Source organism: Phaenicophaeus curvirostris, chromosome 3 (genome assembly GCF_032191515.1).
Source record: "Phaenicophaeus curvirostris isolate KB17595 chromosome 3, BPBGC_Pcur_1.0, whole genome shotgun sequence".
In the NCBI taxonomy this organism is placed as follows: domain Eukaryota; kingdom Metazoa; phylum Chordata; class Aves; order Cuculiformes; family Cuculidae; genus Phaenicophaeus; species Phaenicophaeus curvirostris.
Genome location: NC_091394.1, coordinates 31,805,378 through 32,092,189, shown reverse-complemented (window position 1 = coordinate 32,092,189; position 286,812 = coordinate 31,805,378). Strand labels below are relative to the sequence as shown.

At 43.1% G+C, this 286,812-nt stretch overlaps 7 protein-coding genes and 1 long non-coding RNA gene across 10 annotated transcripts; 4 read left to right on the top strand and 4 right to left on the bottom strand.

Annotated features, from left to right (window-relative positions):
* The first annotated feature begins 52,500 nt into the window (after nucleotides 1–52,500).
* On the top strand, nucleotides 52,501–54,313 carry LOC138718575 (uncharacterized). The gene is made up of 3 exons (XR_011337105.1): nucleotides 52,501–52,571; nucleotides 52,819–52,931; nucleotides 54,099–54,313. It is a non-coding gene; the product is annotated as an uncharacterized lncRNA (long non-coding RNA).
* Nucleotides 54,314–62,354: 8,041 nt separating this feature from the next.
* Nucleotides 62,355–175,841, top strand: SLC22A23 (solute carrier family 22 member 23). Of its 2 annotated transcripts, XM_069853591.1 has the most exons (11): nucleotides 62,355–63,012; nucleotides 79,703–79,806; nucleotides 87,076–87,230; nucleotides 140,923–141,091; nucleotides 146,217–146,344; nucleotides 153,457–153,546; nucleotides 159,095–159,197; nucleotides 162,131–162,363; nucleotides 165,016–165,048; nucleotides 166,966–167,089; nucleotides 172,824–175,841. In XM_069853591.1, the coding sequence occupies exons 1-11, from the start codon at nucleotides 62,470–62,472 to the stop codon at nucleotides 173,179–173,181; spliced, it is 2,040 nt and encodes a 679-aa protein (XP_069709692.1). In that variant the 5' UTR covers nucleotides 62,355–62,469; the 3' UTR covers nucleotides 173,182–175,841. The 2 variants fall into 2 exon arrangements, with proteins under 2 accessions (XP_069709692.1, XP_069709693.1); XM_069853592.1 differs by lacking the exon at nucleotides 153,457–153,546 and having other exon boundaries at nucleotides 62,357–63,012.
* A 3,230-nt stretch (nucleotides 175,842–179,071) lies between these two features.
* Nucleotides 179,072–185,827, bottom strand: PSMG4 (proteasome assembly chaperone 4). The gene is made up of 3 exons (XM_069853576.1): nucleotides 185,608–185,827; nucleotides 185,364–185,439; nucleotides 179,072–179,409 (listed from the first exon to the last, which is right to left on the bottom strand). Exons 1-3 carry the CDS (start codon nucleotides 185,767–185,769, stop codon nucleotides 179,288–179,290), a joined length of 360 nt encoding a protein of 119 aa, XP_069709677.1. The 5' UTR covers nucleotides 185,770–185,827; the 3' UTR covers nucleotides 179,072–179,287.
* A 17,398-nt stretch (nucleotides 185,828–203,225) lies between these two features.
* On the top strand, nucleotides 203,226–205,777 carry LOC138718889 (tubulin beta-2 chain). Its single transcript, XM_069853575.1, has 4 exons — nucleotides 203,226–203,351; nucleotides 203,773–203,881; nucleotides 204,158–204,268; nucleotides 204,484–205,777. Exons 1-4 carry the CDS (start codon nucleotides 203,295–203,297, stop codon nucleotides 205,542–205,544), a joined length of 1,338 nt encoding a protein of 445 aa, XP_069709676.1. The 5' UTR covers nucleotides 203,226–203,294; the 3' UTR covers nucleotides 205,545–205,777.
* A 10,890-nt stretch (nucleotides 205,778–216,667) lies between these two features.
* LOC138718886 (tubulin beta-1 chain) lies at nucleotides 216,668–219,317 on the top strand. The gene is made up of 4 exons (XM_069853573.1): nucleotides 216,668–216,770; nucleotides 217,355–217,463; nucleotides 217,716–217,826; nucleotides 218,042–219,317. Exons 1-4 carry the CDS (start codon nucleotides 216,714–216,716, stop codon nucleotides 219,100–219,102), a joined length of 1,338 nt encoding a protein of 445 aa, XP_069709674.1. The 5' UTR covers nucleotides 216,668–216,713; the 3' UTR covers nucleotides 219,103–219,317.
* A 242-nt stretch (nucleotides 219,318–219,559) lies between these two features.
* BPHL (biphenyl hydrolase like) lies at nucleotides 219,560–238,125 on the bottom strand. Its single transcript, XM_069853574.1, has 7 exons — nucleotides 238,040–238,125; nucleotides 233,981–234,084; nucleotides 231,283–231,449; nucleotides 227,459–227,612; nucleotides 225,020–225,151; nucleotides 222,059–222,182; nucleotides 219,560–219,695 (listed from the first exon to the last, which is right to left on the bottom strand). The coding sequence occupies exons 1-7, from the start codon at nucleotides 238,120–238,122 to the stop codon at nucleotides 219,608–219,610; spliced, it is 852 nt and encodes a 283-aa protein (XP_069709675.1). The 5' UTR covers nucleotides 238,123–238,125; the 3' UTR covers nucleotides 219,560–219,607.
* Nucleotides 238,126–248,258: 10,133 nt separating this feature from the next.
* On the bottom strand, nucleotides 248,259–271,009 carry RIPK1 (receptor interacting serine/threonine kinase 1). Its single transcript, XM_069853590.1, has 12 exons — nucleotides 270,918–271,009; nucleotides 265,996–266,207; nucleotides 264,187–264,340; nucleotides 263,587–263,724; nucleotides 260,188–260,416; nucleotides 259,111–259,260; nucleotides 258,175–258,251; nucleotides 257,667–257,757; nucleotides 254,878–255,435; nucleotides 253,161–253,241; nucleotides 250,836–250,988; nucleotides 248,259–249,900 (listed from the first exon to the last, which is right to left on the bottom strand). The coding sequence occupies exons 2-12, from the start codon at nucleotides 266,145–266,147 to the stop codon at nucleotides 249,614–249,616; spliced, it is 2,070 nt and encodes a 689-aa protein (XP_069709691.1). The 5' UTR covers nucleotides 266,148–266,207; nucleotides 270,918–271,009; the 3' UTR covers nucleotides 248,259–249,613.
* Nucleotides 271,010–273,448: 2,439 nt separating this feature from the next.
* On the bottom strand, nucleotides 273,449–286,161 carry NQO2 (N-ribosyldihydronicotinamide:quinone dehydrogenase 2). 2 transcript variants are annotated; one of them, XM_069853600.1, is made up of 8 exons: nucleotides 286,089–286,161; nucleotides 284,879–284,931; nucleotides 284,371–284,535; nucleotides 282,767–282,897; nucleotides 280,482–280,595; nucleotides 279,042–279,143; nucleotides 277,742–277,922; nucleotides 273,449–276,606 (listed from the first exon to the last, which is right to left on the bottom strand). In XM_069853600.1, the coding sequence occupies exons 2-7, from the start codon at nucleotides 284,883–284,885 to the stop codon at nucleotides 277,749–277,751; spliced, it is 693 nt and encodes a 230-aa protein (XP_069709701.1). In that variant the 5' UTR covers nucleotides 284,886–284,931; nucleotides 286,089–286,161; the 3' UTR covers nucleotides 273,449–276,606; nucleotides 277,742–277,748. The 2 variants fall into 2 exon arrangements, with proteins under 2 accessions (XP_069709701.1, XP_069709700.1); XM_069853599.1 differs by having other exon boundaries at nucleotides 273,449–277,922.
* Between the last annotated feature and the right edge of the window lie 651 nt (nucleotides 286,162–286,812).

Here is a 286,812-nt window from a genome sequence, read left to right as displayed (position 1 = left end):
TTAAACTGAGATTAGAAGAGGGGTTTACAGCCTCCAATAAACAAGATGGCCACAGGATGATGCAAAGATGAAGAAAAAGATGTCTTGGGAAGCTTGTTTTCACCTCCCCAGGCAGAGAAGTCAGTGACAATACATGAATCCATGACCATGTTATTTGCTTGTCCCCAAGGCTGCAATTGGCCTGAAAGTGGGGAAGGCAGCCATGTGAATGATCATCTTATATTCTGGTTTGCATCCAGTGGACAGGTGCTTCATTTGAAAGATGAGAATACTATAACAAAGAATCCCATCCTCTTCCCACTAAGCTCCATAAGTAAGCCACCCTCTGGTAGTCATTGGACAAAACCATAACAGCCCAATCAATTTTATTTCTTAATCTTGCCAGAAATTTTACTTCATGTAGGCAAAAGGGTTGGCATTTGCTGCTAACGTTGACCTGATATTTCTTATTTATTATATTCATTTTCAAAAATCAAATAGTTCCCTCTCCTGGCATCTTGTTGTTGTTGTGGTTTGGTTTGCTTGTTTGTGGGAATTTTTTTTACAGCCTGTCTGTTCACCGTTTAATGACTTGTTAAGCATCTTTGAGGCAAGAGCCATCATATTGTAATGAAGCTAATATGAGAAAATCCTTCCTCTTTGTCAGGACACTATAATAATACTGATGTAAGATTCCGAAGAATAACTCTGACAGTCATTTTTCGATATCTTCAGAAGGTCTCTTTTGCGCTTAACAAAATTATGCAAACTAACTCTGTAACTGGTACCCACTTCTAAGTTCTATGAATTCTTTCACAGCTGCCTCTTTCACTTTAGCTGCTCTCATTTGATATTCCCTATTGACTAGCAGGCTAACAGTAGAAGAAAGGATAGGTAAATCATCATACACTTTTGTTCAGGCATTGTTTTTGAACAAAGCTCCATTCAAATTTAAGTTTTTCGTATATAATTTCCACAGCTACAACCTGTGTGATGTCTCCTGCTGTTGTTGCAGCCTCTGTAAATGTACTTATTCTTATATAAAAAAAAAAAAACTAAGAGGAGTACAGGAGTGCCAGGACAACACCATTTTTAAGATGCAGAGCTTAAACACATATGAGTATACCAGTGCACTTTGGATAGTGGTGTCTATTAAAGTCATTCCATGGGCTCAGGCAGGAATCACTAATGGAATTACAATTGGATATCCAAAGATGCACATTCCCAGGGAGAAATGGATGGCACTACATACATAGTCTACCTGATGCTATCTTACCTGTCAAGGTCTGTTTAGAGAGGGAATAAGCCCATAAGACCAGTTATATATCCTATATGGAAGGTTTGGCAGCAGTTTAGCACCCTCGGTGCCTGGGCGCGGTGTCCATCTTGATGTGATTACCTGGCAGAGTACATTTTCTGGATTTAATTTACTGTGCCTCCAGAGCAACAGATTTAATAACATCGGTTTGGTAAATAAAGCCTCTATTTACACAAATTTCATTTCCCCTCCCCGGCAGTTACTCTCCCCTGCTGAATGTTGGGGCTTTCGTGGAATTCCTCCCCTTGGACTTGTCTGTGCCTACATGAGACTGCCTGGGTTTCAGAAACAGCTCATTCTTTTCTTGCTAATCAATATAATTTAGCCCCAAACAGTGAAGTTAGTCAGCCAGTGGTTTGCACAAGCTGTAGTTTTAATGCAGCAGTGCATGAGGTTAAGGAGATAATACCAGGGCAGGATTGTTGCAGCAGTAAGCACAATTCATTGAGGTATCTTTTTTTCTACTTAAACTGTTTTAAAATCCCCTCATTTTTTTAAGGTCATCTTTTTGTCTTTGAATATAAAGTTGATAACCCTTCTCTGAAACAGTCTCCACGTGGTAAACCTAGCAAGGGATATTTTTCTCACTACTTGATGATGCCATCAGATAGAGATAATACTACTGCAGTCTGGGATTACTTTGGCACTGGGTCACTGTTAGCTCTTGGTTTAAGGTAGACTTCCAGTGATGTGAACTTTCAGTAGGAAAGTGAAAATATTGTCAAACCACAGTAGGTCTTCTGTGACCTCGGTGAACAGCAAAATGTGGATGTTCACCACCTCCTCAGTGTGTGCTGCCGTTTTCCTTTTAAAGGGAGTAAAGGCATAGCAAATTGGAAAGTGGGTTGAAAGGTGAGACTCCCATTTGACCTGGAACAGCCTGAGTTGATGGTTGCTAAGCAGTCCCCTCTGAATTCCTAGAATCCAAATGGTCACTGCTTTGTGTTCTGAACTACCTGGATCTCTAGATGAGGCTTTGGAGGTGTGCTTTTCAAATGCAGCTATTCAAGGAGGAAAATATAGGCTTATAGAAAAGCTGTATACTTCTTACTGGTGATAATCATCTGCTGGGTGGTGTTCAGGAGCATAGTAGAAGCATTCTTCTGAAAAATAACTTGGGTTTAGGCGTATATTTCTCTCTTGCCATTGTACTTCAGGTCAGAGAATGCCACACTTCACCATCTTTTTCAGCATCTGGGTCTTTTGTAAATACGACATTGTATCCTTATCTTCAAAGTAACTTTTATATGTACAGGTACGTGCATGCATTCATACACACCATCTTTAAAAATAAATGCATTCCCTTGCTGACACTTTCAATTTCTAGGGAGTTTCCATCCATCCTAGTACATGGCATTTACCAGTGCTTGCCCCTACTCTGGCAGAGCTGCAGCTCAGAGCTATGTACTTGTGTAGGATAAGGAAGAAATTTTCCAGCTATTCTAAATTTCTTCCACTGAAAAGGCTCATGGAAGCTTAAAGCTTATGTTAATTGTGGATGGACAGAGGATTGGGCTTCAGGGCCCACATAAGTCCCAACAGGTAGGTCATGTTTCCATTGTATACGGGATGGTCATGGCCTAATATAAGGTCATTTCCTTCCCACATTTTGGTTAGGGCTCTGCCTGCCTCTGTGTAGCACTACTTCTTCACTCATAGTACCACTGTGACTTTCTGGCTGTCCACTTATTGCAGGGATCTGCACTACCAGCGGTACAGGCAACTCTGCGCCTTTCCCCTATAGATCCCACCATACGTCAAAGTCTTTCTTGCAGTAACCAGAGCACATTCTCCTAGAGTGAAAAATAACTGGTGACAGCTTGAAAAAATCCCTGCAGGCATCTCCTAAACCAGATCACTTGCTCATTTTGGTTATAAAGAAACACAGAAGACAAAGAGAAGGAAACTGGTCAACCGATTGTACAGATTAAGAGAGACAGGCGTAAGCCTACCCTAATCTCTCATGTGTTTCTGTCTCTTCCATCTGCTTTGTGCTGTCATCTCTGCTTTGAACTATGAAACGATAGGATCTTCCTTAGCTCAGCAACCAACCATGTTTAGGATATCCATTATGAAGAGACATGGTCTATCCTTAACTCTGTTTTGGTCCTGCAGTGTGGTTGGGCCAGACCACTTGGCCCTTGTGCCTCAGTTTCCTTTGTGAAAAGTGGAAATGGTGATACATCTGAAGTACTAAATGATCTATAGGTACAAAATACTGCAGACAAACCAAGTCAGATTTTTGGTCACTAAAATCTTATGAGTGGTAGGAGTGATGAGGCAGCAGTAGAAGCCACTGGTATAATGCAGAGACTTCTAATTCCACTGGGTGGCAGTTGAGACTCTCTTTAGGTGAGGAATATTTCTCCTTTGGGTTAAAGGCAGCAAGTTCTTTTCTAGAAGAAAACAGATCCAGAACCAAGCCTAATGCAAGCTCATAAGGCTGTATCAAACTGAAATGGGTGGTTTCCTTTTGTTTACATTCTTTGAATCCCTTAATACAATAAACCAAGATCTTTTGAACTCAAAACCCATCAAATCTGCTGGTTTTGGATTGCCAGTCGCTATTAAAGTCTTATAAAGCAAAACCAAATCAGCAGAAGTCCACTCGTTTTTTCATTTGATGTATTTCCTGTTGCAGTCTGCATGAAATCCAGGATGTGGGATATCATGTCTCCTATCTATGTCCATAAAGGAGGCAGATATCTAAACAAACCACTGGGCCTGAAGTGGTGTTTTGGTAATCCCATTGTGTTGCCAACAGCATGCTGTGGTTGGCAAGACCCTGAAAGCAGAGTGCTTTCTTTCACCGTGCTGTGAGGGGAGGCACTGCCCTGTGTACTGTGCCCTGTCTGGCTCAGCATTATCTTCATCCTCCATTCCTGCTGCCCTCAGTGTGAAGTAATCTTTCGGTGTTATCCGCCACTATCTGTCTCTACTTTGGTGCCTTGGATGTAGTTTTCTGATGTCTGTTTCATCCTTGGTGCTTTGCACTGTTTGTACCTAACGGAGATGCAGAGCAGCCCTGCAGGATGCAGAACTGTTCCTTGGTTGGCTCTTGCTTTTCTTTCCAGGAGGTGAAGAAAAATCTCTAATTCATGGTGATCTTATGGATTAGGCTACACAGCAGCCACAAGAATTGTGCAAGGCTGGTCAGATGCTGTAGTGGTGCTTTGTGAGGAACTGCTGTCTGTTTTCAGTGGAAAACCTTAGAGTCTCACTAACCCCATTAGGTGGTTTTCCTCTAGGGACTTGAGTACTTTGTCCTTGCAAGCAGTTCTTCCACAAAACCAAGATTGTTTGCACAGAGGGGAAAAATAGCTCTCTCCTTGTGCTGCCTCAAAATGAGTCATGCCATGAAGTTTGTCATAAAGCTGCTTGATTTTTACTGCACGCTTACATGCAAGTGCCTCACCCAAGCATCACTGGTTCTCCCTTCCGTTCTTAGCCATCCAGTTCATTCAGGGTACGTTGTTCATGTGGGTGTAGTAGATAGAAAAGGGCCGCAGATGCTTTGTAGGAAGGTTCCCTGTCTCTGAAGAGCTAGCATAGCAGCATGAGGCTGGCAAAGGAAGCTTTGACAAGAATTGTCTTCAGGGTGGGCAGAGGGCGTAATAGGAACAGCAAGGCTGTGGTTCATTTGCCATGGGTATAATGGTTCTATGCTGGGAGAGTAAGACAGACCCATTCTTGGCCTATGCCTAAGAGTTGAGATCTCTAGAAAGGAAAGGGACAGGTGGGCTCTTCCCTGCCTAGTGGATTTTGGCTGCAGAAGAGAAGCAATCTGCCTTCAGCATGGGTGCAGTATGTTTCCACAATGCCGTATAAGGCTGGCCTCAGCGTCAGCATGTTTGCTTAAGAACCTGGGAGGGTTTGGATGTGTGAGAGAATGCCACAGATATAATTAGAGAGTGAGAAAGCATGGAGGCTTTTGCTTGGGGATTGTTTGTGCATTAATAAGCTTTGACAAAAGTCATTTTGGCAATGGAACAGTCTGCCCAGGGAGGTGGTTGACTCGCCTTCCCTGGAGGTGTTTAAGGTGTGGATGGATGAGGTACTGAGGGGCATGGTTTAGAGACTGGTGGGAATGGTTGGACTCGATGATCCAGTGGGTCTCTTCCAACCTGGTGATTCTATGAGTCTATGATTCATTGATGAAAGAAGAAATGGTTGCAAAGCTTAAGTGAGGCCAGCTTCAAACCTGAGACTTCTTGCATATTCCTGCTGAAGATGTGCTAGATGAATGTGAAGAATGATGGGCTCTATTGTTTCTGCCTGAACTGATTTTGGAAAGCATTTGATGGCCAGTATGCATGGGCGTGGGATCATCCATCAGGCCTTCAGTATTATAGTGAACATGACTGTAGAGATACTGAATGCTGCACAAGAGTGGATGACCTGAGAAAGGAGTGGGTTTAGCTCTTGAGAAGTACTTTCATTGTAGACCAGATGAAGAAGTAACACAGGTTTTGCAGTAACACAGGAATAGGTAAATGATGAGGATCTCATTAGGCTTAAAATTTAGACACCACTTAGTAGCAATAAGTGGCACATTAAAAGCTAAAAAATGAACAAACAAACAATAAAGTACTTAAGTTCACAACAGCTGTAATAATGAAAATGCTGTGTCAAGCAGTACTAATACACTGTAAGGCAAATATCAGCAATGAAATGGAGTTCCCTGCCCAGACAGCACAGACTGTGCAAAGGGAACCTCAGAAAAAAAGTCGAGCCAAGGAAAATTGAAGCTGACTTCAACTCCGAAAAGAAATCAAACCAAAACAAAATTAAAATTTAACATAGCTTGATAGATACCTGTGACACCTGGTGTCATGCCCTCCCAAATTAGTCTAGAACTTTAAGAACTTGTGCTAATGTAATGGAGATTTCTCTACTGATAAGATTGAGAGCAGCCATGCAGAGAAGGACCTGGGGGGGGTGATAGTTGATTAGAAGCTCGACATGAGCCGGCAGGGTGTGCTCCCAGCCCAGAAGGACAACCCTATCCTGGGCTGCATCAAAAGAAGCGTGGCCAGCAGGTCGAGGGAAGTGATTCTGCCCCTCTATTCCTCTCTTGTGAGACCTAATCTTGGAGTACTGTGTTCAGATCTGGAATCCTCAGCATAAGAAGGATATGGAGCTATTGGAACAGGTCCAGAGGAGAGCTACAAGGATGATCGGAGGGCTGGAGCACCTTCTGTATGAGGGCAGGCTGAGAGAGTTGGGGTTGTTCAGCCTGGAGAAGAGAAGGCTCCGAAGAGATCTTACAGCAACATTCCAGTACCTGAAGGGGCTACAAGAAAGCTGGAGAGGGACTATTCATAAAGGCTTGTGGTGATAGGATGAGGGAGAATGGGTATAAACTGGAGAGGGGCAGGTTTAGACTAGACATAAGGAGGAATTTCTTCACCATGAGAGTGGTGAGGCACTGGCACAGGTTGCCCAGGGAACCCGTGGTTGTCTCATCCCTGGAGGTGTTCAAGGCCAGGTTGGATGGAGCCCTGGGCAACCCGGTCTGGTGGGATGTCCCTGCCCATGGCAGGGGAGTTGGAACTAGATGATCTTTAAAGCCCCTTCCAACCCTAACTATTCTATGAATCTGTGATTTGATGGTGATGAAATTGAGAAAGAACCTACCACCCAGGCACTGAGCTAGTGAGCAGCTGTCCTGGTAAACAGCTGTGTGGTAGCGTGAGCTTGAGCTGTGCTAGTGGTAACCCCAACTATGCACCCCAGCAATGCAAGCTTTCCTGTCCTATGCACCCCAGCAGCCTCTGCCTGGCCTGAGGGCACCCTGCTCCCTGAAGTGGTTTGCCAACCTGTCCCAGGCTGTTTCCTGCTGAGTCTGGAGCAGGCAATGGTCTGATTAAACAAGTCTAAGTATGCATAGTTGTTCAATGCTTCTTTATTTTTGCACTGACAGCATGATCAGGTAAGAGCATTGGGACTTTCTTCTCTGCTGCTCCCCTCCCATCTGAGAAATAAGATCAGATCTTCTTTCATTAGTGTCATTTAATTAATTTTATCAACTTAATTCTATTAATTTATTTAATTAGGTTTTATAGCTAATTAATATGGAGGTGCTGGTCAGGTGTAAAACTAGTTTGGGATGATCACCATACCAGGAGCACCTGCTTTTACTTGAACTGCCTTCTTTCTTTCAAAAACTTCCCAGCAAAGACAACTCCATGCTTTTGGAAACGCAGGTCTGTTCCCTTCTGTGTCGCAAGAGTAGCTAATAGGTTGATTCTTAGGGTGTAGTTACAGCACACAGACAAAGCCATTATTAATGGCTGGGATGAGCACAGAAAAAACTATGTACACAAAACCCTGAACTTAGTAAACATTCTGTACTTAAACTGGGGGTCTTTGAGGAGCTGTGGGCTGATGGACTGAAAGGGAAATTTATTGGTCATATTCTTCATTGCTGCCATTTCAGTATGACACCTCAACACATATTCTGTGTTGAGCTGTTGTTTTAAATAAAGGGTTGAGTACTGCATGTTTTACCCTTTTGTTTACCAGAGGGACAGATGGATTTTTCACTTGTGCATTGCTCAACATTTGAAACCGAAGACCATGTAATTGGGGCGGATTTTGGGCTGATCTGTATGAATAGTTGAACTGACTTAACTGTAATCAATTCTGGAAAACATCACTTGGAAACATAACTGGAAACAGTATTTTGGCTGATAGCAATTATGTCTTATCTTGGTAGTTTATTACCTTGAAACTACATTTTAAATTGATATCACAATTAGCTTACCACCAGAAAGGTAAATTGCTCTAAGCCATAACAGTTACAAATTAATTTAACTGTCCCCAAAAGGGTTTCTGAAGGATTAACTGAATTAGTTTAATAAGTGATTGTAGTTAAACTGGTGGGAAGTACTTTGTGGATCTGCTTTGCCAAGAGAGCTATACTCATCAGCAGAGCATCATGTCTTTTGTTAGTATTAGGAAGACAAAAGGCCTTCCTAAAACTAGATCAAAATGCTTACAGCCACGAACTGCTGATGTAGTATAGTTACATTCTGTTGCTTCAGGTTTCTCAAACGTATCAACTTATCACCTATTTTTCAGCAGGCTGTAGTAGATCAGTTACTGCTTATCTGTACTACCTGGACAGATGTTTCTGGATCTAGCTATCCCATATCATGTAAAAATTATTCATTGTGTGCACCATCTCCTTCTGCCACAAATGTTTGTGTGAGCATGTCTAATCTGAATCAGATTTTCGCTAAGCATGGATTCATTATTAATGATTTTTAAATCCTAGCCTAAGAAATAGCAGCCAGGGTATGTGTTACGCTACTCTGCTGTCCCCTGGCTGAAATACTGTGGTTGTTGCCACACACAATGGTATTATTTTCTCTGAAAGGTAGAAGTATTTCAAAGAAAGCTCTAAATTGGTGATAAGGAAGAGAAAAATATGCTCAAGGATTCAGCTGTGTATGGGCAGAAAAGTAGGTAACAGTGCCAGCATAGATCACAAGATGTGTAGCATCTTTTGAGGTGATAGATAGCATTCCCTTCGGCATCCGTATGCAAAGTGCTCAAAACAACATCTTGAATATTGATGGTAGTGTGAACAGACTGTGCAATTGTAAACAAGGTGTGGTTTAATGGGCACAAAATTATCTGTTTGCAAAGAACAAGCCAACTTCTTCCACCAGATGCAAGCTCCTAGGGTGGGCTCTGCTGAGCCTGGCCTGCATGCCAGACCCAGGCATGGTCTGCCTGCACTCAGCACAGCGTGGGAGGACCCAATGCATGGCTCCGAGGGCCTGGCTCCTACTCCTCAGGCTTGCGCTCCACAGCACCATCTGTGAACCCAAAGCTGAGCTCACCATCACCTCAGCTAGCAAAAAATACCATAAATTCTTTTAGGTGATGAGACATCTGTATTATGCACTGATCAGCACTATCTGGTACCTCTTAGCAGAGAGCTTGCTGATGGGTTTGGCATCAAAATTAACTTCTCTAAGGTCACGGAAGTAGTAAGAAAGAATCTGGGCAGCTCACCCTCTTTCTGCCTGTGTTATGAGGGTTCAAGGACTTCTGGCCTTTCGTTGTTCTTTTGGTGGTTGATTGGGTTATTTTGCAGTTAAATGATCTCCTTGACTAGTATTAACTTCACTACATTAAGTAAAACATGTCATACATACAATCACAGTCTGTTGGCCTGGACTTTCTTCCTGCATTAACAGATGACAGAGTGGGTATCAGCCTTTGAAGAGTTAGTATAAGGGGTGGGAAGCAGTATGATGTACTCTCAGTTCACCCTCAGTAAATTTACCAAGCTGTGTACACATTGCACAGACAGAGACTGTTTGTTCAAGAAAGGCATCAGGCTCCACTAATTCTCACCACAGAACCAAGCTCATTAGGAGCTTGCAAGCCTCAAAGGATAGTCCTTTATCATCTTCTTACTTTAATTATGAAATCCACAAGAAATACAAAGCAATCTCTGGCTACAGAACACTGGAAGCTTCTTGTGTTTTAAGTGGAAATGCTCTGGATTTTTCTCCTTTTATACTGGTGATACTGCAAAACTAATAATCTTAAGTGGTATTTATCATTGCATGTAACAAAGAATTGTAATGACATCCTACTTAAATCAGAAAAGGCTCTGTGCATGCGTCACCTCTGTGTTTTGATATAGCCGTCTCTCAAGTATCTTCTGATAGACATCTCTGCCAATCTTTGTGAAGCAGTAGGAGTAAAATCTTCTAGGACATTTAACACAATACTGAGTATTTTGGCTTGATTTGGATTGGTGGCTGCATAACGTTCCAAATTGTACTTTGCTAGTCAGGTGTGAGAATTTTTCCTTGCAGACGAAGGGCTGTGCTACTGACAGATTCTTATAATTGTCTGTTGTCTTGTGTTGTGAGACAGCCCAGAGACCCACAACTGCATGTGGAGTGCTAGCATTTGCAGTCTTCTTGGACCAGACACAATAAAGCTATACTGAAATAAGAGGAAGAACTGGGACAGAAGGACAAATGTAAGAGCAATGAGAAAAACGGAGTGGGCTGCATGGCTATCCACCCTTGCGGGTATGTATGCTGCATGAATTGTTTCTTGCAGTCCTCTGGGCTAATCTCATTGCTCCCACCATGACTCAGGGGTCAGGAATGAGGATGTAAATGCAGGCAGCCAATACAGGCTTGTGACTTGTGTCTGGGGAGCAGCTCAATTTTCCAGTCATCAAAACAGAAATCTGGGAAGAAAGACCCACCCCTGCCCTTAGTCCTTTGTCCTGGCTTCTAATCCAAAAAGTGTAAATGAGGACAGGATCTAACTGACCTCAGCAGATCCCACCAGACTAGGAAAACAAGTGGACTGATATACAGGATCCAAAAGATATTCCCGTCATGACAGTTTTTAGGATAGGCCACAATTATTTTCTTTCCTATTCTAAGAATTCCTTCCAATGACATCTCTCATGGTATGAAATGTATCTCGATGGATAAAGACAGTTTCATTTTAGGTGCTGTAAATGATCTCATTGTAAGAACAATGATATGTTATGTTTATGCTAAACCTTCAGTCTTGGGGTGCAAGTGATCTTGTTGTGATACAGGCATTGTATTTAAGATATAGAGACTATCACACAGATGAGGAAATGACAGCTAACCCAAAGTGACACAAAGTTTCTCCATTGCAGGTGGGAGTAAAATATGACTTTCTTGTTTTGGAAACCAAGGATAAAGATCTTCCTCAACAAGAGATCTTTACATAAGTGTGATATTGACTAACAATCTTTGCACACGCTAATAGCTGTGGGATGTATCATCTCTTTTACAGAGGAGTTTGCCTTAGCTGATGAAATTATGACTCTGCATCATATGCACTGTACTCTAACATAATTTTCTTTACTAGTTTGCCTTGCCCCAACCTTCATTCCTATCACACTTTGTGTTTGAGCTTTTATAGGAAGAAATTATTTGTGCCCTGAGAGAAAAAGAAACAATTGAAAGCCAGCCTCCTCAGTGTTTGCCATCTCAATTATCCTACCCAGCACCCAAGTGTGATGATCACTTTGAATCATAGAATAACCAGGTTGGAAGAGACCCACCAGATCATCGAGTCCAACCATTCCTATCAAAGGAATGTCCAGGTTAGTTGTGTTTTTCTACCAGTTTCAGGGTTCTCCCACTCAAACGCAAATAATTTTTTACTTTCTTCAGCCAACTTCAAGCAGAAGAAGGCATCCTTTAAATCCAACACAGTAAACCATATTTGATCATTTTTTAATTTGGCCAGCAAGGTATATGGGTTTGCCCCTACCGGATATAAATCTTCTACCATATAATTTATGGCCCTTAAATCTTGTACTAATCTATAGCTCTTCCCATCTGATTTCTTTACAGGCAATATTGGGGTATTACATTCTGATTCACTTTCTTTTAATAACCCATATTGCAAAAATTGTTCGATGATCTCTTTTATCCCCTTGCGATCTTCAAATCGCAGAGGGTATTGCCTGACTCTCACAGGAGTGGCCCCTCTGTCTTTTCCTGAAAAAGCTTTTATTTTCAATAGCAGTTAAGGCTAAAGCTTTTTGTTACATATCTGTGCAGTCACTTAAAGCTGTGCAAAGTGAGTGTGTGTATGTATATGTGTGTATATATATATACATATAGTAGGGAAAAAAACAAACAACAAAATTCTTCTCTTTCACCCTCATAAAAATGACCACACAAGGTGTGGAGTGACAAAGAAAGAAAAATTCTTTAATTCTCCTAGCTGACTGTGTCTATCAGTGTGGAAGACTGAACATGCTGGCATTCAACTCTGTCAAAAGCAAAACTCCATGATGTGCTCTGTTTCAGCAAATACTGATCCTTTGTTGCAAGGCTTTCTGTATGCATCATCAGTCACTTGACATTCTGTGTACCCTATAAACCTAGAAACAGTGGCATCAATGCTAATTTGTTTATGTATTTTAAGGAACTTCATTTATGGTTTGACTTCTGTCACATTACTTCACAAATTAACTTTCAGGTGCCTGACTGAACAGAAAATAGCTGGAGACCAGCCAGCCTGCCTGTGGCCTTACAGTATTTCATTCTCCTTATTACCCATTCCAGTGACTCGGCTCACCTACAACACTAGGACCTACATAGTACTCGTGGCCTCCCTAAGGCTTACTAAAATTATTCATAGTTATGATTCACTGACTGATTGACACTGAGGACTGTTCACAATACGTGGGTAGAGCTAAGCTGCTTTAGCTGTACACCTAATCCAGTAGATGGAGCAGCTGCATGCCACTGTGGAAATGCCCTGTATCTTTGTTCTTGATCTGGTGACACGAGGCACTGATTGGTTATTAACTGAAAGATGGTTGTTATTAATTGCTAACATACACAGGCAGAAGAGAAAGCTCAGCTCCACCAGATGATTTGGTGAAGTTTTACTTCTTTCTCTTGTGTGCTCCTGTTAAATAAGATCCCAACTGAGTTTGTCATGGGCTCTTAGAGCTGGCAAAGTGGGGGGGCATCTTTGCTACAGATGATATAAATCTAGTATGTCATCTGACAGTAGTTTAACTCCTGGAAACAGATCAGAGATCCAGGGCGCTGAAGGGCTTAAGAGAAACAGGCAGTACCTGCTCATGTTCTATAATTATCAGTGAATATCCTTATAGTCAAAGACAGCCTGCTGCACCTCATGGATTTAAGGACTTCAAGCTAATAGCTGCAATACGTGAAGATGCAGCTTGTCTTGCATGTAAACAATTGAATGTTGTCCTGTGCGAATGGGGACACAAGGCAAACTTACCATTCCCAAAGCTCTATACACTCCTGTTACAACACTTTCTCTAGTCAATCCTGGATATGTTTTCTATCTCATCTGGGGTTTTTTTGTTTACTTTCTTAGGAAGTACCCTGTCCTGTTGACTGGATAAAGTGCTGCTAGATTTATTTCCATCTTGACCTTGTAATGGGTGCTTTAGGGATAATGGCAATTTTAGACAAACCAGGGTGTGATAGACCACATGTTAATACTGTTAAAACATGTCCTTCTTCAGTAAGCCAAAGAAAAGCAGATGACGTAATCTGTATCTTGACTACAAATCTCTGTCTATGAATACAAAATCTGTAGCTGCTCTGAATATGTGAGCTATTGTGTCATGTCACCACTACCCCTGGAAAGTGGACTGCATCCTCACACAAAGCGCAAGAGCAAAGGCTTTGCATTTTCTCCAGCCCTGTTCACAGAACCCAAAGACATCTTGTGGGGCAGTTCAGGGGTCACAAAGGCAAAACACTTTCTCCATAGAGTCAGCCTTGGATTAACTTCTAAGGTCTTGTCCACTCATGCTTTTAGAGCTGTTCCATGGATATGTAGACTTGTTAACAGGAAGATAACACTATGTAAAGAAGCAACTTTTCTTTTCCTGTTTTTCAAATGGCATTTTAATATTGGCAGAAGCCTCTGGAGGTGGGTGTCTCTATCAGTTTGGCTTTGTGGTGCTTTGTCGCCAGCAGAACCAAAATGAGTTCTACCAGCAAAATCTCTTAGTCCATCTATTGTAGGACCATAGATTAGATTCCAGTTACAAGTGACTAGAGGTAGATCTCCTGCTAGCCCGGAAACTTCTGGCAAACTCCTGGACCAATTTCTCACTTCTGTTTTCTTGCTGTGAGGCAGGGAATGGTGTGGGCACAATTGATCCTCTGCACACTGTGGCTAACGGCATAAATCAGAGCACTCCCTGGACTGTTTCTGCTCTTGCTGGGCTTGGACTGAGCTTTCCCATGCACCTGGAGGTGATGTCTGTTTGTTCCTGCACTGAGCAGAGCTCTGCTTCCAGAGGGAACCTGGCTTCTTGTGATTAATTCTTTGGTTAAAGCCTGGGTGCCTTTGCTTTAATTTTTTTTTGCTTCGAAGACATTTTCTCACGTTGCAACGTTAAATATGTAAACCCCTCAGGGATTCGTTAGCAATAGTGATATAGGATGTAGTCTGAGGGCTGGGAAAAAGAGATCTTTCCTGACAATACACAGAGACCATGTTTAAGGCAAGAGGCTGGTGTCTGGTGGCGCTCCAGCTCCTATTTTGCATTCCTGAACACTGGGCTAATTTCTTCCTAAAATACATCTCCCTTTCTCATTTTCTGAACTATATCAGTATCTTGTCTTGGATGGCTGTGGCTGTAATAAAGTGCAAGCAATCTGCTTTAAATCCTTATTTTCAAATCTCTTTTAAGCCTTCATACAGTGTTAAGAACTTAGAAAAATAAAACTAAAATATCAGTTTGAATCAGGTGTCTTTCCTTGGTTATACATATTCTTGTTTTGTCAATATTAAAAAAATTATTAATAATATTTCTGTAGTAGTTCTAATTTCTTGGTTTCTAATTAGCTGCCTTACTTACACTTCACAAAGGAAATGTATCCCTTGTGGATATATCAGTGGTGTTTCTTTCTGGTGCTCTAAAAGTTAAGCTTAGATATGATGTCAATGCAGTTAGTATTAGAAACTAGTTTCTGCATTTTTTTAATCAAGTATTGCCTAAAATGCAGAGTCCAATTAGATCCACTGTACCTTTGATGGTTATAAATCAAGACTGGGGTTTTCCCCCCAGCCAGAGCCTGCCCTACTTCTTTGCATCTCTATTCACTGTTTCTCTTTCCTCACTGGCAAAGGTGCCAGTTATTGGCAGCTGTGATGTGATGCTATGGAAACTTATCCAGGGAGAAACAAGTGGAAACTCCTCTGCTATTAGGCAGTAGTGATTGCTTTACTAAGCCAATCAACTTATGCAAAAATGGGGTTTGTAAGATTTCACCCTTAACCAGATACGCCTGTGTCTCCTAATGGCTTTCAGTTGGTAGGGGGAATATTTAGACTAGACATTAGGAAGAATTTCTTCACCATGAGGGTGGTGAGGCACTGGCACAGGTTGCCCAGGGAAGCTGTGGCTGCCCCATCCCTGGAGGTGTTCAAGGCCAGGTTGGATGGGGCCTTGGGCAGCCTGATCTAGTGGGAGGTGTCCCTGCCCACAGCAGGGGGTTGGAACTGGGTGATCTTTAAGGTCCACCTCAAACCATTCTATGATTTTAAACTTTCTGTGTGGGTTCCCTCTTAATACAGCTTTTCTATTTGACCTCTGTCAGGTAATAAACCTGTTTTCGCCCCTGCCAGGATGTAGAAGTGTCAGCTACTTGGAGAATTTTCTTGAGGTAATAAAAGCGGCAAAATATCTTGTCTCCCCAACTCCCTGCTGCTGCTTGCACCATTGAAACTAGCCTCTGTGAGATGCAGAGCATTAATTAAAGCATTTTAGCTTAGTGTGTTTTTTCCCCACCAAAAACTCCCCAGGAATTTATACATTAAATCAGCCTTTTTTCTTGTTTGTTTAGGTGATTTTTTTCTCCTACTTTCTTGTTTGATGCGTTTTGTTTGGGGATTTTTTTTATAATAGCAAGTGCATTTTCATGGGAAGCCTCAGAGTATTTAATGTTATCTGAAACCCAAAATTCATTCTGGAAACTTTAAAGCATCTGGGGAGTATATATCACTCTAATTATGACTTATTTATTTTCTTATATAACAGAAAACCAAACAAAACCAAAAGAGACAAATGACTTCAACTTAATGTAAAGAGCAGAAATTGCGGCCAAGTATTTGGAGTTTTATAACTAATTTTTTTTTTTTTGTACAGTTCCAGTCATGACCTCTAGCTCTAGAAACACTGAAGTAAGAGTTTGGTTATGATAACCAGAAAAGCACATGGAAATGCCTAAGTGGGTTAAATTCTGCAAAGATTTAATTCTAGTATAGTCCTACTGGCTCTTCTGGATCTGTCCCACTACGACACAATTTCTGTTCACCCACAACTTTCTCCATTCTTAGCAGGGAGTGGAAATGTAATGCAAAAGTACAGTGAAGGCTAAGCATTGGAAAGGAGATCTGCCCTGGTGAAGTTCCCATCCATATGCTTGAAATTCTCTTTGTGTCTTGGCCAATCCAGTGCAGAATCAAAACAGGTTCCCGAGGCAGTTTGGGGCTTAGGATCACAGCTAATTAATTCCTCTGCCCAAGACAGGATAGACCATAACTGTTTTACTCTTGATAGACATTTGAAGGAAAGTAGGGTTTAGCAAGTACGACCTGTAGCAAAACCACTTATTTCTAGAATTCTTGGAGATAGATGCACTCCAGCAGCCAGGCTGCCCAGCATAGCTAGTGTTTTTACAGTGACATACACCTCTATGAGCTTTATCTGCTGTATTTATAAACAACTGGCTACATCAAGAGATATTTTGTCCTTTGGCTGCAGCTTGGACCCAAAATTTCTGAGGAAAAGAGCAAATTCCAAGCTGGCATTTCCTTCTGCATGCAGCAGAGCTTGGATCGGGCCATGCAGGTCTGTCACGTGAATAGCGGGAAGACCCATAGGGTAGAAATTAAGGTGGTCATTAAAAAGCTTGGCAGGGGTCTATGGGTCTGGCATATGTCACAAAGGAAGCTGTAAAGAGAAAGAAGAGCAAGGGGGCTTTTTTTTTCTTTTTCCTGAAAGTAGGTGTAAGGCAGGAATGAGAGAGAACCACTCCTGGAAAAGCCCTATAGAGGAGATGAAGATGCTGACTGCAAGAGTCCAAGAGAGGATGAAGCAGTAGTCAGGAGAAACCATGTTATGAGTGACCTTGAAGGAAAATCTGTCACCTGGTGAGCCCTGAGGCAGCTGAGCCTTTGCTAGACAGCTGACCATGTTTTGGGTTTTTATTTGGCATCTCCCTCAATCTGGTAGTAAAGCCTCTGTGCAGGACCTTTTGGTGATGGAGGTCATGCTTCTGGAACCCTCCCTTAGATTTTGTGGGTTTTTGGAGGAGTTTTGGCTTGGCCTGTGGGCTGAACTTCCGGCTGTGTTAGATCCTGATGGATGGAGAGAAGCTGGGGTAGGTGCTGGGCAGACATAAACTGTATCCTTTCCAAACTCTGCAGACCTGCAAGTAATTTTCTTTTAGATTCGATTAAGAGATCTCCCTCTTGTGTTTGATGAGCAGCAAACTTCTGTCTCCAAAGTCCTCTGCTAAGTCAGTACGGTGGAAAGAAAAGCTTGTCTTTTTTTTTTTTTCCTTAAACTTTAGTTTCCAGTTTGGTTGATTATGGTGCGACTTGAATGTGGTTCTATATAATTAAGCTTCTGTGTGTGTTTTTGTTTCATTTGGGATTTTAGGTAGCAGGTATAGCTATGTCGGATATGGCTATGGCTTAGCTACGCTGGATCAGTGGCTTCATAGCCTGACCCTGAGAGTCACTGATTCTGACAAGAGGAAGAAACAAGCTATGAACTTTGCCGCATACTGAACTGTATATGTTAAGTGTTATGTAGTATCTTTGTCCAGAGTAGAGTAGCATCCAGAAGCCTATCCTGAGATTAGCTGGCAATGTGAGGATTCAGAGTGGTTTTATATGCCCAGCACAATGCACAGATACTGTAAGCAAGTCAGGAATGAGGATGGCAAAGTCTGGCTGTCATTATTGCCTTGGTTAATGAGGCAGGCTCTTGAGCAGACTCTACTCCTTCAGAACTTAGCCTTACTTAAAGTCAAGGCTGCATAGAAAGGCTATGAGTATAAAAAAACACTGCTGGTTGTGTTACAACGGTGAAAAGATTTGATCCTTGTTTGTTGGGTTGATTGTGAGACAAGCAGAGTTACGAGGATTCTTGCAAGCAGTAGTGGGAGGTTGGAACATGCCATAATCCATTGAAAAACTTTTAATGGAAGTTATTACAAGTATATTTTAGTACTTGAAAGATATGTATTGGAATAGATTGTAGCAGGGCATTTGTCCAGGTGAAAAGGAGAAAAAAAGGAGAAGATAATTGAAAAAGAAGATGAAAAGGCTTCTTTGGTGTGTAATAGAGTAAAATTGGTCCAAGATCTGGATCTCAGCATAATGGGTACTAGTGAAATGGCTAGTGTCAGACTGTAGTACAAGCAAATGCACAAAGCCTGCTTGCTCATTAGCTTTTAATGCTCTTCTCTGTCATAGGTTTCTGTGTATGGTGTTTTACTTATTTATGCCCAGGTGATACATGTGAATGAGAGCAGGCAGCAGCTGCTGAATAATGGATGAAATGCCAGAATTCTGCTGGTGGTAATCTCCACAGCACAGGGAGCCATGTTGAGCTCTTTGTTCAAATGCTCTTCCCTGGCAATAGCCAGAAATTTCCAGCAAGTCTTGAGGTGTCTCAGTGAAGAATGTCTTTCCGCAGAGCATACCTTGAAAACTTGCATCATGGTCTGTTTCATTTTCTAGCTGACTGCTCACATTTCTAATGAAGAGCCTGACTAGCTCTGGTCTGCAGGAATAGCAGTCCCATCTTTTCACTACCTTTTGTAGTACTTCCAAAGTGCATTCTGTAAGGCTTTTATGCACAATTTCTAATGAATAAGCTTTGCTAGAAAAGAAAGCTGAAATGCTTTAATTAGAGTAACTTAATAGACTGACTGAGCTCCAAATACAACAGTGGCAGAAGATCACTGAAAAGCTCTGCCCTTATCTGGCCTTAGTTGTATATCTTGGTTTCCAGGGCAGTTGGAGGCTTTATTTTGAATGTTTCAGAGATTACACTAAGATGAGAGCAAGGTCATCAGTATAATAAATTTCAGGTAAGTGTAGAGCTAGCCTTAGGAAATCTTTCTATATTTGGCCTCTGGTATGCATTGCTGTAGTATTCTATAAAAAATAGGCATTGACATCTGGAGTAGGGTGCCAGTATGCACCTGTTAAATGCTAATGTTGCCATTTTCCCAGCAAAATGGGGCCAGGCAGCCTCAGCTTTGGCAAGACAGCTCTGTAATATGCCTTGGATGCCCTAGAGGAAGCCAAACTCTTCCTTGCTGAGCACCCGCCTATTAAAGACAGCTAATCTGCCTATTAAAGACAGCTAATACTAAAGGTCTGATTATAGTTCAGTGATGTTTTCACACAATGATTAATTTTTCCCTTCACTGACCAAGAAACTTGCCTCTGTAGCACAGCTGACGAAATAGGTATTTATAACCTTATTTGTAGGAGAGGTGGGAGTTGGCTGAGCTACAACGGCCTGGTTGAAAACATCTGACCACCATCACACAAGCTGTGGTCAAGGGGCTTGCTCTGCTTTCCATTTTGCCTGGGTAGGGCCTGACCTCAGTGGGATCCTGACCCCCGAGCTTGCAGTGTGCGTGGGAGTGGTGCTGGCTGGCTTGACTGCCTGTGTTTTGCTCTTCTGCTCTGAGGGCTAATCACTATTTATTCATATTTCAGACCTCGTATCTGATAGGAATGGAAAGCACGTGGAGAGCGAACAGAGGAACCAGTTCATGGCAAGACCATCAAGGTTACAATCCAGTTATGTAAGCAATAAACCAGCTACCCTTTCTCTGTGACTGTGCGCCTCTTTTCCTGCAGTGAAAGGAAGGGCTCTTAATGCTTATCTGCCTAATCCCAAACTGTTGGGAATATCCCATAGTCTAGCAGTGATGGAGAAACAGCCACTATGCCTCAGCTGAAGTAATCAAGTAATGCTCAAGGGCAGCGGGCATTTGAGAGTACACCAGCAAGTTTATTTAGTGGGTTTGCCTTTGGGCGGTGTGATTAAATTGCATCCCAATGAGTTTGTTGTTAATTCCACCCTAGCTTGCTCTGCTGCTGTAAACTGCTGGAGATATCTCTGCTAGGTCCCTTGCTCTGGCACACAAAGGCCTCTGTGTGTGTGTGTCTGTAACAGTGTTACTATTTTCTTTATTTTTTTTCATCCTTCACTCCCAAATTATTCTGAACAGATTGCTTTTCCGTCTGTATAGCTTTGTACAGCTAATACAGTAGCAAAAACAGTGGGGAGCTGTGGGGGAGAGAATTAACACTCTGTTTCTCACTTTAGCATTAGTGACCAGATGCAAGCAGGGGACCTGGCTCGGGAACGGCTGTGTCCCTCTCCACACATCCGTTCTTGGGCTGAGCAGCAGTTCTGCTTTGCTTAAAAACCAGAATGGCTAAGGAAATCTGCAAAGTAGGAAGGGGGGCCGTGCTAGAGTGTGCATGTATGTGTCATTGGGTTATCTCAGAGGGACAGCTTCACAAATCTAGTGCAGTGCTCCTATGACACAGCTGTTACCTGTTTATGCCTCTGTATACATCAGCTTTCCCACCACAGAAGGCCTGCAGAAGCCTTGGTTTATGTTTGGCCAGCGGGTCCGTCAGCAGCTGCTTCCTTTTTTTGGCTCTTTGGCATGTGCGTGGCAGCTGAGGGGGATGAGGAGCAGCAGCCAGTCGGGGTAGATCCTGTACAGTGCAGCAGCCTCATGGAGGTGGCAGAGGGGTCCAGCCAGCTGCTGACCCTATGGCATAAGGGTGGGGGATTTGAAAGCCTTTCTCTAGGATGAGGTGTAAAGGATGACACTGAGGGGGCTGGGAAAAACAGCCATCCCCTGCAGAGACCCATGACAGCACTTTCCTGACCTGGGCAGTGCTACTAGGCAGGCCCATTTAGTGCTGTGAAGGCAGCTCTTGCAAAGGGGGAATGGTGTGCAAGGGTTAGGGAGGGCTTGTCTGCAAAAATTGGCTTCCCTCTCTGCAGAAGTTGTTGCATGAATTCCTAACTCTGGAAAAATTTACTTCAATGTCTTCTATTCAAGACAAAACTAATTAAAAGGGATGGAGAATAAAGCCTGCTTTCTAGTTGCTCTCTTGCATACTGGATTTGCACTTCAAAATGTCTGCTTCTAATTACAGCTCATTTTTCCTATGGAGAAGATGTCTGACTGCAGGCCCTGGTGGGAAGGTCCACAATGGCTCTAGGGGAAGAAGCTGGCTGCTCATTGGTACCTGGGTCCCTTTGATAGGGCTTCCAGCAAATACCTTTAAGCAAATATTTAGCAAAAGCTCAGAGCTACTGGTAAGGAGAAAAAAGTCTCTGAAGCAGTTAAAATAGTGTCCAGTCTTTTGTAAGGTGGTGGTGGTAAGGGCTGAGGATGTAAGTGCATCCCAGATCCTCTAGTGAAAAAGTAGTGCTTTCAGTGTCATGCATTTTTTCAGTCATATCCCACCACCTGTGGTTTCCTTCCAGCTTTAAAGTAGCTGTGCTCACCTTTAATCCACAATGGAAATGCTGATTCAGTATGTAACACATGATGCAATGTACCTTGCCCCCTCAAACAAGTATGGTACGTATTGCAGTCTTCGCCTGGGCTGACTCAGAGAGAATGAAGAGTACTTTGGCTTGCTGTACCTTTTTAATCTTTTCAAAGAGAAATTTTTCTTTACTCTGATTTTCTTGGTTACTTAAAATATTGGCTTTTAACAGTAACTGGGGAATCCCACTTCTGAGTAAAAAGCTATTCTATTTATACTTAAATATGTTTGAAGGGTAATAATAATTAAATAATTTTTGTACTTATTTGTTTGGCTTTTGTATTTAGTTATGCTTATACCCACCTACAGGAGCTTTCTTGGAAGGAACTAGACCACTTGTCCAGCAAATAGTTTTCTCCAAAGCCCAACTGCAGGCTCGGCATGAGGTGTTTTGATGGGACTTTCCTCCATGGACTCCTTCCAAGCCTGCCCTAGTTGTTCCTCCCCAGTCTCATCTGTTTCATGGGCAAGTTTGCTTTTTATCTTTAGTATAAACAGTCATTGTTCAGCAGTAGAAAATAATTGGACCAGAAAACCTGGCTTTATTCCATTGAGTCAGGTGTTTTTTTTTATCCTGCCAGAGGGTGAGATAGAGGAGGAAAAATGAACCCCTCGAGCTCTGTTTTTTAAACTGTTTTTTCAACATCTGTGGTGATCCTTTGGTCATGTGGATTCTGTTAGTCACTGCTGGAAGAGTGAAATGTCTTATCAGTGCCTCTCGGGGCTGCTTTGTGGGGGAGATGAGGCCAGCCACACTGGCAGCTGTCTGTGCACAAAGGCACAAAAACCTGTCACAGCCCTATACATGGGTCACACCATGGAATATAGTTATTTTTTGCCTTTGAGTAAAATATAGAGCACTGGAAATGCTATTTCTGAAGTGAAGGGAAAGAGCTGTGGCTTAGGGTAAGTGTGATGCTTTCAAACAAGCAAACAGAAAAAAACAGGTGCACCTTTATTTTCTCCTTCCACCCTATTGGTTAGTATATGATTTTCCAAAGCTGTAAAAAAATTTCCAAGTGTTTCAATCACTTAGCTTGAAAACATCAAGGAAAATTGGGACAGTTTGGCAGCATTGTTATGGAGTTCTTTTACTTTCTGGAAGAAGTTCAGGCAGCCGCAGGGAGGTTCACGTTAGCATTATTAGTCACTTGTCACTCCGTGTGCTCGTAGTCTTTCGGAGGCTCTGTTTACTCTTGGTAAGAAAGGGGAAAGTCCAGCAACAGTAAAGCTGGAAACATGAATATATGTCTTCATGTTTACTTGGGGGTTCATTCCTGGGTTTGGCTTTACTGATTATATAAAAATTAGGATGGAGAGCTCTGTGTAGTTAGTCTATCAGATATTGTTTATTATTAAAGTGGAGAGATCATTGCAAGGTAAGATCTTATTTAAAAAGCTCTTATATTCTGCTTCCTTACCCCCACATGTGTATATCTTCCCCCTAGTTTTTAAAAGCTGGGCTTTCTGTTTAACAAGTCTGGCCATTCACATCTAAAACAGACTCGGGATGTAAAAGCAGCAGAAGAGTTTGCTTTTTTTCCTCATTGCAATTAACTTCTGCTTTTTCAAAGGTGGTGTTGTACTTCTTTCAACTAAAAGTTAAATGTGTGTTTATTATGTCACTTTTTAATTACCAGAACTGCACGGATGCCTGAAGGTGTGATACTCCTTCCAGTGTGACAAAAACTAATGCAAGCCACACAGGTGCTTATGCCTTCCAGGGCTAGTCCTCTGCTGAGGGTTACTGGAGTACAGCAAAAAGCCTTCTGAAAAAGAGCCAGGAGGTTAACCCTGTAACTTGTATGTTAGATCCAAGAGGAAGGATAAGCTGTCTTTAAAATAGAGCAGTTTGAGTATTGGTCATTTAGTTACATCCTTTTTGATCACAAGCTGACTCTAGACTGATATTGCAGAACCTTGGCTATTAATTTTCCTGCAAAGCAATCCTCAGTGTCTCTGTGTTGTAAGGTTTTAAAAGCATTACTCTGTTTGAACAATGTAGTTCATGTCTATTGGGTCCAAGCTGAGGTCCTGTTGCAAACTGAACAAATCTGAGTAACCTGAACATCCAGAAGATGTAATAAACAGGTGTCAGACTTGCATCGCCCAGCTCCAGGATTTTTTAATAGTGTTAAGGAATTAATGGTGATATGTGAATGTTCAGGCTTCTCAAATATTTTAGTAATTCATTGATACCATGTGGGGAAACGCATGCTGAGTATCACAGCTGCTAAGTTTTGTTTTACTTCGTGGAACTGTGCTTATTTGGTTGGCAGGGAGAATGACTTTTAGTGCATTCCTTCACTTTGATCTGCAAGACATTAGCAGATAAATATCAAAAGAAAAAGGAGGGAAAAGTAAAGACCATCCTCCCACATATCATTACTAGTCATGTGGGCAACAAATTTAATTGAGGGGTTAGAGGGCAACAAAGGCAATAAATGAACGTCAAGGTTAACCTAACTTCTAAATGGTTATTAATGAAAACTATGTGATCTCACTGTGTAAGATTTTTTTTTTCCAAAGCCTTAAATAATTCTTCCTTTAAAGAAAAAAATTAGAAGTTAGGAAATGCTGACCCAGCTTTTATCTATGAATAAAATTGCTGTGGTAGTTGTTTAGACTCATAAGCAAAGGCTTTGAAATCTTCTCTCACTTGTAATGGAGCTGAATGAGTTCAATGGTAAATATGCAATAAGTATAATGCCTGTTTCCGTTCTTTGTTCCCCTGAGAGTCATTTAAACAAAACAAATTCAGTGTACACTAATAAAGTGGGTAGGTAGCTATTGCAGCCTAATAGCCTAGGCTCCACCGTTTTCCTTGGCAGGGATTTAAGGAATGTTTCCAGCTAGGTTATGATATCTTCATCATGGACTGTTATCAGGAATTGCATTTGCCAGTGTTGAGTCCAGGGATGGAAGATGTGCTATTCTTCAATATCCTGGGAGGTAGAGTTAAATGAAGTGTGTGTCCTGCTCCCCATGGTCCGTTGTTATTGCTGCAGACTCCCCCACTTGCCTTTAAAATGTTTTCCAAACAGAGCATGTATTGGGAGTTTGTCTGTTGCTTTTCTGTTTTGTTGGTTGTTTTTTTTTAACTATCAATGGCAATCACTTGTGCCTAGCTAGACCATTTTCCTGCAGCTCTGCCTTCCTTCCTCAGCTTCATTTTAGGGAGGAGCAGGGTATAAATGTTCTGCTCATGCTGTCTCCTGAATCTGATACTCTGTATCCAATATAACTATGGTATTATCACACCTAGGTGTCACAAATTTGTTTGGCTATGAACAATGATGAAGAGGAGTGCTCTTTCAGGTCATTTCGGACCCCCTGAAGTTGGCCTAGTTCTGCTGTGGGAAACCAGACAAGTGGTGGGACTTCGGGCACAGAGTAATGTGGGATGGTCTAGAAACTCTTCCCCATCGCCTGTAGGCAAAAAGAGTGGGGACAGTTTAGAGGAAAAGGCTAACAGTGACAGTATGGAAGCTACTTGCGTTGAATTTATGCACCTTGAATGATAAGCCTGTTGAATGCTCCATAGAAGAGGACCTTGTCTACGCTTAGGCCTGACCTCAGGCAAGTTTAACTGCAGTAAATCTTGAGCAGTCTCCCCAGCCTAGCACTGCACATCTCCTCCACACAACTCAGTGACTCCTTAGACGTGGGTCTATGCTTAGGCAGGAGGTAGGGGCAAGAGCTTCCTGAGCCAGAAACACTGCTAGGAGTTACTTGGTGAGCTGTGCTGTAAATTGCACTTCCCCTACCCATCTCTGAACAGATCTTGTGCTGAGCGTATGTAACTACAGTGTGAACCTCCAGACAAAGTTACCAAGTCTTCTTTCATCTGCAAATGGATGACTGTATTTTACTTTTTTGAGTTTTATGGTGATCCTTGGGTAGCGGTGAAAGAAACTAGAAAAAAATTCAGTATACAGAGGAGGTAACAGTTCTTGGTTTCCAAAGGGTTTGCATTCACAGCCTGGTGTCCCTGAGGTTCGTCTTTCATTTTTAGGGGTTCTCCCTCATCTACTAAGATGGGAAGCCTGCATTGCAGCCTTCTCCTTGATCAGGACATCTGTGCGGGTTTACTTAAGGCTTCACTACCTGTTTGGACTCTTCCTTTAACATTATAAGAAGCATATTGAAATTAGCTGAAGGGATCTCTAATTACCAGAGGCTGAAAAGGAGCTTGGTAGCGTGGCAACACATCCCATTCTCTTAGGGAAACTATAACACTGCTGATTTGTGTGGTGGCCTCTTAACTGATACTCTCCAAGTGTACTCCTGCACTTTTTTCTTTCTGGCTTGGTACGAGTGCACACTCCTCTTCTAGAAGATCGATCATCTAGAAATTATGCCCGAAAGATTTTTAATTTACCTTCAACATATAAAGGATACTGAAGTTCTGACGTGCACTATTATTAAGTAGAGTCTAGTTTCAATCAGAACATTTTACTTTTGCCAGCTGAACTCCTAATTGGAAAGAAGCAAAGCGTTTCTAGTGAGCAGCAGATTAACCGAACAATTTAGAACAAAATTATTCAGTATCCTGGGTCAAAGTCAGTCAATAGCTGAGCTGAGTTTAAAAGATCTTGAAACACTAACATTTAGAATGTATTTTGCTGCTTGATTGCTTATTTCAAAAAGCTTTTAAACATCACTTAAGCCTTAGGAAATTAAGTTGAGCCAATATAAGCCTGGAATTTCTTGGTTATTTTGCTATTGGTTCGTTAAGAAACCTGCACCCTTTCCTGTGCTAAGGCTGAGACCACGCACAGTCAGGGTTGAGTAAGGAGGCAACAGGGCTGGATGTCCAGGGTCTCCATAGGGAAAATTAATCCAGCAGTCTGTAGTACCTCCAGCAAATTTCTGTAGTTGTCAAGACCTGCTGCTGTTGTGAAGCCTGCTCTGTGGTGGTCTTCTATCCTGTTAACGTAGGCATCAATAGGCTGCCTATTCCATCCACATAAAGGAAGCCTGTTTTGCAGAGGGCATGATGCAAAGAGGCTGCAAGCTTGAAATATCTGGATGTCTTCCAATTTCTGTTTCCATAATTCTTGTTCTAACAAATACTGTTGAATATATTCACGGTACAAGGGGATGCAGGGAGAGACTCAGCAGGAGATGGGATCATACAAAGTATAGCCAGTCTTGGAGCAGTGTGATTTAAATAGGCTGCACTAGATCTTTTAAGTGAAGCTGGAATGATTCCTTGTTTTTGCAATCCCATTACCTGGCAAAGGCTGCAACCCAACTCGTATGGTACGGTCAGCTACACCTTTGAATTTCAGAGGTTATTTTCCAGTCCTCCTGTGGTCATGCATATGGATTTCAGGATGCATCTAAACAGGAATGTTCAACTTATATGAGAGCCAGCTGGTGAAAGGAAAAATGTTGGGAGTTTCCCCACCCACTCCAGCAGATGGATAGCCTTCATTTGTCAGTCTAGCACAAGGCAGAATGAACAAAGCTTCCCTGCACTCTTAAGTCCCCAAGTTTTCACCTTCCTCTGCTTAAGTTCATGCCATCTGATAGTCCCCAGATTGTCCAAGGCTTTCATTGCTTGTTGTTTATTCAAGTTTTAGATATTCACAAACCTGGTTTGGAAAATGACTATAACAGATCCAAGTAGTGAAGTTTGCTAAAGGAAGTTCTGTGGTTCAAGAAGAAACTGAAAAAATCTCTCCCTCTGTTTTCACTAGCATGGCTGAGCTGTTGGCAAGTACAGTGGAGCCATTGGTCTCCAGACTCTGTGCTGCTTTGTTTAGTATCTTTAAACCTCAATGTGAAGATCCAGGCTCCTTACCCGTTGCTCCTGGGAATATGGTGACAAAAGTATGTGTCCTCCCTGTGAGGGATTAAGAACCACCTTGAAAAATAGGAAAATCGGAAAAATACACCACAGAAATGAAAACAAGCAAAAGAAGGAGAGCACAAATGTATTAGCCAAATCTTAGTTGCTCTCAGAACCCAATGTGCTTAACAACCTGAAATAGGAAGCCCGCCATTTCAGTTCTGCACATTAGCAATTTAAAAGGAAATAAATTGAGATCTCCTGAGAATGAAATCATATATATATACATATTGTCAAACAAGTATTTGCAACTTCTCAATGTAATCTGTCATATTTTATTACATTCAGGAATTCTAGACAAATTCTTTTTTGGACAAGAGGAAAGTTTTGCCTGAGTTTCGAGGGAGCTTGTTTTATATTGCACGACCAGAATATGCCAACACATTATTAATTTAGGAAAACTTTTCAGTGAATAAGCTTGAGAGCTAAGCCAGACCTCTCAGGATTGAATGTTTTCCTGCTTAGTAGAAGCCCATGCATCAGAGATGAGGGCACCTACAGGCCCATTTGATCCAGCACAGCCACCAGGTACCCATCAGCATTTGGGCTCCCATCTTTTAAGCATTTTTCAGCTGTCAAAGAAATCCGTAATTTTTCTTACAATCTCTTTGATGACTTACCAACTAAACTCCCCCTCTCCCCATTCTGCAGTAAACATAAAGGAAATCACCCAAGTGGGACTATTTGTTTTGTGGTTAATAGATGGTGTGATCTGCCCTACAGACCTCCAGGGACTGTTTATTGTTCTTGTTCCTTTGACGTATTGGCTGTGCAAAAATTTTCATCCTCTGTCTTCTGTCAAAGGACATTTCCCCCTCCCTTTCCTTCCTCCCTCTGAATTTCTTTTTCTCTCATTCCTGCTTTATGTACTGGTCACATTTCAGCTCTCAGGAGTATCTGATAGAATTTCTGGGCATCCTCTTTGATGTGCTTGTTCCTTGGGTACAGATCCTGTTTGGAGGCATAAGATCCTTTCTGTGTGATGTTCTGGGGCTATGAAAACAGTAGCCTTTTGAAATCATCATGTGCACATATTAATTGCAGGCACAGGGTTAATGCTGTGGGATCATGGATGACCTATAATTTCACTCAGCATTGCTTACCTAACAGCCTCCAACTGTAATCAAGCAGGTTTACACTCTTTACTGTGTTTCCCATGAGGTGTTGCTTGCAGTGATATTTTTTGATGATGGAGAAAATTACATACTGGAGAAAACCTTTACTGCTAATAATTATATGGCTGAGATTAAATGGTATCACGTTGAAGAGTACTGTTATATAAAAATGACCAACAATGTTTTGGACTAAATTGCATTTTTAACTATTTTATTTGTAATTAACACCTAGTGCTTTATTTGGTTATTTTGAAATGTGTTAAGAATGTGTGGAAGTATATATTACCACAAATTTTGGAAGTACTTTCTCGGAGCACATTAAAATGCTATTAAAAAGGGGGCCAGTCAGATTACCAAGTTTTTTCATTTCCAGATCACAAGTCTAGTCTTTCTGACCATTGCTCAAAAGTCTATAAGTGAAAGGGGGAGGGGAGGAGAGGGGGAGCAGGGAGTCTGAGGCAACCTCTGAAGTCAGAATATTGGGACTGGAGGTTCAAAATCAAATTTGGATGTTCAGCTTGGTTTTTAATTTGGGTTAAAATCTAAACTGTCCACCATCAGCAACAACATTGCTATCACAAGTATCAGTATTTCTTACAATTTCTAGTGCACTAACCAGCAGGACATGAAGAAATTGTTCAACCTCAGGAGAAATGGTCTATGATCCAAAAAACTTTAAAGTGAAGCCAGAAAAACCTATGAGATAACAAGCTAAAGGAATAACAAAGGCATAAGGGTCACAAGACTGGTCAGCCCTGGAAGTGGAGGTCTCGAGGAATAGAAGCTGCTCAACAGTCATCTGAGTGGTGTATAGTCCTTGTGGCAGAGGAGACTGTTAAAGGGAACAAGGCAGATATGCACTGACTGTAACTGTTAGAGCTGATCCTAGTTATGGGGGTCTATGTGAGGAGAAAGCATTGGAGGTTCTTGCTTTACTCTCTAGCAAGTGGGTGATGAAATGGCTTTTGCCCATGGGAAGCAGAAATTCACACTCCAATATATTCTTTCAGAGATGATGATGACTGACAAAGACTAGAGTGGGTTTTGTCTCTATAAGCTAATTATAGCTTAGAGAAATCTCGAGTGAACAGTGTGTCTTGCTATGCTAATTCCAGGATGAAGCATAATTCAGTTCTGCAGCATTCCCATCAGTGCATTTCATCAGAGCCAAATGCTCATGCACCGGTGTCTCAAAAGGGCTCGGCGGGACCAATAGCATTTGCAACATCTGTTGAGCTGACTTCTAACTCTCGACCGATGGTGGATTCTGTAGGTAACAGTGGAGACAGCAGAAATAGCAACATAAGGGGGGAGGAATTCAAAGAAAGTATTGTTGAAATGAGGTCTTTAAATACAGTTGTTCTTCATGCATGTTCACAATAAACCTTGTATTGCTGAGAGCTAATACTTAAAGCAAGGGTCACAAAAGCAGTTTTTGAGAAACAGCTGGGAAATAGGATCCCCACTATCTACTTCATACAGGAGAAAGGAAAATTCTTTGTTTCTCATTTATATTGGGTGTTACGTCCTACAGCCCTGGAGCCTTCTCTCTTTATGTCAGGGTAACTGCGCTGGAGTTTAACTGTGAGCAAGGGAAACCACTGAAAAAACTTTTCCATTAGAAACACAGGATATTGACAGTGTGCTGGACTTGATTATTTTAGAGTGAAGAGATGTGCTGTTGAATCACAGCAATGGAGGGTGTTTTCACTTTGCCTTCCTAAGGAGAGAAATGGGCATCATGTACCACCTAGAAGCAGAAAAACATCTGTTGGTCTTGTAAGGCTGTGCTCCTACAACCACTGTGAGCAGTGCTCCAGACCCACACTAGCCGTGTTTTATAGTCAGTGACTGAAGCAATCCTATCACTGCCAGGATGTTCTGGTGATTACCTGGGCCTGCGGATAGCCATGGCAGCCGAACAGCAAGATCACAGGACAAACTAGCACAGGAGAAAACTGACATTATTCCTGGCAGAGCACCACACTGCGACCCTGGCTTCCTGCTGCAAAAACAGGAAATGTCTTTTTCTGGAACAATGATAGACTAAATTCAGTGCTGGAGTGCGTTCATAAAAGCCCCTGTACCTTTACAAGTAGGCAGCTTTCTGTGCCAAACAGTCCAGGAAAATAACTGAAGAGATAAAAGGCTTTTTTTTTTTTAGGCAGGTGCATTGAGTCCAGTCCAGTTCAACATCTTTATCAATGACCTGGATGAAGGCATTGAGTGCACCCTTAGCGAGTTTACAGACGACACTAAACTGGGTGGAAATGTTGATATGCTGGAGGGTAGGAAGGCTCTGCAAAGGGAACTGAACAGGATGGACCGATGGGCTGAGACCAATGGCTTGAGGTTTAACAAGGCCAAATGCCGGGTCCTGCACTTGGGGCACAACAACCCTGTGCAGTGCTACAGACTAGGGGAAGAGTGGCTAGAAAGCTGCCCAGAGAAGAAGGACCGGGGGGTGTTGGTTGACAGCGACTGAACGTGAACCAGCAGTGTGACCAAGAAGGCCAATGGCATCTTGGCTTGTATCAGAAATGGTGTGACCAGCAGGTCCAGGGAGGTTATTCTCCCTCTGTACTCGGCACTGGTGACACTGCTCCTTGAATCCTGTGTTCAGTTCTGGGCCCCTCACCACAAGAAGGATGTTGAGGCTCTGGAGTGAGTCCAGAAAAGAGCAATGAAGCTGGTGAAGGGGCTGGAGAGCAAGTCTTATGAGGAGTGGCTGAGAGAGCTGGGGTTGTTTAGCCTGGAGAAGAGGAGGCTCAGGGGAGACCTCATTGCTCTCTATAACTACCTGAAAGGAGGTTGTAGAGAGGAAAGTGCTGTCTCCTTCTCCCAAGTGCCAGGGGACAGGACAAGGGGCAATGGCCTCAAGCTCCACCAGGGGAGGTTCAGACTGCATATCAGAAAGAAATTTTTCACAGAAGCGTCATCAGGCACTGGAATAAGCTGCCCGTGGAGGTGGTTGAGTCACCATCCCTGGAGGTATTTAAAAGATGGGTAGACGTTCTCAGGGGTGTGGTTTAGTGGTTGATAGGAATGGTTGGACTAGATGATCCAAGAGGTCTTTTCCAACCTGGTGATTCTATGATTATGTCTCCCCTATAAAAAGGGGAAAACGTTGAGGTTTATACAGTGGTGTTTTGGTCAGCCCACTCCTAAACATCCTACCTGGTTGGACTCCTACTAGCTGTTCAGGGAGGCTATTCTATGTTGTGCTTCACTGTAAATTCTTTCAGTACTTAAGGTTCAAATTTCTCTCGTGATTTCCCCCACATACTTCCTGGAGTGCCTGCAAGACCCCGATGCGTACCAATAGTAAGGGTAGGAGCAGGGATGGATAGGTCATACATTTTTTCTTTTCTTTTGATTTTTTTCATTTTTAAGGTGAGCTTCTCAGCATTGAACAGTCAAAACAACCTGTCTAGTTTTCTATCGTAAACACCTCTAAATGTGAATTGTCAGTGTTTTCTGTGAGCAGCAATGAAATGGACTATTTCAGATAATTTGAAAATTTTCCAGTATACGTTGTTAAAAGGCTTTTCTTTTTTTTCCCTTTTCCCTTATGGCTTGTACCCTCAGGCTCTTTAGTATTAACAAAATTAATCTGTACTGATAAAATTTGAAGGTTCATCTGCTCTTCTAACCGAGGGGAATCTGGATTGTTGGCTCTGTTGCTTGCGTGGGCTGATGATATAGAAGTAGAAAGGTTCTTGTTGAGGTATATGCTGATGGGTTGTGTACTAGGACAAGCTTTTGAAACATTATCACAGAACATAAATACCTAGAAAGACTGAATACAAACTGTACACACAAGCTCTAGGGGTTTTGTTTGTTTTATTTTCTAAGCCAAACTCAACTTCATTTGAGTATAATAAACTACATAAATTATTTCTCTTTCTGTATAATTAAACATTTTGAAATAATTATCCCCTCCTGTGCTTAATATATATACACTCTAACCCAACAGGTGCTTTCAACAAGCTGAAAGTACACCCTTTCACAAATAAGTGTAGCTACCCAGGCAAAAGTCTAGCCCTCACAGCAAGCCTCATCCTGGGCAGGATGAAGCAGTCAACATGGAAATCTCCACTGAGCGGGGCCTCACAGAGGGGAACTTGTTGCTATTTCATTCTGCAGCTGGAGAAACATACAGTAGTGGCAGGGAGCCTTGGGGCAGCTGATTTAAAGACTGATTTTTGCAAGCTGTTCCTTACTACTTGGCATTCATAAAATTAATTTTGAATATCTGATTGATTTTCCTACTGAACTCTTAAACTCTTGCAAGAAGAGCATTGTGCTGGCAAAACATGTTCAGATCACCTCTTGAGCTACACCAGATGGTACCAGCTGCACTGAAATCCAATGAGTAGCGAGAGCTGCTCCTCTCTTTTCCTGGAAACTTTGCTAATGTGAGAAGTAAATGCTGTCCCCAGAGAGAGCCTCCCATTGGCTTCAGTTCTGTTTTGAGTGAGCGAGGTGGGATTAAAAGAGCACAACTGCTCCTGAGTGGTCAGTTTGTGGCCAACCATTTGGTGGAATAGCTTGGAAATAGATTGTAATTTAATGCAGAGTTGCTAATCAACATCAAACATGTGAATGTCAGTGCCTGAGAAATTGTATTGGGTGTTTTAACAGAATTGCAGGAAGTATGTGCTTGAAGCATCAAAGAGTGAGGTTTAGAGCTTCAAACAGTACTCTGGTTGCATTTTAGGGAAGGGCTGTCACCAGATCTGTGCTGTTTGTCTGCTGCAGTGATACCTATTGCATCAGATTCTGAACTTATATGCATGTAGGTAAATGGTCTTACAGAGAACAATATGCAAATATGTTAATGAACTTACATTAAAAGAATGTGGAACGTAAGTCCATAGACTTATGTTAAAAGGACATCATAATGGTGAGCAGTAAAGACCTTGCTAGGTAATGTAAGCATCAAGGATGACTTCTAAATTTCAATTTGCTCTTCCTCTTTTTCCCACCCCATATATTACGAACACAGTTCTCCTGTGATCACACACTGAATTTCTAGGAGGATCATGAATGCACAGAGTGACTCTGGTAAGAAGCTGGAGCTGTGGAAAGAGGCCAGTTCCTACAAAAGGGGACTTATATGCTCCCTCTGTCCTGAGTGGGTAGGACAAAAGGTTCATGCTATATCAAGGAGATGTAGGTTAGGTTTCATAAGAAACTGTGAACAGTTCTGCAAGCAGCAAAAGGCTGGCATAGAGTCACCTGGAAAGATGGAAGCATTGCCGGTCCTCAGAGCAGCAAACTGGTGTTGGTGTCAAGGTTAAGGCATCAAAGGTTTCTGTCACGGTTTCTGCATCAAAGAAAGGGTGTAGTCTAGAGGGCTTCCAGGTTTCTTCAACACAATCTCATTCACTCTGAATCCTTGTTTTCTACCTCCTCTTCACTAACAGCAGAAATTAGAAGACACATTAAAAGAAATAGGCATGCGTTGGAAGAAGTGGAAATGAGCCTTTGGCAGCTGAGTGTGGTCCTAGAGAAAGATGTCCCTTTCCGGCCTACATCACGGAGCTCCTGTGAGTTGCTGCAGATGTTTCACAGCTATCAGTTGTTCCCAGACGGTGTTTTGGTTGTGCCCACCTGCAGTCTCATTTGAAGCATTAAACTCTAAAAATTTGAACTGAAATTAGCAGAATATGCACTCTGAATATGTGCTTTTGACCTTTCCAGAACGCTTCATCTTTCTGTACGTCAGCTGTCTTTTCTGTAAAATGTGGGTAATACAGCATTTTCAGGGGGATTTCATAAGTAAGTTTATTAATACTTTTAAAACACTTGGATGCTGTAGTAATATGTGGTGAGGATGAGGCCACAAGGAAATGACAACTTCTGTCCCCACAGCAGGATCTGAACAGCATGCCATAAAGAAGGGCAAGGTCCCCGTGCTGAGCAACAAGAAGAAAACAAAATACTCAATGACTGCTGATTAAGTGAACACTTTTCGTTCTTTGTGCTGAATGAGGCAGGAATGCTAGGGAAAAATTAGTATGTGGTATCTTATTGAAGACTGTGTAATGAATCAGCTTCCTCTTGCATAAGGATTAAAAGGGGTGATTTTACTTGCAACTCTGTGATGGTTTGAAACACTTGTGTGCTACACACAAGCATTTATCTTAAATTAAGAAACAGAAACAACCCAACCAATGGCAAAAAATATCAGCTCTGTGAATCTGATGTTTGTGTGATTCATCAGCTGGTTGATTATTTGGCCCACCACATGGACAAGCTGGCAGCAGTGGCAGTGCAACCTTTCTCGGGCATATAAGTGGTAGGGATTTGGAGCTTTTTTGTGAGGAGTTGGACAAATGTTGATGTGTAGCAGTGGAATGATGAGATATAGGTATCCTGGCTTCATCCCGCATTTGGGAGGAAGGATACTGAAGCAAGTACCGATCTTTTTGTCCTACACCTTGTCCTCTACTTGTTTTCCCCATTTCAGTACTGGTTACCTTCTGTGGCTACTGTCTTGGGCTGCTGAACTGCATTGGACAGCTTTCGACATAAAAATAAAAAATTAACAACTTCTGATACCCTCACTCTACAGAAATGGCCCAACTGTTGTGCTTTTGTGAGAAAGGTGTTGAGCGGCTTACATGTTGCAGCTTTGTCTCCAAAATACCATAGCTGTGTTGTTATTGGCAGCAATTGCTTGAGGCTGCAAGGCAGAAACTGTAGGAAGATTTAAAACCCCTTGTACTAACAACTGACAGAGTTGGGGAAAAAAAAGATTGGCAAGTATGAAGAGCTGAAGAAGGACTTATGCACCTGAGAGATGATTTATTTGGATATCAATTATGCCACTAAGGGCTACTGCATCTCCATGCAAACCTCTCTGGTTTACAGTATGTTTTGCAGGGAATTTGTTGGACAATGTTATGCTGTGGCCCCATGGATTAGGAGTGAGCTTGAAAGAGTGTGAAGGAAGTATGTCTGGGAGAATGGGGCTTGGAGGCTGGGGTCTATTCTAATTAGATGATGAGACCTGAAGCTTCACCATTTTTCCATACAGAAGGTGAGGTTGGGCCATGCCATGTTTCAGCTGCCTGGAGCTGACCAGGAGCTAGAGGTAGTCTGCACTGAATGAATGCTTCCCAAGTTTTTAGGTTTCTATGTTCCTCCAGGACCCAAGCACCTTGGGACAAGAAATGAGTGCTATCAACCTCTCCCTATCCCTCCCCTCTGTCTCCTGCACTCCCTCACGTCTCTCCCTTCCCAGGGGCATGTTACATGAGCTAAGCCATGCTGCAAAGCTCCCCTGCCAGTCCCCACCATGCTCTTTCAGGTGACTAGCCAAAAAACACTGGAAGAAAAAGTCAGTGTTTTCTTCTCCCTGCTGACATTCTCACCCCAGAGGATTGGGAGACTGAATGTTGAAATACAGAGTAGGTGACCATGCCCCATCAAAAGTCAGCAGAGGGAAAAACTTGTCTGTTGAAATGACAACAATGAGATGCGTAATAAATCGTGGAGAATATAACAGGATTCAGGAATTTCCCTCCTCCTGAGCTTACTGCCAAGTGTACAACACCAGGGATCTTTCTCAATGGGATGCTGGCTTTTGGATTTGTCACTTGCTACCCTGTTCTTTTCCCTTTCAGGAGGGGGTGGGGGTAACAACCACAAACTTCTTTCCCCAGTTCTCCCTGTAAGTAAATCTTATGTCATGCTCTAGCTTCCAGATTTCATGTGTGCTTCTGGAACAAATGTATGGCTCTGTCCGTTACCTAAGAATTGCTATGCAAGCCATAACTATCTGCTAGAAGAAGAGGCTATTGCCCTCTGTTATAGTATAACCTTGTTCTGGTGATTAAAATTCAGGAATAAAGTAGAGTCTCTTAAGAGCACTCCTGTTTGCTTTGTACTTCATTCCAGCAGCTTGTCTCCAAAAACTCCTTACTTTGCTGGACATAACCTGTGATGGTGTAAAATGTCAGACATTGCCACTGCATGTGAGAAATGCTGCGATTCTCAAAATGCAATGGACAGAGATTGAGGTATAGGTTTCCACATGTGCCCATCTGGCATGCTGTACATAAATGACAAGAAGGTATACAGAGGGGCTTCTCTCTAGTCATAGCTAGCCTTTGTTCCACCTAAAAAATCTGAAAAAATGATGTAACCTTCAGGAAAACATATCTCGTTACTTTTTGCTCTCCCTCTCAGGCAAATGATGCAACACCTGAGGCTATTGACACATTGAACTGATCTCACAGCTGACTAATGAGGAGGCAGGCAAGCAAAGGTGAGCCTGAACCAACTAATGGGCATAAAGGGCTTGATGCCTTTGTGTAACTTCTTACAATCAAATATTATTACATCAGGAGAAAAAGAAGACCAAAAGAGATTATATTCCTCTGGGACTCCCTAATTTTAGAGTACAAAATGAGTTAGTCAGAGGAGAGATGCTTAAAATGAATAGGATCATTTTTCAATGCATGGTTGGTAATTCCTTGCTTCAGTCACAAAAACCACTAATAGAGCTGTGGCAAAGAGAGCTCAAATTCTCATTTCAGTCAGTTTCTGTTCTCGCTTACCCTGGTGTAGACATGGTCCTGCCTGGAGGTCTAGCTCAGCTGCAGCCAAGGACACTAGGTCATTCCTGGAGGATCTTTACTTGTACTACTGATGCTCACACTGCAGAGAACCCTGTCCAATCACAGATGGAAAAATCCATATTTTAATTTTTTTAACTGAACACACTGCATCTAGTGGTTGAGGTACTGTAATTACAACAATTTGTCACTGTCTGTAGTGTTGCTGCTTTGTAAAACAAGCAATGGTCTCACAGTCTTTCAAAACATGGTGGCCTTATTCAGCTTTTTCCTGATTATAACTATAATTCTCAGTAGATATTCAGCTAACCGTCGCTTGTTCGCTGTGAAGCTTGAAATAGTGATATTTGGGGTATAATGCAATTACTTTTAAGGTGTCTCATTAAATCTACTGGAACTCTTAGTTTAGCTCAACCAGTGTTATTATAGATACTTTTGAGGGAACGTGGGTTTCTGTGACATTGTACTCTGAGACTTATTGATTAACAACTATAAAATCTGACCTGATTGCATATCTGGAATTTCAAGTAAAAAGCTGCTGGTGCAGCGTCAACAGCTAATTGACTGAATAACTCTTCCCCCATCAGAGATCATAAAGATCAAAGAAAAGAGATCAGGGCCTGATTGTTTTTTAATGGAGACAGTTGATACACAAACTACTGTTGCATTAACCCAGCAGCACAGAGTGCTGTTTTCAGAGGTGAGGTAGCAGATGAGCTGAGAGTGCCCATGTAGAAGTAGTCCATGTAGAGCAGCTCTGCAGTATGTTACCAGGTCCCTTGCAGAACACCTTCAGGAGTGGATTATTGCTCTTCTGGGAAGAAAACCCCAGTGCTGTTAGATGGGCAAAGTAAAGCCAACATCTACTCATTGTGCTGCCATGGCAGCTAGAGCAATCCCAGATGGATAACTGTGCTTCGATCTTGGTACTATCAGTGAACAAGAAAGCTAACTTACGTTCAAAAGCCAAATCCCACAAATCAAATAAGTGTCCACAAAATAGGCAGGGAGAAAATGGCAAAGGTGTCAAATTGCTTCCAGAATGTTGTCACACATACTAATAGAAATCAAAAATTTCTAGGACTGGTACCTTAAATAATGGTCTAATCTCCAAAGCAAACCCTTAAAGGCCTACTAGTGTGCAGCTGAACTGCAAGGGCTTTGTCATTGCCAAAACTCTCACCTGAAACAGAATGTGCACCCACGTGTTCCAGCATCCTCTTCCTAAGGGTAACCATGTGGAAGGTTGTATGAGAGTCCCGTTCAATAATACTCCCTATCTCAATCTCAATCTCATCCTAATCTACAGTAACTGCAGACTGGCTTAAGGACAGAAGCACAACATTTAAGCTCTTTTCTTAAATTTACATCATTATTTATAACTTTATTCTCAGCAGCCACATAAATTGTCTAGTTTGTTTCTGAGTTCTGCTGTGCTCACCAGCATCCTGGAGCACAGAGCTCCCTGCTCCTGATGAAGCGCTCACTCTCTCTCATACTTTTGTAGCCATCAGTTTAGAGCCACCAGCTGTCCCCTTGCTGTTGGGTTGCTATTTAGGGAGAATAGAATTTCTACACCTTTAATCATTCATTATCTATTATACTTTTTCATCTCATATTTCTTGCTCCTCTTTAGAGCAAGGAATTTGGAGGGTTTAATAACTTTAACCTGAGCCTTTCTAGGTGTTTGTCACTCTTATTGCCTTCTAAGAAACTTTTAGTTATTCAACAGACATTTTTTTTAAGATAAGCAGCACTGAGTGTACTTCTGTAAGAGGCTGGCCCATTCATACATCTTATAACATTATGACATTTTTTTGGCATTTATCTTCATTGAAAGGAGGTTGTGGAGAGGAGGGAGCTGGCCTCTTCTCTCAAGTGACAGGGGACAGGACAGGAGGAAACGGCCTCAAGCTCCACCAGGGGAGCTTCAGGCTTGATATCAGAAAAAGATTTTTCACGGAAAGGATCACTGGGCACTAGAACAGGCTGCCCAGGGAGGTGGTTGAGTCACCTTCCCTGGAGGTGTTTAAAAGACAGGTGGATGAGGTGCTGAGGGACATGGTTTAGTGATTGATAGGAATGGTTGGACTCGATGATCCTGTGGATCTTTTCCAACCTACTGATTCTGTTCTTCTGTGATTCATCTCATTTCTGATGAACGCTTCTTGTTTGCTTTTGACTGAAGCTGGATATGGAGCATAAATCTTTGCTGACCTGTCTGTGTTTGAAAAATATATCTGTTTTCCCTGATTTATCTATAAGCTAAGGACTGAAAAACAAATTGGGAGAGCGGAAAAAAAATGAGAATTTAGTCCCCTGCCCACCTGGCAGTCGTTACTGCTCCATACAGAGTTTTAGGAACTTGACTTACAAATGTACAGTTTTGATCTAACTGTTGTGTGTGCTTGGGGGAGTTAGGATCAGAAGCAGATCATTAGAAGAGCAAGATGATTCTATTTGAAATAAAATCCTTTCCAATATAAAAGGCTAAGATAAACTTAGAAATACCAAGCTTGTTTTCTCTTCTCATAAGGTTTTTTCACAGACATTTCTTTCTGTAATTTGAAAATCACAGAATCACTAGGTTGGAAAATACTTCAGTAAATAAGAAAATCGCACTGTTTGAGTCAAACTATGGCCAAACATATAAGTTGCAAAACTGTGGAGAAATTTAACATTGCAGCATTATTGACCTTTGATCTCATTATGATCTAGTGGATAACTGTAGTTCCAGACTTCTGCATAGAGACTGATGCATTTGGATAGGCGGAATTATGGTTATAACTTTGTCTGTGCTTTTATGAATACTTACAGGTTATCAGCCTTTCCCTGATTTCTGTCTCATAGTGTCAGTAAGTTTAATATTTATTAACTGTGGGATGAAGCAAGAATACGAAAGCAATACTGCTTCTCTGTGGCTTCCCAGTTTACAGTGCAGCACTCACAGGCCAAAATCCACCAGAGAAAAGAGGAAGGGTCATGCAGTATTCAGGATCCAGCACAGGTGAGAAATTACATGCATGATAGGCTTAGTAGCCTGCCTAAATTTTGCACAGTGGGGCTCCGTTCACAAGATCCATGCCTGTGGGTTTTAATAAGGCGAGCAAAAGGAAGGGCTGATGGAGTTCTCACCTAAAACAGATTAGGATGCTGAGCTCATACTGGTCTGCAGACTGGCACAAAGCAGAGCATTGTCCAGAGCCAGCAGAAACTCTTGTTTCATTGGTGGTTGCCAGGTAGCGTAAGCCTTGCAAAGGGTTTATTACCAAATAACAAAAGAGGAGGGTAAGTTTTCACTGACATAGAAAAATTACATTGCTGAGGTTCATCTCTGCACAATTTTCTTCCTGTTGTTGTTTTTTTTCTGGCTTATCCCAACCACAAGTGGAGAATGTCAGAAGTGAGAGAGGAAAAGCAAAGTTCAATCCCTATAAAGAGCAGAAACTTGATTTTGAGATTTCAGAACTTTTCTAGCATAGGAAGTTTGTAAGTGTGAGCTGCAGTCTCACCCCTCATTTATGAGATTGCTGAAGGCAGTATAGCTGCGGGACAGCTTTCTTAGCTGTGGAGAAATATGTACCCCAGAGTAATCACTGTAATCAAGTAATGGGCTGGTATGTGGTATTGCACCCCAAAATCTCAGCCTCTTGGGATAAGGGATGTGGTCAGCATCAGAGTGTGTTGGGTGGCAGCAGTAGTCACAAGGACACGAGCAGATTACCTAGTGAGGGGTACAGACCAAAAGAGGTTCCCTTGTTTCTCATCAAGCTCTTTGCACGACATGTTGGTTGACCTCTGTCTTTTAAGGATCACAGTTATGTCTGCATTGGTTTAACTGAGCTGCCTGTTCTCAAAATTCAGCCTTTGGCTCTCAGCTGACTTCACCTTCACATAGTTGAAATTAAGTGTTTGAGGGGATGGGTAGGATGCTTAAACCCTTCAAAAGGCTGGAAAAAAAATCCCATTATCTTTCAGCCTTGTTTACTGGAACAACAATATCCCAAATTGCCAGATTTTTACACAACCATTTGCTTTATTCTGACTACTGCTGGAGTTACTGGCCAGAACTGGACTCCTCTGCTTCAGAAACTCCGACTTCGGAGCACAGCAGTTTAGCAAGTAAAATGGGAACTGACTGTTGTAGGAAGCAGTAAAGTAGGGCAAGAGAGGCACAAATGATAGGATGGAGCCAAGGGCTGGAATAGAGAAGTCACTTTCATGTCTGCCACAGGGAGACTACAAAGGAGGTTATAGCAGGAGAAACAGCCAGCAAGCTGAGTAATTATGATGCAAATCAATAATAAAAAAAATACATCAATGCATTTCTCCACGAGTTACTTATACTTTTAATCTCTTGTTCATCTTCTCTGGTACACAAGAGTTTCCCATACAGAATTATTTTTACTACTATTATCAGGTTTGCCAACAAAGGAGAGCTTAATTTACGAAATAATTGTCATTTGCTGCAGTGTCTCCATCATCCATTGCGTAGCATCCCAGGCTGGCGGTAGACTCCTGTGTATCAGCTTCTTGTTTCAGACAGATTTTTATGCTGCCAGTTGGGTACTCCTACTCTGCCTCAGGAGCAAGTCACAGGGACTGAATGGCCAAAAGTGCTTCATATTGAAGTTCATGCTCCTGAATGGATTATACTTATCCTTATGTGGTCAATGGCTTTTCATCTTCAAAGCCCTCAAACCAGCAAACCCATTTTGACTGTAAGGCTTTGAGGGCAAGACTGCCTTTTGGTGCTGTCTGTTAGCATCCAGTCCAGTATAAGCACACCTTGCTGAGGGCTTTTTTTCCAGTATTGTGAGTTATTCCTGAGAGGAAAATAAAGGGTTTTTTAAAAGTGAGAGAAAGAACTTGGAATTGCTATGCTTTTTTAAAGCCTGCTAGAAATGCTTCCTATGCAGGCTGCTTTTTGCATTGCGTTTTCTTCCTTTCCTTTGGGACAAACACTGCTTTTCTTTATCAAAAGGAAGGATGTAGTTGCTTACAGACCTGAAGGATAGGGAGATTGCCTCTGCTGTCTTTGTTGTATTCATTTGTGGGTTTTGTAGCCTGTTTTCTTAAGATAAGAAAAGCTTGTACAGTCATGTCTTCTGTCTGTCTTCCTACAAAGTTATTCTTGAATTTATTGGCAAATTTAATTCTGACTTGATACAGTTACTTGAGATATCAATGATACTAAATTGCAATAAATATTAAGGAAATAGATAAGCAAAAATGATTGGTTTAACATCCTTACCTTGGGACAGAGTAGTGTACTGATCCTTTACATCAGAGAATCCACATGGGAAGAAAAGGCATCTGTAATTCTGCCATCTGTGGACTTACTGTCGATACTGGCTTACATGTCAAAGAGCATACAAAAGTAAATATTATACTGTCAAGATGTGTGGTAAATTATATGTGCAAGTAGAGCACACGGGGTATGCTTTGGAGACAGGGTGATGGTGCAGCCATTTCAGTGGGTAAGAGACAACACAGCAGGTTCTGTAGACCACTTGCACTCCCCGGGAGCCATGAGGCAATAGGCAGCCATGCTTCCTGACTATAGGAAGCCTGCTGAGGAATTTGGAGAGTGGCTACAATCTAATTTAGTGAAAAGTCCTTGGAAAGGACTCAACCAGGTTTCTGACTTCATTTTTGTGTTTGAAAGCGAGCCACTCTGAACTCTGATGAGGGTGGTGCTAGTGCAGCATCTATGCTATTCCCAGACTCCTTGTGTTGCAAGTGTTAATCAAGAGCAATGGCATGAAGGGCAAAGGTACTAGCTGCAGAAGAGGACAGTGGGTCAAAATCACTTTTGTCATCTCCTATAAATCTAACAGTTCTACCTTCAGAACTAAACCCTGAAACTGCTCAGCGTGCAACTTCTGCGTACAAAGCACAAACCTTAAATTGCTGTCACTGCATTACCTTGCGCTTGGAAACTCACTGGCTATATTTTTAACTGCACTTAGATTGCATGCTGTCAAGGGAAGTTAGAAACTCCATCTCTTTGAGTTCAAGGATGCTGAGGATCCTTTAAATATACAGTACAGTACTTGCTCTGTGCTGTAGCAGCTTCTGGTTTTTTTGACTATCCAGCATGTACAGGCAAGGAAGCTCCTATGCATTTGTCTATCATGGACGTATCACTAGAAGTTAGAGGATTGTTTCTGTAGAAGAGCAAGCCATGGTGTGCTCTAATTTGTGGCAGTTTGACTTAGATAGCTGGAATTTTAAAATAAGATTTTTTCTCAAAAAAACCCAGTAAGAGGTCTTATTCTACCAGATGCCTGCAAACAGCAGCTATGATGAAGCTCTGAGCCACTGAGACATGAGAAAGGCAGGGGAGTACCTACCACTGTGCATGCAAATGGCAGGTCTCAAGTGTGTGTGACTCGGGAGGGGGAGGGAATGTCAACCTCAGATGCAGCTAGCTGAGGTGAAATATCATACTAATGTAACTACTAAAAGAACAGGCATGTCTGCCATGGAGTATATGCCCTGTGGTGTAAGAAACTGTCTTGGGCAGAGCAGCATACCTGCCCTACGCTGTTGTTCTGTGAATAATAAGGCTATTAAAACCACTCCTGAAGCTTAAATCTAAAATTCAAGGCTGCTTAATGGGTTGGGCCCCTTGCTACCTTGGAGGACTGATACAGATTTCCATTCCTACCCTAAATCCCTGATCTAACCGCCTTAGGGATGTCAGTTCCTTCTACCGTAGGTGACTTCAAATGCACTGCTTGACATGAGTGGGGCTTGGCCCAATGAAAAAAGCTGCAAAGGTGGCACAACATCTATTAAAGGAATCAAATTGTGTTGTTTCTAAACGATCGCTATGGTCAATATAAAGAGGAGTGCTCATATCCTGAGAAGTAATTGCTGTCCTGTGTTGTTTTACCCAACCAAGATCAAGGACTTTCTTTCTAGGATCAGCACCACAGGAGGAAGGGATTACTTGTCAGACCTCCAGCCAGGGAACTGGAAGACTGACAGAATAAATAGTATCGAAAAACTAATTGAATTTGATATTTTCATAGTAACACTTCAGAATCCTAGTTCATTTTTGGCTCTCTTTCCAGCAGCACACAAATAGTGATCGAACCACTCAATCTTCAGGGTTGTTCAGATGGAACAATTGGGCTTTCTTGGCTGTTTCTTTGAGGCTCATTACTGGACTTACAAAAATGAACAATACAAAACAGTCTGTATTCGCAGGATATTTTACTGGAGTTTCACATGTCTATAGCTACCACACCAATTACAGAATCTCCATGCGTGGTTTGTGAGTGCTAAAGGGGCCTGGGTGAAGGCTTTGCACAAACACAATTCTTGGCTTTGTCAGTTCTTAACTTTCAGAGAGAAAATGCAGTTAAGGAAGATGCATGGGTGAGGGGAGATTTGTCTGGTGTGCATCACACCCCTGGTACTGATGATTGGGATCCCTGGATCCTCATGCCAGACTTGGCACATCATGGTTTTGAACCTATGCAAGTCACCACTTGCTGTGCCTCCCGCACCACTCCCTCTGTGAAATGACCCTGGGGGGTATATGACACAGCATGCTGTAAAGATTAGTCCTTGAATGTAGATTTATGATCATTGAATGAAATTTGTGGTCCATGTAACACGTATTAGTAAGCAGGGCAATGCACTAAGGTTTTTTTTGTAGCGGCATGTATGGCCTAGTAAAGCAAGCTCCCTTTGCATGTGTTTTGCTGAGTGGTAGTTTATCCATGTTTTTTAACCTTGAAATTTCTCACCTTCAGCCGCTCTCTGTGTTCAAAAATGGATGTCACCTTACTGTTCTCTAGCTTCCTGCCACATGCTCAGAAGACAGCTTTGGGGAAACTAAAGCCCAGTCACATGTAAGGATGGTGAAAACTGAGGTGAGTTAGAAGTCAAGGGGTCTGCCACGATGGGCTCTGCATCATGGGACAAAACAGCCAACATTTGTTTAAAAAGTACTAGCATTCAATTACTGAAGATTTAAATTCCTGTGAATTGTGCAACACAGTGGTGCCAGCTGCTAAGTTGAAAGAATGGAAAACAGTACTCAGGGACACAGATACACAGGTAGTGTTTCTGTTCTACCTTAAAGAAAGTAATTTCATGTGCTCTTCAGAAAAGTGATTTCATACAAATACTTGTGTTGTACAACAGAGATTTAGGGCTAGCCCGCCTACTAGATTTACAATTTTAACTTAATGTTGACTTGATTGCAAATCCAAGTGGGGCTTTATCCCCCTCTTGTTTCAAGAGCTTTTCTCCATCTCCCCAGTTAACAAAAAGAAGACTACGGCAATATTCAAAGTCTAATCTATTGAGCTCAAGTTATCAGTTAACTTGTGCTGAAGTGATAAGATGTGCTTATTGTTTAATTTAAATTCCTTAAGTTTCAAGCAAACAATAAAAGCTCACTCATACAATTCTATGAAATACCATTTGGCTTGTGGAGACATTTCTGCTGTGTCTACTCGTATTGTTTTCATCTCATTTGTTTCAGTGGTATCTCCACCATATTGTAGTTGGCTGGTGACACCAGTTGCTTGGAAGTCCATTTCTGCTCTTGCTGATAGCATAGTGTGAGTTGTCTTAAAGGATCACATAGCATGTGCTGGTTTTCTTTGTATGTTGCAATAAAAATAAATCAGGAAGTTTAACTCAGGCATACAATTACAACACAGCTGCATACAGCTACACAGTATGTTAAAATCTCGATAATGCATTCAAACTAAAATTCCAAAATACACTTATACCCAATCCTTAATTATTCAAGAAACTGCCAACAGCTTGAGTAAGCTGTGCAAGTTTAATCTTGGGACCCGTGGGAAACCGTGCTGGCTTTCTCTTAGTTTCAGCAGACAAATAGAATTTGTAGCATAGTTCACTCCCGTGGACACAAAACATATGCATCTTGAAAACCTATTCTGAAGACTCAACCAATTGGTACATTTTGTGGTAGAATATTACAAGGCATGAATTTCACTTCAAGTGAGTACAACTCCAAGCTGAGGATTTTGTTTGTTGCAGTTACTTGTTTTAAGATCTTCGCTTTCTCATTCAAGGAGAACAAGCTGAGTTTTCTTCCCTGGCACACCAGCAGAATTGTTCTGCAATTTGCAGTGAATTATGCTGTTCAAACCTTTTTAAAATCCTGAGGTTTCCATGGTGTCACTAAAAGGCGTCATTTGAAGGGCATCATTTGTGCTCTTGCACAAATTAGGGTAGAAATTACTGAGAATATTTTCATTTGTACCGTCTTTTAAAGAAAAGTAAAAAGAAAAAAAGTCTTACTTGAATGCAGTGACCCCAAACTGCATCTGCAGCAGTAGCAGCTAGAAATTATCTTTTTAGTTTGCATACTGAACATGCTGGAAGGGAAGGGCTGCTGGATAACACCATGCCTGATGCTATTTTTGCTGCAGTGCAGAACAATTCTTTTAGATGTGAGCCCCAAACAAATGCGGTGGTCTGGGGCACACTGGACTTATATCCAGGTAGCAGAAAAAACAAGTGCCATGCTACCTCCCCTTTGGGACAGGTGAGCGCAGCTCTGTTTCCAGGCTATGAATGCCCTGATCCTCTACAGGTTGGCACTGAGCCTCACAGATACGATAACGCAAGGGAAGTGCTGCTTCATCCTATGTAGCTAAATTGAGGATTACAGTCAGCAGGCCTCTGCACCCAGCACAGCTCCTTGAAAAGCCTGTAAATTCACACATTTTCTTTTCCAGGGATGCCTGGAAGGCATCACTGGTGAAAGCAGTGTCTGTCGTGACTATTTTAATTAGTACTTATGTACACTAATTCTACTAAATTTAGCAACTGTGTCTGCTAATCTATGACCCAGCTGGAAGGCATTGGATATCAAAGGAAAAGGGAAAGTAATTGCCCTGGCCTTGAGGATTAGATGTTAAAATTGTGATGGAGAATTTTAGTCAATAGATACTATTTTTTCCCCTCTCAGGGAAAAAAAAATGGTAACAGTTGCCTGGAAAATAACCAAAGTGTTTAATATCTGTATGCCACGTACATCCAGTAGAATGCATGGTATTATTGAATCATTTTTGGATCAAGTCCCAAGCAGGATTTTACAGATTGATCCTATTTATTACCACCTAGTTATTATCTGGAAGAAAGAGCAAGGTTGTTTTTTTTTCATGTGGACTCTGGTGGAGGGTCAAGTTCTTCCAGCACATTTTCTCTTCCGACACTGTATATAGGGGCTGAATATTCATGGCTATAATGTCCCTGTGAGCAGAAGGTAGACATAGCCTTTTCCACTACTATCAGGAAGGACATACAGTTAAATAATAGAACGTTGTTTTCCACACTCTCTTCAGCAACTCTTAAAAACTTATTCTTTACTCCCCACAGGTCCAAGGTGAAACAAAAGGACCCTGCACTTGCTCAGCTCTCCTGCTGCTCAGTGGGAGCCCTCATCTCACCAAGGAGAGCAAGGGAGGATGATTCATTGGGAATCCTGTTTTGCCAGGGCTCAGTTTTGAAGATCCTTACACAAGTCTCATTGTGCCAAGACACAAAGGATGGAGAGTGTCACCTCATTCTGCTGTCTAGGTCTTTCAGGGGTTCACTTCAGAGGGAAAAAAAAAGGTTTTTTTCCAGTACAATCAATAGCTAAGGGACAGGATTTTCCTATCTTGCCACGTCCTAGACTTTGACAAAAAATACAGGCATGCATGTAGCCAAAAAAAAAATTTACACTGGCTGAATAATGTAGATATTTTTAAATGCTTTTTCCTTAAAGTTCTTCAATTCTACACTATTCTTTCTGTTTAAAGACTACAAAAGTAAAGCATGTATTTTAAGGCTAACCATGCTAACTTGGCTGATTGAAAAGGATTAGTGTGGATAGGCATGCAACAACTGATGTAAGGCGCACAGCTCTTTGCGCTCTGCATTGCTCTCTGGAGATATCCAACTCCTAGCCTTGGCTGCAGAGGTATTCTAGGCTCCTGGCTTTAGGCATCTATATCACTTTTGAACTAGGTGCTGTAAAGGCGAGAAAGATTGGATATTGCTCAAAATGTATTCCATCACCAGTGATAACAATCAAATGCCAGTTGCCTGTTTGGGTTTTTGAGGTACTTCATCAGCCATAATTTATGATTTGCTACAGCTACAGCTCTACAAAACATGGCTTTTCTCTTTGTTTGTCCTGGTTTGACCCTTTTTTTCAGCAGTGATTCTGCTATTCAGAAACCAGTGACAGCAGATTCTGTTTCTCTAACTACAGATTTCAGGTGCAAATTACTTGTAACTAAGTGCCCAGAAAAAGCTTTTACATTGCTTCTGTTCCTCCTTTTTGTGGGAGAAAAAAAAAAAAGGTTTGAGACAAATTCTGGAGGCATTAGGCTTTTGATTATCCCCACAAAACAGGTGAGATTCTTCAACATGAACAAAATAAGTCAGAGATACATTAAATTTTCTCAATTCCAGGAAGAAAAAGGAGGATGGTAAAGTCCTGGTAGAAATATTAAGCACTATATCTTGGAGCAGGGGGGAGAACTAAAAATGCTGAACAAGATAAAATAAAATACCTCCTCAAGTTCAGCTGCCTGTGACTTCTGTGTTTCAAAGAGTTGCCACAAACAGTTAACCTCATTTGTTTAAAATGAGATAATGGAAATCATGGTTCTTAAAACCACAAGGGAAGTTCAAAAAAAAAGAATGGACTAAACTGTGGTGGGTAAAATTACACTGCTTTCTAACAAAGTGTAAGTGATTTTGTGCCTGCTGTATGTGGGTAACAACATGAATGCTTCCAGAGCAGTCACTGGATTATAGAAGGTAGTTACGAGATCTGTATTATTCCTGCTAAAGTCAAGACTTACCAATAATTTGAAATAATATTATGATGCAACTTCTGAACTTGCATCCTACTGCTGACTTTGCAGTCAAATTGTCAGAGAAGGCTGTAAGCTGGGAAGACGGCACACAAGGAAACAGTTGCAGAAATATATACCCAGGGGATACTCTTGAAAACATTCATAAAATCTGAAAACAGAACTGAATTAAGTGTTTAAAGGAGAGGCTACTCTTTCGGACACGAAATGTGAATTGTTACACAGCTTGTTCCCCTCTACCCAGTAAAATAGCCTGCCACCAACAAATCAGTGTACTTTCCAAAAACTTTATTGTGTTGCGCTTGATGTGGGAGGTTGAAGTTCATTCAGAAGTTCAGTAAAGACCTTAAAATGTGCAGTCAAATTGGTAATACAGCCCTTACACCATCATCCCAGAAGAGCTTAAATTTCCCTGTGATATTGGACTGGATTTAAAAAGGAAGTTGCAAGCTCTGCGGACTTGGACAAAATCTTGTCAGAAACCCTGCAAGGAATAGCTGTGCTAATAACAGAGAGTGAATTGCTTGTTTGCCTCAGTGGTATGAGGGTTCAAATCCACCAGAAAAATATGAATCCTGAGGCACTCACAATCTCTTTCCCTCTGAGGAACTGGAAATTCCCCAGGAAAATGCATACAGAACAGGAGAACCCAAATACCCCAAAGTTTACAGAGTAGATGTCTAAATACATCTCCTCTCAGAGATTGTGTAATGTGCAGTATCTGATCAAAATCCGATCAGAGGTTCTTCAAAGCTATTTTAAAACTTGAGAACAACACCAATTACAGTAACACCAATTACACTGGCAATGCAAGATATGCTACAGATATATGGGTTGGTTTTCGACCCAACGCAACTGGTGACTCAGATTTGCCTGTTGCAAGCCAGCTATCAATTTGCAGAAGGTCACTGAGGTCCATTCCAAAATATTTTTTGTTCAGCCAAACCAGATGCTGTCTGTTTTGCAAAAAGGTGAAGCTGACACTAATTTTTTCCATGATAGTAGCAGCCAGCACTAAAAATGGGAGGAATATAGATGTTTAGTGTCAGTCACAGCTCAGGAGTCTGCATCTCATGTCATGAAAAGAAAAGTCTGATTTAAAGTTCACAGGAGTTTTAGGTAAATTCACTTAAAGAAAACAGAAGCCTCTAACATTGTCTGACGTAGACTCTTTTCCTCTATTTGTGGTTTTAAAAGAAGTAATAGTTTTCTCTACCACTCCTCCTTTCTCCACTTCTAATAAAGTGAGAAAAAGAAATCATGTCCTAAACTTTAAAATTTACTAGAGGTAATTTTTTTTCCTTTTTTTTTTAACATAGGATAATGCTCACTGCAGTGATTTGTTCTGAGATCTTGGAACAGTGGGCAGAATGCTTCATTCCCAGGAGAGTGAACAACATGCTTTGCGTCTACGTTCATTAACTGGATAAAGGTTTTTCCTCAAACCTGAAAATACTGGAAGGATGGGTTTGAGCATCTAAGAAGAAAACTTGAAAATAACTGACTCCGGGAGCATTTTTCCATAGCAACATGCTTTTAAAAATAATTGAGAGAGGTTAACAGAGAAGTGCTGCATAATTATACAAATATATCTTCATCTCTTACCACTGGCCTCTTAATCACCAAAATGTGTCACAGAGAAGAAGCTGAACTGGGCACCGGGTGGTCACCTGAACCAGATAAGCTTATGAGAATAAGCTGGAGCCAGTGAAGGTTGCCTATTCAGAATCACTGTTTGTCACTGAACAAGGAGGTCACAAATAGGCCAACACCACTGTGAAACTAGCCTGACAATCTCCCTCCTGCCTAAGGCCCAGGAATAGTATCAAAGCTAATAACCACCCAGAGCCTTTTGTCAAGATCCAAATGGCCAAGAACACTTCATGCCTATGGAAAGGAACCACAGATAAGAAATGCCCTGCCTAAGACAGTTGGCAGGATAACTAAGCTGCATGACACAGGAGGCTCTTGCCAAGGTAGGTTTTGGCTTGCCGCCTATCTCATTCCAAACAGCCGTGATACCGATGGAAACCTTTGATGTTCTCCCACTACATGGTCACAAATGTGAACAATTTAAATCTACAGTTACCAGTACAGACACCTTTATTTTTTAAATGCTAGTTGGTTTACACTCATTGCCCAGCTGCTGTCTTCCTAAGGAAGATAACTGAACCTCGGGCATGTCCAAAAAGAATATTTGCTTGGAAAGAAATGCAGGTTTCCCAGCAAAAAACAGCCCCCTTCTTGCTGACTGTTGCTATTGGTACTGCCTGTTTTGCTGGCTGACCATCCATGGTCCAGCTGAGTAGCAAAGGAAAGCAGGGAAAGGTCACAGCAAACGCTACTTACCTATGATTCTGTATTCTTTTATCTTAACCACAAACAGAAGCCATGTATGGATGAAAGTCTAATTTGCCTTTCATCATTCTATACCAGGTTTATTTTTTCACAGTATGGTTTACAATTTGCTGGTTGGTTTGTTTTTTTCAAAAAGCCTGTTTTCTTTTCTTTCTTTCTTTATTTTTTTTTGTAAACCCAAACCTCCTGCAGCCAGGTGTTTATTCCCAGCTGACTCCTCCCTTGTAGCATTTCTTCTCAACCCAGGTGTAACCTCTCATTCACTGGCTGCTGCTGACAGGTTTTCTTTCCTAGTAAAATGTTTCTAACTAGATGTCTCCAGCCGCTGAGGAACTTGTGTCTTCTGATTTCTCTAATTCATGGTTCCTCAGACATAGCATCCTCACTGGGCAGCAGAGGGGAAAAAGGCTGGGACAAGTCTGCAGTGGGTCATTTGATACAGTGTACTTGGTATGGTTGATGCCTCTCACCTTTCCTCAAGTACACTGAGCAAACATCCTGGTGAGTTGCATGTGATGGCCGGGCGCTACTGGTCCAGAGCAAATTCAGCAGGAATTTCACCCTTTACTTCAGATGCAGCAGCTACTGGGGCTCTAGCGGCATAAAATACAAAGCCCTTGGGATGAGTGAAGGGACCCATCTCTCTCCCTTTTTCCCTGTTTTTGTTTGTTTGTTTGTTTATTTTATCTTTTAATTTCAGAAGTCTGTGGACTCCTCAAATTCAGCCTTCATAAATTCAGGAACCCCCCGAAACACTATGAAAGAAGTGCTTCGTATTTCCAGCGTAGGGGATAACAGCTCAAAGTAACATTACTAACATGCTGGAAAGGGAGTTCTGACCTTTGTGGGGTAAGGTATAAATCGGTGGTTACGCCTGGAAAGACAAAGTCTGCCAGGCTGACCGCACTGCAGAGCTGTATTTGCACAAGCTGGCCTGGGTTCTACATAACTACAAACTATTTAACTCTATCTGTGCAAGCCTCTTATCTCTCAAATCTCCAAATGTTGATAGAAAATACAACAAAAATATTAAATATTGTTTTATGATTTTTTTCCCAACGTCTTTCTTTCCCTTTTGTTCTTAAGGCTGTTGTTTTGTTTCATAACAATTTTCTCGAGCAAAATCAACATGCACTTTCTCCAACCTGAACTAACTAATGCATTTATTTCCCTCTTAAATCATATGCGCATGGTCATGCTTGTTTTGTATGCAGAGAATGAAGAATACGCTCTTCTTGAACCATGAGCTGGGATGTGAGCCACTGGAGCAGATATTCTCTGTGGATGGGCTGTGGAAGAGTATCCAGGGCAGCACTGATGCAGATCAGATTTAGCAAGGTCTGTGCAGGGTATCTCAGTAATTTCTGTCTGTGATTGGGAAAGGAATGGAATACAATAAAATAGAATATTTTAGTTGGAAGGGACCCAGAACAATCATCTAGTGCAACTGCAAGCAAGGCCTGTGGGGTGCAAGCAGCAGTGAGTGAAAAGTAAAGTGTGAATAGATGGATATATATATGTCAACATCACATGGCTACATGACATGGTTTAATTAAGGCTTTGCCCCTTCTCAATCTCTCCACAGATAACATGCTGTTTGGCTCTGCACTGAAGGACAGAAGAGGCTCAAGTCTTGCTTGAGAGTTCAATCGCAGTCCATGTAAGCAGGGACTCACATCAAAACCATTTGGACACTAGGTGGGTCTGCAAATAGAACATAAGAGCAGGCATGGAAAGAAACACTTCCCATTGAGCATGTAACCTACCCAGGTGCTAAAAACAAAAAATCAAAGGGAAATATTTCATGTGCAAATAAGGTTCTTGATTATAGGTTCCATTTTTGTTAAGTACTGCAGTTAGGTCATGCAAGATTGGAACTTGGTAATTCATACATTTGAGGCAATTAGGCTTTGAGTTGTCATCCTTACATTTGTTTGGTTACTTTCTGTAGCAAATACACATTCTTGCACAGTTAGTCTCTGTGCAAGGTGTAATTTATCTGCTTGAGGGCTGCACTCTGAGTCACTGAGTTCTCTCAGGTTGTTCTGATTCCTTTCTCCTGATAATCCATGAGGAATATCCTAGGCGCTGTTCAGTTTTTGTTTTCCCTTTAGAAACTTAGTTATGCAGTAAAAGTGACAGTAAGTATCTGCATGTAGCAGGTTGCGGTTTTCATCATAGGTAAAAATGTACCCATCTTGCTCCTGAACTAAGTATTACTATTCCAGTCTCAATAGTTCTGATAAGAATCTGTCAGCAGCCTTAGAGAAGCATGCAGAAAATAGACACATGTATTTGCACTAAGTGATTTTTCGACATGACACGTTCACTTATCATTTTATGACCAAGGGAAGGTGAAATGAATGCTGTTAGAAACTTTGGTCTTTTGAAGCAGGAATTCAGCTCAAAGCCTATTTGATTTAATTTAATTGTTCATTTAATTTAATTTATTTAATGCTAGTGTTTGAAGATCTGTTTAAAATAAAAAAGTCACTGGACTGACTTAATTCCTACTTGATTTCACTGCATTCATTAAGGCATTCAAACAGTCTGTGTCTAAAAATTATACACAGTGTAGAATTTGTCTTGTGTAAGCAGTCATTAGCTTTTTGCATTTTTTTACTGTATACACACAAAGAAAAATCTCAACATTAAAACACCGCAAAGAATGTAAAATCAAGCATTTGAAGTCAGAAATTACATAAGGTATAATAACTTATGTAAATCTAATTTGGCCTCTCTGTGTGTTCACACAACATCTATGTGTTATACAAACATACATATATAGGTAAAGTGTATAATATTTGTGTATGTACAGTGAGAAAAGCGTTTAATTACATGACTACGTAGGGTTTTTTTCCACAGAGGGCTTGCCTTATCCAGCAAACAGGACAGACCTGCTTCACATGTGGGTCACCTTTCTGTGAAGAAAGCTGTTCTCTATACAACACTGCCCTTATTAATTGTAGAGGTAGGTGAATCACCAGTGAGTTGAGAGACTGGAAGAAGAATTGAGGGGTGACGCTTCTTCTCCTAGGAATTAAATTCATAACTTAGAAACACAGCAGGCTGGCTATTGACAGGTATAGAGGTATCTGAGCAAGCTCCTAAACTCACTTCAATTAAAATTGTCAGGACAAGCTGTTGGTCTAAGAAAACTTCACTGATTTACTGTACTGTAAAGTAGGAAGCACCTGTGGGAACTGGCCTGCAGGCAGTTCACAAGGGGAACTAATTTCTTGCTAGCAAATGGTCACAAGCAGCAGATGGAGGTAAAGTCTTCCCATGGCACAGCTGTGTCTGGAAGGTATGTCAGGTACATCTGTTCACAACTTGGACCAAGCTAGGGTAGAACTAGTTTGGATTTGATTTTCTTATGCTACAGTCACTAATATTCTACATCAGTACCATTGTCTTCATTAACCAAATTCATAACCTCATTAAAAAAAACAAAGTTGTATGACAAAGTTTATTTTCCTCATATCCAGGTTAACTGGCTGTAATTATCTTACCTAGTTCTAATTCTTTGTTCATCAAGTGCTGCATCAGCTACTCCATCATTTAGCCCAGGAGCGGTGTCAGGCTTCTGTCTTTCCCTCAAAGCACCATATGATGTTATTCCAGTTGCATTTGTCTCATTTTATGTGAGTGCATGCCTTGAGACTCTGGAATCTGATTTACAAAAGAACTGCACATTCACAGTTGCCAACAGGAGCTGTGCTTTGAAATTAGAAAATGCTGCACCATGTACAAGAATACTAAACTGCTGGGAGCTGCAAGTACTCAGACTTTAGGATTTTGCCTTAACCTACCTGTCTCTGAGTTTCCCAATATGAAAAGAAGGTAATAAACCTTCCTCTTATCAAGATGCTGTGAAAAGAAATGCAATAATATTTGTGAAACACTTCAATACTTCATAGGGGAATATTACAAAAAAGCCCATGAGGACATTAACCATTAGTTCTTGAAAGCAGAGTTTGAAGATAGTGCATTAAATAAGTCATGGGGCTCCATACTGAGCAGGGAGAAAAAAATATTGAAATGCTCCTCATTAAAACCTAGATTCTCAAAGGTATTTTAAGTGCCTAAATCCTGCTGAGAGTCAGGGCTTCTTAAGTGGTCATATTTTTTTTTATTATTATTTTTTATTATTTTTTTTTACTGAATAAGGCAGGGGATCTACATGAAAAAAATGTATGTAATCATGTAATTGTAAGTTGCATCAGAATGCACTTGTAATTAAATGTTGCATCAGAATGCACGTACACAAGATTTGGGGCACAAATCAACACTGCCCAAGCAATCTTAGTTACAGCATTTACCAATATCAGATTTCTTGACTTTGCAGTATCTATGATCTTTTCCTGTAATTAGCGTACAAATAATTTTCTGGTTTTAGTATAATAAACAAATCCACCCACACTCCCCATAACACATCTCTAGCAGATGGGGGTTTGGAACACTTCCCCTGCTGCATCCCCCCAAATATGGGGTACAGACCTCTGCCAGCAGAGTAAATGACCCAAGGCTGCCATCTTCTCTTTGAATCAGCGTCAGAGAGGAACTGAACATTTTGCCAGTAAGTTTCACTAACATTTTGCTGATGTCTGAAGAATGGCAAAAGTCAGGTGCCTGGTTTAATCGAGACTGGAGGAGAGTGCATTGAAATGATTAGAGGCTTTTCTGCCTGTTCCTCAAGTGGCTTAGCCCCTTTTACCATCTTCAACTCATTCCTCTTTCTTCCTGTTTATCTTGACCCACATCCAGCTCTCACAGTATTCATCTGGCCCTACTGAACCGAAAAAATCCCCTATAACATCTGGATAAACCTCTGTACATCCTGATCTGATCCCATAGGTGATCCTCATTTAGAGGAGATAGGACTAGAGACCTCCTGATCCCTTCCAGCCTAAGTGATCCCATGATCTGATGAATGCATTGTGCTTTCCTCCATTATATAAACAGTCTGCATTCCAATAGGTGAATTTATTAATCCATCTTTGTTCTGAGTAGGTTTGGTTTATTGCATTGTCATAATTGCAACTCTACAGGATACGATTCCTTTAGCCAAAAAAAAAGGCAACCAAGCATGCAACCCATAGAACAATAAAATATAGCTAGGGTTGTTATTATGTGGAATGAAGTTGCTGCAAATTCCACATAAACCAGGAATTTGTGCCAGGAGCTCTTCCAAATAGTGTGGTTGGCTTTCCAAGAATCTGGAAATGTCAACACCAAGGCTAAAGAAGCTTGCTAGCTTTTTTTTTTAATTCCTCTCTGTAAATGTGGTGATATTTCTCTGGATCCTGGTTTCAAGTTCTCTCAGCTATGGCAGGGTGCCAACAGATGGGATGCTCATTCTGCAATGGGACTCTAGCTCTGCAAAGAGGCAAAATTCATTGCACTGCTGTTCTGTTGTCTCAGCTCTGAAGTCATTTTGCGTTACAGCAAGCATCAGACTTGTTCTGTTAGAGGAGACCAAAGCCACCTCTTCTGCTCCTTCCCCGCAAACTGTTGAGAACCTAGATTATAATAGTATGCAGTTTCCCTAACATAACTGCCAAGGACATTGATTCAGTCTCTTCTTGAATGCAACTTACTTTATGAACGGTATCAATTTGCCTTCTAGCAAACAGGCATCCCAAAGATCCTATGTGTTCTCTCTGGTGTCATAGAGGCACTGTCAGAGAAACTACGCCTGATCATGAAACATAGCATTTCATGAAGCCTGGCACTGGAGAGAGAGTCTTGCCTCTGTAATCTTAACTGCAGCATTTGCTCATGTGTAGGCTCCACCATGCAGCTGGAATATTCCTTTCAAATCTTTCTAACTTCCTCATTCAAACCAAAACCAATTTTCACAAGAATATGTAAAAACATTTCTGTTATTTGAAAAAATTTATTTCCATGAAGCTTTGCTTCAGTAGTACTTATTTCTTAAAAAAATATATTTCTTAACTTGTAGAAATTTTACGTTCTTTCCTTTTTTGTACTTAACCTTCTTGTATTCAGAAACAGCCTCCTGAAGATCACTGTTTTAAGGATGGGAGAACTTCTACTATGTAAAAATATGTAACACTGAGGAACACGCTACCTTTGAAATTTTTCAGTTCCAAACAAAATCTCAGGCTGTAGGAGCAGCCCAGAAGAGGCGTTTTAGATGAAAACATTTGGTCAGCTTGAGTAAGGGTTGTTGCCTCTCATTATGGGTTTTTCATCGTACTGTATGATTTTATCCTGTACAATACACTTACCTGCTTCTCTAGGGGCTCTTCTTTTCCCTCCCATCTCTTCCAAGTTCTCAAATCTTTGCTTTCTTCAGTCCAATTTCCCTTCCCTTGAAACCTCAACCTGAAACACCTGTACTCAAAGTCCTCTTGCTCTCTTCATTTCTGTCAACTCCAGGCCATGCTGAGGCCTTTTCCCCTTTGTGGGAAAAGTCAGCGAGTGGTTGGTAGCTGGGTGTATCTAGAAGACCTGTCCTAAATGATCCCATTGCAGAAGAAATCCAGGAATGGTAGGAAGCAACAGAGCTGGCTAAATTGCGAGCTCATGACACAAAAAGGAAGCACGCAGAAAGTAGGTCAGGTTTCCACAGGGTGAGTACAGAAGTACTGTGTAGCAAGAGCAGACAGGGACAAACACAAAAAAGCCAATACAACAAATAAGACTTAACTAACATGAGCATCTGGCAGGTAACAAGAAATTGTTCACTAAGTACCTCAGTGGGAAGAGGAAGTCAAAAGTAAGTGGATTACTCATCAGAGGGAGAAAGCTGAGAAAGATGCTGAGAAGGCTCAGAGAACATTTTTTGCACCAATCTTGGCGTAAGCCACTTGTGGTCAGGTGATTGACATAATACATATTAATGACAAAGGAATAAGGTTTCAGCCCCGACTAGGACATAATCAGTTACAAGAGTATTTAGGTAACTTAGAGGTTTTCAAACCAACAGGCTGGGTGGACTTCATGCAAGTATACTGAGAGAAATTGCTCAGAGAGTGTTGGTAATAATAGCGTCTATCTCTGAGCGCTCAGGGAGGATGACCAAGGACCTTGCCAAGAGAAAAAGGCAAACCCATTACCTACCTTTAAAAAGGGCATTTTAAAAAACCCATGACGTAGACAAGCCAGATATTTTTTCACCAGAAAGCACCTAGTATAAATAGATGCATCATTTGTAAACAGATAGAAGGAAATAAACATAGACTTGTCAATAAGAAATTGGGACAAGTTGGCCAGATTTCCTTTGGTGATAAAGGAGCAGTTGGTGGCTGAGGAGGCATCAGGGGAGGTGGACAAATGGCAGCTGGTCAACACAAAGAAAGCATGGTGCATGGGCATGATAACCACCATCAGATATAGAAGAGCACTGCAACGCAGGAGGAGGAAAATGAGACTTCCCTGGTCAGGGAGAATCAGGTTCACTTTTCAGCAAGGAATATTCAGAGAAGACAGGAGAAGTGTCAGCTGGGAAGGCTGCAGGACCAAGGGAAGCACTAAAAAGGAATCCAGAGCCATCAGTAGATGGGAAAACTTCCTGGTGCCCAGTGCAAGAATGGGAGCTAAAGGGAGGAAGATATCAGGAGTTAGTGGTGTACAATAACTCTCTTGTGGAAACAGGATCAAGTAAATGAAAATCTGCCGACAACGTGCACTTCCATTTATGGTAATGGATGCCAGTTGTCTTTTAATGCACACAACTATTTTTTGCTCGCTAGCCATGTTCATGTGTACAAGCGTATATTGATCTGTTGTCTCTCCTTCCCATCTTCCAAAGGAAAAAATAACAGCGCAGCTCAGTAATGCATGGACTACACTCCACAAAGAAAATAGTCTGAGGCAATTACATGCTGAGGTAAATTTAGCTTAACGTAAAAATAATCTTCACAAATTTGAAATGCCTGTTTGCTGTTTTACAGTTAATGTCAGGTGTTTATATGATACAATTTTTTAAATGTGTACTAATTTGGCAGGCTGACTGAAACAATGCGAGCACATCTTCTCACACTTCTCTAGGTCTCACAAATGAATCGCAGAATCACAGAATGGCTTGGTTGGAGGATGCTTTGAGGTCATTGAGTCCAACCATACCTGTCCATACTAAATCATATCCCTGAACACCTGTCTTTCAAATACCTCCAGGGATGGTGACTCAACCACCTCCCTGGGCAGCTATGTCCAGTGCCTGATAACCCTTTCGGTGAAGAAATTTTTCCTGATGTCTAATCTGAACCTTGCCTGGTGCAACTTAAGACCATTTCCTCTCATCCTATCACTGGTTATTTTGGAGAAGAGACCAGCACCCGCCTCACTATAACCTCCTTTCAGGCATTTGTAGACAGTGAAAAGGTACATAAGGTGATAAGGTCTTATGAGGAGCGGCTGAGAGATCTGGGGTTGTTTAGCCTGGAGAAGAGGAGGCTCAGGGGAGACCTCATTGCTCTCTACAACTACCTGAAAGGAGGTTGTGGAGAGGAGGGAGCTGGCCTCTTCTCCAAAGTGACAGGGGACAGGAGAAGAGGGAATGGCCTCAAGCTCCACCAAGGGAGGTTCAGGCTGGACATTAGGAAAAAATTTCACAGAAAGGGTCATTGGGCACTGGAACAGGCTGCCCAGGGAGGTGGTTGAGTCACCTTCCCTGGAGGTGTTTAAGGGATGGGTGGATGAGGTGCTGAGGGGCGTGGTTTAGTGATTGATAGGAACGGTTGGACTCCATGATCCAGTGGATATTTTCCAACCTGGTGATTCTATGCTTCTAAGGTGACTTTTGTTTCATTGATCGAGATCTGTCCCTTCTTCAGCCTCTCAGGATGCTCCAGCGACTTGGCTCCCTGGCACACTTCCAGCCCAGCCTGCTGCAGCCGCGCTGCATTATTAAAGGGTTACCCTGTAAATAATTCATATGGAAATTACAGTGAGCTGTAGTGATACAAGAAGTAGTCACTATTACAAAAATTGGAATTTTTTTATTTAAGCTAAAGTAGAGTTGTTTCATCTAAGCAATTGTATTTTTTGGAAGTTAGACAGAATGCCCCTCTGACAGCAACTTTTCTTTCAGACAGTGTTTTTCCAAACACTGTTCATTCTTCGGAGATTGTGAGAAACACTTATTCACTGGCAAAATACTGAAAATGACAAAGTCTTTGAAGCGAAGGCAATAATATTTTTATTTTATAATTCAGTGATTAATTCGATGCCCTTCTAAGAAAAGGTATCCCATCTTACAAAAGCAGTAGGTATATGTACTAGTTTTAGACAAAGAACCGTGTGAGTCCCAAAAGAATGTTTATTTTTTTAGGTTATCCAACCATGTCTGGAGACTCTCTTTGCGTTATCTCTTGACCTCATTGCTCTCTACAACTACCTGAAAGGAAGTTGTGGAGAGGAGTGTGTTGGCCTCTTCTCCCAAGTGACAGGGGACAGGATGAGAGGGCATGACCTCAAGCTCCACCAGGGGAGATTAAGGCTGGACATTAGGAAAAAAATTTTCTTGGAAAGGGTCATTGGGCACTGGAACAGGCTGCTCAGGGAGGTGGTTGAGTCACCTTCCCTAGAGGTGTTTAAGGGACGGTTGGACGAGGTGATCAGAGGCAGTCCAGGGCATGGATTTAGTGATTAATAGGAATGGTTGGACTTGATGATCCTGTGGGTCTTTTCCAAGCTAGTGATTCTATGACCTAAGACAACTACGTCTTACAAGATGATTAAGCATTTCAATAAATTCTTGCAGCTCTCTAAGAGAGTGTTTATTCTTTCAGGTTATTTATCCATGTCTGGAGATTGTCTGCATATTATCTCTTGATAGAAGGCAGGTTTATATTGCAAGATAGTTAAACGTACAAACCAGCTGCAGCAAAACTTATCAATTAATTCCCGCAAGATGATAACACCTTGTGTGCGGTGTGATCTGTGCTGAACAGGTGTGTCTTCTGCAACCACCTCTGTCTGGAGTTTCTTCATATCTCAAAGGGAGGGTCAAGCAGAGAGCTGGAGCCAGCTCCGAATTAGCAAGAGTTTTGACTGTTGTTAAAGTTTCATGATAACATTCAAATTAGACCTTGGAAAGTCATAGAATAGGCACAAGGTTTCTGGGAAAACGTATACATCTGCATGTAAGCGGGGAATCCATCCTGTCCCAGCTCTTCCCTCGCTGCCCACGGCTGGCAGGGCTCGCTCCCTTGCGTTGCCCAGGCCCGACGGAGGCTGCTCGCTTTCTAGACCTCCAAAACGAGTCTTAGAGAGCCGATTCGCGGGCGATTTCGGCGTCGGCGGACCGACCCCCGCCGCCCCCCGCGCTACCTGCCCCGGGGGGCGGTGCGGGAGCCCCGGCGGGGCCGCGCTCCGCCCCCGGCGGGTGGGGGCGCGGCGGGAGCAGGTGCGGCAGCGCGGGGGGCGGAGCGGGGGCCGCGGGGGAGGCGGAGAGGGAGCCGGGGGGCTGCACCCCCGCCTCGGGAGGCGGCGCGGCCGGGCTCGGCCGGCGGGGCACGGCGGCGGCTGCGGCCCCCGCGGCGGAGCCAGATGTGCGGGGCGGGGGGCGGCGAGGGGCCGGCGGGGCCGCCGCGGCCGGGGCAGCGCCCGTAGCCGGCGGGAAGCGGGGAAGCCGCCTCGGGAGCTGTTTTGTTATTTTTTTTTTTCTCTCCTCCTCCTTCCTTTGCCTTCCCTCCTCCTCCTCCTCCTCCTCGCCAAAACCGGGAGAGGAGGCGTGTTCACAGAGCCTTGCTGCACCGGTTTTGCTTGGTTTGTTGTTGCAGGGTTTGGTTCGCAGGGTGGTTGGTTTGGTTTTTGGTTTGGTTTTTTTTTTTTTTCCCCTCCTCCTTTTTCTTCTTCTCCTCTCCTTCTCCCTCCCGCTCCTTCGGCCCATTGCATGCTTGGACCCGGCTGGATCCTCTCCTTTATTTTCGGCGGTGGCTCCCGGAGGGGGCAGGGAGCTGGGATGAGTGCAGCCTGACGCACCGCCGAGGGGAGGGGGAATCGCGGCCACCGGCTGCGGGAGAGGAAGGGAGCGAGCGAAGGGGCTCGCTCGGCGCCTCCCCCCCCCCCCCCTTCTTCGCCCCTCTCCTTCCTCCCTTTTCCTCCTTCCTTCCTTCCCCCATCCGTCTCCTGCGCGCCGTATTTTAGCGCCGCAAGGTGTGCGTAAAGGAGAGCGGAGGGAAGGACTCGTGAGGGAGCCGGGGCTGCCCCGGTGTCGCCCCCCTGCCCCGCTTCTCTATGTGACCCCCGTCCCCGCGGCTGGATGGCGATAGAGCGGCGCCGGGAGGCGGGCGGCGGGGTCCGGCCGCTGCCGGAGGAGAACGGCTCGGTGCCGGGGGCCGCGGGGGGGATCCTCTCCGCCGCCGTCCCCCCGGGGCCGGCCCCCGCCAGCGCCTCCGGGGCCGAGATCCAGGCGGTGCCGGTGCCGCCGCCGCCGCCCGCCGCCTGCAGCCCGCTGCTCCTCGACTACGACGGCTCCGTGCTGCCCTTCCTCGGGGGGCTGGGCGGCAGGTACCAGCGGACCCTAGTGCTGCTCACCTGGGTGCCGGCCCTCTTCATCGGCTTCAGCAAGTTCTCGGACTCCTTCCTTCTGGACCAGCCCGATTTCTGGTGCCGGGAGGCGGACGGGCAGGGCAACTGGAGCGGGTCCCTTGCCCCGAGCCATTCGAACCGCAGCGGCGGCAACAGCAGCTTCTTCCCCCCGCCCGGGCTGCCCTCCCCCGCGGGGGGCAACGCCAGCGAGTGCGACTGCCACGAGTGGCACTACCGCATCAGAGCCGGCCTCGTCCAAAACGTCGTTAGCAAGGTGAGAAACGAGGGTTTTTCCCTCCGTCCCGCTTCCTCGCGGACCCCCGCATCGGCCCTACCCCGGCCCTGCCCTCACCCGCTGCTCCCAAGCCCGGGGGACGCGATGTTCTGCCCCGTGTGCGCTTTTCCCGGGCCGGGCAGGTGCCCTGTGGGTTGCCAGCAGTAAATCCTGGATCCCCGTAATCCTTTCTCTCCCTGGATGTCTCTTTCTCCACTGGGTTGGTGCCTGGATGCTGGTTGTGGTGGCGCTGAGCTTAGGTAAAGTTACATCCTGAAACGGGCTCCTCGGTGGCTCTTTGGGATCCCGGCGATGGCAGATGTTCTGCTGTCTCAGGGCACGGGTGTCCGGGGGGAAAAAGTGATGCTGGCAAGCATCCCCAGGTAGCGAGGGGAAAAGGTTGTGGAGAAGGCTCCAGTTGTGGTGTTGCTCACCTTTGTGGAAGTGTATATGTGAGTATAGGGTTGGACTCATGATCTAAGATGTCTTTTCCAACCTAGTGATTCTATGATTCTATACAAAAGTGGCTGTTAAAGCCAAAAACTGGGTAGATTTTAGAGGCAAGGAGTTGAAGTGGTCACTGTTGGAGGGAAAACCAGACAAATTTCTGATGAATTCTTCTTGGTTTGTACTTATTCCCTTGATAACTGTTTCAGTAGAGCTGTAAGAGAAGAAACATCTCGCACAAGTAGTTGTACTCCAGAGGCAGAAAGTGCATGCTGCTCTGGTTTGTGTTTCACAATGTAGTGGCTGAGGTGGAAAATTTCTAGCGAGGAGGACTGCGCCACTTTCTGCTCTTGCTTCATATTTGCTGAGTAGCACATGTAGAAAAAGGCCTCACCTTTTTACCTGACAGCTTTTGCTTGTTTACGCTTCCAGCCCTGTGAAAGCTCTGCTGATTCTGGATGGGCCTTGTTGGTGTCAAGAGGCAAGCGGAGCTCTTGGGAATTTAAAATGAAACTGTTACACTAATAAAGTAGTTCCCTTAATCTCAAGACCCCCCCCTACTTAGATCAGCAAAAAATACTTCCTGCCCAGGAGTTGTGTTTTAGATTAGCTGTGCTTATCTAGCTGGGAGAAAGAAACGTGACAATAATCAGATGACCAGCATGATTGCGCTTGGGTCAGCTGGCACACATTAGTATTAATCATTGAAAATAATTTCAGTTTCTTTTTGTGTCCCTTGAAAGCTTGCACAAAGATGTGTGTGGCGGAGGAGGGAGAGCAGGTAAAGCAAATCCCTCAAAACATTGAACCTAGAACAGAATAAAACAAAGAGCAACCCTGCTACACTCCTTCCGTAAGAAAAACATGGGCACATGGTGGACTTAAATGGTTTGTGATGTAGAAGAGCATGATGAAATTTGACATTTAAGAAAGACAGATTTTCTTCTGTCTATAACCGGAGATTGAGCTCTTCATATGTTTTAGGGTTTAACACTGGTGCCTAAGTATGAAAGAAATTATCTTGAAATGTTTATTTCTAGTGTGAACTGTAAAAAAAAAATTTTTGGAAACGTTTGAATCTTTTGAAGGTCATCATCGAGTTGGCCGCAAAAGGTCAAGGGAGAGTTAGTTTGCTATCTTGCATGCTTTTTTAAAAAATAAAATAGTCTTCTTTGGAAGAACTTGCAGTAAAGGGCAGATCAATTTTAAGGGATAAATAAACAACTGTGGTCCCTGCTGTCTTGTTTTCTGTTAGAAAGAATAATAATCATCTTTTGAGACTAGGGGTTTTTCCAGTGTGGAGTTTTTGTTGTGTGCTTACTTCTAAAAACTTGGCAGCTTTTTCACTTTGATTTGTCATCTCGTGTAATTATTATTGGGTTATTTTCTCAGGGCCAGGACTCCTCCTTAGTTTGTGCCTTGGTTTTGTTTTGGGGTTTTTTTGGGTGGGTGTGCTGTGTGTTTTTATCCTAATGAAGAAAGAGAGGAAGAACTCAGGCAGAACATCAGTGAAGCTTAATTTGGACTTCCTTTCTTATAAACCCCTAGGAGCTCTTATACTGTGGGAGCAATTCTTGTAACTGCTGATTCGTCTCACACTCATCCCACCATCCTTTGTGAGAAAGAGCTGCCCTGGATGAATTCAGAAGAAGGGATGTTTGGACCTCCCTTAACTTCCCTCAAAAATACATTTGTTTCTGTAATATGTTTTGCAATGTTCTCATCTTTCTAGACAGAGTTTTATTAAATATTAGTCTAGTATATACTCATCTGTGTAGTAGCCAGGGGTTATATTGCAATATCATAAAGAGAGCCAAAAGTACCTTAATAAAAAATACTCTTTTGTTTGGCCGGTAAATCCTCTTATTCTCATTTTCAGTGATCCAATCTAATCGCTGCTGGATGCTCCATTGCTGCTTTATCTTCAGAAATGGTGAAACAATTGTGGTTATTTAGCACAAAGCATGTTTCCTGCTCTTGTTTTGTTGATGTACATGCACATGAGACATCACTGTCCCCCATTCCTCAGGAGCAGATAGCTGTCCTTTAACTACATTAGGTTGCATTGCGTCCATAGCCTCTTTCCAAATGGTACATCATCAGATGTTCCCTCTCTGTCTCCGCATTCTCAGCTCTCCCTTCTCCAATGCCCATTTTCTCCCAGCCTGTGTCGTGCCTGGGACTGACGAAGCGGAGAGATCTTGGTGTTTCCAGCCCCGCTTTGTGCTTTGCTCAGCCTGCTTCTCTTGGAGTCTTTGCTGGAGCCAGAGGTGGCCTTGCAGTTTCCTGGGAGAGGGGTTTTGCCATAGGTGCTCCCATTTCCCTGACCTCTGTGACTAAGGCAGTTGGAGTGGTTCTTTTTATAGTGCTGCCAGTCTTTAGAACTGGATGTGGTAATAAAGGACGTACTGCTTATTATTTAACACTGTTAAAGTAGATGTGGCAAAGAGGTCAGATGTGTAATTTAACCACAGGGATTCCAGTGGCCATATTAAATCACCCATCTGAGCTGATGTCCTGACTTAGCACTTAAATCTTAGCTTGGTTTGTACATAAATATCTTCCTTTAGGACAATTCATTTGTAAGGCTTTTTCACTGCTAAATGCTGCTTTGAGGATTTTCATTTATTCTTTATCACATCATCACTATTATCACACCGCTATAAACAGAGTGCATGTATATGCCTTGAATGAGATGTATCCTGAATTAGCCTTTGGGCAAAAGGCTAGTAAAAATCTGTCTTTTAAATGATCCGTGTACCTCACCACTAGCCTCAAGGAAGGATACTGAGAAATACTCTCCTGTTTTCACCACAGGGAAACCTGAGGTCTCATTTTACTATTTGCAAAGCGATGTTTGCGTGAATTACTAGCATTAATGCAATAAGCAACATAATGACATATTAATGTACCTAGCCGTGAAGCCTAGGAGGAAGTTGGAGTGTGTATGCATCAGGGACTTTTCTAACACTCTCCAACTTCTCCAGTGCCTGAATCTTCTGACCATCTGCAAAGCCAGCTGTAATCTTGGGGTAAAGTTTTCGTGGAAGTTCTTGGTTTACAGGATTAATAGTTGTTTTTTCTCTGTTACTAGGATGACCTGTCCACTGTATTTGATTACATTAGGTGTTGTGGTGTTTGTTCTGAATGCTAATTTGTACGAACGACACCAAATGCTGGTGATGGGCAAGGACTGAGGCTCAAGTTGCAGTGGGTGATGGTGCAGCATCCCTCTCTGTGGACCCTCAGTGTTTCAGGTTGTTCTACCTCCTGGGAGTGGTGTAGAGGGAAGTGATTAGTTGAAGGCTGTATTTTAATCACCTAGAGCAATTGTGTAATAACACTTCGTGTCTAGTCACAAGGGAATTCCTGTTGTGGCTGCTTTTCTGCTCCAGATGCCTTGTCTTACTGCAATGCTGTTCTCTTGGCTCTCAACTTCCCACTTGATTTGTGTTGAATCATCATCTTTCCTAAGTAACGTGCCATCATTTCACCTATTTGCCATCAGTTCAATACTGCTCATGCCAATTTGGCTGAGCCTCTAGCAAATTGTCCAATACAAAAACGCAGACCTTTAATTCAGGAGAGCTGAATGGTCCACGGGCAGTGCTGCCATGCAGTGAGCATTGAGTGCTGCTCTCCTGGATCAGTTCAGGCTGTGATGTGATGCTCTTTGCCCTTTCAAGGTGGAATGTCTTTGCCCTACCAGCCTTTCTTTCACTTGCTTTTATGGCAGTACTGGCACTTTTCTGGACATATCTTCAGCTGATTCAGCTTTCTTGCCTGGTAGAAAATTTTCTCTTTAAATACATTTTTTTATTATTATCTTTTTTTTCTGGATTTTCTGGTGGGCTAATGAACTGAAATGGCTCTGTGCTGTGACAACACTGTGGTGTTGTCTCATGGGATTATTGCAGTATCTGCAGGTAGCCAGAAATGGTAAAGCAAACAAATGTGTGTGGTAGCAGTGATATCTGCTTGTAGTGGCACAGCTTGTAGGATGATATTTTTGGGGTAGAGGATAGGCGTGCGTTGCAAGTAGACTTTCAGAATGTCATTGTTCGTTAATTTGAAGGGGTTACTCTGACAAGCTACTTCCCAAAATGAGAGCTGTGTCACCCTTTCTAGGCACAAATGGGAGGATGCCTTTTACTCATTTCTGCATATCCTGTAGTTGGCTGATCTCTGCAGAGACTTCAGAAATGCTGATGCTTCTCTCATTTTTCCTGCAACTACCAGGATTTGTCTCGTCAGTGCTGATTGCTGTCTGACTGGCTGCTACCTAGTCCCAAATCAATGAAAACCTGAAGTTAATTTACCCAGTGTGGTAGTTGGGTCAGAAGCAGTCAGATCAAAACTCTTCACCCATGCCCTTGCTTCCCTTGTACAGATCGAATGGGGCATAGGGTCCTGCAAGGAAGATGCTTGCAATGGTCAGAAAGACTATTCTAAATTTCTTTCAGACAAGGCTTTGAAATGTTTCTCTCTCCTCCTAAAAGATACGATGGGGTCAACAAGTCTCTGTCGTCAGAGTTATCTAGAAATACTGGCAGACCAGAGCAAACTTCCACTACTTTTTCTTATGGTTTCCCCAGCTATGGGAGAGATACAAAACTTTTTTTTTTTTTTTTCTTCTCTGCTTTCCTCCTGCAAGTTAGCTGATAAAGAGTTGACGGTTGCTGGTCTGACTGCTTGCGGACTTGAGAAATCTGCTTGTTGAAAAGGGAGGGAGTAGAGCTAATGGCCTGTCCTGCTGCAGCTGCTCTGGGACCAGCCTGTACACACTAAATATAGTGATGGATTATCCTCATTGTCAGGACGCTGGTGAACAACACCCTAGAACAACAGGGCAAGTGTCTGGCTGAGTGACATGAAGGAAGGGGATGGCTGTTTCGGGAACAGTACCTGCAGTTTTCTGGTGGTGGAGAACTGTCCTGTGTCTGCCCACAAACAGCAAATTACCTGATGTTTGAGATAACCGAGTATGACATCACCAGACTTACAGGTACTTGTTTAGCATGCCTAGGTGCTGTTTTTATTTATTGGAGGGGAAAGCATTATGTGCATGCTGAAATATTTTGATACTATTGGTCTCAAAGACAGGGACCGAGTTGAAAACAATACTAACATCAGAACTCAGGTAGTCTTAGGCGTTATCTGGTATAGAATTTTTTTTTTCCCTGAAGGGAATGTACATAGTGTTATTGTTTACCACCTTAAGATAAGGTATCTTGGATACAGGAATCTGATATCAGCCTATCATAGTTTGTAGCCTTGGTAGGACTAACAATGATCCTTCAGAAAGGAAATTCCATATCGAAATGTCTTAAAGTAATTCTCGGCTTTCCAAAACTTGCTGTTGTGCCTTTCATATTACTCATATTCTGTGTGTTTATCAAACAACTGCCTTTTTTTTTTTTATTTATTTCCTGAATGGACATGATGTTTTAAATGGTTGAGGTTTTGATTGTTTTGTTTCCACTTGGTAATACATCCTGCATCTCAGTTATTTAGTTAAAACATACCAACCCTGCCCATGCTGTGGCAGAAGTTACTCGCTATGGTTTTTATTTACCATCTGTTCAGGAAATCTAAAACCAAAATTCTAAAGTGCACTTAACACTTTTACCTCTTCCTCTGGTTATAAGAGTGCAATTATAAAAGATGACCTCATGTTTTCCTTAAAACATTTGTCAAAGAGGAGGTGCTGGCACTTAGGAAAGCATCTAATTTGGAGCCAGTTCTGATGGTAGCATTGAGATGAGGATTACAGGCCAGCCAAACATGAAGGTGTTCTTTTTTTTTAATGAAATAACATCTGGAATAGCACGAGATTTGGTTTTCCTTAGATTAGAAACTTTTGCACCATACTAATGGTGCAAAGCCTTAAAGTAAAGCTTCCCAAATGAATTCTAAAGAGCTGCTGAATATAGGAAATGCTGAAAGGGATCCAGTGCTTTTGTGTACCTTGTCTTTTGTTTTCCCTGTCAGTCTTAATTTGTTTCTGCCTGGTTTCCCCTCTGTTCTACCTGGCATCCCTGCCTGGGACACTTGCTCTCACTCACTCTCATTCATACAACTCCTTCCCTCAGAGGGACTTCTCTTGGGCTCCAGTCGCCTCAACTCTAAAATGCGTGGTTAGCTCTTGTAATAGAGTTTAATTTTATATTTTCCAGTTGACTTTTGACAGCAAGTGGCCTTTTGTGCACTCCGAATCCTCTTCTAAAGTCAAGGGGAAGGAAGGGACCTGGAGGAGGAAGAAAGGAGGTCCGGGTCTCTTCCAGAACACGTCATCGGAGTGTGTTCCATAGGTATCCAGGCAAATCCAGTGTAAGTGTCTGATACGTGATCAGCACCATACAGCCTGGTTGCAGGTACTGCACAACCTGCCATGCCACTGGCCCATAAAACCTGGCAGGCAGCAGTGGTTAACATGCACATTGAGTAGCTCCTACCAATCCAGCCTGCATCATACCTGCTGCAACCATGCAATAGGTCTGTGCCCATTCCCATACATCAGGAGGTGGTTCAGTGGTTGGCTGTGGTACGTGCCTATGTTTGGTGCAACCCACGCATTCAGGGCAGTAACTCTTGTCTGCCCTGCAGGCTGATGAGGTGCAGCCAAACAGACTCGGGGAACAATTGGCTGAGTGGTGGAACTTGCTCCAGGTTTTTTTTGTGGGGATTTTTTTGTGCTTTTTTTATATGAGAGAGCCCAAATGCAGATGATTCTGCTCAAACACAGGAACAACAAATTAATATATCCTAATGCTTGTTTCTGGGGTGCCTCATCAGAGCCATAAGCAGCAAAGTTGTGGTAATCAGGAATACTGCTTGTGAGATGGAGGGAAGCGGAAGGTTCACTTTGTCCAGCAGCATGTGATTTATAGTTACCCATGTGCACTGTTTTCAGAGCAGGGTGGTCCGGTTCCCTGGAAAAGGGGTTTGGCTCCAGACAGTTGTAGAGGAATTAATTTTGGCTTAAGTACCATCTCCCTGTTATTCTGCAGCTCTCTGGAGCTGCCTGGTCTCCCCTTGGCCTCCAGACCAAAGTCCACAAGCACTTAGATAATGTTGCAATGTCCACGCAATTTCCACGCTACATATATTATTAGGAAGAGGGAATGTAAATTAAGACCTTTTCCCCTGCTTTTCCCCCAGGGCTATGTAAAGCATTGTCTGCATGAACAATGCAAGCTTGACAGACCAGTTTCTTATTTTGATTTGTAAAACAAGCAGAATATTTTTCTCATTCTTCCTTCCCCTTTAAGTTTGCAATTTATTAATACCAGACCCCTCTTTTTTTTTTTTTTTTTACCCTGTCTTTTCTCCTTGCCTGAATTATAATAGCTGTAGTCCTCAAATGATTAAAGGGCAGGGTCATGGCAGGAGTAATTGTGTGTCAAAATTAAGGTGTCTGATCTTTTCATCTATGGTGGCTTTGAGCAAGTATTTCTCCTGAGAAATGGCTTCCTTCTCTTGTCATCTCCTTCCCCTTTCTCCATTTCAGAGGTTTTATGCCATGCTTGACACTTTTAAGGCTTTTTTTTCCCCCTAGTCTTTGAAAAGGTCTATTAAGAGTGAGTTAGATTTGGCCATGTCAGCCTCTCAAGGCTGCATACATGCAGTGTGGTTTATGCACGCATGGTTTCAGCAGGCCTGAAAAACAGCAGTCCTCAAAGTGTTAACTTGTTTTTGATAACTGGATGATAACAACTGTTAATATTTAACTAAAATGTTTGAGGTTTTTACATATGGTTTCTATTTATGGTGCCTAGATCAGTTCTGAACACCAACTTGAAAACTAGTTTAACTTTTTATGTAGTTTAGTTGAGAACTCGGTCCTGGCAGCACATACCTTGTTCAGAATAAAAGTTGTCAGCTGAAAACTGAGGGATGGCACTTGAAAACCATTTTTCTGTGTGTGTGTCTCAGTCCTAATGATGGATATTTTTGCTTCTGGTCTTTTCATGCAGCTAGAGGGAGGAAAACAGCTACAGGTCTTATAACAAAGAATAGGTTTAAAATTAAAGTCAGTTTTGTGACAGTGGCTCCTAATGATGTATATGTAGAAAAGATACTTAATTACAGTGCAAAGATGTAAGAGAGAGACGGAAATATCCTGATCCTGCTCTCTGAAGAATTATGAATATAGTGTTCATAAAAGCTGTAAGTCAGATTTTGTATCTCCCAGCTCTTTGATGTTAGATGACATGGAGTTGGAAAAAACAAAGCAGATAGCATCAGTTGAGAAACAAGTTGGCTGACTAATCTGGGAAGAGCGAAGGCTGGAGAAGATCAAAATGTCTCAGTAGCAGGAGTTCCCTTTATTCTGTAAATAAAAGAAGTAGTGATGGAGAAGTGGGTGGTATATGCATGCTACTAAATCTGATTTAATTGTGTTGAGTATACAGAATACTGCCATATGATTAACAAATCATATTTTAGTTGATAGTGTATTAATGATGATTATTTCCTTAGCAAAATCCTTCTTCCGTCTCCCAGTGGATGTAAGAAACAAATCTGTGACAAAAGCAAGGTTGGGAGCAAAAGACCTAATTGCTCCTGATTAAAGCATAAAGTTGAAGGGTAGATGAAATCTCTCCTGTTTTGCAGTGTTTCAGGGGGCATCTTGTTGCCTTGGGTCTCTACTGATGTGTTCAGGATAGCGTGGAGGGTCTTTTTGGCTATGGTATACATTAAGGAATAATTTATTGCAGAGCATTCGATTTAAATTCTTTGCCAGGTTAGTTTACTGGCTCTGAAACAAAGTTGATGTGTCCTTTTGCATATTTGCTGTTTGGATTTGTTTTGTGATTGCAGTGTTGCTTGAGCCATCCGTGCTGGAGGGATGGGTCTGACAGGATGGGTCTGACAGGTTAGCCATGACTGAAAGGCTTTAGATATGACACAGGGCATGCAGATGTGTGTGGCAGCTTGGTGCTGCTTCAGCTGGTGCTGGTGAAGGAACAGGGCCATGCACATACTGAGTGTGAGTGGGAGAGTGTCTCCCCATAGGGCGTAGTGGGAACTGCTTGGTTACCCCGAGGTAATTAATAGAATGCAAAGTATCTCTGCATCTGATTGCAAGCAGGTCAACACAACCTTTGCCTGAAATGTCCTATCTTCATGGTGGAGTTGAAGCTTGCAAACCAGGAGGAAGTGCTGGTTTATGTATTGAAGTTCACACAGTTGTGCAGCAGCGCAGCACCTGAGCCTGTGCGCTTTATTTTTAAGGCTGAAATACCAGACTAAAAAATGATACACTTCACAAGTTAATGTGGAAGTTTCACAGCTAAGTCGTGCATATCCAAAAATGTGGCTTTGAGGGATGTATTTCAGGAAACTCAACTCTTAAACTTCAAAAACCATTAGGGAAATTTGTAAAGTCCATAGTTGTGTAGTCCCATGTTATTTTGTGTGGATGGAAGTTGTTTTCGTAGGTACATGAAGCTGCTTACATACAACACTGCACGATCTAATTATATCTTTCTTGGAAGACTGCTAAGCACATGTCCTCTGGCTCACGTGCCATCTCCTCTTTCTCTCTCCCCTCTCCTCTCCCTCCCTGTGTCTCCAAAACCTTTGGCTTTGTGGCAATAGTCAAAAGTAGTTTCTTTGCTTTATTTTTCAAATGGTACATTGCCCAAGCAGTTGGTCATGTAGTTAAAGCAACTTACTACTTCTGTATATGTGACCTTATGTTCACTGTTCGCGAGTGATTTTCCTGGGCTGCAGCTTTCCCTGCCAGCTGTTTGCCATGGTCAGAAATGGTTTACTGGTTTCCAAGAATGAAAAATGCAGAAAATGTCATTCCCATTGTAAGAAATATGAATTGGATAAGAAGCCAAACGGACCAAACCTTTGCATCTGTTCAGCTAACAAACTGGGGGGGGGGGGGGGGGGGGGGTGTGTGTGAATAGGGCCCCCAGATTTGTTGAGAAAGGGAACAGTATCTGCTTTCCTACCTGAGTAAAAGTTCTTGCAAACTTGGGTTGTTATAAACCTCTCAGTGTGTACTTGCTCAGTAGAAATTTGTTTTAGGAGGATTTACCTTTAGGAGGTCCTAAGCTCACAGGCACAAGTTGAAGATTTTCAGCAAAAGTTTCCATTAAGGATAATGCAGAGAGGAAGTAGCTTAAAGGTCAGATGTTGACTGTGTTGTGGGTTGAGGCATTCCAGCCCAAGTGCTGGCTTCTTTGAGTGGCTGTTCAAAGAAAACAAACAACAAAAGCTCTTAATAGCTTTGCTTGTTGTTTTTCTTATGTATTTTTTTTTAATGGCTATTGTTTTCCAGGTAAGTCCCAGCTGTATCTGATGAAAATGTAAGGAAAGGTGTAGCTTGGAGACATCTGGTTCTGAATGTGACTGGTCAAAGAAAGAGGAAATAGTTCAGTTTTATACCTTATCAAGTCTTCCAGGATTATTTTGTTTTGTTTTGGTTTTTTTTTATGGTCCTCTTCTTAATGTCCCAGTCTTGAATTGTGACCTTGATACTTCCACCCAGCTGGTTGTACTGGTGGTCAAAAAACATCAGGTGTTCTCAAGAACACTTTATTTACACTTGAAATACAGATCAGGGAGTGCTTTGCCCAGCTGTGATCTCAATGGAGAGGCATCCTTACTCTGAACCTTGAAGGTTACATAGTTTAAATGCTGTGCTGCTGCCTTGGCTGAGAGGGAAATAGAGACACCTGTGGCAGTAAAACCACCCCAACTTTAAGTGTTCCAGTTGGACTGGCACATCCCTCTGGAAGGCTTCTCCTGCAGCCTCTTCAGTGTGGTTTGACTGCACAGTTATTTTCTACGGAGCTGAGCATCACACCATTTTCTGTAACTTACACACTTTCTTTGACGTTAAAAATGCACCCAATGTGTCATGTTTAGACAGAGGTTGAGGAGGGGCGGTGAGAAGTGTTGTCCTGTACAGTGAGGAGGGGAATTTTAGTACAGTGGTCTCCTGTGGCTCTAACCTAGTACTACTTGGATAATTTAGTACTGGGAAAAGACATTAGTGGTAGGTATATTATGGTAGATGTACTGACCTTTTTGCTTTTCTATTTGTGTGTGGTTTTTTGTTTTGTGGTTTGGGGTTTGTTGTTTTGGGGTTTTTTTAGTGCTTTGTCTGCTGACTTGGAGCTTTATCTCCAAGAATACATACCTGGAGATTGTTTTGCTTTTTGTTACGTATATTGTATGAAAAGCATAACTTTATTTTTTTATTACTATTTTATTGTTTTTAAAAATAACTTTGTGGTTCTTTTTTTTTTAAATACTCTAAGAGCATCTGAAGGCATCATAAATTTAAACTTTCACTAGATGAGGTATTCTGAGGTATTTATATAGAAGATGGATTCTAGTGCTCTGCAGGAAAAATTGACAGTTTGGCTATAAAAAGATGAAGCAGGAAGGAGACTAAGAAAGAAAGATGAGACCCAACACACACAGACCTCAGTGACAAATGATAGATTCTTATTTTTGTTTACTGGTCTTAAAAACGCCGTCTGACATGCAGGCAAGCTTGTGGCTTTTCCCTAGGAGAGGTTTGGGGCTCCTGCAGTAAGCTGTGGCGTACGGGATTTGTAGAGGCTGGGGCTTCCAAAGTGGAACCTTCCCTCTAGGGGTCAAAAGGCTGCATATGGTGTGTAGGTCTGTGAAGGACAGTGCAGCAGCCAGGTGCTGCCTGGCAGGGGAGGACAGAGGGTCCAGCTTTGTGCCTGGATCTTTTGAGGGAGCAGAAGCACGGGTGAACCTCTAGTCTCCTTCTGGTGAAACCAGTGCAGAGAGCAGTTCGAGCAAAGCTGTGATCCACCTGCAGGCTGTCTGGGGAAGGGTCTACTTTCTTTCAGCAATGATCTGGGCATCAGTCTTTGGAAAAGGACTGCAAAGCCACATTGTAGGTACAGAATGTGCATGTTCAGTTCCCCTCTCGTGGGTTCTTTGTGCCAGGCTCCAGGCAAGCACTGGACCAGAGCATCTCTCCTCCTGTCTTTTTGTTCTTCTTAGGACAGAAGGGTATGATTTGTACTTTTCCATGCAATCAAAGGGAAGAACAAACCAAATCCTTGGTAGACATCTTATTATGACCTTTTTGCACTGGATATTTAGTGTGCTTAGATGCCACAGACAACATTATGGCCTCTGAAGATCAAGTGCTTTGAGGCAGGCTTAATAGAAACAGATTGTATTTGTAGTAACAAGCATGCAGCAGACTTTACATTTGTGACTCTTGTAACTTAAGTGCTAATACTGACTTGCTGTATGAGCCCTGTCCAGATATTCACCCCTTATGAAGAAGTTACCAGGTGGTTAGTCTTTGGGTGCGTTAGCTTTTGCCAAACGTCTTCCCAATCACATTATGTTTCAAATAGTCCTCTGTCTTCATGTGGAGCGTAGTGACTCACAGCATGGGTGGTGACTCACTGGTATCAATTAAACATTAGGATCTTGAAGGTGTAACTCCTTCTTAAGCTTTAACAAAAAAAATGCTGTTGCAACATGAAAAAAAAAACCCAGATTTGCAATATCTTGCAAAAAAACAGTTGCACATCTGCATAGATGACAAATTCTCTATATTGCTGTACTGCTAAGAAAGAAAAACTTCTGTTTTTTTTTAAATGTTCTCTTTTCACCAGCATATTTTACATAAGGCAATTTTGTTTCAGCATCATAATATAGTCCTATTGGTTTAGCAAGTCACTTTGTCTCATCTCTTGTATTAGGAGGACTGATGGGGAGGACAGAAAGACCAACAAAACCCAGGAACACAAAGAGAAATTCTAGGGAGCACTGTAAATTTAGCTGCAGCTTTCCTTCAGGCTTGACACCGTTAGCTCCCAAGTGGGATACCAGGGGATTCACCCAGAGCAGTAACAGAATTTCAAGGTCTCCCTGCCTGTATGAGATTAATCTACCTTTTGTAAGAGGCAGTAGAGAATTACTGTCTAGTCTCCAGCCAAAAGAATCTTCCAGTGCAGGATTACTTGAAGTGCCACTTGAACTGTCATCGGCGCTGCCCAGCCCAGAGTTTTGTTCTGCAGGGACATGGAAACCTGTCACTCCTCTCTCTGTGGAGCAAATGCCGGTGTCAAGTTTGCAGGACAAAACTACTGGCACTTACAGCAGTACCTGCCACAGGCCTGTTCTGCCAAGCCCAGGTGTATGTGTGTAAGGGGAGAGGTGGTGATGATGATGCTACGATAGTGTTCCTGCTTTATTTCTAGCCCGTCAAAGCTGAGGCTGCAATACTCTGCTTTTGGCTTTTCTGTGGGGAAGGGAAGAGGGAATGCAGGTCTCCGGTGAAATGACTGCACTTTCAGCATGACGAAGCCTTCCTGGTTTGCTCAGCTGCTGTGTTAAGATGGGTGGGGATGATATGCTAGCTATTAAATATGTATTTTGTCCTATCAATGTCATCTTTACCTGAGGCTGCTTCTTACTGCAGCATCCATTTTTCTTTGGTTCCCTCTTCTTATTTTCTCTCATTGAGAGTCATATGTCCTGGTGTTACCCACTACTGTCCTGTTGAATTTATTTTGGATAACTGCCTCACAGTGTCCCCTCTAGCTTGTGACAGCCATTGGAGGAGAAACCAAGGTATGCTTGAGCCCTTCATACTGAGAAAGTAATTTGGGGTCACGGCAGGTTCTCTGACAGTTTGTGTTAGAGCAATTGTTGAAATATTTCACCATTTCCCTATTTATGAGTTCTGGGAGTTTTGGAGAGCCAGAGATCTGGGGAAGGCCAGGGGCTGCCTGTGTTTGTCAGCACCAGTGTAAGGCTGCCCTTATGGACTTGGAGTATTGGCTCTGATTTACACTGGTCTGCAGAGTGAGTCCAAGGGTAGGAAAGGGCCAGATGCAGGGTTTGCAAAGAAATAAATGTTTTTATTTTCAGAGCAGCTGGGGAGTTGGGCAATAGTCTGAAAAAAACAAACAAACAATGACTCGTAGATAAGTTATCAAAAGGAGTGGGCACATTTTAGGCACTGGTGAAGGACATGCTGATAGATTGACTTCTCTTCTGCTTCTAAACTCTTACTGTGTGCCAAAATGGTTTGACATCTGTTGTCCTGGCCTGAAATTTCACAACAGCCCTTCATGAGGCTTTTTTTTGGCTTTTCCGATGATGAACCTTTACCTGAATGCAATCTCATACTACATGTTATTTGCCTAGGGCTCATGTAGGGCCTTTGACTAGCAATAGTAAGTTGTGATAATGGAAAGGCATAGGGGTATCATTTTTTTCTTTTTGCACTTGAAAGACTTTACTGTCCCTCTGATGGCAATCAAATTAAAAATTAATAACTTTTACAGATTGCCTTTTAAAAAGTGTCCTTGTATAAATATGACTATTTTTAATAAACTTAATTTGTTCTCTACAAGCAAAAATTATTTCTTAATTTTAAGCAGGGTATACACCACCTGGATTGTGAAAAGAAACCCGGAAAACTTGAAAGCCTGCTTGGAGCTCAGATGTATCTTCTGAATTTCATTTTGTTTGTGGCTTGTCTGGGCAGATACTTTTCTTTGCTAACTGGAGATTGGTTCTGTAATTGCAAGTATTAGGAATTACATTTCCCCCTTCTTGCTAAATACTTTTACAAAGTCAACATGTTTGGAGAGCAATTCTTTCTGCCTTGCTGAGCTGTTTGCTGCAAATAATTCATAGCTATTTGGTGGAAAAAATACTTGCTCATACTACTTGCGTTTGGTTCTTCAGTACTTTTAATCTGTAGGTTGGAGGCTTGGGCATGTATGTTCCAACTTCTGCAAGTCAGTGCAATGAGGAATTCAAAAATGCATTTAACTAAAACAAAAAGCCTGAACCTGAAAAGCTAGCACATTTCTTTTGGCCATAAAAGTGCTATACTATGTGATGAGATGGTATATTGTAGGGAGGACGTCTCCTGTGATGTTGAACCAGAAGGATGAGTCAGAGCTAGCCTTATTTGTGGAAGGGCTTTATGCCATGGAAATGCTTAAAAGGGCAGCACACCTACTTGAACTCTTTTGGGGGAAGCTTTCTTTTGAAGTTGCATCTGACTTACAAAAATAAATTACAATCATTCACTTTTTGATTTTGGGCATGAAACTTCAGTTACTGGTGTCAGGAGGGCTGGTACTATTACATTACACACAGACAGCCATTTATTTTGCAAAGTTTCAGTTCTGAAGTATCTGACTCTCCCAAGTCAGCTGTACTTTTTTCTGTGAAACGCACATGGCTTTCATTACCATCAATACTGGAACACTTCAAAAACCACAAACATATCTCCCTACATTTGTTCAAGGGTATGATAATACTCTCCACACTTTACACATTACAGAGCTTAAGTTAAGTGTCTGAGGAAACTGGGCTGAAGCCGGGAGTGCAGCCTGGCTCTCTTAGGCTCAGTTTAATGCCTCAGAGGAAAATGTCTTAGTGTTTAGGGAAGTCTTACTAGATAGATTGTTGTTCCCATCTTTCTCATGGGAATAAGGCAGACCAGGGACCCGAAATGGTCCATCTCCTCTTCCTCTGGACAGAGAGGGTAATTTCAATATTGGGATAGCTTCAGTGCAGAGATTCAGTCCCTGTTGGATCTTTGAGCTGTGAAATATGATTGTGGGAATTGTTGTCCCCAAGAATCATGTGGCTGTGCTGGGCTTGCTGTCTGCCTTGTCAGGCTCCATGCCAGGACCTGGCTTTTCAGACCTGGCCTGATGAGGCTGTTAGTCTGTCTTCTGCCCCTTCCACTGCCTGGGGAACCTGGATGCATTTCTGAAAGCAGAAGTGTCTCGATGCTTTGTCTGCCTAATCCTGGAGCTAATGACCATCAAGGGTCTGTGGTGAAGCAGTTTCCAAGCCGCCCTGAGGTAGAACTTGCTCTGAAAGTGTCAGGCTTGCTGCTGATGCAGTCGCAGGGCACTGGTAGTTGGTGTCTGAGGCTGCCACAGTGGGATGCTCAGCTGCCTCTGTACTGCCAAAGTCTAAACTCATGTGGCCTGCAGAAGGGGGAAGACTTAAGCATGGGATAATGTCATTTAATAATTAAGGGTTTGATAAAACTCACTGAAGTAAACAAGTCTATAATTTGCTGCTTGGGCTCTGGGTTTTTATTTGAGGGGGAAAGCTTTCCTCTGCCATTTCCATGTACTCACGCTGGAACTGAAACTTGGAAGAAGCTCTACACCAACATTAGTATGTTTAAACACATCTGAGAGTAATTACTTATTTCAGTTTATCTGTGCTTTTTTTCCAGTGGGATCTTGTTTGTGATTCTGCCTGGAAAGTCCACATTGCTAAGTTCTCCCTGCTGGTAGGATTAATCTTCGGCCACTTAATAACAGGATGTATAGCTGACTGGTAAGTGAAAAGTCTTTTAATGCAATGTAACCATAAGCAAATAACAATAAAATATTTAATATTGTTTTGATTTGCTTCTGCTTTATATTCTTGAATAATCTTTGCATAATGATTTTTCAGATTCTGAAAGAAGCATGATGAATAAACAGTTTAAAGTTGTGTATTAATTGCTTGAACTGAGTAATTTATATCAAGGTAAATAACATGAAAATAAGCTATTTTATAATTTACTTATTTCCTGCTGACATGATTTATTACAGCTGTAATGCTAGTACAGAATTAAGTATTTTGTAATTATGTAAGATAAACCTTTGGTTTAGGATTTTCTTTTTTTTTTAATCAAGAGATCAGACAAAAAGAAATTGGAAGCAGCATTGATTTGACTGAAAACGAGACTAGTATAATGTCAACCTTGTGCTTACAAGGTATCTTTTGAGGGGTAGAAGGCTGGTTTTTGCAAGCCTTACCATTGTTCTATTTTTAAAGTTCTTGTTAAGCAAACATTTTGATGTAGTGTTAAGGAATTGCTGACTTATGTGCTGTTAATATTGGGATATTGAATTTAAAAGCATAGAGTGCAATTCCTTAAACTGCAGCCATGAAAACATTATTGGATACCCTACTTAATCTGAGAGTTCAGCTTGTATTTAAAATAAAGTCTTGTAGTGGGAAAGAGGAGGGGGGGAAAAAATTGAAATGCATGACATAAGTGATTTCAATGGAAATTTGCGGCATCTGAAGCAATAGCTGTGCAACGCTGTTCCAATCGCTTCAGCGGTTTCCAGCACAGTTGCCAGCGTTGGTGCTTTAAATGGCACCAAGTTAACTCTTTTTCCTTTCATTAAAATAAGAAAGAAAGAAGAAGAGTTGCCTATTAAGGAAATCTTGCAAAGCCTCAGCAATTCACCAGTCAGTTGGGAAAAGAAAAAGCCCCCTGCAGCTGTGCAGTAATTTGCCTCAAACATTTGTAGCAAAATTGTATCTTAATTCTTGAATAGTTTCTTAAAGTTTTTAAGCCAGTGAGGAATCATGACTTTTCAGTGAAGTAGGGAACACGCATGGTGAAATACAGTTGAATGTAGTTAAAATACCCAGGTAATAAAGGTCTTTAACAACACATAGAAAGTATAGTGGGGAAATGAATGAGGGATCTTGCTTGGTTTTCCTAAAAGGGAATCTATGTGGAGAAAGCAGACTCACTCCCAAGTTAGGAAAATGCTGCTATAATTGACAAGTAAGTCACAAATAAGTGAACAACTTGTTGCCCAAGGCACTGGCTTCAAGAAAATAATGCAATGAGCAGCTCTAATAGCTCTCTGCCACCAAAAGCAGGAGCATCTTGCTTGTTCCATGCATTTCTGTCCCCAGTGTGTACTTTGCGCTGCCACATGCACTTGTTGGACCCCTCTGCAAGCTGCTTAGCTGAGCTAATGCAGCATAAAATTACCCTGATTACACAAAATTAAGTTTGGCTTGTGTTTGGGTTTTGTTGTTTTAGTGAGTTTGAGAGCTTAAGGAGAATCTGGTTTCCAGCTGTGGTGCAAAGAGAATAAGAGTAAGTTGGTGGCTGCAGGGATGCATGAGCGCTTTGCATTTTGGTGTGTGACCAGAAATGACAAGGCTTGCCACCAAAATCAGTCCTTGTGCTCCTCTTCAGTCCCCATCCCTGCCATCTGATGTAACTAACTCAGCAGGGGTCCTGAAGTGGGTAGATTTTTGTCACTTGTGATTACCGTTTGGGGCTGGTAAAAGAAGGCTTGAAGACGAGTTACTTAGATATTTAGTTGCAACCGGAGTTTCCACAAAGGCAAAGGGGTATGTGGAGAGGCAGATACAAAGGGAATTGTACCCATAAAAAGAGAAAAATAATAATAAAAAAGGATGTTAATCCAAACCAAGAGCAGAGGACATTAAACACAGTGATGTATGGAAGTGTTTCATACTTTTAAAATCTGTTTTCATTTCACTTATATGCATTCTCCGGTTTGGATAATTAGAAGATGCTTTGGTTTTATTGTACCGTTAGGGTTTGGAGCTTTGCTTTTCCTTCTTGAAAGAAAGCTTTTAAAGGTGTATATGGCAAAGGGTGTATTAAAATAGTTTGTTTAGTATACTGAGTGGTCTACATTAAAATTACAGTAGGTGTGTATGCTTGGATAGCTCTATGTGGAAAATCTATAGGAAGAAGATCTGTAAACCCTTTCGGCTGTGTGAAGGCCGACTCTGTCCTATGCCTGAATAAGTTATTTGTTCAACAGGAAGAGCATTACTGGCAGTTTTGCCAGTTTTCGCTCTGGACAGAGGTTGTTGAGGTCTCTGTAGATGGCTTTCTTTTGGAGCAGGCAGGCTTGGTGTAGCATCGGGACAGTAGGCATCTGCCTCTTGTTGCCCAGTACTGCCCTGCTTTGCACCTGCTGTGGTCTTTTATGGAGCCTTTGTGCCTGTTCAAATCTCAAAACCTGCGAAGAATGTCATAGGTGGAACAATTCGATTAGCAGCTAGAGCAAAGCTTCATCTTCTTAGGATAGCAAGGTGCATGTGTAAGAGCATTGGAAGAGCAGGTCATGCCCTCAAACACATCCACTTTCCTCCGTGGTATAACTGCAGATGTTAGGAATTTTTTTTTTTTTTTGATGCATCTGCCTATCGTACCATGCAGACTGCAGATTCTTCGAAAGCCTGGGTTTGCTTGTATCCCTAGTTATTTACCTGCCCAAGCAGCATTTAGTATTTGATCTAGATAATGGTATGCAATGTAGGCTGAGACTTTTGTGGTACAGAAAACTCTGCTGTCATGCAAACTATTCCAAAGATAGCATCCCAGGACTGTTTTACCAGGGAGATTGTGTATGGTTTAATTTCTCACAAGCATTGCCATGTACTGTTAGTAACATAACTCTATCTACATATAAAAGAGGGTTTTGTACTCTAAGACACCATGAGGAAGGAGACTAGTTCTCTGTCCCGGAGGAGGTTCTGGTGAAGACACTTACCAGAGGGCTTATCAGGCCTCAGCTGGCTTTCACGGACCCTGGAGGGTCTTGGGATTTCATGAGTCTTCATTAGCAACAGCCATCTATTTGCATAACTTGTATAATGTTAAAAGAAATTCTGTGTCCTAATGATGGATAACCCTGAGTAAAGAGAGTGGAAGGAGGGAAAGAAAGGAACTTATATATGCTAAGCATGAGGTCTTTTTTAATCAATGGCAGGGAATGGAAGGTCAGGCTTGTGATGAGAATTAAGTTCCTAATTCTGAGTCTTTACGTAATGCCTTTCATCCACAAAATGCTTCCACCAATAATAATTAGTATGAATTACAGCTTTATGATTATGAATATAGGGCTGCAAAAGCCTGCGTAGATCACTGATAGCACAAAGTTCATGATTTTTTTGGTATTCAAGGTTTTGTATGAGGTGCTTCCTCCTCCCTGCTCAAGTGCTTTGTGTTCCATAAATATGAAATCTGAAGCAGACACAGCAGTAACTGCCCCAGCGTTCAGCATGTTCCCAGTGCCTTGCATATCACTGAGGCAGTGATATGTTCCCATCCTGAGCTCAACAGCAGCTCATCTTCTTGTGAGCTGTGTTTGTACATTGACTAAGAGCAGTTTGCTTTGACCTTGCTGCCTTCAGTTTTGCACGTTGGTGCTTTCTGTTTTAAGAATATTGAATCATAGAATCACTAGGTTGGAAAAGATCTCTTGGATCATTGAGTCCAACCATTCCTATTTGCCACTAAACCGTGTCCCTGAGAACCTTGTTTACTGGTCTTTTAAATACCTCCAGGGGTGGTGACTCAACCACCACCCTGGGCAGCTTGTTCCAGTGCCCGATGACCCTTTATGTAAAAGTTTTTTTTCCTGATATCCTGTCTGAACTTCCCCTGGCACAGCTCGAGGCCATTCCCTCTCGTCCTGTCCACTGACACTTGGGAGAAGAGGCCAGGACTTTTCTCTCTACATCCTCCTTCCAGGTAGTTGTAGAGAGCAAAAAGGTCTCCCCTCAGCCTCCTCTTCTCCAGGCAAAACAACCCCAGCTCTCTCAGCCACTCCTCACAAGACCTGTTCTCCAGCCCTCTCACCAGCTTTGTTGCTCTTCTCTGGACTCGCTCCAGAGCCTCAACATCCTTCTTGTGGTGAGGGGCCCAGAACTGAACACAGGATTCGAGGAGCGGTCTCACCAGTGCCGAGTACAGAGGGAGGATAACCTCCCTGGACCTGCTGGCCACGCCGTTTCTGATACAAGCCAAGATGCCATTGGCCTTCTTGGCCACCTGGGCACACTGCTGGCTCATGTTCAGTTGGCTGTCAACCAACACCCTCAGGTTGTTCTCCTTCAGGCAGCTTTCTAGCCAGACTTCCCCTAGTCTGTAGCACTGCATAGGGTTGTTGTGCCCCAAGTGCAGGACCTGGCATTTGGCCTTATTGGTCATTGGTCTCAGCCCAGCAGTCCAGCCTGTTCAGATCCCTTTGCAGAACCTCCCTACCCTCCAGCAGATCAACACTTCTACCCAGCTTAGTAAGGGCGGAAGCAGATCAACACTTCCACCCACTTGCTAAGGGTGCACTCAATGCCTTCATCCAGGTCATTCATGAAGATCTTGAACAGGGCTGGACCCAGCACTGAGCCCTGGGAGACACAACTTGTGATTGGCCTCCAGCTGGAATTAGGTCTATTTACTACAACTCTTTGCGCCCAGTCATCCAATCAGTTTTCCACCCAGGAGAGTGTTCACCTGTCCAGGCCAGAAGCTGACAGTTTCCTAAGCAGAATACTATGAGAAACTGTGTCAAAGGCTTTATTGAAGTCCAAGATGACTACATGCACAGCCTTTCCCTCATTCAGTAAGCTGGTCACCTTGTCATAGGAGGTGATCAGGTTGGCAGGACCTGCCTTTCATGAACCCGTATTGACCGGGCCTGATCACCCAGTTCTCTTGCATGTGCTGGATGATAGCACTCAAGATCACCTGTTCCAAGACTTTTCCTGGCACTGAGATCAGACTGACAGGCCTGTAGTCTCCTGGATTCTCCCTCTGAGCCTTCTTGTAAACGTGTATAACATCAGCCAGCCTCCAGTCCAGTGTAACTTCCCCAGTCAGCCAGGACTGCTGGAAGATGATGGAAAGGGCAAGTATGTCCACCAGCTCCCTCAATACCCTTGGGTGGATCCCATGCAACCCTATAGGGTTATGAGTGTCTAATTGGCCAAACAAGTCTCTAACCGCCTCCTCTTGGTTCATGGGAGCTTAGTTCTGCTCCTGTAGCTCATGGCTATGCACACGCAGGCAACAACTTTCCTTACTATTAAAGACTGAAGCAAAGAAGGCATTAAGTACTTCAGCCTTGTCCTCATCCTTCGTCACAGTTGCTTCCTTTGCATCCAGTGAAGACTGGATATTGTCCCTGGCCCTCCTTTTACTATTGATGTATTTGTAGAAAGATTTTTTTATTATCTTTCACATAATTGGCCAGTCTGAGTTCTAGTTGGGCTTAGCCCTCCAATTTCTCCTGTGCATGATCTCACTTCTTCACTGTAGTCCTCCCAAGATGCTTATCCCTTTTTCCAAAGCTCAGAGACATTCCTCCTCTTTTTGATGTCCACCCAGATCTCTCTGCTCAACTAAGCTGTTCTTTTTTCCCCACCGGCTCACTTTTCAGCATGTGGGGACAGCTTGCTCCTGCGCTGCCAGGATTTCCTTCTTGAAGAGCTCCCAGCCCTCGTGGGCTCCCTTGCCCTTAAGGACTGTCTTCCATGGGACTTTATTGACTAGCCTTCTGAACAGTCCAAAGTCTTTGGGAGTGACTTTGAAAAAGCATAAGTAGTGGCACACATATTGAGTGGCACTCTTCTAGTTCCCCAAACCATCAAAAACTATAACTGTGTCTCTTTTTCTGTCCCTCACCCTGTATTTTATTCATCTTGTTCCATTTTAATTAAGTTAAATCCAAAGTTTTAATTGTGAATGCAGATATACAATATTCTTCGTAGTTGCTGGTAGCAATCTGCTTAATTAATTTAATAGAAACACTTCAGTATGTGGAACTGGACCAAGTTATGAGATTTAAATGCTCTTTATTGCTCTGACATTCAACCTGATGGCTGGTTTGCAGCTGACAGACTGCTTTGAATGGGTCTGTGAAAGCTGCCTACGAAAACCAACTTCATATATTCTTTGTGGAAATGGCATATGGAGCTGACTAAAAGGGATCCTCAGTTCCACTGGAAAATGTGTGGGAACTGACAAGTTGAAAAATTTTGGAAATCTCCACGTAATGATCCAATTCTTGCTTAAAAATAGCCATGTGTTCTGGTGCTTCATATCATTCTTCTTGCACAGGGAAAGGGGAATTATAAACACTAAGCATATAAGTAAGAGTTGTGAAAGTCTCACATTCCTTTGACATAAAAGAGCCAAACTCTGCAGCAAGTGCCCTGGTGTTCAGTGGCAGCATAGCTCTTCCTCCTCATAGGTGCTGCAACATGCACAACTACAGGTTGAAACTGCAAAACCTGACTGCAAATCCTCACGCCCGCATTGCCAGTAATCATTTTTGGAGCAGTTTCTTCCTAGTCCTCTGGTTGAGCTGGTTTTGCACATCTCAGCAGCCACTATGGGGATGCATGGTAGAAGGGACTTGGAAGTTTACCATTCCCCTGTGAGCATTACTGTCAGCTCTCTAAGGCTCAGGGAAGTGACAGAAGCCCTGCTTAATGCCTTGTTTGTGTTTGTTACGCTTGCCTTCAACAGTGTGGCCAAGAAAAGTAGGGGTTTTTTGAGCCTGCTCCTCTTGCAGCTGAGGTCGAGAAGAAGGGAGCTTTGCAGAATGGCTGTATTCTATGGAAAAATAATAATATACCATGCTGTATGTAACATGTAATACCATGTACTCTACTGTGCCGCTACAGAAAGCTCTGAGAAGTTATTTTTAATCTCCGAGGTATTGTTTGAGGGCTTACTGTACTTCCTAGATGTTTCCTTGTTCACCCTTGATGTTTTGAAAATTGTGTGAATCAAGTGGTGATACATCATGTGCTGTCTTTTCTTAATCCCATTGGAAATCAACTTGTCAGTGCAAAGCTGATGGAGGAATTTGGGTTCTAGTAAGTTAAAAAAAAAAAAGAGGAGAATGAAACAAGCATTAAAAATGGATGGTAATACTTGGAATTGTTTACATGACTTGTTTACTTTTTTGATAATTATGTCCATCTTATATTATGTCCATCCTGACTTTTAACATTTTCTCCTTACTTCTTTACTTTTAGGGTGGGTCGACGGCCTGTACTGCTCTTCTCTGTCATATTCATTTTGATATTTGGACTGACTGTGGCACTCTCAGTGAACGTGACCATGTTCAGCACACTCAGGTTTTTTGAGGGGTTTTGCCTGGCTGGAATAGTCCTCTCCCTGTATGCACTGCGTGAGTATTTCTTCGTCACCCATCCAAATGTGTCTTTATTGAGTACATGTTTTCCTGTTCTCTGGCTGCCCGCTTTTATCCAAACAGATCAAACCAGAGCCATACAGCCTGGAAAAACTTTAGTCAGAGTTTTGTTAGAGGTAGAGATTTTGCAGTTCTCTCTAGGTTGCTACAGAGCAGTCTCTGAAGCTGTTTGAGAGCTCACTTTAAAAGAATTGTAAGATGGTTTGGGTTTGCTTGTTATTTGAACTTAGAAGTCATTTATGTTGTGGCTGTAATGTGTAATGGGAGTGGATTTCACCTTGCAGTATTGAGCTCAGTAGGACACTCCTCACTTTTGCTGTCTCTAGTGGTATGTGTTCTGGCATTATTTCAGGAATTCCTCTGTTTCTTGCAGCAGGGGATCCCATGTCCCTGCCTCAGGATTGTAAAGTACAGCAAAAACATGTGAGAAGAGCCAGAAGTCCTTTTATCGATAATTTTGGGGGGAGAAGTGTTATTTTTGTCTCTTTTCATGGAGGGGGGGAAACAACTGAGAGAAACTCGGTGGAGAGCTTGTAAGAAATGTCTAAATGCTATGGCTATGGCCCAGCTACGGCTGGGGTGGCTGATAAACTTGTAGCTGAAACATTTGAAAACCCCTTTCTGAGGCCTTGTCTTTGAAGAGTACATGAACGATGCCACCAGCCTAATCTGTGTCCCTTGGATACACTCCAGGGAGCTCCATCTGCTTGTGCTTCCTTGGCTGTTTGTAATTAAGAGGTAGTACCACACCAGCCAAGGAAAACACAAGATTTTCCCCTTTTTATTGTGACTCTGGAAAAGTATTATCTAACTAATCTTGGAAGTTGCTGTACAGATCTTCATAAAATTTTATTTCAATTTAACCTTTTATTTTAGCATAGATAGTATCTAATCCATCAAAATTTTGCACAATATCTTTACTCTTCGTGGAGTGCTTGTAGTAGTAAGTTTCACAGCACTTGTTTTGATTTTGGTGTGCACCAAGAGGAAAGAAACCCAACTAGAGTATACAAGTGTTGGCTTTGTATTGCACTTTTTTTATAGCTGATATGGTACCCAGGATACATGTTTTTTTTCTTTTTACCTTTGGTCATGTAATTTCTATTGAGAGTTTTTCACCAAAACTACCACTGAAGATACTACACTTTTATTGGGAAGTGTTTTAACTTGTATGTTTCCCATTGGCAGTATGACATTCAGATGGAAATTAGGTTTGTTGGGAGTTTTCACAGCCACATGCAGCATGTTAGTTTTTCTTGGTTGGTGGGTTGTTTTTTTTTTACTTTTAAGAGTCATTGCAACTGAAGAATTTCATAAGGAAATGCCATCTAAGTAAAAGTTTCATTATGGACCTTCTGTGATCAGAGCAAGAGAGTGCATGTGACACTCTAGATCAGAGAGCAGATTGCCAGCCAAGTCTTCCATTCAGCAAATGGGAGAAGCTGGTTGGTTGATGCTTTGCTTGATCCACAGCAATGAGTCTGAACCCTCCCTGTAAGTCAAGTGTTTGCTATAGCCACTGCATGTCTGTGTCCATTGCAAATGGACAACTGCCTAGATAGACAACGTGTGAATAGAGCTAGTAGGCATTGAGAGACATCTATGTGAAATTAGCTGAAGTATGAATATCAGTAAACCTCTGTGGAAGTGAGAATATGTGAAAGATGAAGCATCTGCACCTTTGATAAATCTTCTGACCTTCTAGTTGGGGAGGTGAGGGGGGTGGATTTTCCTGTACTAAATATTTTCATTTAAACAACAGAAAGTTGACGTCATGATGTAGAGTCATGGGATAGGATCAATCCCTAAAGAGAATGGAAAGAACAAGGTGGTTTGGTTTTTTTATTTATGTTGTTGGTTTTGATTTTAGTACTCATAATTTGTTAGGCTTGCTGTCAATTTGGGTATTTTTAGGCTTGCTGTCAATTTGGGTTTACTATTTTTCTATTTCTGCTACAATCCGTAGCATGCCATTGCACTCCTTTGTAGAGTCACTTTCTGTTTTATAGCCCCTCTTCCCGCTCTCTTAATGGCCTTGATTTTTTTTCCCCTAGAGTTTGGTTGCTGCTGAATTCCTGCCTAGCTGTACTGAGCAGAACAATAGGAAGTGTGAGGTTTGATCTGCTAGATAGTCATTAGCTGAAGCTTTCAAAGCTGCTGTGCAGAAGCAAACTATATAGGGTTGCATAGCCTGCAAAGGTAATTAGCCTGCTACAGGGATCCTTTTCCACTGTGTTGAGCTTGCTAGTTATTCTTGGATTTATGGCCTGCCTAAGGGAAATTGTAAATAACAGTCCTGGATGCATTGGGAGTGGGGAGAGCACGGAAGTGCTGTCTTTAAAACGCAGAGATTTCAAGATTGAGCTGCCATCTCTTTTCAAGTTGCACTATTCTTAACAGCCTAATGTGGTTTTCCTACCTGTCTGCCCTAAGGTGCAGTGTGAGCCTGGGGATGAGCGCTGCCTTCTGTGGGGGTCCACAGCAGAGTCCCATCTGCCTATGCTCTATGGGCTTTCCTCAGTGCCCTAGTGAGTTACCTTCTTGTGGCCTCCACATACAAGGTCTTGACTGGAGATGCTTGGGACTTGTCTAAAGAAACAACTTTGGGGTGTTGATTTTTTAAACTGAAAACTTTTCTTACGAGTGCTGTAGTTTTGTTGGAAAAGGTGAATCTATAGGAAGAGACAGGCAGGTGATGATGCTTGCAGCAGAGAAGCAAACCCTCCCAGGTGCTGGTCATAATGTCATCTAAGGGAATGAAAGGCAGTTAATCCTCTTCCACTGAACAAACACAGCTTTGAAAAGGCTTGTGTTTCATGCTGATGTGGAGGTGGGGAAACATCTGTCCTCCAGAAACTGTTTCTGCATGGTACCCAACCTTCAAAGGGTTCCTGTGCTTCTGAGCAGCTGATACCTGTCTTGTGTGGTGAGGCACCAGCAAGATCCTTGAGAAGCTCCTCATAAGGGCAAAGTAACTCCTGATATGCCACACTTGGCAGTCATCTAATGCAAAGAGCTGGAGAAGTTTGCTGTGATATGCGGGTTAGGTCCCCTGCTACATTTGCTCAGCTGATTTCTGCAGAAATGGGCTGCCCCTTGCTGGTGAAGGGTGCTGATAGTGGAGGCAGAATCTCCTGGAGGGAGAAATGGTGGAGGGGTGCTATAAGGAGCACTCTGGCTGCAGTGGTTGGAAGAGGGTGTATGACCTGCCCAGCAGTTAAATGTAGAAAAGAGTGTAGAGTGGGGGGCTGGAGGAGGACAAGTTAAGAGGAAGCAGGGGAAAAACTATTTTTTTCTGAGTGGCTTTTGTCCCGCTGTTTGTTGTGACATGCATGTCTAGGGGAAGAAGGACAGGCATCCTGTACCTGCTGGCTCAGTACAGCTGGATGCACGGCACGGTAGCCTGCTGCCCAGCTGAAGACAAGGAGCTTTGAGTTTACCGATTCGGGTGGAAATCCCCGTGGCCAGCCCTGTGGGGAGTTTAGTTTGGCCAAGAGGGAGGGGAAGAGGTGTGGGAGCCCTCAGCAGGGACACGTGTGCTTGAGTAATGTCTCAGCTGGTGTCTGTGGATTCATACAGCAGGCAAGGTGTGCCACTCTTACTGCAAATAGTTCTGCTGTCTGGTTGCAGGTCATGTGGGACAAAGTACACTTAGTAAAAGTGGAAGTCATGGGAGAAGGCAAATCTGGTTGTCTCAAGGGTGGGGAGGCTGTGGGGTTTGTGTCTTGCTGGGTCATTGCCTCAGCCATGACTCCCAGTCAGTCTTCTCTTGTGTGCTTGTGCAGAAGGCCAGGTATTGTAGCTGACTCAGTGTGGGTTGCCTTCTTCAGGGCTCACTTTCATGAGTTGGCGCAAGCCGATTCAAGAGCTCTTGTGGCTGAGAGCAGAAGTTCCTCCTCCTTGTTCTCCCCTTCTCCTCTTATGTGCTGTTGCCCAAGCTGGTGCTGGTGCATTCCCGAGCCCTCTGTGGAGCAAGCCATCCACTTTCCCTATGGAGAAGACCAAATGTGCTTTTGTTAGTGGGATGTGCCCTCTCATCTTCCTTTGGGAGATATTCTGCTGGGCATCTCATCCTTTGCATTGCTGGAGTCTGAGAAATAGAGTGGGAGCACAGCACCGTACCATGCAGAGCTAGTTAAATGGATGAAGGGAAGCAAGGGTTCCCTTTTAGCTAATCACTTCCTATGTCATATTGGTCTCTTCCACAGTGTCCCTTTTTTTTGTACCTTTCTGGAGTCGAAGCTAGAGTGATGATATTAGTTAAACTATTTAAGGGGGAGGAGAGGGTGGAGAAAGTCATATTTTTCTCGCAAATGCTACTGGCAGGTTTAATGAGCTTTTGGTTCAAGTGCTGTGTGCCACCTGAACTTAGACAGCACCAGCCATGATGTGGATTTGCACACAATCGCAGCCCATTCAGCAGTTTCATGGGTGACTGAACTACAGATTACACTGCAAAATTAGAAAGTCTAGACTTGAATGATCCAGTAAATAGGCTCTGGAAATAGATTTGCTGAAAGGGAGACAACATCTCAGGTTAAAGCGAGGAAGCAGAGGTGCCCCTCCAATGCATATTAGCAGGATGACTAGGTGTGTGTTTTTCTCTTACGCTGTTAGGAGAAAAAAGGTAGAAAGGCTTTTGAAAATCATAGGTTGTGTTTTAAAAGACTGGAGAAGCTTGGCAAAGGCTTCCACACTTGTTAAGATGTCCAGCTGTGATGCATCTATCAAATTTGTAGCTAGGTCAATCTAACCTGTTACTCCTGTAAATTGCACAGGCACTGATCTTAAAGAGGCTAAGTGTGCTTCTTTTTTTTTTTTTTAACATGTATCCTGGAAAGCTAGAGCAATGTGCTAGAAAGCTTGATCCAGGCTGAAGAATGAGCAAGTGCCAAAATGGAGCATGAAGGCCTCTGGGTGTTGGGCTGTAGCAATGTCAGATTTGTAAAATAATTTTGCTTCTGGTCAGGTATCAATGTAAAGGATAAGATTTAACCCTGTTTTAGTTTCTTTCTCTCTCCTTCCCTCCCTCCTAGAAGTGTGTAGGCTCCAAGATCCTGGAGCATCCCAAGTTTTTATAATTCCCACCTCCCTTGGAATTTGAATGGTCTTGCTTGATTTTTATTGTCTGTTTTCCTCTCCTCACTCTTCAGTAGCAAGCAAGGCCTCTGCTAGGCAAGGCAGGTGAAGCGCTGGAAACACAGGCTCCCAAGTTATTCTGTGTAATCTGAACCAGCTCAGTAAATAGCTCTGCAACACATTCCCAAATCCGAGGATGTGGAAAACATCTGACTGCTTTTCAGTGTATTGACATGTGCCTTAGCTCTGCAGTTACACACAGTTCTTCTCTGACAGGTCTGTTATAAGATCAAGGTTGTTAAGCCACCTACCTTCTGTTTATGTAACCTGCCTTTCTTTGCTCTGAGTCACTGGCGTAGATCTAGTAGGAGTGATCACAGAGGGATCAACTGAAGGAAAAACTTACTGGATCACCTTAAAGTGACCCTTAATTGTTAAATGATAAATTTTTGCTTAAAGAGGAGCCACAGGCTGTTCTAACATTGAGATTGGATGGGAGTTTTTGGAAACAGCACCTCTGCATTGTTAATAGCTTTGTACGAGAGCTGTTAAAAGAAGAAGAAAGAGAAAAAGAAAAAAAAAAGTATTCAGTAGGAGCACTCCAGCTGCTCAAAAAGAAAGGACTGTGCATGCCTTTATCGAATGCCTGAGGGCTCAATTTGTGCAAGAGTGGAAAAGGTTATTGGAATTACAATACTCTCCTTACAAGTATAAATCTTCTTTGCTCTACATTGCTTCCTTCAGTACAATCAAATTATGACTCCTCATATAGTCTGTTGGTCTCTTTCTCCTCAGGCCTTCCTCTGAATTTCCTGTTCTTTTCGGATGGTCAGAGAGAGTATGGGTTCTTCTATAGAGCATGGGCTGTCATCCTTCATTTAACTCCTACAAACTGTATTCTGCAGCACAGGTGCCCTTGAAGCATTGCTAACATTGTTCCAAATCCTGGAAAAACCTTTTGAGGCAGCCTGCTTGGAATGAATTTATGCAAAGTCTTAAAGTAGTCCCAAAAGGGAATAAAACGAAGATCTTTCTACGATCTCTGGGAGGTTAGATGATGTTTGGTTAATGCAGAATTTACAGCAGGATCTAATTTTAATCAGATCTTCCATCTTGGTTGCCAAAAATCTTTTGTTGTCTAAGTGACAAAAAGACCAAAGAATTAATTTTGAAATGCTTTTTGTATGACTGGTCAATTGGAAATGCAATCAAGATGCAACAATGCAGTTGTTATGCTTGTCATGGTGACAATCAGGCTCTTACAATTTTCCCAGCTCAACCACAGCTTGCATTTACCATTTAAAGTGTCTGTCTTTTACTTGTTGTTCCAAACTAGCTCCAGAAGTTTAGGTATGTTCGTTATGCAAAATCTTACTTTGTGTCATGCAAATGTAATTGTTCAGGATTGTAATGACAATTTTAGGGAATTCTTTATTTTTTATTTTTTTTTGTTCTAAGCAATGTCAGATACACTCCAGTCTGCTTGTCCCTGTTGTACGGCTAACAGCTTGCTACGGCTGAAAGGAAATGAGGGGAGGTTCTCTCTTCCCCTTCCAGATTCCTTTGCATTGTCTCAGCTGCTCATACAACCATGACTTTGGACTATAAGGGAGTGTTTATGATGGGAGTATATAATTAACTCCAGAAAATTGCCTTTCTCTTGCAACTCTTCAACTCGGATTAAATGGTGTTAAAGCCTTATTGTAACAGTAAATTGTAAAGTGTCTGTTCCCCCTACTGCTTTTTTTCCGGGTTACAAGACTTCTGCTAAATGGCTTTTCTTTCCTATGTATACCAAAGCTAGTGTTCATCATGGTGAAGGGTTGCTGATAAAAGCTTTGCGTTATGCCTGTGGATTTCCCTGTCCAAAGTGTCCCATGCCGCCATTGGGATGTGGGTGATCTTCATCTTGTGGAGTCCTTTGCTGTGCACCAGCGCTGGGCCCCTGCCAGCCTCTCCTGAGAATGGGTCTCAATAGTACTGCCAAGGAGTTCTCCTGGCGAGAGGAGAGCACTCCACAACAATTGTCGGGTCTGCTCCTCACCAGCAAATTAAAGCCTTCCCGCTATGCCCTGCCCAGTGTCTGAGCTCCAACTACTCTGCTTGCTTTGGCTGGGAAAGGGTTATGTACTTCCCAGTTACAAGGGTTTGATAGCGCAGCAATATTTTATCACTTAATCCTACACTTCCATGAACTGAGAGGTTTATTTTGGTTGGTTTGGGGTTTTTTTTTCTGAGAAATGTGAGTGAGGTAGAGACAGGGGTGTGAAAGCTCTGTTAGGTGTGATTTTTTTTTTTCTCTTTTTTTTTTTTTTTTTCCTAGCAGGAAACTGGATTTGTTGCAGAGAGCATTAGAGAGAAATTGTACATAAAAAGGCTGTTCTGCTAAGTCTGTTTGCTTACTGAGCTTTAGCTATGCGGTTCTTCAGATGTGTCCTTACACTTGGCAGACCTTGAGAACTGGTAGAGCTAGCTTTGGAAATGAGATGGGCAGCAATGAGCTCAGGAGCTGCCCTTAAAGTAGTCAGCATACAGGGTTGGGATTTTTCCCCCGGTTGCTTCTCCCAGTGAGACACAGGCACGTTTCTCATGTATGCGTGTTTTAACTTTCTGCCACAAAAGGAAGCGTACATAGGTTCATAAATCACCTGTGAATGAATGGGGCTTTACTTCCCTTTCCTGCTTGTCCTAAGGCAAATTATCACGGAAACAGGATGTGCATAGAGGAAAAACCACATGTATGAGGAAGGTGGATTTAGCAGTTATCTGTAGTAACTTGAATATTCAAGTCTAGCAACAAATATCAGCACACAAATTCACATAAATATTTATATGCCTTTTAAGAGGAACCATAATTTAACAAGGCTAGCCAAATTTCCGTCCCCAGTCACGCAGACATGATTTCTATTTTCTCGCTTACAAATAATATAACGCCATGGGATTTTTTCTAGTTCAAGTTAATTAAATTTCACTCAAAGCATGAAATTTGCAGGCAGCACTCATTGCAGTTTTTCTACAAATGTGTATTATTTGGTCAGATACTAAAAAAAAGTTCATTTTTGTTTTAATTCTTTGTTTTATTTGTTGGTTTTCTGCAGAATTTAGTCATACATGCTGTACCAGTTCTCATACCACTCATTTTTCCTTTAAAGAGGAAAACTGCATGATGTTTCATTGCAGATGAATTTGGTTTTAAGTCATATGCTGCAATTACTTTAAAGTATGAGCTATGTTTTTGTCTTTTGAGAACATCTGGTCCCTTCTTAATAAATTGTACACATACTTACGTAGTTTTTAGAGATAAATTGAGACATAAGTGCTTGTTAGTATCTTGAAAACTTGTTTGCTCACATTCTTTGAATTCTGGTTATGGTATGAATTGTGAGAGAAGAAATCACTTTACTGAAGTATGTGAGTACATGAGCGATGTGCAAATCTTTGCAAGGACTTCTCCAGTTTTGCACATATGAACTCTGCCTGCTTTAATCACAAATACTTTCAGTAAGGAAACTTTCAACTACAGATCATCTTGAATTTAGGCTTGATAAAAAAAACAAGCAGTATCTTAGAGAAGAAGGGTGTTCGAAGAAGGCTCTGCGGCTTGGAAATATAGCTGTCCCTTGATGAATAGTCTTTGCTGAACTGCAGAAGGGAACGTCATCCAGTATTTTCATCAGAAATTCTGAATCCATGCTCCTGCACCTCTGTGAGTGATTTCCCCAGCTCCTGGATGCCCCAGCATCTCTCTCTAAGCAGCTCGTGTTTGGAGGAATTCAAGGCAGACTAACCATTCTTGTGGCTTCTCCTTCCAGCTTTCTGTCCTATTCCTCTGGCAGAGATCTCGTTCTTGTAGAACAAACTGTTAGCTCATATGCTGATGCCTCAATCCTCTCCCATTTAAGTGCAAATACATCTCCATCAGTGGCTTACCTCACATATTCAATATATTAGGTTAAGAACATGCATTTCATTCTGCTGCTGTTTATTCTCAGACAAGAATAATCTCTGACAGAAGGAGCAGCGGAGTGCAGTGTTTGTGCATGCCTCGGCCAGCTGGAAATGTGAGGAAGTGCCTTGGTGCAGTGGAAGAAGGCAAGCTCTGCTGGAGTGTTGTGTGCTGTAGTTAATAATTCCGTTAAAAATGCAGCCTAGAAGACCTGTGTGACCCAACACTAAGGCATAGGTAAATTACTTATGTACCATCTGTTGTCCAAGCACTTGAGACCAATTTTGCAGAGAAATGAGGAGGGCGTTTTCTCCATGAAGCGTTCTGTTCAATAGATATTTAAGCACATGGACCAGGGCTTGTTGTTTGAAATAAATTAATGAATCCCCAGAGTTTTCTGCTTGATGTGAAACTGCTGCCCAGAAGGAACAAAGTACTGCTTTGTCAGCTCCTCTTTAAAGGTCTTCTCCAGTTCCAGTGCTGTGTCCACCCCAGTTTCGGTCCTGTACTGGTAGGCAGTGTAGCTGTCTCCTGGCTATACAGCTTTTCTCCCTTGGAACACTCGCTTTACAGCTTCAAAAGATAAGTCTTCTGAAAGAAAAGTAACAAAAATATACAGGAAGCAGAATCAATAATGTGGTAAGGCAAAAAGCAATAAAAGGGAAGTAATGTTTTTCTTAGTATAGCAACTGAAATAGATTGAAAGCAGAGAGAAAAAACGAGAACAACTTTAAAAGATTGTATAATGGTAGAATTAGCTTATGTGGTGAAACTGCAACCAGTGTTCCTAATACAGTCTCACTTTGGTTTCACTTATGGCTTTGACTTTGAAGAGGGGGTTTTGTCTAGAACTTGACTGACTTGTTTTTTCAAGGCACAAAACCAAATTTGTGTTTCTAGGAAGTTTGAGGAAAGTTAATTAAAGAGCTTTTGAATTATAGATCCATTAAAAATGACTCTACTTTGAAAATTAAATAAATAAAGCTGTCAGTCATCTGTTGGAAAAAATGCCTTCTCTTATATTTGTACAGTAGAGAAACCTAATTACTGCACTCCAATGCTTTGGAGTTTGAGCAGAAGAAGCTATGATTATATCAACCTAGACCCTACCCGTATGAGCTTTTTCAGATGTCGTGTGAGTTCAAGTTGTGATCAGCCTGAAGTGTTGTCCTATCCTCCTTGTTTTTTATTTGTGTTTACTATGTCTGAAAGAAAACATGCAAAGTTTGATTTGCAACTTCTAAACTTTTAACCTGATGGATTTGATGTTTTCAGGAGACAGACTTCATGCATTTTGACCAAGTGTTGCATATCATTAAAATTAGTATTGATGCAGCTGCCTTTCTTCTCTTCCTCACTTTTTCTTTAATAGTGGTCTTTGGCTGAGGATAGGTGCTTCACATGGGTGTAGAGTCAGTAACAGGTAGCAAAGCAGGAAAAGAAAGTAGTCAACACATGACCTAAAAAGGAAAAATAAAGAAATTGAACATACAACACATACCATAGCTGCCTGTTTTCTATTGCTGCTGATAAGAGAGCATGTGACAGATACTTTTCTAGAAGAAATCTGCTCCTATCCAACGAAGAATAATAGCAGCAATTAAAGACTTCGTATCCTAGTTATTTGGGAAACAAAAATACAGGCAGACAAAGCTGGCAGTGCGTTGTACTAGCTTGTGTGAATCTGAGTAGCACTGCTGTCTGGGATCCTGGCTGGGAGTTTTAAGTCCCTAGTGGGACTTGGACTGGAGATACTTGTGCCTTTTCCTGCCAGCACAGCTTTCTATATGGCTTCTGTTCTGATTAGGAAACATTTATTTACGCATAGTCTCCATCCCTCCTTCAGGCCGCCAGTGTATGTCCTTTGTGCCTGGCGCTGCTCAGCAACAAGGCAAGAGCTGCAGCCAGTGCAGTGCAGATGAAATACCTTGCAGACGTGGACTTAAAGCTTTGAGAAATAACCCACCTGCCTATCCAAGTAGGAGAAGGCCTCTTATTTATGTGTATATACAAAAAAGGACAAGATCCTTTCTGCTCTGACTGCTGGGAGTAGTTAAAATCTCAAAATGACAGTGCAGGAACTGGCTGAAGCTTTTGTCCTGCAGGAGAATCTGACAGCAGCTCAGGGACAGCCTAGGCCAATCTGGCTCTGTTTGCTCTGGGTCTGCCCATCCTTCCCTGGCTGGTGCTCCCACCCACTGCTGGCCCTACAGTGAACTGATTCAAGGGTGTAAACCAGTAGAAATGTAAGTCAGTTTTCCCGAGTCTTTCTGCTCGCAAAAGCTCACTGCAGGGTTGGATGTATGTAGGCAGACAAAGGAGGAGAACAGGAGCGGGTGAGTGGAGTCAAGGAGACAGGACTGCAAAAGCCACGATATAAATTCAACTTGCTGTACTGCCTTGCTGTAGATGCAGTTTAGGAGCCCTTGTGGCTTACTTGTAGTGCAGATGAATCAATTCTTGCAAGATTATTGCGGCAACCTTAGGTCAGGAAATTCTCTTGGTGAAAATAGATCAGGCTGTTACAAGTAACAGTGAAGCTTGCCTTTATTCTGTGTGGGTCATTCTTGAATGCGGGATTTAAAACTTCTTTCTTGCAGGCATTTTAAAGATTAGACAGTGTTTAATTGTATCTTGGCAGGAACAGCACGTCTAATATGTTTAGAAACGTATGTCTTAGGTTACACTTCCTCTCAGAATAGCTGTCTTTGTTTGAAGTAATAGCAAATGAAGTCTTTCCACCACTTCTAGGCACTAACTCATCTTAGAGAAGTGTGGATAAATTGCCAGCAGAGAAAAGGATTATTGAAAATAATTTATAGAGATCTGTATGGCTTTTACTTTATTTACTTCAGCTTTCAGAGTGAGGATACTGGCTTTGGATTTATTTAAAACTTCTGAAGCTCAGCTGGAGAACCAAATATGATTAGAAATTAGTTACTAGTTATCCACTTTTCTGGCTGGCTTTTCTTAGCAATCTCCAAATTAGCGAATAAATAGAAGACTCCACTCTGCTGATGACAACAAATAATCTGTGATTCAGAATAAAACATCTTGATCATGGACTTGACAGTCCTAAACCTCCTGGTGCAGAAGTTTTGACTATTAGTCTGATACAACAGTGCTGGAAAGACCTAGTTTCTTTGGAAAGGTCATTTTGTTGCTGTACTGTCTGTTTTGCTTTAGTAAGTTTTACCCTTTAAGGAGACTAGGTTTTGGTTTTAGAATGAAAAAGATTAGTGCTAGAACTGAGGGACAGAGTTGACAGTGTTTGTGTTTAGGATAAAGATGCTGAAAATTGCTCTCAGTGCTAAATTGTCTAACCAGCTTCTGCGATCTTGGTCTTCTTCTTGGAGAATTTGCGGAGTCTTTGGGGTTGTCAATTTTTGGGGGGGGGGCAGGGTTGGTTGTTGGTTTTTTTCTTGTTCAAGAAGAGGTAGTGGTCGTGGGTTTTGTTCTAAAAATTTGATTATTTAGTTCATTTTTGATTGCTACTTAAACATCTTCTTGAGAATGTCTCATTATGCCATGTCTATCTCTATTTTAAAATATTATATTGTGTAAAATAGGAAAATACAGAGGGTATTTTCTGGATTTGTGTGTTCAGGCTTCAGATGTGTCTTCAGTTTGTTTTGTTATAAATGGTAGTACTGAAAAGAACAAGTTTTGTTTTCACAGCACCGGAAGGGGATTGTAATTATTCTTTGGAAAAGACATCTGTGAGAAAGCTACACTACAACACTTGCTGTAATATACAAGAGAATCCACTAAGATTTGTAAGATTTATTTGTCCTAATGATTCTAAATTGGGAATATTTGCCTACACTATCCTAATTTCAAATAATAGAATCTTAATTACTTAAGATACTACAGTAACAGGGTTAAATGCTGAACTAATCAATGTCTAAGGTTTTTCTTTATACTGCATTGCAGTTATGCTTATAAAATGTGTAGTTGGTATGAAATGATACTGTTGGGGTGTTAACTTGGAGGCAGTTTCAAGGCAGGCATTAAATGTAAAATGCATTCAATTTAACTTCACTTAAAATCTGAGTGTAAAATTGATATACATTGGAGAAACTTAAACATACAAACTTCAAAACCTTCATTCTCCCTTTGTTCTGCAGACTGGTGAATCAGGAAAGGAATAGCATGTGGCTGGCAAAGCTGTCCCGTGTTGTCTGTACCTGGAGAGGCTGGCAGTGATGTGGTCTCTTCTGAAGCCCTCTGTTGCTGCCCCAGTGCAGGTATATGTTGAGAGGCTCTGTCATTGTAGTGTGAGTCAAGGGGCCAGCAGAGTCGCTGCATGTGTGTCCAATGCCTGATCCTCAGAATACCAGTGTTTTCCTGGCAGTCTTTAAGGAAAAGTTTTACCGTAGGGAAACTGTGGTGCAACTGTGATCCCAGTATGATACTGATGCTCTGTAGTTATTTGATATAGTGTTCCCATTACTGTGGTCACCATATAGGAGAACTGTCTTTGCACTCTTGTAACTGTACATTAACTGCCAAGGTGAATCCTAGGAGAATCACCCAGCATCCCTGCTCAACCACATCCCTCTCAGCAGCTTGGCTTTGACATTTGTCTCCCCCTCCTCAGCCGCTTAATCCAGCCAGCAAACAAACAAAAATCCATTTTTCTTTCCTGAGCCGATTTTCTGCTCTTCAGGGAGCAAACAGATGCAAATGTCAGGTGTAAATGTCAAGGGAGGGGAGAATACAGGAAGGTGGACTCTGCTGCTGGAGGGGCAGGGAGGTGCAAACTGCATCCTGACCAACGCTACCTCACAAAACTAAATCTGAAAATAGAGCACAGGTGTACTTCTCCATTACAACCCTCACACAGCCAGGTTCAGAATTTTCTGCTGCATGTTGCCACTTGTGAATTTTTCTGAGTTAGATATTTTTGTAACTGCACTCGAAACCAACTGTGCAAGGTGATGTGACAAACATTCAAAATTCTCTTGAAAAATTAGTCCCACCCCAGCACTGCCAGTTGCTCTGCTCTGTTTTTTAACAAATCTCCTTTAGGATTATTGTGCAATTGAATCAGCAATGGAATTGGTGTGTATGAGGGAACCATAACCTGTAATGTGTTCTCCTTGCACCACATTGTGTGCATTCAGGATGAACTGTACGTGCATGAGTCTCTCATGTACTGCAGAGTGCGCTTCAGGTGGAGTAAGATCAAAGGGGAAGAAATCAGGGCATAATTCTGTAAGGGAAATTGAATTCTTGAAGTATGAAGTTTTCTAATGGCAGCATGCAACCAAGGAGTGAGGAATAGTGTATGTGGGGAGTTTCAGCTGAGCTGGCCACCTTACCTTGGAAAGGTCACAGAGGGGAACAAACTCTCTTCACTCAACTATTTTTAATGGAAAGTCACAGTCTTATTCGATTTGGAGTCCTGAAAAGTTAGCAGCAGACCTAGCAAAGGTGGATGAATGAGTGAATGGTGGCAAATTGGTAAAAGGCACATGATGAAGCACTAAATGGAAAGCATGGCACATGGGGGCATGCGATTTAGAGGCAGGAAAGACTGACTAAAAAAAAAACCAAACACATGCATATACTACTTCTTTGGAAAATATATTGTGTTGAGATAGAAACTCTCAACAGAAAATGTTTGACTTCTTTGGCATCTACCTGTGCTGGGGAAACTTTAGTATTTCATTCTGGGTCAAATTTGATTTCTGCATTCTTCTGAGATAATGTGATGCTTTCAAATGCTGTGTGTGTTTTGTTCCTCATGCCTGGATTCCTGGATTACATATTTTCACTGCTGTTTCTTTCCTTGCTAAATTAGTCTGTTGTGTCATGGGAATCCTTAAGCGGCAAGGACAGACATAGGTGAAAGCAGGTGTCAAAATATTAAAATTTCTTGTCGGGTAGAAACTCCCCATCTCATGTACACAACATGTATAACCTACTGCTGGCATAGTCTCACATGGAATATTTTTGATTTCTTTCCTCTTTATCAAGTTCTTAAGAACCTAAGGCTAACTTACAGAAAATGTTGAATGAACATAATCCTGAATGGCCTGAAATATTTGGTGATGCTTGTGTGCCACAGGGGTATGCGGTAGGAGAGACAGTTGCTCACCAAATCTGCTGACCTTAGTATCCCAGTGTTTATTTGCACCTGGTAATGCCATCAGTATTCTTTCCCACCTTGATTTCAACAGGGATAACTGAGGGTGGCCAGCCCAAAGCCTTTGGATGGAAAGTTGGGGCCTTTCTTTGGAAGCTCCTGGAAAGCCTGTGAGCTGTGAAGTCAAAGGCCAGAGTTGCAAGGCCGACCCTCTCCTGCTGTTGTGGAGGCTGTTGGAATCCTCCATTCCAGAGGGACACAAAACCCCCATAAACCAGCACTTGGGAATATATTTCATTTCTTTTGTATCCTTTACATGGGGCTTGGAAACATTTTATCTTTCTGTGTACCTTGTTCTGAAGGTGATGTGTTGAAGAAGCAGGATACAATTTGCAAACTTAGTTATCAGTGTGATGATAAAATTATATGAGGTCTCATGCCAGATTTAGAAGGCAGTAACGCAGACTTTTAGTTCTGGTATGCTTGAGTGCTCAGCTTGTTTTGCAGTGTTAATATTGTATATGACATAGGAGGAGATTTAATTTTTTTTTGTATGTGCTTGATCTTTTAGGCTGTTTTAAGGGACAGAAATGCCTTACATCAAGTAGTTTGTGCACTTGGAGCCTTTGAAATGGCAGAGGACTGTAGGATGAACATCAATTCATAAGAAAGGTGTCCACTGTGATTTTCACCACCTGGCTTATGACGCTGCTCATGATGCTGGGGCAAGGAGCGGGGAGGAAGCAAGCCATGCCTTTGGGAAGATTTGCTTTCAAAATAACTGCAGAAAATGGGCTGGCACACTGAAATCATATTTAAGGCCATTTTAAGAGGAGGTACTACTGCCTCTGTAAGAGATGTTGCACTGTGCAGCAGCTGGCTGGTGGGAACACAGACCTGCTCATGTGCATCTGTGTGGCATGGGGACATTTTTTGTGTTTGTTGGCCTTAAACTAATGAAATGTGACTGGAAAACACTGGGAGGGTGCCGGTGGTTTGTGGAGGTGATGTTTTGACCACTGGTCCAGACTGTGGTCTGTCTTGCGCTTTCCTAAAATACCATGAATTTTTGTTGTCTGGTTTGTTGTGTTAGCAAAGGATCACATAAGCTGCTTATATGTGTGGACTTTCTGTCATAAAATCATAATAAAAAACAAAACAGCAAAATAAAAAATCTTAAATTCTTTGTTAATGAAGTTCTTTCAAATTTACATTATACCTTGGGAATTAATTGTTTCTTAACTTGGGAAACTTCTTGTGTTTAAAAGAGAAGAGGGAAAAGGTCTAAGTCCAAAATGCTGCTATTTCCCTTATGTATCTCAGTGTGGAAAAAGATTATGGGATGCAGTGCAGTCAGCAAATCGCTTTTGTTCTGATGAGAATACTCTTTGCTTGAGTGAAGGCTTATGGTGCTGTGTGTATGTGCCTTACTATTGACCCTAATTTCCTGGCAGTGCCACTTAATGGGTTTTGCTTGTTTGGAGACAGGCCTGGGCTGAATTCCCCAGCCACACCAGGCTGATGTGTCCCTGAAACGCCCTCCACCTCAGCAGTTGCTGGTTCTCCCTGGAGCACCAAGGGTGCTGGTGGCAGCTTCTGGCATTAGAGTTGCTCACTATGTTTAGTTTCTTTGTTGACACAGCTTCTTAATGAAATACCTGATGAGTCAGTGTTAACTAATCTCACTTGGGTGTTTGGCTGTCTCCTGCCTGAAGACCAGGGAGACATACTGTCCATGTCTTGAGGATGCTGCAAACTAAAGAGTTATCATTTGCATGCAGCTATGGCTTCTTTCTTTATGTAATTTCATAACGTGATACCTGTAGGGATAGCAAATTGCAAGTGAAACTGGTACAACTAGAAGGAAATGTATGTGTCCCTCGCTCCCCCAGGCAGCACTTGTACGTAAGAGGGATGTGTTAGAGATGCATATTGAAATTGATTTCATTTTTCTGCCCCATTAAGCAAGCAATTGGTTTTCAACAGCAGTTCACAGATGAATCTAAGTCAAAGTAGGCTGATTAACTAGAGGTCAGCTGGCTTGGCAATTGTTTGTCATCTCCTGTTTAATATTTGCAGTGTATAGTGATATACCGGAGTCTTAAAACTTCTCCCCTCAGGAGACAATAGAGTAAATCAATCTGTTGAGAAATTGCTGAGATTCCAGCCTCCCTACCAACTTTTTCATTTAACCATGTTAAATACTGTTAGCTGGAGTTGCTCAACTCAGTGACGCACACCCAATGCTGAAAGACTTTATTTCTGCTTTTTCGCACTTTGTATCTGTAGATTGGTGGCTTGGAGTTCAGCTGGGTTGAATGCACAGAGATAAAGCTTGATTCCTGACAGTTAACAACAATACCTCATTTAAACATGAAATATGCTCTGCTTTTACTTACAAGACATGATTATTTTTGTGTATACTTAGTGGACTTTATTCCCCAAAGTTACAGTGTCCCCAGGGCATATATGCTTATCCCTATTCTGAATCTGAGTTTGGTTTATTCTAATAACTAATCTGACTTCTGAAAAGCAAGGGTGTTAAGGAGTTTCTCTTCAACCTTGACAGCTCTTATCTTTAATCTCCAAGTATTTGTCATCCTGAGTATTTTAAATGAAAATCAGATTTATTTAAAAGCTCTTAATAATTTTCAGGATTCCTCTTTTGGTTGGTTGGCAGGTAAAGCAAAATTCCTTGTGTCTTTTGGGGGCTGAAAGAGGAAAAGGCGGAAGGAGGAAGGAAACTGCTACTACTGTGTACAGGGTGCCTCTTATATTTTCAAATTCATGTTATTCTTACAAAGGGAAGTTAATGAAATAGGTAGTTTAAATGGCTGTGTTGCTACCTGCAGGGAGGGGAGAGTGACTCTACAAATTAAAGTACAAGGTTATTGGAGCACTTATATGCCTATAATATAGATATATGTCTCTGAACTACTAAATATTTTTATTGCTGCTGCTTTAATAATTAATTTAGCCTTTCAAAGCTGCAGCCTTTTTGTCTAGGATTAATGTACTCTTAGCATCTTCTTATCTACCAACTCATCCTTAAAGCAAGTTGGTAGCACAAGAATCTGCTACAGGGAGCTTTTCCCCTCTTTGGCTGCATGTTCATGTATCTTCATAGGAAGTGGGTTTAATCTCTTTCTGCTGCCAGGTTTGGACATAAAATCTCTAGTTCTTTTCTGCAGATCTCTTCCATTTTAGCTAGGAGGGCTGGTCCATTAACAACTAGCAATAATAAATGACAGCCTTCTCTGGACTTGGCTATGAAAGAAGGCATGTTGTGTGCCTGTCTGTGGCTAGGAGTGGAGTAACAATCACTCTTAAAACAAAGATCTTGCTGCTGGGTGAGTTCTTTCCCCTGTGTGAAATGCTGAGTGAGGCTCTGGCCATGGCCTTCTTACGCTTTCTTGAGAAAGACCTCACGTGGTGAGGTGTTGTTTGGATCTGTCTGCAGGCACTGCAGGTTTTTGGTGCGTATGTGGTTTGTGTTTTTCAGTCCTGTCTTGTTGGTGTAAAAAGGAGGCGAATCAACATGTAGTGTCTGCCATAGTGGAAGTGTGTGAAGCAGGGTACTCAGCTGCTTGCATTTGTTTCCCAAGATCACTTTACATTTCCTTTCATTGTTCTCTGAGTGAGGGGATCTTATTTTTATCAGGTGGGTACTGTGTGCTATGCTTTGCCCTGTTTACCCTTCTTCTTTCCACTAAATACGACTGATGCCTATCATGGATTGCGTGTTGTATAATCTGGCACCAAGATGTGGTTGATGAGGAAGAATCTCCATCCATATGTTGCATATCATGCTGATTAAGATGAGGCAAGGACATGTGTCTTTTAGGCTTTAAGGCACATGTTTGCTGTCTTTTTGATCTTTGTATTGAAGGGGAGAAGGGAAGCAAGACTGGGAGGTTGGCTAACAGAAATGTGGAGAGTGGCAGAGGTAACGCACTCATCTCCCAAGGTTGCTTTTATGACTCCAAGAAGGAAGTGTCTTACTGAAGGCAATTGCTTTGGGGTGGATGATTAATACAAGTCTTCCTAGCCACTGATGGGGAGGGATACACATAGAACAGGCTTTGTGGGAGGGTGAAAGTAGCAGAAGGAATGAAAACAGGAGCTGGCAAAGCTGCATCTATACACTGGGGAGAAAGAAAATAAAGAAACTTAGGGTGGACTGGAGTAATAACAGGATTCTAATTCAATAGCCTATTTCTGAAACCCCAGGAGTGGCAAGAGAGGGACAAAAGTATAGAGAGCCCTGCTTTCTAACAACACTTGTTTCCAACTTGTATATTGAGTGACTTGGTGGCCAATACAAGCCTTTTGGATTGATCCCCTCCCTGCTGTGTTTGTATTTAACTTTTTATACACACAGAACTTAAATTCTGAAGGTGTCTTCAGCACTGCCAATGACATCTAAATACAGTCTTCTTTGGTGGGTAGTGGATGTTTTCTGTTTGTAGCAGGCCATACAGTTAAGACCACATAATGTTTGCCTTGTTGGCTGAAACTGTGTTTTAACCCAGGCTTCCAGAGGCAAAAGGTAATATTTTTCTGCCTCATTGAACTATTTTTAATTCAGTTGGGCTATTCTTTAGAGTCTCCAAACAAGGTTATACAGCTTGTCTAGAAGTAATAGAACAGCTTGGTTGTATGGCTATTGCCCAAAGAAAATTGGTTAAAACCAGATTTGTGCTAATTTTTTCCAGTGGTACTCTTGGTAACTGCACGTTATGAATATTGACTAGAACTGACGTCTAGTGGAAAAAAGCAGTATTATTTTTCAATCTTTGTTTGGTCATTTCTGCCAGTTTGCAGCAGAACATCCACCAGTAAAGCAAGGATGCCCCATCAGAACAAAGTATACCATTCCCACAGTGATCGTAGTTCTCAGTTTTGTTTCAACTATGTCTGAAAACACAGATTTCTAGGATTATACAATTTAGCTTGAAGGGCTGGTGTAGTGGTGATGCTTTAAGTCATCAGAAATACTGCTTTCTTTTGTTGTAAATCCATGTGTATTTTAGAAACAAAATAATTACTGATTTTATTCTCTGAAATTTAGCTTCCTGTAAGGGATAGTTGCGTAAAATCAAAACAAAACCCTAGTTGCTCACAGTTTTGTTGTGTTGGTGATTACGAAAACTGGGACGGATAATGCAAAGTCAAGTGCTTTTACTTCTAGGAGCTGAAGAGGATGATTTAATTCCAGGATTAGATATAGTTTCTTTTAGGAAGCCAATTCTTTGTACAGGTGTCTACCATGCACAGATTCACAAGAGGTTTCATTGGAGACATCACTGTTTTCCCATATATCACACCGGCTGCATTGTAGGGCTAATAAGCTGTCTCTTTTGCTTTCCTTTGCATTAGAGAGTCAGTTTATCCTTTCTCCCTGGGTACTCGACATGCACCACCCAACTGACTGCTGTCTGTAGTTATTATTTGAGCTGTTCTCGGCTTATAGCTATTTATTTGTCTTGGAAACAGGCCAGTGTTATCAATGGGATTATTTCTCTTTGTTGAAGTTCTTATAGTCATGATGGTTTAGGCAAAGCAATGCAACTGTTGGTTTTGGGACACTGAAGGCCAACTCAAGACTCAGAAACCTTGATTTACAGCCCAAAAGTGTATGCACTGTTCAATGTGTGAGATATAGCAAGTGCTATCTCTTGCTTATATGCACTTGATGTTTTGCCTTACTTGAAAACATGAGGATTTTTGCTTGTGGAGATCAGCACTGTATTGTGATAACAGAGCACACTCTAGATGATCTACTTTTTGGCTAACTGCTGGCCAAACAGAGCAAGTTTTTGCAAGGTGGAAGAGCAAAGCTAGCATAGGAGGAAGATCCTCAGCAGTCTGTCAATGGAAAACTTATGGATGTGAGGTAACGTTTTGTCAGTAACAGTGTGGGCAGATCTAATTAAGTGGGTCTCCGTGGACACTGTTTTTCAGCTCACTATGGTGGCTGTTTCGATTAGCTTTCTCACTTGTGTTAGAGTTATCCTTGCAGTACCATGGGTGCAGGTGACAAACTTTGTTTCTCGTGAGGTAATTGTTTTGCTTGTTTAAGGTCAAAGGAGGCTAAAAAGCCAAGTTAATTTAGTGTGGATTTCGTCTGCAAGGTTTTGGTTGGGTTTTTTTCTGTAGCGAAAGCTGACAGAGTATGGAAAGGAGTTTTTGTGAACTCATGATTAAATAAAATAAGACTGCTAATTATGTTTAGGGAGGTTACTTAGATTGTCATAAATATTTCTCCTTACATTTAGGCCCACAGACTTTCTTTTTTAAGAAGAGAAGAATTCTGAGTGAATGTCACTGCAGTCTAAAGGCATTATTCCCTGCTTCTGTGACTTGTGGTTTGGTAAATTGGTGCCTTGCCTGCCTTGACAATCGATGGTTCTGGACAAACTGGAGGGTTATAATTGAATTATACCATAAATGAGACTTGAAGTGTTCACCTCATCTTGGCTTCCTTGCCCTCAGGACAGGGGCAGGAAGGGACACTGCCCTTCAGCTGGTGCCTGTCTTTTCTCTGCTCCCAGGGAAGTTGGGGCTCCATGGGAGGAGCTCCACAGAGCAGACTGGGACCCTGGAGGCTCCCCTTGCTCTGTTCTGGCTCTTCAGCTATCATGTTGAGAAACATGAAAGAGGCAAGGAAAATGCTGTGATTTTGGGGTGCCTGAGTAGTTCATTCTAACCAAGCTTCGGGGAGGAGGAGGCAGCTAGATCCCAGTTTCCTATTGTTCTTCCTCTTCTGGCTCTGTTTCTCAGCTTTCCTACCCCCTCATGCCTTTCCCTAGCTTCCTGCCAGCCATATGCCTGTAGGATACTCTTTTCATCCCCTTTCAGACCATGCAGTAGCACAAGAGAGCCTTTGTTGTAGCTAGAGTGTTGTATTTGTATGCCGTGAAAAGCATTACAGCAGCCACCTTTATCTGAGACTTTCCACTTGGGAAGGCTTCAGATGGGAGCTGTGTGGCCGACACCCTCAGAGCTGAGCAGCAGAACTGTGGGGAAGCTTTGAGGATGCAGAGGGAATGCTGTAGAGTGAACTGCGTGGAAACACATTGACAGTTGCTGCCGTTGAAGTGTTTCTGCAGAGCGACTGCTGTGTGTTCACATAGCAGCGAATATGGATAGCTGTAAATGGGAGAAACTTTTTTTCACTTCAGGCCAGTGGTGCAGAGGCTGGAGAGCAGAAGTGGCAGCTGCATGGAGAAGGAATACCTCTTTTGAGGGGACTTCACAGCTTCACGGCAAGGTGCTTTCCTTCCCTTCACTGCTCCTAGTCTGCACTGGGTGCTGCAGTGAGCTTGTGTCTCTATTACTATGGCCCAACACACTGTTATGCCAAAAGTCATTGAGAAGAGTTTTCCTGGGGAGGCTGCTGGCACTACAAGAAGTCCTGTTTTGGGTCAGCATATTGTTGCTATGTTGCAAGTATGTATTATTCAAAGGCTATACTAATTATAAATTGGTCTTGGGAGATGAGGATAAAAATATCTTTCATCAGCTTGTCTCTGTAAACAACCTGTGATGCTATTTGGAAACATGGCACAGTTTTCGTGTTGCAAGGAATGTGCATGCTGCGTGGGAAGGACTTCAGCAGTTATGAATTGGAGCTTCCTCATGGTCAGACTGACGAGTAGAGTGGGGAAGGAATTTTTTTTACTACCAGAGATAGCAAAGTAGATATTCATGAGATTCTCTTCCATGCAATTTTGGGAGAAATCGGAGTTTCCCTCAGTATTGGGGAAGGAAGGATATTTGTTATACCAAGTGTATGCCATGACAGTGCCTTCTTTTTTAAAATAAAATGCCCTTTAGGCACCTTCTTTGTCCTGGGTCTATGAATTTGGATGGAATCTCTCCTGTGTGGTGCAGGAGAGTATTTGCTCCTGTGTGTGCAAGAAAATCATCTGGTTCACTGCTAAATCAAATGACAGTGTATACTGTTATCTGCAAGGTAATATACCCTACTGGGATGGGATACCAGAGGGGAGGGGAAGAGCCAGCTGCCTGTAACAGATGCACACGGAACATAAGTAAGTGGATCCAGTGGAAACGATGCTGGATAAGGCTGCCAGGAAGGTAGTCATCCCTGTGACAGGACTGATCTGCATAGCTGGAAGCTACTGCAGTGCAGTCACAAGAGGAAATCAGCAACAAGGCCCTGCAGCCTCTTTCAGCCAGCACAGGGCTGATCCCAGCAGTTCTGCTACTTGGCTCCAAGCAAATCCCTTGTGAATCTCCTCAGCCTTCCTGCGTGCGCCTCATGCAGACATTCAGGTGCATAACAGGCATTTGGGAAGCTGAAAGTGCAAGCGTGCTTTTTAGTGAGGCAAAAGCACTTTGCCTTTCCTTGTTCTTCAGCTCAACTGTGACTTAAACCAGTGTGGTACAATGTATCTTTCCAGTTTCCTTTGGGTAATGCATCTCACTGGAGGTCATGGACTGACCTGTGTTCTGAACACTACGTTCAAAACAGGCAAAATACCAGGAGAGGAGGAAGGAGTGTTCAATAGCCCCACTTAAGTGCCTTCCAGTTCGATGCTTTGGGACCATATTGACAGTCTTGAGGAGAAAATGCCTGAAGTACGCAAAATGGTTTATCATCTGACTTAAATTATTAATAAGATTATTAAAAGAAGAGTATCCAAAGTCATAAACTGAGTACACCCCACTGTGGGCTGTAGCAAGCTATAAAATACAGGCAGGATCTTGAGGAAACACCAAGGGGTCTCAATTAGCTCAGCTCTGTCGGCTACCTGAGTGCATATCAGTACCTTCTGCAAAAGGACAGTGCCAGGCGTTCATCACCTTTGCACTCATTGGTTTTAGTAGCTTAAATAAAATAGGATTTATTCTATATTAACAATAGACAACAGCAGTGCCAGTTAGTGCTGTAAATCTGGTGAATGAGTAATGGCAGTTGGAACCTCCTTGCTCCTGTCTTGTAACTTCCCTAGGTTTTCTCATTTGTTTTATTTTCCTTGGTGTTTGTCTTTGAAAAGCTAACTATAAGCAGTTACAAGATGTCAACCTCCTCTGTGTCCCATTACATCAGCTCTGTTTTCAGCTGCTTGAATCTGTCTCCATCAGCTTCTTAAACACTGATGACTTCCTCCTTTAGTTCACAGATTTATTTCTTTTTAACCATCTCAGGTTTAACAGTTTATTTTCCGACTGCTTTAAAGGGAGTGTGAGTCTTGCTTCTTTTGCTAAAGCATAACCACTCTGCATTTCAGAGCAAAGGTGAATGATCTATTGACAGCATTAGAACAGGTGAGTGAAGAGGGTTCTCTCCTCTTCTTTTGTTCTTTCTTAATGATGTTATGGAAAGGTTGGAGAACCAGGTCTTGCAGGGATTTTTTTTTTTCATACTGTTGCTGTTTTCTGTTTGTCACTAGTAGTGCTTCAGGCAGTGTTGCTCTCTTCATGAACCTAAAGGTCTTGCCTTCACTTTGACAAGCTCAGGTGTTAGAGCGGTGTGATTTGATTCTGAAAAGTGCTAGGACTTGAATAGAAGTCAGTTTGCATTCAGGACTGAGGTCCATGTGTTTGAAGTTGGTCAGCTTGTAAGAGGACTCTAGTGCTTCCTGGGGTGAAGATGCTTTTCTGTGCATTTCTCCCCATGCAGCTCCACTTCTTTCTCCTTCACGTATTAATAATAATCATGGTGTGGGCGGAGATTTGTAGAGCCAGAAATGGAATGAACTAGAAATGACCCAGGAAACTTCTGCCATTCTACATGTATATATAGCTCCTAGACAGTCACAACAAAGAAGATACTGCTAATTGTTTTCCAAGTAACTTTAACAGAGGCCTGAATAGAAAAGTGCATGTGAATATTTTTGGAAGATCATCTGAGAAATAACTCTAAATTTAGAGGTTTCTTGATCTGTTTTTAAATTTTGTTCAAGAAAACTTGTAACAGCAACCTAAAAAAGAATGAGGAGAAACTTTTCATTGAAGAATCAAAATCAATTTCAGTCTTAAATGAAAACCTGAAAAATCTGGACGGGCATTTCTATAAGATATATTCGGGAGGTTGAGGGAGGTGCGGGAGAAGTCTCTTTCTGAGAAGTTTTTCTGTGTGCTTTTGGTGCTGATATCTCATATGGTGCAGAGCTCATCTGAAGAAATAAGAGGAAAAGAAAGCTGGACAGTAAGCTGCAAATTGTGTTGATTAAGGAATAAGAAATTTTTATTTGGAACATTCAGGTTGTAATAGTATTCTAGGCTTCCTTCATTCTTTATTAATTTATTTGTATTCAGTCATGTTTCTTGGCAGTTATCTTCATTTCAGCACTGCGAGATAGTCTGATTCTCAACCTGAGAAATACCAGTGGAGGAGAGAGAACAGAGGCATGTATGCAAATAAAATATGAATGGCTTTCTGCAAAAAGAAAGACTATCATGCAAAGTACACAAGTAGACAAGTGGAAGCCACAGGTCTTTCTCATTATTATACATAGCCTGGGAGATATTGCAGAGACTTCATATGAAACTGGGAAAGTAAGCACATATTTCTTTCCCAGAAATGATTAGGGGTGGAGTTCTTCCTATCTAGTTCATTTAGAAAAATATTTCACACAGAATCACTAGGTGGGAAAAGACCCACTGGATCGAGTCCAACTATTCCTATCAATTTAGGCCTATGTGCCTGACTCCATAAAGAACTAAATAGTTATCATTGTCGTCATCTTTTGTTGGAGCTCTGAAATGCTCTGGTTTTGGTTGGATGACCTTCTGTTTGTGTCATTTGGACATCTTTCTGACTTTTTCAAACACTCTTGTGTCCTGGGATGATGTTGTAGTTGGTTGATCCAGCCTGGTTCATTGCTTGTAGTCTTTTGAACTGGAGAAGCCTGAGTTAACTCTGTTCACCATCTGCTGAGTTCAGGCGCTTCCTTAACTCGTGTGTTTTAGGCTTCTTGTTCTTATTTAGTGTTCCAGATAATTTGGCAAGCTCTTAACTTATGTTGCTTTTAGCTCTCCGTAGGGGTCCATTACTGTTCATGTGGCCCAAAGGAATGGGTGGAAGTGTCTGAATCCTCAATGTAGCTGCATCCAGCAGGGTCAAGCCTGGATGTGTAAGGCTGTGGCCCAATGATTCTGAAGAGGTGTGTGCTTTCTGTAGGGTTCAAAATTGTTTATGTTCTCTTCTTGTTGTAAGAGGATAATGTTCTTCATTGAAGCAGCATTCATATTTTTCAAAAGGTGAGAATGAGTGGCATGTTGACCGAAGTGTTATAGTTTAAATTATTTTTTTACCTGCTCTTTAGGGATGTTCCACTTAACCTTCATTAAAACTGGAAAGGGAGTCTAGATGGAACAGTGCATTATCTCAAACATTAAGCCTTTCCTTAAACTGTATTTTTTTTCTTATGGACAGAAAACAAAAGCTTTTTTTCCTTTTTTTTTTCCTTCCCTCAGACTGAAGCATAGACCAAGTTGATGCTGGCAGGTTGACAATGGAAACAGTTAAGCATATCTATTCTTGTCATCTAAAAATTTACAGTATTATTACAGAATCACAGAATCACTAGGTTGGAAAAGACCTACAGGGTCATCGAGTCCAACCATTCCTATCAATCACTAAACCATGCCCCTCAGCACCTCATCCACCCATCTTTTAAACACCTCCAGGGAAGGTGAATCAACCACCTCCCTGGGCAGCCTGTTCCAGTGCCCAATGACCCTTTCCATGAAAATTTTTTTCTGATGTCAAGCCTGAACCTCCCCCGGCAGAGCTTGAAGCCATTCCCTCTTGTCCTGTCCCCTGTCACTTGGGAGAAGAGGCCAGCTCCCTCCTTTCTACAAACACCTTTCAGGTAGTTATAGAGAGCAATGAGGTCTCCCCTCAGCCTCCTCCTCTCCAGGCTAAACAACCCCAGCTCTCTCAGCCGCTCCTCGTAAGACTTGCTCTCCAGCCCCTTCACCAGCTTTGTTGCTCTTCTCTGGACTCACTCCAGAGCCTCAACATCCTTCTTGTGGTGAGGGGCCCAGAACTGAACACAGGATTCAAGGTGTGGTCTCATCAGTGCTGAGTACAGAGGGAGAATAACCTCCCTGGACCTGCTGGTCACACCGTTTCTGATACAAGCCAAGATGCCATTGGCCTTCTTGGCCACCTGGGCACACTGCTGGCTCATGCTCAGTCGGTTGTGAACCAACACCCCCAGGTCCCTCTCCTCCAGGCAGCTTTCTAGACAGACTTCTCCTAGTCTGTTACGCTCCAAGTGCAGGACCCGGCATTTGGCCTCGTTAAACCTCATGCCATTGGTCTCAGCCCAGCGTTCCAGCCTGTTCAGATCCCTTTGCAGAGCCTCCCAACCCTCCATCAGTTCCACACTTCCACCCAGCAGTAGGATGCAAATTGGCAGATTGCTTCATATAGATCTGAGATGCACAAAAGCTGCAGTTGCATCATGCTTAAGGTGGGATTCCCTGTCTGCTGGAAGTTTATGTATGAGGAGAACAGGCAGCTCTGGATCATAACTGAGAAGCATCAGCGAACCCTCATCTTCCAGTCTATTTGATTACAAATGAGAAGGATAAAAAAAACCTTTCTTTTTTTTTTTGATAAAAAATTAACAAACTGCACACACACACAAAACCACACCAGCCCATGGCTATGGGTTTGTGGAGTTTTGCTTGTAGCTGTGATATATTTTTCTCTGTTTATCGCCTTATAGTTGACGTTGTGAAAAGCTGGCATCTTACATACTGAGTTATACAAGCCATTTTATCCTGAGCCTTTGTTCTTTAACCTTATTTCCCTTGCCTCTTTTATTAGTAATCATCATGTACCCATGAACAGAGGGGTGGCATGTTTTAATATGTGAAGTAAAAGAACTACAGTGAAATCAGATGATTGACAGTAGTGGGGGAGTGCAGGGAAGACAGCTTGCTTGGCTGCCAACTTGACAAAGCATGTTAGTTCACTGTTTTGGTTGTGGTTTTTTTTCCTTCTGTTTTACTTGGGTTTAATTTTAATCCCCTGGATTGGCTGTGTCTCCAACTGAAGTGTTCGTTGTTTATGTATGCCAGCATTCTTATTTATTCAAAGTAGAAGCTTATAGCCACTTGTATGAAGAGAAGGACTGACAGGATAGATGCTGAAATACAGTTATCAGACTGGATTCACCATGTGCCATATGTTATCCCTACTCTTCTGGACATCGTCGCATGGAACTGCTATGGTAAAGAGCAAGGCTCCTTCAGGGTGTTATTTTAAGGTGTTTACTTTAAGCTTCTCAGGTGGTAAAATTAAATTTAGTTTGCTAGTTTATCTGTACCAATAAGCCTTTGGAAAAAATGGGGAGAATATCATGATTAGCTTTGATTTTGCCCTGTGCCAGACTGAATTGATGGTCTGTGGCAGTGTTGAACAAACCCTGCAGAAGTGCAGGGGGAAAAAAATCTTCCTAGTGTTGTTGCAGTGCTAAGTGTGTTAAGTAAATATGCTTGCAGGGATTCAGCAGAGTTCCCGAGTAGAAAGTATAAAGGTTTTTTTTCCACGCACTAAGTACTGCATAATTGAAACTTTGTTAAAATGTTGAACCAATTTATATATCCTTCTCAAAAGCAGGGGTCAGGCTGCCTTGGCACTGGCAAACATTTAACACTCCTTTTTGTTTAATCCAAACAATCTTTCCTGCTGGCAGCCAAATTGCCCATGTCATTTCATGCTCTGTGCTGCCAACACGTCCTCCCTTCTCCATAGTACCTATTGCATATTGTACATAGTAACTGTAAATTTATTTCTGGAATATCAGACCACCTTGATCTGAAGGAAAAATAATTTTCTTTTTAAGTTATTGCACCTTTCTATACATATCCTATATTAACTGTTTGTATACTCCTAAGTCCAAATCTGACACTGGAAAACAAGGGGCTATTTTGGGAGTTTGAGGGAAGAGTCATGAGGAGCTTGTGGTAATTGTTAGGAGTTGGAAGTCATCAGAGGAGAAGGCCCGCCCTTGCTGCACCAAGGCTAAATTATGGATAATTTTTTATGGATTGGTAGCTAATTTTGGGAGTGCAAATATAACTTCTTGGATGTGGTTCTTACAGGCAAGTTTTGTGGCTTACTCAAATCAGCAACAGTGTAAATTGGTGTTAATCGGACCCATGTCATTTTAAATACGCTGGCAGGTACCCTTGGTGTGCCGAGAAAGCCAGAACACTTAGTCTTGAAGGCGTGAAGCTCCCACAAGAGCAACAAATGTTTCCTTTAGCAATGTCCTCTGCCTCTGTAGTTTAAGAGCAGCTCTGTAGCTTCCTCAGGTGGAGACTTGTCTTATGGAGAAGCCATCCCAAATAAAGTCTTGCCATGTGGTTCTAGCACAGGCCACAGTCAGAAACAGCAGTCTGAATTTCCTAACTTTGCTTAAATTTTCTGTGTCTCCAGACCAAAGTGCTTGCTATTACATGTAACTGATATTTTTAAGCCTATTTTTCTAAGAAAATCAACTAATGTAGCACCTTCAGTCGCTTTGTATCCTCCTCCTTACCCTAGTCTTATTTTCCTTCTGCCCCCATCACTTTTGAGCACTTTCAGTCGCACAAAAGCAAGCCAAAATCCACAAGGTGCTCCTCATAGTGGAGGAAGGACATGGCACAGTTCAGGCTTTCTGAGTGGTTCTGCTTACAGGCAGCTTGTTTGCTCTGGCAGGAGCTACCCAGAGAGAAGAGTAGAACTTGAGAGCCAATACAGCTACTAATATAAGATAATGCCTGCCTTCCCCTAACTCCTAAGCTGCAGTGGATGCCAAGCTTATGGATAAGGGAGCGTAGGGTGTTCTAAGTATCATTTGCACTGTGGCAAATCGTGGATCACTTCTGGACATCAGTTTCAGTCACGAGGAGGGGGTTGCAGCAATTTTAAGAGTGACTAGAAAAATAGGTAGAAGCTCATAGCATTTAAGTTTTGCTAGTCATTGCCAAATTTCCATCTGTTTATAACATCAAGTGCTCCTGTAAACAAGGTCACAGCCCATACCCTCCTCCTGTGTAGGCAGCACAGAGGTTTCACTTAAAACACTGTGCATTTCTGTGTGGCACTGTGGTAATGACTGATCTAATGACTCTGCCAACTAAGCTCTAACTTTCAAGTCTCATTATATGGCTGACAGGGCTAGGAAATGCTTATGCTTCTCAAAGCTTCCTGGACGTACTGCTGTAATATGTAATATTTCCTGTTCCTAGAGCAGAGTAGTCCACTGAAGGCTGCTGAATAGAAGTAGCAACGCAACCCAGAGATGAAAGGAAGTGGCTCCTTCTTTTAAGTCAAATAACCAGGTGAAGCCCTGGGGCTGGTTGTTACTCGGGCTTGATTCACAGGCGATTTTACTGGAAACCATGCTGGGCAGGCCCTAGGGACGTAACTCACTTGAGGTCTGATTGACATTTGGTGGCGGATCCAGGTGGATAGGAGAGAGTGATTGCCTCCTTTTGATAAAATGCATCTCAGGGTGGCAGGAGAGTTCAGCCAGGGGTGGCATGACACTCACAGCAGGGCATCTCCATCCTGCAAGCAAAAGCCACTGTCTGCTGGGGGCACGTGTTGTTCCCAAGTCTCAGTCTCTCAGTGGGCTCTTTCCTGAGGGAACAGAGTGTCTTCTGCAAATTATGTACTTCATGCTTCATGTGTAACTCCTCTCAAACAGAGGAGGGACGTCTTTTTCCTGCTGTTGAAAAGAGCTGAAATAGTGAAGATGGGACCGGATTCCAAGACTCACTGGGATAGTACTATCTTTGTTCCCCCCCCTTTAGATAATGTGATAATGCCAGAGAGACATCATGCCTTTATAGCGTCTCTGGAGTGCCACACCAGCAAATGGTGCCATGGGCACTAAGCCTATATATTGTCAGTGGCGTCTCATCTACCACTTACAGCACCCTTAAAGCCTCTCTTTGTTAAGCTGCTTTGGAAGCTGTAGGTGTTGTCCTATGCATAAGGAAGGCTGCATCTTCTTTCCGCCTTGCTGCTAAGGGGCTGAGGGTAGTATGGTCAAGTAAGTAAAAATACTGCTTGGTAGGGCAGTGTGTGGAGGGGAGACTGCTGTTTCGCACATAGATGTTTCTGTAGACCAAAAGTTTCTGCATTTTGTGCAGTATCTTGAAACTGATGTGTAATATATTTGTGTTTGTAATAGATGGTTCTAAGAAGGATGCAGTTCAGCTGTCCGAGGGGTGAGGAGAGGCAAGCACAGGAGGAGGGATGGGAATACACAGAAAAACATCTTGTATGTGGTCACTATCAGGGAACGCTTGATCATAGAGAGGCCTTAAGTTGGAGGACCAGAATTTCTTGAACTACTTTCAGTTCTCTGAAGTTACCTGGAACAGAAACAGTCAGGAAAGAGTGATGGACTTCATGTGTGCACAAAGATGCTATGTTGGATTGCACTGGACAAGACCAGATTAGTGGCCCCCAGGGAAATTTAGATTATTGCTTTTCTGGTTTGTTCATTCAGACCAACGTGTATTTGCAGTCAGAAGAAGAGTTTTTTGACGAGTGTAACACAGACTAGCAGAACAAGGAGATCATGGCACATTTCATTGCTGTTCTTAAGATTTCTGATGACTCTGTTGGCGTATCTCTCTTTCTGGAAAGGAAGCTGAATAGTTCATAGAAATTCCTGAGTTTCATATAGTTACTAACATGCATCTGGCTTATTCATTTGCCTGAAACTGTCACTTATCAGAAGGTTAAAACCAAACCCACCTGAATGCAATCACATTGGTTTCCTTTTATTTGTTCTTTGGAATAGACTGGAAAGATGATGTTTGTGAGGATATGCATTTTCTTGCTTAGCTTTGGACTTCCCTCGAAACAGAAGAATGTGTCGTGATCATCCAACCAAGGTGAATTTACGTGCCTGGCAATAAGACACTGTGTTAGAAAACGGAGTCAATCTGCTTAGGGATATATTTAAAGAGAGAAACTGTAGTGAACCTATATGCAAGTGAATTTAAACTTAATTAAATAAATTTAAATACATTTGTCTAATCTCCCTGACCGAAGTATCATTTGCTCTATAAATTCATTTTATCTGTTGGCTTGCATTTTTTTGTTTTTAGTTGTGTAGTGTCACCTTTTGCTTCTGAGTTTGAGCCTTTCTTTTCTTTAATCTGGGGCAAGAACTTCATACAGAGATGTTGTTTCTGAGCATTTTCTTTCCTACATCTCCAAACATTAAATGCTAAAGCAGTAAAATGAAAGCTCTCCCCACTCACTCCAACTTAACTGAGGAAGGACTTTCCTAGTTTAAGGAAATCTGAGATGTTGTAGCAGTGGTCTGTTCTCCCACTGCCCCATGGCTGCAGGGCTCTTCTGCTGGACTAAACTTACATCAGAAAAACATGGTTACAATGTGACAGAATGTTGTGGATGTGGTTTTGTGATGTGGTTTATTCAGTTCGTACTCACTCTCAAGATTATCTGTTGCATGCACAAAAGCATGTGAAGCTTATTTTAATTTATGATCTGTTTTTTTCTCCTTGGCAGACCTTGATCAGCTATTGTCTGTCTGCTACTGTGCAGGTCAGGTATTACTGTCCTGCCTTGGGCAGTATTGTCCAAGTCCTGTTCCCAATTGGTCTTGGCTGTCAACTTTCAAACTGTGTTTCTACACACCTGACTGCATTACTGACGCTTTTATTTTTGTAATTTCTTTTTCAACTTAGCACCAAATATAAATCTTTGGCTGAATGAAGCAAGGTCTAAACCCTCTCTTGATGTTGTTTAACATGGCTGGTGACAACCATCAACATCTTCGAGCCAGAAAACCCTCCTGTATTTATAATGGAAGGACAGGCAGAGCAGTTTTAAAATGCAAAAGCCTTGAACATTTTGTACATCACTCAGAAGGACAAGAAGTAGTTGGTGAGAAAGGGGAGAACTGAAGTGGGTCTCCTAGTCAGTGCCAGAGGTGGTTCCTGCTGCTAACTCTGAATCTCAATTTTGGATGACATCTTAAAGTAGACAAGATATTTGGTATGGAGAACATCAAGAGGTTTGCTATAAATTTTTATCGTCTTGCCTTCAGACAGCAAGGCTGAAACCCTAGCTTAAGATCAGAACTTAATTAAGATGCTTTTCAAAAGGGAAGTAGGTGATCACTGGCTGGTAGTAATTCAAATGTGTTGACTTGTAATTAAATATAGTTTTTGCATTCATTTGGCACTATTCCTAGAGAACTGGGTGGATGCATGCTGTATGTGTACACATGCCTACTGAAGCAGTTGTAGGGCTCAGCATACACTTGTTCAGATCGCTGATTAATAGCTGTTTTTTTCCTTGTGGTTTGTGCCAAGCTGCACTTGGATGGAAAATGGAATTAAAAAGCACTAACATTGTTTAAAGACTAATTATTAGTGAAATAAAAGCTGGTTCAAATGATCTTTTGTTTGAGCAAAATAGAAGTTTACCAAAATATAGTTTGGTTCTTTAAAGCTACACAGTGTCAAAAAACAAAGAAGGCATTGTGGCTTTTTGTTTCTGGTCACCACGTCCTTCAAGATTTTAGATATTTTAGTAGATAACATAGTGGATACTGGAGGAAAGAGAAGAATAAGCTTTGCATATCCTGAAAATTCCCCACTCCCATAGCTTGCTGCCAGTAGAAGTTCAAAGCCCATACTAGTATGTTATTTTAAGCAACTTAAATTTACAAACTACTTCTTGTGTCTTAGGGGAAAAGTGTAGTTGTCAGAAGCTGAGTTAGACCTTTTGCAGACTCTTGTTTCAAAGCATTGGTCAATGGTTTCTGCAAGTGCAGTGTCTGACTTTAAAGCTCGAGAAGCAAGTAATTGGTTACTTAAACATTGTTTTGAATTCATTTAGTTTTATTTTTTTATAATTAATTTAATTTCCGGTAAACATACCGTGATTTCAAATGTAGAATTTAAAAGATTTTATTAAGAGATTCAAGTAGGTCTGATTTAATCCCAGCTGCAGAAGTATACGAAAGTATAATTTGAATTTGAAGGGTTCCTTCTCACTCCCTAAACCACCACTGACCCCAGCAGCTTTTGCTGTTAGCCAGTTACCTGTCATGCCTGAGCTAGCCCCAGATGAAAAGCAACACAGTTGAATAGGTTTTCTAGAAAGGAATACTAGTCCTATGTATTTCAGTGCAGTATTGGAAATAAAAACTAAGTAACAGGGGATGTGTTTGAAAATAACACAAGGTTTTCTTGGGCTGTCTGTCTCTGCAACGGTACCTCTGCAATGCACTTAACCTGTTAGCAGGTTAAAACTGAAGCCTTTCAGAAACTGCTGGTTGTGTAAGAAGGGGCATCCCTCAGCGTCTCTCAGGAATGCCTGGGTCACTGGGAGGTGGGGGTGAGCAACAACAAAAATGTGTTTTAATGCATTTGACTTTCTAAATTTATCTTTGTTCCCCATCTGACTCCTGTAGTGTGCAGCAGTTCTCATACTGGGGGAAAACTGTGTGTTTAAGTGGTGTTTTCAAGGAGACTGGCACAATTCCTCTGTCAGGAGTTTGGAAACAATGAACATCACTGTTTATCTGTGTAGGTGGGTGTGTGCCCATTGGGGGAAGGAGGAACAGTGGTTTAGGAAGAAAGGATAAGGATTTTTTAATTTTTCATTAGTTGAATTTCTCTGGGGAAATTCCCATGTGGTCTGGGTCTTAAGTGTTTTTCGAATTTTTTTCAACAGTTCTTCCATTATTCCTTTTTTTCATTTGTGATGTCTGAATGAAATTGCAAAGTTAAAGGTCATCATAAGCACCATCAGCTTACTTAAAGTGCGCTTTAAGTTTTCAGTAGGCTTTAGCCACCATTTAAAAGAAGCTCTGTCATTGGAGCATAGGTCCACATTGCAGATGCAGTGGAGAGAGATGTGTTCTCAGGTTCTGGACTACGCCATGGCTGTAAAAATGGCACAAAGGGTGGTAGGTAAGTCTGTGTGAAGCTCTGCTCCCTTTAAATGCAACAGAAGCAAGAAATGTCTGGGGATGATGGAGTTTGGCCATGGGAAGCAGCTGGATGCCAGGCTGCTTGGGATGCGGTACCTTTGGAAGGGAAGACTGTGATCTCCAAATGAGGATACTACCCTTTACTCACTCCATGGCTCTGCTCAGAGCAGAGACCAGATACTGCCTGATTTTGCAATAAGTATAACTACACCAATAAAATAGACAAAATTTATATTCTGGGTAGTGTCTGCACGGAAGCCTCATAGGAAGAAAAATATCTTAATTTCTTTGTGGCACCACTTGTATTCCTTGATTTCCCATGTGGATGACATCCTCCATCTGGTTCCTTAGGAAGAAATTCTTCTTCTCCAAACCTGTAATATGTTAGCCTGTGTGTGCTTAAGAGGCTAGAGTGAAAGATCTTACTCTTTGAAAGAGCTATCCCAATGCAAAGGAGACTCTGCGGCCTCTCTCAGAGAAGCCTCTGATTAGTGGCCACTGAAGCATTTCAACATAATATTCATGTTAACAGCTAACACTGAAAAAAACTGAAAGAGTAAGGAGGGGAGGTCATTAGGCTGCTCATCTGGGGGGATTATTTCCTAAAACTCAGAGCTCTGCCTTTGAATTAGGAGCAGATTTGGCCCAGAGTACAAAATACGTAGTACCACAGATTGTTGTGCATTTGCTTTCTAATGTAAGATAAGGAAATCTGCTCTGTTACCATCTATATATACTAAGAAATTTAGTTCTCTGTTGCCTCTCCTTGTTTCATTCCAAAGACGTTAAGCCCCTTAGTGCCCCAGGGTGTTACGTTCACAGACATACACAATTTGGAGCTTGTAGAGCACTTTGTTGCAATATGGTTGTTGGGAATACACTGCAGTCACAGAGAACTCAATTTTTAGCCATAGCTTTGCTTATACTAACTATATAAAGTGCATTAGATCTTGAGCTTTGGGTCTTCATATGCTTCAGTGCATGCCTTATTACAGGGACCACTTTTAATTCAAGCAGTAATATGTGGAGAATACCGGTACTCTAATATAAGACTCTCCCATGATTTCATGAATTTTTTTATTAAGTGCTTCATCTAAAAATCTCCTATAACACTTGAAGACATCATTAGTTATCTTAAAGCATTATAAAAGCCAGACCTACTCATCCTATCTCATCTGTGTTTGCACATGTACTTGGAAATTCAGTGCTTTGGTTACTGACCTGCCAAGGAGTGCATTGAGAATTGTTTGGTATTTCACGAACAAGATATCTCCCCTGCTACATCATTCCCCAGGACTGTACAGCCAACTAACACCAGATCCACAGTTTGTTCATGGTGGGGAATGTGCCAGTCAGGACTCGTCCACATGCATTTGTTCAGGGCTGCTTCAACACCAGACAAGCAGTAAGGGTTAAGCAGCCTGAGACCCAGGTCAGGGATGAGGGCACCAAGCAGGCTGGCGTTGGTGTGAATGTCATACAATCCAGAGTGCTAGAGGGATGCTGTTCATCGCAGCGCAGATGTGCAAGGGTTCTTCCAAGTGACCTGTGGTCAGATCCAGTGTGCAAAAGGTGCTCTGAAACATGTGCACTTGCTGGAAGGACCACAACCCATTTACTGGAGACTGGCAACTTTTGCTCTTTTCATTCCTTAAAACATGTAGCAGTTCTGGGCATTTTTTCATTTAAAACAAAGCGAACCACACAAATATAAACACCCCTACCTTTTTAAAGGCAAAATATTTTGTTCTTCTCCCTGAAGAAAAAAAAAAAATTGAACGAGGGGGGAAGTTAACACTTAAGAGGAAGAAATCAGCTCAGCTTTCCAGAAAAAAAGATCAAATAGTATGGGGTGCCCCAGCAGCAAATAGCATTGGTGAGTGCAATGTGTTGATCACACACCAGAGAATTTTGTGGTCAGCTGTTTTCAGACATGTTTTTAACCAATATGATATTTTTATTCTGTCAAATTCAGAATAAAAACGTCTCAAATTTTCCTTGCTTGTTATTAACGTTTCTAAAGTTTGGATGGTTAAAATTTGCTTCAGCTGTTGCAGGGCCCAACTCCTGAGTCTTTCAGAGACTGGATAGTTTCAATTAACCTGGTTTTTGGACAGTGACTGCAATGGATGCCAGCTGTGTTTATGTTACTGGGTACTAAAGCAGGTGTAGTTTCCCCTTCTCAAGCATTATAAATCATTTTCAAAGTCCGCAGGCCAGTTGCAATTCCACTGGCTTGAGGCAAAAAAAAAAGTCAGGAGATTAAGTACCCTTTCCCTCAGCTTACCACCTTTCTGGAAAATGTGAAGGAGACACCCAGATCACTTCACAGTGGAGTATTACAAGTCACGTTTCTACCAAGGTAAATTCCCCATCTCTTTTCAGAGCAAGGGCTGTTTTCATTATTGTTATTTCCTGCTTTCTTGAGCTGGAGTAAATTGCTGTGGATTTCCGCAAAGCTTCTCTGCCCTGTCCCAAGAGCTGACAGTCCCTGAGCAAAGGTGAAGTGACTCCGTGTGTTTTGAGAGACAGTACTTGTGTTAGGAACTTTTTGTGATACAAGCTAGGTAGTGTATATATGGATAAATATTAACTGGCTGCATATACCACAGCACGCAGTCACTTTGTGGTTTGTGTGTGAAACCGGGGAAGGAAGAGGCTGGAACACGACTGCTTTCTGCTGTTTGGGATGAAGCACTTGCTGCAAGGTATAATCTAGAGCAAGGCATTCTTAGGGTGGTTGTCTATACACTGTATTCTTGGTTTAATTAAATCATGTCTGTTACACATAACAATGTTTCCAAGAGTAAAAGTGTTTATTTGGCTACCTGAAAATTCAGTAGGTTTTGTTGAAGTGGAAATAGTGTGGTCAGTAACTAAGTGGAAACATTACTGAAGCCTTACACTGAGGATAACTTGTTTCACAGACTCCAGGAATGTTTCTAATCTTAGGCTCTCTGCTGGAGATACATTCAATTAACTGAAAATGTTGGTTTGCAGATGCTGTGGTTCTTTTCATATAATAAATAATGTCTAAGGCTATTCTTCTGAAGCTTATTCTGGTGTTGGCTAGTGAAATGTCCCCTTACCTACTGTTCTATTTCTGTCATAAAGCAATATTAAATTCAGATGTCAATAATGATAATTTCCTATTCTTTCCTGAAATAAATTGTGTCTTCTACGAGTGTTTCTAGGAGGTTAATGAATAATTGACTACCGAGAAAAAGGGAAGATCCTTTTAGTAGGCAATTGAGTGCGCTGTATGAAAATTAATAGTTAGGCCTTGAGCTTTACATGTGATATAAATAGCTTGGTGTAGATTTACAATAATTAGACATGAAGATGCCCTTATTAGCATCAATTCCAAACATTGTTATTTATTTCATATGCATCTCTGAATAACTTTAATTTGGCTTCCTAAATAACGAAGCTTAGAATTGACATGTTTAGGACCAATACTTGAATACAGTGACCCTTGTTACATTGGTCATGTAGGGAGACCATAACAAAAAGCAAGTTGTTTTTTCTTTCCATTTCCCCCCCTCATCCCCCATCTCACCTTAATGTTGTTTTCCTTTTTGTGCAGGCCTTTGTTCAAATTGAAAAATTAACTTTGAATATTTGTATCTTCTAGGAAGAAAGAGTGTGCAATGATTGCTAAAATGAAAGATCTTTTACAACTATTGCTGTTATAGTTGGTTTTATGTTAGCTACTGATGAGCCGGTAATAAATCAGTGCAAGCCTCGCATGCCTACACTTCTCCTTCTTTGCCAAGAACTTGGATATTTTTTGCTTCCTGCTCTCTTCTGTGCAGTGAGCTGCACTAGGAGTTTTCCTGTTTTGAAGAAGGATTTGGAAATGAACTTACCACCACACTTCAGATCTTAATCTTCTTTTCTGTTTACAGATGCGTCTTTGCCAGTCAGCCAGGTCAATATTAAAACCACACTGTGCTGCCTAAAACCCAGACGCTGCATTTATATCATCATTTCCAATTTCTTATATCTGGAGTTCAGAAACTGGCTATAAATTGAGTTCCTTTAAAGGCAGGAAGGCCTTTAGCCATCTCCACACCAGCCTGCTAGTGAACCATGCTGTCTGTCCGGGTCTGATCAAGCCAGGGTCTGACTGTTTGCCTTGCGCCAGTCCTGTGCTACCTGTGTTTGTTCTTGTCCTTTTAAGAGCCTGCATATCACTCTGTCAGTCATAAGTGAATATTTTAATGTGGTTTGGCTTGTAGCTGGATGTCTGTTTGTTTATTTTTTTAATTTCTGTGTGGTTTTCAATTGCTCAGTCAATTCCACACACCCCCCAATATAAATATATATAATTTTCTTTTCCTTTGGTTTTTGTTTATGTGATTATGCAGAAATATTGTGGGTGATACTGGCTCGGTGATGGAGGTGGCAGCCTGATGGTAGCTAGCTCATCAATTCTCAGACTTTCAAATCTTTCAGCCTTCCTATATGCATTTGTTTCCATTTCACAGGTGGCCTTTGTTTTTCATGAGTTAATTTTAATCAAGTGCATGTGAGTACTTGGCTGTGTTGTGGATGTTATTTATAGCCCAACAGCGTCAGATACAAAGTGATCTGAGCAACATATTCTGGACAGGTTTAAAGAAAAAACACACCCGGGTGAAGGTTATACCTACATTTTTATCTCCATGTAGGAAAAGGTACAGAAATGTCAATAAACTGGATTTGGAGGTGAGGGAAACCAACTACTGGTAGTGAAACTATTGCAGGGCATTTGTTGCATTAGGGATCCTCTGTATTTAGTGGCAGTTTACTCTCAGGCAGTGAATGTTAGAAAATATAAGTGAGGGGGTTAGGGCAGGGGAGTGAATTTTAGCAGATGAAGGAGCACATCTCGGTGCACTGGGAGCTGCTAGTCTCTTGCTGGAGAGTGAAACTATGGGCAAAAGCTAACTAGCTTCTTCGCAATTTTTTTCTTCATGAAAATGTCATCTCCTACTCCACTACCACCACCAGTGCATGTGCTCTGGGCAGCAGACACAGGAGGCAGCAGGCAAAATAATAGAATGCTTCACCTCTTACTGCTCTGAGACTTGGTGGCGTTTGCACTCTCCCATGCTGCTGTGTTGCAACTGCGTACAAAGTTGGGTGATTGCGTTGTGGCATGGGCTCTCCTGTGGCTCTGATTTCCAAGGAGAGAGCAATGACCTGGGCTGCTGGGGGCTGTGCCTGCATCAGGCTTTGCAGACCCTGGTCATCAGCATTGGTTGTGGACCCTGTGGAACATGGTGACACCCCTGCAGGAGCTGCACCAAGGCAGGTGTACAGCGGAACAAGTACCACCAAATTATAAATGTGAGGAAGTGGCTTAACTGAATTGCTGTTTGTTGATGATTTTGTAGAATTTCTATCTTTTGTCATGGCTTAGCCATATAGCCACGTATTCCTTTTAAAATAAGGAAACAGTGACAATAACAAGTCTCTGGTTTTTGAAACATGAGCTTAAACTTGCCCCGGGAGGGGCAGGTGTTTTGCCATGAGGCTGGTGGTGCTGAGCGCGAGTCTTTTTCTTGCCCATGGCAAGCATGCACACCCATAGCTTAGGAGCCGTGTGGAGGAGCATCAGCACCCAGTGGCTGCAGCTGGAATTCTGGCGTCTCCAGGATTTTAAGCTCTGGCCCTCCTCTTAGGTGAGAAAACGATGATTAAACCTTCCCTATGTGTGGAAGCATCCTGCAAATGGGCAGGGATGTGTAAAGAGACCTGCCTGCTCTCCAAATCCTGACAGCCTTGTGCAGAGTCTTTCTTTGTGGGTCCAGCCACTGCCTGGTGAGAAGCATGGACAGACCCCAGCAGAGCTTTTTTTCCCTGATCCGCCAAGAACAGGCTCTCCAGGTCCTCAAATCTCCAGTCTGCAAATCTCATTGTTCAGAAAGTCCTCCAATCCCTCAGTCAAACATGAATATATTCTCTTTCAAAAATATATTCTCTTTCAAAAATATATTCTCTTTCAAAAATATATTCTCTTTAATACTGCACTTAGAATAGTGAAAACTAAAAAGAAAATTCATAAGCCTGCTTTTCTTACTCCTGTTCCTAAATATCATAATACACCTATTTCTCTTGTATACATGATGGAAGCTTTCTGATTTGTAACTTGTAATTTATTTTATTCCTTAGGACTGTGATTTTTGCTCTTTGTTTGTTTATTTTTATCACCCCTTCATGTTACTCCTGCTCATTTCCTTATTTATTTTTCCCCTTGGCTCAGAGTTCCTCATGCATCCCAATAATATAGCCCTCTGAGCTTTATCCTTCATTTAGCAAACATCAAAGTTCAATACAATATATATGACTGCTTTTTGGCAGCACTCTCTGCATGTCTTTCATAGCTGAAGAGTTTACACCACTTCCAAATGTCTAATATTTTTATTTAATCCAATTTTGATTAGAAACATCATTCAGTGAGACTGAGGAGTAGTTCATGTTTTCTCTGCTTCTGCAAACATACATAAATATAAGCGGACATTAATTTTGCTTTTTCAAATTATGTCTGCACTTTTTTTTTCAGTAAGAACGGCTCTTACAGATGTAGTTCTTAGTTCTCAGATAAGCCAGAATGCCTTTTGGATATTGTTGGTAACTTGGTAAAATCTGGATTTTAGGTACAAGGTGGTTTTCCTAATTGGAATGTGAAGCTTGAAAGATACCTTTGAAGCCAGGAATAAGTTCCTCTTTGGTGTTCACACATTTTTTTAGACAACAATTTATAGGTTTGTGGTGTGAATGGTCTGGGGAAGGACTCTTCCCTCCTTCCCTGGGGTGCCATCACTCTGAGCCACGTGCCTGCAGAGCATGCAGCATGGAGTTAGGGAGTGCATGTCATCTTCAGTTGGACGTGTGGTTATCTGGGCTGGGAGATGGTCAAGTCCCTAAGACATTTCTCTGGTGCTTGTGCTGAAGGGGACTGTACCCACAGGGCACTCAGGTTTGCTACGTGTCAGCAGGTATGGGGACTTGCCCAAGGGAGGTGTCCTCCTCCTCTTCCTCCTGGGCATTGGGACAGGACAGGATAGGAGGTGTTGGTGTCCCAGCCCTGGGTGGAGGTGCTGAGGACCCCTTGTCAAACCAGGAAAGGCAGGATCAGTCACAGAGCTTTTTTCCTCCTGTCACCAAACATTTTTCTCATGCATGGAAATTATTGTATAGTTTACCACGTTTCTTTATGTGGTTGAATACAGTTATGAAGCAAATTGGTGTTTGAGCTGAAACTTGAGCTCAGCTTTTGTACATTTCCAGTTCTTTCTTATCTGATCTCCTTACTGGCTCTGCAAGAATACCCAAAGTAAGATTTGGAAACTGGAACTGAATTATTCCTCTTTTGTCAAGTAATGGGGTGATTTGTTCATAGCTCAGTGTAGGAAGGAAATCTGATCTGATGAGATGGGTCTACAGTTTATTTCCCCCCTGTCCCCTATGGTCGTCAGTCACCATCTCCCTTCTGCCACTTCTAGTTCCTTTCCCACTCCCTTCACGTTTCTCCCTTGCTACAAAAGGATGGTAAATATAGGAGGCTTTTCTGACGTACCTGAAACTGGTCCTTGAGCAGGGGAAATCTAGCACCACAAGCCATGCACCTCTGACACTGCATGCATAGGAAGCAGCGCATAAAGTCATGTTGTCATTTACGTACTATAAACAATCTAAGTATTGCCACACAAACTAAAATTCAATTATCTTAAAGGAGAAACTGCTTGCTGTGTGCATTTGTCTTCAAAGTAAGTAGCAGGATTTATTGGTGGGAGAACCTCTCAAAAATCCTCTGACCTTAAGAAACTTGGCCATACCTAAGCAAGGTGAGGTCTACAGCAGACTCTGCCAGCTAGTCTCCTAGGCAGCATTATCTCTGCCCGCTGGTCTTAACTTTAACCTTGCACCATCATAGATACAGTGAAGCACTACTCAATAGGAACTGCTGTTTGAAACGTACAGAATCACATAGAGAAATACTTAGGAATTGGTAAGAAAAGGTTAAGTCATTCATCTCCAAGAGGGTGGGTGCAAGCATATACATCTTCACAATTTTAGTTGTAGCTGTGATGTGTACAAAGTTTGCAAGTGCTGTAATCGAAACAAGTGAAATCTACTTCCATGAACTGTGGCTGGATTCTTTCCAAGGAGTTTGGTTTCCTTTTAATGTGGCATTATTAATTAGCTCAGCAATTCGTTCTAGTTTTATTTGGAACAAATCAGCAAGTGTTGCAAACTTTGAACTCTTCTGTGAGTGGCGGGATTTTTCTTGAAAGAGGTCTTTCACTGGAGAAAAGCGAGCGTCTGCCGTGGGAGGATGGCCTCTTCTCAGGGAGATCAGTGTATTCCCAGCCTGCTCACCAGCATCCATGAAAGGCAGATGTTAAGAAATATGAGCTTTCTCATTTTCAAAGTTATTGCAAAGCAATAGGAGGCTTTCCATTCTTTCAGCGGAAATATTTAGCTCTTACCACAGTTTTATAAGAATGTATTAGTATTTTACCCTTGCAAAGCTACATGTTCTTCTTGGCTATAGGATACTTTTGAACAAACACCCATTTTCCTCGGATGGCCCTGGGAAAAGTTTCGATCCCAGTGGATGGGTTTGGGTGGTCTGGCTTTGTATTGCATGGGCATCCTTAGCACACCAATTTACACAGAAATATGAGGTGCTGGAGGCATTGTAATGCCAGCTGCCCTTTTATTGTTATTCACCACAAGTTATGTTTTAGCAGTCAAGGAGTTCTGGTAATCAGGGGAAAATCTGTTCACAAATGGTATTTGTAAAGATAGCAAGGAAGAAATGTAAAAAATGTTTACGCTTTGGCAATTATAGGATCATTTTAATTATGTATGTGAAAGCTGCACGAGAGACGTTCCACTGTGCTCATCTCTGTGCGTGCAAATACAGGCATTGCCCTCCTGAATTAATCTTGGCTTGAAATAGAGATGTGATTGAAGGGGGTTGGAAAGGGAATGCTCTTTCCCAAACAAGTTTTCTACACACTTATTGAATTACACTGTTTGCTGCAGTTTACCATACAGAGCACTCCTTGTGTGCAGAGAAGGTGTCCTACACTACATACAGTTAATGTATTTCATATAAAGAATAAAAGCCCTTAATCGAAAACCTAAGACTTAATTTTTAATTAAAATTATGATAACTTTAATAGATTCAGGAAACAGTTTTTTCTGAAAGGAAATCTTCACTAGTCTTGCCTTTTTCCCCTAGAAAGTTTTTTTAAATCCCTTATGGGAATGTTACTTGGAAAATAAAAGCTTACTGGTAAATGGAAGAGGAAAAATAATACCTGTACTACTTCTAACAGTGCACTGACTGCTTTTGTATCACCAGGAGTTTTCTCACTGCTTATTTACCACCCCAGCCTCATTCTTCTTTCTTGTATTGTCATAGATTTAAAGTTAGAGGAGACCAAACCAGGGGCCACCCTGCTTGTGCTGATTCTGCTGCAGTGGTTGTGCATTCACATTCTATCTGCCTGCTTTTGCCTTCCCTGGGCTTGTGTCAGTCTTGACACTGAATCCCAAACACCGAGGACTATTAATGCTAGTTTGAGTGGTGCTTCCTTCTCCAGTGAACGCACATGTTACTAAAAGCACCCAAAATATAACAGCTTATTGGTCCTGAATCTCCCCAGTTCCCCTTTCACAGCATTCACAGAACATGTCTCCAGAGTGCCTGGTAAAAATCTTTAAAAATAAGGATATCCCAGAGGACAAATGCATGGCAGCCTTTCACAAGCATGCTCACTAATTACTTTTGATTAAATCACCCCCATTTCTGCTGGCCCTTGGTGCATGTGGTTTCAGCCAGCACTGTGGTATTGTGGGCTCTCCCTGACACTGATGATGCTACCTGGGCAATTCAAGTCATCTTAAATGGCATGTGGCTCTTCAGGGCATCACTCGAATCTCCACTGATTTCTTTTGACATCAGAGAGGAATCAAGGAAGGAAAAGGAACAAGAGGCTTCTGCGTTATTATATGTGTATATCTATACACACACACATTCCTATATATGTGTGTGTATTTATACATATGTAAACACATGTATGGGTTTACAACTATACTTATGAGAGCTTAATACCAACCACCAGAATGTATAAGTAAGCATTTGTGGGGCACGTTATTAAGCCAATACGAGCTAAAGGAGCCAAGGTGCTTTCCTGGGGTTGTACTTCTGGTGTGAGTTCCCTCACATAAGCCACCTTCCTTCAGTCCAAGGGAAAAGCATGCCTGGCAGGCAGTACTGTATTAAGACCCGGGGAACACCAAGGTAGATTTCTTGGCTCTCTGTTTAAAGGCTTCCTCTGTGCATGTGTTTTGCACTTGGTAAGCTAGGCTGCAAACAGCTTGAGGCTCCTGTGTCAAATTCTTTTTAGTTCTGCTAGGAATATGCTCAAATCTGGGGCTTGGTATGTTTATTGACTCATCCAACAGCATGACAGTAATGGTGAATAGTTCCTGTTTGGAGGAGCATCTCATGTGGGATCAGTGCTTGGGCAGAGAGGAGCTGCTCCTTGCTGCCCTGCTGCCTCAGTGATCTGAGAAATGTTTGATAAATCTGAAACAAGGTGTCAAGCTGTTATTTCTTTGTTCTTGCCTTTTTGAGGACCATCATCCATCCAGCAGTTGCAAACTGAAGTTTAGAAACAGCTGCTCTTGGACTATTATTTGCTATCTGGTTAATTAAGATGCTGCCGTGCAGATTTGGGCCTATTAAATTCCTTTTCTGCTCTTATTTTAAGTGGCTACAATATCGTTAAAAGTTCAGTAACGCAGATCCCTTTCATCTGAAGCATCAAAGAAAATCAGCTCCTCTGATACCTCTCACACTGTTTTTTGTCTCAGCTGCTCTTATTCATTCCTGTCAAAAAGATGCCAGTCGTGATTTAGATCCTGCTGAGAGAAAAAAGGCCAGCTGTTGTGAACAGCAGAGATGTTCAATTTGAAAAATATTCCTGTGATTGATCAGCTGTGCATTTCCTTTAGAACAAGCCACCCTTCAGGGAGAAGGAAGAATCCTATATATTTCTATGCAATCTTTGTTGTGTGCAAAAGTAAACAACTATTTACATAGGTTTGAAGAGTATCTTAATGGAGGGTAGGAAGTTATAGACTGGAGGTGGAAGATAATTTTTTTTATAGACAGCAGTTAGTGTACATGAGGATGTATGTCATGGCAAAGCTTTTTAATCACTTTTTAATTGCATTTAAATTAAGTCATCTTTACTCTGAAATTAGTGTGTTATGTGTCTACCAGTTTCTTATGTTCTTTACACTGCTGTTTAGGTTTCCAGGGGCATTCTCCTGGTATTCTTTCATAATGCCATTATTCACATAAAGGACCTGTTATGAAACATCGGTGTTGGCTGGGGGCTGCTGCATGGTAGCAGAGGAGATGCTGCTGCTTTCCTTTGAACGCAGCACCTCAAATGTGTTTTAATATCTCTTTGTTTTACTACTTCATGAATGGCAAGTAGCAGGGTATGTTGAAGGCTTTTTTACGCAGTCAGCCTTTTGTTTTGTAAGATGCTTGTCTTGTACAATGTAAAACTCAGCAAATACAGATACTACAGGATACACAAAGGAATGACAAGTGCTCCCTTCTGCTGATGCTCCTCGGGAGCCTGCTTGGATCTCGAGTATGATGGCACCATGACTGCCTTCCTTGTAGCAGTTGGATATCCTCTGCTTAGTGTCTGCTGTGCTTGGAGGAGCCAAGCTCGCCCTTACCCTGCACAGCTCCCATCTGAGCAAGCCTGCTCCTGGGAAGGGGCTCAGCTGCGCAAGCATTGTGCTCACACTGTCCCCAGCTCTTACCGCTGCATTCATGGGAGGTGAGTGAATGCCCTGTATTGCACCTAAGCTGGCTTCATGACTGTGGTCCAAACCCTCCACCTGTGTGTAGCTACAAACTGACTGCAGCTGGGAATAAAGCTCCTCCTGTAATATCCTGGTAAAGTTGAGCAACACCAGGCCTAAAATTGGGTTGGCTTATTATTCATTTGTGCCTTACAGGAGAGAGTCAGGCATGTGGAAAGTAAAGAGAGAGAAGGCTGCATCTTGTGTTTTGGTTGGATTTTGGATGTGAAGTATAACCATTTTTACTATTTTCATGTGATACTTCTCTGTGCTCATAGTAGTGGTCATAGCAACAGAGATTAAGTAATGTATCTAAAGGGTATTTTGCCTGGCATCAGTTTTAGCACTGTTCTGGTAGTTGTATATGAAATGAACATCTCATCTAGTTTTGACAAGAAAGTTATCTGTTCTGATTAGATACCTACCTATCTGATAGCTCCATCCAGTAGATATGGGATATCTGTCAAGGTCAGAAATTAAGAGTGCCACTGGTGAGGTGTCATGCTGGCTGCCTGCCCTGGAGCAAGCCTCATGGCTCTTGTCGGCTTAGGTTGTGTCAGTGCATGGGTGACTGATTTAACATATATTAAAAGTTTTAATTAGATATAAATGGCAGGCTAGTGTGTGTTTAGAGGAAGGTCTCAGCAAATCTATGAAGTGTAGAAAACTACCTTTGAAGGACCACTTACGTCTCTTCATAGATGTATTTTAGAGTAACTTTTGTCCTGCTGTGCTTGCTGTTAGGCGAATATAATCCCATTTTTCTTATTTGACTATTGGAAGTTCAGTCTATTACTGCTTTACTTGCTTGGCAGTGGATTGGATTTCTCCAGAGAGGAAATTAGATTTTTCCTTCCCTTCCACTATGTCTCTGTCCTGTGTTTACATCAATTGGTGGTTGTCTGTGCACTGTGGTGCGTGTGATAACCTTTCCTTCTCTGCACTTCTTTATTTGCTGTTCTCTAATAAACTGTATTTGCACATGGTGCTTCCTCCCTTGCTTCTGGTGACAGCAAAGACAGTCAAGAAGAAGTGTTCTGTTTTAAACTTAGCCAGAGGCAAGTGTAGGCTTAACCTGGGCCGTTTCAGCCGGCACTAATTGAGAGGAGAATTGTATATAGCCTGTGGGTAGGGCTTGCAGCTCTTAGAATTTTGTGCCCAGTAACGACCTGGAAATTTGGATGTATAAGAAGGTATTTTGGATCTTATTTACTACCCCCTCTGGCAGCTAGGTGCAAATGTAAAGGTTTGTCTGGGAGTTATTAATAGCTTTTGCTGCAAATTCATCTGTTCAGCTAGCCACTTTGGGGCCATGTTATCATCTCACTTGGATATTCCTAGAATCTGTTTACAGCAGAGGACAAATCCCACAGAGAGTGTTGGAGGAAGAAGAGGTCCCTGAGGTTTAAGAGAGCTTGGTGGGAATTAGGAACCGCAGCCGCAGCCAGGGACGGGGTCGCCTCCCAGCAGTCTTCAAGATTGCAGTGACGGAGGTGGCAGAGCTCATTGTGGTAGAAGGGTCAGTTCAGGGAACACGGTGGTGGTGGGACGTGCTGCAAGAGCTGAACAGCTTGGAAAAATGCTTGGAGATGTTTTTTATTTCCTCTTGTGCTCTGTTGAAAAACAGAATCTGAATGCAAAATCCTATTTTGGGGCTTCAGCCTGCATGTTACTCTTGACTGAGCCAAGCAGCTGCTGGGGCTGAGAGGCAAACCCTGGTGCTTTAGGATACTTACACCACTGGGAATTTCCGGTGTCCCACATTTTAGATCTAAAACTGTGTTGCTTGAGCTTTCTGCTCAGAGTCTAGGGATAGTATGGGTCTTATTCATCTAAGTCTGATTGGTTTCCTCATATTTAGGATAGTGGAACATCTTGAGAGACTCTTAGAGGGAGGGGATTAAGAGTGTTGGGTGTATAGTAAATTAGAAAAACTGTCGAAAATGGTGCTTTGTGATTTTTATTTGATGTAATGTGAAACTGTGAATGTGAATCTAGAATGAGACTGTCTCCTTGGGGATTTTTTTCAGTGGGAATACTGTTGCCCAGACTTCAGGTGCTCTGTCCTGGCCATTTTCTCCAAGGAATACTCCTGCATAATTACAGTCTTGATGGCTCATAGACAGAAACTGGGTGGGGAGAGAAAACAGCAATGGCACAAAAAGCAGTTAGCTTGTGGTTGCTGATGGAGCTAGCGCTTAGACTGCTTTGCAAGAATTGCTTTGTGTTTTGGGACTGGGGACTGGGCAAGTAAATGATGGAGAGTTATTCAGGCAGTGTGATTTAACCTCTTTTTCCTCTTGATATATTATTTGCAAATGACTTACAACGTTTTTTTCTTTAAATAAAAGTATTTGCTAGTCTTTCTTGTACAAATACCCTATGAGAATAAATGTCAGCCTTTGAAGACAAACGAGAGGCCTTCTGAAATTTGAAACAAATTATTTGTTACCAGTGCGCAAGTGCGCAAGGATGAGATGTGGCCCTTAATCCCTTCATGGCGATGACAGCTCACCCAGTGGGGTTTGGAGGAGGTAGTGATGCAGAGACATGCTTTGTGGCAATTTGAGCTTATGTTAAGCCAGTGTTACTGTAGATTTCCCTGGTCACCTGTCTATGTGTCTCTCTCCTCCAGATGCACTGCTCCTTCCACAGCTGCAGGTGGACAGGGTGGGAGAGAGGAGCCAGCTGGAAAATGGAGAAGGCAGCATTGCAGATGTCAGGCTGTGGCATACTTGGATAATTTTAGCTTAGTTTCCCATCTTCTTTTCAGAAGATTTTGCTTGAAAAATTGTTGTCAACAATATCAACCCAGGTTTTTTTCCATCCCAGTGCCAGGGAGTAAGCTGTTAACAAAGGCGACTTGTCCTTTCTGATCTAAAATCAATGTGTCCCTTGTCACCAGTGCCAGTTGCATTTGCTGTGGGTAACCTGTTGTGTGACCTATGGTCTTACCATGCCTCTCTCTGCTCTTGCCAAGAGTGGTGGTGACCTCCTGTACATGAGAGGGAGCAGCTCTGCACATAGTGTGGGGCTGAGCTCCTCGGGAATTGCAGAAGCTTTGTTAGCTCCCTCCTCACCCACATCCCAAGTCTGAGTGCTTGCAGTTGTGTGGCAGGCAGGGCTGAGCCAGGAATCTTCCTGGCCCATCTTTGTGTCCCATGCAGTTCATGTGGTACATTAGTGGGAAGTCCTGCTTGGAGCAGGCACTCTATCTGCCCCCACTGTCCTATTAGAGCTGTCAGTGGTGTTGGGATCTACCTAAATTTTGCTAGCCATGCAGAGATATGTGATAGAGTCTTATCTTTTTCTGTAAAACCCGGCCTTTTGGGGCAGTTGTTGGAGGCAATTGATTTTGGTGTGGAATAATCTAGAGCCCTGTCATCTTTTGCAAGGTATTTCTAGGTTTCAAAAAAATACTAAAAAAGCAAAACCTTTCAGGACTAATGGCTCTCTGCAGACCTTCTGAAGATGTGTGTGGGTCTTGAGTTGTGCCCTACCTCATCCACCTATGACCTGACTCTGGAAATGTCTTCCTTTCTGCTCTGCTCCCTGGGTTCTCCCAGGCTCACCTGTTTTCATAGATGAGGTGACGTAGATATTATGCACTAGTTCCAGTACCGTATAATTATAGTGAATTAATTTGCTGATGTTTATACACAGCTTCTTTCTGGCAAAACCACAGATGCGCTTGCCGAAGGGCCTTCCAGTGTTTCATGTGCTCTGTGGGACAGACCTGCTTTTTCCTGTGAAGGCTTGTTCAGGCTTCTCCTTCTCTCTAATTAGCATCCTAAAGGGCTACATGGGGGAACATGGAGGGAGTGAAAATTAATCTTGTTTAAAGAAAAGTAATTTCAATATTCTAAAACCTGCTTTAGAGATCTTACCCACTATGACTCTGGTGGTGTGTTGTGGGCTGGCCTCTATGAAATAGCAATGAACAACTGCTTTTCAGTTGTTTCTTTGTTGTGAACTGTCAAGAAAATCTTACTCTAGCCTTGCAGCTGTTGTCACATAACAAACTATGTGGATCAAATGAGGACTTGTATGCAACAATGATGCCTTCAGCCCATAATTTTCCTGGTCCTAAAAAACTACTTTTCATGCTTTTTAGACATGTTTGGAAAATGCTGCAGGTTTAAAAATTCTGTTGGACTCTGTATTGACCAAAGGTGCAAGAGTGTACCCTAACAACCTGCTTGTAAAATCTTACTGGATTTGCCATGGGTGGATACAGCTGATCTCTGTAGTATAGTGATTTCATCTGAGTTGGTGATTTATAATTTGAACTGGGTGGAAATCGTTGCAGCTGCAGAGGCCTGGTCCCTGGGTGCATCTCAGCACTGATGTGAGCACCAGCAGGGTGCCTTTCCTGGTGCTGAGGCAGAGGTGCTGCAGAGAATACCTTTGATGGCAGAGGTGAGAAGAGGTTAACTGCTAAATGCTTGTTAAAAACTGCAGTTCTGAATCTTTTGTACTATAAAATTGATGTTAGAGATGCTGGAAAGTCAGTAGACTGTCCTAATACATGGCATATTTCAATAGAGATGTGATATCTCACATACACACAGCGTCTGCTGATGGCACTAGGTTTCCAAAAAATACTAAAAAAGCAAAAGCTTTCAGGACTGTCATGCTCGCCCAGAGACAGCAAGGGTTTACATTTTTGACTTTCCAGCTTTTTTTGAGGTAAAAAAATGGGTCATGTATGTTGATAGTCCAGAGCAGAAAATAGATATGAAATAATCTCTGAAGCTGTTTCCTTTCTATATGATGAATAACTCCCGCATATAGACATGTGTGCTATGCACCAGTGGTTTAATAAAATACAACTTTTATTATTTGGCCTCCTCTGTCTGACTTCATATAAAAGTTGTTCTCCTCTTGATTATTTTTTTTCCTCTGATACCACACTAAGCAATGCAATTGAAATGCCAAAGCCTTACCTGTCTAAAGCAGACTTCCTGTTTCTATAGCAACAAAACTTGTCCTTGCACTTAATGAAGGAACATTGGAGTAACTGGGACTTGAAGGTTTAGAAAAACAAACAGAACCACTTTATATGTGAAGCTTAGGAAAATAAAAAGGAAGTGACCTCTTTGCATAGACTTAAAAAAAATTCTCCTAAGCTTGGGATATTTTGTTAGCAAGAATGAAACCATATTAATGACATAAGGAGCTCTGTGTTTTAATCTTGTTTTCCTAATTAAAATGTAAAAGCCTTTTATAGCAAGTGAGAGACTTTGAGGGTTCCTCCCCCCCTTCCTTTTCCAAAGCTGCTGTGTTTGTGGTTAAGTTAATGAAAATTTGGGCTGCCTCGCAACAGATACAATTTACTTCTGTACTGGCAAAAATCCATCAATAGCTTTTGTCATTGGCTGAAAAGAAAGGGGGGAGGGAACAGTGTGTGGTGTTTAATCCTACATTTCATCTACAATCTAGTTCCTGGTCAGCTTGTTTAAATCTGTGTTGCAGTGATAATTGCTGAGCAAGCTACAGATCGGAGAGTGAATAACGGAGCGGCTGTCGTGTTTTCCTATTGTCTTGTAGCTTTTCAATTACAATTTTAACATTTATTAGATTCTAATTCAAAACAACCATAGGAAACATCCCAAGGAAAAGCAACAATGCTGATAGCAACGTATCATGAATGTTTACAAGCCTGTTTCTGTGTCAGCGTGCTGATAAATACTGCATGACATTTGTGGCAGGTTTATTGTACTTAATTATTAATCTGTTGGAGTGAATGCAGGCAAGTGGGAGATGGGAAATAGGGGCTTCTGTTGCAATCTTACTGGCAAAAAAATTGTTTAAATATTTCCACGAGGCAGTCCAATTTCTCTACTGTGATTTTTGTTGCTGGTTTGTTTTGTCATGATTTTTCTCTTTTCCAAGCTATATTTCTGATAAAGTTGTATTCATCTCTGGGGACTAAATAAAAAGGTAGCCAGAATTCAGGGTTTAAGGAAGCTTTTATCTACTAAACACACTTGTCATCGCCAGGGAGCTGAGACAAATGATGACAACAGTGACGGTAGCAAATTGGCCTACAGCAAAAGGAAGGATGAAGGACAGGATAAGACAGATGGAAGGTTGGCTCATTTGAAAGTTGATCCAGATTAGCTATGGTGAAAACAAAAAGCAAACCCAGAAACAACCCACTCAGCAAAATCCAGCTTGAAACTGGCTGAGTCGTAGCATATTAAACTTGTGGGCAGGTGGTGTTCTATATGAGCTAGGCAGCTGTATCCCGAGAGCTGTGCAAACTGATTGGAAAGGCATGCAGCGTTTCAAACTGTGAAAAGGTTCAACCCAAAGCCTGTGGATTGTGTTGTACCCTATGTTGCCTTTAAGAGAAAAAAGCAAAATCTTGCAGTTTGGTAAAATACTTGTCTAGTCAGAGACTGAAAGAAAGGTGACAGCGATGATACAGGAGGTCTGCAGAAGGTGTCATGGGTGTATGGAAGTGGCAATGTTAGTGCTACAGCCAGTGGTTAATGAATTTCTCTAGAACTGGTAGTGTATTCGAAGCTTACTTACAGGGGAAACAGGATATATGTGATTGTGCATAATTTTGGCTTCATGTCTTCAAGGGTATTAACTCCCTCATAGTTTCATAAAGAGATGCTCTGTGGGTGCCTTTGCTGTTGGGGGACTTAACGTGTTTGTGTGTGCTTTGTGTTTCAGGAATAGAGCTCTGCCCCCCTGGGCACCGGTTCATGATCACCATGGTGGCAAGTTTCATCGAAATGGCAGGGCAGTTCCTCATGCCCGGGCTGGCTGCACTCTGCAGGGACTGGCAGGTCCTTCAGGCAGTCATCATCTGTCCTTTCCTGCTGATGCTGTTTTACTGGGTGTAAGTATTTCTTCCTCCTTTTGGGTCAAAGACAATACAAGTTCCTAATGTTGGTCTTGGAAGGCGCTTTGCTGTCAGGAAGTGTGCATACCTTTCACTTTGTTCTTACATTCACCACTTGCAAAGATTTTACTTTGAAATTAGAAATAATAGCTTTAGAATTTGCTGCAGCACACACATAGGTTATGTGCTGTGACATGATGGGAGCATAGGAGATGGTCCTCTTTCATCGAGCAGCAAGTTGTACTTTGCTATTACTCCATCTTTCACTTCCTATATAAGGATGAAAACAATTCTTGAGAGGATGCATCTCAGCCTAGCTGTTTTTTGATTGTGGCTGCAGAGCTAGATTTTCCCTTGAAACCTGTATTGTGGTTCTGGGCTGTCACTGTTGGTTTCTTTGGCCTGGGTTAGCCAAGATAGATTATAAATAACTTGTGTCAGCTCTTGAACAAGCTCACTTGGATGTCTTGTGTGCATGAGGTCGCCAGCCCTCAACTGGACTACCTACTCAATTTTGCCTGAATTAGTTCATGTTGTGCTGAAGCCTGAGCAGCCAGCCTGCACCAGGCAGTGGCTTGGGATTGTTTCGGCAAGTAATCCTTCCCTCCTGGCTGTTCCCACTCCTTTCTGCCCGCTGTGCTGGCAGCACTGCAGCATCGGTACAGCTATCCTGAGATAAGCAGGGTGACTCTTGCCTTGGGAGTGGTGCTGAGTCCATCCCAGCCTGGATGCTATAAACCTCCTAAAAAGCCTTTCTTTGCTGATTCTGTCTTAATAGTGACATGCAGTGGTGACATAACACAATGGAGGCTTATGAGAGCCGTATTGTACAAAACTATAACAGTAAGAACATGCTTGATGGTTCATTTTAAAGATAACACTGACGAGTTTGGAATATTTAGTTGCTATACACTGGGAAAAAAATGAAGAAAAAAGGGCACTGCAATGTGCAGGACCAAGTTGCTGATGTACAGAGGGTGGGACACACACAAGTTGCTAGTTGTAACGCCTAACAAGTGGCAACATATAAAAACTTGTTACAGTATTTAATGATTTTTAACAGTTGTATTTTTTTTTTATTAATGCATGAAGGACTTACAGAGTTCTACTGTGTTCATGGCAGTAATCCTCAGTGGGAATTTCTTTGCTTATCCTTGTGGCAGATATGCTGCTGCACACCACGTGAAGTTACAAGTCCTGTACAAGATAATGGCTTTTCCCCCACTCCCACCGCTGTTTTCCAACATGCAACATCTAAATAGTCTCATCTTGTCAGTGTTAATCTTGGTGACGAATAAGCTGGAGTGTTCTTGTTAGTGTACGATACTGTTCTCCCAAACCTGCCATATGTTATACACATGCAAACACATACACACTCAGGTCTGCTCCAAAACCTCCTATTGGGATGCCTGCCAGCTGGAAAGCAGCATATCCACCACTGGATAGAACCCAATATCAAACAGAATGCTTACTGATATTCTTGTCCAAAGGGACAGTAATGACAGTGTGAAGGCACCTAATGAATGCAATAGATGACACGGACAGCAGTAACCCCTCAGCAGTCTTCTGGATGTTAGTGTGTTTTCCAGGTGGATGAGTCAGCATCTCATACATTCCTGTTGAGAAGTCACCCCTGGGTGACATTGAAAGCAATAGGAAATGCTAACATTTATTTTCTTGTCTCCAAGAGCTTTGTAGCTTTTTGGCTGGACAAGGCAGGCAGACCATGCAAATATAATAGATCCCCCTTATATAATGTTTGATACGACAGCTTGATAAATAGTGGTAACAGTCAGAGTAATAGGATTTGCATTGCCCAGGGTTTTTGCATTTGCAGAAATGGACTCTGGTTAGGATGCCTGTTTAGTTATACTGTTGGTACATTATGAACTTAGACTTTTCTCTTCCATCTGTTGCATGTTCTCTGGAAAGTGCTACTGTTTCTTTACCTATTTCCTTTCCTCTCTTCTTCCTCACGCATTGTGTTGGTGAACAGAGCATGGACTCTCAGCATATGTTACAGATGAAGGAAGAAAACTAACTGATATGTAATAAAAGAAAACTGGATAACTGCACTGCTTGTTAATTCCCCATCATGTACCCAAAGCAGTGAGTTCAATAACAGAGACTATGATAGCCCTTGCTGCCTCCTTCTTCCTCCTTCCGCTCTTTATTTACATCTCTTGCTGTGAGAGAGCTGTTTGTCCCTCTGTTCTGGGGCTTAGCCCTCTCCCACCTATAGATTCACTCTGCTCCTGGCCATGTACACATGGCAGGTTAAACCATCCCCAGGAGGTGGGTGGCTAAGCAGAGGGGACAGCTGGGCATGGATGGGGGAAAGGGGAACACAGCACTTTTGTCTGAGAGGGATGTGCTGGTGGACTGGGACACTTGCAAATCAAGCAGATGCCTTTTCTGAGCTCTCAGGTCGTTCTGGGAGGGCAGAGAAGCATCCACAGAAGCTAGACTTGAGTACAGGGGTTGGTGACAAGCATGTAAACACAAGTTGATAGAAGTTAGGCTTCTTTCAAAGTGTGTGTTTGTGCTGGAGCCATAAGGGAAGGAGAGCTCCAGTTATAGAGAGGCGTTATTTCCTCTCCCTTGGATGCAGGAAGCTCCTGACAGGACCATACGTTGAAGTTCAGCAAAGGTATCAATAGTCGGAAGTGAACTTCTGCTTCACTCTAATCAAAACTCAAGAACTGGGAAGGGATGGCCAATTCTTTTCTGGTACTATTAGACGGGGTTAGCCTCATGAAGACACAAAGTTATAACCAGATTTATTGCCCAGGGGCAGACTACTAATTGACACGCTAGACCCTTTGTGTGGCTGTGGGTTTGTTTTGCATCTGGACAGGATCATGCTGCTTCTAGCTACGCATGGTACCTGCCTGGCCATTTTCTGTCAAGGATTCTTCTCTGGTCTTAAGATTTCTCAAGCTTTGGATCTTTTTTCCTAGTGTCCCTCCTACTCTTCCCCCCCTCCTCTCCCAAGCAGCAGCTGTGTAACTGGAGCTCAACATTTCCCCCTACCCACCCCCCATTCTTCTCTTCAACTGCAAAAGGTTGGTCCTTTCCTTGCTGATGGAGGAAGCAGAAGACTATCAACCAAGCATCTGCAGTCAGCTCAGTCAGGTGCCCAAACCAAACCCTGGCAGAAAGCTCTCTCAGCTTTATTTTATGTATATATATGTGTGTGTGTATATATATATACACACACACACACACTCTCTCTCTCTCATGTATAAGTATATATATATAACTTAATGCCAGGTGATAACATATCAGGTTGTGACCACATTTCTGTGTAGAAGTCCGCAGGGGTCAGGGCGTTGGTGCCATTTTTTTTTTTTGAGTTTGTGGTGGTGCTTGATTTGGTGACAAAGTGCGACAGTAGGTACATACAGATGACTCTTGGCACCTGCACAAAGATGGGGTAGCCAGCTCTTCCCCTTACTGCGCCTGATAAAGTGGACTCAAAGCAGCCCAGGTGTTTTTAAAGATCTTTAAATGATTTGAACCTCCCACTGCCACCACTGAGTAGTGGAGCAGCTGAAAGATGTGAGGCTTCAGCACTTCCATTTTGAGAAACCTGTAGGAGCAGGAAGGCAGAAACAGTACTTGTCCCTGCAATGCCTGTCCCTGCAGCTTTTTTCCTTCCTTAGGCAAAGATGCTCCCCGCAGGACTTGGCCTCTAGGACCTGTAAGCAGACCATTCAAAAAGTGGAGCTTTTAGGCTAGCGGATGAAGCTGTCTCCTCTCCCCAGACAAGTGGAGGGAGATTTTACATTCAAACAGTTCTTAATTTTTCAAAACATGCATTTGCAATACAGGAGGATATGCCAAAGCATCCTTGCAGCACCAGTGGTAGTAAATAAGCTGTCAAGCTGAACGGCTGTCATCATGACTGTTACATATTTTTATTGCCTGATATCATTTGGATTTCTGTCTGCCTAACTTCTCTTCATTTTTCTTCTTCAAAAAAAAAACTTTATCTAGGATGGAGGTTTCACTAAGCTGTCTTCCAAATTGCATCAGCCTTAGAAGATAGTATCATAATGGTGCAATTGCCTGGTCCACTGCTTAGAAGTATAAGAACTGAGGCAGCATCCACAGCAAAGATCAGTGCTTTGTGAAGGAAATTTGAGGTTTATTATACATCTGAAGTTAAAAGTAGCTGTTAAATTCATTCTTGGAAAGGTCTTTTGGAGGATCAGTGAAAATGAGGTCTAAACAAGAAAGAAAAACATGCTTGGAGTCAGATCTGGAAGTCTGTGTATCTATAGAAGTATGGGAGGTTTTGTTTGTTTTAAGATCTACATATTTCTTTGGTGTTTGTATTAAAAAATAAAAAACTAACCTGAAAAAAAGGAAGAATGATTAGTTAAATTAATGAATCAGTTGAGTGGCGGTACTCGAAGGAAACAATCAGATGGAAAACAAACTTTTTTATTTTGTAATTCTGTGTGAATATGTATATTTTTAAGGCAACTCAACTAACTTAATTTCTTTACTAGGGGAAATTTTTAGAGCAACAGCTGAATGTTGTCTGGAGCATACACAATGCTGACCTGTATAAAAGGAAGGCTTAAAATCTGCATATGTGGGAGATAATTTATGGCATGTTTAAAAATTTTAAAAATATGTTCTGTTATAATCCTAAAAAGTAATTCTTCTCTATCTTCTCTCTGTCTTTACAAAAGAATCCAAATCACTTCTGTCAGCACCTATTTTCCTTCTTTGGTCTGAATTACCATGTGATAACTGTACATCTCATTGACTACTTGGCAGCAAATGTCTATGGCAGGCAATGCTGCCTCCTTCTCCTTCTTTCAAAATTGTATCGATGGGCTGAATGCCTCTAATACATTGTAAAATTCTTCTGAGTCCTATTTCTAGGTGATAGTATTGTTTCTATATCGTTTGTGAAGCAGTGCAAAAGAAAGCTTCATTAATTTGTATATTCTGAATAGTTTCCCTCTTATTTGTTTCGTAAGCGATTCTTCTGCTTTTTGGAAATAATTATGTAGCTCGTGAACAGTTAAATGAGCAGCTAAACGCTATTAGTTCCTCCGATGACGGAAACTTGGGAGCGACCCTAACTTGTTTTCCATCTTTGAAGTATTTTCCCAGAGTCCCTTCGGTGGCTGATGGCTACACAACAGTTTGAGGCATCCAAGGAACTGATCCTTCAGTTCACGCACAAGAACAGGATGAACACGGAAAGTGACATCAAAGGAGTGGTGCCTGGTGAGTAGGACAGACAGACAACCATAAATCCCTCCACGCAGATGAAGTTGCTTGCTTTTTGCTAAAGGCTGCACACGGCTTTGCTACCTAGAATTAAATAATCTATTTACTGCCTGTAAAACCATCCCATTCATTCATTCATTTTGGTTTTCTTGAAAAACCATTCTGAACTCCAGCACTGTGTTTAAAATTATTTGGCCTGTTGAACAGTTGTAGTAATTATAGTCTCATCTTGCAGTGCCATATGTCTTTAGAGACGTCTCTTGAAGAATTTTGCCATGACTACAGTATGCCTTCAGCCCTGTGTGCCTCTGGAAACCGTGTTTTAAGGAAGCTGTTCACAGGCATTCTGCCTGTCACACAAAGCTTAATTTGTTGGTTTGGAGGAACAGCAGCACTTGAACCCCTAATTCCAAAGTGCCAGCCTCATGGCAGACCTAAACCATGTTACAGTGTCTTTTTAAAGCCTTACTTCAAGAGCTGTTTTTCTTTCCTCTCCTGCATCATCCAAGTGATGTTGCTCTGGGGGTGGGGAGGGGCTGCAAGCAGCAGCAGTAGGGTGCAGGTTGAGAGTCTATGTTATCAGTTCCTTGGTTTACTGATGCTTTTAGATAGAGCTGATGCCTTGTCACCAGGATTGTCACTGAAATAACTAAGCTCCTATCTCACAGGGTGCTTTGCAGAATAGGCTCTGTGTGTGTGGCTGTAATTACAACAAAGGCAAAGACTTTCTGCGTCTCCATCTCACTGGTGCACCTGTCAGATTTGGTTCAGGCTCCCCTGTTCCTTCTCACAGGCCTAATGTTGTCCATAAACACTAATTTTGCACTGTCATTTGCAATTTGTATCAGATTACCCACAACTCAGAAAACAGTAGAAATGTGGGGTTTTCCCACTGTTTCAAACCCTGACTGACCTGACCCTAGGGGAGACATCACCCAGTAGCTCTACCCATGGGTAGGGGTGGTGCTTCCTGCACTTTGCTGATACTCACTGGAGGAGCTGACAGGGCTCCAGGGTAACTATAGCTTCAGTCAGCGCTAAAGAGTAGAAAAATGTCACTGGTAACATCAGTGCCTAACAAATGGAGCAGTCTTCATCACTGAGGCATGAGAAAGTCTGATCAGGGTCTGTGGTATTCATGCCCAGGTCACTGATGTAATTTCTGGTCCAGTTCGCAGACCAGAGTTAATTAGCTCATTTGCACATAATTGTGCATCTGGGTTTACAGTTCCTGGACCTACATCACATACAACATGGCTTTGCAATGTAAATGCCATTTTACTGGTAAAGTTCTGAAAAGTATAGGGGTATGTGAGCAGCTGTCAACCCGGTGATCTCCACCACCACCATCTTCCTTTTTGCAGATCTTCCCCAGAGCAAATGATGCATCTTGGAGAAAACTAATCTCTGAGGCAACAAAATGCCTCATAAATGGACTTGGAGTTTCTAACCAACTGTAAACTCGCCTTTTCTCAGCTAGTCAGCTTCTTGAATTTTCAGATGAAATAAAATGTATTTTAGGGGAAAGAAAACATAAATTACCTGAGCTTCATTTACGGAAAATTATAAAGATGCAACTGTGTGCTAGAGGGATTTATTATAATGATCTTGTCATGGAGGAATTCTGAGTATCAAAATGGTTTTATGACTGTTATTTGTGACCAATTACTTTTTCCAGCACTTTCATGGTAGGGGTATGCTTCTGTTTAAGGAGGGACTCCCTTTCATGTGGAAAACAGAATGTTATTACACCTGTTGATGCTATGGATTTTTTGCTTGCAAATACATTTAGATGTAGCAGTCATCAGTACATAACCCTTTGCAAATTTTAAGTGATATAGAACATGGTCTCCTTGTTGATGCTGGATTTGTTTAGGTTATTGTTGGGGTTTTTTTAATTATTTCTTCCTTTGCTTTTTCTCTTTAAACTCTCTCTTGTAGCGCCACCTGTTAAGGCTTTCCTGACCCAGCTTTGGTGGCACGCTGCATTTCTGTAGGGCAAATAAAAGAGGAGCAGTATCAAAAGGATGATATGAGCTTAACTAAAAATTTCTGCAAGGACCTTTTCTCTCATTCTGGGTGTGTGAGAGTACTGAGGACAGGACAAAAGTAGAAATTCCAAATTAGTAAAGTGATCAAACCGCAGGCCGTGTGTCTCCCTGTGGGTCAGTAAGCAGAAGAAAACATTTCTCTGCTTCTATGTGTTACGATCATATACCCATAGTTGCTGCAGCCCAGAATGGGTAGAAAGCTAGTACTTGTCTGGAAGAAAGGATGCCATTGAGCTTGATGCAGATATCCTCTATTTCTCTTTGACTCCATTGTTGAGCTTTCCTGTCTATGTAGAGGGGGGGTTGTTAGTGATTTGTTTTATCCTTTGTTTTCCATCTGAAAGGGCTAGAAACTTCTTCGCTCAAGTTAGGGATCATTGTGTTGCTGGTTATTATTCCTCACAGCAATGTCCTAACGGCCTTCTGTGATTGAATTACTCCCAATACATTTAAAGGATAAACTGCTTACTTGCAGTCCCTTACAGCTGGAAACGCCACTGTAATTTTACTCATGCACTCCAGTCAGACTACTGTATCCTATATATAACACATAATTACAGGAGTTGCAGTAGTTTTGGATGTACCTATTTTGGCAGCTGATACTGATACAAGAATTATTTTATTATGGAACAAGAGTTCCATAATAAAACAGAAGTAGTGTTCAAGTGGGTGAAGTGTTTCTGGGATAGAGGAAAATGCAGTTTTTAATTACTGTCCAAGTAATGAACAGGCTTGTTTTCCTTTCTGAAGGATCACACCATTCCCATGGTCTGCTGAAAGCTTTTGCTTGTCCGTTTGGCTACACTCCTCAAAGAGGAAAGTGGCATAAGCTTCTGTGAGGACTGTTTGCATTACAGCAAGGTGGCCCCTGTGTTGGATGGAAAAAAAAGGAAGCAAACTTTATCAGCTGTTTTTTAATTAATCTGTAGGGTGAGAGTGATTTTCCTGTGCACTTCTGGGAGATGTCTCTAAAGAGAACAACTAAGTGTCTGGGCAACAGTTCCCCTGCAGTTGAAAAGGTCTGGCAGTTGTGGTAACAACCCATGTCTGGAGAAAATCAGCATGGGCAGTTGATGGGAAACATTCAGCCAGCAAGAGTCTATGCACAGCAAACAAATTAAAGTGAGACAAGGGATGTTGATTGGTGTCCAGAGTGTTGTAAATTAACATTGCCCTTATCTTCTCAGTAAGCTGCCCCAGGGGTGTAATGTAGTGTCTGTTGTTGCGAAAACAAAGGAGAGCTGCCCCCTTGACTGCTTTAAGTGGCTTTGAGTGATTGGTACACCTTGTGATTTTTGGCAGGAATAATTAGCCTTCTTAGAGATATTTTGGGGTTTATGAGGTCGTATTTTCTTCTTTAATGGTGAAGAAATCTAGGTGAGCAAATTAGACATGGTTAAATCATCCCTAATGTCTTGAGTCTCAAAATTTCACCAGTTGGCTCAACATTTTGCCTGCTCTTAGAAATAAAGGTTAAATTTTTGGATCAAGGGGATGGTTTTTATCCAACTGCATCTTGAAATGTCATTTGTGATATTTGTTGAGTTTTGTTGACAAGTATTTCGAAACGTTGTCCAAAAAAGTCAGCGTCAATCATGAGCAAATGAAATATTTTGGTAATATTCATTCAGTACAGGTTTTTGACTGCCACTTACTCCAAAAACTTCCACATCTTTTCCTTGTTCCACTGTGAACAGAAACACATGCATATTTCACTTTGACCCTAGTGAAATAAATGCTAAAGAAGCATGGAGATCAGTTTAAAGAACGGGAGAAAAGTATACCTGCAGGAATTGAAAATCCCAAAGTGCTATCTGTCCTTACACCATTTAAAGACATGTTGTTTAGGTAGCTTTGATTATTTTGGGAGAATGCATGTTTTTTCTTCATGTGGGATTAGGAGTCTGCTTGTTGGCTGGAGCAAGTCAAGTGCTGCAATCTGATCTCTGTTGCAGCAGCACCCATCCCTGCCAGCGTGTTTAAGTGTGCTGGGAAATGCACCACTAGAGAAGCTGTATCAACAGTTACATGAATGTCAGACTTGACGCTTCCATGGAAACCCACCCTTGTGCGGTTTTCCTCTTCCCCTGTGATGGGAAACATTTCAGATGCTATTTAACAGAAAAATAACTGCTTGACCAGGCTGAGTATTAAAACCCCCTTTTTGTTCATCTCTAGATGAAAATTGGAGTGTTCCAGTGGACAGGCAGGTTGTAGTTGTTCCTTTCTAAGCTTACAGAAATAATATTAATGCACTTACAAAAGCATTCAAATAGATGTGAAGACTTGAGCATGCAAGATCCATTTTGCAGAGAAAGAAAGGGTACAGTGGTGACAAGTGCTGTGTTTGTATGTGTGTGGATTGCAGTTAGGAAAGTTGTGTTTTCAGAGGATTTCCTTTTAATTAAAAGAAAAATTATCATTCACCTTTCTTGCTACTGAGCAGCATGCTGCCATGACTTTTCTTTTATACATAAGCTAGTTTGCTCTTTTGTTTTGCTGTTCATTGTTTGGTTGGGTTTTTTTCCTGAGGGTTGGATTTATGTATTTGCATGCCTTTTTTTTTTTTTTATTGGGTAAAGAACAGCGGAAAAGGTAAACAAGAGCCTTATGTCTGAAAGTCAATCTCTTTCCCTAACAGAAGGGATGAACTGTCCCTACAAAATTCTACTTGTATCCTTAGACACTCCTACCAACAGCTATACTAATGTTTTAAAGCTTGTAGTGGATGAAGAGTTGGATGTATTACCTAGAGAAAAAATGCGAGTTCCCTGGCCCCTTAATACAGGTAACTCCATGTGATGCTATTGAGTACAAACCTGCCACCTGTGTTTCTTTAGTATCACAGAATCACCAGGTTGGAAAAGACCCACAGGATCATCAAATCCAACCATTCCTATCAATCACTAAACCATGCCCCTCAGCACCCCGTCCACCCATCCTTTAAACACCTCCAGGGAAGGTGACTCAACCACCTCCCTGGGCAGCCTGTTCCAGTGCCCAATGACCCTTTCTGGGAAAAATTTTTTCCTAATGTCAAGCCTGCATGTCCCCTGGCAGAGCTTGAAGCCATTCCCTCTCGTCCTGTCCCGTCACTTGGGAGAAGAGGCCAGCACCCTCCTCTCCACAAACCTCCTTTCAGGTAGTTGTAGAGACCAATAAAGTCTCCCCTCAGCGTTCTCCAGGCTAAACAACGCCAGTTCTTTCAGCCGCTCCTCGTAAGACTTGGTCTCCAGCCCCTTCACCAGCTTTGTTGCTCTTCTCTGGACATGCTCCAGAGCCTCAACATCCTTCTTGTGGTGAGGGGCCGAATAGTAGATCCAGTTTCTTGGTTGTTTAAAGCTGCCAAACATAAATATCCCATGCAAGTCCCAGAGGCAGCCAGATAAACATGGGTAATTTAGTTAAAACAGCTCAAGGTGCATCTTGAAGGCAGCATTTAAGGCTTGCAAAGGACCTTGTGTCAGCCACAGAGATTTCCACCTTGCATAAAACCAGCCAGTGATTTCCGTTGCACTCTTGTGTGTTAAATCAGCTTTCAGGAGAAGGTGGGTTTCTCCTGGTGGCCCCCTGTTGTCCAGGAGTAGGAACTGGTGAAGCTTGTGAAACTCTTTCAGGACATGCAGTACATGATAAACAGCGAGTAACAAGCATAAAACTGATCAGTGCAAGTGATTATATCCCTGGTGAGGACAGCAGTGACCTCTGGCAACAGCACAGTTTGAAGGAGAGAGAGGAAAAACTGAATCATAGAATAACCAGATTGGAAGAGACCCACCGGATCATCGAGTCCAACCATTCCTATCAAACACTAAACCATGCCCCTTAGCACCTCGTCCACCCATGCCTTAAACACCTCCAGGGAAGGTGACTCAACCACCTCCCTGGGCAGCCTGTTCCAGTGCCCAATGACCCTTTCTGTGAAGAATTTTTTCCTAATGTCCAGCCTGAATCTCCCCTGGCGGAGCTTGAGGCCATTCCCTCTTGTCCTGTCCCCTGTCACTTGGGAGAAGAGGCCAGGCCAGCACCCTCCTCTCCACAACCTCCCTTCAGGTAGTTGTAGAGAGCAAGGAGGTCTCCCCTCAGCCTCCTCTTCTCCAGGCTAAACAACCCCAGCTCTCTCAGCCACTCCTCGTAAAACCTGTTCTCCAGCCATGCCTCTTGATGCCACTGGGAAAAGCCAAATGTGCTAGAATTTTTTTTTTTAAAAGGGATGAATTGTCAGCCTCTATTGGAGCTTGAATGACTCCTTCTCACTAGTTGAGTCCTCCGCAGACTTTTGCTGGCCACACTCCAGCTTGTCACAGCTGCTCTGTGCCCAGTTGGCACACTGGCTCTTTGTCTGCAGTGCTACCTTTCCTCACAGAGGAGCTGGCTTTGTAGGGCAGGAACTGCATGCAGAGGGCTGGCAGCAAGCCCTGGTGATGCCAACACTCTCCCATGCAACAGGCAGGAGGAGGATATATGGAGTCTGGATGTGGATGTGAGGGGTAGGAGAAGAGATCATGGGAACCGAATGGAAGTGAAGAGCAGTAAGAGGAGATCAGTGGACAAAGAAGAGGGGAATAAGAAAATTAAAAGCATTGTAGGAGTAAAGAATGAAGATAGTTTTTGGAGACTTAGAGAGGCAAAGGCAACGAGGGTCTGGGGGGAATTATGGTTCTAGAGAAAGAGGAGAAGAGAGTTAGAGCATCGAGACCGAAGAGGCTGCAATCATTTGCTTCTCCCTCCCTCCAGAATAAACTGTTGAGCCCAAGGATTCAGTCTCAGCATTCTTCTCTTGTGAAATCCACTCCTACAATACGTGCTTCACCCCTTTATAGTGCCCAGCTCATCTGCTCTGCCTGCTGAGGTTTCCTCTGTAGCTTTGGCCGTAGATAGCAGCAATGCATGTATAGGTATCTGAAATCTGCTGATGGCCCAGATACGGCTCCACACAATGACACTCTGGGAAGTACAAGAAGTCAGGTTGCCTGGGCAACCCTTGCTTGGCCTCTTGGCATGAAGGCATGATGATACAGCCTTTAATAACATGATTACAACCTATTTTTTCCACAGGGCATAGGATGGACGAATCAGTGCATAGGATGGACGATGCTGTGGGAATGAAGCTGTTATCTGTTCCTCATTTGTTGCAGAATTTGGAAGGTGTGTAGTGAATGAGGCAGAGGGAAAGAGGACAGTCTTGGGAAAATGAAGCTGAATGCCCCCTGAAGAGCTATACTCATTCCCTGTGTCTGCCAGGGATGTTCTTGTACAATGATGGAAATTTCCCTGGAACCAGCTCTTTCAGTGCTGTCACTAATCACAACGTCTTCAGTGTGTGTCTCTAGCATATAATTGTGGGGCTTGATTTGCAGAAAGCTGGGAGCATTTATATTGGCACCTACAAAGCTTATTGCTGTGAAGCTTTTCTCATTCTGGACACAATTCTGTGTTTTATCTTCCTGCCCACAAAAAAAGGAATAATCTTTGTCCTTACTCTTACAAAAAGGTGGAGATTATTTCATTGGCATTTATGAAGTTCATGAATATTCTGACAGCACTATCAGAATGTCTCTGAGGAAACATATGATTTTGTACTCATTGGGAGGTTTGGATAATAAGGCTGGAGGGGCACATGTTGAATGGGAAAGGTAGAGACATCATTAACAGCTGCCCATTTGCTGACTGCCGTAAGCACTCTGGGGGGAAAAGCTAACATGTGATCATCTAATTAAGTGCTGTATCATGATGCATATCAACAATTGAAGATTTCAATGGCAGCCTTATATCTGGCTTTTCCTGTCTTTTTTTTAATGTAATTAGAAACACAGGTTTGAAGCAAATTATTGCGATCAGTCCTTTGTTATTATAGTCACCAAGTTATACAGTCGTTCTCATGAAATGTGCTTCATTTTAAATGCTGTTAGTATTTCTGTCCTGTGCTTTTGTTCCAAACTCTTGTACTGGGATACATTTTAGCATTCAACTCAAATATACTATAGCTGTCCAGGTTCTTTTTCTTTTTTGTGCATCCCATTTGCTTCTGTCTGTGACTATCTTAAATCTTTTTTTCTCTTTTTCTATGCTATACGAGCAGATAGCAGCGTTGTTCCTTTGCTGAGCTGAAGTTCTCCTCTATTTTCTTTCCTTTTATAAATAAGATTAGCAGAGCTTTAGTTTCTCAAATGTTGATGACCAGAATTGTAAGAGAGCACCAGTTTTTTGTTGTCTGAATTGCAAATACTTCGTGGGCACAGTAAGATTTTGCCTTATATTCACTTGTGTTCAAGTAGTATATAACCAAGTTCAACATGGTGTTTGCTAAAAGCTTATCTTACAGCAGAAGCATTTCCCATTAGTCCCATTAGTATCTTACCTGGTATTTTGCATCTTGACTTGCTTTTGCCACACAGCTCACCCAGTTCTCTCTAACGTCCTGTTTCTGTGCTGTACTGCTGACAGTGCCTCACTTTATCGCCCGCAGACCTCATTGGCAAGTTTCTAAGCTTTGTGTCAAGTTCCTTAGTGAGGTTACTAAACAAGAATTCTTTTTTTTTTTCTTTGAGAACAAGATAAGTGACCCCACACTAACCTGCCATCCTCTTATCATTTCCATTTTTCTATTCCTTATTGCTCTCTGCCCATCAGTCAACTGCTTAGCCCCCTCATAATTTATTTGTGATTTGATAGCCTTCAATATTCCTTTGCTATTAGGCTTTTCAAAAATGCAATGTATTGGGCTGCTAGTCCTCCATGATTAAATGAATAAATAAGCATAAAGGGAGTTCATAAAGACAGATGTCCTTGAGGGTATAAATAACTTGGTGTACCAGTAACTCAGTATGGCTGAGAGTGACTTGCTTCAGCTCTGCATTTTGGACCAATTTACCTCCTGCTGCAGAGCTGTCATGCTCCAGGGATCGATTGAGCCTTTGTGCTGGGCTTCCATAGCTCTTCTCATGTTCAAAGAACTACTGACAGCATCATTTAGCAGCCAGAAAAATCCAGCAGAAGTCCATCACCCCAAGGTGCTTGTCATTTTGGACATAGTTTTTTGGTAGCTTGATTGGAGGTCTGTCTTTTTCTTCTTAGCCAAGTGATGCAGAGATGGGTGGCTTCATTTGACTAATTTAAATATACTTTTTGATTCTGAAAGCCCTGTTCCTAAAATGCAGAGGATCCCACGAGAATTCAGCAATATTGGGAGCTGCAAACTGGTAGGGTTCCCCTCCCTGTGAGACTTTTAAAGACTCCCAATGAATACTTTTAATTTCCACTGAGATATAAAGAGCTAGTTTGTTGACAGTTTTCCTACCAAGTCTCTGAATAGGAAGCCTAGAGTGTGTGTGGGCTCCAGAATATGGGAAAACTCATAATAGGCCTCTGAGTAAATGGATAAAAATGTTTTTTATTTTCCACACTTGCCCTTCTGGTAAATGAACAGAAATGTTTAATGTAAATTCCTTCTGCACTGGTGACTTTAGTGCAAAATCAAAGAACAAGTTGAGGGTGGGGGGAGTTTTCCTGGTGCTATTCCAGTAACTGACAGAGCAATAGTTTATTTCCAAGGGTTTTTAATAGGCAGTGGCTTGACTTCTCTTTTAAGATCTTAGCATTGCCCTATGAAGTCCAGACAGCCTAACAGCTGTGGCTTTCCTGATGCCCATCACAGTCAGTGCGGGTCCTTTTGTGCAGGCAGGCTACTTCCAAGAACAGCAGGCTGCTTAAGCGAGAGCCAGTTCCGTGGATGATGTATTTTTGCAAGTTACACAGCTATTTGTTCCTATCTGAATGATATTTTGATTGTTTTAAATGATCGGTTTTGTGGTAGAGTGGAGGGGGTTTGGGAGAACATTTGACTGATATGTATATATATAGGAATAAAGGATGGAGGAAGTCATCAGAAAGATAGATGGTGTTGGAGACTTGAGGAGAGTCCTTCATCTCAAGCAAGTGACTTAGATTTGGGCCTTTTAAAACACCGTTGAAAGATGGATGAATAAATAACTGGCAGAGTCAGAAAGCTTTGAGTGAAGTGTCAGGTGCGGTTTGCGTTCCTTTGTGTAAGGTTTGAGGCCAGAATTTTTTTTCATTTTTTTTCCTTATATTTTTTTCTTTAATCCTTGTAATACAGATGAAATGCAGCTACATCTGGAATCCATTTTGGAACATTTTCATATAATAACACTGTGTATTCATGGAGTAAAACCACCATCAGAGCGAATCCACTGAAGGGAGACTGCTGCATAAAGCAGGGTAGAGAAGGATTGTAGTCCCCTTTGTGCGGGATCCTCGCTGCAGCTGAAACAGAGGATGAGTTTGCCACTTCACATAACCCAGGGGCTGTCTGTTACTTGAGGGTGGAACAGCAGTTCAGTGAGAAACACTAGTGGGAATTGGTTGAGAAGGACTGATTTGTAAGATAGGTTAAAAGTGAGCCTGAGTGCACATGAGAAGGTTGCGTGACAGTAAATAAAGAACATACGTATTGTAGCTACCCATAATGAATGAACAAAGAAGGAGTGGAAGTAAAGTAACATTTGACTCAAGAGAGAAATATAACCAAGTTAAGTGTTCCTTCTCTTAACTTTATGAAGTTGTGGATTAATAAAGCATATATTGACAATAAAATCTATTTTCTCTTCCCAAAGAAAAAAAGTAAAAATTACTTTGAGAAACAAAAAAAAAACCCAAATCAGGAAAATTTGAAGAATATGGCATCAGGCACTGTCTTCTGCTGATGGAGGAGGAGGTTTTTTACTTTGACATCTGGTCAGACTTAGACAGTTTGAGAGTGAACCGTTATGTCCACATGAAATTTGTGCTTGAAGTATGGTGCTTGGGTAATGATTTTCATTGTACTTCAGCTGAAATAGTCATCAACAGCTTTTCGAAACGTTTTACTGCTTCTAGTGCTTGCTTTGACTTCTTCCACTGTTAGAAGGTTTGGCTTGTGCTCAGTTATAGGCTTTATAATTGTGTTTTATCTAAATGCTTCAGTTGTTCTGAATTATTTTATTGCCACTTACTCATTTCCAGAATCTTGCTACAAAAAAATCACTGTGACCTTGTTCTTTGAAATTAGGTACCATCTTTTTTTATTGCTTATTTTTTTAATGTAGCCCTGATCTAGTGCTGAGCCTGCTGAGTGCTCATGTAGTACAAATATTATTTTGGCCAATTTCCTCTTTTGCTCCACCTCTGGCTTTTGTGGCTTTCGTGCTGTGTAGATTCTGGGGAGAAATGTATAATATCAGGTAGTAAGGAAAGTATAATAGCACGGTAATATTCTGGTTAAGTACAATCATTAATGTAGAATACCCTTTGCTGCTTTTCTCAGAAGTGTTCCCTGTAGTTACTCTAGATTGAAGACCAGGAGTGACCTGGTGAGCAGTGAATAGCTCAACTATTTGCATATAAATAGCTTCTTTGATTTATTATTTTTCTGATACAATTTTCAAATAACAGCAGAAAGATGTGTCTTTTGTTTTCTTTGTAAATTAGAGTGATTTATCTTATTTCTTTCCCCGGGGCTTGCCTTTATTTTCCCCTGCCTTGCGTCTCTTAAAAACATTGCTATTCAGTGGAGTAAGGCTGAGGTCGGGGCAGGCCAGTGTGGACAACTGAGGACACCCCGGCTAATTGCGTATGCACAAAGGGAACAGACGCGCTGTCCAGAACAGGGCCACTCTGCTGCCTTCAAAAGCAGCCAATCTAGAAAGCAGCAGTACAAGTCTTTGCCCTAAAAAGCAGTCCTAGTTCATACTCTTGGAGTGCATCGGGTTTGTGATGCTTCTTTATAGCTACAGCTTCTTGTCTCGCTGATCCTGTAGCTTGGAAACAGTGGTTTCATTGACATGCCTAGGTAGTGTTCAAGCTCTAACCTAGTGATATTTGGGAGGCAAGCAATGTCCTACATTATTTTTTTTTTTGTTCTGTGCCAACAATTATATCAAATGCAATATTTGTGAGGCTTGTGTGTTACGACAGCATTGCAAAGAAAAGTTAGCTTGCAGCTGCCCAGCATTTTAAGGACATGATGAGAGTTTAGTTCTGAAGACCAAAGACATCACAGTTGATAGGTTCCAGGGATTTTTCTTTTTTTAAAAGTCTTCTGTGTAGGACATCCATTGGAACAATTATGAATATTTGAAATGGCCAGGAGGGAAGAGGGTAAGCTGACATAAAGCCCTAGCCACTTCTTTCTGTAACCTGTATTTGAACAAACCAAAATGTTCCCATGAAAAATGAGTTTAAACTCCAGTCCTTTCCATGTTTTTTTCAGCTGTGCATTGCAGAAATGCAACAGGTCTTGTAAGAAGGCTAAGTTACTCTCTTTGAGAGAAATCCACAAGAATAGTCCTGCCTGTGCGGGTTTAAAAATTCACGGAATCCTGAAATTCTTCAGGAACTTTGATATCATGCTTGCTGGAACCAAGTTCCATACTCATTTTAAATAAATGCTTTAAACTGAGAGAAGGTTTGGGATGTGAAGGAGTTCTTGGGCCATTCTTCATCCTCAAGGAGATTAAGAGAAGCCTGGAAGAAAAGGAGAAACCTGAGGTGGACATCAGGCAGGTTGTTCAGCATTTTCATAGCTTCTGATAGTGTCCTGTTCTCCTGAACTTTCCTCAGAATAGGTGTAGTTCACAAGTGAAGCTTCTCTTTCTTGTTCTCAGTGAAAGAATGATTTTGGTTTGGTTTGTTTCAGAGCTGGAAAAGGAGATCACCAGAAGACCGAAGAAAGTCTGCATTGTTAAAGTGGTGGGAACCAGGAACCTGTGGAAGAACATCGTAGTATTGTGTGTGAACTCGTAAGTCAGATCTTTCTCCGGTTTGAATAGTTGTGCGGCTGGTGAACTGGAAGCAGTAATGTGAAATGATGGGGGAGCTCCTCTGTTTCCTAGTGTGGGACCCTTCACTAGTGCCTTAGATAAATGATCCTGGAAAAACACAGGCTGTTGTAGGGAACTATTTCCTATGACAAACGTGGAGGAAACAATTGCTCATTTCAGGCAGCAGCACGACGTGTCTTCTCAAATGTTGTGCTTCAAATGCACTGCTTTCACTCAGATCTCTCATGGCCACATGCTGGTGCATGCTCACACATGCAGACATCTGCTGGCATCCTAGGTGGGATTTTTGAAACCATTAATGCTGCAAGAGTACAACTTCAAGTTGTTTACATCCTGCGTTGCAGAGGAAGATGTTGCTTGCCAGTAAATACAAGCCTGCCCCCCTGTGTAACAGCTGTCCCTGACAGGCCTTCAAAAGAAGATTGTTAAGTGCTTCAGCTCACCCAAATCATGCACAGGGCATGCAGAGAGAATGTGCTGTCTCGCACAGAGCAATGTAGTGCTTGTGTCCTAAGGCTTCAGCTTGGACTTACATTTATGGGCAAAAACAGACCTCTGCCTGAGAGTTTTGCAGGTTACAGGTTCTGGCTGAAACTGAGCACCTTGTAAAGGGGAAACAGATGCTGCAAAATTAGCCTCTAACCAAAGCCAGCTTCTGGGGATGGCAGCAGGGGCACGTTTTCTAGTTTTTCTGTCTTATAAAATGCCCTTTATTTTCAAATGGGAAGTGTGGAGGAGGCTGGAAATCCCCCATTCTCTACTGTCTTCAGCAGTACATAGCTCTCTTGTGGCTTTTTCTTCATCGTTTCAGGGTCTTAGTCTGCAGCCTTCACTCATGTTAACACATGGATCAGTTGTAACCCAGAGAGGACAGCCCCTGTGCTGGGCCGATAATCACCCAGAGGCACATGGGCTTCAGGCGTCTGTCTCCTGCACAGCGATTGCAGAACCAACTCTAGTTTTATGAATTCATTTCTCTGTCCCACCTACCAGTGAGTGGCTCGCCTTGTTCTGAAAAAGCATTTTCATCTGAGACTGAGCTGGTCAGTGTTAATTGGTTTTGTGAAAAACTTTTACATAGGGAAATTTCCCCTTCTTCCTCCCCCTATTTGATTACACTTGGAAATTCTGTAAACCAGAACCCGGCAGCCTGAAGAGTGACTTTTGGCAATAGCACACAGAGTCTGTTTGCTGTCCAAGTAGAGGGTGAAGCAGATGTCTGTGTGTGAGGAAATAGCTTTCATGTTTGTTTTTAGGGGGTGGAAAAAAATACTTAATTTTAATTCTGTTGTTCCTGTTAGATGGGGATGTGCTAAATTTTAGCAGTGTGGAATATGGAGAAGGAACCTTTGCAGAGAATGATGAGACATCAAGGGAGATAAATGTGTTTGGTTTTAAAAGCAACTGTTCTGAACTGCTCAGCAAGTTAAGCTAATAGAGTAATTCCTGGGGAAGCAGGCTGGAAAGCAAATTCCAAACGATACGTTAATTTAGTTTATAGGTCATGGCAACTTCAGCAAGTGTGTTTGCCTGCACAGAAGAGAGAGAGAGGAGATACACCCTGGTTAACTCTGCCCTCTTATTAAATACAGTTCTGTTGATTAACATTTCTCTTGTGGAAGGAGTCAGTTATAGTCTAGATATCCAAAGCAAATAACATTCTTGTGTTACAGCAAGTACTTGTGGTAGGTTCGTACTGGAAGGGAAAAGGTGCTTGGCATTGGGAGTGTATTTTTGAACTATGGCATTGATTCACAACATTGAAAGAGACATTCCCTAGGCCCTGGGCTATCACTCACTCAGTGGTTGTGTATTACCTCAACCATTTCTACACTTACATTAATATCCAATTTACACTCACAGTGCCTCACATTCCTGACATTCAGGAGGATAGAGACGTATTAATGTAATGTAACTGCCATTCATTTTTTGGATACCTGGATCTATGCCGGCCACTCTGTCAGGGACAATTAATTTGTGACATGAGGTTTGTCTGGTCTAAATGCCAGAGACAGGAGGCCCTTGCCAGCAGGGACTGCACTGGGTGCAGATGGGAGCGTTGGCCTCCCATAACAGCTGTGCTGCAATTTTGCAACACATCAGGGGTGATGTTGAGGTTTCTCATCTGACTTCTGTACCTCCAGCCCCCAGCTGCTTTTTCTGGGGAAGCAAGGGCAAACAGAAGAAAGAGGAGTGAAGTGGAGTGGCAACATCTTCATCCCTGGCATCACAAAGAGACTTTTAAAAGAAGAGGAGACACATTGCTACGAAGCATAGTGTAAATGTGTAAATTGAATTAGGGCTTATTGTTTCATAATTGTAATAATCACTACAGCACAATGTGTGACTTGAGATACTTGTTTCAGTTTTAACAGGCTAATGTGGGAAGTGAGATGCAGTCTTTAGTACAATCAGATGCTAGAGGCAGGTGGGTCTTCCTGGAAGACACGTCTGTATTGTGCTGTGTTTTGCAGTTCAAGCACACAGGCTGTTTTATTGCAGTAGTGTTGGTTTTGTGGTCTTCAGCAGATACACTGCGAACAGAGAGATGACCTTCTTAAGACAGGGGAGTTCTGAAATACATTGGGAAAACCAGTCACACACTGGAAGTCCCTGTAAAGTTGCTCATGCTTGGATCTTGAACAACAAATGAAGCCAGTAGGTTGCAAATGTCTGGTTGGATATGTTTTTTTTCTTTTGCTTCCTTTGGTCATTGCTTATTTTTGCAGTGGCATCTAGAAGTCTGATCGGAGTCTTTTTGCATCGGTTGTTTAATTCCTGTAGCAGAAGAAATGCTTCCTGCATTAGCCTGTTCCGACACTGAATTATATGACAGCGCATGGCTGCCTTCTCAGCATTGATGTTGGTTTGCTCTCTCCTGTTCCCCCTAGGCTGACGGGTTACGGCATACACCATTGTTTTGCGAAAAGCATGATGGGACACGAGGGAAAGATGGCCATTACCCACAACTTCTATGCGGACTACTACACCATGGCTGGGATTGCACTGGCATCCTGCCTGGCCATGTGCCCGGTGGTCGGGTTTCTGGGGAGGAGAGGAGGACTCCTGCTTTTCATGATCCTTACAGCTCTGGCATCACTTCTGCAGCTCGGCCTTCTCAACTGTAAGTTCAGGAAGAGAGCTTTTCAGGACCACAAGAGTTTGATGTGCAAATAAGGGACTAGGAAATACTTGCATTTCCTTTGCCTTTCTGAGATTTGACATGCCATATACCTGCTTAGTTTAAGAAGCTGAATTCATCTGAAGGATTCCTCAAACATTCGTTGTCTTAGCTTCATTAACAAAAGGCCTTGTGTTCTGGATGAGTCCCTGTGGTGAAGCTTGTTGAGCATTGGTGCTGCTTCTAGGGCTGTCACTTAAAACTAAACAAATAAAAAATGCTTTTTATTTTATTTCAGTGAAGTAGCCTCTGGGGAAGGAGGTGGGTAGGGATTAGGAAGGGAAAACTTTCACACTTGAGTCTGTTCTTCCAATGGCTTCTAGACAAAACAGAAGTTAAAGCAGTAGGTATATGTACTCTGCCTTCTCTGAGCATCGTTACATTGTAGTAATACACAAGTAGCATGGAAATATGCAGCTGAGAGACCCTACTTTTAACATGGGGTGTATGAATACTCCACATGAACGTATACGCATGATTTTGTGAGGTGACACAGCTTTTCAAATGGGCTGCTATTGCCAAAAGCAAGAGTGTCCCACTTCCTCTTCTGCAGGTGATGACCTTTCTCTGGCCCATTTGAGCTGCTTCAGCTATTAAAAATGCTACAGGAATATTCCCTTTCCTTTTTATTATTTTATTTCCTTGTCTTAATTTTCTGTTGATAGAGGAAGTTGAACTTGATGGACCAGAGAGGTATTGAAGCAGAGGGAATGTGGGCTGTGCTTTGCCACTCTCACAACTGCCCATCCTTAGACCTCTGTCCCATTAAACCTCACCACCAGGAGGTGGGAAGAGGGTTGAGACATGCTTTGGACAAACTGGATATAAGACAAACACCAAAGCACTCGTTGTTGCTGGGTTTCATTTCTAAGTTTAGAAATAATTAAGGGCTTTAATGGGAAAGGATTTTTTTTTGCATTGAGGATGGAAAGATTTCACATTCCTGCGTGAAGAAGGCAGCCCCAAGGCAGCAAGAATTGTCCATATTTATAGACCACATTCCCTAGAAGTGTTTACTAAGTTAAACTTTAGCAAACACACTATTTGTGGGAGTGTAGGAGGGAAACAGGGAATGACATGGAGGAAACTCCAAATTCACTTGTTTGCTCCCAGCTTGGCATGTATGTTTACATTCCCTTTAAGCACATGTTTACCATATCCAGCAGCTCCAGCTGAGAGCAGGAGAAGCCCCCTGAGCCCATCTCATCCTCAGCCCATTGATAAACTCTGACCATTCGCATGCACACCGGCTGTGTATGAGACCTCCCAGAACTCCAAGTGCTTGTGGTGGTGTCCTTCAGGTCTCTCTACACTGGATTTATCTTATATTTGGTGGGGTTTTTTAAGGTTGTCAGATGTTTGTTGAGGCTGTGGAGGTAATAAATATGCAATTTGCTTAGTGGAGAGAGAGTGTGCCAGGGCCACTAGTCTGCTGCAGAGCCATGAAAATCTGGTTGCCTTTTTTTAACAACAAGAAAGGCATCGGGGAGGTGGGGAGGAACAGCATGTAGGGATTATTACTACCTTTCCCTAATGGGTTTAGGTGGTTTTGTCACCCAAGTTGCTAAAATTCAGAGCAGCCATAGGTATGTTCTGCTATGCTGGCACCTAGACTTCTCTCAATGCTCTGAACCCCTCAGCATTCTCTGTTCTGACCCTAGCCCCTTTGTTTGTGAGAAAATGAAGAAAAGACAGCCTTGAACTTCAGAGCAGCTCATCTCCCCCAGCTCTAGACTATATCCCCCTTCTTCCTCCTAAGAGCTAGACAGTGTTTGGAGAGAAGCAGTGACCCTGCTGATCAGGAAACCTGTTACAGCCTCTTGCGTGTTTTAGCTTAGCATAATTTGGGTGTAATTAGCAAATGAAATCAGAATTTGAGAAGGCAGGCGAGAGAGGGAGAGGGCTGTTCTCCATCAGCAGCAAACCCACGGTGGACCTTGAGACTTGCTGTGTTCAGCCTTTCCTCTGAACCTCAGGGTGTCGCCTGGAATATCATAGGAGCCTGTTGAGAAATCACCACCAGAGATGTGCCCAGCTTGTGCTGCTGCTCTTCTCCTTGCTGCCTAGTACTGCCGTGCACACCTTTGTGGTTAGGACACATGGCAGCTGGTGGTTAGTGTGACACAAGGACCACCAGATCAGCGTTTTGGTGAGGAAGAGCTCTCCCACCAGCGCAGCGGTGCTGATGCACAGCGTTTTACTCTGTAACTAAAACTGTTGACCGTTCCCTTAGGGCTGCAGCACGAGGCCAGTTTCTCTTCTCCCTGTTCACTAACAACAAAGAGGTCTTTGTGTTAATCCCAGTGGTAAGTCTGGGCTCTTAAAAAGGTTTTACTGCTGAATTTGTTATCGCTGTCTCATTAGCGTGCTGCCCTCCATCTGAAAGGGGCCTGGAGATGGCATGTCATGTCTGGAGGCCATGGGAAGATGTGCTGGTCGTGGCATGGGAAAAGAAGTGTATAGGGGGCTGGGGGGCATGTGGGATTGATTTTTTTCCTTTGTATAAATTGCATATGTAACAACAATATGTTCTTGATTTCTCTCCCTTTCTCTTTTATTTTCATCTTGCTCCAAACTCTATGATCTTTGATCCAGTGATCGGAAAATACAGTCAACTTCCAGACTCAGGTATGTTTTACAGATGGCTCTGCATCATTCAGGCCATGATCTGTCGGAAGTGGGTGGATATGAAAAGCCGTGGCCCAAGCACCCGGAGTGGTGTTACCACCACAGAGCAGTGGGAGGAAGGCTCACTTCTACATGGTGACTTGGGGCTCCACTCATAGGCAGGACTGTGAGCTTACGTGCAGTCTTTTGGTGTAGCATCCCCTCCACATAGTCCGATTTGCCTCTGCAAGTCAAGAGATGGTGCAGACGTTCCTCAAGGCTTATTTTCAGATATGGGACAGTGCTTTCTCTGAAAGTCTACTTCTCAGAAGCAATGTTTCCACTTTGGTCTTTTCCAGAAAGGTCTGAGATGCCAAAGTCCCTTCCAATAAGGGGACTTAGGCACCATAGAAAATACTTCCCCAGGCACCTTATCCCAGCCTGAAGTACTGTAATAGCAATGCAGTGATAGGCTGCAGGGGAACAAAACCTACCCTTCTGTATTTGATTTAACAGACCTGTCCTTGCCCAGCTGTTCTAAGATTAGTTCTGCTGAGCAGTCATGACTCCCTGTGGGGTCAGTGGTGCTGCTTCACCACTATGCAAGAGGTGCCAGGGAGACCTATAGTTTGCAAGGTACTGTACTCGCATCCCTGTTTGCTGGCAGGATTTGCCCTCTCTCACAGACTAGGGATGCACTGCAGAAAGGGCTTAGCCCTGAGCAGGCTGTAGCACATTTTGGAAGTTGTAACCAAAGAGCTTCCAAATACCTTTTGCTTTCCTGAGAGCTGATGTATTCAGCAAGAACAAAAGCAGGTGTTACTTTTCATTGGATCCAACCCAGAGGTGAACCTGCTTAGGACTGGAACGGTCTGCCCAGAGAGGTGGTTGACTCGCCTTCCCGGGAGGTGTTTAAGGTGCGGGTGGATGAGGTACTGAGGGCCATGGTTTAGAGATTGGTGGGAATGGTTGGACTCGATGATCCGGTGGGTCTCTTCCAACCTAGTGATTCTATGATGAGCAGCCCTTTCTCCAGGCAGATCTCAGGACTTGGCTGTATTTGCTACAAAGCTCCAGCCCTTTCACCAGTATTTCTATTAGGCATGATGTGTTCCCCTCATATGACACAACAGTCTCTGCAAGTAAGGTGACCTCCTCACTGGTCAGGACAGACTACTTAAGCTTGTACCATCCTGAATCAGATATACCACCTCTGCCCACAGAAGGTGGTGAGAGGGCAGCAAGTGAGGGATATATCATCCTTGTGGCCAGGAGGCAGTTTCCTTTAGCTTTGTTTAGATTTATTGGGGTTTCTCCCTGTGCTTGACAGACACTGTTTGCTCTCAGAATCCTTGCTGCCATCCAGCCATGAAATGATTGAGCAAACAGCCTGATTGGACATGCTGACTGTGCTTCAACTTTTCTCCTAGAGTTGTCAGGCAAAGGCTGTCGAGCTGGAGGTTACAGAGTCTGCAGATTGATCACATGCAGGGGCTTAGACATAGACACAGGAGCACTTCTCTTTCTTTCCCCTCTTGTCCTGTTAGCCTCACCAGTGCCTAAGCCACCAAGCTGTACCAGATATTTGGCAGTTTGATGAATGTGTCTGCCTCTGTTTGTCTGTCAAATGTGGGAGGAAAGTGGCTGGTGCCTAAAAGACTGCCCAAAGACGTGTTTTTTTTCTTGGGTTTTACCTTTTTGTGGTGGTTGAGTGTAAATAATTCAGAGATCACTGCTATTTTAGGCATGACGTTATGTTTTTTTCACATGTTTGTGTCTCAGGTGTTAGAGGAATGGATTTTATAAATACTAGTTTTAAATTAGTGTTACAAAAATTACTCAAATCCTTGTCAAGGGAGGATAAGTAACATAAACCTGTTTTCTTCCTTGGAAATTTGGTCTCATTCTCACTTTTTGTGAACACTCTTGTCCTGACAGGTATGAGTGACAGCGTCAAAGACAAATTCTCTACTGCGTTTTCCATCGTGGGTATGTTTTCTTCTCATGCGGTTGGAAGCCTCAGCGTGTTCTTCTGTGCTGAAATCACACCCACAGTAATCAGGTGAGATGCTGGAGCCCCCCCTCTCCAAAGGATGGAGAAGAAATTCTCATTTGATTGATAATTGACTGTGTAACTGGACGCACTGTATGGGAAGGGAAATCCCCCATAATTGGAGACCTCACAGCAATTTTGGGACTGTTCTTTAATATCACTGCAGTCAGTCTGCTTAAGTAAATGCCTTTCTGTAGACAGAGGCTTTGTTTCCAATGGCTCCACCTTGTGTCCCATCGTGGTTATCATCAGCAAGGCGAGCACTGTATGAATTGCATTTTTTCCAGTGTGGTACAGTGATATCTACTTAGCTGAAGCAAATCATGCAGTTGAACTGTGTTATTGCTCTGCTTACTCTGCAGGATTTGTACAAGCAGTGACCATGGGAGTGTATGGCTTGATATTAAAAGGGAAATTCCATGAGTGTGCAGAGAAGAAGATAGAATCATGGTTTGAGTTGGAAGGAACCTTAAAGATCATCTAATTCCAACCCCCTTGCCATGTGCAGTGGCATCTCCCACTAGATCAGGCTGCTTAAGGTCCCATCCAACCTGGCCTTGAACACCTCCAGGGATGGGGCAGCCACAGCTTCCCTGGGCAACCTGTGTTAGTGCCTCACCACCTTATAAATAAAGGCAATCTCTGTCTCTCTAGGGCAGGTTTATTGGGCCAGCTGTAAGGGTGCTTTGTTGGAAAAGAAGTGTTACAACAAGTGCTGTCAAATGCTTTGGGTGCATTTAGGTGCCCTGAGGGTCTGCAGTCCTGCCTCTCCTACAGCACCAGTGTGAGGAGGAGCACCAGTGTACTTTTACTGCAGATAGTCATCTCTGTCTTTGTACCCAGATCTATCTTAGCAGCGGCTCAAAGTTTCTGTAAAGAGGAGTGCTTTGATCCTGGGCAATAATAGAAATCATGCAGATGATCTGCACTCGAGATCTTCTCATAAAATGTCTGTCGTTGTGTAGTTAGGGTTTTGTACCATTTTGTGTATTTGCTGTTATCTTTCACAGCACAAAGGTTGTGCTTGTGTATTCTGGATTATGCTTCAGTGATGCCACAGCGATTCAGGAGTCTGCCCTGATTGAATTTCCCAGAAATGTAGGTCATATGGGTGGGAGACAGAGAGTGAAGGGAAGAGGGTTCTCCTCTTTTTTTCTTTTATTTTTTCCTCTCCAAGTCATACGCCTTTTTAATATCTTTGCAAAAGTATTAAAGCAAAACTATCAGTTGAGTAGCCAGAGTTTCCTTGATCCATGGTCTTTTCTTCCAAGCTATCTGACTTTGTGAATGTATTATTCAGATAATATTATTTCCACGGGGAAAGGCAGAGTGAGTGGTAAGAAGATTACACAGCAGCCTGAAACACTAACAGCAATTTACTTATGTGCATGCCAGTCAGTTTGGTGGTTTTATGCCTCTTTAATTCTCTTCTTGTCTCTGTTTGAAAGATACATAGACAAGGAATTGGCCATGTCAACCAGAAGAGAATCTCCCAAGTAGGGTCAGATGTGCAGTGTAAAAAGCAAGCTTTTTTTGCCTTTTAAGTCACCTGCAGGGAAGGGAACAAAATTCTGGCTGGGAGCCGAAATTCTGCTTCCCCAGACTGTGTTGGGCGATACCAGGCAAGTAACAATAGCTGGATATGCTTCAGGGTCCCTGTTTATTAATAGAGATGATGACATTCTGCAGCGCTTTGCAATCTTACTACCATGAAGTTCTTGATAAGATCCATTCAGGGCTGTAATTAGTAGGTGGAGCTCAGGCTGGTACATAAACCTGTCTCAGGCAGAGGTGTGGTTAAGCTGCCTTGGGTCTTGCATTTCAAATTTGACTACTTTCTCATAACTTCTCCAAAATACTGCCTTGGATACCCATTAGTGTTTCAGACCATCTTAATATGCTTTTGGTTGAATCTCAAGGAACTTTAAGGACAAGGAAAGCAGAGGGAGAGCTGGGTCCATATCTGGGGCTTCCCTGATCAAATCTTTTACCTGTAATCCTCCATCCCTGAGGCAGTGCTGTCACCCAGCACACAGGGGTCATTTGTACCCTTGCGTTGTACACTGGTCTCCTGGGGCTAGGTAGGAGGGCTACAGACCGGAAAGCTCCTGTTCCTCCCACCAGGAGCTTCAGTTCAGAGCTCCTTCCAAATACTGAATTTAAGCACTAAGTGGCGCCGATAATCCATCTCTAATAATCGTGATGGCAACACCACTGCAGACTGCATGGCTGCTAAATGGGAATTAAGCTGAGGAAAGCATCATGTGTCCTCTCCCCATCCTCTGTATGCTCAGTTACTAACAAGTGGAAAAGCAATCTGATTTTTTAATGTATCCTGCCTTTGCCCCCACCCAGCCAAAGAAATGAAGAGGGCAGTGGTGGCCAAATTAGGAGCTTTACCCATCACTAGCTATCTCAAGCCAAATTTCCAGTGGGGTGCAAAGCTCTTTAGTGAGACCTGAACCAGGCCTGGCTTTTAAAAGGTGATGCCTTGTCCCATGAGGCCAAGGGTGTCCTGATTTGTTACTGAAGGTTCTGGCCTAGTACTGAGCACACAGCAGGGTTGCTTACATACAGAAAAGGTAGGGAGAACCATGGAGGCATCAGGGACTGACTGTCAGAAGAGGTTGAGATGACTGGACAAGAAAAGCCCTAAAAAAATGGATCTGAACTCAGTGTTGGCCCCATTTTGTCTCATCCAACCTGAGTGATTCTCTGGTGGTTCTGTGCTCCAAGCCATACAGCAATGTCAGTCCATTTGCTCAAGACTGACAAATGGCCACCCGGAGACAGGATTAGCATGTCTCTGTTCTGAACAGCGATGAAAAGGGCAAGTCTCCCTCCTTAGGTTTAGCCTGGTTCAAGCAAAGGATATCTGTGAGGATGTTTTGCTGTTGTCTGAAAAAAACACTGTAGTGGTAAGCAAGGAAGTAAACCCCTGTGGTCAGGGACACCCTTTCTGAGAATAAAATTTTGGACCAAGGTGCCTTTGCAATTTGCCTATGTCAGAATCATAAGCCTCACACAAACCATCCTGCCTCACTGCCGCTGGGAGCAGGAGTTGGGGGAGTGTCTCTGATCACCCCTGGGGCTCCCCGGCAGCCTTTGCACTCCCTTACTCAGCTCTGCTTTTTGCCTTGGAGCTTGTTTCAAATGCAGACACTGGTCCGCTGCCATAGAAGACAGTACTGAGGAGGAGCGGTATCCCAAAACACCCTGGCTGTTTTTTGATTTCCATCTGCTGCCCCATGGCACCTGCGAAAATGGTGTGAATGATGAGGGTGCTGCCTCTCTGGACCCATTTTCCTGATGTGCACATGAACAACAAAAAAATCCTATCAGTATTTTCAGTTTGCTTTCTTTTTTCATTTTTCTGTTTGCAGTACAGGCAGACATTTAAAAAAGATGATCTAGCATGCATACCAAAATGTATTTTTAAGCCTCCTTCTGCCAGGTTTGGATGGCGCTGGATAAGGTAATGCCTGCTCTAATTACTGACATTGCATGGGAAAACATTTTTTTTCCCCCTCCAAATCTGAAGCTGCTTGACCCCTAATGACAGAGTAGTCTGTCTTTAGTCTGCATTTTCCTATTCCCTTTTGGCTTGCTTGATGTCCTTCTACAGTGGTTTTTAAAGCTCATCTCAGGTCCTTCTCCGTGGTTGATGTACAATTTAGCCACAGCAGACACTGATGTAGATGAGCTGGGCTTTTATTGCTCTGCAACCAACTTGGAGAGTGATTTGCCATGTGTTCGGGGCTGGTTGTGTTGATTACTCAAGTGAGTATATTAATGAAGTTGCAAGGAGGCCAGTTGTACAATGACCACATTCAGATGGGTTTTTAAACTGCCATTGGAAAACTGGCAAGCTTTTTAATAAGGGATTTTTTGCAGTATTTGGAGAAATCATTGTTGTCTGCGAAAGATGCTCTGCTGAGTCTGGAGAATTATAGGGTATGTGAATTTTTGACTCAGTCAGTGTCCCAAGAGCATCTTTTGAAAGTTGTGCTTTGCCGTCCTTTAGTTGTCAAGTAGGAAGCAGTGGATTTTGGAAAGGATTGGGTGAAGATCAGCTTTACTACGGTGGATGGCTAAGAGAATCTGGCATTTGTAGGTTTATAGTGCTGTGATTTCTAATATGCTTGATGAAGCGTGTTTTCACCCAAGTAGTTGATGTAAAGCAGTTCATTTTCCTTCTGCAGTTGTCTCCTGTAAGACCCAGTTATTGCTGATCATTACATCTCTGCCATTGGGCCAGGACCTGAAGCCTCTGAGCCCATCTGATCACCAGATGGTTTGGGAATAGATGGCATCTCCCAGAGGAGCCACAGGAAACATGCTGTCCAGACGAGCATAGTAGGGGGGTGGGGAGCAGGGTACCAGTGATTAAGCTCATAGGGAATAAAACAAGGACAAGCAGCCACGATTAGAGATGTTGCTAAATTGAGTCACTTGAGAGTGACATGCTGCTGGATGGAGACCGCAGTTGTGCCACAGCAGGTGGAGGGTATGGTCTTACCCAGAAAAATGCTTGCATTGATGCTTCTCTGTGGGGTCACCCAGCAGGGACAGGCCTAGGGAGCACAAGCTGTGCCTCAAAATGAGGTGCGTGTGAGCTGGAGGTCTGCTGGGCCTGCCTGCTCCAGGACCCGGAGAGACATTAGTAAGCAAGACAAAGAATTGCAAGAGACATTGCTTGCATAGCCAAGCATCAGAAAAGAGCACGTAGTTCGGTTTGCACAAGGAACTTCCATGCTTGTGACTGAGGTGGATGAGGTTATGTTCACGTTAATTTTTTTTTTTTTAAACTATAATGTGTTTTCACTCTTTTTTGTGTGCATCCTGTACGATCACAGTACATGAGCATATCGCATTTAATAAATAAGCATTTGTGCCACGAAGAATATTCAATAAAGTTACCTATTTACAGTTCAAGCATTTCACCAATGTCAACCTTTTCATAACTCCTTTCTGTGATACAAGAACACACAAGAGCAAGAAAGAGTGAAATGAGGGACCTACCTCAACTTGTACAGTGAGTTAAGAGGTCTTGAAAATTAATCCCAAACTCTTGTTCCCTTATTCTGACCACTACCTATGTTTTCCTTTTTTTCTGAAAAGGATGCATGTCATTGCAATGTCAGTGCTGAGAGGTTCCAGCCACAACACGTTTTTATGGAGATAATATTTCAGCACTCAGCATTTGGCATAAAGGATCAAGGCAGGAGCTTGTAAAGTCTAATCTCCTGCCTCCACTGCTGATTGATGCCAGATACTCTAGAGGCAGCCAAAACCGACTTCCACACCTACTGCTTTTTGGTGTATCTTGTCTAACGTGCTGAAGGCTGACATGCTAAGTGAAATCTGGTATTCCCCTGCTGAACATGTGAATGCTTGGACATGGGAATACTTTAGAGGGCTGTCTACATGCTCACGTGATGTCACTTCTCCTTACATGGGGGCAACTATGTGGGTGGGAAGATACTTGAGTAATTTCCACACAGAGAGGCAAATAGACAGTAATGATCTGCAACAGCAAAGCAACTCCCTAGCAGAATGGTTGTACAATGTGAAAGCTGTGAACAAACCAGGTTTGGATTTTGTATGTCTGAGTGCATGTCAGATGGAGGGGTAGCCTGAGGGACTCATCAGGGCTGCGGGTTCCCCACCACAGATGTTTTTGAGGGCTGTGCTGGCAGGAGGGGGCTGTGGGGCCAGGCTCTCACCTTTGCTGTGTTTGCAGGGGAGGTGGGCTGGGGCTGGTCCTGGCCAGCGCAGGCTTCGGCCGCCTGACTGCCCCCATCATGGAGCTCCACAACCAGAAAGGCTACTTTCTCCACCACGTCATCTTCGCCTGCTGTACGCTCATCTGCATCATCTGCATCCTGCTGCTGCCGGAGAGCAAGAATCAGAACCTGCCCGAGAACATCCCAGATGGGGAGCATTACACCCGGCAACCCCTCCTGCCGCACAAGAAGGGGGAGCAGCCCCTGCTCCTGACAAACTCTGAACTCAAAGATTACTCTGGCCTCCATGACTCAGCAGCTGTGAGTGACGGGATCTCGGAGAACACCACTGCCAACGGGATGAAGTCAATGTAACCGGGTGGATTTTTCTTCCTTCTTTTTTTTTGGTTGGGTTTTTTTTTCCCCCTTCTCTTTCTTTTGTATTTCATTTGATGCTGTTGTGCAGGAGGAACAGCACTTTGGGCAAAGGTGTTTTGCACAGATTTTACAAACCAGTGATGGAGCAGACACAGACTCGGGGGAATTCAACTCTGCTGCTAAAGCAACTTTTGGCATCTTCAGCCGTTGTGCAAATTGCTCTTGAAAAATCATGGAGGAAAAGACTCATCTGAGAAAAGACCTGGCTGGAGGTAGCCCTTCAGAACTCTTTTTTTCCTGCCATTAAATATGTATATTTATTTTGTTTTATTCTCAAGAAGCACTTTATTTTCTTGTCCTTTCATAGATCACAAAAATGAAGCCATCTTATTAGAAGAGGTGCAGCCATTCCAAGAAAGAAACTGGAGTTGGGGTGTGTGTGGGGGGTGTTCTATTTTGTTTCTGTGTTTCTTTAAGGGAAAGAGATATCCACCGCAAAGTTGAATTGACTGAAATTTAGACTTGTGCAACATTCTTCTGACTGTCTAGAAAGTCAAAGCACCCAGGTTGTCTGCTGTGTTTGTATACACCAAAAAAAAAGAAGAAAAAAGAAAGCAAAACCTGCTGTGACTCAAACTCTGACTGCATTTTAGGCAGCTTATGTTTGTTTTTATAGCCCATGTGCACTTAAAAGTTACTTTCTAAATTAGTACCTTTTTTTTCCACCAAATGCAGTGAGGAACATCCTACCCAAACAAGCTGATTTTTCAATGAATCATCCTTCTGCATTTTAAGAGTCTATTACTCTATTTTAGAAGTTCCCAATGGTGCGTAACAGTAATGTAGATGATGTAAATGATGCAAAAAATGAATTTTGCTGAGAATGGCTTTAATTACCAGGAGGCCCATACTCCAGTGGCTGCTCCAGGAGGAGAGCATAGACCAGCAAGTACAAAAATAAAAGGAGCATGAGCTATGATCTGTATTTTTATTCTAAAAGGCAGCACAGATGGGATTCCTGCTCCTGGGAAGTGTGTTCTGGCATTGCCTTACCTGTTTTGGGTTTTCAATTTAACCGGGCAAAATGCTTAAGTGACTGTTGGAAAGGAATGAATTGATAGCCTGTAAATAGTGACTTACGGTTTGCTGTTGGCCCTCTTGGGGCTTTTAGAGAAGTGAACTCACACAGGTTACCCCTTTCCACCAACTGCTCTCATAGGATTTTACTTCAATTGGATCAATCCTACTCTAGGCTAAGCAAAGTGAACATCCGAGTGTCTCCTACTGTGCAGATGGCACTTTGATAGTGGCCACTTGAATTCTCTCCTCTAGCCCCCATACCAACTATTTCCTTTGGCCATCGGCTTTTGGATCTCACTGTGTGAATACTGTGAGGATCTATTTCAATGCAAGGACTTTGTAAACAAACAGCTTTCTTGCATTGTGGTTAACCTCCCTGCTCTCCCTCCCTCTTCTCCTTTTGTCACTCAGGCCATCCATTTGTGATTGCTCAGCGGTGCAGACGTTCAAACAAACAGAGCAGCAGGATGTTGATGTTGTATTGAGTGTCCATATGATTGCCACTTTGTTTGATGTACATCTTGCATTCATACATATGGAAAGCGCTCATTTGCACTTTCCTCCTCTGCCTTCCCTTCCCCTTCCTCCTTTGCTGTATATATTGTCGATTAACTACTGTACCTAACAATTTCCATCCTCCATTAGGCTGCCGATGTCCTCATACAGGCCCCAGTAAATCAGAGATACCTGCTCCCTGTCAGGCAATGCAGTAAGTAGCGGAGCCTCAGACACTGACAAGTACAAGGGGACAGGTAGACCTGCAGAAGCAACAGAGATTGTTGTGTTCAGAGTAACGATGTTGTCCTAAAGCTGCTAATTTTTGTACAGAGGATGTGGACATTTAGGTTCTTCGTGAGCCTGGTAAGAAACACTGGACCAGTTGATGGTAGTTTTGCCCAACGTTATACTACTGTGTTTTTTGCACCTTTGCTATACTGTCTGTGACAGCAAGAGCCCAATCTTCCTTATGCTCGAGCTTTATTGTGAAGCTTGAGCACAGCCACTTCTCTTTTTGTTCTGCTCCGAGACTCCCGCAGTCTGTGTTCACCTAAAGGAAAACCCAGGCCTTCCCCATTCATGCAGTATTCACGTGCCAAATTTGTGCAATACCTTTTGCCTTCGATACGAGATGCTTGTTGCAAGCCAGACGTGTTGGGTTGGGGGGAAGTGGGTTCACAACAATAAACTGGAGAAGCAAAACTAGTCTTAAGGGAAGAGAAAAAGGGCCTGAAAGCAGAGGAGCAGGAGCGAGCACGGAGGTGGAGAGGCTCGCACGGGATCCTGCCATCCATTGTGCCATGGAGCCAGTAGCTCGTTCATCCATGGTCTCTGTGCCTGTGTGCTCAAGCTATGGTGTGGCTCTTGTAGACCATCCACAAGCCTTTTAAACCAGACGCTTCCAGTGCTGCCAGTGGTCCTGGTGCACTCACCACTGTTGTCCACAGCGCTTTATCGTTTCCTATTCTGGTGGTTGCTCTCTGATGACAGACAGGCCCAAGGAAGAGAATGGTTGTTAAAACATATCAACATCTCTACAGTAACCAAACTAGGTGACAGGAACACAGGGCAATTTTTTTTTTTTAAATTCTTATGAAATTGACTTGATTTGCTGCTTTTGGGGGTTTTTTTGCCTGAAAACAGGTAGACGGTACCGATCTTCTGCAACGTAGAGAGCCTCAACCTCTCAAGTTGGTCTGGCCCTCTGCCTCTGTCATGACAATAAACCACAAACTAATTCTCTGCCTCAGCAGCTCCAGTTTTGCTCTTTTCCCTGAAAAGGTGAACAATTCTGTGATTTTATTTTTTTTTTCCACACACGCACACAGAGTTGAAAAGCTTTTGCTAAGCATATCTAGTGTGGGGGAGTCGGGTACCAGGTGATGCAGCAGGACATAACAGAAACACGCAGATGCTTGCTGACCTCTGCGTAGTCCTGTGGTGGGATGAGGCTCTCAGTCTGCAGCACCGTTGGCTCCTCAGCTGCATCTCCTCCGCAGCCATCACCAGGGAAGGCTTTTCTCAGGCAGCTCTTTCCAGCCACCACAGCAGGGGAATCAGTCAGGGCCGTCCTGTCTTTTTTGGCCTTTTTCTGTGAACCTTCAGTAACCTCTAAGCCCATCAGTGGATTGTTCTTTGGGTTTACCATTTAAGGGCTTTCTTCCATCTTTGCAAGTTTAAACAATAATGTGAAAGCAACATTATGCTTGATCTTGGGGGTTTTATCCCCTTTTAAAGTTTCAGTACTGCTTTTGTTGCCAGAGACACTGCAAAGTGTTTTGTGGCCACTCAGAAAAGGGTGTTGCATGATTTAATTTTTATTGAGCGGGCTTTTTTTTTTTTTAATGGAAGTATTTTACTGAACTGTTGCCACTTCCTGGAGCCAAACACTAAAGGTCACCAAATTGGAAGCAGAAGTGCCATTATCTGAACTCTGTGAATGTCAAGTCAAGTTGCGCCTGTAGCTGGCACATAAGACAACACTCAGTGGGGGCTGATCCCTCCCGCTGTGACTTTTTTTTTTCTTTTTAAGAAAAATAAAATGACAAACCTCAATTTAAATGTATTGTGTAAAATGTTTTTGGGGAAAGGAGTACAGTGTGTTATGTCTAGTGGGTGAGACCTCCCTCCCCATTTCAGTTCCTGATGAAGTTTTAAAGAATCGTGTTACTGTACGTTTTGATCATGAATAGTCTGGTGGTGCTTCCTCATAGCACAAGCTTAAATCAAGTACTGAAAACAGTCTTACAAGCTAAATGTCTGCATGATGTTACATCTGTTGTACCTATGGAAAAGAACTTTGTATGTAAATGTACAGAATAAAATGACGTTGTCCCATCAGTTTGTTCTTCTTGGTCTGGCTTCCTTGCAGGCACTTCTGGAACAAGCCAGCAGCAGCTAATGCGCCACCTCAGTAAACAGCCCCACCCTCCAGAATGAGCCAATTTTAAATCAAACTAATTAAATTAGCACCTTGATTTGCACCTAATTACCTTTTATATTCAGTCACAGAACAACAGTTGACTGTAAATTAAAAAAAGAAAATAACCTACAACAGTTGAATTCTGTTATTTTGACCTTAACTGCAGCCAAGGATGGCGGCTTTTTCCACCAGGTAAGGAGGGGACTTCTGCGCCCGCGTCAGATCTGCAATGTTGAAGCCACCAGGTGCTCAAACACCTTCAGACACGAGAGTCATCAGGGATTATGCCTTCTACGTCAGCAAGCTCTCCATTTTTAATTGCCATGTGTGCCACCAAAGCAAGGTAAATTGATCAGTTTTCTGTAGGCTAAGACAGTTGTCTAGCAGCAGTGCTGGTATCGTTTTATTCAGAATCCCAGAATATTTGTATCAGAAGCTTATGTCTGAGTCAGGATTCAACTTGCAATGCAAAAGAAATAACTTGGACTCGCTCATCAGGTTGCTACGCTCCATTTTCTTCTAGATTGTTGTGAATAGTAGGTGGTGTGCTGCAGCACAGCACGTATCGACAGCTGCAAGCGGTCACCGTGCCCCTGGCTGAGTGGGTATTTTGTATAGTTAACAACCTACCTTTCTGTCACAGTTTAGCCCCAAGCCAGCTAATTTCAGCAGCTAAAACCATGCACTTGGTTCCACAATTCCCTCCACTCCCAGGGAAAGGAAAACTGAGCAAAGACTTGCAGATTGGAAACTAAAACTACAGTTTTAATGTAATTATAATAATTATGAGAACAATTAGAAAGTAATAATATATATAAAAATACAGAGGATCGCACCCTCACCCCTCGATGACTATACGTCATCACAAACACTGTAGAGCAGGAAGAACGGAACGGGTCCAGAGCTAGGAGGGATCCAAGCTCAGAGACGGGATTCAGAAACACTTGGACCCAGGATTAGGAGCAAACAGACAGATGAGGTCCTCGCTGGACGTTGGCCAATGCACAAGAGGGCTGAGGCCCTCATGAGCTCTCAATTTTATACTGAGTATGATGGATACGGGATGGAATACTTTGTTGGTCAGTTTGGGGTCACCTGTCCTGTCTGCCCCTCCTTGCAGGTGCAGCCCTTTCTCTCCAGCTCAAGAATGGTCTTGCTTACCATAGGGAAAAATATAAGCATTAGCCCCTCTGTGCACCAATGCCCTGTGTTATCTCTTCTAGAGAGAAACTGTCTGAAAAACATCCAGTTATCTTTCAGAAGATCAAGTTACTTAGTCTTACCTAATTACTAAGTCTAATTATTAGACTAAAACTAAGTCTAATTTAGCTCAAACACCTTCTGGTTTAACAAAACAGCCTGTGGATCTGCCTTTGAAAGGATATTCATCCTACCTAAAAGCAAGTCCAGAGATGTAGCAGCAGGATATTTTGCAGTGGTGGTGGTGGTGACTGCTCTGATTTTACTAATGAGTAAGTTCACTTTACACACACAATGCTCTTCCAACAGCCTGACAGATTTATCTATTGCTCCAAAATTCAAGCTGTGCTTCTACGTAGCCCTGAGGAACATACAGAAAACCCTTGGTCCAATCCTTGTGTTCTCAGTGCCCAGAAGATGGAAGTAAATCCAGTGTTTAGTAGTAGTACTACAGTCACCAGGAGCTAAGAAGACAGAGCAAGGTAATGCTCATTTTGTGTTACAGCTTTTCATACAAAGAAACATGGTTTGTTTGTTTTTTTTACTATTATCTGAACACTAAAAGCTGCAATGCTACTAAACCGTAGATTAACTGTACAGGTAGAATTTGGAACTGTTTTCCCAGCAGATCCCCATACTGTATGCAGGCCAGATGCTGCACACACCTTTACAATGATGTTCTCACATTGCAGTGTATTTTTTACTCTCCTCACCTGCCCCCTACTTTACAGGGTAACAAATCTGAAAAAAAAAAAATCCAGATCCAACAGTATTTAGGTCTATCTATATTTAATAACAACTGCAAATAAAACAATACAAAACAAATAACTAATGTAATGTCAGTGTAAAAATTGCAATCAGTTTTTTGAAAACAAAACCAGGTTATTTTACAATGATGCAAAGTCAGAACTTCTCTGGAAAAGCCATCATTTCTTCTTTGATCCTGTTTTCTATGAGTAAGGTGAAATTGCTGTCTGTGTTTTGAAGATTGTAGCTGACAAATATCTGTTTTTTGGTCTTGCTGGCTAAAACACAAAACAGAGTAGTCAGCCATAGTTTGCTCTTATCTAAAAGTGATTACGGTATTCAAGCAAGCCTTTTAAAAAGCCATATAATGAAGGTTTCTAAGACAACATTCTCTGCTCCTGCTATATTGGACCAAGTTATAAAGGAACAGCAGAAGTACTTGACCATCGGCATGTTGGGCTTAACTATGCCCACTGTTGTAATGGGCAGCATAAGCCTGGTGACTATCAACTAGGGGTTTTGCCTGATGCACTCAAAAGTCTCACCGTGCTTTTAGTGGATTCTGGACGCTGCTTAAATACAGTACAGCCCAAGTGAAACCACAGACCATATTAGACTCAAAGCACCGGAATCCAGTTTGTGAGCTGGTAAGTCCATGCCATGAAAAACAGGGAAAATGCCCAAGAAAGTGATCAGGCCCCAATTAACAAAGTTCTGTTTTATTACAAACCCCTAAAAAGGTCCCGAAGAGCGTGCACCACTCTTGTCTAAGTCTGCTGTCAATAAATCTGTTTCTTTTAACCTTTATTTATATGGTGCCTCTGAACACTCCAGGAGGCTAGAGAGCCTGGGTTGAACATGATGTAGCCAAGCAGAAGTTCCAGGCCACTGTAATGACAAATACCTAGGAGAGAGGTGCTATAAAATGAAAAGCTGTCTTCCATGACACAGCTAATTAACAGTGACAAAAATAATGTCCACTGGGGCAAGAATACTTAACTATCAGAGCAGAAAAGATAACACCGCAATGTGTTTCATAAATAAAATGGAATCCTACTTAGATTTTACCACAGTCATATAGCAATGAGTAACTCTTCATACGCTGCTAAAGCTGAACTTTGTGAAGAATATAACCACCACAGAGGAAACAGGCACTGAACTTAAACTGAGTTGTGGAAAATAGAAGACAAAAAAATTGTATTTGGGTCACAAGATATTGGTGGTGAGGAATGAAGTGGGAGCTGATGACCCCAGTGAAAAATCAGACTGTTCTGCTGAATATTCGAAAATATCACCTAAATTTTAAACATTCAAAGTAAAGACAGCAGAACTCCTATCTCAGTCCTTTTAAATAGCGAAGTTAACTATAGGAAACCTACATATACATATAAAATATACTTAAACATTACTTTTGAGGCATTTTCCTTATGTAAATCAATTTATTATCATTTGCCATTCAAACAGGTTACCAGCTTCCTAGCTCAGCAAGTAAAGTTGCTTCTGAAATCATAGAATCACCAGGTTGGAAAGGACCCACTGGATTATTGAGTCCAACCATTCCCAGCACTAAACCAAGCCCCTCAGCACCTCATCCACCTGTCCTTTAAACACCTCCAGGGAAGGTGACTCAACCACTTCCCTGGGCAGCCTGTGCCAGTGCCCAATGACCCTTATCTGTGAAAAATTTTTTCCTGATGTCAAGCCCGCATCTCCCCTGGCGGAGCTTGAGGCCATTCCCTCTTGTCCTGTCCCCTGTCACTTGGGAGAAGAGGCCAGCTCCCTGCTCTCCACAACCTCCTTTCAGGTAGCTGTAGCGAGCAAGGACTTCTTTGCCTTCTATGACTTGGCCCTACAAAAACGCTGACATAATGCAGCACATTGCTGTGATTGCAAAAAAATTGGCACTTGGCACCAGACTTTGTGATATAAAGCAACATATTTTGTAAGCACTAGTGATTCATCATCATGCCCTAAATGAATGCAGCACTAATTTTGAACTAATTAATACCATTATCCTATCTAACAAAACTACATCATACACTGCAGTGTTAAAACTCAACTTCTTAATGATGTTTGTGTAAGATTTGATTGAATCTTTGGCATGCTCTTCAAGTTCCTGGGAACGCTGTGACTCTCTCAAGACTCCCTGTGCCAAGGAGCTCTGCTCCCAGCAGGACCTTTTCTCTCGCCACTTCCCATGGTTTCATTTGGACACGTGGACTCTTGTGAGAAGGACAGAAGAGGGAAGATCTTATACCTCCACAGAAGACCATCTGCAACTTCAGAGTAAAGCAGAAAACCACAAAAGACAAGGCTTACCTAAGAAACCCTTTCAGCAGGGCTGCTTCCCACGCAGCCTGGCTGCCAACCACTGTTGCACCAGCGCCCTGCAGCATGGAAAATGCTTCCTCGTCCTTGACATGCTGAGAGCCAACAGGCACTATGGCAGCACAGACCAGTTCCTACAACCTCATGGACAGGCTGAATCTAACCTTGAAGGGGAGCCTGGCAGTAGCAGGAGAACAGTCAGAACAAGTGTTAGGCATAAGTTTGTAGACCATATGTGCTGGAAAAGAGGTGGTGGAGGAAAATTGTGCCCAGCTGGGAAAGACTCAAAGAAGAGGTTGAGGAGATCTTCACTGAGAGCCTGCCAGTCACTACAGAGGGAGGGTGAAGACCTGCCACTGTTCAGCAGTCACTGCAGCCAGAAGTGCTGTGATTTCAGGATACACAGGTAAGGGAGACACTAATGGACAAGATTTTCTCAAGAACTGGAATCCACTAACCTACAGGAAGCAATATTTTAGGATTTGGGCTTCTTGACAAGTGAGACACAACTTGCGCCAGAGCAATCGGGCAGGGTGGTGAGAAACAGTCCCTGCACTTAATACAATAATATCCGTATATAGATAAAATAAGTAGAAAGAGGAACAAGAATATGGTAAATTTGTATTCAGCAACAGAAAAGAAGAAAACAACCTCTCTGAAATAAGGGCAAAGGTAGAGGCAGTACACTAAATACAGTTGTTCTGGCTAGGACTTCTACCAGGCTATAAAGAAAACAACAGGAGCATGTGCACACAGATGTGTGGGAGCACTGAAACTCCTGCTTCAGGGCAAGGAACATGACACTGCACGAACAAAAGGCAGGTGATAGAATGTGACTGGGAATATAAAAGAAATAAAAATATTTATGTTCAAATGGCTTTGTATGCTACTTAACCTAGCGCCTGCTGAGACCAGAATGGAAACAGCATAGCAAAAATGGAGACAGCATATTAAAAAAAAAAATAAATACTGCCTGCCCAAACCACAGGGCCAGATGGTTAAAAAGGCTACCTTGGAAGTACAGCTACAAGTCACGCTTGGCTGTGAATACACCTCTGTTATGACAGAATTTGTGGGAGTAATAAGGATTTAATTTCCCAGAGGAAAATAAAACGCCAATAACAGCAAAGCTTGGTGTTTCCAGTCAAGGCAGAACACAGCTGTCCTTACCAAGCACTTCATGAAACAAAGATACAGAGATGCTTAGTAGTGATCTTGAAGATATGCTGGTTTCAGGATAATAAACAATTTTAGACTAAGTGACCATGAGCTGACTTAAATTGCTGGATTGACAAAATCAAGCCTAAACACAGGTTTAGGACTTCAGAAAGAGCATTTATTTCTATTCTCAAAAGTCAGTTATGTTCAGGTGAAGAGGAAGCACGTAAGTATTCAAAGCCAGAAGTATAGTATTGACTTTCCCCTTCCAAACAAAAGTGACAAAGCTCTATAGGCCTTCCTTAATACAATACACCTTAAACAGGACAGCACAAGTAAGAATACTATCTATGAAGAATATAAAAGGGGCTGACTAGCAAGGAAATCTGTGACCCAGTAGTTAGATGGCATGGATACAGAGGAACATTGACCAAAAGCCTAGCTGGGACATAGCGGGCACAGAAAACTCAAGATTAAATAATGAAAGACACTTAAGGCACACAGAAAATAAGAAGGTGCACTATGGCCTGAGGATAAAGACTAAATGATATCCCAGCACCAAGCAACACTATCAGTTCTCAGTTACAAAGTGAGTGAAATTAGCAATTCAAATGAGAAAAAGAACTTAAACAAAAAAAGGCAGCAAAACTTAAGAGCATTTACTGAGAAAAATCAGGTGACCCTGACAACCTCTGTCCTAGAACACTGAAAGAACTAATGTAAGAAATGGCAAACTATTACTAACTCTAGCTATGAATCCTGTAATAAATCTTTAAGAGTGAAGACAGCACATGCTAAAAAAAAAGACAGGACAGGGTGGGAATCACCAAGAGAACTTAGAGCTGTCAGCTGGACTCCAATGCTACACAGAAGCTTAGAGCAAGATTCAGAAGAAATGAGTAATGAGGAGACCAAATGGAAAGTGGGATAAACTGTTACACTTTATTCAAAGTAAACCCTCTCTGACTACTTAAAGAAATCATGTTATACCATATGCCATAGAATTATTACCTTAAGCAGAACTGATTGAACTCAGGATGCAGAGAAAAAGCTGCCACCAGAGGAGACTACAACAGTGGTTATTATAAGTTATCAGGATGAAGAAAGAACACTAGTACTGTTTTTCAATGATCAGTCTGGTGAGCAACTCTTTTTTTACATATGTATTAATGGCCACGGAGAAGAAGTCAGCGTAGCCTCATGAAACTGCCAGACAATGCAAACACAGGAAGTATTGCCTGTAGCAAAGATCAGTATATAGATGGTTAAAAAGAATTATGTGGCCTTTCCAACTGAAACAACAGAAGATGAAATTGAGCAGTGCAGCATCTTGCATGTAAAACTTGGTAATGAGATCTTCAGGAGTTCGCCAGTTGGACCTACACCAGTTACTGGTAGGGGATGATGAGTAACCACCACAACACAGCTGTCAGAGATGTGAATGCATTAGGCCAGGTATTTGGTTTAGCGGTAAAGGACTTTGAAAGTTCAGCATTCAGATTTAGAAGTCTGGCATTGCACTAGGTATAGCAGGGCAGTCTTACACTTGCTGAAAATGGAGACATCCAGAGAGATGCTTATTACATGCTGCAGGGACAGTCAGATCAAGCACTGGCATTTGTGAGACGATCCAGGACTTTCTAGGCCAGAACACCTCAGAATTTGGAGGGCCAAAAGGTGCAAAGGGTGATGACGGTTGGCTTCATCTTCAGGCAAAATGCACGTGTCTCACATTGATGGCCATCCCACCCCATTGCACAGAAGTCTTACAGCTTCACAGAGAGTAGGGCACTGAAAATCCCACCTGATAGGCATATGTGTGTGCTTCCCTTGCCTCAGGATCATAGAATCATAGAATGGTTTGGGTTCAAAGAACCTTAAAAATCATCTAATTCCAACTCCCCTGCCATAGGCAGGGACACATCCCACCAGACCAGGCTGCCCAAGGCCCCATCCAGCCTGGCCCTTTCTGTGAAAATTTTTTTCCTAATGTCCAGCCTAAATCTCCCCTGGTGGAGCTTGAGGCCATTCCCTCTTGTCCTGTCCCCTGTCACTTGGGAGAAGAGGCCAGCTCCCTCCTCTCCACAACCTCCTTTCAGGTAGTTGTAGAGAGCAATGAGGTCTCCCCTCAGCCTCCTCTTCTCCAGGCTAAACAACCCCAGCTCTCTCAGCTGTTCCTGATAAGACCTGTTCTCCAGCCCCTTCACCAGCTTTGTTGCTCTTCTCTGGACTCACTCCAGAGCCTCAACATCCTTCTTGTGGTGAGGGGCCCAGAACTGAACACAGGATTCCAGGTGCGGTCTCACCAGTGCAGAGGGAGAATAACCTCCCTGGACCTGCTGGCCACGCCGTTTCTGATACAAGCCAAGATGCCGTTGGCCTTCTTGGCCACCTGGGCACACTGCTGGCTCATGTTCAGTCACTGTCAACCAACACCCCCAGGTCCTTCTCCTCCAGGCAGCTTTCCAGCCAGACTTCTCCCAGTCTGCAGCGCTGCACAGGGTTGTTGTGCCCCAAGTGCAGGACCCGGCATTTGGCCTTGTTAAACCTCATCCCAGGGTCTCAGCCCAGCGGTCCAGCCTCTTCAGGTCCCTTTTGGAGGGATCCACACTTCCACACCCACCCCTGCGCCCGCCCAGCCCGGCGCGCTGGCTCCAAAGCCTCCGGCCCGGGGCCACCCCGCGTGTCCCCTCCGCTCCCCGAGGCCGCCGCCCCCCAGCCCGGCCCCGCGGGAGCCCGCACGTACCCAGGCGCTGCGCCAGGCAGGCGGAGGCGGTGTCGGACGGGTCCCCGAGGAGCGAGGCGGCTACCGGGATGCTGTCCTGCAAGCGGAGCACAGCACAACGCGACACTCAGTTCCCCGGCAGCGCGGGGCACGCGGTTGCCACGCCCCCCGCCCCCCCAACCGAGTCCCCCGCTCAGGGTGCGAAGGCAGCGAGGTCCCCGCCGCGAGGGGAAGGCGGTGGGGACAGGGGACAGGGGACACTCACGCGGGGCGTGCACATCGCCACGGCCAGGCTGGCGAGGGCAGGGGCGGCGCCCACCCAAAGGAAAAGCGAATCCCGCAGCCGCATGGCGTGGAAGTGCACCCGCTGCTCGCCCAGCCGCCCGCTGAAGTCGTGCAGAGCGATGCCTCCCGCCGCCGCCTCCATCGCCCTCTTTTTCCCCAGCGCGGAAAGGCCTCGGCGAGCAAGGCCCGAGCGGGGACCCGCCCCGCGGCCCGGGGAGGCGGAGCGGCGCCGAGACCAACCCCCGCAGCCGCCGGCAGGGAGCACGGGGGCTGGGGGCGGCTGTGCGCCCGCGGGGCACGGAGACACGGGGTGGTGTGGGCTGGGAGGAACATGAGCCATCATCCGCTTCCAACCCCCCTGGCCATGGGCAGGGACACCTCCCACCAGACCAGGCCGCTCAAGGCCCCATCCAGCCTGGCCTTGAACACCCCCAGGCATGGGGCAGCCACAGCTTCCCTGGGCAGCCTGTGCCAGGGCCTCAACACCCTCATGGTGAAGAAATTCCTCCTTATGTCTAGTCTAAATCTGCTCTTCCCCAGTTTACACCCATAGCTCCTAGTCCTATCTCTACAAGCCTTTGTGAACATCCCCTCCCCACCTTTCTTGTAGCCCCTTCAGGTACTGGAAGGTCGCTATGAAGTCTCCTCAGAGCCTTCTCTTCTCCAGGCTGAACAACCCCCACTCTCTCAGCCCGTCTGTATATGCAAAGTGCTCCAGCCCTTTGATCACCTTCGTAGCCCTTCTCTGGACCGTTCCAACAGCTCCGTATCCTTCTTATGTTGAGGATTCCAGAACTGGACATAGCACTCCAGGTGAGGTCTCACAAGAGAGGAATAGAGGGGCAGAATCACTTCCCTCGACCTGCTGGCCACACTTCTTTTGATGCAGCCCAGGATACGGTTGGCCTTCTGGGCTGTGAGCCCACGCTGCCGGCTCATGTCGAGCTTCTCATCAATCAGCACCCCCGAGTCCTTCTTCACAGGGCTGCCATCTATCGCATCATCCCCCATCCTGCATTGAAACTGTGATGGGTGCACATGCGCAGATGGGTGCACAAATCCTCCCCTTGGGTGGGGTGCACAGCCCCTCACCAGCACATTGGCACCACCAACACGAACACCCACCCCCCACCTCCCCACCCTGTCCATCTTTCTTCCAAGCTTCTTCAATGGAAAGAGTGCAAAGACATCTCACCACCCAACCCCATTATGGGCATCAGGGGGTGGGGAAGAGAAGATCAAAGATCTATATAGAAATATAGAAAAAGCACTGAAACATGTGAGGGACTTCTTACAAGGTTTGGGGAGGGACTTTGTAAAAAGTCTTGTAGTGATAGGACTAGGGGCAATAAGTGTAAACTGGAGAAGGGCAGATTTAGTCTAGACATAAGGAAGAATTTCTTCACCATGAGGGTGTTGAGGCACTGGCACAGGTTGCCCAGGGAACTTGTGGCTGCCCCGTCCCTGAAGGAGTTCAAGGCCAGGCTGGATGGGGCCCTGGGCAGCATGATCTAGTGGGAGGTGTCCCTGCCCATGGCAGGGGGGTTGGAACTGGATGATCTTTAAGGTCTCTTCAAAACTATTCTATGATTCTGTGATGTATTATTGTTCCTATACATGCACTCACATTAACCACAGTTAATAAGTGAGCCAAAAGAAAACTGTTCAAGTCCTAACATCTACCAATATTCTAAACAAAGAAGATGGTTTATGGTTTGGGTTTCTTAGGTGGTGCTTCTTCGAGAACAGAAAAAACTTAAATTCACTCTATCTCATGAGCAAAGATCTCACAGAACAGATGTCCATCTTGACTGATAGTTGACATCATCAATAAAACAACGTAAATTACAGCCTAACATGGGAAAATAACTGAAAAAGAATGTTTACTACAACGCCAGGAAAAGATGCTTACCTTAATGATTGATACATCGAGTCAATAGTTGCTAAATGACACTGTGAAGAACCGTTCAAACGAGTTAGCTGATACATGAGCACCCGCCTAAAATTTATGATTGACAGAAAATGAACTGACTGGACTCCAAGAAAGCCAGGAGTTAAGTTCTTGGTTCATCTCTAATTATCACTACATGCTGCTGTTAATGTTAGTCCACATGCCTTAAATCACATGCCTTACATATAACCTTATTTTACTACGTAGATGGTGTTTCTCCTCAACAAGGATTTTTTCCTTAGGGCCTTGAAGTTAATATTCATTTTAGCTCTACCTAGATTTTTACAGATTACCAAGTATAAAAAACCTAGGAATCACCTGGGTGCAGATCCCACTCCACCCTCCCCCCAAAGGACAGAGCCTCCTCCTGGCACACACACACACACACTCGGACATACACACACAGACAGACAGACAGACACGCAACCATACCTCCACACCTTCGCAGAGCTCCATGGGGTTGGGATTAAGGCGGAGGCAGCCGCAGGGATGGAGAAACCCCACTAGATGGCAGGTAAACCCCTGCTTGCAGAGGCACGGCCGGCAAACCGGGGTCCAGGCGGCTCCGGGGAGTCACCCCGTGGTCTCAGGCTAAAGAAAAGGGTGATGCTGTGCAGCCTTGGAACCACCCCCCGGGGAAGGGGAGGAGGAAGGTCACGGTGACCTTGGCTTCATTCAGCTCTGGAAGTGTTTTGGGGTACTGAAGGGTCTAACAAGAAAGCAAGTTGGGTTGGCTGAGCTCCGGAGAAAATGGAACTACAAATTAAAGGCCCTACTTTGGGCATGAATTTTGTGCCTACCACACTTTCACCAGAGCGCAGCTAAGCTGGTCATTACTGAAAAGGATTTTCCTTAACTGTGCCGTCTGTTGCTGGTGACAATACAGCCGGCAGGCTGATGGCCGTGGGCCCGTTGCAATGGGAAACATGTATTTTTGAACCACAGGCAGGGTGTCATCTCTGCCTAAGAAACACGCAAGTTAATGACATGGACTGGATTTTTAGCTAGTGTTCTCTCTGCCTCCAATATTGTACTTATTTCTAGAAATCAAAATTTCCATTTCCAAATTCTTAAACTTCATTTTCACATTGAAGAAACAGGGGAAAAAGGAACTACTCATCACTTCTCTTCTCTAAGCCTCCCTGCTTTTTCTAGCATCTGCTAAAAGACAAAATCCTCTGCCCTGCTAATTTCTGCCCGTGCTGCCACATCAATGCTAAATCCCGGGAGGCAGCTAAGCCCAGCTCAGCTGCCATACCCTGATATCCCATGGCACAGGATCAGCTTGGGAAGAGGGGGGGTCACAAGCCACCTCCTCTGCCCTACATTTGTCACTTACTGCTTGCACAAAGCATCACGGGATGTGTGGCGGCAGACTCCAGCTACGCCTGTCGCCCGCCTCGCTGCTGCAGCAGGGTCAGGTTTGTGCTGGTCCCAAGCTCTCCCCCACACCCCATCTCTGCAGCCCATCCCAATCCTTTGGCTTTGTGTGGACTGGTCTTTTACAAAATATGTGCAGAGCCTGAGGCTTGTGCCGTGGTTTGAAAATAGCCTCTCTATGTCCTAGTAACCTGTCACAAAGTGACATTTAGCCAGGCAGGCAAACAGGTGACAAAAGCCACTTTGGAAGGGGCCAAGTGCTGGCTGCCTGCATTGAAAACTCATTACTCTTTCTGCTTGATGCAGCTGCAGGTTTGCTCTGCGCCCGGGGAGGAGGTGAGGCTGCCACCTAAAACAGGAAAATCTATCTCAGGCTGGAAGCATTGCAGCCGTAAAAATGTAGGCATTGATAAAATATCTGCTGGGAGCCACACAGGTGGTGGTGGTGAGATTCCTGTGATTAGACACCTGTGGGTGGTGGAGATTTGCCCCAGGCTCACTTGACTGGGGAGAGGAGCAGGCAATGTTAGGGCACAGTTTGTCTGAGCTCCTTCAGATCTGTCTTTTGAGCAAGAAAGCATCTGCTCCTGACTGATTTCTGCTGACTCCAATGGAGGTTAAGGTGAAAGGTAAAAGTTGTACAGCTTTGCAGATGAATTTATTCATGTAGGCAAATCCTTCTTTAAGTGTTCAGAGCCAGTTTCTCTGCTATACTGGGACAGAGGCTGCTCTAACAATGTTCTAGCCCAGTATGCTTCTTCCTAGTTTGGAAGTTTGGGCCTCCTGAATGTATGCTTAAGTGATATGCTGGATTGAAGTAAGGGAACTCTGTTTTCTTCCCTCGTCTTTTCACATCAAGTACTAGTTGCTTGTGTAGCTTCCAAGGTTGTCTACAGGTTTGCTCCTTCTTAGGAGGGAAGCACCCCCTATTCCATCATGTTCTGATTTGCTGCTCTTCTCATCAGGAGTCTTTTTCAAAGGGCTTGTAACTTTCCTTGGGATCCTAAGCCCTGCAGACCTCTGAAGGTAAGCCATATGGTTTCTCTGCACCTAAGTGGTTCTATGTATTTAATGCTTTTCTCTGAAACGTAGCTGTGATCTGTGGACCGTGCTAAATCCTCGTTTGAGCTCAGAAGAGGAAAAACATTCATCTAGCAAGTAAAATGCTGCGTAAGCATTTTATTTGTGGTGCAGGTGTGACTAGGGAGAGAAGCTCTGCAGAACCAGACTAAAGTGCAAAATTAATTTACTAGTTACAGCGTTGCAAAGCCAGCAGAGCCTCTGTGAAATGAGAGGGGAGAGCACTCCAGCAGCCTAGGGAATTTCTTGTACTTCCTTTAAGGTGCTTGTCTTTTTTTCCTGTGGCCATGAAAGCTGGGTCAATTAGTCTGCCTTATTTATCAGGTATGAGGCTAGAATGAGTTTCAGCCGCAGTGAGACACCAGATGGCAAACTAATGATAAAGCAAAGATAGTTGTTGCAAAAGCACTGCGTGTATATATGGATGCATATATACCTATACATTGCTGCTCAGATGAGATCCAAGCCCTAGGACACGCCTGTACTTCTAAGTTCCTTGTTCTTCTCCAAAAGTTAGGTTGTTCATGAGAGTACTGGATCCTAAACCCTGATATCTACTGCCTATCCCCTCCTCCCTCCAGTACAGTTTTAAGCTAGGAAAAAAATCTTCTTCCTGGTAACTGAGGAATTAAGAGATATGAAGCATGTCCTCATGAACTGGGATATCACTGAAAGAAGTAAATGTTTTCTGATTCCAAAAGGCATTCTTATGCTTTTGCTCCTGCAGGAATAAAGTGTGAATTTGATACGTGAGGAAGCGGTTGGCCATTAGTGTGCGTCAGTAAACCCTTTGCTGATGCCTCAGGATATGTCAGTTTTCTTGATTTGTTGTCCTTTTGCAGAGGAGTAAATGACCTCTTGATAAAGCAAAGTGAAGCCTCCCAGCCGCTCTGGTGAGGCTTCACGGTACCAGGCTTCTGCAACAGTAGCTGTGCTGTAGCCTCAGACTTTTGGGGGCCTGCTTTGTGTTGAGATTTGAAGACTTTCCCTAGTGCCACTGGTGGCTGAGGGGGTATTTTTCCCCCTGTGTCATTGGGGCACCAGAGGAGCTGCAAAATTCTTCCTTTTGGTTTGAGGTGGTTGTTTGTGGTTTATTTTGTCACCATTGGAATGTTTTTCTCAGATGGATCAGTCCTCTGGTCTAGCTTGCTGTGCCATTGCTCAAATACTTTCGCTGACATAATAGAGGGCAGCATTTAGTGAGTACCAGCAAGTGAGAAAGGGAGACACGTGTCTGCTTCTGCTGTACAATCACTGTGGCTATGATGCAGTGGCCATCTAAACTAATTTTAGGTAGGACTGCCCCAATCTTGCCTTCTAAGGCTCATCTGCTAAGATGATGAGTCGGTTTGGAGAAATAAATCTGTCAAAAACTGTTCCCTTTTGTTACCACGTTCATTTTTTGTGGTTTCGGCTCCTTGAGGATTCCTGTACAAAAGGAATGGGAGCTAGGGAAAGCTGAGAGAGGTAGCAGCTGACCAGGATGGGGTGTTTTTTCAGCTGTTATGGGAATCTGCTCTTGGAACATCTAATCATGGCCGCAACGCTTTCTTAACCTGAGAGCTCAAAACATTTAACCAGCTGTTGATCAGCCCGACTAATGGTTCCAGAAAAGAGACCAGAAGAGAATCCAGGCTGGAATTTCTGGAAGAGTTTCAGAAAATCAGGCCATCAAACTAGTTATCTTGTTTGAAAAGCACAGTTTAAGGGACCTGCAAGGGAACCACACCAAATTCATGCTATGAATCTCAGGATCCAAAGCAATACCAAGGCTAGCCCCTCCCCCCTGGGAAAAAAACATGTCTGAAAAAGCACCTGTAAGCAAACGTAAAGTGTGGACGTAAAAGCAATTCCACATCTGCAGTAGCTGCTGTGAGGTTGTTATCAAACCTGCTATAATAACTGCTCTACACATCTGTTGGCACCCAGACAGGCACTGCTCGAAGGAAATCTGGTTCCTGATTTCCAAAAGACTTAAGATACCAGATTTTCCCTTTAAGTCAAACTCTCTTTTTGTGGGGTTTGTAACATAAGCTATTGGGATTTCCCAGCCTGGGATGCACGTGGCATAGTGATTCTCTGATGGGCAGCTTGTGGTCCACTGCACTGCATGTTGGAATAGAAATTGCGGCTGTTAGGTTTTGTGCCCAGCTGGCATAGCGACCTTGTGCAAATCCCTCCTGCTCTGCTTTATTTCACTCCTCTGCAGATCGGAGGAGTACGATAACCCTTGCTTGTCTTCCTGCAGCTGAATGAAAGTCTGTCTAACACACAGTTTGTAAGGACCTTGTAAGCTCAGATTAAATTTCTGCCCTTATCAAATAAGACATTTTCCTTTTATTCTTATGTGAGTCATTGGAGAAACTTGTCTTAGATCTATCAGAGCATTTGGGACATGTGGGTTCATAGCTGCTAGATCGGAGGCACTAACACAGTGTGACTCATTGCTCCCCTCGAGGACAAGAAGAGGTTTTCACAGTCGACTGGAAATCATATTTCATATGCAGATAGACTGCTTCATGGTGGACAGTCCTGAAGCAGCTTACAAACACCAACTCTGGTGCACAGAGGCCAGCAGCTGTAGTGAGATCCACGCATGCAATGGGCTATTAAATACCTATGACATGACTGGAAATGGAACAGGCATGAAAGGTTAATGGAACTATACTTTTGAGAGGCTGAGAAGGGAAGAAGAAAATAATGAACTAATATTGAAAATTGTCTTCCCTTATACTGCTCAATTCAATGCCTACATCCTACACGACATACAACTCACCTGATGGATCCTGCTGTTTTCTGTCCTTGGGTTACACAAGGCTGAGGTAAATAACGCGTGCAGGGTATGCTGAGTGCTTGAACTACAGGGGATGCCAATCTGCTTCTCACTCGAGGGCTGATTTGTCTGCTCAGGTTGCAAAGAACTATGTTCTTAGCTGTGGAAATCACTGATTCAACAACATGCAGTGCTGGCAGTCACAAAACAAAGGTTGGACCAAGATTCAGGTTGCTTTGGGAATGAAATTTCTTTTTCTGAAAGATAGTTTGTTATTGTCATGGTTATGGGGCTAGCTGCACTTCTGATCTCTTCCCCGTCCTTCTGGGTACTTTCCCTTTGCTGATGGCAAAATTCCCATGAACCTTCTTTTCCTCCTTAGATTGGGCCTTGAGCTTAATAGTCTCCGTCAACTGAGTCCCCTAGCCTGCAGGTCTGGCTGGATATGCCTACACACAGCCTCCCCCCTTCTCAAGCATGCCAGCAAGTGCCCGCCTCTCAGCCTCGTTTTCCAAACAGCTACTCTTTCATTACTTTTTAAAGTAATGCCATGGCCTTTTGATTTTTTTCCATTTCCAGGCAAAACCAGCTGGACAAAATCAGCTTTGATTATTTTGCTTCCTCCTCTCTGGACAAGCAGTGAAGCCAACAGGCTTGGCATTGTCCCTTAGCAGCCCTCAAGTGTTTGCTCAGAGGTAGCTTAGCTCAAGCCAGCCTTTTTCTTGGCTTTTCCTTCCTGCTTTATTGAATACAGTGATTTTGTAGCAAGAGTAAATATCCCAAACAGTAGCATAGTACCTATATGTTACTAGAAAGCAGCCCAACACCATCTCATCCACTGGGGTGTGGTTGTTTACGTCAGGCTCTCCAAGCCCATGGTACAGTTCTTGAACAGCATGATTTAGATAAGAGCTGTATTTGATTTCCTAGCAGGATGTTATTAAATAGCTACTGCTGCCACCTAATCACTGTATCTGATGTTATTGAAGATTACACAAAATATAATTTTCACAATTATATCACAATTATCACAGTTTCAGTGATCTATCTCCAGTCTCCAGATTCAAATCCAACGATGGGTGCTGCTTATTTGAGTGACAACAGATAGATAGAATAGTTAACACTGACAGAACGTACTACCCTAGGAAAACATTATTGAAGTTCCTTTACTGTATTTTCAAAGTCAAGTACAATCCCAACAGGCTGAAGCTGCATCTTCAAAAAATCTGTGACTTGCCCTAGAACAGCAACTGAAAACTGTCCTTCCCAGATGCCTCTCAGAAAACATAACAAATCATCTCCCTTTTCTGCTTGGTGTTTGAAAAACCTGGTGCCAGGCACTGTTGCTGCTGTTGTTATAGAGTCCTGGGACAGACCTCGGCCTTCCCCAGGCCTGAAAAGCTTGTGCATGCATGAAGTCCCATTAAGGGACAGTTGTTATGCATTTCTCATGAGGCAAAAACAAATCAAGTGAAAACTATCCCTAAATTCTGTGAAGAACCATAAATGGGAAAAGAGGAGGAGAGAGAAGGACAAAGGGATTAATGGCATTTGGGAGTGATGCCTTTCCTTAGCAGGTTCAGGATCTGAGCCAGCCTCTACAGAAATAAATTGAAAAAAACACCCGCCAGTTCCTGTGAGCTGAAGATAAAGCTTGTGATGATGAACTTTGCTTAGCAGTTGTCCAAAATGCTTGGGGCTCCTGAGTTACTGCTGGATGTCTCGCCCACCTACCCACATCCCCACCTGTGTGAAGATGAGGGGCAGCTCCGCAGGCACAGACTGACTCTGTCCCCGTGCTCCCCTATGAGCGGCTGCCACCCACAAATCCAGATTGCCCCGAATGCTGCTGTCAGCACAGGGGCCCTATGTCACCACACTCCGGTTTCACCACCTTTTCCCCATCACTGCAATCCCAGCGGCAGGAATTCATTAAAGTACAAGCGAAAGGAAGGGATAGAAACAATATTTTCCTCTCTGCTGCCGGTTCTAGCTTGGTGAGGATGCTTTCAGCTTTAATAAGCCAGATCAAAGCCTTTGTGTAAATCCTGCCATTAGGAGAGAGGTTGTACCGCTGTACTGCAAGCACAGCAGAGCCCTGTGCAGCTCCCCAAATCCTGCTTTTCTCAGCTGCCAGCTCTTGGCACCCAGATTTCTCCCTCCAGCCCAACACATGAGGGCAAGTGGTGCTGGGGGGAGAGAAATCTTCCCTAACAGTCATTTTCTTTTCCAGTAAGCCAGAGATGTAATACACGTGTGAATGATCTGGGGCCATATTCTTTTTCAGCCTTTGAAATTGCATTTGTTTTCTTTCCAGTCTTCTGAAAGATGCGTAGGGGAGGCACCTGAGTGCAGCCACAACAGCTGCCTGATAAGATCTTTACAATTCATTTGCACAACCCTGCCTTTCGAGGGAAAAAAAGAAAGTGTTAACGAGTTGACAAGCGCATTCTTCCTTACGGCAAGCAGCGCCGTCAGCCGCAATATTACTGCAGGAAGGAGAGAGCAGGGTGGTGGCAGAAGACCTTGAGAAAAATGCTTTGTTCAATCCGGCTATAAAGACTCCTGCTTGTTTCATGTAGTAAATCCTAGCGGGCCGAGCGAGGGAACGGGTTCAGTAGAGACTCGACTCGGGTAACGATGCAGGGCAGCGTGTTGCTCTCCGAGTTTTAAAGATTAGTCCTTGGGGTGGGAAGGAAAAACGTTTACCAAGAAGGATCAAAGCAAAAAGGAGTGTTCACTAGGCAGGTGTCTTCTGTATTGCTGCAGTGCCAGATTCTGACCTGGCACATGAGGGACCGACAGTGGTTTTACCCTCCTGCATTTGCAACCAGATTCTCAAACTGCAAAACTGTTGCATCTCAGTTCAGCCCGAACACACTTAAAAAAATCCAGTTTAGGAAAGAAAGGACCAAGACTCAAGAATAACTCAGACAAGCGAGTGAACATTTTCTTTCATGCCTCGCTCTTTTGCATTTACTGAATTTGTTCCACATGAATGTAGAAACAGCTGCATCAGCACGAGCACTGAGGCTGGAACCTTATTAATATTTATGCCTAGAGAGCAGAGCACATAGGAATCAAAATGCCTTCCCGTCATTGGTTAGAGGACCCCAGCATCCATACAGCATCTTACCATGTTTGGAGGCTAGACAAGCAGATTTATTAGAGAGCAGATCAATTTCTCATCAGCATTCTCACACGATCGCAGAAAAGCTGTCCTTTGCCTTCTACCTGCTCATTGCTTCTCGTCATTCAATAATTTCCTAATTAGAGAAATAATTTTTCATCTATCCTTTGCACTTCTGTGGTTTATATTCTCATCTGTTAAATATGGTTGGAGATATCATTAGATGCTTGAGTTATTATTCTTGGTTTATATAAGGGCATACCCAAAAGCCTTAGTATGAATGAGATGAAATAAGAAATAATGCTGTGACAAGTCCAGCATGTGCTAGGAGGGACTGAACTCATGATACATGGTGCTAGGCACATAAAAGGTGCTGTATGGTGCTGCTGTGACCCTCAAAACCTCCTTTGGGAATTCTTACTACTGTAATTTGTGCTGACAAGCTGCCTCAGTGAAAGTCTTAAATCTGAGGCTGAGGGTTTTCCTCTCCAAGAGTGCTGAGACGGATCTGGCCAACAGTCTTTCTCTGTCTTTTGTCTCATAAGAGCAATCTTTAGCTTTTCTAATAATGAGTAACTGGTGAGCAGGTAGGTGCAGACAGTGTCCTCAACATAATTAAAACATTCACACATTTTTAACAGATAGAAACAGCAGCTTGCAGCAGCAGTAAAAGGAAAAGGAAATAATACCATGATCTGGTTGAAGTCAGTTGCTGTGCAGATGTGTAGCAGCCTCAGGTGGCTGCATGAACAGCCCCTTGTTTCACCTCTGTTGAGGCCAGGGACACTCCGAGACAGGGAGCACTGACAGGGGCTGCAGAGCAAGGGTGGCAGCCCCAGACCCCTGCTCCCCCAGTGTGCGTCCTCTGGGAGCATGGGGACTACATGGCCAGAGCCTGGATCATGCTGATGACATGGCCACCCGCTGCTGACCAGTCCTAGGCCACCCTGGGCATGTTTCACTGGTCAGACGTTGCCATTGATCCTAGTGTCCCGATCCAATATCAGGGAGGGTTCTTAAATGATCCCAAGAGTGAGATTAAGACACAAATGAGGTCAGATGCTGTACAATCTTGTGAGCTTTATTTTTTAGAACAACTGATAACAACGATAGGGCAGAGAGAAAAGGAAAGAAAAGTCAGAATCCCTAAGCAAGAAAACAGTAGAGGCACAGCTAATTGCCACCACCACAAATCCAGCGATGTGCAGCTCAGTCTTGGTGCAGGTGATGGTGCTCCAAGCTCCAGGGGGACATGAAGGGAAAGAGAGAGAGAGGGAAGGAAAGAAATCACCACATTGACGGCAGCAGCAGTTCTCAGGAACAAGTGGTGATGACAGCAGCTTCTTCCAGGCCGCATGGTCCAGGCTGGTCCGATTGAAGTGTGTGAGTGAGAGCAAGACTGCACTTGGCCTGGTTCCTTGAAAGTCCTTTTATAAGGCCTGTCCGACCCCCATCTGCACGTGTCTTTTTGGCGGGTCCAGCCTGGACCCTCTGGCAGGTCAAGGAAAGGGGTGGGGGGAGCGGGGGCAGCAGCGGCCACTGCTTCCCCTCCCCGCACCAAAGCCAGCTCTGCGTCCTGATCTTCAGCAAAGCAAGGGAGAGTGGTGCCTGCTCCTGCACTGCCTTTCTGCTGACCCTGACACTACAGACAACCTGGTGCCATGAATGGGTAGTCCCCAGACAAAATGTTTAAGGCAAAGAGACACACATAGTCCAACTCTACACTTAGCTACTGTGGCCTGAAGACAGCTTGGATTTGATGAGCTTTAGGACTTAAGCACCGCACTGACGGGCAGAGGCAGCTGCTGGTGTGCTGGCTGGGCAGGTGTGTGACGGAAGAAAACATGGGACAACACGCAGTGATCAATATGATCCAAGTGAAGCCGTTTAATCGAAGTTCACAACACATTTTATACCTTACTTGCTGAAGCAAGCCATTGTTTTACAAACTGATTTGACGATTCTTCATTAGCAACAAGTAATCATTAGTTACAATACATTATTCTATTTTCCCATGAGAAATAGCTATGTGAGCATTTCAGTCTACAAATTGATAGACTACAAAGTAACAAGTCAAGGACTACTGAGGAAAGATTCCCGTGAGAAATGAGAGGAGTATAAGGTAGAACAACCCTCAGTTGTTGAAAAGAGAAACCTTGAAGACAGTGTGTCAGTTACAGCAGCTACTTCTTCTGCAAAGTTAGCTTCAATTCTGGTGCAAAAGCTGTGAGGCCTTATGCTAAGGTGCTTTTATTTCATTTAGCATAAGGTGCTCAGTGCTTGGGGTGCCCATTAAATGTCCTCTGGTTCGTAACCACCCATCAGGTGTGGGCTGGGGGAGGCAAGTTCACCCTTGCTATTCCCACCAATGTGTTCTCAGTCTTGATGAACTGCAGTTTTCTGCCGCTTCCTTGTTTTCTTTTGTTAAGATCTCATAACTTTCCAAGCTCGTGTTGATTCTTCCCTCCTTCCCTGTCCTTGAGCTACTAATGATCTTGTTCCTATAATCCTGTCTCTGCCTGCAGTTGTATCTTTTCTTATCAGCTGTGGTGCTGCACTGGCTACTCTCCCATAGCTTAGCAATTTCCTCTAGAGCCTGGATTGAAGCTGTGCAGCTGGGCCATGCTACAGCCAGAGTTTTTGCTGGGGCCAGGATACAGAGGGTCACAATTAGCACAGCCGTGGTTGCTACCAGCCTTGTCTGCCCCTTTTCCTTTCCTACCAGCTGGCATAGGTGATTCCAGCCACTGGCATAGCCTCCATGAAACCTGTATGTGAAAAAACAAGAGCAGGATAATGAGGAAAACCCCCAAATCTTAAAAACACCTTCCCGCCCACCCCTCACTTCTTCTCAGGCTTAACTGTACTTAATTTTCTCTACCTCCTCCATCTCATCAGGGCAGGGGCACGGGGAGGAGGGGTTGGAGGTTCATCACATGTTGTCTCTGCAACTCCTTCCTCCTCAGGAGCAGGACTCCTCACACTCTTACCCTGATCCAGTGTGGAGATGCTGCCATGGGAGACAGTCCTCCATGAACTTCTCCAATGTCAGTCTTTCCCATGAGCTGCAGTTCCTCACAAACTGCTCCAGCATAGGGCCCTTCCACTGGGTGCGGTCCTTCAGGAACAGAATGCTCCAGGATGTTTTCCCCACGGCATTACAAGTCCTGCCAGCAAATTTGCTCCAGTGTGAGTTCTTCTCTCCATGAGTCCACAGGTCCTGCCAGGAACCTACTCCAGTGCGGGCTTCCCACAGGCTCATGGCCTCCTTTGAGCATCCACCTGCTCCTGCATGGGGGTCCTACACCCACTGGAGGTGAAAATCTGCTCCACTGTTAACCTCCATGGGCTGCAGGGGAATCTCTGTTGCAGCACCTGGAGCACCTCCTCCCCCTCCTTCTTCACTGACCTTTGTGTCTGCAGAGTTCTTTCTTTCACATATTGTCACTCCACTCTTCACCTGCGTTATTTACCCCCTTCTTAAATACGGTATCACAGAAGCATTATCATCATCACTGATGGGCTTGGACTTGGCCAGTGGCAAGTCTGTACTGGACATAAGGGAAGTTTCTAGGAACTTCTCACAGAAGCAACCTTAGTAGCCCCCGCTACCAAAACCTTGCCATGCAAACCCAGTACAGCTACAATGTTGTAGTCTGCAGAGGAGCAAAATTTTGGCTTGCCTTGAATGACCTAATGAGCTGCCCTAGGCGCAGGTCATCTACTGTCTGGTTTGCTCTGTGGCGTAGGACCTTGGCTTGTGAGAGTCCAAACTTCTTTCTCATTTTTACATACTGTGGTGTCCTGCACCTCAAGATACGGAAAGCTTAGGTGCCACTCTCGGGGGCCTGGGCATAACTTCAAGGTCTTTAAGTCATTCACGTCCTTCAGAGAGGGGCCTGTGGACGAGGATGTGACGTGTGAGAAGGGATGCTGAGCTACAGCATGGGCAAGTCTTCTGAAAGGAAGAGCAAGTTTCTCTTTAGGAAAAATCTCTGCTGACCCACACACTGTGCTGCAGTGCATCACACAAACGCACATACTTCCTATTATAAAGTAAAATGACCAAGTCCTTCCCTTGGGCTTTTGTTATCTGTTTGTTGTGACTTTCTGCATCCTGCAAGGGGGTTGGGCCTTGCATCATTGACCGCCTCGACAGCTTAAGGCGGAGGTTGTGACGGCGATCACACCCAACCTTGGGAGGGTGGGAGCCATGAAAGTGAGGGAGGATACAGTGGATAAAACTGGGTTGATCCTCTGAGCTTCATTAAACAAACTCTTGTCTGAGGTCATATTATTCCTCCTCTCGTATATGCAGGGGGGTGGCTGTGGAATAACCCTGTGAGCCGGCGTTTCTGCGTTCCCATAGCCGCACTGCTTTTACACCCTGGGAAATCAGCCGGGCGAGTGAAAATGTTGCAGTGTCTTTTTGTTCCTTTCTTTTTTTTTGTGCAGCTCGTTTCTGCCGGGAGGGGGGGCCGGTTGCCGGGGAGACTGGGGATGGAGGAATCCAGCCAGGGCTGGCCCGGGGCTGGGGCAGGGGCTGCTCTGACAGACACGTAGATGTGAGGCAAATACAGAGAGGGGAGAGGCACCGGCAGCTAAGGGTGGAACAGTTCATTTCCCAGCAAGTAATTCGCAATAAGCTACGCTGAACCCTTGGGAAACCCTCTGCTCACCTTCGAATGAAGCTGGACCTTGTCTGAAGTCTCCTGAAGTTGTTTGAATGGCTGCTGTTTGCTTCTAAAGGGTTTTGTCTAGGGCTGCAGAAACACAGACCTAGATTTCCTCCCTCATCCCCCATTAACGCAGTCGTTTATTTTACAAATCAACATTTCACGGTTTTTTTTTTTCTTCCAGTCTCAACAAGTCCTATAGAGAAGATATTCTTGAACCTTCCCCACACATTTTAAAAATGTGAATTAATTTATTTTAAGATAAAGCAGTTGGGGTGGGTTTCTTTCCTCCAGTGTTAATATTCTGGTTTCCTTGAATTGGATTTTAAAATGGCTTCCTTTGAAGCCTCAAGCTGTTAGGAAGGAGCTTAACATAGGTATGGAGGATGTGGAAAATCAGCTATTCCCTTTCATGCTGAAATGTCAATAATTCATCTAGTAAATAACTAATATGCAGTGTGTGATATGCAAAACACTTGGAAATCATAGCAGCGAGGACTCATGACACCTGTATTTTGCACCAGCTCTGCTATAAGGGGGTTTCGCTGCGACAGTGTTTCCAGGAGCACGCCCGCCGCAGCCATGGGGAAGACTGGCATTACTTTAAATCATTACCTGAGCCGGTCAGTGGTCTGCTAGAACTGCTAATCTACAAGTTATTTTTAAACAAGCAATTATAGATGTGGATGTTGATTATGCACTTAACACGCCATGAAAAAAAAAATAAAAAAAACAACCAAGCTCTTTTGGAATTAAAGCTACACATTGTTGGCGAAGCGTAGTCAACCAAATAATTAAATTGCTCCTGGTTTAGACCAGTAAAAACAGATTTTTACAGAGAGTGCAAGAGAACAGATTATTTTCTTCGAAATCACTGCTGAAGAGGCATCCCTGAGAATGTGTTTTCTAGCAGCCCCTTTGGGAGCTGGGACACCTCCTCCCAGTAAGGTGAACAAAAGAAAGGTGTGGACGCTGTGGCTCATCACTCGAAGGATGCCCCGTTGTTCTGCAGGTTGCCTCGGAAGAATGTAAAATCAGGTCTAGAGCGATCACGGGCGGGGTTAGAGATCCGCATGAACGAGGTTATAAAGATTTGGGGAGTCGGCACACGGATAGAACAAAGGAAAGAGGATTTCAAAGAAATACGAGCTGGAAATCGGGATGAACTTTTTTTCCCTGCTCACCTAACGGGTCACTAACCCCGGGTTTATCGGGGTCCCGCTCGGCGCCGGCTGCGGGGCTCTGGGCTGCCCCCCGCATCCCCCCCGCACCTCGGGGCGCCCGTGCCCTTCCTCCCCCCGACCTCCTCCTCCTCCTGCGGGGGCATGTGCCCTGCCCGCCGGCCCGGGTGGTGCCCGCCGTGCCACCACGGGCTGCTCCAAAATAAACCGGGGAGAGCGTCTCCGGGGAGCACATGTTCAACCATCCCCAGCCCCGCCGCCCTCCCCAGCCCCTTTGCGGCTCCTCGCCCTTCTTCCTCGTGTGTAAATCCGCAACGAAGCGGCAAAGTGCTGCGAGTTTGCAAGAGCCGATTGCTGCAGAGCTCAGGGAAAACACCCCCCCCCCCCCGGCCCCCCCCGAGCCCTCTGCAGCAGCGGCCGCCTCGGCCATTGTCTGCCTGGGGGTCGCAGCCAGACGGGGGACAGGGCGGAGCCGGTCGCTTCGCTGGAGAGCGGCTCCTAGCTCATCTATGGGAACTAAAACCGACTTCTTCAGGCGGGGAAAGAATAGCTGAGCTCGGCACTGGGGTGTCACCGAAAACGCCGGCGAATAAACTCTTTGAGGCTCGTTGGGGAGTTTTACAAAGCGAGCATCCTTTATGGGTGCCGGGCAACAGGAGGGATGGGGCGTCTCCGTCAGCCGTGCGCAGGGTACTGGGCAGGGCAGGCGGACGGAAGGTTTGAACGGCACCGGCCGGGGCTGGGGGAAACCCGCCCGCGTCCTGCCGGGGGTCAGGAGAACCGGGACAGGGCACGGGGCTCCCGGCCGGGGTTGCTCGGTGCCTCCGGGGGGAGTGAAGGGAGGCAGCAGCGGGGGGGCTGTGGCAGCCGACTAGCTCCCCGCAGCTCCCCCCTCCCTCCTCCCCCGCGGCAACGCCCGCCGCTGCGGCAGCGAAAGCTGCTCGTCTTGGGGAACAAAAGGCTGCGGCGGAGGGACGACGGCGGGGGCCGGTTCACATGGGCGGCCGGCAAAGCCCGGGGGGAACGGAGCCCTGGACAGAGAAACGGCTCCCTTGGACGGGGAAACGAGCCTCCCCGCGCGACTCCGAGCTGCGGCAGCGCTGCTGCCCAAACGTCGCGCTCCGCGCCTTTGTCCGCGCTGACAGCGGCCAAACCGGGGCGGCGGCGGCACCGCCGTGCGCGGAGGGGGCTCCCCCTGGCCACGCCCCCTCGAGCCGTTGGACACGCCCCCTCGAGTAATAACCACGCCCCCATGCCGGATGGCCACGCCCCCTCCACCGGGGACAACGCCGCGGCCCCGCCCCGCCCCCGCGCCCCCATTGGCTCCGCGCCGCTCCCGCGTGACGTCACCGCCGGGGGGCGGGGCGCGGCGCCCCATTTAAGGGGCCGGCGCGGGGCGCGGCCGCTGCAGCGCGGAGTGCGGGAGCCGAGCGGCAGGAGGGCGCCGGAGGAAGAGGAGACGCAGCGAGTCGGGCACCCTCGGAGCAGCGGGCACCATGCGTGAGATCGTGCACATCCAGGCCGGGCAGTGCGGCAACCAGATCGGCGCCAAGGTACGCGGGGACCGAAGCGATCGGCGCCGCTGCCGCCCGCGACGCGGGGTGCGGGGCGGTGCCCGCCCAGCCGGACTCCGCGTGTCCCGCAGGGGTGTCTCCCTTCCCGCTGGGAGCTTTACAGAGCTCGCCCCGTCCATGCGGGGCGGCTGTCGCGACGCCCGGTTTGGTGCGGGGGCGGCCGTGCCGCGTGTCCCCCCGCCCGGGCTGCGGGGGTCCCGGTCGGGCGGAGGGAAGGGACTCGGAGCCGGTGCCACACCCCGTCCGGGGCGGGGGGGGGGTGCGGCGGGGGGCGCGGTAGCGGCGGTGCCGGCGGGGGTCGCCCCCACGCGTGGCGAATCCCCGCCCGCCACGTCGCCGGGCTGCGGGCAGGGGGCGCGGGGGGGCGGGGCGCGCTGAGACCCCGCTCTGGTCCCCGCAGTTCTGGGAGGTCATCAGCGATGAGCACGGCATCGACCCCACCGGCAGCTACCACGGGGACAGCGACCTGCAGCTGGAGAGGATCAACGTCTACTACAATGAAGCCACGGGTAACGCCCCTCTCTCTGTTAAGGAGCTGCAGCACGTTGCTGCCGGGTGGGCAGGCGAGGGGGGGGTCTCCCGTGCATCCCGCCCTTCCCATAGTGGGTGATGCTCCAGCACATCTTAAACGGCTGCTTCGTGTTCCCATCCCCACCTACCTCCCACCGAATCCCGTCACCCTCCATGTCCTGGGCAGTGAAATGCAGGGAGGCAGAAGGGAGCATAGCAGGGCTCCTGTGATGCTGACTGTGAGGCTGCAATGCCGGCTCTGCTTCCTCACACAGGTAACAAATACGTCCCCCGTGCCATCCTGGTGGACCTGGAGCCCGGTACAATGGATTCTGTGCGCTCCGGCCCCTTTGGACAGATCTTCCGACCCGACAACTTTGTCTTTGGTGAGTGGGGCTGGCATGGAGGAGTCCCAAAGCAGGAGCTCCCTGCACAGATGGGGCTCAGAGCAAGTGTGCTGGTGACCCTGGGGGACCTGAATCCCAACAGCGCGGTGGGGATGGGAGTGAGGGGTGAGCCCCGTGGGGCAGGAGAGGCGGCATTCTGCCTGTTCCCCTGCGGGGCGCTAACAGGGCGCCTTGCTTCTGGCTCAATCCTCTAGGTCAGAGCGGGGCTGGCAACAACTGGGCCAAGGGGCACTACACGGAAGGTGCTGAGCTGGTGGACTCTGTCCTGGATGTGGTGAGGAAGGAGTCGGAGAGCTGCGACTGCCTCCAGGGCTTCCAGCTGACCCACTCTCTGGGTGGTGGCACAGGCTCTGGCATGGGCACCCTCCTGATCAGCAAGATCCGGGAGGAGTACCCCGACCGCATCATGAACACGTTCAGCGTGATGCCGTCCCCCAAGGTGTCGGACACGGTGGTGGAGCCCTACAACGCCACCCTGTCTGTGCACCAGCTGGTGGAGAACACGGATGAGACCTACTGCATCGACAACGAGGCCCTGTATGACATTTGCTTCCGCACGCTGAAGCTGACCACTCCCACGTACGGGGACCTCAACCACCTGGTGTCGGCCACCATGAGCGGAGTGACGACCTGCCTTCGCTTCCCCGGCCAGCTGAACGCCGACCTGCGCAAGCTGGCGGTGAACATGGTGCCTTTCCCTCGGCTGCACTTCTTCATGCCGGGCTTTGCCCCCCTCACCAGCCGTGGCAGCCAGCAGTACCGAGCCCTGACGGTGCCCGAGCTGACGCAGCAGATGTTTGACTCCAAGAACATGATGGCCGCCTGCGACCCTCGCCACGGTCGCTACCTGACAGTGGCTGCCATCTTCCGGGGCCGCATGTCCATGAAGGAGGTGGACGAGCAGATGCTCAACGTGCAGAACAAGAACAGCAGCTACTTTGTGGAGTGGATCCCCAACAATGTGAAGACGGCCGTCTGTGACATTCCCCCGCGTGGTCTCAAGATGTCCGCCACCTTCATTGGCAACAGCACAGCCATTCAGGAGCTCTTCAAGAGGATCTCGGAGCAGTTCACGGCCATGTTCCGGCGCAAGGCTTTCTTGCACTGGTACACCGGTGAGGGCATGGATGAGATGGAGTTCACGGAGGCGGAGAGCAACATGAATGACCTGGTCTCCGAGTACCAGCAATACCAGGATGCCACTGCTGATGAGCAGGGGGAATTTGAAGAGGAAGGAGAGGAGGATGAGGCATAAAGTTGAAATGGGTAGGAGTTAAGTATAGTTTGAGCAGGCAAGTGTTCATTGAGAGGAGGAATCTGTGCAGTTGTGCTGAAGCATGCATTTTTTCATTTGGTGCTCTCCACTGTTGCTTCTGTCAGCAGTTTTGTATCCTTGACTGTCCAATGTAACAGTAGTTGCAAAAATACTTCAGAGTCTTCTGTTGAAATGGTTAACTTCTCAAACATAAAGGCTTTTTGTGTCCTAAACTGTCTCCTCTGCCTTATTTCTTTCTCGATTAAGAAAATAACTCTTCTAGTTTTCTGTAGCTTCTTTCTTTAATTCTTAACCTCGGAGAAATGTTTAACTCAATAAACCATTTTTTTTTTTTCAGCCTATGAATTTGGCAGCATGAGTGAACTGCAGTTGCTCAGCTTAAGGTGGTAGTTAACTTACAGAAACTGGGGGGTCACTGTTAGACAGTTCCATGTCTAACAGTTAATCTAGTGTTTCAGAAAAAATTGCCTTACCTAACACGAACAAGACACTGCGCTTGAGAATCCTGCAACTCCTATTTATGGACATACATGGTAGTGAGGTCATCGAGAAGGTATTGAATTCCACACTACAAGCTGTCAAAACTGATTTGACAAGATAGCTGCAGGCTTCCCCACTGCTATTCAAGCAGCTTTTATTTAACTTGTTGCAGGGCCTATGGCACGAGCATGTGGGTGTCTACCTCTGATTTGCCTTGGTCCTGAGCTGTGCTGTCTCCCCTAACCCTCCTCTCTAAATAGAAGAAATCCATGCAGAGAAGTATGGGTCTGTGCTAGCAGACAACTTGAAGGGATTGACTCTTCAATCAATTCCCTTTAGAAGATAAGAGGTGATGGGCAGATTTCTATGTAACATTGTTCAAAAGGCTGCCTAGCGCATACATACAATCTTTGAGCAGTTGGGTAGATGTGCTGACAATAGCTGTCTACCACATCCAAGTTGTGTGTTTACAGGGCTGTTGATGTTTGCTCTTGGTCCCTACAGCAGGAAATGGATATCTGTCTAGACAGGCGAGAGCAGTGCAGCAGCAGCCTGTTGAGCATCTTTGTTAAGGTAAGTTTAGTTTCCTTGCAGTGAGGGATGGGGAGTATTTATGTTGCTGTGTGCTTGAAGGATGCACAAAACCTGCCTGGGTCTACAATGCAGTAGTCAGTAGTTGCAGGGTCTGTGAGACTTCTTACTCCTACAAAGCAAAAGTAAAATTCCCCCATGGAGAATAGCTGTTACCCAGAATATAGTCATAGTCCTTACCTCACCTGAACACCACTTAGCTGATAGCTCCCGTACTAAACAGAAAGTTGTTTGGAGAGCTTCTAGCAGTGCTACAATTACAGTGGTCCTTACTGCTCTGAAAAAGCTGGTAACGTGTGCAACCTCTTTTGTGATCCTCTAATGAAATGCTTATAAGAAATTATTGGAATAAAGACTTAAAAGGGAGCTCCTCTGCATGATTAGTATCTTGGCTGTTTTGGCTCTGTTAATTGACTGCACTGCCTGCAAACCCTGCTCGGAGCATAACCTGTTCCTCTGCTGATGGGCCTATGAACCTATGGTGAGATATGCAATGGTGTGCAGCACAGCAAGCACTACTTCAAGATTTACACTCATCTATATGTTTCATTTCTGATGTATAACCTACAAGGAAGGGCGAGAAGTGCTTAAACTGCCAGTAAACATACAACTGTATATGCCCACAATAGTACTTCTGTTTTGTAGTGCTCCAGCAGTTCTGGGATTAAGCATTAAACACATTGAGGTTGTTTTAGTAACTGAGTTACTACGTGCTGCCCAAAGCCCTTTGGGGAAATAACAGCTTATTTGGTTGTCACAGTAACCTTCCCTTGAAATCGCCTAGCTAGGTTGCACTTGGAACTGTGTATCGTATGGTTTTGTAAAGCTGAGAAGGGGCCCCAGCAAACAAATTTAAGAATAGTTTAAGGAAATTATGAGAACCTGGTATCTCATAGTAAAGATCTTCTTTTCTCCTGTGGGGCTATAGCAGGTTTCACTAGTGTTCAACACGTCTAGCTTCTAATTCTTAGTGTAATTACGCTCTGTCTCTAGCTAACCCTTAAAAAGAGCTACCCAAGCGACACATTTCACTACAGCTCCCTTACTAGAAAGTAGGACACCATCCCACATTGCTTGCTGTTGTTTGTGTTCTGGGGATTTTTTTTCTAGGGGAAGAGAAGTCTTAAATAGAGATAGTCTAGACAGAAATGTGTCCTTTCATAAGTCCTACACAGCTTATTTCCCATTCATAATCATTGAAAAAAAAAAAAAAAACAAACCAAAAACCCAAGCCATCATTTCAGTAGGAGTTGAGAGAAGAAGAAAAGGGGATACTGGTAGGTTCGAAACAGCTTGGTAGGAACAGTAGGCCAGCTACAAAGGAGGGTGAGTCTCCTGCTGGGCCTGGGACCTGTGATACCATTTTATTTTTTTCCTGTTGAATCTTTGAGCTTTAGCTGTATCTACCCCCAGGAGACCACTCACTATAAGAAATGGAGACTGACTGCTGTGTGCCAAACAGCAAACGTGTCTTTGCAAGTGCCTGTGACTGCAGTTGTTCTGTTTCACCAAGAAAGCAGAACTACTGAAAGGATTTCAGATTAGGTAATCTGACTGCCTTAACTTCTATGGAGTGTTGATTTGCACTTGCCCATGCGATGAACACCTTTACGGCTAAAGGTCTTGCATGAGGCATTCTGTATGGAAGAAAGAAGGCTTAGTGGTATACAGCTTAAGCCACTTAAAATAACCCATTTTTGTTGAGATAGAAATTAATATCAAGCAATATGTTTTTATTTCAACATGTCAGTGGCAGCGTGCAGGGAAGCATTCTCATCTCTTAATGATTAGAGCTGATGGTGTTGGGGTAGGGAACAATCTCTTTGTGCCCTTCTTTTTAATGTGTGGCATTTTTAAGTGCATTAGTAGAATGTCTTGACCAAGGCAAACAACTCTATGTTTGTCTGTGGGTAGCTGCAAGGTGGTAAAGCTAAATAAACCTCTAAAAGCAGCTAGGTACTAACTATGTAGGTTTCATTTAAATAGTAGTGAAATGAGGTGTGTTAACCATCTCTCCTAATTTCACTTCCGTGTTTAATTCTAGTATTTCAACCTAAAGCCATTTTACCAAAGAAGGATAGTCAATATATGGTCTGGTTCTTCAAAACATTTAAGTATCTGTTGAGAACATAGGCCTATATCTGTGTTCTAGCAGATGTTTTCCAATCTGTCAAAGGGGAGCAATAGTGATTCTTCTCTTCCCTACATATGTGAGGTGCCAATATGCATCAGAAACTAGGTTGTATTAAATATGCAATGGTCCCAGTGATATGAGAATCTAAGAATCAAATCTGAGACCCATCCTGTTGACAGGTGTATTTTTCCAGAAGATGTGAGGGGAAGAACATAATAAACTGAAGTAACAATAGGATTTATAACGTAAAGAAAGGAGGGAGTCTTTAGAGCCTTCTCCAGAAAATTCTCTGTAAAAATGGGGCAAATCCCTAATCTGAGACTCATGGATGATGTTATCACGTGCCATGTACTTCAGAAAAGTATAGCACTAGCAAGTCCTTCTAGATATCTTCACAAATATTATGTGCTTAAAGAAACCATGATAGACTGATACAGCCCTTACAGAACAGTGCTGCAATGCACTACTGCAAAACACAACTTTGGTGCCTGGAGGGACAAGATTTCTTACCTGACTAGGGTGAGTTGGGGCACTTAGCGATTCTTGATGCACCGAAACTTTCTCCCCTTGCTTCTTTTGCCTCATGGCAAAGCTATACGCAAGATATCAGGATGAACCCTGATACTGGATTTGAGTATGGCAAGTTTCATGGTGTTGCACTGAAATCATCTTCAAAAAAAAACCCTCCCAAAAACCTCATTGTCTTACCACATTTTTTAAAGGAGTGCTGCTAAACTACATTAAACTGCTTTGCAGTGGGAGGTGCTTCAATTATTGCTTTCTGTTTAATGAACCTTATATTTTTGTTTGCTAAAACTCTGAGGAGATAAAATTCTCTCTGGAGAAACCATGTGACTACCTCATATATTTGGTACGCACCCTTTCTCTCAAGAGATGCTGTTCTACTTTTCCATTCCACATTAAAGCATAACAAACGTACATTTTTAGGGACCATTCAGGTGGAGTAGCCTGCCTAGGAGCTATAGATACTGCTGTTCCCCTGAACCTGCTTGTTGTAGAGAAGGCACTGGTTTTTTCATTTACAGATAAACCCCTTCTTGATCTTCCTGTGTATTTTTCAGCTGCTTCTGTGTTTCCACAGAACAAAGCTCATAATTCTTTTGATGTGTTTTATGTGCCTGGGGTAATCCAAGTAAGGTTATTTTTCTTTCCTCAACTCAAAATAAACCTTTATGAATAAGTATTTGGATCTAATCTTGTCTGTAACAAAAAAAAAAAAAAAAGGAATCAGAGAGTTTTCCTCCTTCCAATCTAAAATTCACTCATGCTAGGCACCTTCCTTTTGATAGTCCAATCATCACCTGCCCTGGTCTGTTATTTATTAAGATGGGAAAGAGCAGACTATTAGATCTCAGATACTTCCATTTTAGATGGCGGTTATCTTCAGCCTGCCTAAATGAACATTCAAAATGGAAGCATTTTTTTCACAGGAATGTGCCTGAGGCCACTGTGCATTTCGGAAAAAGATATTTCTTGGCCTTGACTCTACGGACACCTGTCCAGCTGGAGCCCTCTGAGCATTTGAATCCAATGCACAGGGACGTAGTGGGGAGAGGTATGAATGCCTGCCCCTCTCTTGCCCTCAGACATTCTACCAGCAAAGGATATGGTGTGGGTGACAATTTTTTCCTCTCCTTGAGCAGCTCAACAAAAAGCCAACTGTTCCCCTGCTCCCAGCTTCAAACCAATTTCAAGCATTTTACTTGTGAATCTGCCAGAAAGAAAAATTGTGTCTTTTTGAAGCACGTGCATAAGAAGTCTGTCTACAGTATCTGAGCAAAACCCCAAATAATATGAGAGTAGGTCATTCCCTCCTTCCCCGCTTACAGCGACTTTTCCCTTACGGGTAGAATTCCACTTGAAAGGGAGGAAATCGAGTTAGCTTTGTTAAATTCTTGTTTATTAATTTTTGTTTCTTGTATCGTAGAGATTTTCTAACTGTTGTCTATTTATCCATATGTAATATTTTGCAGTCGGGTTATTTTTCTCACGGGGCTTTCTTGGTAAATTTAAGACATATTTTCTTTTCTTTTTGGCAAGAATACCTCTACTATTGCATGCAGAAATGTTATTATTAACACAGCTTAATCAGAATGTAAGAACACTTGCTCCAGAGGCTGAAATGGCTGCCCCAGCAGAAATTGTGCAGCTTGTTCAGTAAACAGTTGTCTGTTGTTTTGCACTGAAACATGTTTTCACATTTTTCCATGAATGTAATAGAGAGATATCGCCTGCCTTCATGGTGAATAATTAAACAGAGTTTTCAAGCAGAATTCAAATGGTCTCACAATAAGGTCTACAAACATAAAACAAAATTCAAGCATTGACTTCTTCCAGTCTGCTTCTCTGTATCCAGCTTGATGGTGGCCTTATAATTTCTAAATGTATTTTATATCTGTTTTTTGCAAATTCCAGCTATGATTGCAGCTGCACCCTAGCAGGCATGGAGAAAGAGCAAGCTTGGATTTCCAGGACATTGCAGAAACTGCTGCTTGCAGAAGTGAGTAGCTCCATGGGCTGGGCTGATTCAATATCTGTAGCTGCTGTTCCCCTTGCCCTGCTTTAGGGGGTTACCTTCATTATTTTCTTTAGGCAGCTCCAGAGCATGTCTTAACCCTCTACCAGTCAGCCCAGCACCCTAAACTCCACTGTCAGGGAAAGTAAATTGGGGAGTGTGCCAGAGGGACAATTGCTGCAGAGGAGCAGGAAAAGGCAGGCAGCTGGAAGCAGGAGAAGGCAGGGCAAGATGTTTGGTTGATTCAGCCACCTAGTGGGACGACACTTTCAACCCTCCAGTGGGGAACCCAGGTGATTTTAAGCAGGGTGCATTGAATCCCACCACAAACTACTGCATCTCTTAGCAGACATCACAAAATGAAGTTTAGAATTTGCTTTGGTGTCAGTTTGAATTACAAGTAACTATCGGATTGCAAGATAAAGCAAGGAGGCTAAGGAACAAAAGAAATGGTGACTAGCAGATCAAAGTCACTATCTGTGCCTTGTTCTCAATGACATGCAGGAAATAAGCTACCCTGGAAAACATGATATCAGCATTTCATTTATATTGATGCTGGAATCTTGGTCTCTTGACTGGTGGACCCAGTTTGTAGAGACAGCAGACGTATTTCATTCAATGAGCCATCTTAAAAGGTAGATGCAGCCTGGATGGGGGAAGGAGCCATCTGGCTGCCACCCCATCACATCTGGTGTGCCAAGCAGGAATAATGAGAGGCTGCATTGTTTTGCCTTTCTTCTCAGCAAATCACTGCCTGATGATGATCAACATATTTTTCCCTTTCTGGAGTCATTTTGTGAACATGTGATCGTGTTTATTATGGTAACTTTGGCAGCCAGACAAGTGGAGTTCTCTTTGCTGTGTCCTGTACAACCATATTCACAGAAATTCTTGACTCTTGGAAATTATAATCTGAGTTCACAAGAGAAGCCATAGGTTATGGAACAAATATTAGGTTCACAAGGAAACAATTCTTCCTTCAAAAGAAACATGAGTCATTTTAGTATTGACGGTGCCTTAAATTGCCTCATAACATGATGTTCTCTCATTTGCTTATCCCTTTCCCTCCCCACCCAAGCACACAACCCCCCCAGGTACAATAAACACAAGTACACAGGATTCTACAATGAAACTGCTTTTGCTCATTCATAAAGGCATGCTCAGTGTTGTAGAATTTAATTGCTTCTAGTGCCTGCAGTGGGTTGTAATTTTGAAATAAAAATAGATTTTCCTTTTGGGTATTTTATTAATAGAATTAAAAATACCTTCACAAATATTCCACCCTCTTGCTGGCAGAAATATTCTTCTATCTTAATGCACATCACAAGCGATTAAGCATCAGGTTTCAAAGGTGAACTCAGACAGTGTTCATCAGGTGGGAATATTGTAGTTACCAGGTAGGCAGGAAACAATAAGCTAATGAACAGAGCCTGTCATCTGAGGACCAACACAAAGATTCAAAAAGCCACGTAGCCTCTGATATATATGCCTGAGCAATACATGATGTCACCCATCACAAATAAGTGAGAATAAAGCAATTGGCAGGCATTTTGTATGCTTGAGCATCTTTCACATTTGTACATTTGCGATTCTTTTTTGAACAATGGGAAATTGCGGACTGACATGAAAATGTTGTGGGATCCCTGTTGCCTCCCTTGTGCATCCATTTCCTGGGCTCTGCTGTTGCCTTGGAAACTAGGAAGGTAGGATTTGATGCAGGCAGAGAGCAGGCTGCAGACTGGAGTTTCAGTTGCTGAGGGGCACATGGGCATCCTTGGGCACACGCGTTGCTTTTGTATGAATGAGAGAGTGCTGACTTTCATTTCTAACTCTTAACATTTAGAATTTATGCACCTGTACTAGAAAGTACAATAGGGTACACCCGCCTCTATTTAAATAGCATCAATGGTGAGTATTTGTTGAAGTATTTGCCAAATACAGGTTTCTGATTTGACATTTAAGCAGTTGACATTTAATTTGCTCCATTGTGTGTTCAAGGATGCTCAGCGTTGCTGTAGATGAGGGCACTTAGACACATAAACATGTACTTCCCTTTAGGTACTCTGTTTTAAAATCTGGAGCTACACCCCAATAAAGCTGATCTCTACAAAGTAAACAGCATTACACCATCTAAGAATTAGGTCATTTCCTAATAGAAGCTCAAAATCCTTAAAGGAATAACTATAAAGCTCTAGCAAGCCACTGTGTGCATGTGGAAAGAAGGCATGGCTAGGAGGCAAGGAGTGGACTGGTGCCTTTGGGAGGGAAGTAAGAATGCTTCATGCTGATCTTCTGTAGATTGCCAGGAATACTTCAGCACCTGAAAAGCTCTTCAGTACCTGTGTGGATTCCAGAGATCCCATAACAGCCAGAAAAGCAGTTGTGTTGTATTTCCACCAGCAGTGAAAAGATGTAACTGCCTACAGCTGCCCAAAAGAGGGGGTTAAGCCTATAGCAAGTAGAAATGTATCTGCGTGAGTTACATGAGCAATAATAAAGACTGCCTGTGATTGAATATGGTAGGAATGTATCAAAGAAAAATATCAACAACAGCCAGGATAAAAGAACACAAACTTCAAGAGAATTTGGTGAAAAGATTTCAATGCCAGTGCGATTCTGGATGTTTAGTGATTGCAAAAGCCAGATGTAATAGCGCCACATGTAATTCCATGTGTTGCAAAGCCTAAGCCCATCCATGCTTATAACATTTCACAGCAGCTGAGGTTTCCGCACCAGGGGACAAAAAAGCCACAGTTTGTTAGTAAGTCAATTCACTGGAGCAAACTGAGAGCCACTTTTGAAAATACAGCCAAAGTTTTTTCCAAGGCCACAGTAGCCGAATGCCAGGCAAAGATGTGATACTTCTTTAGTCACTTGTGTTTTTTGCCATAGATGAAAAAAAAATGAGTGAAACCAGTGCACTGATTTATATTGTTTTAAGTGCAGCTAACCTGACTAATATGTAAACAACTCTGTTCATTCTGGCTGCAATTACCTTTCTTCTTGACAGTAGTAAGGATTTACCACATTAATTATTTCCTCACCTTTGCAAAAATCTGCTGGATTTGTAGCTGTTATAATTGCAATATAAGGTTATAATATAGGTCCAGTAGAGTGTCCCTTTTGGACTCCTTGATTGTCTGTGTCAGGAAGTTATCGTTGATACACTTCAGGAAACCCCTGGATTGCTTGTATCCTGCTGTGTTGTCCCTATACCAGCCACTGGGGAGGCTGAAGTCCCCCTGGAGGGATAGGGTGTGAGACTTCTTCCAGTTACCTGAAAGTCTTATTTACTTCTTTTCCTGATCAGGAGGTGTTTAGCAAATACCTACCACAACATAGCGCACATTGGTTTGCCCACTAATCCTGATCCTTTAGATCTCAGCTGGTTCATCATCCATTCCCTGGCAAAGCTCTGCGTGTTTCTGCTGCTCTCTCAGGCAAAGAGCAACTCCTCTCCCTCACCTGCCCATACAATCCTTTCTAAGGAGCCGGCATCCCTCCACGGCAACACTCCAGTCGTGAGCTGTCCTATGATGTCCCTGTGATCCCAGTGCGACTACAGCCCTGCAGCTGCACACAGATTTCTAACTCATCATATTCATTGCCCATGCTGCCTGTGTTAGTGTAGAGGCACTTTAGAGAGGCCCCCAAGCCTGCTGATTCCCAGGAAAAGTGCGAGAACTTGACCTGTCATGCTGTCCCCTCGGCACTTCCATACTGTGCTTGAGGTGGACCCCTCCAGTTCTTTTGTGCTGAATATGAACTACATCATTTCACACCCTCTTTGCCAACCTGCTCCATTGCTTCCTCGTTTGATTGTGAGTTGTCACCTCCCTTCCCTGGTCATAGTGTCCTCGCTAGATTGGCCAGCGGTGTGACAAAGATGCTTGCACTGCTGAAAAATTTGCAGTTGTGAATCAATTGACATTTTATAGTCGAGTTCAATAGTTTCTGCACAATCCATTATAGACCCTGCTGAAATTTATTTTGGATATTCTCCATGGCAACAACACAGACAGAGGTGTGTATCATGGTTCAAATGTGTTCTCACTGTTGTACTTGAACTGTCCCTCCTCCCTCAGTCATGTACGTAGCTCAGTTTTTTTCTGTGAGGGAACAAGCAGAGATGCTAGGAACTGGATCCAAATATCTTCCAAATTGAGGTGCATGGACGGTGTCCCGTAAGGCAGAACATCACTTACAGAATAAAACACACCCCATTCTTATGGGTGTTCAAACTGCTATCACTGCCCTGGACCACTCCCAGAAAAAGGCATCCTTCAGTAGCAGTGTCCAGCTCTCTGCACTTCTGAAATTAGAGACCTGCATACACGGGTTTGGCTGAACACAGTAGGGTTGCACCACTTGAAAGTGGCTGTGAGCTCTGTCATCACCACCCAGTCACCACTTGTTTCAGATGCCTGAGCCATGGAAAGATGCTTCTTGTGTTTAAGACGTATCAGAACATGAGTAAGCAGGCCTGAGCTAGAAATACATGCTTGAAGGTGCTAATAAAACATAGAGGGGCTTGCTTTGCTGCTGCAACGCGTGTGAGGAGAGGCTGACAGAGCCGGGGTTGTTAAACCTGGAGAAGACTCCAAGGAGACCTTAGAGTGGCCTTGCAGTAAGTGGAGGGGGTCTACAAGAAAGCTGGGGAGGGACTATTTGCAAGGGACTGATAGGGAGAGGAGGAATGGCTTTCAGTTGGACTGGGGAAGATTTAGACGAGACATGAGGGTGTTGAGGCCCTGGCACAGGTTGCCCAGGGAAGCTGTGGATGCCCCATCCCTGGGGGTGTTCAAGGCCAGGCTGGATGGGGTCTTGAGCAGCCTGGTCTGGTGGGACCTGTCCCTGCCCATGGCAGGGGGGCGGAATTAGATGATTTTTAAGGTCCCTTTGAACCCAACCTATTCTGTGATTCTATGATTCTAAAAAAAAAACCACCAGTAAGGGGACGAGCTGCAACAGGTGTGCAGAGAAGAGACAGGCTTTCTGCCGCTTCTTTTTTTACCGTTTTCAGCTCTAGACGAGCCGCGCCTTTCCAGCTCCCGCCCCCTCCTCCCCCCGCGCCGCCAGGGCAGCCGCGCTCTGCGGCCCAGCCGGGGGACCAGCCCGGGATGCTCCCTGGCCACGCCCCCTCAGCCATAACCACGCCCCCATGCCGGATGGCCCCGCCCCCTCCGCCGGGGACAACGCCGCGGCCCCGCCCCGCCCCCGCGCCCCCATTGGCTCCGCGCCGCTCCCGCGTGACGTCACCGCCGGGGGGCGGGGCGCGGCGCCCCATTTAAGGGGCCGGCGCGGGGCGCGGCCGCTGCAGCGCGGAGTGCGGGAGCCGAGCGGCAGGAGGGCGCCGGAGGAAGAGGAGACGCAGCGAGTCGGGCACCCTCGGAGCAGCGTGAGCACCATGCGTGAGATCGTGCACATCCAGGCCGGGCAGTGCGGCAACCAGATCGGCGCCAAGGTACGCGGGGTCCGCGCCCCCCCGGCTCGCGAAGGCAGCGCGGCTCCTGCTCCCCTGACCGGGCTCCCGTGGGGCTGCGCCCGCGCTCGGCTCCGCCGCCGCCCTGCCCTCCCGCAGGCAGCTGCGGCATCCCAGCCGCTCCCACCACTGCCTCGCCCCTCGCCCCTCGTGGGGGGGAGCGGGAGGTGTTCCAGTGCCGCGGGTGACACCCTCCCTGCGAGGCTTTGGAGGTGGTCGTAGAAGCTTTGGAGGTGCTTTGGAGCCATCTTGTAGAGGCTTAGAGGGTCTCGAGCCTCTGCTAGACAATGGGAGACGACCCAATGGAGATGCCTGGGGACTGTCGCTCATAGGATACGAGCTATAAAAGAATTAGCTTGCACTTGGGTGCTCCAGCTGCCTGTCTGCCCTCCGGGGATTCAGCAGCTGCAGCCAGGCAAACCCTTCCGCACTGACTCGCCTTCCTCCCGGGCAGCTGCTCTGCACTGCGAGGGAGTGGTCGGGCCGGGGCATTCACAGCCCCCACGGGGTGTGATTGGCACCGGCCAGCTGGCCTCAATTGCCCCTCTTCCAAAAATTTCTTCTAGTTCTGGGAGGTCATCAGCGATGAGCACGGCATCGACCCCACCGGCAGCTACCACGGGGACAGCGACCTGCAGCTGGAGAGGATCAATGTCTACTACAATGAAGCTGCTGGTAAGTGTGTCCGCTTCCTCAGATGACAGGCGTGCCAGTTCATCAAGGCTGGAAAAATCCCTGAACAAGAGCTGTCATCTGCAAGTGACTCCTCTAAGAGAGCTTTGTTCTCAGAATGGCTCTGATAACATAGTAGTCTCGACAGAGACAATGTGTCTCTCTAGTGAAATGCAGGGAGGCAGAAGGGAGCATAGCAGGGCTCCTGTGATGCTGACTGTGAGGCTGCAATGCCGGCTCTGCTTCCTCACACAGGTAACAAATACGTCCCACGTGCCATCCTGGTGGACCTGGAGCCCGGTACAATGGATTCTGTGCGCTCCGGCCCCTTTGGACAGATCTTCCGACCCGACAACTTTGTCTTTGGTGAGTGGGGCTGGCATGGAGGAGTCCCAAAGCGGGAGCTCCCTGCACAGATGGGGCTCAGAGCAAGTGTGCTGGTGACCCTGGGGGACCTGAATCCCAACAGCGCGGTGGGGATGGGAGTGAGGGGTGAGCCCCGTGGGGCAGGAGAGGCGGCATTCTGCCTGTTCCCCTGCGGGGCGCTAACAGGGCGCCTTGCTTCTGGCTCAATCCTCTAGGTCAGAGCGGGGCTGGCAACAACTGGGCCAAGGGGCACTACACGGAAGGTGCTGAGCTGGTGGACTCTGTCCTGGATGTGGTGAGGAAGGAGTCGGAGAGCTGCGACTGCCTCCAGGGCTTCCAGCTGACCCACTCTCTGGGTGGTGGCACAGGCTCTGGCATGGGCACCCTCCTGATCAGCAAGATCCGGGAGGAGTACCCCGACCGCATCATGAACACGTTCAGCGTGATGCCGTCCCCCAAGGTGTCGGACACGGTGGTGGAGCCCTACAACGCCACCCTGTCTGTGCACCAGCTGGTGGAGAACACAGATGAGACCTACTGCATCGACAACGAGGCCCTGTATGACATTTGCTTCCGCACGCTGAAGCTGACCACTCCCACGTACGGGGACCTCAACCACCTGGTGTCGGCCACCATGAGCGGAGTGACGACCTGCCTTCGCTTCCCCGGCCAGCTGAACGCCGACCTGCGCAAGCTGGCGGTGAACATGGTGCCTTTCCCTCGGCTGCACTTCTTCATGCCGGGCTTTGCCCCCCTCACCAGCCGTGGCAGCCAGCAGTACCGAGCCCTGACGGTGCCCGAGCTGACGCAGCAGATGTTTGACTCCAAGAACATGATGGCCGCCTGCGACCCTCGCCACGGTCGCTACCTGACGGTGGCTGCCATCTTCCGGGGCCGCATGTCCATGAAGGAGGTGGACGAGCAGATGCTCAACGTGCAGAACAAGAACAGCAGCTACTTTGTGGAGTGGATCCCCAACAATGTGAAGACGGCTGTCTGTGACATTCCCCCGCGTGGTCTCAAGATGTCCGCCACCTTCATTGGCAACAGCACAGCCATTCAGGAGCTCTTCAAGAGGATCTCGGAGCAGTTCACGGCCATGTTCCGGCGCAAGGCTTTCTTGCACTGGTACACCGGCGAGGGCATGGATGAGATGGAGTTCACGGAGGCGGAGAGCAACATGAATGACCTGGTCTCCGAGTACCAGCAATACCAGGATGCCACTGCTGATGAGCAGGGGGAATTTGAAGAGGAAGGAGAGGAGGATGAGGCTTAAGTCGCCCTGATTTAAAAGGAACTTCTGTAAAGCAGGCATGTGTACTGAATGACTTCTGGTAGTGGTGGTAAAGCATGTTCTCTAGAATCTGTGTACCCAATTATCCTCTCGGCACTTGTAACTTTGACAGATTTCTTAATGTAACAGTTTGGTATCCCAGTTATTACAATGGTTTTGTTCTTAAATGTTAAGAGCACATAAAGGCATGTATTCTAGATCATGTTTTCTGTCTTTCTTAACACCTCTATTGTATGTGAAACAGCTTTTCAGCCCGTGTGTCAATTAATAAATTTAAAGAAACGTCAGAAATCTTGCAGCACAGGGGTGAGCTCTGATCCACTGAAGCTCACATAGTCTCAACATGTATGCTTTTTCATGTAAATACCTTTCATATTTTTCCTTAGAGGGCTTAAACCTATCTGTAACTTGAATGAAAATGGAAAGGCAACAAAAATGTCTGAATAAGGCAAAGGACAACCACCTCTAACTTGTTTTACACTTTAGGTCAGTGTAGGAAATCCGTAACTTGTCTGTTGAAGTCCTCTGCAAAACGCAGGTGTAGGTTATGCTTTCCTTCTGGCATCAGAAGCAGCCTTAAAAGAGAAAAAATCAAACACTGAATATGCATTATATTCTGTGAGCATAGGTAATTAAATTATTTGTTGCGTTTTTTCCTTGATCTTGGTGGTCCATGTACAGAACTGAAGTAACTCTTGTATTATGTACTATCCCCATGTATGTGGTTCAGAATGCGAACCACAAAAACATTTATAGCAACAAGAATATTACATGCCCCACTTTAAGCTCAATTTATCCTCAGCAAAAATTTGTGTCCTAGACCCAGTGTCTAAGAACATTTCTGGTGGTCTGCAAAGAAAACCTTCCCAAATTAATGTGATTGGGATGCATCTTTTTAAAGGTATGTAAAGTACATGAGCTCTTTTGCCTCTTTTAGAGAACAGTGGTTGTGTTTGGCAGTGAATGCACTGAAGAGGTCAGTACAAAAACATGGATTTTTTGTTACCACCCAAACTTAGTTAGCATTTGAACTTTGCCTAATCTTTCTGCAGAAAGACAAAATCCAAAACTAACACCATCCATTCATCTATTAAAGTAGAAAAGATAGCTAGAGGTTCTTCAGCTATAACAAAAGCTTTGGACTCATATCTGTATGGGTTATATCTTTAGGTTGTAATACTGCTAAGAGTGCAACAAACTTGAAATACTACATGCCGTTGCTTTTTATCTGGGAGAAAATTTACACCTCATGTGCGTACTTTTCTCTATATTGTGGTGGGAAATTCTTAGTAAGTGGGAGTAATTTAAAGTAGTTTCAACAGAGAATGAAGACCCTCTTGAGTGATGCATTACTTTGTTGCCCTCGTGGTATTTAAGCCCCACTCCAGCAAGGTGGGGGTGGTGTCTTCCTTCTTTTAGTGGTGACAAATCTTGAGGAGAAGAGCAATAGTGTGTGAACCTACCCAGCTCTTCTAGTACTTCCCTCTGATTTTCATTAAGTCTGTATGGCGCACAGACATACCAACCTATAGCATGGTGGATGGTATCCACTACTGCTGTTAAGCCACCATTTTGCTACTGAACTCTAGCCACACCATGCAAATACAGAATGATAGCACATGCTTACTGTGAGGTAAACAACCAATGTATCTGCACTATACTCAGTGCAGATACTAGATAAAAATCAAGGCAAGAAAAATTGATGGCAGAAGCATGTGTGGCTGAAAAAATATTAAATTTAATGTTTTATTCTGCTTCACAATGGAATATACATAGGAGGGAGCGCTTCAGCATGAAGACAAGTAAAGAACTCCTATACTTTATGTTTTATTGGATCACAGCTTCTAACGCTGTTTTCTCTTCTGCTTGTCTTTCAAAGAGAAACTATCTGATCCTTGTCTAGTTTTTGTGATAATTTGCCTTAGTCAGCACCTGGAACATTTTGGAGCTTAGTGAAATGTAAGAGGATGACGTTCTGAGCAGGGTATGTGGGTGTAACTAACTAGCAGACATGGAATAAAACACCTGCCTGAGACTGTTAGAAAGGTGTCTTGTTCTCACCTTTCCTGTGGCACAGTGCATTTCTACAGACAGTGAGGCTGACTTTGAGGTAAATACATCACTCATCTCACAGCAATGACACCAATGAACATGTTCCCTACATTCTGCATTCATAAAACTGGGGTTTGTTTTCCCAATTTTCCCCAGTGCTAATTGTCACAGTCTGTTATTAAGTAGTAGCAGAACTCTTTAATTTGTGTGCAATGCTAAGTAGGAAATTCAGCTGGTGAAATCCCAGGTTTTTACAGGAAGCTAGAGGTTTCAGATGGTGCCCTGAAATGTTCTTGTATATATAGTAATATCTCTGAGCGTAGTTGTACAATTTTTTTTTTCTCATTTTGCTTTTCTTAAAAACACTGAAGATTCATGGGACAGTTAGAAAACCAAAGTCTTCGAGGCTGTTCAAACAAGAAGGCAGAGCAAACATCAGTATCCTGTGCTTCTCTCCAATAAGTGTGACTCCCTCTCCATTCATAGCATCTAAATTCACTGCTCTACCGAATGAGGCAGAAATGAGGTCCCTCACAGCAAAAGGAATGCAATGGCCATTACAGAGAAAGAGAGAAGAAATCTGCTTGTTTTGATAAATGTTAGGGAGTGGTTCTGTGTGTGAAGTGGAAACAGGAAAAGGATGACCTTACTAGTTTTCTTTTGGAGAACATTAGGAAGGAGCTTATGAAAATATTCTACTACTTGTATCGCAAGAAAGGTCCAGGTATGCTGCTTGCATTGTAACTTGCTAGTGAAGTTTAGAACAGAGATAGAATGTTGATGTCTGTGGCAGTGACAACTTGTCCAAATATTTTTTTTACTTTGTGGGTTTGAACTACTTCATTTCTTCAACAATGATTCACAAATACTCCATCCTACAACTTACCGGGAGCCTTTGATGTGCTTATGGATGTATTCTGCATGAGCCCTTGGAACCAAAGGGTCTTTCTCACCATGAATTATAAGCGTGGGACATTTAATATCTGGCAGCAACTGTTGGCAGATATTACCTAGGGAGAAAATAAATGAAGGTCATGCTTTGTTTTAAAATAGTATTAAAGACTGAAACTGCCTCTGTAAGGGATTGAGCTCCGCTGGGTTCTAGTTATTGCCTCTCCTCATGAATAGCATGCCATTAATCTACAGAACTGTGCAATCAGAACTATAATTAGCATTTCTTTCTCCAAAATATTCCTTCACTGGAATTTGGTTCCTAAATGGATACTAGTTCAAATGGATACAGCAAACAAAGTACTTCTGTCCCACATTTCCCTCAGGCTCTTTTTGACAGTTCAAAGCAAACAGAGGCATCTCTCCCTGGCTTTGTTCTTTTCAGTATTAGAGTCTCATGGCCTTGGTGTTTAGGCTACGTTTTGTTACATCGTTTGTCTGTTACAAGATTTGCTACTTTTATCAAGTTAACTTAGGTTGTACTCACACCTATTCCACCTTCCCAACTCTTTGCTGGCTGTAGTGAGTTAGCTATTCAATACAAATTGTACTAAAGCTATTCAAAGCTTATTTTCCCTGCCCATTCGTCTTGCAGAACTTGGAGAGTAATTTTGTGTTTACTAGTCTTTAATCTCACTAGAAATAATTTTAATGCTTTCCTTAAAGATTTTTGTATTTCTCCCCCCCTTTTTTTTAACTTATCTCTTAGAAACCCAGTTTACAGACTCCTTGCATAACTTCCCAAACTCTTGCAAGAGAATCTTTGGGCAAAATGTACTAGATGAGCTCTATATTTCATCTGTCTTTAAGCTAACTTTGTCCTATTTGTAATTGTCTCCTTGCAGCTACCAACAGCTGTACAATTACTGCTCATATATGCACACTTTCCTTAGCTCTAGTGTCATACGCTGTTTCACAGAGTTTTTCCAACTGCTTGTTCATTTATATAGTCTTAGTTTGCAGTTCTACCAGTCAAATATTTTCATTTAGAACATTTCACTCATAATCCTCAAACACCTGCACAAGTGTTGACTGTTTAGCAGAACAAGTAAATTTAGGTTATTTACCTAAAGACATATTTGGCAGTCAAAGTATTATTGCCTAGTTTCCAGTTCTAAAACTGTAGTATAGCCATTAAATTACATTTACTTCAGAAACACAGAACAGCAAGAAGAATCTTGAATTTTGCAGCTTTATGCAACTTACTCAGTTTCATTAAGTGCTGGCACCTCCTAAAAGGTCATTTCTTATGACATTTCACACTAAAAGCTGTCCCATTTAGGGCAAATATTTTATGTCTTAAAAACAGCTAGAGTTGAGTTTTTGACTATCAAAGGCTTTATTGTTTTCCTTTTATCTCTGATGGGGTTTATTAACTCCCTTTCTTGTATTTGCCATATCTGCACCTTTGTGCAGTGTCTTAACGTTAATCCCATGGACACCTGCTTGTAGTCGAAGTCATCCTCCCCAAGCTGCACCTGGAAAAAAACTGCAGTCTGACAGTTGCTTTTTAAGGAAATGTTATGCCTCTCCCAATATCTGACCCAGTTGCAGTAATTCAGCTCCCTGTTACATGTCTCCAGGCGGCTTCTTTTTCCCAGTCATTCCATCTCATAGTATTTGAGGCTTGTGCAGGCAGTAAAAGGATGGATGTCACAGCCAGAGTTTCATTGGCTTGGGCTTTGAATTTAAGCATAAATTAATTTTAAGGAGATGCATTCTAGAAAGTAGTAAAATAAAATCAGATCACAATTCATTATATCCCTGTGCTGGGAGAAATTCTAGTTTCATGTTGCTGATCCCATGCAAAACTTTATGGAAAAAATACAAAATGAAGGAATACTGTCCTTGTAGTACCTGCTGCCTGTTAATGGATGTCACCTCCTGCCTTTCATTATGAAAGCTACAGAAAAATACGTATGAGGGTTACAGACTCCTTGTTTCATGTACTATGTATTTCTGCATTAGGCATATTTAAAGCAATTCTCCTGAATTCAAACAGAACTGTGGGTTATTCATGGTATCCTTGCTGCAAAAGTCTAAACAGAATAATTGCAGGAATCTTCAGAGATAAACATTTAATAATTATATTGCCTAGTTTAACTACTCTTTTTGGATTTTTAAACACCTAAGCTGAGTCAATAGTGGCTTTTTTCAAACACACTTTGTTAATTCTGAGTTCTTAAAATCTGAACTTCCTTTTTTTTAACTTGTTATATGCTACAAGTTTTGAAAGAGTGCTTCAGCTCCTGTATGCAGAAACTGGAAGGAAGATTTCCATTCTGCTGAAATTAATCATACACCCGACAATATTACTGTAACTCAACTGCTACTGCTTCTACTCTCTGAGTAGAAGCAGCAAAGTCTACTTCAGAATGCAATCAACATCCAGCAGGAACAGCTAGATCTGAACAACAGCAGTTGTTACCTACTAACAGTCAAAAAAAAAAAAAGTGCTTAAATGACTTAGATGAATCTGTAAAATACTAGCTACTCATTAATTAATATCATTTTTTTGATATTTTAACAAGAGGTAACCCTTGTCACCAAGAGGTAATCCTTTGACACTGAGAGAGGAGAAAAAAGCTTGAGCAAAATTCCTCCTGTTCAGTCTGCACAAAAGCAATGATTTAATAATGTAGTTTTGTGGTGGAACAAGAGGAGAGACTCATCAGCTAACGCTTCCCATAAATGTTTTTTCCTCCCGTACCTTGCTGGTTCTGCGAAGAGAGTACAGAGTAATTGCTTTATTCATCAATGTGAGTCAGACCCAGTTTTTAATGCCATATGCAGAGTCCCTCCTTTACTGGCTGTTAGTAGTAATGTTAGATTATTTTTTTTATTCAGAACTGTCTGCTATAATAATTGCTTCAGTTTAACACTGTAAAAGCCTTACCATCTGATTTTTCAGCAAAGCGAGATATTCCATCTACCCAAGCCTCACACGTTTTTGCGAAGTATTCATGTCCATACATCTCTTCTAGTGGTTTCTTGACCTTTTCACTCCACTTTGAAACATCTCGGATGCCTACATAAAATAATATTGAAATAACATTAAAATATGTTAAGTCCTTTCCAGCAACAAGATATAAACCACTATTGTCCTAACATGCGAAAGTTTTCAAACCAAATTGTGGATGTGTATTTCAAACCTGAAACCACTCTGAATTCTTTTAAATAATTCAACAGTATGGGAAATGTATTAGAAAGGTAGTTTTACAGTCTCTGCTGAGGCCTGTCTGAGTTGCAGATGACCATCTTGATATTATGGTCACAAGGAACAACAGAAAAAAATTGATGATCAAAGGACTCAGTCCTCAAGCTTCTGATGTTTCTTTTTGGAGGACTTGCACTAGAGGAGCTCAAGGAGGTCACTTGGTTATAAGAAGGGAACTGTTTTATAACAGTATGCAAGGGCTGGAATTTTTTTTTTTTTACATCCTTCAGCCTTTGCTTTGGCTCATGGATGGAAGTTCTTCCATAGCTCCTACCAGTATTCAGAGGAAGGAAGTTCTTACTAAGGCATTCCAGCAGGCTGACATCATGGTACCTTTTCCACAGTCTTACAGAAAAACAAGCAACTCTACTAAGAAGAGTGTCATGACTCATGGCAGGCTGGCTAGAGCTGTACAAATAATCCTACATTCCAGTTACTTATTTATCTGGTTCCCTTTTTCCCCTAAAATTTTCAGTACTGCTCATAAACCAGATATCCACAAGGGTGACTTTCACTCAACTATATTTCATCTGTATAGCTTTGTATCAATAAGGCCCAAAACAATGCTTACATAGCAGAGAACCTGAAAAGTACTGAATCATCAAACAGAACTGTATGCAGCTAGAAAAGCTTTTAATTGGTTTCAGATGGGAATTAAAGGAAGGAAGGAGTGAGGTGTTAACTAACAAACAGAACCTGTTCAGCCAAAGGAGCAAGGTAGCAGTGACTGAAAGTGCTTTTTAACAACATCTGATTGAAACTGAGTTTCCTCACCCCAGGCTAGCGGTTACTGAACAGATGTTTCCCTTGTAGAACCTACTGTTTTATCCTTGTGGCTAGCCTTAATTTTGAAAGGGTAGGGGGAAGCCAGTGTTGAAAGGACATAGCTACCAAGTATGCCTTTGCCTCCCACCAAACCCTCCATGGCAGCTGCGATGCACTGACGGGCCAGCTGTGGGCTTGTATGGCTACTCTCCGAGTCCTGTCACCCGGAGAGAGATGTTGAAAGCACCAACCCAGAAAGAGGCCAAAGGTGAGCACTGCTGTGGGTGCTCCGTGTAAAGTAAGACTTGGGGATTCTTTAAATCTGTTTTGTTTACATCTTAGCCTGTTGGCTGATATTGACTGATGCACATTTCAAAATTATATAATAAAACTTCATAAATATAAAGCAGATAAATAAATAAAGCACCATCTTTACAAAGCTAAAACATATTTTGCTTACTTGACTAAAAAATACACTACTGCAAGTGCTTTAGCACAGGTGAGGTAGGTCCCCATCTGCAATGCATACACTTATAGTAATTTAGCTGAAGCGAGTTAGATTTCACAGCTGGTATAAATCAAACTCCAGGCACTTAAATGAAGTTATACTGGGTCACATTCGTTGAAAGTCTGTATGGCTGACTCTCTTAATTTCAGAAGGAAATAAGGTGTCTTTCTGAATTCATTGGTAGCTTTTGCTATTTTCCTTTGGAGTAGCAAGTGGCCAGATTCTATTTCATGTGAGTAGAATAAGGATCAGAAAACCCACTTCTTTGCTAAGGTTTTGTAACCACAGTAATTAATTTTAAAGGCATGCAAATTAGGCATCTGGGATGTTTGCTTGAATGATTAATTTGCTTCCTGAATTCCAATGGTAAGTTATGAGCCTTTTTTCTTACTGTCTATGTATTACATAGGCCTTAGAGGCAAAAGCTGTTGTGTGCAAGCCCAGCTCAGTGACTTTCTGTGGACCTTGTCTAAAGGTTGCAGAAGATATGAGAAAACAAATGAAGCCTGAAATTGGTAGTAGTATTTGGAATTTACTTTTAGGAATTTATTACAACAACAAAAAATTTACTTTCTGAAAAAAACTACTGATACTTTTCCACAGTATAAATTGGTAAGGACTCTTAAAGAATCCCATTGCTACCTTTGCAGCCATTGCTAGGGGGCTTCTCACTATGACTTTAATCTATCCCTATACCTAGCAACTTGGTGAATTTTGAGTCCCATTCCTTCATGTTTGTTGTGTCTTCAACCCTGTCTTCACTTAGCTGTAACATGACTGAAATCCTTAGGTTAAGAAGAAATTAAAATAATTCTTTGAGAATACGATGTTCAGTTTGTACATACCATTGTAAATTCTCACATCCTCTTGAGTAACGCTGGCATTTGCTCCCCAGACAACCAGCTTGCGGATAAGAGTTGGATACTTTGCAGCTGCAATCAGTGCTGTAATTCCACCATCGCTCCACCCCAGCAAAGAGAACTTCTTAAATTTCAGTGCCTTGTTTTGTACAAGAAAGTTGCATGCAAATCATCAGCTGATTTTACAAGCAAATATAAAATATTTCTTGAAAACTAACTGTACAGATTTAGACAGAACACTAGTTGAACTACAGTTAGCTTTCATAATTAGAAAATGTAACTTTCCTGCTATACAAAAAATACTTAAGAAAAGGCCAAATATTTAGAAAACAAGGGTTATACCTACCCTTCCAATTTTCTACAACTAGTTAATGAAACAGGCAGTAGCCGTATTAGGTTTTTGCTGCATTTAAAATGCCCTCCATAACAACCAAAAAGTGCTCAAAGTATTTGCTACAGGACTGTAAAGAATTTTAGCACCTAATTCACATTTTATAAAGCTTTTAAGTGTATATTTTAAATGTCACTTCATGTAGAATTGCAATTCAAAATATTAATAAATTCCTCCTTCTCAAAAAAGAACGCTTAGGGCAAAAAATATGATATCCAAGACCTTAATTCGTTCTGACTTGTACAGTGCTTTCCACTAGAATTTGAAACTCTTGCTTCCTCATATACCACAACCTGTGGTAGGGGTTACTGACAGGGACAGCAGAGAAGTTTTTGTATGTGTGATGTTCAGTGGGCAAGAGGTAGGAAAAGTAAAGGCACTCAGGAGAAAAGGTATCTTTTTCTTGTGGTTTTGTTTGTTTGGAGGAGGTTTTTATAGGGTGTGGGTGGGTTTGTTTGTTTGTTTTCAGGAATTACAGCCTTTTAGATGTGATTAATGAAGATACTGTACTTTTGGAGGAAAAAGAGCAAGTTAGTTGAGTGAGTTGTTTTGGCACTTAGTGTTTTGTTGTTGAAAGTCCAGTCAAGGGACTTCTTCTGACAGAAGAAAGCAAAAATGCAGGCAATGATAGAAACACAAGGACAGAAAAACAGTTTCTAGTCTGCTTGCAAACTCAAGGCTGTAGTGAGATACAACTGTATCAATTGACCTAATATCTAGGAAAGTTTTTATCACTTTCAGGCTTTTCTGGGTTTGGCTTCTTCCTTGTTATTAGGCTACTGTAGTGTTGCTGAAATTATATTTCAGTCTGCTAAGCTATAATTACTAAACAGAGAGAAAATAAGGTAGGGAAAACAAAAGAATATGAAAAGTAGGTGCTGACAGCAAGAAAAGAGAGCCTTGATTTTTAGTAGCTGATCACAAGTTGGTCCTGGCCTGCTGAAAAAAGTAGTTACCTGTGACCAACTTCCAGTATCATGTTGCTGAAGGGTTACTGGCATCTTGGGAAGTTTCAGGAGTTGGCAGCAGTGCTTATAAAGCTTAAGTTTTTGCTGTTGCTGTTCTGCTACCACCAGCAGCAAATTATGGATCTCAAAGTCAGTTGATAGGTAGAATAGCCGATTAAAATTTTTGTTCTTCATGCTGGATTATTTGCCAGACCTTCAATTGAGATCTATTTGCCTCCAGTATTTTTCTTGTTTACTAGCCATTACCTTGATGCATTCTTTTGATTGTCTCAGGATGCCTTTTCCAGCAGCAGGAATTTAATTTATCCTTTGCAACTTCAAAAACAATGTGGTGTAACAGATGTGCTGGATACAGTATGCATGTTTGCTTTCTTTAATCTTGAACTACTTACAGTACAGTCCTCTACCCAACATTGTCAATAATCTGAGAGCTGGTTGCACAGCTCAGTTCTGTGGGTGATTTTGTAGTGGCTTTACCCTGCAAGTGAACAAAGTCTCTTTTGAAATCACCTCCTCTGTCCGGGCCTATGTGAAATGCAACCAAATTATCACATATGCTGTGACAGGAGTAAGTTACAACAGTGAGCTGCAATATGACGGCGCTGTGCACTCTGTGCTTTCATCGGATCGCAGGCAGTATGTCACAAGTAAGGTTTGTGGTTTAGCTACAAAAACTTGGAGAAGCCCAAGCTCATCCTTTCACTAGAACAGTGGATATGAAGAGCAAGAAGCTGTTAAATATTGATGCTAATTATTTCAATAATGATTGTTTTAATGCTATTGGCCTTTGCTAGCATTAGTCCTTTGGTTGAAATGCAGCAAAGTGGACTTGCGTTATACTCTTTTCACTTCAAGCAAACTCCTTCAGAGAACACACGCAGAGATACAGAGCAATGCCATCTGCATCAAGGCGTTAGACACTCTGCAGAATTTCAGCTTTTGTTATTTCACAGAAGCCTTGCAGCACTCACAGCTCCAGCATAGACACCAGAATCTGAAGGATCCTAGAATAAAGGTTCTGAAGGCTCATCTATACAGATGTTTTCTTTGGCCAAGTGTAGGCCAGTGAAGTATATAAACTGTACATCACCATAGAGTCCTCTACAGGACTCCCTGTTTCATTCTGGAAGTCCTAGTTGGGATGATTCCTTTGGATTTGTGCTATCCTTTGCTATGCTAAAATAGAAGCAAGTTAGCCTGCTTGGGAAGATTTTAATCATTTGTTACTATATGTGTGTATCAATAAACATCTTCAAAAAACCAGGATATTTTCTCATTTGTTCTGACAGCTTTAGAGATTGGTAGGCTGTTGTCCTGTTTGATGGAAGCTACTGGAAGCTATTCTTTTTGGGGATAGCTCTGTTTTCCGTTTTAAATTTATTAATATTTGAACAGAGGCAGGAAAGGGGGTTACAACCATTTAGACTGAAAGTTTGTCACCTATCCATGGCAGCACCTTTATTTTCTTTGTTAGCATAGCAGAAGAAATTGGTGATTTACGGTGCAGAGAGATTGCTTTTATGGTTAGAGGGCAAAACTGTGTCTTAATCCTGATTCTGCTGTCAGACTTATTTTGTTTCACCATGCAGAATGCTCCAGGAAGATTGCATTTCCAGTTTCGTATGGGTTTCTGGAAGGTTACTGCTTATTACAGAAATGCAATTGGATTGACTGTCTGAATCTTGTCTCATATTTTTGGAATTTTAATGCTCTGACAGTTTTCTTAACAAGGCCAAAGACACTGTATACCTTAATATAACAAAGCCAAAATATTAGTTAGAAGTAAACCACAAAATAGTGTTAGCACTTACAGGACAGCAAAAAAGAGGAACACAGAAACACAGATTAGAAAGAAAAAATTCTGCAAGATGGAGAAGTAATAACAGCTTTAGGTCACATTCACAACAGCTGTATTAGTTATTAAGATCTGGGATGATCACAGGAACCCTTCGATTTCCCACAAAAATTATTTCAGTACTATGTTGTGAAATGCGAAGTGTCAGGTTACTTTTTAGAATCAAGCGTCTACTGAAATGGGCTGTTCAAGAAAAAATGCCAAGATTCTATTAACTAAAAAATTTTCTAAGACTTTTCATTACTGTAATCCCTTACACTTAGCATAGACTTTGGCTTTTATATACGCTTTACCTAAACTTACATGGTTCTTGGCTGCAAACAATTTAGGCAGGGTTTTGGAATAAGCCTATATTGCTTTATAACTAATTCCCACTGCTGAACTTCTATGTATATTGCAGAAGAGATGGAAGAAGAAATATTTTCCAGAACAGTGTGCATCTGCCCACTTTTAAGCCTTGGTTTGTACGACTTTTTGCATACTTTGCTGTCTGCTGGAAACAACCTGCTTAACAGCACTCTTCCTTCACCTGAAAAATTTAAGGGAAAAAGCTTTAATATATATAAAAAATAATAAAATTTCAGAATATACTTACTTGCATAAGATCCACAGCATCTTTGGCATCCCTCTCAAAGAAATCTGGGGGAAAGTCTCGAGACGGAGGAATGGACTGTCCATATCCCCGAGGATCCCAAGCAACAATTGTGAAAAGTTGCTTATTCATAGACTTAAGCTGTGGTCCAAAATCAGTTTGACCACTCCCTGAAACATAATTTTTTAGTTACAGTAATCACAATGATACATAAACAGTGTACATACTGGAAATAGAAAGCCAGGGGAACTTGTATCTTGTAAAAGAAATTATCCATCAACCCATCAACTGAAGTACTATCTCTACTTGTAGCTAACCTTTGCACCTCTCAGGAAGTACCACAATAAAAATCTTTAGAACTATCTGCAATATGCTCAGAGCAAACCATTTCTGGTAGGTTTGTAAGCTTATGAAAAGCTGTGCTCTACATATGTGCCTTAATGCAGAATCTTAAATTGAGTTACCTGGGTAGGGATTTATCTTTAATAAATTTAAAGCACTAGCACAGCCATTGCTGTTTATGTGGACAGCACAGAAGAAACTAAAAAGGGAGGAACTTACTGACTCTAGCTACAAATTTGTGGGTGAAAAGCAATGAGTGAGACATTGTTCTTATTTAATAAAACACTTCTATGAGAATATTTGTGCTTAAGCAACAAAGTACTTAAAGCTCAGCTTTGAGGAGACAATAGTGACACAAAAGCATAAAACTGTAACTTTTGATTTTTCTAATATGTACGTTACCAAAATAAGACAAATACAGACATCTTTCTGATGCAGATCAGTTTCTTTTATTGTTAGCTCAGACCTTTAAAGGATTAAAAAATTAAGTACTCCAGACTGTTGCACTAGGCTATCTGTGAACACAAGCGTAAAGATAAGACTGCAATTTATTTCTTACTTGCATTATGGTCAATTGGTAATAGGTTCATGTGCTACTTGATTAAAACATGTTTGTATCTAATATATTCAAACGATGTAAACCAAATTTGCTATCCATTATTCTATTAAAAAGGCTGCTTAAGGGCATTTAAGATTTTTTTTTTCTGTTTACTTGGAGAAATATGTCCTCAAATACCTCCTTCTTTACCACCAACTCGTCTAAATGATAAAAGAGGCTGTATACAGCATGCCATGACAGGCTGACTACAGGCTGACATGATCCCTTCTCTCTTGCAACACCAATTAACTGCTAGAGTCAGAACAAAAATATCAGGTTGTCTGAAAAATAACAATGCAACCTGATTAATATTAATCACATATTGTTACATAGACTTTGTATCAAATCTCTGCACTGTCATGCATACACTCATTATACTATATTTTTGTAACTAAAAAAAAAATCCATAAGGCTGAAAGCATATCTGAATGCTGTGCTTTCACAGTATTTCTCTAGAAGTTTTCATTGTTTTAATGTAGTTTACAAATAGACTAATTAATTCTATTTAGCTAAAAGCACCTATCTGGTAGCCATAACATATTTAGTTTTTTAATACTGTAAGTAGCATGCAATAATATTGAAAACTTAGCATCAGAACAAAGGGAAGAAGTATGTGACAGAATTTCAAGTTCACCCCAACATGTTACCCAAAACTATTAAACCAAAAATTAATAATGGTAAAGATATGAAGCCTAATTACTACTGTTTATATTAATGACAACTGAACAATAGCAGTGTACACCTAATAATATTATTATCCACAACTGAAGAAATACCTACTTTCTATTTAAGGAGTTAGAACTGGCAACAGGGTTACTAGTTTAAAAAGCTGTTTAAAATTAATAGGTTAAAACATATAACTACCAAAGCATCCTTAGCATTAACTTTTTCCACCCTTCCCTTGAGATTTTTTTTTTTTGAAGAAAGAACCACTTCACAAAGACTTGAAATGTTGCTGCCAAGAACAAATGTTTCCTGCTCTTCAGTTCTTGGCATTTTATCATCTTCATCCAGCAATTCAGTTAAGCATGAGCCCAACTCTGAGCACAATAACGGTCCTACTGACAGCCTGCCATGAAGAGCTAGTAAGTCTGATTGCTCCTTTAGAACTGCAAGAACCCAGAAAAAAAAAAAAGACTGTGTTAATTTTAAAAGGTTCTTAATCAAAAGCAGTGGTTTTGACGGATGGATACCACTTAGTTAGGAGAACCTGTTGTCCATGTCAAAAAGCCATTGAGAATCTTAATGATGTTGCCCTGAAAACCCAAAAGAAGAAAACACTTTTTTAAGCAAAAGCAAGTCTCAGATGTGCCTTTTTCACTGTGATAATAAGCTGAGGTGCTGCATCATGTGTATTAATTTGGTAGGAATGCACCTAGTTTCTTAAAAGGAATGCATAATTCAGTCTGTGTTACAAATATAGCTGACCTGATTTCCCCCTGCCCTCCTGTTATCTTGCACCTTGTGTAACTATTTGCCACCTGTGCTGTACACCTTTTTGCACAGTTAATTCCAAAAGTGCAAGTGACCATTACACATTGTATAAAAGCACCTGGAGAGATAAATGAAATCTTTAAAAATTGTTAACTGATTGCAATAACTCTGCCTTTTCCTATCTGTTGTATGTGTAGCAATGTTTCTAATGACAATGCACCATAAGCAGGTGTTGAACATACTACAAAATAGTTTTGTGCATTCTAGCTTGAGACAGGCTGGAAAAAGAGGTGGTCACTCTACAGACATAAGAAAAAAATTCCAGACCTAGCATTCCGGGAAGCAGAAGAACTGCATGGCTTCCTTCTCCTGTCTGCTGATAATGTAGGTGGACGCCATTCACTTGGACTTTGGCAGATGTTATGGAAGTACTAGGGATGGAAGAAAGGGACAGAAACAGGGAAACATTCAGACAGTCAATTCTCTACCTGGTCATTCAAGCAATATGGAATAATTATTTCTAGATATTAATGACAATATAGTGAGATTTAAATGGGTCACTCGCCTTTCATGGGTGCACAGAAGATTAAATGAAAATCTTGTCAGGAGCAAAGAAATCACAGAAACCAGGTTGGAAGAGACCCAACGGATCATCAAGTCCAACCATTCCTATCAAACACTAAACCATGCCCCTTAGCACCTCATCCACCCGTGCCTCAAACACCTCCAGGGAAGGTGACTCAACCACCTCCCTGGGCAGCCTGTTCCAGTGTCCAATGATCCTTTCCATGAAAAATTTTTTCCTAATGTCCAGCCTAAATCTCCCCTGGCGGAGCTTGAGGCCATTCCCTCTTGTCCTGTCCCCTGTCACTTGGTAGAAGAGGCCAGCACCCTCCTCTCCACAACCTCCTTTCAGGTAGTTGTAGAGAGCAATGAGGTCTCCCCTCAGCCTCCTCTTCTCCAGGCTAAACAACCCCAGCTCCCTCAGCCATTCCTCCCAAGGTCTGTTCTCTAGCCCCTTCACCAGCTTTGTTGCTCAGTTGTGACCACTATGTAGCATTTGTACTTAGGTTTCACAAATGTAGCTCAGTGACTTAAGTTACTGAGGAGGAAAAAAAATGTCTTGACTGTGCAACAAGGAGAATATACAAGCAGCTTAACGCGGCTACAGAAACACATTGAGAGAAATATATTAGATAGGAGAAACCTCATTCTGTCACAGCATAACTTTTGAAATGGCTGGTGTTCACTTTGTTATTACTAAACTAATCTGCCAGAGAAATGGCAACCTATTGTCAGACCTATTATTATATGATGTCTTGATACAAACACCTAGTGAGAAAGCAGAAGCAGCATAGATTAAAGGTATCTTCTTAGCAGTATAAACCATTGCATCTGTTCTCCCAAGCAAATTTGCACTCTAATGGTTGCAAGACATCTTTTTAACAGCCTAACTCACTGTATTTAAAGGTAGTGGTATGACAACATTTTTGCCATTAGGTTGCTAATGATTAACCTTCATTCCCTGCACTGCTTGGTTTACATAGATTAAATATGCTTGCCTATGATTTCAATCAATGTGAATTTTACATGCATACAGAAACGCTGTTTTTTTAGTCTTACATGTAACAATAATCTCTTCCATGATCTGCAAATTATTAAAAATTCAATTTTAACATATAAATTCCAAACTATTTATAGGACAGGACGCAAGCACAGTACCACCTGCATAGAGTTTAAAATGCTCGATTAAATGTAAATAATCCCACAAATTTAAAACTTTCTCATAAGAAAAATGAAAACAAACAATAGCTTGCAGACTCACGTTTCCAATGCATAAGTGGCAGTTAAACCACAGAACCTGTTCAAGACAATGTCATTTGGATTTTACATAGGATCTTGGTCTGCATAACCAATCATACCAAATACAAGCTGTGACTGTGTAGAATAAGATCAGTTCTTCCTGCTTCTGCAGATCCAGTTTGAGAACCAGAGTACAAAACCAGATCTGTGGCAGGAATACACCTCAAAGAAACTCATTGTGCTTTTATAATTCATTGAGTTCTGCTGAATTGTTATGCAAATGTGACTCAAGTGATTAGTTTGAATGTAATGTTAAACCTCCTTAAAGTCCATATATGTGACTATATACTTCACAACTTGAATTCTGAATGTAGCATTCAGATGGCCTTCTTATTCCCTTTTAAAATACCTGACTTTTGCTTTTTTCTATCTATAAAAGAATATTTTTTTTTCTGGATATACCATCTTTCGGTTTGTCATTAATTTTAACAGGTTATTCTATCAAAGTTCTCACCACAGCAAATGAGTACCTTGATCTTATTAAATTTTATAGAAATATGTGGGGTTTTTTTGCTTCTGATTAATAATTGCCAAAAACATTTCCAATTACTAACAATACAGAAATAATCACCATCTTGTTTATGTTTTTTTTTTAAAGGTACCAAACATAATTTAAATAGACAAGGAACATATATTCTGGTTTCCGAACTCAGATGCCAGATTTTATTTTTCACACAGTTCTGCATTTTGAGAGATTAATTATTAACATCACGGGCTTGAGAATTTTGCTGAGTTTGTGATGCTTTATTTTATTCTTGGATTGTGCTTCAGTGTGAAGTCCAATTAAATCCAGGAGTTTCACAAAGAGAGTATTTTCAGTACTTTCTGGACCAAGAACAAATGAGTTGGTGCCTTTTATGTGCTGAAAAACCATACTAGAACTGGCTACACCTAAGGCAGATTTGGTCTTCCCCATGTAGTCAAGTTTCTGTGAGCCTGAAATCACTTTGTTACACTTCTCAGCATAACTTCACTTCCATCAAGTTTTCATAAAGACTGCATTTTCCATCAGGTAGCATAATCAGAAACTGTTTTTAAAAAGACAAAACCAATCCCTTCTCCACGATTTTGTAACTGAACTAGTAACGTTAAGGTGTGTAGCTCTTTAAGAAGCATCGAGTACTTTACCACGACAGTACAGATGCAGAGTAGGCAGACTTTGTACTATGCCTTGCTGGAGGTCACACTTCACCTCATATTCTGCAGGAGTGCAGCTTAATCTGGGAACCACCTTTCTGTTCCAGCTGTGCTACAATGCAACCTGGTCTTTATCTGTGCTGTGGAGGGGGGGGATAAGTTATTATGGCTGTTTTCCTTAATAGGATTTGTAGAATAAGCGGTATTATATATATCACACTTATGAATTCTCTTCGCAAGCTCAGTGACATTCAGGAAACACCTTATGGGCAGGCGGCAGAGAAGCAGAGAGGGAAATGGACTCGCAGAGGGGAGGGTGGCAGACACTGATGACACAGCCTTGCTTGTGCAGCTCCTTGCAAGGAAAGAAAGGGCTCTTCCTTCCTGAGAAGTGGGCACCTTGGGGTACACCCAGCGACCCTGCTTTGGCACTCCCTGGAATTGAGTGTGCGCCCTTTTTGCTAAAACATCTTGTTCACAGACACAGGCACACAGACACACACGTAGACATGAGCATCCCCACAGACAGGCACACACAGAACCACAGAAAGACACACACATACAATCACAGACACACAGAAAGACACGCACATACAATCACAGGCACACAGAAAGACACCCACATACAATCACAGACACACAGAAAGACACCCACACATATAGACACATGCAGACACACAGTCACAGGATCACAGACATACAATCACAAACACACAGAAAGACAGACACAGACACGAAGACACACACATATGGACAGACACACATAAAGACACATGTATACACACAGTCACAGAAAACAAAAACACATGCAGGCACACAGTTCCAAAGAGACACAGAGACAGAGACACAGAAACACAGACACACAGACAAGAAGACACACACATACAGACAGGCACACATCCAGACACACAGAAATACACAGACATACAGACAGGCGCACACGCACAGACACAGAAAGACACAGACACATAGAGACATAAGCAGACACATGGACACAGTCACACACAAAGATGCAGAAACACAGACAAACAGACGCAAGCACACAGACAGACAGACCAACGCAGACACACGGTTCCAGACACACACAGACACGGGAACACAGACTCAGACATGAAGACACACATGCAGAAACACAGAAAGACGCAGAAACACAGCAAAACAGAGACACATGCAGACACGCAGAAACACAGACACAGAAAAACACACACAGCCCAATGCAGACACACAGTTCCAGACAGAGACAAGAGACACAGAAACACAAGTACAAATACACAGAAAGACATAGACAGAGGCAGACAGGCACTCCCTCCCTCTCTCCCTTCCGCAGGCCCCTAGCAGGGAGCAGGAGGCAGGGGAAGGGGGCAAGGAAGCGGCGACGCTTTTTACCCGTAGGAGGCGGCCGGTTCCCGGGCGGGAGGCAGCAGCAACAGCAGCGCCCGGAGCGCCCGCCCCACTCTCCTCTGAGCCATTTTGCCCACAGAGCCCGCCCCGGCGGGGAAGGGAGGAGAGGGGAGGGGAATGGGGGCGGTGCCCCCATTCCCCTCCCCTCTCCTCCCTTCCCCGCCGGGGCGGGCTGCTTTGGGAGAAGGGAATGCTTCTGAGTTGTTCGTTTTGAGGAGTCTCTTTTTGGACGTGTGATAGATAGAAGGGTAATTGGTGTTCAATGGATGCTTGGTTAGCCCTTCATCAGCTACTAAACTGGTACAGGAGGAATGCCAATCATAGCTGCAAAAGGCCGAGACCAGTATGTTTCTTTCTATGTGCGTGTGTTTGTGCATCCTGGGCTGCATCAAAAGAAGCGTGGCCAGCAGGTCGAGGGAGGTGGTTCTACACCTCTGTTCCTCTCTTGTGAGACCCCAGCTGGAGTATGGTGTCCAGTCCTGGAATCCTCAACATAAGGAGACTATGGAGCTGTTGGAACGGGTCCAGAGGAGGGCTACAAAGATGATCAGAGGGCTGGAGCATCTCATAGAATCATAGAATAACCAGGTTGGAAGAGACCCACCAGATCATCGAGTCCAACCATTCCTATCAAACACTAAACCATGCCCCTTAGCACCTCGTCCACCCGTGCCTTAAACACGTCCAGGGAAGGTGACCCAACCACCTCCTTGGGCAGCCTGTTCCAGTGCCCAATGACCCTTTCTGTGAAAAACTTTTTCCTAATGCCCAGCCTAAATCTCCCCTGGCGGAGCTTGAGGCCATTCCCTCTTGTCCTGTCCCCTGTCACTTGGGAGAAGAGGCCATCACCCTCCTCTCTACAACCTCCTTTCGGGTAGTTGTAGAGAGCAAGGAGGTCTCCCCTCAGCCTCCTCTTCTCCAGGCTAAACAATCCCAGCTCTCTCAGCCGCTCCTCATAAGACCTGCTCTCCAGCCCCCTCACCAGCTTTGTTGCTCTTCTCTGTATCTCCTACACAAGGACAGGCTGAGAGAGCTGGGCTTGTTCAGCCTGGAGAAGAGAAGGCTCTGAGGGGACCTTAGAGCGACCTTCCAGTACCTGAAGGGGCTACAAGAAATCTGGGGACTTGACAAAGGCTTGTAGTGATAGGACTAGGGGCAATGGGTATAAACTGGAGAGGGGCAGATTTAGACTAGACATTAGGAGGAATTTCTTCACCATGAGAGTGGTGAGGCACTGGCACAGGTTGTCCAGGGAAGCTGTGGCTGCCCCATGCCTGGAGGTGTTCAAGGCCAGGTTGGATGGGGCCTTGGGCAGCCTGGGCTGGTGGGAGGTGTCCCTGCCCATGGCAGGGGGGTCGGAATTCGATGATCTTTAAAGTCCCTCTCAACACAAACTATTCTATGATTCTGTGTGTCTGTGCATGCCTGTCAGTGTGTGTATATCTCTAGGTTTGTGTGGATGTCTGTATTTATGCCTGTGTCTGTGTGCATATCTGTATGTCTGTGCATGTGTGTGTGCACCTCTGCGTGTGTGTGTGTGTCTAGGTCTCTGTGTGCCAATGTCTGTTTCTTAGTGAGGTTTATAGGTCTTTTTTTAATCCCTCCTTTCTTTCCCTCCTTCCTGACCGGAAAAAACAGCTCTAAGGTAGGAGGAGAGAGCGTAGCACTGGGCGCTTTGACCACCCCTGGGCTGATGCCCTTTCCTGGGGGGGGGGGGAAGAACAAACCCTCCCCACGCGGGGGGGCTCCGGCACCATCTCTAAGGCGTGATGTAGGCGACAGGCGGTGCCACCCCCTCTGCTGCCCGCGCTCCCATTGGTGAGCGCCGGTGTCACTCAGGGCATGGCGGTGTTAATGATCAGGAGGTTGGATGCCGTCCCCTCCGGATGGGGCGGGTGTTGTCGATCTCACCTCACCTGTTGTTTTCCAACACGCAGCGTTTACCCCATGCAGTGCTGCAGACTAGGGGAAGGGTGGCTGGAAAGCTGCCTGGAGGAGAAGGACCTGGGGGTGTTGGTTGACAGCGACTGAACATGAACCAGCAGTGTGCCCAGGTGGCCAAGAAGGCCAATGGCATCTTGGCTTGTATCAGAAACGGCGTGACCAGCAGGTCCAGGGAGGTTATTCTCCCTCTGTACTCGGCACTGGTGAGACCGCTCCTCGAATACTGTGTTCAGTTCTGGGCCCCTCACCACAAGAAGGATGTTGAGGCTCTGGAGCGAGTCCAGAGAAGAGCAACAAAGCTGGAGAACAGGCCTTATGAGGAATGGCTGAGAGAGCTGGGGTTGTTTAGCCTGGAGAAGAGGAGGCTTGAGGGGAGACCTTGTTGCTCTCTGCAACTACCTGAAGGGAGGTTGTGGAGAGGAGGGTGCTGGCCTCTTCTCCCAAGTGACGGGGGACAGGACAAGAGGGAACGGCCTCAAGCTGCGCCAGGGGAGGTTCAGGCTGGACATCAGAAAAGTTTTTCATGGAAAGGGTCATTGGGCACTGGAACAGGCTGCCCAGGGAGGTGGTTGAGTCACTATCCCTGGAGGTATTTAAAAGCCAGGTAGATGTGCTCAGGGGCATGGTTTAGTGATTGGTAGGAATGGTTTGACTCGATGATCCTGGAGGTCTTTTCCAACCTAGTGATTCTGTGATCCCTGCTCCCACCTGCCATCCACTGCCCTGCCTGAGCGCAGGAGGTGGAGGCTCTCCTCGGGGCCCATCTCCTCAAGAAGCATCAAGGGAGATTTATGTTAGATATTAGCAGGAATTTCTTCACTGGAGGGGTTGTCAAGCGTTGGAATGGGCTGCCCAGGGAGGTGGTTGAGTCACCACCCCTGGAGGTGTTTAAAAGATGAGTAGATGCCATACTTGGGGACATGGTCTAGGGGCATATGCCTAGGAGCTCTGCCCATGATGTGAGAAGCTGCATGGACTGTGAGAAAACAGAGGGTATGGTGGTCATCTGTGGCTCCAGGTCTGCCTTGAATAAGGCTCCCTGTGCAGCTGGGGCAGTTGAGACATTGAGGGCAGCTCTGAGGACTGCAGCTCCCCTAAGAAAATGTCTTCAGTGTGCTGACCCTAGGGCCTTGACAGGAGTTGGTAGCTCTGCCTCATCAACTTCATCCATAGTGACTGATTGTGGGGAAAACACACATCCCCTGGCTGAGGGCTTTGGCCCGGCAAGTGCCCACACTGCTCACAGCCAGATGCTTTTGGAGCAGCCTGACTGCCTTTGTTCACCACAGCACTTTGTTGTGCTTTTTTCAGGACCTCCTCACAGGTTGCTCATAAAACATGGAGGAAACCAACTGCTTTCCTCGGTGTCTGCTTTCCAAATGTGAAAGAGAATGACCATTGTGAACCATGGCCTGCCAAGGTGGAGAAGGCTCTGAAGGTAGTGAGGAAAATAGCAGAAAGCTGTAGAGCTGGTACCTGGCTTGAAACAGACCTAGGAAATGAGGTCTCCTGCCTTATTCTTGCATGAGAGGGATTTCCTCAAGACAGGTCTGTGTTACATATTCAGTCCAGCCCATCGAGAGCTCCGTGACTGCCCCGAGAGTGAATAGTTTACAGACTTCCCACTCCATTGCCATTTGCTTGTGTGGGACAAAGTCTTAGAGGTGGATGACAGTTGTAACAAATCCCAGCACATAAAGAGATTAATTCAACGGTGTGAGCGTTCTGGTTCAGTTTATCCCCTGAGCAGATCAAACCATTTAAGATTAAGGTCTTTAGTATGGCTAATTACAAGCAATCCATCATCAGAACAAGCTGCCTTCACTCTTGCCCAATGATGTCTGCAGGCCCCTACTGTTTCCTTGGCTGTTAGGCCACTTTCAGAGGGTCATCTTTGCTGTGAATGTCAGTGTCCACATTTATTTCTGATGGAAAATGACTGGAGGTGATAGCCGACTGTTCGGCATTTAGGAAAATAGAGGTAGCTTGGTCTTCTGCTACACAAACTTTTGTGGGTTTTTTTCTGAATTCTGAAATTCCCACAGATCAAAAGGGGCTCTTATTTAACGTTTCACTATGAGCTTCAGAGGGAAAGGCCTCAAATGTTTTGTATCACTCTTGTTAAAATACCTTTCAGTATGATCTTCCTATATATCTTCTTGCTACTGTGGCTAGAAGGGATGTAACTACTTCTCAGAACCTGTGCTAAAGAACTGAAGGAGAAGGGAGAAAGGGTTTGTCATACACGGTAACTGTGACAAAAGCTGAGGAGTCTTTGTGCAGAAAGGGCTGTCACTCCAGGTGCTGAACCATGTGTCATCTCCAGGCCTTCAGTCACAGCTGTGCAACAAATGAGACCTGTAAAGCAGTCATTCCTCACCCAAGTGCCTGAACCATTCAACCTCTCTCACAGGCAGTGTCCTGCCTTCTTTGGTCTGGGGAGAAAAAACTAACCTGGCAGCTGGGGCAGAGAAGCACTGGCAAAATACCCTTTTCTATTTGTGTGGGGAAAATGACTGACTCCATGAGGGGTGACAGGAGAGAGCCAGTCTTGAGGAGAAAGTGCTATCTGGGCCCACAAGGTGATAGCTCCAGGTGCAGCTGTGGAAGCAGGACCCTTGCCAAGGCTCGATGCAGGCAGCAGATGACCTGGGGACAAAAGGAATGTAACTAGCTTCAAACATTGTTTACCCTACTGAGTTCACCAGAATGTCCAGCCTTGTCAGTAGATAAAATTTGGACATAATGACGGGCAACTGGGAGAATTAAGTATTTCAGCTCAATAATTTCTTCAAACATATTCTCCTCATAAATTAATGACTGAGAGAAAAATTCATCAAGCGAGCCAAACACAGGCTTATATTTACATAGCTTATGGAAAGGGTTGTGAATAACTGGGACGTGATGGTCCAGTGGGTCCTTTCCAACCTAGTGATGCAATGACTCTGTGATTCTATGACACTAGCTCTGTTGTCCACTCCCATAAAATATTTTTATTTCTCCAGTTACTACTGATGGTTTGGGTTCTGGGGACTGTTTCTGGCCACTGCATGGAAAAGGAAAGGGAAGGGGAGGGGAAGCAAAAAAATCTTTAAAAGAGGTAGCACTGCTCTGCTGGTGCTGTGAACCAGAACACAGATTTTCTTTTCCCTCTTAACTGCCCTGTCATTTTTTTGCCGCCCCTTGCTGTCATCCCATCTCTCCACTACAGTCATCGCTACAGACAGAAACTTGTATTTAGTGGCAGCTTTTGGCTGTTCCTGCTAGCAGGATTTCTCTCCGAGATCCACCTAAGGCTCTGGAGGGAATCACTGCTGCACAGGGGGACTTTGTCAACTGTGATCAGCCTTCACAGTCCCTGAAGCTGGCCTGTGCTATCAGTGTTGCACGGATTTGTTCCTTATGGAACTGAACTACAGTGAAAGGAGTGATTCAAATGCCATTTCCCAGCCCACAAGTATTTTCCCAAACTTCTTGTGACAGACAGAACTGCAGAACAGTGAGATCTTTCAATATGCCTATTAAATTGCAAAGACAGAGTATTCTTCTGACTCCTCATTGGATAGAAAATATGTATCTACAATTTTCATACTTTCTCAGGTTGTATAAAATCTAGAAAAGATATACTCAGTTATTGACTTAGTAGGTCCCTTGAGACATGCTGGAACAGCAGGCAGAAAGACTAATTCCAGGTCTCCAGAGGCATTAATTTCACCTGCACATGAGATTCCCATATCAGGAGCAGTGACACCAAAATCATTACCATTAGTGGGGCTTTATCTTGGGAGCTCTCAAGGAGTAACTCATTTGTGGAGTCGTCAGAGCACTAATAAGCTTTAATAGCCATGGTGAGCCTCAGCTGGGGTCTTGTCTCAGGAGCCTCATTTCAGCTCAGCACTGGGCCACCGGTTCCTGCTGCAGCTGCTGCATTACAACCATATCTGTGTCTGGTTAGTCCCCACTGATCCAGATGTTTTTGGAGACTTTGCTCCTTGCTGCAGAGTTGCTTCCTGAGTCTGTGTACACATTGAATGATCATTTTTGCCTCTTTTATTTTAGCTGTTTCTATGAAGTGAATTATCCTGCTGTTTTCATGCCTGTTTTGATGCTTAGGCTCTTGTGCCTCTTGGATGTTGAGCATTAAAGCAGACAACATTTTTACCTTAGGACGAGACCTTATTGCTCCATCTCCACCAAAGAGGTAAGATTTGGGTAGTGGTGAATTGCAAAACTCGGAACAAAGATGTGAAAATGCTGATGTTTCTATGACAAACAAGAAAGACTGAATGACTTTCAAAGCTGTGAAGTGTGGAGAGTCACAGCATGTGTTTTTGTAGTGGGAGGCCTATTCAGCTAGAATATTAGCCAAGCTGAGAACTGGACATATATTGCAAAGAAGAGGATGCTTTGTTGTAAGCAGAACAGCTAGTAGAAAAAGATCTTGGATACCTTTCCTCAAAGAACGTTTCAGACCGATGAAGAAACTAAGATGCAGACATGCATTTAAGAACTGGTGAGGTTTTTTATGTTTGCCGGTATTTTTATTATGTTAGCAAAAGATGTTTGTCCTTCAGCTTAAGCAGTGTCTGCATGCCTTTCCCCTGTTCAGGAATAACTGCATTATAAACCCGAAGTGCCCAAGTGCAGCCATGTCAATGTAAGGCAGTCTCATGATTTCAAAGTTGAATATGCTTTTCATCCCATAAATCTAAGCAGAGTCTTGGTATAACTTTTGTTCAAATTCAGGGCATTGCAGATGCAGAGACCTGCAATGACTCCAAATGCTCTGGTGTAAAAGCAGAAACAGCTTTTCCCTTGGAGAGGCCAAGAGTAACATTCAGAAGACTGTCCTTTATATGTTTACGGAAGGGGTTGTATGAATCTGTTTTAGTGAGCTCGGAGACCTAGACATCCCTTCCAGTGCTTTTTCGACTTGAGATGTGTGTGGCACACAGGAATTGCAACCCACCATTCAAAATCCCACCAGTATTACTGGATTGTTAAGATGATTAGTGTGGATTTTTGTCTCAAACAGCTCTCATCGAGTGTTTCTTTGAGCTCAATAAGCTTTAATGCTTATTATCTGATCACATCTTAGCTCTGGCAGAAGTTAATGTGTGTACCAAAGAGATAAGGAAACTGTGCTAAAGAGAAAGGAAGTGACCTACTTAGAATCGCAGAGGGGTAGAGAGGAGAGGGAAATCCAGCATAAGTCAGTAGTCTGGTCTCCTTTGTTTCACTCATAGGCAATACTTCCTCCAGCACAAAGACGAGTTCTAGACTCTGCACCCTAGACCCTGTTACGATCCTAACTTCCCCCTTCCATTCTCCCCAGGGGCTGTATAGAGTGAGAGCTGTGCTTTCCCCAGCTGCTCTTTTGTGGTGAGGAACAAATAGGCATCAGTTAGCCGACTCCTGATGCTCATTGGTATGCTGGGGGAGAAACCTGTCAGGTTGCAAGGAGCACTTTATGTAGTCTGTAGAGGCTGGCATGAGGAAGAGCTGGAAAAAAATCCTTTGAAAGCACTAGGATCCAAGGAAGATAGCCCTCACAAGTGCTAGTTGGCTCCAATGTGGCCCTGTTTTTTATGGGATGATCCTTCCTACTTTGTTTCCCTGTAGGTCCTTCTTACAGTGTACAGGACTGGGCACGTTTTGAAGACTCGGAGATTCTTACTTTATTTTCCATGTCTCTCCAAGGCTGAAAGAAAGTTTTAATTTGTTGTAGTACAATGATCAAAAAATCTATCAGGGAAAAGTGACATCGTTTTATTTGGATCTTCATCAGTTGGAGGCCAAATTTTTGAGTATTGCCTCTCCTTGGAAACTGGCCTCTGAGGAAAAGAAGCTGTATGTTGCCACCTCAGTTCAAAGTTCACATCCCAAATACTTGTACCAGATTCCTCTCAGAGTTTTCCATTCAGTATTAATAATTGGTATAATTTAGCAATTACTTTGGAAGCAGTGAAAATTCCCTCAAATTCTATGGTCTTAAACGCTTTTAATGAAGACACAGCAGAAAATTAACCAAATAGATTTCTCTGAATTATATGGAGTCTAACCGTCTCGGTGTTTAAGAATTTCAGCACAAATTGGCTACTGAGTAATGGTGACTGTAGCTATGAGGTGGAGGCTGTACTTGAATTGTATTTGTTCTTTTGCTGTTAAGCAGTGTTCTAGCCTTGCTTCTGCAGAAAAACTTCCAAGACTTGCTGTCTAGAATAAAGGAGAAAACAAATGCACTTGATTCCAAGTAACACAATAATTCTAGGTAGGGAACTAGTGCTTCCTGTGAGCCGAACACAGCTAGCAATAAAACTCTGATCCAAAGTCGTAAAGCTTTTACTACCTTAAAACTGGAAAACATAGTGTCCTTGTGCATAAGTAGACGAGTTCATCTGCTGTATAAGCTCTTCAAGGAGATACCATTGAAGGAGGTCTGCTGCTGCAACCCACAGCCTATTTCTCCCTGACTTGCACTTCACCCATCTTACGAAAACTCTCTGCAAGGCTGCTGCATTACTGCCACCTCTGTCCTTGAGGCTGATAACTTGCCAGTTTGATGTGAAATTACTGTTCTGTCCTTACCCTTCGTGGCAAAATAAAGCATAGAATCTTACGTGCACCATAATATTCTCTTCCTTGCCCACATTATATTCCTGCATTTTTGATACGTCATGACAAGTTGCTTTTCAAAAATCAACTCCTTGATTATTTTTTTCAATTTTATTTATTTTGTTTGGGGTGGCGGTTGTAGATGAAACGAGTGATGCAGTAAGTTAATATTAGCTGATCTCTCTCTGCATACTTAACATTTCTGTAAATTTTTGGGCCAGGGGAAAGCACTTGTCTCTCTTCTTTGGACCTCTTGTACACCACTGTATTTTATGTATCACATAGTTAACATTGTATTGAGACCTGTAGCTTTGTTCTTTGCCGTATCCACCTTAAGAAACAAGACCAATCTTAATTAAAAGATATCAAGAGGATTCACAGACTCCCTAGGGAGTTTATTCCAGTAGTTAATCATGCTTATTATTAAATATGTATTCTAATTTTGGCAAATCTGGCTGCAGCTTCCAGACATTGGGTCCTATTATATGGTTTTCCACAATATCCTAAGGAGGTTTTAGTACTTTATATTTTTTGTCCAGGAAGCTGAATCTTCTCCTCTGTAACTGAGTTCTGTAAGCTCTGTACTGAAAGGGCTTGTGTCTAGCTTCCAGGTTTGTAGTTTTCTATGTTATCCACAATGTCACCTGAACTATAAGCACTAGTCTAGAATTGGACTGGACAGCATTAAAGCTAAAATGACCTTCATCTCCCTCATCCCACCTTAAAGGTCTAGAACAGTTGTATGATGAAGTTTTGTTCTGAAATGCTTCATCATTATGGTTGGACTCGATGATCCAGTGGGTCTCTTCCAACCTGGTTATTTTATGATTCTATGATCATCATTTTTGTTGTTTCAGAATATAAGGTCCAGGATGCTTTCTTTAATAAATGGAAAATGAAGCATTTAGCATATGCCTGTTAAATGACCATGATTCATTTTGTGTACCAAATAAGACAAGGATCTTATGAGGGAAAACCAGCATGTTGTGTAAAGACTATAGGTATCTGAGACCTAAAAAGTAATGGAGGGTAGGGAATCAGATGTAGCAACACCTTGGAGCAGAACTTACTGGAACATAAAGGGACCTTATAGATCTGTTCAGGAATGTGTTTCATGAAGTAACGTAGCAGCTGGCAGTTGTAACTCTCTGCGGCCTGACACAGCAGATGACTTCCCCGGCCCCATGTATTTCTGGAATTGCTTCAAGAAGAGTAAATTATTATTTCTGGAAAGTGTATGCTCATTATACCAGAGAATGATATCTCTTATCTGTCTATTGTGCTCATGAGTTTATAGAAAAATTATCATGTTGCTAAGTCAAAACAGTAAGGAAATGCAATAAATTCTGAGGAATTCAAAATATAAGTAGTATTGTGGTATATGTTGATACACCCCAAACAAGCCTCAGTGGAAAGGAAAGTATGGGTTTTAGCATACATTGACAATAAACATATTTATTAAGACCTAGGTGGATGACACTTTTTGTATTGATTTCTGCTAAGCTCTCCATTTTGGGGGCTATTTCCACTACTGCCTTGTGCTAAGTAGGTTTATAGATGACAAATAACTTAGTGCTTGCTATGATTCTGGTTCCATTTTGATTCTACTAAAATGGTGGCTGCTGTATCAAAGAGCAGAAATCCATTCGTCTTAACAGTTTTATTAAATTGTTAGCTTTTTTGACAATAACCAGAAGTTAATGAACACTTACTGCTTTTTCTGCAGCATAAAGAATTACTTGGTCCGAAACATATGCTGGAAATATTTGTAGATTTGATGGAAATAAGGAGGTATTGTCCTTCATAGGAAGAGTTTGGTATAATTATTCTTAAGGCATAAAACTGTACAGCTCAGTAAATCTTCTTTCATAGATCTTGCATGCTGAGATTATGTCAATCCTAGTAAGTTATGAGTAGCAATGAATATCCACAGGCACTGGGGTACCATCACCTACACTACAGAGCTGTTCCTGGGTTCCCTGAGACAACTTCAGTGCTGGGAAGCAGCTCTTGCACCATATTTTTGAGGTTTAAAACTTTTGCTATCCTGTCAGCAGGCTGCAGGATGCCAGTTAACTTCAGCACACAGGATTCTGAGGCACATTCAATTTTGTATACTAGTATAAATGCAGCCTAAGAGTTTCAGAAACCAGTAATGCTCTCGACCCTCAGAGTGAGTAGGAGAATGGGTCTTTGATCACATAGTAATAAGGCACTTTTCCCTTTCCAAAGCTCTCATATCCCTAAGTTTTTACTTTGGATTGCACAGTGATTGAATTTCTTTTTTTCATAAAGCAGACGAGAAACTTATCACATAAAATCTTTTCTACCAAGGAATGTAAAAATAAAATGCAGTATTAACTGGTGAAAGTATTTTACCAATTATATGCTTTATAAGCTAAAGATAATTTTTGCTTTTATTCACATTGCTCTTCTGTATAATTCTAGGCATCTGTATATAAAAAAATTTAAAAAATATTATCATATTGACGTAGACCAATCTAGTGTAGCACCCTTGTAAGTATTGGCACTTGTGGCAATATTTGAAGAGTTGATTCTGTTTTCTGTCCAAGTTTTCCAGGGACCGAGTCAGTCTTTCACATATTAGTACTGATATATTAGCTTTGCTGAAGGTGCTTTTGTTCATAACTGAATAAGGGTACCAACGTGTTTCAAGACAGAATCTAGAAACTTTGTTTAACACATTTTCCTTGAATCGATGTCCCTATTGCATTTTGTTGTTGTTATCTTCAGTCAGTCATTTTATTCAGAAGGAAGATGCTTATTTTCTTTTATCCTCTGGAAGACCCAGTTATCTTGACATAAACTCCTTGATTTATTGGAGGTTTTCCCTGAAAACTGCTTGGCAGAAAAAGTCTGTTCCAAAAAGGAAAAATCTGTGCAAAAACAAGCGCTCCAAAAAGTCTTCAGAATTATTACTTGTTACTGGAAGGTCTTCAGGAAAAAAATACACTCATTTTCCTCCAGATCTCAGTCAACTTATTCCTCATTCATTTGCATCAAACTAGTAAGAAGATCCAGTCTTTGGCAGCCAAAGAGGGCTTTAGCAAGCTCTCCAACTGTAGCGCCTTTGGAGCCTTTCCTCATTTCCCACTTATGCAGCATTTGGTAAACTTTTTCCTTTAGTCCATCTTTCTCATAGTCATGATCAATTTCATCGATCTCGGGATCACAGAAACCCAGCTTACGTGCACAGTGCTTCCACTGTTTAGCCAGCTTTTCTCTCACTATATTCTTATGTTTGTCAGTCAGGACAGTGGTATTGTCTGCAAAAAGAAAAAGAGTATACAAAAATGGCAGTGTTTAACATCTCTTCTGCTCCTTTTGCTCTCTCCTCCCCCAACCCCTTATTGGTAATATCTGGAGACAGTTTTTTAGTGATACAATCAGAAGTGGGTTTCATGGAGGCGGTATTACCCTATGATGCCAGGAAAGGAACTCCCAGTTAGAACACATGTATTCACAGGTCAGTTGCCAGACTTGATTTTGATCTGAGGCTATCATAGGTTGTCACTTAGACAACTGCAAAATAGAAAAGCTGCTTCTGAGGGTTCTTATCTGACTGATGTCTATATGATTTGTTTTATATTCTGGGGCACTATTAATTTGTCTACTTAGGAATGCACAGGGACAGTTTAATCCAGTATTGACCAATGAAAGTAAGTTACATTTCAAAATCTTCTGATTTCTACCCAAATGATGTGGTTGTGGCCCCAGGCCTATCAGTGCTCAAGAAGTGTTTGAACAAGGCTCTTAGACACATGTTTAACTTTTAGGTTTCTCTGTGTGGTGTCAGATGCTGGACTCGATGGTCCTCATGGATACCTTCAAACTCCAGGTATTCTGTGACTTAAACAGCCAGGTGAGGACCACCAATCCTAACCTTGCTTCTACCAATCTGAGTGCCGTTTTTCCTCTTGTTCTTGTACGTCTCTACTTGTATCTGTATATAGTATATGTATCTCTACTTGTATATTATAAGAGGTCATGAAAGTACAGGACAGAAGAGGTACATGGTATTGCAGAACAGTTATTTAGCGCAAACCCTTACTTTATACACTTCTAAGTGCATGGCAGAAAAGGATCCAGTTATTTCTTAATTAACAGAGACAGAAAGTTGTACTGCTTTCATACATTCCAAACCAAATAAACATGACTATACAGTGGCAATACATCAAAACTAGGGAGATATTTATCTTACCAAATATACCCGTTGCTTCGTAATACCTATAAGTTGCTTCTGTAGCAGCAGGAGAAGAGCTGACGTGTTGATTGTGGTCTTCAATCTTCATGTGATTGTAGGATCCAATTTGAATTCCAGAACTGTAACTTATGTTGTACTTGATTGAATCTTCTGTATAAAGGAATTTAATGCTATTTTATAAACAAATGCATATGGTTCAAAATCTCAAGAAGTAACAGAAGGAGGAAAGGAGGAAGAAGGTTCTGCTAATCAGGGAAGTGATTAAATGTTTTACTTGCATTTAATGTAGAAATAGCCATTTATTGTCAACTGTGAACATATTTTCATTACACAGTGTGACATGATGTACTTTAACTAAAGCCTATGCTATTCTATTTTATAACAAAGTGCCCTAACCAAGCCTTCCATGCTGGTAGTTACTAGACTGTAAATAATGTTTCCTGCTCTTTAGGAATGTACAGTAGCAGCCTTGCTTTTTGCTGGCTAACGGCTTCAGGTCAGTATTTACCTGAAAGTGCTCTGCATTTAAATCTTAAAGCCTTACTTCTGCCTCTCAGCTTTACTTTTCATAGGTGTAAGTTCAGGTTACAGTTATGACTTCAGTAATTTCCAGTTGCTCATAACATTTCTATACTCAGTGTTATACTATGCTGTCTTGATGGCATCCCACTGTTCCTCAACGCATTTCATCCCTGCTATCTGGCAGTATATTCTTCAGTTGTATCTATTTTCACAGTGAATGAGAGTGCGCTACTTGCTCAGTGTTTGTTTCAACATTTTTTATTTTTTTTTAAAAATATAATTCCCCCTCCTGTTCTGTACTTTTGGTTCTAAGGCAAGAGTAGAACGTATTCTGAGATACCTTACCAAAAAAACCTACTCCTTTATTTTAAGGCCTAAATCAACGTGTATGTGTATGCACCGATTGTACCACTAGATCGTCTGCACCTCTGGGAGACTGCATCTGTGGTTTACTTGTATGTGATTAGTTGAACACCCAGTTTGCTGTCTTTTGCCAACATCTGTCTGATTTCCACACATAATACGAAACTAAGTGATTATTCTAGTCATGTTGGGTGACATCAGTTTTCTATTCTCTTGACAACGTTTTCTGAACTCTGTTTGGATTCATTAGACATTCTAACTCCATTATAAATGGTGAATACCATAGTCTTGATCTAAAATTAAAGTACAGATACTTAAAATGATAGACCAAGCTCTGTATTTAATCACCCAAAATGATGGGTAGATGCACAAACACCCTTGTTACACACTCAATTGTAATGTGAAGTGTGGAAATCTATGGTCACATATGAATGGCTAAAGGTATTTAATATTTGTTAACTTGATAATCACTGGTTAGAATTGCTTATGTATACACGTGATTAGTTTCTAGAAGTTGCACAAAAGGAATGCATTTAATCATGTCCCAGAATATTATGATTCCTGTATCCTAAATTTTTTTTGAGGTGAAGGACCCAGGAAATCTGCTCATATTTTTAGCTTAAAAATGAAGAAGTCTCATACCTTTGCTATTTTTTTTCTCTGGTACCAATAAGCACAGGATATGAAAATATGTACAAATGCTTTGTTAATATTAAAAGTTACTGCGCTTATAAATCTCCTTTCCCAAGCTTCTACACTTGACTTGCTTGTTACATTTGGGCCATTATCTAAAGACTCTACGGGGCACATAACCAAGAAGACAGAAACCTGCTGTTTTGAATGTTCTTTGTTTGCACTTACAAATAAGATGAGTTTTGAGAGGGTTAATTAGAGGTCAGGATGCACCAGCCAATACAACATGAAAGGAGCATATATTCACATATATTCAATATATGACAGCATACATGTCATATATTGACACAGCTGAACTGTAGAGACCTGTGCTCCAAGGAAGACTGATCAGCACAAAGCCAGCAGCTAGAAATTTTATATTAAAAATCCAGAGCAAGGAAGGAAGGTGTCCCAAATGCATGTGTGGTTCAGGAGTTGGGTAGAGTCAAAGCAACTTCACGTTTAAGCTAGGAAAATGACTGGGTTAGGAGTACAGGAGATCTATAATGCCTTCATGATTTTAAAGAGCCCTTCTATGTAAAAGATGATGTCCTTGATCCATCAAAAATGCATATAATGCTGTATACAGGTCTTTCTAAAGACAGGAACTAGTTTTACATTCAGGTACTGATAACTTCAGCTATGGTTAGAGGTATTGACTAATAATATAAGTTATTTCAAGACCCTGAAGTTTTTTGCTTTACTGATCAGGATGCAGCGTGTGGCATATTGGCTACCAGGACAGACAAAGGCTACAGCGTTTACCTGGGCTTCCTCTGGGTAACTGAGGTACAGTAGGATAATATGCAAAAGTTCCCCTTGTGAAAGAAATGGAATCCTTGTTACCTGAACAAAGAGGGAAAACAGAAAAAATGCCAAAAGCATTATGTAAATAAAAAAGCCAATGTACTTTAAAATTACTGCGATATTTGTAACAGTATGACTATGTAGTTTGTGCTCTTAAATACGATAAGACAAGAAGGTTTTTAATTAACAAGACACTATCTCCTTGAATAACTCTAGTTCGCCATGGCCTTACCATGGATTTGCTCAGTGATTAATAGCCTTAATCATCTTTAGATCCCAGTGAGGGCAATGGGCTTCCACCTGTGTGTACAAATACCTGGCTAGCAGAAGGCAGTGTGGTATCACAGTGTGGCAGTGGCCTGAGTTGCCTCATATCAAGTATTAAAACTTAACAATCCCAAACTCACAAGCATGCTGCTGCTGCTTACCGCTGAGACTGATCATGTCTGTATTAGTGTACTGGTTGTCACCAGCTCTAGCAAAGACATGGGACACACTGCATCTTCTGCCAGTGGCAGTAATGTCCACCAGAGATGCAGCTTCCAGTCCAGGATAGCAATTGATCTGGATGCCCACAGATAAGCTCTGCAACTCATGACAGGGTAGTAAGAGTGACTGGGTTATGGTCACCTGACAAGTCAAAGGAAGAGCTGCAATGCAGCTCTTCTGCTTCTCAGTCTGTTATCTGCCACACTACTGCACGCAGCCTCCCTACAATAGCTGTTTTCTTCTTTCAAACAGAAGATTTTACTTCATGGGTGATGTCAACAGTTTTAATCCTCCCCTTCTGACATGACAGCTCTCAGACTCACTTCAGTAAATAAACTCACACAACTGACTAATCACAGTCTCTGCATAAATAATAGAGTAACACCTTTGTGGCATTCTGCCTGTAAGCAGCTGGGCATCCTTGATTTTCTTTTGAGACAATCTGGAGAAGAATGCCACTCTAAAAATAGCCGATATTTAGAGTGAACAGGCTAATGTATTTCATGCTACCTCTAGTTCCTAGAAGTTATGCAGGCCTCTAGTTACCATTTATTTATACTTTTTGCCAATGCTTTCTCCTTGTCTCTCTACCTTTTTACTTCACAGCAAATACTGACAGAAGCTCCCCCATCAGCACCAGGCAAAGCTCTCTAGAGAAAATGACCTTAACTCCTTGTTGGTCCCCTAAGCTCTGGAATCTCCTTCCTTTCTGCAAATCAAATTAACAATATCCCTCTAATTTCTAAAATGCTACAAATGTTGTTTCTGCAAAAGCAGAACCTATGGTATGAATGTTACATTTTTGAGAGTCAGGTTTTCCTTTGGCTTGCTAGCATGACTGGTAGAAGTATCAGCTGTCTGTTACTAGTTGGTTGGTAGCTGAAGAGTTAGGCATTGGGTCTGATGCTCCTCAATTACGCTGGTGCTTTAGAAATGTTTTGCTTGAAGTTAACAGCCTGAAATCAGTGAAAGCAGCATAATGAAGTCAAAGCTAGGGTATTTTAGTGACCTGAATTAACCTCAAGTAAACAGAGAACCTAATGAAATAAATTCCCCTTTGCTTTATCACAGTTCAACTGCTAGCAATAAACAGGTTGTTACGTAAACTACAAAACACTCTTGACCACTTCATTTTTAGAGTAGAAATGTGTCTTCAGAAACATAGGTGTTGGAGGACAACTCTCACCTGTATCTGTTTCTGCATTCTTTGGGTACCAGCTTGAGTTGGTCTGTGACCGTAGATGAGAACTGGATTCAGGCACAGGAGGTTTACTTAAGCTAAAGGTATTGGCTGAACACAATCCATAGAGACCCTCTGTGTTTCCCGTTAGAAGATTGTTAGGCCCATAAAAAAGATCTACATTTCCCTGTTTTGGGGTTGTTGCAGCTGGCCGCGGCCAAAAATATGGATTAGTGTTTGATCCTGTTTTTTCAGCTCTTGGATATGTTTCAATCCATTGAGAAGTAGGAGATGACTTCACAAATGGATCATAGGAAACTCTTCGTCTCCTTTCTTCCTCTCTCATTTCAGGAGTGTACACTACAGGTGGAACCGCTTTATCCATCCGGCTCCCAAATACATGGTAGTTGTATTCCCGTTGAAGTTTTCCTTCCAGATTATCAGCAGATGTAAATGAGGTCTCGCAGCTCTCGACCGGCTGGTTCTCAGGAGAGGCAGCAAACAGGGCTTCGTTAACCTGACTGGTCATGGGACCTTGAGAGCTGTGTAGAGAATTAGGCTGATCTGAAAGAGAGGAAAATTAAATATTTCAAATGCATCCAAATGCAAGTATATAACTTATTGCAATGACACTAGAATCCACCTACCCTTAGTATTATGGTAATATATAAAAGGGGAAAATATATTGCTTCCAGCATAAGCTGTGTTTTATTTTGCAACGTATCTTTACTGAGAAGCACTACAGATTGTTATCTAGGAAGTACAGGCTTGTTTAAGCTATCAGTGTCAAAACCTCAGTTAGCCAAATGGTGTCAGAATTCACAGCATACTCTGCTTATATTGACAACAAGATCTGAACCACTGAGGCAGTTTCTGGAGGCACTTGTAAGGGTCTGATTTAATAGTGTGTCTCCACTGGCATTAACTGGAGTTTAGTTAGTCCAAAATTGGTGTAACAGGATGGAAAACAACACCACTGTAATAGGTATCACTTCGTACAGCACAAAAAAATTCCCATTAAAATCATGTTTGCAAATAATTATGTAAAATACCCCATCTGGGTATTTTTACAATGAATCCCTTTTGTCTAGTTTAATCTTCATAGACTGAATGAATAATTTTCACAATGTCTAACAGATAATCTGTCTCATCTACATCTTTCAAACTAATTCCATCAAAGGACACTGCTTCAGTCTTGAACTAGATTGAGTTTTGATCTGAGTAATGTTGCAGCATTCCAAGACTAAACAAGAATGTAAAAATGTGGTTGTTACTATTTATTCAACCCTTAAAAACACAAGAACTATAAATACTTTCTTAAAAAGTCGTGGAACCTTCACAGTTGTCAACAAAACATCGTACATTGCTTAAAGCCAGGGACTCTTGCAGAGCACTGTAAAATTGGAATAATGTCTATGTATGTGCTTCTGTTTAGCTCAGATAATGCTAGTGAACTGGGTTTGGTGTTTTGTTTTTTTTTCTTCCTGAATTACATTAATTCAGTCTATATTGAGGAAGACTAAAAGTAGGTCCTTTTGATGGCTGTATATTAGTATGCCTTCAGTCTGACTCGCTCTGCTTCTTTCCTAACTGCTGATAGAGAGGTAGTGGGAGGAATAAGCTAATACAGAAACAACCTCATCAAAAGTGACAGCCATTAGCAATTTGGTATTAGCATAAACACCATGGCATCCATTCTCCGTGACAAACAAGATGTATGAACAGATCTTGTGGGATGCATTTCACTACTACTATGACTAATGCCCATTGACTGGAGAAAAAAACCTTGACTTTATCCTGACAGTCCATCAGTCAGTATCTTTCTGCAGTATAGATTCCTGATAAAGCATTTCATACTTAAAACATAAGAGCATCTGTAATCAACTGCAGTCATGCTTTATTATTTCTTCTAGGAAAATGTAATTATACTAATTTAAATTATAGCAGTGGGGCTGCCCTGCTAAGTCTGTCAGTTCTGCTGAAGAACAGTTATGGTAAACCTAGCTTTGGGGAAGATTTATTAGTTGCACATTACATTTTAAGCCTTATTCATTTAATAAAGTTATTTAAATGGTGTGAGCAAACTTGGCAGGATTTTATTTCTTCTGAATTTCATATTGTTGTTTGTAAATTAGTGTTGCCAATTTGATCCTGTAACCTTTGCTATTAAGAACCTTTGGTAAAAGAATTCCAGATACACTACTACAAAACTGTAACTATAACATCATGTATTAGTGAGACAGCTGTACAAAACCATGAAACGTGCAAATCAACCAAGATTTGATAGAAAGTATGACAGAAATGAGAGAATTCACCTATTAGCACTCCTCAGATTCCACAGAAAGCAAGATCATAAACAAAGGAAAAAAGTTATAATCATGCAGCCTGGTTGTATTCAGAGCATACATAAGAAAGGCTGGAGTGGGAAAAAGAAAGTCTTCATGAAATTAAAGCCTACAGACCAAGCAGTTGGCATGACAAAAAGGATGGGAAGAAAGATCAAATATGAAAAGTAGTTATCAGAGTGACCATCAAAAAGTCTAACAGTAAACCAGATTTTTGGCATGGGAGAAGAAAGCTGAAGAGTGTAAAATCAAATGGAATCAAACTGTAGACTATGGAAAAAGTATGTATGAATTTTGGGAGCCTGGGAGCAAATTTAATCTTTTCAGTGATTACAATTCTCCCTGAAGCACTGAATAATTAAATCTCTTCATAACCCCTTAATAGTAAGATTACTTACTTTGTACATGTGCACAGCTTTGGCAGAATACACAGAATAATGATGTACTTACCTACTTGACCATTACTGGTATCTACTGCTACAGCATCTATTTGAAGGGATTGCATCCTATTCAGCAGTTCATTTGACTCGGGACACATTTTCTGCATATAAGAAAGAACAAATGATTGAGTTACAGGCAAAAGCTTAACCAAACTGAGTATACGCAGAATAGGAAAGAGCACAGCTTCACAGTGGAGTGACCTGTATGAACAGATTCTGACAATCTGTGGGAACAGATCCCATACTCTTACAGAGAGTACAACCTGGCAGAAAATGCCCATTGCTTTGCTACAAATAGGCAACACCTTTTCTTCAATGAAAGGAGGAAGGACTGCAATGCAACTGCAGTATATAATACCTATACTTGCCTACAGGAGTATGAGCTTAAGCCAGACTGATTGCCTGTTTTGGACTGAATAGCTAGGCTTTCTGCAAGCAGTCTTCAAGAGAGGATGCTGCAGAGGTAAAGGTAGCAAATGTGCATCCTGACACTTTAAAATGCTTAGAAAGTTACTCACTTGTAACTCCTTCAGATCATCTTCAATATTTTTTCCCAGATTTTGATAGTAAAATGGCTTGTATCTTTGACTAATTTCTGCAAAAAGAGAAGAACTAAGTGGAAGTGCTTTTAAATGGAAAACAAGTGATTTATACTATTAACAGTTTTGATGGATAAGGATCAAATAAGGAGTAGTTTGCATATGGGAAAATTAGATGCTGAGGCCCAGTGCAAGCATAAACTCAATCCATTACCAGTAGATTATGCAGGTTAAATATGGAACTAGTAGATAGGTTCCTCCAGGTATAAAAATTTCCTCTGAGTATTTAAGCATGTCCCTGTTGTATGTGAAGGTCTTGCTGCCCCTACCTAAATCCAAGCCTCCATTTCCTGTTAGGTGTAGGGAGTTTTTCTGTGGTTTGTTTGGTGTTTGTTTTTTGCTTTGCTTTTTGTTGTTTTGGGGTTTTACTTTGGGTTGGGGTTGTGGGGTTTGGGTTTGTTTTTGGCACTAAGAGGAGACAGAAAGAGGAAGTAAAGAATTTTGACTTGTATTTCCTGAAGCCTTTTAGTCTCCTTCCCAGATTACTCAGCCAAGGCTTTTACTGGGACAGCTTTCGAAACTAGTTTTGATCGGGTATTTTTTCAGTCATACCTAAGGTATACTATGTCTTCTTTCTGTAAATTTCAGCAGGAAAATTGTTCTATGCTGAAGGCAAATTATCAGCAGGTATGAAGTGTCTAATCTCCACTTCTCAAATCTGTAAAGGCTGGTCCAGATCCTGGTTTTGGTCAGGGTACAAGAAGCAGGCTTTACTGGGCATGTGAATTGATATTTCAGTTTTCAAAGCAAAAACTTATATCTTCAAGAGGAAACCACTCCTCACTCCTGTTGTTTTGCTGCATTACAGACTATTGACAGACATGTAACCAAAAGCATGCCAAACCAATGCCTTACCTGCAAAGGTTGGCCGGTTCTCTGGCTCTTGCTCCCAGCATTGTTTCATTAATTCAATAATTTCCATGGGACACTTGTCACTGATCTCCTTTATGTCTGGTCTGTTTCCATTCATGATGCCAAAGCAAATCTGGGCTTCATTTATACCATCTGAAAAATAAACTTTTCTATCAGATCCTGATCACGGATTTTGCTGCCTTCCTGTAGGTAAAAGAAATAGTGAAACAGTTCCTTATGTGTTTGTGGATACGTAAAAGAAGATTTCAAAGAAAGATGTCTGATTTATAGCTACAAATCTCCCACGTTAGTGAATCTGAATCCACTGTCCTAACTTCCAAAGATTAGAGGTTTATTTTAAAGTTAATGGATTTACATTTATCTGTAAGATGTGCCCAGTGTGAGTATGGGTGACAGATCTTGCTCTCTAGAACATGAATCTGTTATGCTCTCCACTGCGTATGAACACAAAGATGGTTATGTTTAGGCCAGACAATTTTAGCCATTTAGTTAGCAAAAACCCCATTCAAAATGATAAAACAAATTACTCTGGAATTCTAAAGTCTTTTCCTATGGTTTAGTGGCAGATAGGAATGGTTGGACTCAATGATCTAAGTGGTCTTTTCCAACCTAGTGATTCTATGATTCCTATTGCTCTACATGAGCACATTACTGCATGTTGAAAAATTAGCACCACGCAGCTGAGAAGTGATAGCTTGATGTGTGACCATTCCTGTTAAAAGAAAACCCACATGTAACTAGCCCTCCTTAGCAAATAATGTACGTCAAATTTTCCATCCTGGCCTGCCCAAGGTTTGTCTTAACTTGTGCCACCAAGTTCAGGTTTCTACCCACACCGTATGAATGTGAATAGGTTGGGCTCATGCCTGCATTTCAATTCAGATTCCATACTTAGAATTCAGAAATGACGTAAGTAATGCCTCTTACTAACCATGAGACACCAAATGGGTGCTATTCCTGAGCATAGGCAATTTAACCTACTAATCTTGATTTTATAACTTCAAACACTTAACATTTGTAGTTTACTTTTGTGATAACATTGTTTTGGAAGTAACTTACGTTCATATGGCTCTTTGTTAGCAAAAATTGCCCAGATTACTATGCCGAAGCTGTAAACATCTGATTTCTCCACAGGTTTTGTATTAACACTGCGTAAATGTTCTGGGGCCATATAGAAGAGAGTCCCAGCATTGTTCTGGCAAGTGTTCTTGATTTGCTTCTGTCGAACGGTCTCTTCTTGGGTCAGCCGGCTCCAGTTCTTAAAGGAGGCAACACCAAGATCTCCAATCTGAAAAACGAGCCACATCAGAGCTACTTCTGGGATGAAGAGGAGATAAACAAGTATTTCATGCAGTGGTACATTTTATGATGAATAGCTGATAATAACTTACCTAAAAATGAAACACTGCAAAAAATGCAACTACAAGAAAGGAAAACAATTTGCCATTTCACTGTTCTGTTTTGGTTTGGTTTTTTTTTTCCCCTCCTAAATAGAGTATCACTGCCAAATGGGAAACATTAGATGAAACCTTCATTATTAACCTAACCCACTTGGAACAATCACATGATGTAACGAAAAAAGAAGTTTGTTTTCGCTCATATTGACAATCACGTTCAAGATCTGCTTGCAGTGCTTGTGGCAAAACAGAAGATCCACATGAGAAGAAGCAAATCCCAAAGTAATCTATGATATGGGCAGATACTCTCCCTCACTGCCCTTTCCATTTAACTCAGCTTCCTTTGATCTTCCTACAGAAAGAGGGAGGAAGAGGATCTAAAATGATGCAATGCATGTGCCAGAGAGACATGGAAAAGGACAGCATAGAGTAAGTTTAAAGTGGGGATACCTGGGCACTGTACACTTGACATGGTGACATTATTGAAACCTTTAGGTGGCATATAAGCAAGCTGAACCCCACTAAACCATCTAATTTACATGTAAGGCAGATCATGATGGGATTTTTTTTTCCAAAAAAAGAAAAAGCTTGTATCTATTACCTGCAAGCTGCTCATGCTGCACTAGGACTTGCTAATATATTATCCTAAGAAGGATATGGAGCTGTTGGAAAGGGTCCAGAGGAGGGCTACAAAGATGACCAGAGGGCTGGAGCACCTCCCATACAAGGACAGGCTGAGCGAGTTGGGGTTGTTCAGCCTGGGGAAGAGAAGACTTTGAGGAGATCTTATAGTGACCTTCCAGTACCTGAAGGGGCTACAGGAAAGCTGGGGAGGGACGGTTTACAAAGGCTTGCAGTGATAGAACTAGGGACAACACGTATAAGCTGCAGAGGGGCAGATTTAGACTAGGCATAAGGAAGAATTTCTTCACTATGAGAGTAGAGGCACTGGCACAAGTTGCCCAGGGAAGTTGTGGCTGCCCCATCCCTGGAGATGTTCAAGACCAGGTTGGATGGGGCCTTGGACAGCCTGATCTAGTGGGAGGTGCCCCTGCCCATGGCAGGGGGGTTGGAACTGGATGATCTTTAAAGTCCCTTGCAACCCAAACTATTCTATTCCGTGATTAACCTTGTCAAATCACTTCTCACTAATTTATGTGTGAGAAATTCCAAATAACAGAGCTCTCTTCACAGGAATTTATTCTGTAGTTGCATACTGTAATGGGGTGATTATTTCAGCAAGTCAACTTGACCAGGGACAGGATACTTGATGAGGAATACTGCAAATTCCACTAAGGTTTATTCAGCAGTAGGCTCTGTATCTATGCGTCTTGATCCAAACCCCCACTACAGTTAATAGAAGGGCTTTAGAACAGGCTTATAAACCATTCTTTGAAGTAGTTTCCTGCTGCTTTTTTTGTAGCTGCTGCCTGTCATCTAAAATGTGATGACTAAGCAAAAAAAAGAGGAAGGACGATAGAGACGATAATAGGCAAGAGAAGGAATAAAAAGGAGGAGGTAAAGGCAGGAGGAGAAATTACAGCAGTAAAGGACAAAAGACACGGTCCATAAGACATTTTGTTTCAAACTCTGCATGTTTAGGTTTGTTTTTTTCTTTCTAGTTTTTTGGTTTTGTAAATCATTCCAACCTCTGGTCAAGTGGAACTTCCCCAGTCAGCCAGGACTGCTCGTAGATGATGGAAAGGGGTTTGGTGAGCACCTCTGCCAGCTCCCTTAATACCCTTAGATAGATCCCGCCTGGCCCCATAGACTTGTGAATGTCTAAGTGGCCAAGCAAAGTCTCTAACCATTTCTTCTTGGATCATGGGAGCTTTGTTCTGCTCTCCTGGCTCAGGAGGCTGACTACCCAAAGGACATCTTACCTTACTATCAAAGTCTCAGGCAAAGAAGGCATTAAGTACCTCAGTCTTATCCTCATCCTTTGTCACTATTGTTCCCTCTGCATCCAGTGAAGGATGGAGATTCTCCCTGACCCTCCTTTTGTTGTTGATATATTTGTAGAAACAGGGTTTTTTTATTCTTTCACAGAATTGGCAACTTTGAGTCCTAAAATCTTCTGATTTTCTCTCTGCATGATCTCACTTCATCCTTGTAGTCCTCCTGAGATACCTGCCCCTTCTTCCAAAGCTCACATACTTTCCTCTTTATTCCAAGATCAACACAAAGCGCTCTGCTCAGCCAAGCCAGTTTTCTTCCCTGATGGCTCATTTTTTTGGCATACAGGGAGAGTCTGCTCTAGTGCCAACAGAATTTCCTTCTTCAAGAGCATCCAGCCCTCTTGGGCTCCTTTGCCCTTTAGGACTGCCTCCCAAGGAACTTTATCAACCAGCCTTCTAAACAGTTCAAAACAGTTCAAAGTCTGCCCTCCTGAAGTTCAAGGTGGTTGTTCTGCTGGCCCCCTCCTTAGTTCTCCTAGAAATGAGAATTCTGTCATCTCGTGATCACTTGTGCCCCAGGCGTCCTCCAACTGTCACGTCTCTCACAAGGCCTTCTCTGTTCACAAACAACAGGTCCAGCAGGGAACCCTCCTTGGTTGGTTCACTCACTAGCTGTGCCAGGAAGTTGTTTTCCACACACTCCAGGAACCTCCTAGACTGTTTCCTTCCTGCTGTATTATACTTCCAGCAGACATCTGGGAAGTTGAAGTGTCCAAGGACAAGGGCTAGCAGTCATGAGATTTCTCCCAGTTGTTTGTAGAATATCTCATCAGCCTCTTCTTCCTGTCTGGGTGGTCTATAGCAGACTCCCACCATGATATCTGCCTTATTGGGTATTCCACTGATTTTTATCCATAGACTCAAATCTATCATCACCATCATTGAGCTCAAGACAATTGAGACACTCTCTAACATAGAGATTATACAAATCTCAGGCTCAGGGGGTTCATAGGTCATCATATTTCGGTGATCCACTGCTACACTCTCTTAGCAATGGGTTGCTAGCCTACAAAGGAGTTCATCTGCCAATCGGGAATCCTAACCAATGCAGTTGAACTGCGTTCTTCAACCAAAATCATCAGCATTTACATTCTAAAAAGTACCTTAGTGTGGAAATCTGCATCCACAAGGATGTTTTCTGGTTTTAGGTCTTTGTGTACGAAGCCTTGCTCATGTAGATAAAGCATCCCTTCTGTGATCTCCAGCACAAAACGCCCTTTCACTGACAAAGGCAGTGAGAGCTAAAATAAAGAACAGAAGTACCATCTATTAAAAATGCTACTACAGTCATCAAATTAGACAACAGTCTTTAAAAATGTTTCTTTTCAGTCCCAAGAACACCTCTGCTCAAGCCAGGCTAAAAAAGAACCAAAGTCCTTGGATCTAAATTGTTGCATTAAAGTAATTCTAGAGTCACTCCATATTTACAAAAGCTTTCTTCTTTAGCAAATTCTTCACATATCTCTACAAACACTTCTATAACTCAGAACCTATAACTGTGGTCTGCACCTCTGTGATGTGCAGCAGAGCATTAGCTGTCCTACGCTGTCTCTAGAAAAGGCAGAGCTGCCACTGGCTCTTTAATACTGAAAGAATGAGAAAATAAAGACTCCATTCTTTGGAGAGAGCAGAAACATCTTGTCCCTTTCAAGCATCTTATCAGCCCTAAGGAGGGACAAGGAATGAAGCAATTTACTGCTCACTTTCTGTAGCACTTTCATCATGTTCCCCCGGTTCACATACTCCATCACAAGTGAGTAGTTTCCGTCTTCCAAAATTACACCTAGGAGTTTTACCACACGGTCATGCTGCAGTCTGTGCATAATCTTGCCTTCTTCAAGGAGGGATGCATTGTATCTGTAAAACAGAAATTACACTGAACTTAGGTACCAGGCTAGAAAGAAAATAGGAGTAAAAATGCTGTTGATTCATGATGAAAACAGTGGCCAAAAATGTCAACATCCCTAGAGCCACTGTAGGATGAACCATAATCTTCAGCTGATTTTTAATTGATACAGCTTTGTTCATGCCAAGCTATGTTCTCCAAGTCTCAACTGCCTTGCACAGAGGCTGTCTGCTCACCCTGATTTTAAAGCCTGCTTTTCAGAAAGTGCATAAGCATTCTTTTTGTAGGTGCACTGCTGGTTGTTTATATCCAAATCCCTGAACTGAGGTGGGTTCTGGACAGGCAGGGCCGAAAGAGCCTTTGAAGAAGGAGGATCAAGACACTCCCCCTACCTCTTGTACAGGAAACTCTATACAGGCCTCTTTCTCAAAGGCCTGGTATTCATGTTCACTTTCAATATGGATTTATTAGAGGGGATCCACCCACATATAGGATGATGATAACATTTACTAACAACTACTGGTTTAGGATGAATTCAAACCTGGGCCTCAGTACAACTCATTAATAGTCACAGGTACACAGCCGGGAACTCACTAAGTGTGTGTGTTAAAGAAGGATGGTACCCATTATATCAAACAGTCTTGTTTTCACTATTGCTCCTTTTCTAGTCTTTGGACAAAAGGATGTAACAAAGTCTTGAGACAATGTTGCTTGCTAATGCTTTCTTACCCAATGACTTAAAAGGAAACTCCTTTCTCCTTCTGTGTTCCTATGTAGGACCAGAAAAGAAAGTGGCTGTTTCACTTGCATTAGGCTCAGATGTAAATTTCGTTAAGACTTTTCATTCAAGTCTTTAAGGAATTATGAGGCCATGTAGTGAGAAAGTAGAAACAGAACCCCAAAAATAAACCAGGCAGGCTTGTCCATTTTAACTGCGTTCATCCCACACTGTCAGTTTGCAGACTACTAAAAATCTCTTCATTCGCTTTCCACTGGCAAAATAACAACTCATTTAAATTATTTATTATAGCTCAAACTAGAAGAACATTGGGTTTTGTCTCTCTCTAGTGGATGACTTGTGGGAGAGCTTAAGGATTGTTAAGGCTCTGAGATAGTAGTGTTGCAGCATGACCTGAATCTACTGAAATCAACAGCTAATTCAAGACTTGAATTTAATCTGTGGGCTTGGCACACTCTGCTTTTTCTTGAGGGAGAGAGGTTACATTCTTGGTATTATACATGTGGGACTGGAGTTCTGCTGATAGCTCATTTGCATTTAATGGACATTTAGAGTTGGAAAATTATGCTGCAAATTGATCTGCAAGCTTGAAAATATCATGTGCCCACTGAGTTCTTGCATTTCCTTAAATGTGCAAGTGTGCCCTCAATTCTTAACAACTTGCAGCAGTGCTGACCTTGTAACAGAAAACAGGCATTTCACTGGAACAATAAGTTAAAACTAAAAAAGTTGGCGTCTGAGGGGGAAAAAGGAAAATTTGCAGGACAGCTGCTAGTATTGTCTTAAAAGTATTTTCCCCGCATACAGTATTTCCAGGATCCAAAGACCTGAGGTTATTGCACTTTATTTAGATTTATCTCCATTGAATTTAGAGGATTCCTTAGACTAACTGAAGGATAAAAATCAGAACTAAGGTGTGTAACTTACTCAGTGCGCTGGGGTCCTGTATACACTCTCTTTAATACTACATATCCATGTTTCTTGTGAAAGCATAAAGATACTGTTCCAAATCCTCCAGCATCTAATTGTTCTTTTTCAAGCAAATCCTGGGTGTTCATGTGGATGTCTTCCAGAGACATGTTGGCAGTCTTTGTGGCTTAACAATTAAACCAAAATCAAGTACACCAGCGCTTCTAGACCTGTGGTATAAGAGAGGAAAAGAAAGCATCAATACAAAGCATTTAGCTGTTCCACTAAATAAGCATCTGTGTAAGGAGTGGGACACAAATGTGTACTCTCATGACTCTTATGAACAAAGGGCCTCAGTTTGAAACCAAAGATGCTGTGGCCCTTATAGGATCCGACCTAAAGATGACAATGATTTATCCTGTCAACCCATTTACATCCAAGTCAACGTAAAACCATTTCTTCACCTGCAGATCTCAAAGTGCTGTTTAAATAGATAGTTTTTATCCACATAATATGAAGTAGGTCAGTACTGTCCCTACACTTCACATGTGCAAAAAGGGAAACCCAGAAAAACAAAGGGCCGTGGTCCCAAAGGCAGGTAGTGCCTCATGATTCTGACAGGTATCTCACTTTCTAAGCTGCCCGAACATGGGCCTGTCAGGTGCCCAGATGCTTATATAATTCTAAGCTACCTTTTAGGCATCTTTGCAAATCCAGCTCTGAAGGGTTTGCTTGAAGCTTAAAACAAACAAACAAAAGATTTACCTAGGGGGTGAAACAAAGAACCCAGCTTCTGTGGGGAAACTTATTTTCACAGCTGTCTGAATTTCTGGAGACAAGTGCTAGGAAAAACTATGGCTCCCCAGCCCCCTCAAAAAGAAGAGGCATAAAGAACTTGTGATGCTTTGCAGTATCTCCTAAATGCACCAAGAGAAGAAAAGAGCTTTGGAGAGCCTGTGAAATAGGTAGGCAAGTGAACCCCAGTGGACACCAGAATAATTTCAAGCATTTGATAAAGCTGTGGTGGTCTCTCAGGAGGTTATACCTCAAGGGGAACCTAGACAGCTAGTACCTTTGGCAAATACCAGCAAACTGCATTGCTAGCCCAGCTGCAAGCCACAAGCTCTGTTTTCTTCGTCCCTGAATTTTTATCTGAAGCACCTTACCTCAGGTAAGGAAAGAGTTTGCTGAGGGAAGAGAAAGTGCAAGAGACTAGCAGGACTGCTCAGTTTCCATACATTTTGGGTGACTATGACACAGATACACAGAACTAGGGAAAAGGCACCATTTCAAAGTGCCACTAGCAGCTGCAGTAACTCGGCTCATTCAGGTAATTAAGAGCTCTAAATTATATAGCAAAAGCATTGCTAAATTTTTTAGACCAACAAGTGACTGATAACTCCTATGAACTACCATGCATCTATGTACTCAAATCTCTAATCGAAAAGTTTGCTTAATGTTGTTATGATCATCAGCTGCAGCCTAATTACCACAGCCTCTTTCTGGAGCCTGGGAACTAAGAAGGTAGGGAAAGTGTCTGTAGAAAGTAGGTGTCTGAGGCAATAGAGATGTTTATATGTAGATTGGCAAATTGGCTGGTCAGTTCAATATTGACAAGCCAAAACAGAGAAGAGTAAACTTATTGGAGGAAAAAAAAAGTTGTGCCTGTAGATGAGACAAAGCAAGAGTTTCCTCTTCCAAGTATATATACATATAGTCCATGATTTATTCTTATATAGACAAGGAAAATCCTCTCCACATCTGGAGTAGTGTACTTTCTTCAGAGTTTTCTTCTTTGGCTTTCCTAGTTTCGAAGGGATGCAGATTTTGTTTCACTGAAGTGCTAGTCTGAGCACAGGACTGAGGATCTGGCAGCATTCACTTAGTAAGAAGGTAAGCTCTGCTACCCTTAACAATTGTTAGGGGAGTGGAGATCGTTGTGTTTTCTTTGGGCTTTTTAAAATTCCTTTACAGTTAATCAAATAGTTGAGTAACAAATGACTCATAGCAGTGCCAAGAATACCCACTGCTGCTCTTACAGGTGAGCTTCTGTCTCCCTGGAAGATTCCAGTAGGGGTTCTCTGGCTTTCTTGGTGTGATGCTACTGACTTGTGCAGATGTGGTGGCTGTTAGGGGTACAAAGGCCTGAATTCAGTTGTCAGACTTCACCATGTCATGAAGTAAAATCTTACTTCTTTATTTGGTGTCCCCCTTTCAAGAACTGGTTCAAAGTCATATGTCTGAAGTCATTTTCCATGCTATCAGTAATGAGGCACCTGTTTAGTAGTCCATCTTGTAAGAATTGCAAGAATATTCTTGTAAGAATCCTTATCTTGTGAATGCAAATCAGGTGTGTGGTTTTGAATGCTGAATCTCTAAAGCTGCATGAATACTATTGATTGCTTGGGGCTGCCATTCAATACCATATAACTTGATGAAAAACAGCCCTGCCTCAAAGTGCAACAATATAGGACCCTGTTCCTATTTACATTGCTAATACCTGTTCTTATCAGGCAGCATGCAGTCCCTGTAACCAGAAGGACTGCAAATTCAGAAGGAATAACTTAAGGAGGAGAAGGAATCCTTCTGCTTGGGCATGCACTACTTATTATGATGCTACTACTTTTGTTGTTATCAAGTAGTGAGGTACCCTGAGCAGAAGCTCTTTGATCTTAAGATTTACTTAAAATTCAGAGGTTTTGTAGGATGGATATCACAAGAAAGCACTCTCTAGCCAGGTTTTTAAGTGAAGACTATTTAATTCAGTATTAACTTGAGGTATTGGCTGACGTTACCTGGAAATGTCAGGTGACAAAGAAATCGAGCAGGGAAGCTCAAAGGCCTAAGTTCATTCCAAGCTAACTGCTTTTTATTGAGATGCACAGTGATTCAAATGTATGCTCAGTACCTATGATAAATCAGTCCATACATTATGTATTTGTGGTTAAGAGAACAGAAGTTTTGTAGTTTGATTTAGCCTAACCTTGTAGAAGCTGTTCACTTCTACAGGTTCATTTGTGTTCTGTGCAGTAGCCCTTATCTGGTTACTTGATTGATTATAAAGCAATTGTTTCAATATATTATTCTGAAAATTTGTATTAGGGTGGCCCAGTGTTTAACAAGTGCTAATATGTATTATGAAAATTTTTAACACTGGTTGCTAGAAAAGCGGGATTTTCCTCATCAACATGTTTGGGTTTTTTTCTAGAAAGGAATATAAGTATAATAAGTGGGTTTGTGGCATTTTTCTTTTCAATGCCGTGGTTATGTTCTCACCTCTGACTGCCAAAGGGCACAGAAACTCCCAGGAATCATGACCTGGTCATTGGGTTGTATTGGGCCTGATCCTCATTCAGAAGTGGCTTGCTCCATTCTGATGATTCGTTACTAATCTGATGTAGATCTCCTGTAGCCTCCTTGGTTAAGGAGGATTTCTGAGTAGATCAGCACGGTAATATGAAAAAAGTCACACAGTAATCACAGCCTTTTTGGTCTAATGATACTCACAGTTCTTGAGAGGTGTTATGAGATACAATCATAGAATCATAGAATCACCAGGTTGGAAGAGACCCACCAGATCATCGAGTCCAACCATTCCTATCAAACACTAAACCATGCCCCTTAGCACCTCGTCCACCCGTGCCTTAAACACCTCCAGGGAAGGTGACTCAACCACCTCCCTGGGCAGTTTGTTCCAGTGCCCAATGACCCTTTCTGGGAAAATTTTTTCCTAATGTTCAGCCTAAATGTCCCCTGGCAGAGCTTGAGGCCATTCCCTCTCGTCCTGTCCCCTGTCACTTGGGAGAAGAGGCCAGCTCCCTCCTCTCTACAACCTCCTTTTTAGGTAGTTGTAGAGAAAGTGAACAAGCTTGCAAGCACTAAAACTTGTGGCTATTTAGTTATCAATTAGGAAGGGAAAGGAATAACAAGCAGGGCGTTGGGAGATAAATGGAAAGGTTCTTGCAGCTGAAGCAAAAACCACTGCATGGGTGGAAGATGTTTCAGAAGTTGTCGGTGCATCTCGACGCTACCACTGTAACTCTCGTAACCCACTTCATCTAAACCTTTCCCTTCTGCTATGGTTTTTCGTGACAAGGGTATCAAAGGCCTTCGCAAAACACTAAGTTTCCTAGGGCCGGAGCAGAGGAAGGGTGGAAAGGAGGCAGGGACGTGTCTGTCGCTTGTATCGCTACAATGGTGCCGCGGTCGGTTCCCTTTCAGCCCATAGAGCCGTGATCCCTGGCCGGGCTGTGTCGCCGAGCCGGGGCCGTCCCGGGCGGGGAGCGCAGCGGGAGGCACAGAGCCAGGAAGCCTCACGGGGCTTTTCTCCGGCCTAGTTCCTCGTCGGCTGACTTGACTATGTTCTCCTCCTCCTTCTCCCGGCGCCCTCCCGCCCCCCGGGGCCGCCTGTCCCCGCCACAGCGCCCCGGGGCTCCCCGCCGCCGGCGACCCTCCCAGCGCGGCCGCCCCGATGGGGAAACTGGCTATGCTGGCCCGGGCCGCCCCGGGGACCCGCACCGCACGGCAGCCGCGCTTTCGCTTTCGGTTGCCTCCTACCTTCTCTCCATCCATCCATCCATCCATCCACCCACCCTCCCTCCCCTCCATCCATCCCACTTCCTTCCCTCCCCTCCATCCATCCACCTTCCTTCCCATCCCCGTCCATCTATTTACCTATCTTCACTCCCGCCTTTCCATCCATCCATCCACCCTCTCTCCTTCCCACCATCCGCCTTCCCTCCCTTCCTTCCATCCATCCACCCACTCACTCTCCCACTCTTCTTCCCTCCCTCCATCTACCCGCCTTTCCTCCTTACCATCCATCCATCTACCCTCCCTCCCATCCGTCTGTCTACCCACCCACCTACCGACTGTCCCAACTTCCCTCCCTCCCCCCCCGATCCCTCCATCCCCCCCCGCCTCGCTCCCCGGTTCCTTACCGCGGCTGCGGGCCGCTCTCCTGCCGGGTCCTGCCGCTTCCCTCGGGAGGGCGCGGGGTCGCGCCCCCTCCGTCTCGTCTCGTCCCGTCCCGTCCCACCCTCGCGGGAGCGCAGGAGGCGGCCAGGGCTCTCCCCGCGGAGCTGCTGCTGTTCCCGGGGCTGCGAGGTGACGTCGATGCGACACCGCCCGCCCTGCCCCGGGAAGCGCCGCCCCCACCCCCAGCCGGTGCCGGGAAGGAGACGCGCAGCCCCGGAACGGGGCGAACCCGCCCGCCGTGCCGAGCCTTGGTGCGCGGGGACGGGGCTTCTCCTGGGGGATCAGCACGAAACATCTGGGCGGCGTCAAAAGGAGCGTGGCCAGCAGGTCGGGGGAGGTGATTCTTCCTCTCTTGAGAGACCTCACCCGGGTCGTGGTGTCCAGTCCTGGAATCCTCAACATAAGAAGGCTATGGAGCGGTTGGAACGGGTCCAGAGGAGGGCTACAAAGATGATCAGAGGGCTGGAGCATCTCCCATACGAGGACAGGTTGAGAGAGCTGGGATTGTTCAGCCTGGAGAAGAGAAGGCTCTGAGGAGACCTTATAGACACCTTCCAGTACCTGAAGGAGCTACAAGAAAGCTGGGGAGGGACTGTTGATAAAGGCTTGTGGTGATAGGACTAGGGGCAATGGGTATAAAACTGAAGAGGGGCAGACTTAGACTAGACATTAGGAGGAACTTCTTCACGATGAGGGTGGTGAGGCACTGGCACAGGTTTCTCAGGGAAGCTGTGGCTGCCCCATGCCTGGAGGTGTTCAAGGTAAGGCTGGATGGGGTCTTGGGCAGCCTGGTGTAGTGGGAGGTGTCCCTGCCCATGGCAGGGGGGTTGGAAGTGGACGATCTTTAAGGTGCCTCCCAACTCAAACCATTCTGTGATCTAGGCTGTCATCCTGTGAGTAACAGGCCCTAGGGCATCTCCAACATTGTAGTTTATCATTGTCCTAACAACAAAGAAGATTCCATAACTAACAAGTTCTATTATTAGGAAGAAATTTTTTACTGTGAGATGGTGAGGCACTGGAACAGGTTGCCTGGAGAAGCTGTGGATGCCCCATCTCTGGAGGTGTTCAAGGCCAGGTTGGCTGAGGCTTTGAGCAACCTGACCTAGTGGAAGGTGGCCCTGCCAATGGCAGGAGGTTTGGAACTGGATGATCTTTAAGGTCCCTTCTAACTTAAACCGTTCTAAGATTACTTTAATTAGGAAAACTGTTCTAATACAGAAATAATGGCTAACACAGCTTCTTTACATACGGATGATCCCTTAGCCTTTCATGCAGTGCAATGATGGTGATGATGAGCATCTACCCTCTTTGGCATGACTTTTCCAATTCCGGGGAACTGCTGCATTCCCCATGGTGCTCTGCAGATGCTGCGTTTACAGCTCTGTGCTACCTGGTGCTACCAGAGGAGCAGCAGCGGATCCGTGTGGGAGAGCAACAGCAGCTTGCAACTTGTGTTTGAGGGAGGGAGCCTTTCTGAAGCTGGAAGGCAAGCTTGATAGTGATGAGAGAATGAAAGTGGTCCAGGAGCCCTGTCCTGCTTCCTGGTAAAAACTGATGTCCCAGACTGTTGCAGATCCAAAAGAAGCACAATGGCCACAGAGGGTTTGATTTAATTCTATGCTAGGCCCCATAGTGGATTTAACAGATAGGATCCCTCAGCCGTGGAAGACTTCCGAGACTGTATTTGTACCTGTCCGATTCCTGTCGCATTCAAACAAAACACTAGCAAACAAAAGAACTCCATTCAATCTTATGAGGCCTTTGAGGTTTACTTAGGTGCACTGATGTGTGATGATGATGTATTCTGGGCCTCTGGCCCTCTCCGAGTACAGAACTTGACCTTTATTTTTCTCTGTGATGTTTTGGTTTGGTTTAGTGGATTTTTTTTTTTTTTTTTTTGCTTTTGAGAGCTTTGCATTGTGGATGTAGCTGAAGGCAGGGCGGTGGCTAAATTTATAAGAATTGCACGGTTAAAAAGGCTTTAGTCCCATTCAATGGTGATTCATCAACAAATGCTAGGCAAAAAAAAAAAAAAAAGACAAATTATTTGTTGGTGCTTAGAGGTCAGTGCTGCCAGTTATGACATTCCTTCTTGAAAAGAATAGAGAAAATAAATTGATCCAAAAATGCAATCAGAATTTATGGTGGAATCTCTTAACCTTCCTTTCTTCTCAATTTTCCTGAACTGGATGATAAGGCCAGTAAAGTTTTAATCCTTTTCACATCAATGCATTTATGTAAGCAGAATTTTTCTATTATATTATTAACGAAAAAAGTCCAGTAGTTTTCTTTTTACTTTAATGCAAACTTTCACTAATCTCGATCAAACTTTCACTTACTTTGTACTAAAAATCTCAGCCATCTTATTGGAACTTGCAGGAAAAAAATGTAAACACATAGAATCCTACATAACTTTTTTTTTTTAACATATAGTTGGTTTTATTGTCAGCAGGATGAAAACTGTATGCGAAATATGCAGGTTTCATTGTGCTACTGGAAAAAATTGTAGGGGCTGATAAATCAAGTGTCAAAACTTCACAGTGCTAGACAAAGGCTACCTGGAATGATATCTGAAACGAATCCTAAAATTAATCCTAAAACCAAAAATTAAACCACAATAAGCTTGTGCTGTAATAGGAAAGTGACTTTGCACAGGAGTACGTTTGTGGTATTAACTTTGAAGACTATGTTGTAGTGAGCTTTGCCTACAGGGGTTTAAGTTTTTCTGCTCCTTCCTTTTTACCTGCAGTTTGCTGCCGGGTGTTTCTTTAGAGGCTTTTCCCTCTCCACGTCTCACATGGATTGTGAGCTCTGCAGGGACCTGCATTTTGGTGGGACCTGAGTGTAACGGTGCTGTGGCTGTTGCTGGCTAAAGGCTCCACCGGGCCCAGCAGGGATGTCCCCTCACCCAGGAAGTTCCCAGCTCTGGAGATGAGTCAATGCTGAAATGCTAATTCCGGGCTCTTGTTTCCCTGTGCTTTTCTGAAGTTGCAAGCATGTTTCACCTGCCATTCCAGAATATCAAATAAAAGAAACGGTTATGAGTTTTTTTTGAACAAATTATCAGAGAAAAAGACCAGAGCATTGCCTGAAAGTGAGTGCGAGAGGAGCACCACCAGGAGCCAAAACAAAATCCCCAGGCTAAATGCAAGAGGAAAGAACATTGTCCTTCTACCCTTCTCCTCAGCCTGAAATGCAGCTACAAGTTACTCACCTAATCCTAGCTTTATTTTGATGAAATCAATGCTGTTTTGACAAGACTATGTTTGTTTTTTAGCATAATGTGATTCGGCAGGGCAATCATCTGTTAGATCAAAATGGCTGTAATATTTGTAGTACTACCAAGACACTAACACTGCCACTTCTTTTTTCTTTCCTTATTAACCGCAGACCACTCTCTATTGGTTTTCTACAGGGTAAAATCCTCCCTTCGGTTTTTGAGAGGTGTGTGCCAGAACGCACCCCACCCTGCCCCGGACAGTGTGCTGTGCAGCAGGCACTGATAGCATGTCAGGACAAGGACGTTGCCTCTTGGCTCAGCACCCACTGTCACTGCACAGTTGATTGGCTTCCAAAGCACTGCCAGAACAGCACCCTTCAGCAAATGTGGTTTAACCTGTTAATGTGTCCACAGCTGAGATACAGCTCACAGCTCTACCTCTTTTCTAAATAGATACAGGTGAGCTAGGTGGGAAACAAAGGAAAGTGACAAGAATTATAAGGTACGTGGAACAATTTTTATGTGAGAATAGACTACACAGACGAGAACAGAGACCGGCCATGGAAAGTTACAATTGAATAATGGTTCTTAGTCATCCCCTTCCATCATATACCTCCTTATACAGTCACTTTCAAATTGTAATGATATTCCTCAAAAATTTATTTAGGAGGAATTAAAGCATGTGGGGAACGGTGGTCTGGCTGTTATAGTCTACTTCCATTTCCAAGAGACTTAACAAAGTTTTGTATCAATTTTTTTTTTAAAGAAACTAAGCAGATAGAGGATAAGAAGGAAGGTCATGGCATTGAGACCTGTTTAAAAGATAGGACAATGAAGGCAACAGTGAATGGTCAGCCCTTGGAGCAGACGGAGGTTACAATGATCTGGAGAAGAATATGAGCAATGAGGTTGAGAAAGTTTGCTGATGATGCAGATTACTCAGAGGAGGAGACACAAGTAAAGCAGATTGTGAAGAGTTCTGGAAAAATAGTTGAGTGAATGGGCAATGAGACAGGAAGTAAAATTCAAGTTATGTAAAGGGGTGCATGTGAGAAAAAAAGTTACACTAAAATGATATATAAAATAATAGCCCCAGAGCTAGGCATTACAACAGATAAAAACGTTAGCTAAAGCAAGTCATGCATCAGACAAAGGAGCAAAGAAAATCATGTGAATCCAAGAGTCATGGAGTTGAATCTGCATGCACTTCTGGTCCCCTTCTCTAGGTAGTGGGATAGTGAGACTGGAGAGGCTCAAAGAGCAACAGAAGCGACCAAAGGCCAATGCATTCTCTTGGAAGAGCAACTGAGCAGGACTCCATAGTCTGGGAAGGACACTATTTAGGAGAGGGGGTGATGAACACCTGCAAAAGTCTAAGTGCCATATAAAAGAATGGATTGGACTAATCGGTTACTGTTGACTAGGAGGAACCAAACAGATCCACTAGGAATGAGGTGCTTCACCTTCCCCAGGATCCCTCCACACTTCTTGACGTGCTAAACTTTGCCAAAAAATATTGGCTGCTTCAAGTTGGCATGAGTTTGAGAGAAGATTGAACAACATTCACAACAGAGATTTATGTGGCTTGGTAAATATAAAGAGAGCGTATATAGCTCAGGAAATCCCCCAAACTAAATATAGTTGGAGCCCAGGACAGTATTCAGAGGAAGTGCTTCCTCTTTCTGGCCTACAGCCACTGTGAAGCAAAAACCTAGGTTTAGAGGATCCCTGTTCTGACCTAGCACAGTTACTCTTGTATACTTACATTACAAATAACCAGTCTAATACATGCACTTTATGCTGGCACACATCTGCCAAATAGTGTTGAGAAGCATATCCTCATTATCTAGGTCAGTCTGAGATTCTCCATTTAACAATTAATCCAGTAAGTTTTGTGATTGATCCAATACAGTAACATTTGGTTCAACAGTTGCTACTTCTGCTTTCATACCCATTTCCTTCTTTCGTGAACAGTCCGGTAACTGAACACACTGAACATATGGATGATTCATCTCCCATGCAATTTTAATATTTGCATTGTCTTTTAGTCTCTCTTCAGGCAACTTAAAGTTGTTTTCCTTAAGTCCTCTTGGCAAAACTCTGCTTTCCCCACAACTTACATGTATGACACTTTCCATTTTATTCCTTTTCACTTTCTTTTCCCCATACAAGCATTACTGAGCCAAAGAAAACTTCTTGCTTGTGTAACCTAAACACTTCGACTCATTCATACTGGAGCAGACATTCGTAACAGCTTAGAGAAGCACTGCTCCCAGGGGTCTGTCTCTGCTAGAGGTGGCCTTTTGCTTCATACAGTGACAAACAGGAACATGTGACTCGTTCCCTATGGAAGCAATTCCCAGTCTGGCATATCAGCTTACGCTGCCACTCCAGAATCTGGGCTCAGCATGTTTATTATCCAAATATCCCTTAAAGAAACATAAGGGTGGGGCATGACAAGGCTGCTACAAAGAATGTACAGCAGATGCCTGCTCTGTATACAGGGGCCTAAGTGTCATTTGACAGTGACTCAGAAGACCATTTCTGATTCAGGCCACATTCTTTTAACATCCAAGTGCAAAGCCAGCTGTTCGGCATATTGATCAAAGCAAGAAAATGTGCAGCTAAGTGAGAAACCCACTCTTTGTCATGTACACAAAAAGGGTTAGCAGCTCTCAAGCACAAAAATAATGCCAGTAAATTTCAAGGTATAAATCATGGATGTTAAAAGCCAGACAGTAATTTTATCCCACTAGGTCCTGGCTTGTAGACAGACAGTGCTCCTGCACATTTTTGTGCAGGTATTGCAGGTGCTGGAGAGGCAGGGAATGGAGAGGATTCTTTTTTGTGTCTACTTAGGGTAACAAAATTAGAGAACTCCCTTTGATTTTAGGAAACTACATACTTTACAAATGGGAGCTGCATTCTATAAAGGCTGGCAATATGCGCACATACTGCTATATGATATTTGTATTTGTCTTTTCCTTTTCTTGTTATCTGTCATCATTTTAATATTGCTTTGTAAATGTGGAAAAGCCTAAGGCCATCCATGAGGCTTTCCAGCTAAGTCACTGTGAACTGTACATTCTTTTGCATTATTCATGATCTGGCTTCATAGCCCAAAGGCACAAGTGTAGATATCGCATTTAAAAGAGTAAGACTGGCAGTAACAAGGTTGAGTATGGGCGGTATATTCCCTTGCAAACAACAAAAAATGGGGTTGCCAGAACAAAAAGTGTTAAAATAAACTTGGCAATATGCCTTACTATTTCATAAGCAGCAACTGCATAATCTGTAATTAAATACTGCTTGTGTTAGCAACACCTGTAGGCCGGATGTCAATGTTCATATGAGCAAGGATAATTCTTCATAAAGAGTTTTGTACCCATCATTGAAGAGAATCCCTCAAGAATCAATGAAGATAAACGCTATATTGTCAGTTAGGCTGCTAGCTGTAGTACTCAAGCTATTTATAATACATTCAGATTAGGAGATTAGAATTCGGATATTGAGATAAAGCACAAAAAAGAATGGAGAAAAAAAATTTTCTCTGTAGTCTTGAACCTGAACATTACTTGAAATACCACTCAGGAGTGCAGTTAATGGGTTTTTCCTCCCAAAGAGTCTTCAGACGCTCAGCCCAGGCAATCAGCATCTCCATCCTCTTCTCCTCAGAGACATACTCCGGAGCAAAGCAGATGTGGGGCGCAAGGACTTTGACACCACAAAAGTGCATGATTCCATGCTGGACTCAAAACAAGAAAGAAATGCCTCAGGAAATAGGTAATCTTTCACTTTGAATTCAAGAATGTGGAAAATTCAAATCTGAAACTGCTTCTCTGACTCAGTATAAGGAAGACTTTCTAAACTTGTGCATTTATGAGAAGGGAATAAATTGCAAAAGTTCATTACCTATCCTCGCAGTCATTGTTGAAGGCTAGGCGTTAAGCAGAATGACATACAATGCGCAGAAAAATAAGGTCAACTAAATTTCTTTTCCTCTGTGGAATTTATTTTTAAGTGCTATTTGAATCCACAGAACTGTTTTCTTTAGCTGCTGTGTGCTATTAAATTTGCAAGGATCAGAAACAGCTTAAAATTCGTTGTACTGTTTGGATCTCCACAGATTGTTACTGAACTGCAGTGTGTTCCTCATCTACTTCTAAATATTTTTCTAACCTTTTGCCTCTGGCTTAGTCAAAAGATCCTGAACAAAGGCCGGTGCCTTTCAGATCGGCTCCACTTGCCAGTTTTCTCTGTATTTCTGAGTTCATGGTTGTGGTTCAGGTCCTTTGTTATGTTGAATTGCTCTGATGCTACTTAAGGACAGACGGTGGTAATCACAATGCATGGGAGACAGAAGAATTTAAACACTTCCATTGTATTATATCAAGAAGTAGCTGGCACAATTTGCCTTGCCACCTAAATTTCTCAAAGCATGCTTGCTTCTTCTGATTGAAGAATAGCAATAACAAAAGATGTGCTGATCATTAATGCTTGGATAATGTATAGCTCTCCTCCTACCTCCATCTTATATGAGTCAAGTAGCTATGAGGAAAAGAAATCCTACATTGCTAAAGGAAATCCCAGAACAGCACAGAAATTTAAAAGGCTGACAGTATAAGCTTTCTCCAGATTCCAGTCTGGAGGAAAGGACACAAAACTTCAAAACTTTGTGGACTTTTAAAGTAGTCTCAGGATTTTAGGACCCAATTTATAGCCTGCAGATGCTTGGAACTGACGACTTAATTCTTTCTTATTATATTATGCTTAACAGTTGTATTATTGTATATTTTATATTAAAGTAGTTGGACTGATAAAAATTAAGGCAAGCAAATAACAACCAAATAATCATATATTATACCTGCATGGGCCACAGGAGATATCGAATGTCACCATTGATACTTCCTTTTGCATACATCTCTTTGGTTCCTCCAGTGGTAAAAGAAAACAGGGCTAATTTGTTCTAGAATTAAGAAAGCAGCACTTAAGTTAGGCATGCTTAAAAGAAAGTGGCTGAATAGTCCAAGACATATTCAGGGGAGCCTGGACAGCATAAATTTCCAGAGGAGATGGTGTCTTCCTCTTTCCCAGACCTTATGTGTGCTGGCAGCTCTGATGCAAAGATTGATGACATACAACTAGATGGTGGAGTGTGGGGTGGGCAGACACAGTTTAGAAGGAAAGGGAATTGTATATCTGACACCCTTGTACGAAGCAGGGCTGACTCTTGTTCTCCCCTCTGCAATGTTTGTGAAATTCTGGCTGTAAAGCACTCTGTTAGTGAGAATATCTTTATTCCTCTTCTTCCCGAATGCAGTATTTGAATGCTAAAGTCCCGCTTCAAACCTGGGCTTCCTTATTTTTTAGCCAGGCCCATTGTGATAGGACAAGGGGTAATGGTTTTAAATTAAAAGAGGGTAGATTTAGACTAGATATAAGGAAGAGTTTACAATGAAAGGAGTGAAACACTGGAACAGGTTGCCCAGAGAGGTGGTAGATGCTCCATCTCTGGAAACATTCAAGGTCAGGTTGGATGGGGCACTGAGAAATCTGATCTGATTGGAGATGTCCCTACTCACTACAGGAGGGTTGGATGAGATGACCTTCAAAGGTCCCTTCCAAGCCAAACATCTATATGATCATTTCTAGATGCTGCAGTTCTTCCCAAATAAGATCCGCTACACAATGGGTCAAAATTCCCCAGGGGTATTCCCAGTGCGACAGAGAATAAAAATGTATGAATTGTCATCTAGAGATACTGATCTTTCGTAATTTATAAGCTACAGAGAAGAAAAGGCTTGAAAGGAGGTAGGTGGGACAGAGGCCCATGCACTGAGTATTTAATGTTCCTGATTAAGTTCTATAGGTTAATTCCAATCTTTGACACCTAATCCTAGGGCAGGAATCTTGTCACCTATTTTAGCATGCTTATTACAGGTTTGTGCAATCCTACAGCGATGGGAAGAATGACAGACTGTCATTTTAGGAAATGGATCGATTTTAACTGTGTGCAAACTGTATATCATCCCAGTGCACTCTGATATGCTTACCAGATTATAAAGCCTATTTTGTAGGCCAACTAAAAATCTCTAGGAGATTGCTTAAATCTTTAGGAACCACTGCATCCTCCTTATTGTACTACCTTTCAGACAGTTGTAACAAGCCAGAAAATGTTACCAAAGCATTACTTGAGCAGAACATAAAGTGAAAGCTTTCAACAAATATGATGGAAAAGACAGACCAATACCCTCAAGACCATTGCACAAATCTTGATCGTAGTAACACAACCTTGGAAACTTACCTTGAGCAAACCAGAATCATAGCAGTTTGGAAATTTGTGAGCAAATCCTTGGACCAAGACTCTGTCCATCCAGCCCTTCATGATCGCTGGCATACTGAACCAATACAAGGGAAACTAGACAAAACATAGAGTACCTTGTTAGCACAGAGTCTGGGCTGTCCTTAGGCCTGGTCTACAGGCCAAATCCTATTCTTTTAATTTGTTCAGATCTTGTACATGCTTTCTTCCAGCTCTCTGTCAGTAGAGGCAGTAACTATGCTTGTCTTACTGTTTGTTGTAGTCTCGGGTGCATATCTGAGCATCTACGGCACACTAACGCCATAGTGAATGTAAGGGCTTCCACACAAACTAAAGCTGGAATGTGATGAAGCAGGAAGGTGTGATTGAACACAAATTTGAGACTGTACAGAATTGTGTCTCCTACTGCTGAAATGCAAAAGGAATGATCTAATAGAAGATGTGGCCAAAATGCACGCAGACAGCCTTACTACCAGGACTGACATCTGGTGATCAGTTCTGACCTGACAGCCTGCTGACAAATGCTGTGGGACCTTAAGAAAGATGAAAGACAATTTCACACCCTGCTGACATGGTGACCCTGAATCGGTTCATTGAGAAGAAAACTTCTTCTATAACAGTAGGACCCTCTGTTTCTAGATCCTCCAGTTAGCCCATGGGACTACAGCCTAAAGCTGTCCTGTCTTATTTGCACTATCTTGAATGCTTTATGGACTTTTATTCCATGATGTATCAGTATCCCTAAGCCTTTGTACACACTGCAGTGCAGAAGAAGGAATTCTGTAAAAGCTTATCCACGTGTGCCTTAATTCAAGATGGAAACAATGTGAAAACTGGGCAATCATCACTACCTCTAGAAGTGGTGAGTTTAGTCTGTAGTCTGTTTTAAATTACTATATGGTGTCTTTCAAAAGGCTTTTTTTCTTTCTTTTTTTTTTCTGCACCAGAACATACTCAGCTTTTCACAGCAGTCTACAGACAGAGAGTAGCAAGCAAGCATTCCCTTCAGGGGATGTTTTACTAACTTATCTCAGAACCAATAGTGTGCAATGATGAAGACTTACAGCAGAATGCTTAACTGACATATGGTCATGTCCTATATTTCATTAAGAATCAGACAGTGATAGATATATATATATAGGCTATGCCTAAGGCAAACAGTCACACAGGTACGCAAAGAAATGTGGGGCTAGTATTGCCTTATACAGTATTTCTGACACCAAGGACAGACCTGGCACAGAGGGGAGTGGAGATGGGGGTGTAACATCAGTCAGCAAGTCCAGATAGTGCTTCTGCAACTCAGCAATAAACAAGGACAGTCTGGTGGGGGATGTCCAAATTCCTAGAGCCTGCTGGCTGGCTCCAGCTGCTCACCCTGAAACTTAGCCTTGCCCTGCTCCCTGCTGGCCTGCCTGACAACTGTGGTCACATACATCTTTGTGTATCCAAATATTAAGTCTGTCCCACTGTTGGTGAATTACTGGAATTGTTGTCAGTTCAGGGTAACTGTACTGCTGAATGACTGAATTTGCTGTTGTAATGACTTGGATAATTGTACAAATGATCTGTATTTGTTTCTGTACCATTACCTAGAGATAAAACGCTTATTCCTAGAGCTGTCGGTCTGGTGTCTGCTACCATTTCCCAAACTTATAACTTGGCAGGGCCACCCTAAGCCCTTACCCATATCTCTGTGTGTAGCTCTGTGTTTGCTTGTGTGAGCTTCAAGATGAAGGGATAGTATCGGGTTGCCTGATAACATGGTTCTCCTGTTGAGAATTACAGTGTTGTTTTGCATTCAATACTTTCTGGTCTGAGTTGCTCAATACAATTACTTTGGAGTGCAGGTAGTGTGAGGACCAGACCTCAGAAAGCCTATACAACCAGACTACTTGTGAATGTTTATATTTCAGGGAAGCACAGCTGTGAATTCTACTTAGGTATTTAAAGGTTCCAGTTTCAGATGCCTTCCTACTCCCCAAAAATGTGAGTGTGGAGCCATTGTATGTGTGGAAAATTCATACCAGCCTAGCATGAATAATGCTCACACACCATTTGGTTATATTTTCTGAAGTTCAAATATATTACAAAAATCTGCAAAAAAATTGCTACACTGGATACAGATGGGTTTGTGTTGATGGCAGAGCCACTACCTCTTTTACTTTGGCTAGATTCAATGTTCCTCATGAAATCTATAATCTTCTCGCTTACTGTTACTTTTCTTCTGTTCAGCCCTGAAGTCTTTTAATACAATTTAAAATAATGACCTGAAAAATCAGTAAGTCTGCTTCCTGCACCTTCTTTTGCTCTTCAATCACATCACTGGACAAACTTCCTCTCTTGTAAGCTTCCCATGTCTCCACACCATAGTTAAACTCTTCTGAGTTATGCAAGCAACCTGTGGGTAGAAGTCAACAGTCACTGCTTGCTCTGTTTCCTGTTACTGTAGCCAAATATGAATTAAATACAAGTTGCAATCTACAATTCTAAATTGAGTTACTGCTTTTCATTTTTCCCCACCTTGCTCCCTGCCCCCATCCTTTTTCTGTGAATATTCAGCATCACCACAGCTGATTGTGGTTTGATTTTAAACTGGAGAGGAATGTAGTGTCTCAGAGTACTAAAACTTTTACCTTTCTGTAGCAACATATGAAGTGTAATAAGAGGACCTAAGCTTGGCTCTAGACTCTGGTGATGCAGGTGGATGATTTAAAGAGACTTGTGCTAACAGTTTTTCCTTAGGGATTACTGAAACCTTTATGCAGTCACAAGTACTATGTAACTGCTTTTCAGCCTCTATAACTGGGAAGCTCAAGTAGGGGCTGAGGAACAAGTACTGCTCGGCTCTGCTGCCTCCATTACAGTTGGGTGAGACAATTCAAGTATGTCTGAATGGGACATACACAATCATTCTGCTGATTCAACTAGTAGATCATCAATCTCTATCAGAAGAGAGGCAGCAGTCCCATGAACTAACCTTGAGCAAATCAGAGAACAGTCTCTAAAGGCATTTCTCATTCACGAGAAATGGACTTCAGAGATCGATTGTGGATGTGTGCTAATGCATTTTTCCCTCTCAGCGATGTCACTATGAGCCAAAGTTCATGTTCAGAAGTGGACTTTTAGTAATCTTTATAGCTGGTCATTAATAAGTTTCTTCTTGTTTTTGCCAGAGCGTGTATTAGACCTGTGCTATTTCTTTTTGAAAGAATCTCAGCTGTATCTTGATTATGTTATGGCTTTGTATTTCCTAACCTGGAAAAATACTGGGGATGAATACTAGTAAGAGCATAGTGAAAATATTCCATAAGCCTAACAAGTGCAACACTGTTTTTCTCAAATCTTAACTGCACCATCTAGTCATTTTTAGTGATCATAGACTACCGAGGAACTCAGGAAGTGCTGAGACAACTCAAAAGCCCAAGCACTTATGTGCCTGGAGCTAACTTGCAGAAAGCATTTGTTATCTTGTTTGTTAAGAGAAGGTAGTACTTAGAATGTCTCTGCACTTCATTGCAAATACTGCAAAAATAACGTTTTCCCTCATTCATTTTAGTGTAAAGGCCAAACACTGTTTTACAAATCTGTACTATAGAGATACTTTACTTTTTTGGGGGGGCGGGTCATTTCTTGTGATCAGATTTATTTAAATAGAGATGATACTTGTTGGGTTCCTACAATGAGATTTCTTAGTCAATGCTAATACAAAAAAACCAAAACAAACCCCAAACTGCATATTGTTAGTTGAGGGATATTTGTGCAAAACAATACCAACTATTTTTAGGAGTGCATCTAACAGTGTGGTTCAGGATAGACAAGGTGAAAGTTTGTCTTGTTATCATTGATAAAAGTGTATTTTGGCTAGTCTCACCAACAATGTCATTTCTTGTTGCTCTTGGCTCAAACTGCATTGCATATAAATCAGACACTGTGACACTGCAGCCCTGCTTGCTCAATTCTTCCACAGCAACCCTCTTCAAAGACCCGTTCATGGACTTGGGCTCTTGATGTGCATACACTATCAAGACTTTCTTTCCTGGAGGCAGAAAGAAAACCAGAAGATACCTTTGACTATAGGAGGCAGATGACAAAAAAGTCAATGTCTTTCTTGTGAGGGGACCAAAACTGAACCCAGGATGCGAGGTGCGGCATCACCAATGCTGAGTACAGGGGCACAATCACTTCCCTGGTCTTACTGGCCACATCATTTCTGACCCAAGACAGAATGCTGTTGGCTTTCTTGGCCACCCAGGCACACTGCTGGTCCATGGTCAGCTGCTATTGACCAGCACTCCCAGGTCCTTTTCTGCCAGGCAGCTTTCCAGCCCAGTGTGCCCAGGCCTGATGTGAACAGCGTTTTTGTCAGTATTTGTTCTTACCTGCCATTTTCTGGAAGCACTGAGTAGCTTCTCTCTGGAGAATCTGACACAGCCTGTGAACATAAGCAACAGATTTCCTTATGTGAGAAACATCAGGAAAAGGCAGAAGGAAAACCACTGCCAGTGTTCTGGAAACGGTACCTTTACTGTGGGATGTGAATGTGCTGTAAGGGGTAAATGTGGTGCGAGCGCCTATGGGAGTGTACAGATACATGCATGCCTGTGTATGCAGACATATATGAACACACCGATGCACGCATGCACAGACAGACAAACAGATGGACAGACACACAGGTACATGCAGACAGACACAGACACCCACAGACAGACACGCACACAGATGCACAGATACACATGCAGACAGACACACAAACATGCAGATGCACACAAAGACAGGCACAGAGACACACACAGATGTGTGCACATACGTGCAGACAGACAAACAAACGCACAAGCACACACACAGATGCACAGACACAGATGCATGTGCACAGACAGACACACAGATGCACATACAGGCACAGGCAGGCAGACACATGCACACAGATGCACAGAGACACATATGTACATGCAGACAGAAACACAAACACACAGATGCACACACACACAGAGACACACACATAGAGACAGGCACACACAGATGTGTGCACACACACACGCAGACACACACAGATGCACATACAGACGCACACAGACACAGATCACCGAATCACCAGATTGGAAAAAACCCACAGGATCATCCAGTCCAACCATTCCTATCAATCACTAAACCACGTCCCTCAGCACCTCATCCACCTGTCTCTTAAACCCCTCCAGGGAAGGTGATTTAACCACCTCCCTGGGCAGCCTGTGCCAGTGCCCAATGACCCTTTCCATGAAACAGACAGACACATGCACATGCAGACAGACGCACAAACACGCAGATGCACACACAGACACACAGAGATGCGTACACACACACACACACACACGCAGACAGACACACGCACACACACGCACGGACAGACAGACAGGGAGGGAGCGGCAGGGCCGGCCGCAGGCGGCTCCCGCACAGCCGCCTCTCCCCGGGGCTGAGCTGCCCGCACCGCACCCCCCGGTCCCCGCACGGAGAGCCGGGCGACTCTCCCGGTTTCCCCGCTCCCTCCTCTACCCTTAACCCCCCTCCGGGGCGGCTGCCAGCCCGGGCCGAGCCGCGGCGCCGCCGCTGTACCTGCCGCCCGCGCCGGGGGGCTCGGAGCCGCCCCGGGGGCGTCGCTGCCGCTCGGCCACAGGGGCGGCTCGTCCTGGGGAAGAGCAGAGCTGGGCCGTGCCGGAGGGCCCGGGAGGAGGGGCTTTCTACGAGGGCACGGAGTGACAGAATAAAGGGGAATGGCTCTGAACTGGAAGGGGGAGGATTTAGAGCAGACATCGGGAAGAAATTCTTCGAGGTGAGGGTGGTGAGGCACTGGCACAGGTTGCCCAGCGAAGCTGTGGATGCCCCGTCCCTGGGGGTGTTCAAGGCCAGGCTGGATGGGGCCTTAAGCACCTCCTGATTTAGTAGGAATGTCCCTACACGTGGCAATGGGGTTGGAACTGGGTGATCTTTAAGGTGCCTTCCAACCCAAACCATTCTATGATTCTATGAAAGCTGATGGAGAAGGACCCAGGGGTGTTGGTGGACAGCTGGCTGAACGTGAGCCAACAGTGTGCCCGGGTAGCCGAGAAGCCCAGCAGCATCCTGGCTTGTGATGCCGTGAAAAGCCAGACTCAATAATCAACGCCAATTTGATTACCCTCTTCTATGCGCTGCCGGGCGTGCCGGAGGTGGCTCCACCTAATACGCATGCAGTTTGCAGTACAATTCACAAAGGCTGTATACAGTCAAAGCACACGTATTCATCACTTTTCCTGGAACAGGTGTGTCTATTGCAATCGGTTCCTGGAATTTATTTACA

Bases quoted from the DNA above. Each gene is read 5' to 3' on its own strand.
- BPHL (XM_069853574.1), bottom strand. From the start codon at position 238,122: ATGGCTCAGAGGAGAGTGGGGCGGGCGCTCCGGGCGCTGCTGTTGCTG. The intron at 231,450-233,980 runs GTCTGGAATTTT...ATTATGTTTCAG, and splicing joins TCTGCTTCCCGGAATGCTAG to GGAGTGGTCAAACTGATTTT. The intron at 225,152-227,458 runs GTATGTACAAAC...TATTTTATGTAG, and splicing joins GGATGTGAGAATTTACAATG to GCATCCGAGATGTTTCAAAG.
- RIPK1 (XM_069853590.1), bottom strand. From the start codon at position 266,147: ATGTCTCTGGAAGACATCCACATGAACACCCAGGATTTGCTTGAAAAA. The intron at 258,252-259,110 runs GTAAGGCATTGG...CTCTTTTTGCAG, and splicing joins GAACCGGCCAACCTTTGCAG to AAATTAGTCAAAGATACAAG. The intron at 257,758-258,174 runs GTGAGTAACTTT...TCTTATATGCAG, and splicing joins ATGATCTGAAGGAGTTACAA to AAAATGTGTCCCGAGTCAAA.
- LOC138718886 (XM_069853573.1), top strand. From the start codon at position 216,714: ATGCGTGAGATCGTGCACATCCAGGCCGGGCAGTGCGGCAACCAGATC. The intron at 217,464-217,715 runs GTAAGTGTGTCC...TTCCTCACACAG, and splicing joins CTACTACAATGAAGCTGCTG to GTAACAAATACGTCCCACGT. The intron at 217,827-218,041 runs GTGAGTGGGGCT...TCAATCCTCTAG, and splicing joins ACCCGACAACTTTGTCTTTG to GTCAGAGCGGGGCTGGCAAC.
- PSMG4 (XM_069853576.1), bottom strand. From the start codon at position 185,769: ATGGAGGCGGCGGCGGGAGGCATCGCTCTGCACGACTTCAGCGGGCGG. The intron at 185,440-185,607 runs GTGAGTGTCCCC...CTCCGCTTGCAG, and splicing joins TGGCGATGTGCACGCCCCGC to GACAGCATCCCGGTAGCCGC. The intron at 179,410-185,363 runs GTACGTGCGGGC...TTTGTGTTTTAG, and splicing joins CTGCCTGGCGCAGCGCCTGG to CCAGCAAGACCAAAAAACAG.
- SLC22A23 (XM_069853591.1), top strand. From the start codon at position 62,470: ATGGCGATAGAGCGGCGCCGGGAGGCGGGCGGCGGGGTCCGGCCGCTG. The intron at 79,807-87,075 runs GTAAGTGAAAAG...CTTTACTTTTAG, and splicing joins ACAGGATGTATAGCTGACTG to GGTGGGTCGACGGCCTGTAC. The intron at 162,364-165,015 runs GTAAGTTCAGGA...TCTTTGATCCAG, and splicing joins GCAGCTCGGCCTTCTCAACT to TGATCGGAAAATACAGTCAA.
- LOC138718889 (XM_069853575.1), top strand. From the start codon at position 203,295: ATGCGTGAGATCGTGCACATCCAGGCCGGGCAGTGCGGCAACCAGATC. The intron at 203,882-204,157 runs GTAACGCCCCTC...TTCCTCACACAG, and splicing joins CTACTACAATGAAGCCACGG to GTAACAAATACGTCCCCCGT. The intron at 204,269-204,483 runs GTGAGTGGGGCT...TCAATCCTCTAG, and splicing joins ACCCGACAACTTTGTCTTTG to GTCAGAGCGGGGCTGGCAAC.
- NQO2 (XM_069853599.1), bottom strand. The intron at 282,898-284,370 runs GTGAGACTAGCC...TTCTACCCACAG, and splicing joins AACAAGAAATGACATTGTTG to GTTGCTTGCATAACTCAGAA. The intron at 277,923-279,041 runs GTATAATATATG...TTTTGAGTCCAG, and splicing joins ATCTCCTGTGGCCCATGCAG to CATGGAATCATGCACTTTTG.